The following is a 206905-nucleotide window of genomic DNA, read 5'->3' as shown; positions in this document are numbered from 1 at the left end:
GTCTCCATGGTCTACGGCCCCTGCACCTCCTCACTGCTCCTCTTGCTTTGGAGACCTCAATTTTGCCAAGCCTTTTCTTCAGGACCATCCCCTGAATCATCCAGGTGGCTCCTAAGAGACAGGCACTGACAGCAGACATTTGGTATGGATCGCAGGCGAAATTGTCATGGGGCTTTTGCCATCCTACCCAGAATGCTGTGAAAGGCCCCACTTTGGTGGTGTTCACTTCTGGAATGTCCTGTGTGATAGTTTCAGCTGTGAATAACAAGGCTAGCAGTTTCTACTGCTGCCCACACAGGCCTCCAGCACCCTGAAAGCTGCAGTGCTCACCTAGAAGGGAAGCACATTCAGGACAGGGAGAGCCCTGAGGAGCTCAGTCAGCTTCCTGGTCATCCCTGCAGTGACACCTCACCCCTGCAGTGTGTGGTCATCCCCACAGTGATGCCTCACCCTTGCAGTGTGTGGTCATCCGCGCAGTGATGCCTCACCCCTGCAGTGTGTGGTCATCCCTGCAGTGACACCTCACCCCTGCAGTGTGTGGTCATCCCTGCAGTGACACCTCACCCCTGCAGTGTGTGGTCATCCCTGCAGTGACACCTCACCCCTGCAGTGTGTGGTCACCCCTGCAGTGATGCCTCACCCCTGCAGTGTGTGGTCATCCCTGCAGTGATACCTCACCCCTGCAATGTGTGGTCATCCACCCCTGCAGTGTGTAGTCATCCCTGCTGTGACACCTCACCCCTGCAGTGTGTGGTCATCCCTGCAGTGACACCTCACCCCTGCAGTGCAGGCCTTTGTTCCTGTGGCCTTCAGGTTCCAGATTATCTGTTAAACTCAGTTTATAATCAGAATGTTTTATTTTCAGCCTCTGCCTGGACTGTACCCCAAGAAGAGTAGCGGGGGTCCAAGGGTTTCTGGGGCATCACTTGGTGACCAAGCCTTAATGAAGGGATTCCCACATCACCCTGCAGGCAGATTCCCATTGTTATCCCTAGTCCATTTAAGCTGCTGCTGAAGATGCCTAGAAGGCATAGCCACAGCGACCCCGTGTGTTCAGAGGTGATGTTTTCATTCTGGAACCTGATGCTGAGTCTTCTCCTAACCCAGCAGGCGGTCCCTGCATCAGGCTGGAGTTTTGAGTTTCTGTGTTGTCCTGATAACACCTGCTGTGTTCTCCTGGGGCAGAATGGATCTCAGAAGGTCTGGGCCAGTCTCACTGGTTGAAAATTCTTGCAAAGCCTCATCTCCAATTCCTGAGTGAAGGTGTAGGGTAGGAGAACGCCTGGATTTGAAATTCAGTGTTTTCAGACTTCAGAATTGGATGAGAGGTACTCAGTGTGTGCATGTGTCCATGTGTCTGTATGCATGCACATGCAGGCCAGGGATGGACACCAGCAACCTTCCTCAGTCACGCTACGCCTCTCACACAAACAAGCTCTCACACAGAAGCTGTGCCTCACAGATGAGGCTGCTCAGGCTTAGAGTCCCAGAGATTGTTCTGCTGCTGTGCTTCAAAACGTTGAATGTGAGTGTGTGTGTGTGTGTGTGTGTGTGTGTGTGTGTGTGTGTGTGTGTGTGTGTGTGTGTGTGTCTGTGTGTGTGTGTATGACACACACACACACAGTGGGGGGGGAGAGGGAGAGAGGGAGAGAGACAGAGAGAGAGACAGAGAGAGAGAGACAGAGACAGAGAGAGAGACAGAGAGAGATTCTAACAGCCTGTACAACCATGCATGCACATATGGATGCCAGAATGAAATATCAGGTATCTTCCTTTTGGAACTGGGTCTTAATCAACTATCAGCTCTCTATACCTTAATATCTAGCAGGAGTCCCAGCGTGAGCATTGCCAGAGCAGACACATGCTTGGCTGTCAGGCAGGCAAGAGGCAGAGATCTTGTTCTATTCTTCATGATTAATGCTCTTAGTGCCCTTGAGGGCCTAGCGGACACCTGCCTGGAGACGGCTGGATCTGATGCTGGCCTAGACATCCAGGGCTATTGATGATGGATGCCCAAAGTGGCCCTCATTCTTGGCAAACTTCTCTCTTCTAGTCCGAATATGCTTGAGTGTCTAATGCAAGGACTGGGTTTTAGTTTTCCTCTTCCATCCTGCTGCCTCCTTATTTTCTTTTTTTTTTTTTTATTTTTTTTTCTTTTTTTTATTTATCCTTTATTTTTTTTTTTGCTGTAATTTCTAATTTTTTTTTTATTAACTTGAGTATTTCTTATATACATTTCGAGTGTTATTCCCTTTCCCGGTTTCCGGGCAAACATCCCCCTCCCCCCTCCCCTTCCTTATGGGTGTTCCCCTCCCAACCCTCCCCCCATTGCCGCCCTCCCCCCATAGACTAGTTCACTGTGGGTTCAGTCTTAGCAGGACCCAGGGCTTCCCCTTCCACTGGTGCTCTTACTAGGATATTCATTGCTACCTATGGGGTCAGAGTCCAGGGTCAGTCCATGTATAGTCTTTAGGTAGTGGCTTAGTCCCTGGAAGCTCTGGTTGCTTGGCATTGTTGTACTTTTGGGGTCTCGAGCCCCTTCAAGCTCTTCCAGTTCTTTCTCTGATTCCTTCAATAGGGGACCTATTCTCAGTTCAGTGGTTTGCTGCTGGCATTCGCCTCTATATTTGCTGTATTCTGGCTGTGTCTCTCAGGAGCGATCTACATCCGGCTCCTGTCGGTCTGCACTTCTTTGCTTCATCCATCTTGTCTAATTGGGTGGCTGTATATGTATGGGCCACATGTGGGGCAGGCTCTGAATGGGTGTTCCTTCAGTCTCTGTTTTAATCTTTGCCTCTCCCTTCCCTGCCAAGGGTATTCTTTTTCCTCATTTAAAGAAGGAGTGAAGCATTCACATTTTGATCATCCGTCTTGAGTTTCCTTTGTTCTAGGGATCTAGGGTAATTCAAGCATTTGGGCTAATAGCCACTTATCAATGAGTGCATACCATGTATGTCTTTCTGTGAGTGGGTTAGCTCACTCAGGATGATATTTTCCAGTTCCAACCATTTGCCTACGAATTTCATAAACTCGTTGTTTTTGATAGCTGAGTAATATTCCATTGTGTAGATGTACCACATTTTCTGTATCCATTCCTCTGTTGAAGGGCATCTGGGTTCTTTCCAGCTTCTGGCTATTATAAATAAGGCTGCGATGAACATAGTGGAGCACGTGTCTCTTTTATATGTTGAGGCATCTTTTGGGTATATGCCCAAGAGAGGTATAGCTGGATCATCAGGCAGTTCAATGTCCAATTTTCTGAGGAACCTCCAGACTGATTTCCAGAATGGTTTTACCAGTCTGCAATCCCACCAACAATGGAGGAGTGTTCCTCTTTCTCCACATCCTCGCCAGCATCTGCTGTCACCTGAGTTTTTGATCTTAGCCAATCGCACTGGTGTGAGGTGAAATCTCAGGGTTGTTTTGATTTGCATTTCCCTTATGACTAAAGATGTTGAACATTTCTTTAGGTGTTTCTCAGCCATTCGGCATTCCTCAGCTGTGAATTCTTTGTTTAGCTCTGAACCCCATTTTTAATAGGGTTATTTGTTTCCCTGCGGTCTAACTTCTTGAGTTCTTTGTATATTTTGGAAATAAGGCCTCTATCTGTTGTAGGATTGGTAAAGATCTTTTCCCAATCTGTTGGTTGCCGTTTTGTCCTAACCACAGTGTCCTTTGCCTTACAGAAGCTTTGCAGTTTTATGAGATCCCATTTGTCGATTCTTGATCTTAGAGCATAAGCCATTGGTGTTTTGTTCAGGAAATTTTTTCCAGTGCCCATGTGTTCCAGATGCTTCCCTAGTTTTTCTTCTATTAGTTTGAGTGTGTCTGGTTTGATGTGGAGGTCCTTGATCCACTTGGACTTAAGCTTTGTACAGGGTGATAAGGATGGATCGATCTGCATTCTTCTACATGTTGCCCTCCAGTTGAACCAGCACCATTTGCTGAAAATGCTATCTTTTTTCCATTGGATGGTTTTGGCTCCTTTGTCAAAAATCAAGTGACCATAGGTGTGTGGGTTCATTTCTGGGTCTTCAATTCTATTCCATTGGTCTATCTGTCTGTCTCTGTACCAATACCATGCAGTTTTTATCACTATTGCTCTGTAATACTGCTTGAGTTCAGGGATAGTGATTCCCCCTGAAGTCCTTTTATTGTTGAGGATAGCTTTAGCTATCCTGGGTTTTTTGTTATTCCAGATGAATTTGCAAATTGTTCTGTCTAACTCTTTGAAGAATTGGATTGGTATTTTGATGGGGATTGCATTGAATCTGTAGATTGCTTTCGGTAAAATGGCCATTTTTACCATATTAATCCTGCCAATCCATGAGCATGGGAGATCTTTCCATCTTCTGAGGTCTTCTTCAATTTCTTTCCTCAGTGTCTTGAAGTTCTTATTGTACAGATCTTTTACTTGCTTGGTTAAAGTCACACCGAGGTACTTTATATTATTTGGGTCTATTATGAAGGGTGTCGTTTCCCTAATTTCTTTCTCGGCTTGTTTCTCTTTTGTATAGAGGAAGGCAACTGATTTATTTGAGTTAATTTTATACCCAGCCACTTTGCTGAAGTTGTTTATCAGCTTTAGTAGTTCTCTGGTGGAACTTTTGGGATCACTTAAATATACTATCATGTCATCTGCAAATAGTGATATTTTGACCTCTTCTTTTCCGATCTGTATCCCTTTGATCTCCTTTTGTTGTCTGATTGCTCTGGCTAGAACTTCAAGAACTATATTGAATAAGTAGGGAGAGAGTGGGCAGCCTTGTCTAGTCCCTGATTTTAGTGGGATTGCTTCAAGTTTCTCTCCATTTAGTTTAATGTTAGCAACTGGTTTGCTGTATATGGCTTTTACTATGTTTAGGTATGGGCCTTGAATTCCTATTCTTTCCAGGACTTTTATCATGAAGGGGTGTTGAATTTTGTCAAATGCTTTCTCAGCATCTAATGAAATGATCATGTGGTTCTGTTCTTTCAGTTTGTTTATATGATGGATCACGTTGATGGTTTTCCGTATATTAAACCATCCCTGCATGCCTGGGATGAAGCCTACTTGATCATGGTGGATGATTGTTTTGATGTGCTCTTGAATTCGGTTTGCCAGAATTTTATTGAGTATTTTTGCGTCGATATTCATAAGGGAAATTGGTCTGAAGTTCTCTTTCTTTGTTGTGTCTTTGTGTGGTTTAGGTATAAGAGTAATTGTGGCTTCGTAGAAGGAATTCGGTAGGGCTCCATCTGTTTCAATTTTGTGGAATAGTTTGGATAATATTGGTATGAGGTCTTCTATGAAGGTTTGATAGAATTCTGCACTAAACCCGTCTGGACCTGGGCTCTTTTTGGTTGGGAGACCTTTAATGACTGCTTCTATTTCCTTAGGAGTTATGGGGTTGTTTAACTGGTTTATCTGTTCCTGATTTAACTTCGATACCTGGTATCTGTCTAGGAAATTGTCCATTTCCTGAAGATTTTCAAATTTTGTTGAATATAGGTTTTTATAGTAAGATCTGATGATTTTTTGAATTTCCTCCGAATCTGTAGTTATGTCTCCCTTTTCATTTCTGATTTTGTTAATTTGGACACACTCTCTGTGTCCTCTCGTTAGTCTGGCTAAGGGTTTATCTATCTTGTTGATTTTCTCAAAGAACCAACTTTTGGTTCTGTTGATTCTTTCTATGGTCCTTTTTGTTTCTACTTGGTTGATTTCAGCTCTGAGTTTGATTATTTCCTGCCTTCTACTCCTCCTGGGTGTATTTGCTTCTTTTTGTTCTAGAGCTTTTAGGTGTGCTGTCAAGCTGCTGACATATGCTCTTTCCTGTTTCTTTCTGCAGGCACTCAGCACTATGAGTTTTCCTCTTAGCACAGCTTTCATTGTGTCCCATAAGTTTGAGTATGTTGTATCTTCATTTTCATTAAATTCTAAAAAGTTTTTAATTTCTTTCTTTATTTCTTTCTTGACCAGGTTATCATTGAGTAGAGCATTGTTCAATTTCCACGTATATGTGGGCATTCTTCCCTTATTGTTATTGAAGACCAGTTTTAGGCCGTGGTGGTCCGATAGCACGCATGGGATTATTTCTATCTTTCTGTACCTGTTGAGGCCCGGTTTTTGACCAATTATATGGTCAATTTTGGAGAAAGTACCATGAGGAGCTGAGAAGAAGGTATATCCTTTTGCTTTAGGATAGAATGTTCTATAAATATCCGTTAAGTCCATTTGGCTCATGACTTCTCTTAGTCTGTCTACATCACTGTTTAATTTCTGTTTCCATGATCTGTCCATTGATGAGAGTGGGGTGTTGAAATCTCCCACTATTATTGTGTGAGGTGCAATGTGTGTTTTGAGCTTTAGTAAGGTTTCTTTTACATAAGTAGGTGCCCTTGTATTTGGGGCATAGATATTTAGGATTGAGAGTTCATCTTGGTTGATTTTTCCTTTGATGAATATGAAGTGTCCTTCCTTATCTTTTTTGATGACTTTTAGTTGGAAATTGATTTTATTTGATATTAGAATGGCTACTCCAGCTTGCTTCTTCTGACCATTTGCTTGGAAAGTTGTTTTCCAGCCTTTCACTCTGAGGTAGTGTCTGTCTTTGTCTCTGAGGTGTGTTTCCTGTAGGCAGCAGAATGCAGGGTCCTCGTTGCGTATCCAGTTTGTTAATCTATGTCTTTTTATTGGGGAGTTGAGGCCATTGATATTGAGAGATATTAAGGAATAGTGATTATTGCTTCCCGTTATATTCATATTTGATGTGAGGTTATGTTTGTGTGCTTTCATTCTCTTTGTTTTGTTGCCAAGACGATTAGTTTCTTGCTTCTTCTAGGGTATAGCTTGCCTCCTTATGTTGGGCTTTACCATTTATTATCCTTTGTAGTGCTGGATTTGTAGAAAGATATTGTGTAAATTTGGTTTTGTCATGGAATATCTTGGTTTCTCCATCAATGTTAATTGAGAGTTTTGCTGGATACAGTAATCTGGGCTGGCATTTGTGTTCTCTTAGGGTCTGTATAACATCAGTCCAGGATCTTCTGGCCTTCATAGTTTCTGGCGAGAAGTCTGGTGTGATTCTGATAGGTCTCCCTTTATATGTTACTTGACCTTTTTCCCTTACTGCTTTTAATATTCTTTCTTTATTTTGTGCGTTTGGTGTTTTGACAATTATGTGACGGGAGGTGTTTCTTTTCTGGTCCAATCTATTTGGAGTTCTGTAGGCTTCCTGTATGTCTATGGGTATCTCTTTTTTTAGGTTAGGGAAGTTTTCTTCTATGATTTTGTTGAAGATATTTACTGGTCCTTTGAGCTGGGAGTCTTCACTCTCTTCTATACCTATTACCCTTAGGTTTGATCTTCTCATTGAGTCCTGGATTTCCTGTATGTTTTGGACCAGTAGCTTTTTCCGCTTTACATTATCTTTGACAGTTGAGTCAATGATTTCTATGGAATCTTTTGCTCCTGAGATTCTGTCTTCCATCTCTTGTATTCTGTTGGTGAAGCTTGTATCTACAGCTCCTTGTCTCTTCTTTTGGTTTTCTATATCCAGGGTTGTTTCCATGTGTTCTTTCTTGATTGCTTCTATTTCCATTTTTAATTCCTTCAACTGTTTGATTGTGTTTTCCTGGAATTCTTTCAGGGATTTTTGCGATTCCTCTCTGTAGGCTTTTACTTGTTTATTAATGTTTTCCTGTGCTTCCCTAAGTGTGTTCAGGTCTTTCCTGAAGTCCTCCAGCATCATGATCAAATATGATTTTGAAACTAGATCTTGCTTTTCTGGTGTGTTTGGATATTCCATGTTTGTTTTGGTGGGAGAATTGGGCTCCGATGATGGCATGTAGTCTTGGTTTCTGTTGCTTGGGTTCCTGCGCTTGCCTCTCGCCATCAGATTATCTCTAGTGTTACTTTGTTCTGCTATTTCTGACAGTGGCTAGACTGTCCTATAAGCCTGTGTGTCAGGAGTGCTGTAGACCTGTTTTCCTCTCTTTCAGTCAGTTATGGGGACAGAGTGTTCTGCTTTCGGGCGTGTAGTTTTTCCTCTCTACAGGTCTTCAGCTGTTCCTGTGGGCCTGTGTCTTGAGTTCACCAGGCAGCTTTCTTGCAGCAGAAAATTTGGTCTTACCTGTGGTCCCGAGGCTCAGGTTTGCTCGTGGGGTGCTGCCCAGGGGCTCTCTGCAGCGGCAGCAACCAGGAAGACCTGTGCCGCCCCTTCCGGGAGCTTCAGTGCACCAGGGTTCCAGATGGTCTTTGGCTTTTTCCTCTGGCGTCCGAGATGTGTGTGCAGGGAGCAGTCTCTTCTGGTTTCCCAGGCCTGTCTGCCTCTCTGAAGGTTTAGCTCTCCCTCCCACGGGATTTGGGTGCAGAGAACTGTTTATCCGGTCTGTTTCCTTCAGGGTCCGGCGGTGTCTCAGGCACAGGGATCCTGCCGCTCCTGGGCCCTCCCCCACGGGAGCCCAGAGGCCTTATACAGTTTCCTCTTGGGCCAGGGATGTGGGCAGGGGTGAGCAGTGTTGGTGGTCTCTTCCGCTCTGCAGCCTCAGGAGTGCCCACCTGACCAGGCGGTTGGGTCTCTCTCACCGGGTCTGGGAGCAGAGAGCTGCTGCGGGCCGGGATCCGCGGGTGTGGGCTCCTTATTTTCTTCAGCAGGTCACCTGCCCTAGTGATGAAAGAGAAGTGTGTGAACCACAGCACCACCCGCCCATGCTTCTGCTTGCTGATCTGTGGTATCTGTCGACATAGAACCATTCCTGTGGTGGTCCTGTTGCTGTTTGTGAGTTTTGAGGATTTATGCCAGTGTAGTAATATGCATAGTCATCCTGGGGAACACCACAGGAAGTTGGTCCCCAGGTTTCAGCACACAGAAGCACAGGCCAGAAGGAGGTCCAGTAGATGTGCTGTTAGTTTCCTGTGTCTGATGCATGATTGTCCCTTGCTTAATAAAATGTATACACAAAACTCTTTAAGTGTCCCACTGACCTCTGAGGAAGAACATCAGTGGAAAGATGACTTTGACCTCTTAACTCTCTGTTCCTGTCCTCATAACAGGTTTCTGTAGCAGCCAAAGTAGAGAAGCCTCCTGAGGGAAGGAAGTCCAGAACCTGGGATCAACTCAAGGCCTGGAGGGTGGGGTGGGGAGGAGAACCTTTTGTTGTGGGAATGAGCATGGATCAAGAATGTAGCCCCAGTGTTTCTGGGGAACTAAGCTCCAGAAAATCTTGCCAATTCACAGAACTGGGTCATGTGGGAGCCTACACTGTTTCAAAAGGAGAGCAGGTTGCTTTCTCCTGGAAGAAGCACTTGGGGGTTGACTGTCACTTCTGAACCTTCTGTTCTAAGTGACTTCTCAGAAGGGGCACTTTGCTGTAACTCCTCCATGGGACCCACCCAGCACTGGGGCTGGAGGATCCTCTGGTGTTGCAGCTCTGAACTGGGAGGGGGAGCTCTCACCCTGACATGGAGAAGCCTGTTTTCACAGCTGATCTAGATCTGAGGAACAGGTGCTTTTAGAGAAGCATGTGAAAGCATCTCCTGCAGTACAGCTCACTCTGCAGGGAAAGTCACACAGGACAGGGAATATTGGCTTCCCAACTTCCCCAGGCAGTTAAAACCAGGGAGGATTGTTGAATTTGTTCATTGTCTATTGTTATATCCCCCTTTTCATTTCTAGTTTTGTCAATTTAGGTATTGTCTCTCTGGTGTGCAGTTTGTTTGAGAAGGAGTTATCTGTCTGGTGGATCTCCTCAAAAAAAAAAAAAGAAAAGAAAAGAAAGAAACAAAAACAAAACAAGCAAGCAAACAAACAAACAAAAAAACCAACACACAGCTCTTGGTTCCCTTGACTCTTTGTATTTTTCTCTTTGTTTGTAATTGATTGATTTGATTTGAGCCTTGAATTAATTTCCTGCCATCAAATCCGACGTGACACTGTATAAGATGAGGCATGGTAACAGCAGCATGGAATAAATGAAGCTTATGCTGCTCTCTGTAGTGGGGATGACATCACAATCTCACTGCAAACCATGCACAGCCCGGTTAAGGCTGGATTAAAGTAGCCCACCATTTCAGTGCTCCCTAAAAGGTGCCATGGGACAGTAGTAGCATGAGTCTGCATACACCTCGACAGTTTTCACTAGGGACTACACACACACACACACACACACACACACACACACACACACACACTGTACAGACATGGTGCACATTCTTTGCACACAAAGAAGAAAGTGAGCAGTAATGAAAACACACCAATAATGGAATTGATGGAGGGAGTTGTGGGGAAGCTGGGGCTTAGAGTTACTTAAAGGCCCTATGCAGGCTCCCATTTTGTTGGAGGAGAAACTTCACGTGCAATGTGGTTCTTTATTTTCTTTCTCTAAAGCACAGAGGGCTAGGGTGGAACATAGGGCTTTGAGCATGTTCGGCAAGTGCAGTCACACTGAATTAAATCCTAGGACAGGAACCCTATTAATCTTCTACAAAATTACAGAGCAGCCTGGATGAAGACTCTCAGCTGAAAAGGTGGACATCTCAAGACAGGCACTGGACAATGGCTGACAGACTTGACTGAAGACTGGAACTGTTTTGCTATCTCATAGGAAAAGAAGGCCCCTCATACCACACTGTACTCTAAGGACAGTTTATGCAGGTTAGGCATGGCATGAACTATTGTCTCATGTCACAGATGTCAGCACAAAGTATCCAAGGTGTTGTATGACAATGGTAGCATTAACAGAACAAAGCACACAGTGTCATGAAGACATAAATTATGAGTTTGTGTAGCAAGACCCAGGCCTCTTCCAGGGTCTTAGATAGTAACTGAGAACCTCAAATACGGTAGTAATGTGATAGTGTGGTGTGAATCTAGTTACAGCTAGCTTCTATTTTGACACAGATGACACTTTTTGTGTCATGGTCAGCTTATAATGAATGACTAGACCTAAGCATGAGAATAACCAAATACTACATTGCTTCTCTAGCTGCTGAGCTTTTAAAATCCCTGGGGTGACAGTAAGCTTTTGTGGACATTGTGGATTGGTCCTTCTGTACTTTAACTCTCGGAGTCACCTCCACTCTCAGTAAGTTAGTTCAATTCCATAAATTGGAAATCAGTCACCTGGAAAAAATACATTCTCAATACGATCACAGATTAGCCATGGAAAAACTGTAGCTTGAACTGTCCCACCTAGGTTCTGGGCTTGCACAGGCCTGCTCTCCAAAAGAAACCTGTGTTCACAGTTGCAGGCTACATTCACTATGGATGCTCTTGAGGTTCTTCCCTAAACTTCTCAGGTTAAAATAATTTTCTTGCTAACAATCAAAAAACCCATTATGCCAATCTGGCCTAAAGGAAGCTAGTTTCTATTCTGTATTTTATCATGTGCATAATACATGTGGTCATCATTGATAATAGGTGAAAGATCTGCTCTAATAAGGAAACTAAGTGATGCTGGAGGATGATCCTGACCCACAATGAGCAGTGGAAACACCAGAGCCCTGTAGGGATGCCTGGCAACCTAACACATTGAGCGTGCATGGTTCAGTAAGTTCCCTGTGAATACACATCTCCTGAGATCTCTCTATTTATTTGGAGGTGATCCTGTCCACCTAATACAGCACCTCATGTGGAATAACAAAAGCCACCTGCAGGAGCTGTGGTGATGACTCACAGTTAGAGCATCTGTGCTCTCTCAGAAGAACCACATAGACCCTAACAATTAGGTAAAGTATGTCAGTGATTACATCATAAAGTGTGTATCAGAGAAACAGCCACATTATCCACACAAAAGACACTATCACACTGGGTACCCCTTGGTGACTTTGAATTCACTTATTAGCCCAGGCTCCATGGAACATGCAGAGATCCATCTATAGCTGTCAATTCTAAGCCCACAGGACAGAATCCTTGAGTAAGAATGATGGTCTTAAGAGTCAAGAGATAGAATTCAATTTTTATTCATAACAAATACATTTTTACAACAAAACAGGATTAAAATGAATAAATAAAAATATGTAAAAATATTTGAAAGTGAAAAATAGTAACAAGAACATATAAATATGAAACAACAAAAAGAAAACTTCAATTAAAATCATAACAAAAATATTTCTAAACAGCATATTCTTAACAAACATTTAGAAGCACAGATGTATTGCTGTTTCTCCTCTAGCACACATAATGAAAGGCAGTCCCCCAAGTTGTCTCTCAAGTGGTGTTTCCTGAAGAAGAAATTAGTAAGACCTCATTCAGTCAGACTGGCTTAGTGTTATATAAATTTAGGGTCTCTAAGAAATGACAAATTAACTCTGAGGAAGAATACTCATCCACAAAATGTTGTTACCGTTCAGGATGTTTGTCATCAGGGACTCCTGAGAAAGCAACTTATTCCTCAGGAAGCTCTCTTACTGGTGTGTGTCCAATTCCAGCTCTCTTGTACTTTCTGAGACCTGGGAGAGGAAGGCAGTTTTTCAGACACTGATTTGGTGGGGAAATGCAAGCCAGCTGTCAGAATGCAGCCTTCTACCACCTCAATTCTATTGGACAGTCAACATGGACCTTTTAACTGATATCATTGTTGCTAAATCTGTGGGCAGGGCAAAATCTCCAGAGAGCCTCACAGTAATGTGGGCTGCCAATATGGGACCCAGACTTATACCAGTACAAACCAAGAACAGGGCAATGGAAGGAACCTCATTGGGTTGCAGGAAGAAAGGAGATGTCCATATGTCACCAAGGTTAAAGCCAATGACAAGTACTAATTTGACATTTGCACTTGGTTCTTATCCCGGAAAGGTGCTTCCTACACAAGAAGTCGCATGACCACAGAGTGTCATTTGTCAAAGAACCAAGAACTTGTTCAAAACTCTACATAGCATCCAATCTATCACATGGATATGCAATAATGAGGTATGTTATTAATCTGTCACCATTTCTATACTGCAGCTTCAAAAAGAGCAGACAAATATACTTGCAAAATTATTCAGTCTCTGAAAAGGGGTTAACTTCCGAGAATACTTGTGCATAGGCAGAGCAATGAACAATTCCATTACATGAGGTGATTGCTGGTTGGGATTGTAAATTAGAAAGGTGGTAGTAGAAAGCAAAGATGTATCAAATTGGCAAATTTTATCAGATATTGTTAAGCTAACAGCTGCTCGTCTGTACCTGATGATGGTGGGTCTGGACGTTGCTGGTCTTTATCTTTCTTGTTGAAGTCAACCAAATATTTCTGGTTCAGTGCACAATCAAGATGTACCTCCTTGCTCTCCTGCTTCAGTGGGACCAACTTCTTCCTACATGTGTTCTCCATCAGGAGCTGGCTGAGCAGGTTTCTGGAAATACAGCCTGCATAGTAAGATCATGCTGCCCCTTTCTCCCATTCCTACTCCCGAGTGCCACTAACACTACCAGGTCCCAGATACCCATGAAGACTTAATAAAATACATCTCGACACATATAATGCTGCTGCACAAACCACAAAGAGTTAATTCAGGGAAGAATAAATTCTTTGCTTGGCCCGAGCACCAATTAGTGTCCACATCTCTCAAAAAGAACATGGATCTACAACTATCCATGAAAGCCCAATGCATGGGGCAACATCAATTAGTAGTTGGCAAACACCCTGAAAGGAGGTCAGTAGAACCAAGGGAAGGTCATGCTAACCATGTGGTCCACGCACTGAGCGTTGTAAAACCTGGTATGACCCCAGAGGCCCAGGTCAGCCTAATAAAATTCTGCTGAATTCAATCAGTACTATTCTATCTGGAGCCTTCTGAAAATGCCTAGGCAATCCTGGGATGAGTAACAGTCTTTTATGGAACTGAAAACTGAGTCCTAATGACCCTGGCACACTGATGTGTAAACAGCACAAGAGATAGAATCATAGCTGAAGACCGTCCAATCCAGAACAAAGAAAGTCAGAAATGGCCATTCCACAGGTGATAGCCTTTCTGACCAGGACTTACCTAGAGAAGGTAATCTCCTTCTGCAGCTTATGGTTGTTCTCATGGATCTCAGTGTTCTCCATCTCTAAGTTGTGCAGAATTGGTATGATCTCCTCCTCCATTCTCTCCAGGTCTTCATAGTATGGATTTGGCCTGAAGTGTGGCCTGGCCCCAATGATAGAATACAATGAACATCTGCATTTAGGAATATATGAACTCAGGGTGGGTCCTGTACTACACCAGTTCTGGAAGGACACCTTCTGAATTCTACATATTGGATCTTCTTCAGCTTCAGAAACGTGTTTTTCTGCATCCACCACACCAGAATCTCAGCATCCAGATGGAGGCTTCCCTGGCTCCCTTTGTTCAATCAAGAGGAAATCTGCAGTCAAGCCAGTTGAGCTATCAAGAGCCTAGGCCACACCTCTCCATGCTCCCCCACCCCCAACACACCCAGAATCCTGTGATTTCTTTTTTCCTGTCCTGATAACAGACCATATATCAACCCAAAATTATAATCTGCACAAGGAATACAAATGTACAGACAAACGTGGCCACATAGACAAAGAACTGTGCTGTTGACAGTGGGGCTCCCAGAACAAAGCATTCACATCACCATGAAAGTGTTACAGGTAAATACTCAAGCCAAGACATAGACTCCTAGATTCCAAGTGTGGAGGGAAATATAAACATATAAAAGTTGTGCATATGCATTGAGATGTATGCACACACAGACTCACAGACTGAGACACACCCACAAAAAAGAGAAAAGCAAACAGAGTCAGAGAAAGAGAAAGATAATTATGGAAACAGAGAGCACTGTGAGAACCAGGAGAAATGCATGCACCATTGCTGTCTCAGAGGGCAAGACACACAGACAATAACAAACAGGCCTGAGCCTGAGACCTTCTAGTAAAGCATTGAGATGAACAGTTGGGACCAGGACCCTCAGGCTGCTGCCTGGATCTTCCAGTACTGAGTCACCTGCCTAGCACTTACAGAGACTCACCATAAACTCACTTCAATTACAATCTTGCAAAGCCACCAGCTGTCAAGGGTTTTGCAAATGCACACTGGGAACTCACTCTCCCTCACTTTATCCCTGAAAATCCTGCTTTTCAATAAATGGAGGCAGATGAGTCCATTGTCCATCTCGCTCCTCAGGAGGGGTCAGGTTCTGAATCTCCTCTATATGGGAGGTGAGGTTTAGCACATGGTGGTTAGGGAGGCACAGCTTTCAAAACCTTAATAGGATGAGATGAAGGTGACCTTGCAGACCCAGGATTGAAACAAGAACGTTTGGAGCAATTCATACTTGTTTTTCATAGATCTCTCTGTCAGAAACCTCAGGCGATCTCTCAGGTCATTTCTCTCCTCGGTAATGAGCTGCAGCTCTTTAATCAGCCTTTCCTTTTCCTTCTTGGCCTGCTTCTCGCTTAGGGCAGTTTCAGGGGATGATGTTTCTCTCCCAGCGTCTGTAGGTAGAAGAGCACAAGTGAACATCCATGGGGAGAATGCATAGAGTGTACATAGACCACACTGATTCCTAAACATGAGAACAAGCCTAGAACCCAGTGTCATTGCTACTCGATTGGCCTATGCTTAAGAGACCTCCTCAGGGGATCTCAGTTCTCCCACTACTCTATAGAGACCAAGAGATGTAAGCAGCCAGGTGTTCCCTATGCCGGACATCACGTGCTTACATGTACCATGGAGATGGCTTCTCCATGATTATTATCAGCTGAACAGGGTACAGCTTTATTTCAGGACCCTCACCGCTGTGGTTTCAGAACTCACCATAAATTCACCATCCACAAACCTTGAGTGATTGGAGACACTCAGATGTCCTACCCTGATACTCTAGGCCAACAACTTTGGATTTAAAACACATTTCCAGGAAGGACATGTTCAACAGATTTATCAAATCCCCCATATGAAATAAAAATGCCCCAGAAGTTCCAATAGGTTACAGGCTGAATCTTGGTCCACATGTTCCAAACAGTTTTGATATTTTAGAAAAATGTGTGTAACACACAACCTCTAATATATAAAGCTAATGATGACCCTGCCAGTTAGAAGAAATCAGAGGAGGTCTAAGAACATAAGGTTATTGCCTGGAGCACAATTCTCTCCCTGTTACTCTGTCAGATATCCACTGTATTTAAAGAAGCAATGATAGTGAAATACATTGCTGCCCTGTCTAATCTCAGAAAAGGTGGACCCTCCATGACTCCTGATGGTGCTATTATGTCAATGTAACATAACACATGAACTGTAAAAGTAAAGACCAGAAGTTCACAGTACAATAGCATTGGCCTTACCATATCCTCCCTGTGGGGATGGGGAAACTAAAGTTCTGAAATCCTTGACTTTCAGGAATTGTGATATTCATGGAAATTCAATTCCTTTTTAGATGCTCCAGTTGTTGTGGCCCATTGCTAGAAAGGTGAGCTTAAGCCTGCAGCCCCCCTGACAGGAAGCTCAACAGACACTGCCCAGAACTTACTCCACATTCCCCAGAAGCGCTGTCTTTGTCCATCATTACTTTGAGACGAAAGGCCAGACTCCTTCACTCTAGTCTCTCCAGAATCGACGTTCCCCCTCCCAAAACGCTTGCGAAGATGGGAAAACATGTCTTAGCTTGTAACTGCCAGACTCAGACTGAGAGAAACTAGGGCACTGGTTGTCACTGATGTCTGGTGACATCACAGAGGATGCCAGAACTCTCTAGGAGACAATAGAATGTCCAAGAAGGGACAGCTAATGTCATGGGGAGCAGACTTTGCCTCCCTGCTAATGTTCTCCCTGTACTGAGCAAAAGCAGAGGTGCCCTTTCCAGGAGACTTTCCTGGGGAGAGCCACTGAGCATCTCCTGCTTCCAAAGCCAAATTTTCCTCAAGGCTTGATTATAAAAACCTTAGTAATTCCTATGCATCTAAATGAATGTTTCCTTCCATATCTTGCCCCAAAAATGTCTCATCCTAACTCAAATTGTCCTCATTCACCAATGTTAGCCATTAAAACTTCCTGAGATTTCACACCAGCTTGAATATGCAGTCAAAAGTTCTCCTGTCTCATTATGTACAGGTGCTTTATATCACATCAAGAAATAGTCTGCATGGTAGGTTACAACATGCGTGTGTGTTAGGGGAACACTCATGAAGTCATGTGCTTAGCAATGGATAATTGCCAGAATATTCCTTAGGAGAAAGAGTTGACATCTTTAAGGTGCTAACAAAATGTGGAGACCAGTTGGCAGAGGAAAGTGCAATATTGGAGCCACCAATGAAGGGAACCTCATGCTGCTTGTGGGGTTCTCCTCTCTGCACCAATGTCGCCAAAGGAGCACTGCTCACAGGCCTGAGTAAGATATACCATGAGCTTCTACCAGAAAAATAAAATAGTCAAGAGATATAGGGGGTGCAGATAAACGTCTAAAATGAGGCTATAAACATCATTAAGTGGATAGAGCAAGGTCCCAGCACCTGAACTCTGGGAAATGGCCACCACACCAAACACAAAAGCATCTATCATAGTGAAAAATGAATACTTTATAGAATGCACACACTAACACTGATTGATCACATCCATAGTTCAAATTTTGGGGGCAAATTCATGGCCCTATCTTTCTCTCAATTTATATAGCAAAAAATAAGAAAGACAGAGAAAAGAAAAAGTCAAAACAAAATCTCAAGCTTCTCATATGAGGACTGCAGGAAGTGTTATCTGGTGGTCAGTTCTGATTAGACATTTTAGATAGAACAGTGCACAGTGACCCTTGATGTGATGGGCCCTATATAAAGCTTTTTGCAATATGGAATTTTAACAAACCTCATCCAGAACGTACAGAAGAGGTAAGAATGTGATTACCATGTCCTTGCTCTCTATCAGGTTATTTTTCTGTGTCCTTGATTGTCAGGCATAGAACAGCAACAATCTGAAATAGCTGGTAGACATGGGAAATCGTGGCTAAAACTATAGTTGTGGGTTACATACCTCAACTGTCAAAGGCTAATGCTGTCCTCACAGTCCTTGGAGGCCACTCTTGTAAGACTATCTATTGGAAAGTGGAAGCAGGTTTATCTGAGCTCAAAGTGAACCTGGCCAGCCAGGGAGAGGGCAACTTGTGATACTTGAGACCCTGTCTAATACCAGCACAGAAACCCACCCTTCATTCAAAGCATCATCCACCAATTCTCGATTATCTACCATTCTCTCCCTACCAGTCGTTCAGTTTGGAATGGTAGAAATAAAACTGGGACTGATCTTTCTATTCTAAGGACCTTGAACTCTCTTTCCTTAGGTTCACCTTAAGAGTGCATACAAATGGATATCATCATCTGAACATCGTAGTATTATCTACTCTGTATATGTAGCATAACACTGTGCCTATGACAATCTCAAGCTTCCTTTAGTGTTGTTGCCCCATCAAGAAGTGTGATGTACTGAGGCCAATACACAGGGATCCTTTCAAGGGGTTAGAAGGAAGCCATCAGAGACACTCCACTTCTTTGTCCTTGGATTAAATCAAGTTGACACAATGTGAACCTGGTGGGCTATTTGACCATGCATCTTTCTCACAACCCCACCTTTCTGAGTTCAGTCCATGGCAGAATTCATTGCCCACCATCGTGGATATTTCTTTGTATATTTCCACAAGAGCCAGGTTTCTTTTGTTTTTTTAAATAGAATTAGTTATAGTCAATCAGCTGCTGCCGTATGTGAGAAATGATTAGTATCTATTGTAACTTACCACACTGTATTTGTGTATACAAGTACATTATTGGAAATCCAGCATTACTGTGGAATTGGAAACAAGTGCTGTGGCCTTGCCTTTCTGTGCCTTGTCCTGGCTCACAGGCAGCAGGGGGCAGACCTTGAGTTCCTCTTCAGGGACAGAGTGATGGTGAATGGGCACTGAGCAGGCAGAGAAACACACTGAGGCAGCTCCTTTCAGGTATCAAACACATCATCTCCTTCCCATCTTAAGGGCTACTGCTGAAGTCTTGCCCCCATACCTACCTTAATAGCAGCAAATTTGTTACACAGCAGCCAGCTCTTTTCTATTGTTCTGTAATACGCCTCCACATCATGGATGCCAACAAACAAACTAACAAAAGAAAAAAAAAAAAAACCTGACATTGAACTGTGTGGTGCTGGTCACAAACCCTGTTATGTTCTGTATGTCATGAGGTTTGTTAATCTTAACAAGTTCCCCAACTATGAGCTTCGCATAGGACCCATTAGATTCAAGGAAAATAGGAACAATTATGTGTAAAATGACCCGAGTCAGGGCCCAGAGACAGCAGCATTTCCAGCACTTGTGCTTTAGCCCATGTGGATTTTGCAATGAGCTGGGCCTAGCAATGTCCAGTACACAGTTGTGAGCTGTTGCTCTGGTTGAACTGTATTGGTGTGTGCATTCAATAAACTACACCTATTTAAATGAATTCAGTGTTCCTGTGGTTTGAGTCCAGACCTCTTGACACCAAATCTTCCCTTCAGCAGCACTTAGGAAAAGAAGCTAAGGTTAGGAAAGGTGACATCTTGTCATAAATTATGTGACAAGAGGGATGGAGAAATGATCCCTTGTGTTAAGAATCAAGGTGTCCTCTGTAATATTCATGTCTATACTGGCCCTGTGCAACAGCTTCAAGAACCCATTTCTGATTTTCTTTGGGGTTCCCGGGATGATGCACTCAGACATGATTGGAAAGAACCAAAACGGTGGTCAGACTTGATTTATAAAATGCAGGTAACATTGCAAACTTATGTTGCAGGATATTTTATCATATTATCAGCCCCAAGATAGTGTTATTTACTTAATAAAAAATACCTTCTGGCAGTGCAGTTCAGCACTAGCACCGATATTTAACCCTAGAGCTTTTTTTGGTTGTTTGTTTGTTTTTTGTTTTTGTTTTTGGATGAACAAGTACTTTCTTATTTTGTGGCCCAGCCCTAGCTCTTACTTCTTTGCACAGTCACAGAGAGACCTCAAACATATACTCAGCCAAAGCCAGGGGAATGTAGAAAAGAGCCTAAGGCAATACCACATAATGACATTGAAAGTGGGTGGCCAAAAGGTGTTATAAAATTAACCTCACTTCAGTGAGTGATGACATACCAACATGGTGGCCTAAGATTCTGGAATATTAATCAGAATCCTTTCGTCATATTAGATATTAATAGAAACAAGGAAGCAGTCCTTTCCTGAAGTATATATTCATCATACGTAAAGAAGATATTAAATCCATATACAACTCAGAATAGAATTATCCCCCAAGACTGGAAAGATCTGGCAACATTAATATTAGAAGCTTCTCCTGTGTTACAGTGGTAAGCACAGAAGAAAGAGGAAGATAGGGCTGAAAACAAAAGCATCAGGCCAGAACACTGTTTCTCAGGATGAGTTGCTAGGTGAAGGTAAGTAAACCTTACTAAGTTTAATACAGTATTACATACACTGTTGTAACTGGAGCCGAGGCTATCCCCAAAGGTTTGCCTGTCTGTGAAATCTGATACCCTAACTCAGGTGTCTTCCCTGGCCTCAGTGGGAGAAGATGCACCAGCCCTACAAAAACTTGATGTGTCTTGGTGGAGGCACACTCTGAGGGATATTCCTCTACTCTCTCAGAGGAGATGGTGTGAGGACATTGGGGAGGAACTGTGGGAGAGAAGTAACAAGAGAAAGGACAGCAATTGGGATGCAAAGTGAATTTAAGCCTGTCAGTCACTGCTCTATTGCTGTGAAGAGACACCTTAACTAAGGTAACTAATAAAAGAATCAGGGTGTGCCCATGGCTCCAGGTAGATATGTAGCAGAGGACCAGCTTATCTGGGATCACTGGGACGGGAGAACCTTGTTTCTGAGGAAGCTTCATGAACCATGATATTGGAACTTAGGCCACTGAGGCGGGAGTGAATTGGCGGGTGGAGGAGCAATCTCATAGGGAGAGGGTGTGGGGGACAGAAGAGGGGGTCATGTAGAGAAACATGGAGTGGGAGATAAATTGGAAATGTAGATAAAATAATGAAAGAAAACTAAAAAACATCAGACTATGAGTATCATTCTAATTCAAGCCTCAAATAATAAAAACATAAATGCGAGAGTCGCCTGGTCCTGTTCATGTCATCCTGAATCTTAAAATCTTTTTTCCTCCAAATTCCGTGCCACATGAGGTGCACTGACCTGTCAGCTGCCTGCTTGGATGACAACTGCAGCAGCTTCCCTATGCACTTGCTTTGTAGGAGCACGAAATCTATTGAGCTCCCTTTTCCAAGTTGGAACTTTAATTGGTAAGAGTCTTGCCTTGAGGACACCTTCCACATCTCTACAGTACAGAGGCAGGAGGCTTATCGTTAATAACATTCATCTCCTTAACTATGTCACCCTCCTCTTCAGCACATGACTTTGCTGTGACATTAAACTTCTTAGTGATCTTTTCCACTCTAAGCTGCACATGGTTTTCATGTATTTGCCCTGTGTGTTGTTCCTTCTCCTGCAGTCTTGAGGAACAGTGACCAAAAGTAACCAAACCACAGACTCAAAGCCATGTTAATACTGTATTGTGTACTATTTTCACAGAGCTGCCTGAGATGTAAATGGGACATGGAAAATTCGAACATAGTTTGAATCTTAGGCCTTTCACTGGGCAGTCCCTCATCTTCTCTAAAATTTAACCCTATTCTTCTACCATTGAGACCCACCTGCTGCTTAGCTCTTTACCCCTCTGCTGTAGTCTGTTCCATATCTCTTCCTGCCCATGTCTATTCTGAATCTCCTGCTTCAGCTTGCCTCTGCCTATGTCCCTCTCTATGCCCGGAAGTTCTGCCCACATACTTCCTGACGCAGCTCTTGGCCATCAGATCTTTATTACATCTAATCGGCAGTGAGACAACACCTGATACATCTCTTAGCTTGTGTTGAGCTGGTGAGGGAGCGGCTAAAGATGGCGCCAACATCCGGTGGTCGTTTGTGGTAAACACCTACAGCGCATGTGTTGGCAGATCCCCAACACCTACAAGGCCAGGGTGATATTCATGCTAAATAGGTATTTCATGCTCCACCAATCCCCAGTGGACAAATTTACAGCCACGGCCTGTCTTGTATTTAAGGCGAGTGCCTTTGTTCCCCGGGGTCCCCGTATCATCAATAAGGTGTTCCTACAATAAAGGCTGATTGAGAAGGATCCAACGGTGTTGCGTCTTCCTTGCCGGTCGAGGTGGGCGCGACGGAGAAGGACAAACATCCACAAAATAGCAAAGCTGATGATGGGACATAGAAATGACAAGAGAAATCCTGCCAGCACTTAGCTCACTGCCAGTACAGAACTAACAATTGAAAGTTGACACACCTTAGTACAAAGAGAGTACCTCAGCATTTCCCCTTTTACTCCAAGAAATACCTTTAATTTAACATTAATAAGCTTGTTAAAAATAAGAAAACTAATGAGATGCATCAGGTAAGAATTACTGTCACAATATTCTGTCTGTTCATATTTTGCAAAATTGGAGAAGGTACTTCATTATCTAATTTATATTAGTCTAAAATTTTGTACCTAAATCATTTTCTATCACTTTTTAAGCTTTGTATCCCTTATCTATCATAACTTGCATTTATTAACCATAATAAGTCTTCTGAGACCAAATGTACTTTCATTAATTCCAAACAATTTAAGCGTTTATGTCTTTCATCTTAAAATTTGACACAGTTTTTGCGTACAAATTTTCTTTTTTTTTCTTTTTCTTTATTCAGCTTCCACACGAAGATTATTTTTGCTCTGATTTAGAGCAGGATGCAAGGGTGAAGTGCAGACCTGAGGGGAGGGCAGATGAATGGAGTTGAGCTGCAGGATGTGAGGTTCACAGAGAATAAATAAGAAGTTAAAAAAAATAAGAAATAAGCACAGTGGGGATGAAGCTGTGAATACTTGGTGTGGGGAGGTTTGGCAGTGGACTGGGCATTTCAGGGGTGGGGTGGGATTGGCGTGGGTTCTGGACTAGTAAGGATGGTGTCTGTTCTTGTCTTTTAGGGAAACTCCTCAGTCTTCTCCCATCCCTCCTCTGCCTCTACCCCCACCTCCAACCGCCATAACTGCCTCCTACCACAGCAGCGGCTTCTGGGCATTGGCCTCTTTCTGCTCAAGCTCTTCTATGTGCTTGGGGGTGGTACAAGCTTTTAAAAGTCCCAGGCAGTGGTCAGACCACGCACACTCTCCTGGCATCCCCATCCTCTCTCAGGACTTATGGTGCCAGAGCGGTTATCGCAGGAGTTTTGATGCTGCTGTGGACTGTCCATCGAGCCCTGCTTTCTGAGCCTCCCATGTCCACCCTGTTCCTGTCCAGGTTCCTGGCTGTCACATTTCTGCACGATGGTGAACAAGTTTGTTTTTCTGATTCTCATAACAAGAAAAGGTTAAGACTAAACTATCTAATCTTCAACCCCATCCAAGATCTGAGGAGGAGAAACGTTGCCTGAATAAAAGGAAAATCAGAGTAAACAGCTTCCAAATCTAAAGAAATGACAGAAATTGTTGGCTAACCTGGGAGTCAGTCAGCAAATATTCCTGTGTCACTGTGGCATCCACCTTCAACACACTGGGCCAGGAGCTCTAACAATAATCCTTTGAAGCAGGTCACTTGAAGGACTATCCTATTTTTTTTTTCCAAAAACTGGGACAACAGACTTCCCCATGATCAACTTCTGCACAGTCTGGACAGCTTTCTGGCAGCAGTAGAGGTAAGTGGGTAGTATTTCACCCAATGGCCACTTTGTCACATTTGAAGGAAACTCCAGGTAGGGTTCTTTAGAGCCCATAATCTTTTTCAGAATAGATTGGGGACACTACCAGGAGTTGAGGTCTCTCCCACTGTGAAAAGCCTTTAACTATTAGGACATCTGAAATGGCAGATTCTTCAGATCTCTAAAGGATTTGAGAACCACCTTTGTATGTAATGTCTATCTCAGTGGACAAATGTGGCTTTTTTTCCCAAGGGATTTACTTCCTACTTAACTTTAAAAACATACACAGGAAGTTAAATAAAGCTTATTTCTGTACCTAACTAAAGCAGTACCTAACATGACTGGAAGACTGATTATTTATAGTTGGAAAGTACTAGCTTGAATTCCTTAATTATCCATGGCAGTGTACAGTAGAAATTTTATAAAATTAGAATTTTACACCACATTGTGAATAAGTTGCATATGCTTATATCTTAAAAATGAATTGAGTCCCCAGCTCCGAAAAAAAAAAAAAAGAACCAAAAAAAAAAAAAAATGAATTGAATCATTTATGCAAGTACAATTTTAAATTCTATCATCATTCAAAACTCCATGCCATCCTAAAATATTTGAGACTTGGTATTGCTTTCTAGTATGAATAGAGATACAGTGATCTATGATTTTGTCATTTTAGTCCCTTCTCCTGATTTCCCACAACATTAGACAGAGAATTGAGGAGAGAAAGAGAAAGGAAGAAAGACATCCCTGATTCGAATTTCCTTTACTGTTTCCTCCCTGACCATGGCCAGTAAGAACTTGCAACCAACCCCCTAACTGACAATAAACATCTACAACCCACGGCAGACAAATAACCACCCACCCACCCTTCCTCTTGAGAATGAGGGGGTCATGTTCCTTTAAGTTGCTTCCCAATGTGTGTGGGGTGACAACAAGTTTTGGGGACCTTACAACAGTTGGGATATTTTCCAAATCCTGGGAGATCTTAGAGTTTCCTATGCGTCCAGACCCTGAATGTGGAGGGATTAACTGAAGTCCTGGCTACATTAACAATGGAAAATACAAACACACATTCCTACCATTTGAGGAAGGTCACCGGATATCTACCCCTTGAAGTTTGCTCAAAACAATTAGTCAATTAGCTTTTTATTTATCTTCAGGTCACTTCTTAGTAAACAGGCAGAAAAGAGACAGATTGTTTGCCAAAATTATATCAATTGCTTCTAAGCCAGTCACCAATAGAGATCCTGCCATCCTTTGAAGTTTCATCAGAGAGGCTCTATTTTGCACAGACTCACAATACTTATGCCTCCTATGTGGCAAACTAAAAGAACTGTTAAGATCTCCTTAAATAATTCAACAGTTTTCCCAATCCAAAGTCTCCCACCCTCCTCCAAAAAAACAAGAGATTCCTCACAAAACATCTCCACTCACTTCGGTACCAGTTTATATATTAGTCACATTTCTGTTACTGCAGAAAAATACTATGACCAAGAACAACTCAAGGAATACAGTTCTTCACATTGTGGTAACCAACCCCAACTACCAAATTATTTCATTGTTAAGTCATAAATGTAAGGTGGCTACTGTTTTGAATTGAAATGTAAATATCATGTATAAAGTATGTCTCATATGTGATTGTTCCCTGAAGAGGTTGCAACCCACAGGTTGAAAACTGCACTTGTGTGTGGTGGTGGGAGGGGTGGTTGTGAGTTTTTTGTTTTGTTTGTTTTCCTTTTTCTCAAAACCCAAATGCTGATAAGAACATAGGCCAATATCAGACTCTTCAATTTTATTCCATCAGGCATTGGGTCTGTCCTCATGATATTAACACGCTGGTTTTTCTTTTTTACTATTCCCCAAAATGAAGGTGAAATCATTAAAGGTGATGCCTCCCGCAGTGCTTTACTGTCTTATTAGTTAGCAGTGTCTGACTGCCCTGCTCAGTTGTGCTTTCATGTGAGTTCTGAGATTTTTTTTTCATTCCCATGAAGCTCTGTATTGGGACTATAATGGGATGGATTTAAACCTGTAGATGACTCTGGTAGGATTCGATATAATAATATAAATCATACTGATACATGAAAATGAGAGGTCTCTTCATTTTCTGGTTTCTTCAGTTTTTTTATTTTTCCTAATGATTTCATTTTAACAAGTCTTTACTTCCTTAGATATTACAAGATTTTTATTCTGAATGGGTTTGTTTTCTTGGCTTCTTTCGTCATATTTATTGTTGGTATACAGGAGTTCTATTGATTTTACTGTGATTTTAGTGAATGTGTCCATGAGCCATAGGAGTTTGCCAGTGGTTTCATAGTGGTCTTTATATATGGATCATATCGCCTGCAAATGAAAATGCTCTGACTGCTTTCTTTCATATTAACATGCCTTTCCATCTCTCTATTGTCATATTGTTTGGATAAGACTTCACATACTAGTTGAATTAGATGAAAAGAATGAACATCTGTGACTTATTCCTGATTTTAGTGGAAATCCATTATGATTTCCTCCAGTTAGGATGCTGTTGGCCTTGCATATTGCCTTCATAATGTTAAGGTATGTCTTCTCCATATCCCAGATTCTCCAGGACTTTTGCATTAATCACTGTGGGATTTTGCCAAAGAGATTGTCTGCCTCTACTGCAGTGATCATCTGTTTCCTGTTCTTGGTTTTCTGTGGTGGATTGTTTATTCATTTGTATTTGTTGAAACATTCTTGCACCTCTGCAGTCAAGCCAGCTTGATCACGGTACCTGACACTTTTGGTAAATGTCTGAATTTTATTTTCCAGGATATTATTGAGAAATTTTTCATTTAACTATTCCTTCCAATCTTAGTTTCTTTTCTATGCTGTGAAGAGACACCATGAGCAAGGGAACTTGTAGAAGAAAGAGTTTATTTCAGCTTACAGTTTCAAGGATCATGAGTCTATGAATATTATGCTGGGGTACATGGCAGCAGGTAGGACACCATGTTTCTAGAGAACTGGCTGAGAGCTTACATCTTATGTGCAAGTCGGAGACAGAGAAAGTTAGTGTTAACTATAGATGGTGTTGAATTTGGAAACCTCAAAGCCCAATCCCATACACTCCTCCAACAAATCCGTATCTTATAATTCTTCCCGAATATTTCCACTAACCAGCAACAAACATTCATATATGTGAGTTTATGGGGGCCATTATCATTCAAATCACCATATTCCACTCCCAATTCCCCATAGGTTCTTAAACATATCATAATAAAAATACATTAGCTCAGCTTCCAAAACCCCTGTAGTCTTTCAGTCTCTACACAGTTTATCCACAGTGCTTTTCGACACTCCAGGAAGTCCCTTAATTATTCCCCTATGAAATCAAAAGGCAAATTGCATATATCCAATGTGTAATGCCAAAAATATGTTATCATTGCAAAGGGAAGTTGGGAATGTGGTGAGCCAGTTCAAGGCATTAACCCAACAGGGCACACTCCACATTCTCTACTTCTGATGCGTGACAAAGGGATTAGATGGGTCCACTGCTCTGGCTTTGCTGACTGCAACATAATTCCTAAAACTATGTTGTATCGCATAGATCTGTGGTGGTTGTGTTTTCATTGTCACTCATTTCTAGGAATTTTAATTTTTCCTTATGTGTTTCTCCCTTGGCCCTTTCAGTAGTGTGTTGTTTGTGTTGCTGACCTTCCACGAGAGTGTGTACTGACTGCACTTTCTATTGTGTGATACCAGTTTGATTCCTTTGTGCTTAGAATGCGTGACACTACTCCAGCTTTCTTATCTTTCCTGAGGGCTGTTCTGTGTCCTAATCCGTGGTCAATTTTGGAGACAGATCCACAGGCTGATAGAAAATATATGTATAGTTCAGTGTAGTTTGTTAGGTCCATTTGACTGATGATGTCACTGAATTCTGCTCCTCCTCTTTTGTTTATTTGCATGTGATCTGCCAAGTGGTCAGAATAGACTATTAAAAACAATCACAACCACTATTATAGCTAATGGGTAATTTCAGATCTATCTGATAATTATATATTTAAATTTGTGACTGCTGTGTTTAATATGTATAGATTTAGATTGTAGTATCTTTTGGTAATTGCAAAGTATGAAATGAATTTCCTTACATCTTCTGGACAGGATTGGTTTGAAATCTATTCTGTCAGCTGCATAGAGAAACTGCATAGAATTGCTACAGGGACCTGTGTCTTAGGTCTGTTTCCCTAATATATCCTCTACATCTCTCATGATGGTGATCCTGTTTCTGGCTAAATAATGTCTGTTCACTGGGGAATTGAGTTTAGTGATATGCAAATATTATTTAAACCTATGTATTAAATTTTGTTAATTTTTGTGGGTTTTATTGGCTTCTTTTGATTGACTGTTCTAGTTTTGTTAAATTATTTCCTGTTTCCTCTGGTATTTTATCCTTCTCTTCAAACTAAAGTATTCCTTTTAGGATCCTCTATAGAGCTCCTTACTGGTTATACATATTTTGTAAATTTATTCATCATATGCCTTAATCAGCACAGTGGCTGGGCAGCTGCCTGCCCTCCATGGTATCAGATCTACTTTCCAAACAATAACGCTCAACTCTTACTGACTATGTAGCATCTTGGCTGCTCTTTGTTGCACTTGGACAGCCCTCAGGACCAGGCTCTCCTCTCCCTTAACCATGGCTGCTGTCCTCTTCCTCTCTCTTCTCCATCACACATGTTCTTCCTTTATTCTCTGGCAGCTTCTTCTTCCTTCTTCCCTCCTCATGATCCTCTCTAGCAAAGCCCTCAGAAACTCACCTCCCCCATCTCTCTGCTGTGCAGCTGTTAGCTGGTGGCTTCTTTATAATCACAGTTAACTGGGAGCAGGGTCAGGTTTTAGAGGTAACCAGTCTTGAGTTCCACAAATTAGCATTAAAATACAAGCAGAATTAGGCCAATCCACTACAAGGATTTCTTTTGTTTTGTTTTGGTGTAAGTTTTCTTTTACCTTTTCACTTTTTATTTTATTTTTGGCTATTTTTTTATTAATTGGTTATTTTATTTATTTATATTCCAAGTGTTGTCCCACTTTCCAGACTCCCCTCATCATATCTTACATCCCATTTCTGCTCAGCTTTGCCTATATGACAGTGCTCCCCCACCCACACATATTCATTCCCACCTCACAACCCCAGCATCTACTTTTGGTGGGCAACAGGCCTCAGCGTAGTCAATGGCCTCCCGCCACATGGATGCCACTTAAATCAGTCTTCTTCTATACCTAGAACCATAGACCCTGTATACACTTTGGCTGGCAGTTTATTCCCTAGGAGCTGGGGGGTTGGTGACAGAGGGTCTGGTTAGATATTAAAAACCAATAGTTGCTGCTTTCTCTTCTTTTTCTGGTTATGGGTGAAATGGTGATTGTGTGCTTCATTTTTTGAAATTATTGAGAGATGATTTATTTCTAGGTTTTTCTTGGGTATAGTTTAGCTCATTGTCTCGGAGTTTCCCTACTATAATCCTCTGTTGTGCTTTCTTAGAGAAAAACATTGTTTAAATTTGGTTTTGACATGAAATATTTTGGTTTCTCCATTTATGGTGATTGAGAATTATGCTGGGTATAGGATCCTTGGTCCGCATTACCTCTGCCCAAGATTTTCTGGCTTTTGGAGTCTCTGTTGAGAAGTCTGGTGTAATTCAGATAGGTCTGAACTTATTTGTTACTGGTTACCCCTTTTAATGATCTTTCTTTGATCTGTGCATTCAGTGTTTTAATTATTATGTTAATGGAGGAATTGTTTCTGGTATGATTAAATTGGCATTCTGTAGGCTTGTTGTACCTTCATGGCCTTTTCTTCCTTTACCTTATGGATGTTTTCTGCTATGATTTACTGAATATGCTTACTGGACCTGTGAACTGGAAATCTAAATTCTCTTCTATTCTATTATCCTTAGGTTTGGACTTTTAATTCTGTCCTGAAATTCATGGATGTTTTGTATTCAATAAACCATACATGGTTATCTGAGATGGGTATTTTGTGATTTGTGGGGTGATCTCCTTGACCCCAACTCTTACATTTAGTACCACGTTTTATAATGAAACAAGGTCAAGAATGGTGACCTCTTGCCATAAACTATATGAAAAAGGCAGGTGAATTAATGTGTGTCAAGTATCAGTAGATTCCTGGGTGGTTTTTGCTCCGGGTTGGCCATATGCAACAGTTTCAAAAGCCCAAGTTTGATGTTCCTTGGGATTCCCAAGATGATGCACTCAGACCTGACAGACAACACCCAGAATCCTCGTCAAAGAAATTGATTTATAAAATCGAGGGAACATTACTAAGTCATGTTACAAAATATTTGATCACACTGTGATGTCCAAGAATGTATTATTTACTGAAAAAACTAGTGTGTGGTATAGCAGGGCCATGGCACAGACATTTAAAGCAAGAGTTGTTTATTCATGTAAACATGGACTTAATTACGGTATGGCTGACCTACCACACACATTTATGGCAAAGGTAAAAAGTGCACTTAGGTCCAGCAGATCAAGACACAACGTGAAAGGAAATCTAGATAACTAAACCAATGGAAAGTTTTTGAGTTAAAGGATTTTTAAGAAAGTGTTCAGAGGGAACAGGAATGCTCTTCTTCTGGGAGGTCAGTGAATCAGGAAAGACAGTTGGGAGCTTTACTTGACTTCAGCATCTGACCCCTGAAACTTCATTGGTAAAATTAATGTCTGGAATTTTGGATTGTAAAACAACAGGTTGGCCCTGCAACTTTGGGCAAGGCCCATGGACAAAGAGGTCACACCTGATGGGAACAATCTTAAAAGCCATCTGATTCTGGTAAGTCACCTGAGAAGTCCTCAAGGAGAGAGGAATGAATGGGTAGCACCATAATAGAAGGCTTTAGGATCTCGGATAGTGCTACTCTAGATGCCTGGAATATAGAAGCAGAAAATGTAAAGCTAAATGACTTCACAGGAATTAGCTCATTTCTGATTATGATTTTTTCATATTGGTATTTTATATTTATTCTTTTTTTAAAATTTAAATCAAGAGCCTTAGGTTGTAATGCGAGGCGGTCTTAGAATCAGAAAATGCTTAGAACACTTGTATGGCGCCCCGCAACTAACACTATCTGGCTAGAAATTCTACTTTTAAATGCATCACCATCCACAGCTTCCATTTAACCAGCAGGTGTCCATGCCAGGCAGACACTGAGCAGGTTGTATGTTCTGTTAATCTCCACAACAACCCAATTCAGCAGAAACACCTCCGTTTTACAGGTGAAGAAACCACAGCTCAAAGCAAATGAGTATCAGGGTCCCATCAGTCTCACTGGCTGTCACTCAGACCCACATCCTTCTCTGAAAAGGGAAGCCATGGGCCTGATGTGGGCTGTGCAAGCTGACTCTACTGAGATGATCAATGCTATTCTTGACCTTGGGAGAATTTAAGACAAGGTGACCCCACAGACTTCTGGGATAGATTCTGCCTCTGGGTTCTAGGGTGTGACAGAGTATCCCTTGCTGTGTGTCTCTACTCATCTGAGGAGTCTGATCCCATGTGTCAGCTTATATGGCAGTGGTCTCAACATTACTAGTGCTGGAACCCTTTAATACAGCTCTTCATACTGTGATGATCCCCTCCATAAAATTATTTCATTGCTACTTCATAAATAATATTGCTACTCTTATGAGTCATAATGTACAAGGTATCTGATATGCAATCTCTGTGAAGCAGTTGCCACCCACAGGTTGAGAAATATTGCTCTATAAACTTTTTTTTAAATTAAAGGCTTTCACCTCAGAAGTACCTGGAGCAGTTGTAAGAGCCCTGAAATACTGACAAGTTTTGGCAGGCCCAAGACTGCTTGCCTTAATGACAACAGAGATTCCTGGCTAAAGGCACAATCTGAAATCACTGTCCCCAGGTCATTTCTTGCCTAAGTTTTCCCTCATTACAATGTCTGTCTGCTTGGACATGTCTGTCCAGGAAGCCAGTCCATGTAGTCTCTGATACAGACAGAATGCTAAAGGCAAGAATGTTTTCCCTCTGTTGGCCCACAGTCATTTCTATAGAAGTAAGTTCAAATCCCCTGTGGATAAATGTGTGTGTCTCACATGGTGTGTGAGACTTGAAATGTCAACCGTTTGAGTTGACAAAAAACAAATTTCACTTCCGATTTACAGCTGACTAAAAATTATTTTTGGGAGAATGCAGAGGGTGGCCAGGCCTGCAGAGTCAGATCCCCTCCCTGCCTGGGATGATCCCACCCTCAGTAGACTTCAGCTTCACCTATAAGGTGTAATCAGAAAAATCTGACCTTAAGATTCTGAAGTCTACAATATGCACAACCCCTAAAGTTGGTAAACGGCCTATATGGGGGTTTTCTCCAGTTTAAACTATTCTGGCTTCTTTTCTCTCTTGTGCTGCAATCTGTTCTCTCAGGTCTGTTGGTCCTGGAAGGACCTGGGTTCAAGTCAAGGCCTCGTGGGTGGGGAGGAAGATGTTCTGTTGTGTGAATAAGTATGGATTAAGAATGTAGCCCCACCAACAAATTGGGAAAAGATCTTTACCAATTCTACAACAGATAGAGGGCTTATATCCAAAATATACAAAGAACTCAAGAAGTTAGACCGCAGGGAGTCAAATAACCCTATTAAAAAATGGAGTTCAGAGGTAAACAAAGAATTCACAGCTGAGGAATGCCGAATGGCTGAGAAACACCTAAAGAAATGTTCAACATCTTTAGTCATAAGGGAAATGCAAATCAAAACAACCCTGAGATTTCACCTCACACCAGTCAGAATGGCTAAGATCAAAAACTCAGGTGACAGCAAATGCTGGCCAGGATGTGGAGAAAGAGGAACACTCCTCCATTGTTGGTGGGAGGCAGACTGGTACAACCATTCTGGAAATCAGTTGGAGGTTTCTCAGAAAATTGGACATTGCACTACCTGAGGACCGAGCTATACCTCTCTTGGGCATATACCCAAAAGATGCCCCAACATATAAAAAAGACACGTGCTCCACTATGTTCATAGCAGCCTTATTTATAATAGCCAGAAGCTGGAAAGAACCCAACAGAGGAATGGATACAGAAAATGTGGTACATCTACACAATGGAATATTACTTGGCTATCAAAAACAATGATTTTATGAAATTCATAGGCAAATGGATGCAACTGGAAAATATCATCCAGAGTGAGGTAACCCAATCACAGAAAAACACACATGGTATGCACTCATTGATAAGTGGATATTAGCCCAAATGCTTGAATTACCCTAGATGCACAGAACACATGAAAATCAAGAAGGATGACCAAAAAGCGAATGCTTCACTCCTTCTTTAAAAGAGGAACAAGAATACCCTTGGCAGGGAATAGAGAGGAAAAGATTAAAACAGAGGCAGAAGGAACACCCATTCAGAGCCTGCCCCACATGTGGCCCATACATATACAGCCACCCAATTAGATAAGATGGATGAAGCAAAGAAGTGCAGGCTGACAGGAACTGGATATAGATCTCTCCTGAGAGACACAGCCAGAATACAGCAAATACATAGGCAAATGCCAGCAGCAAATCACTGAACTGAGAATGGAACCCCCGTTGCAGGAATCAGAGAAAGGACTGGAAGAGCTTGAAGGGGCCCGAGACCCCATATGAACAACAATGCCAACCAACCAGAGCTTCCAGGGACTAAGCCACTACCCAAAGACTGTACATGGACTGACCCTGGGCTCCAACCGCATAGGTAGCAATGAATAGCCTAGTAAGAGCACCAGTGGAAGGGGAAGCCCTTGGTCCTGCCAAGACTGAACCCCCAGAGAACGTGATTGTTGGGGGGAGGGTGGTAATGGGGGGAGGATGGGGAGGGGAACAGCCATATAGAAGAGGGAGGGTTAGGAGGATGTTGGCCCGGAAACCGGGAAAGAGAATACAATCAAAATGTAAATAAGAAATACTCAAGTTAATAAAGAAAAAAAAAAAAAAGAATGTAGCCCTACTCTGACTGGCCAACTAAGCTCCAGAAAATCTTCCCCAATCACAAAACTGGGCCATGTGGGAGCCTAAACTGTTTAAAGGGGAGAGCTGAGTGCTTTCTCCTGGAAGAAATACTTGGGGGTTGACTGTCACTTGTGAACCTTCTGTGTTAAGTCACTTCTCAGAAGGGAAGCTTTCCTCTAACTCTTCCATGGGACCCACCCAGCACTGGAGCCTGAGGATCCTATGGTGTTGCAGCTCTGAGCTGGGAGGGGTAGCTCTCACCCTGGCATGGAGAAGCCTGTTTTCACAGCTGATCTAGATCTGAGGAGCAGGTGCTTTTAAAGAAGCATGTGAGAGTATCTCCTGCAGGAGAGCCTACCCTGCAGGGAAAGTCACACAGGACAGCGAAAAGTGACTTCGCAACAAACACAGGGCATGGGAACCAGGGAGGGCACTGGATGGATGGTCGGAGAGTTTGAGAAAGCCTGCATCTCCCTGAAAGACTTCCCACAACCATAAGTCCCACCACTGTCCCATTCTCACAGGGGAGCCTGCCACCTGCTGGGATCCCTGCAAACTAAAACTGGAGTGGAGAACTGAGGGAAGCACTTTGGTGGAGGGGGAGACACAAGTCTCCAGGGCCAGGTCAGCCTTCTGTCCCTTTGGTTCTCCTCACTTCACAGAGGCGCCTATTGAAAGGTGAGGCAAGCCGGGATCTCAACAGTCTTTGGCCAAAGAAGTGAGAGCCCACAGGGCAGAGCAAGGCAAAGCAGAGCCAGGCAGAGCAAAGTGAAGCCCTGCCAGCCAGCAAATAGGCCTTGCGCATGTGGGACTGGTGGCAGCAGTGCTTGCCCTTGCTCTCCTGGTGGTGCAGAACCCCTGCCTGGATGTGGGGAAACTCACAGTGGCTTGTCCTCCAGCTGCAACTGCCAGTGCTTGGGGAGGGGGAAGTTGAAGATGCTCCCATGATCCTCCGATTTCTGGCCCACTTTGTCAGCAGTTGTCCCTGTTCAAGGCTTTGGTCAGCCCCACCAGAAGCCCCGAGGACAGGTAGAGCAAGCACAACTGGCCAGCAACCACCATGGGCATCCGCGGTGGGACCCAGGCCAAGTGGCAACAGAGGCGCACCAGGCAGCCAGGCACCAGCCCCAAGCCTGTGCATACTGAGGCCAATGACACTCCACTAGTCCCTCACACCATGCACATCCCACCCCTGGCAGGCAAGATCTCTCTGTCCAGAGCTTCCCCCAGACCTGCAACTACCAACAGCTCAATGAGCCCTTACTTAATTCTTCTTAACCATAATGGCTTGTCATAAAAGGTCATTGGGAAAGTCAATGATGAGATGAAAGCCTTAAAAGAAAACTAGAGAGACTTACGGAAATGAAGGAGAAAGCTCTCTTCCCAGTAGGAGCCTGGCAGTCCCAAGCTCAGGGCACCTCATGTCCAGGCTGGAACCCAGCATGCACTGTTGTGGAGAACCTGCCTCCTTAAGGACCTGGCTTCCCACTCATTCTCCTGAGATGATGACTTTAATTCTTTCAATTTTTACTGGTTATTTTCTTCATTTCATTTCATTCCTTTTCCAGTTTCCTTTCTCCACGAAGCAGAGTCCAGCTCACAAGCCTGAGCAGCTGCAGCCATAGTGCACCATGGGGGATCCTGGGGCAGACTGTTTCATCACCAAGATCCTGTGGACCCACAGGGGCTGCATGACCTTAAAGGAACTGCAGAGTAGGATCAGGCTCCAGAGGCAGAGCTCTATGAGCTGCTGGGCAAGACTGCTTATTCCTATTGGGGACTGGAGATCAGGCAGGGATCACGCTGTAGGTGGTGGCTACTACTGAAGCCTGTGGCTTCAATCTCAAGTGCATCCAGGGACCATGCTACAGATTGCCCAAGCCTCTGCAAGCTCAAACAGGGACAGAGTCATTATGCAAAATCCCAGAGAAACCTCTGCAAATATCCACACCAAGTTTTTAGGAACAGAGCTTCCAGGTCCTGAAGAATCATGAGCTATCTGGGCTTCACCAAAAGGAGCCGGCCATCTTCCTGGTACAAAGGGATGCTTTTCTCCTGCAAAAGTTACTACAAAGGAGACAGCCACAAACAGATCTGCTTGAAGCCACAGCCATGCAAGAGAGTCCAAGTCTGTGAGCACTTCACCCAGGCCAACTGCCGTTACCTCAACTGTCTCAGGTCTCATGACCTGATGGACAGGAAGGTGTTGACCTCCGTGACTGAGCACCGGCTGAGTTCTGATGGGGTCCAGAACATCCAGGACATCTGCAACAACAAACACATTAGGAGGAGACCCACTGGCATGAGAGCTCCCCATGAACATCATAGCAGCAGGGCACACAGAGACAGAAGCAAAAGCAAAGACTGATTCCTTCCAAACAGTCTAGAATTTCTCTCCCATGTCTCATTTTGGTATCTGGTCCACCTTGTCCAGATGTCACCAGCTGTAAGGATTCCCTGGAGGAGGTGTCTACAGCTGTCACTCAGGAGGTCAAGAACCTGGGGACCCAGGACTCTGCACAGCTTTCCTTGGTCTCATCTAAGGCTGCTGGAGTCTGAGGACCCAGTCACATGAGAGCAAGCCAGGGGTTTTCTGAGAATGGAGATCTGGATGGCTTCTTTTCTAGGAATCCTACTGATTCTTTGTAAGCTCCTGCCTCCTCTGCTGGCTTTCCTCTTGCTGCAGCAAAAAGAGATGAAGCCATGTCCATGAGAACAGGCGTGCCTTCTGGACACCGCATGGAGGTCAAGAGAAAGAATGAGGCTCCAGACATCGATTACATCCCATTTTAAATGGTTCTATTGATGGGGTGACAATGGAAGAAGCAACAGACTCAGGAATTTTAGGTAAAAGGAGAAACTCAGGGAAGGAGTTTGGCAATGTTCCTTCTCTTTCAATTCAGTGGAATAATTGAAGCACTATTGTTATTGGGTCTTCATTAAAAGTCTGGTAGAAAGGATGCATTAAAGCCATGTGGCCCTGATTATTATTATTTTTAATTTTTGGAGTGGCAGCCTTTAATGACTGTATCTATTTTCTTATGGGAATTATTCATTACCTTCCCAGATCTGTATTTAACTTGGTATTTGTTATCTGTTAGAAAAATCACTAGTATCAAATAGGTTTTTCACTTTTCTGTAGTAAAGGCCTCTGAAAGTAAGCCCTAATGATTGTTGAATTCATTCAGTGTCCGTTGTTACGTCCCCCTTTTCATTTCTGATTTGGTAATTTAGATATAGGCTCTGTGGTTTGTCTGTCTTGTGGATCTTTTCAAAAAAAAAAAAAAAAGCCAGCTCTTGCTTTGCTTGGCTCTTTGTATCATTCTCTATGGGATGAGGCTTTGCCTCATGTTGGTAACAGCAGCATGTGATACATGAAGCTTTTGCTGCTCTCTGTAGTGGGGATGACGTCACAATTTCACTGCAAAACATGCACAGCCTGGTTTCAGGTTGTATTAAAATAGGCCACCATTTCATTGTTCCCTGCAAGGTGCCATGAGACAGTAGTAACGTGAGTCTGCATGCACCTCGACAGTTTTCACTAGGGACATCTGAGTGATTTTATGTAAATTTATACTGAGTTCATGGATGAACATGCACAAACACACACGCACACACACACTTTACTGACATGGTGCACATTCTTTGCACACAAAGGATAAAGTGAGCAGTAATGAAAACACACCAATAAAGGAATCGATGGACGGAGTTGTGGGGAAGCTGGGGCTTAGAGTTACTTAAAGGCCCTGTGCAGGCTCTCCTTCTGTTGGAGGCTAAACTTCAAGTGCAGTGGGGTTATTTTCTTTCTGTATAGCACACAGAGCTAGGGTGGAAACTAGGTTTTGAGCATATTTGGCAAGTACTGGAACACTGAATTAAATCCTAGGGCTGGAACCCTATTAATGTTCTACAAAATTACAGGGCAGGCTGGATGAAGACTCTCAGCTGACAATGTGGACATCTCAAGACAGGCACTGGACAATGGCTGACAGACTTGTCTGAAGACTGGAAATGTTTTGCTATCTCAGAGGAAAAGAAGGCCCCTCATACCACACTGTACTCTAAGGACAGTTTATTCAGGTTAGGATGACATGAACTATTGTCTCATGTCACAGATGTCAGTAGAAATTATCCAAGGTGTTGTAGGCTGTAGGTAGCATTAACAGGACGAATCACACTGTGTTGTGAAGACATAGAATATGACTATGTGTAGCAAGACCCAGGCCTCTTCCAGTTTCTAAGATCATACCTGAGAACCTCAAATATAGTAATAATGTGATAATGTGGTGTAAGTCTAGTTACAACTAGGTTTTATTGTGATACGGATAACTCTTTTTGTGTCATGGTCAGTTTATAATGAATGACTAGAAGACCTAAGCTTGAGAATAACCAAAGACTACATTGCTTCTCTAGATGCTGAGCTTTTAAAAGCCCTGGTGTGACAGCAAGCTTTTGTGGACATTCTGGATTATTCCTTCTGTACTTTAACTCTCTAAGTCAACCCCACTCTGAGTAAGTCAGTTCCGTTCCATAAGTTGGAAATCAGTCAACTGGAAAAAAATACTTTCTCAATACAAACACAGATTTGCCATGGAAAAGGGGCAACTTGAACTGTCCCACCTAGGTCCTGGGCTTGCACAGGCCTGCTCTCCAAAAGAAAAGTGTGTTCACAGCTGCAGGCTGCATTCACTATGGATGCTCTTGAGGTTCCTCCCTAAACTGCTTAGATTAAGATAATTTTTTTGCCATCTATCAAAAGAATTCATTATGCCAAGCTGGCCTTTCTTCTGAACCTTCTGTTCTGTGGGCAGGGCAAAATCTCCAGCAACCCTCACAGCAATGCGGGCTGCCAATCTGGGACTCAGAATTATACCAGTGCAAACCAAGAACAGGGCAACTGGAAGAGACCTCATTGGGTTGCAGGAACCTTCTGTTCTGAGTCACTTCTCAGAAGGGGCACTTTGCTCTAACTCCTCCATGAGACCCAACCAGTACTGGGGCTGGAGGATCCTTGGGTGTTGCAGCTCTGAGCTGGGAGGGGGAGCTAGCACACTGACATGGAGAAGCCTGTTTTCACAGCTGATCTGGATCTGAGGAACAGGGGCTTTTAAAGAAGCATGTGAGAGTATCTCCTGCAGGAGAGCTCACTCTGCAGGGAAAGTCACACAGGACAGTGAAAAGTGGCTTCCCAACTTCCACAGGTCCTGTGACCCAGGGAGGGCACCAGATGGTCCAAGAGTTTGAGAAAAGCCTGCATTTCCCTCAACCATAAGTCCCACCACTGTCCCAGACTCACACCTGAGGATCAGCAAAGCCTGCCACCTGCTGGGGTCCCCACAAACTGAACCCAGAATGGAGAACTGCGGGAAAAGCACTTCGGGGAGGAGGAGACACAAGTCTCTGGGGCCAGGCCTGGGGTCTGTCCCTTAGGCTCTCCTCACCTCCGTTAGCCTCCTAGTGCAGAGCGCTGCAAGCCGGGATCTCAAAAGTCTTGGGCTGAAGAAGTGGGAGAAGGTAGCAGCAGTGGCGGTGGGGTCGACAGGGGAGTCGAAGACGGAATGGTAGCAACGCAAGCAGCAGCGGCGAGGGCGGAGGCGGGGGGCGGGGGGCGGGGGGGGGCGAAGGAGAGGACAGGTGTGGGGGCAGGGTAGGGGCGAGGGCAGGCTGGGGGCGGGGAGCTGGGACGGGTCTGAGTCGAGGGCGGTGGTGGGACTGGGAGGCGGGGATGGGTCGGAGTCGATGGCCAGTGCGGGTGTGAGGCGGGGGCGTGGGCGTGGGCGGGGGCAAGAGCAGGGGCGGGGGCAGGGGCAAGCAGAGCAAAACCCAGCCCTGTCAGCTGGCAGAAAGGCTCTGGGGCAGGACAGACTTGCCCTGCAGCTCTATTGATGGGGTGACAATGGAAGAAGAAACAGACTCAGGAATTCTAGGTAAAAAGAGAAACTCAGAGAAGGGGTTTGGAAATGTTCCTTCTCTTTCAAATCAGAGGACTAATTGAAGCACTATTGTTATTAGGTCGTCATTAAACGTCTGGTAGAAAGGCTGCATTAAAGCCTAGTGGCCCTCATATATAATTTTTTTAATTTTTGTAGTGGCATCGTTTAAATACTATCTATTTTCTTATGAGAATAATCTTATGAGTTAAATCCCACATTTGGATTTAACTTGGTATTTGTTATCTGTGTAGAAAAATTATCAATATCAAATAGATTTTTCACTTTTCTGTAGTAAAGGACTCTGAAGAAGCCCTAATGATTGTTGAATTCACTCACATGTCTATTGCTTCATCCCCCTTTTCATTTCTGATTTGATAATTTAGGTATTGACACTGTGGTGTGTACTTACTTTCAGAAAGGGGTTGTTTCTCTTATGGATCTCCTCAAAAAACAGCTCTTGCTTCCTATGACTCTTTGTATTATCCTCTTCGTTTGTAATTGAATGATTTTAGTACTAAGTTTATTTCCTGCCATCAAATCCTACCAGACTCTCTATAGGATAAGGCTTTGCCTCATCTTGTTAACAGCAGCATGTGATAAATGAAGCTTTTGCTGCTCTCTCTAGTGTTGATGACGTCACAATCTCTGTGTAAACCATCCACAGCCTGTTTTTAGGCTGTATTATAGTAGACCACCATTTCAGTGTTACCTGCCAGGTGCCGTGGGACACTAGTAACACATGTCTGCATGCACCTCGACAGTTTTCATTACGATCTTCTAAGTCATTTTATGAAAATTGATAGTTCATGGATGAACATACACAAACACCTGCACAGAAACACAAACAAACTCTCTCTCTCTCTCTCTCTCTCTCTCTCTCTCTCTCTCTCTCTCTCACACACACACACACACACACACACACACACACACACACTTTACTGACATGGTACACATTCTTTACACACCAAAAAGAAAGTGAGCAGTAATGAAAACACACCAATAATGGAGTCGATGGAGGGAGTTATGCAGAAGCTGGGACTTAGAGTTACTTAAAGGCCCTATGCAGGCTCTCCTTTTATTGGAGGAGAAATTTCAAGTGCAATGTGGTTCTTTATTTTCTTTCTCTAAAGCACACAAGGCTATGTTGGAATGTAGGGCTTTGAGCATGTTTGGAAAGTACAATCACACCGAATTAAATCCTAGGGCTGGAACCCTATTAATCTTCTACAAAATTACAGAGCAGGCTGGATGAATACTCCCAGGAGACAATGTGGACATCTCAAGACAGGCACTGGACAATGGCTGAAGACTTGTCTGAAGACTGGAAATATTTTGCAAATTCAGAGAGAAAAAAAAGGCCCCTCTGACTACACCGTACTCTAAGGACAGTTTATTCAGGTTAGGATGACATGAACTGTTGTCTCATGTCACAGATGTCAGTACAAAGTATCCAAGGTATTATATGCCAATGGTAGCATTAACAGAACAAAGCACACAGTGTCATGAAGACATAAATCATGAGTTTGTGTAGCAAGACCCAGGCCTCTTCCAGGTTCTTAGATAGTAACTGAGAACCTCAAATACGGTAGTAATGTGATAGTGTGGTGTGAATCTAGTTACAACTAGCTTCTATTGTGACACAAATGACTCTTTTTGTGTCAGGTTCAGCTTATAATGAAAGACTAGACCTAAGCATGAGAATAACCAAATACTACATTGCTTCTCTAGCTGCTGAGCTTTTAAAAGCCCTGGGGTGACAGCAAGCTTTTGTGGACATTCTGGATTGGTCCTTCTGTACTTTAACTCTCTGAGTCACGTCCACTCTCAGTCAGTTAGTTCAATTCCATAAATTGGAAATCAGTCACCTGGAAAAAATACATTCTCCATATGATCCCAGATTGGCCATGGAAAAGGGTAGCTTGAACTGTCCCACCTAGGTTCTGGGCTTGCAAAGGCCTGCTCTCCAACAGAAACCTGTGTTTATAGCTGCAGACTGCATTCACTATGGATGCTCTTGAGGTTCCTTTCTAAACTGCTTAGATTAAAATTATTTTCATGCTAACAATCAAAAAACTCATTATGCCAATCTGGCCAACAGGAAGCTAGTTTCTATTCTGTATTTTGTCAGATGTGCATAATTCATATGGTCATCATTGATAACAGCTGAAAGATCTGCTCTAATATGGAAACTAAGTGATCCTGGAAGATGATCCTGACCCACAATGAGCAGTGGGAACACCAGAGCCCTGTAGGGATGCCTGGCAACCTAACACATTGAGCATGCACAGCTCAGTAAGTTCCCTGTGAACACACATCTCCTGAGATCTCTCTATTTAATTGTAGGTGATCCTGTCCACCTAATACAGCACATCATGTGGAATAACAAAAGCCACCTGCAGGAGCTGTGGTGATGACTCACAGGTTAGAGGATCTGCTGCTCTCTCAGAAGAACCACATGGACCCTAACAATTGGGTAAAGTATGTCAGTGATTACATCATAAAGTGTGTCGGAGAAACAGCCACATTATCCTCACAAAAGACACTGTCACACTGGGTACCCCTTGGTGACTTTGAATTCACTTATTAGCCCAAGCTCCATGGAACATGCAGAGATCCATCTCCAGCTGTCAGTTCTAAGCCCACAGGAGGGGACAGAACCCTTGAGTAAGAATGATGGTCTTAAGAGTCAAGAGATAGAATTCAATTTTTATTCATAAGGAATTCATTTTTTACAACAAAACAGGATTAAAATGAATAAATTAAAATATTTAAAAATATTTGAAAAGTGAAAAATAGTAACAAGAACATATAAATATGAAACAACAAAAAGAAAACTTCAATTAAAATCATAACAAAAATATTTCTAAACAGCACATTCTTAACGAACATTTAGAAGCACAGATGTATTGCTGTTTCTCCTCTTGCACACATAATGAAAGGCAGTCTCCCAAGTTGACTCTCAAGTGGTGTTTTCTGAAGAAGAAAGTGAGTAAGAGCTCAATCAGACAGGCTGGCTTAGTGTTATATAAATTTAGGGTCTCTAAGAAATGACAAATTAACTATGAGGAAGAATACTCATCCAAAAAATGTTGTTACCGTTCAGGATGTTTGTCATCAGGGACTCCTGAGAAAGCAACTTATTCTTCAGGAAGCTCTCTTACTGGTGTGTGTCCAATTCCAGCTCTCTTGCACTTTCTGAGACCTGGGAGAGGAAGGCAGTTTTTCAGACACTGATTTGGTGGAGAAACGCAAGCCAGCTATCAGAATGCTGCCTTCTACCGCCTCAGTTCTATTGGACAGTGGGCATGGACCTTTTAACTGATATCATTGTTGCTAACTCTTTGGGAAGGGCAAAATCTCCAGAGAGCCTCAAAGTAATGTGGGCTGCCAATATGGGACCGAGACTTGTTCCAGAGCAAACCAAGTACAGGGCAATGGAAGGAACCTCATTGGGTTGCAGAAAGAAAGGAGACGTCCATATGTCACCAAGGTTAAAACCAATGACAAGTTCTAATTTGACATTTGCACTTTGTTCTTATCCCGCAAAGGTGCTTCCTACACAAGAAGTCACATGACCACAGAGTATTATTTGTCAAAGAACCAAGAACTTGTTCAAAACTCTACATAGCATCCAATCTATCACGTGGATATGCAGTAATGAGGTATGTTATTAATCTGTCACCATTTCTATACTGCAGCTTCAAAAAGGGCAGCAATATATACTTGCAAAATAATTCAGTTTCTGAAAAGTGGTTGACTTCCCAGAATACTTGTGCATAGGCAGAGCAATGAACAATCCCATTGCATGAGGTGGTTGGCTGGTTGGGAGTGTAAATTAGAAAGGTGGTAGGAGGAAGCAAAGATGTATCAAATTGGCAAATTTTATCAGATATTTTTAAGCTAACACAGCTACTCGTCCCTACCTGATGATGCTGGGTCTGGACGTTGCTGGTCTTTATCTTTCTTATTGAAGTCAACCAAATATTTCTGGTTCAGTGCACACTCAAGATGTCCCTCCTTGCTCTCCTGCTTCAGTGGGACCAACTTCTTCCTACATGTGTTCTCCATCAGGAGCTGGCTGAGCAGGTTTCTGGAAATACAGTCTGCATAGTAAGATCATGCTGCCCCTTTCTCCCATTCCTACTCCCAAGTCCCACTAACTCTACCAGGTCCCAGATATGCATGAAGACTTAAAAAAAATACATCTCGATACATATAATGCTGCTGCACAAACCACAAAGAGTTAATTCAGAGAAGAATAAATTGTTTGTTTGGCCCGAGCACCAATTAGTGTCCACATCTCTCAAAAAGAACATGGATCTACAACTATCCATAAAAGCCCAATGCATGGGGGCTACATCAATTAGTAGTGGGCAAACACCCTGAAAGGAAGTCAGTAGAACCAAGAGAAGGTCATGCTAACCATGTGGTCCACGCACTGAGCATTGTAAAACCTGGTATGACCCCAGAGGCCCAGGTCAGCCTAATAACCTTCTGCTGACTTCAATCAGTACTGTTCTATCTAGAGCCTTCTGAAGATGCCTAGACAATCCTGGGATGAGGAACAGTCTTTTATGGAACTGAAAACTGAGTCCTAATGACCCTGGCACACTGATGTGTAAACAGCACAAGAGATAGAACCAGAGCTGAAGACTGTCCAATCCAGAACAAAGAAAGTCAGAAATGGCCATTCCACAAGTGATAGCCTTTCTGACCAGGACTTACCTAGAGAAGGTAGTCTCCTTCTTCAGCTTATGGTTATTCTCATGGATCTCAGTGTTCTCCATCTCTAAGTTGTGCAGAATTGACATGACCGCCTCCTCCATTCTCTCCAGGTCTTCATAATATGGATTTTGCCTGCAGTGTGGCCTGGCCCCAAATGATAGAATACAACGAACATCAGCATTTAGGAATATATGAACTCAGGGTGGGTCCTGAACTACACCAGTCCTGGAAGGACAACTTCTGAATTCTACATATTGGATCTTCTTCAGCTTCAGAAACATGTTTTTCTGCATCCAGCACACCAGAATCTCAGCATCCAGATGGAGGGTTCCCTGGCTCCCTTTGTTCAATCAGGAGGAAATCTGCAGTCAATCCAGTTGAGCTATCAAGAGCCTAGGCCACACCTCTCCATGCTCCCCCAACCCCAACACACCCAGAATCCTGTGATTTCTTTTTTCCTGTCCTGATAACAGACCATATTATCAACCCAAAATTATAATCTGCACAACGAATACAAATATACAGACAAACGTGGCCACATAGGCAAAGAACTGAGCTGTTGACAGTGGGGCTCCCAGAACAAAGCATTCACATGACCATGAAAGTGTTACAGGTAAATACTCAGGCCAAGACATAGACTCCTAGATTCCAGGAGTGGAGGGAAATATAAACATATAAAAGTTGTGCATATGCATTTGGATGTATGCACACACAGACTCACAGACTGAGACACACCCACAAAAAAAAAGAGAAAAGTAAACAGAGTCAGAGAAAGAGAAAGAGAAATATGGAAACAGAGAGCACAGTGAGAACCAGGAGAAATGCATGCACCATTGCTGTCTCAGAGTGTAAGACACACAGACAATAACAAACAGGCCTGAGCCTGAGAACTTCTAGTCAAGCATTGAGATGAACAGTTTGGGACCAAGACCCTGAGGCTTCTTGCTGCCTGGATCTTCCAGCACTCAGTCCCCTGCCAAGCAAGTACAGAGACTCACCATAAACTCACTGCAATTACAATCTTGCACAGCCACCAGCTGTCAAGGGCTTTGCAAATGCACACTGGGAACTCACTCTCCCTGACTTTATCCCTGAATTCTTCATTCAGACCACAAATCCTGCTTTTCAATAAATGGAAGCAGATGAGTCCATTGTCCATCTCACTCCTCAGGAAGGGTCAGGTTCTGAATCTCCTCTATATGGGAGGTGAGGTTTAGCACAGAGTGGTTAGGGAGGCACAGCTTTCTAGAACCCAAAACCTTAATAGGATGAGATGAAGGTGACCTTACAGATCTAGGAATGAAACAAGAGCATTTGGAGCAATTCATACCTGTTGTTCATAGATCTCTCTGTCAGAAACCTCAGGCGATCTCTCAGGTCATTTCTCTCCTCGGTAATGAGCTGCAGCTCTTTAATCAGCCTCTCCTTTTCCTTCTTGGCCTGCTTCTCGCTTAGGGCAGTTTCAGGGGATGATGTTTCTCTCCCAGCGTCTGTAGGTAGAAGAGCACAAGTGAACATGCATGGGGAGAATGCATAGAGTGTACATAGACCACAGTGAGGCCTAAACAAGAGAACAAGCCTAGAATCCAGTGTCATTGCTAGGTGATTGGCCTATGCTTAAGAGACCTCCTCAGGGGATCTCAGTTCTCCCACTACTCTATAGAGACCAAGAGATGTAAGCAGCCAGGTGTTCCCTATGCCGGACATCACATGCTTACATGTACCACAGAGATGGCTTCTCCAGGATTATTATCAACTGAACAGGGTACAGCTTTATTTCAGGACCCTCACCGCTGTGGTTTCAGAACTCAGATGATAAATTCACCATCCACAAAATTTGAGTGATTGGAGACACTCAGATGTCCTACCCTGATACTCTAGGCCAACAACTTTGGATTTAAAACACATTTCCAGGAAGGACATGTTCAACAGACTTATCAATTCCCCTATATGAAATAACAAATGCCCCAGAAGTTTCAATAGGTTACAGGCTGAATCTTGGTCCACATGTTCCAAACAGTTTTGGTATTTTAGAAAAATGTGTGTAACACACAACCTCTAATATATAAGGCTAACGATGACCCTGCCAGTTAGAAGAAATCAGAGGAGGTCTAAGAACATAAGGTTATTGCCTGGAGCACAATTCTCTCCCTGTTCTTACTGTCAGGTGTTCTTACTGTCAGCTGTATTTAAAGAAGCAATGATAGTGAAATACATTGCTGCCCTGTCTAAACTCAGAAAAGGTGGACCCTCCATGACTCCTGATGGTGTTACTATATCAATGTAACATAACAAATGCACTGTGAAAGTAAAGGCCAGAAGTTCACAGTATAATAGCATTGGCCTTACCATATCCTCCCTGTGGGGATGGGGAAACTAAAGTTCTGAAATCCTTGACTTTCAGGAATTGTGATATTCATGGAAATTCAATTCCTTTTCAGATGCTCCAGTTGTTGTGGCCCATTGCTAGAAAGGTCAGCTTAAGCCTGCAGCCCCCCTGAAAGGAAGCTCAAAATATACTGCCCAGAACTTACTCCACATTCCCCAGAAGTGCCGTCTTTGTCCATCATTACTTAGAGACGAAAGGCTAGATTCCTTCACTTTAGTCTCTCCACAATCGACGTTCCCCCTCCCAAAATGCTTGCGAAGACGGGAAAACATGTCTTAGCTTGTAACTGCCAGACTCAGACTGAGAGAAACTAGGGCACTGGTTGTCACTACAACACTGGTGACATCACAGAGGATGCCAGAACTCTCTAGGAGATAATAGAATGTCCAAGAAGGGACAGCAGATGTCATGGGGAGCAGACTTTGCCTCCCTGCTAATAATCTCCCTGTACTGAGCATAAGCAGAGGTGCCCTTTCCAGGAGACTTTCCTGGGGCAGAGCCACTGAGCATCTCCTGCTTCCAAAGCCAAATTTTCCTCAAGGCTTGATTATAAAACCTTAGTAATTCCTATGCATCTAAATGAATGTTTCCTTCCATATCTTGCCCTAAAAATGTCTCATCCTAACTCAAATTGTCCTCATTCACCAATGTTAGCCATTAAAACTTCCTGAGATTTCACACCAGCTTGATTATGCAGTCAAAAGTTCTCCTGTCTCATTATGTACGGGTGCTTTAAATCACATCAAGAAATAGTCTGCATGGTAGGTTACAACATGGGTGTGTGTTAGGGGAACACTCATGAAGTCATGTGCTTAGCAATGGATAATTGCCAGAAAATTCCTTAGGAGGAAGAGTTGATGTCTTTATGGTGCTAGGAGCAGTGTGGAGACCAGTTGGCAGAGGAAAGTGCAATATTGGAGCCACCAATGAAGGGAACCTCATGCTGGTGGTGGGGTTCTCCTCTCTGCACCAATGTCGCCAAAGGAGGACTGCTGACAGGCCTGAGTGAGATATAAATGAGCTTCTATCAGAAAAATAAAATAATCAAGAGATAGTCAAGAGATATAGGGGGTGCAGATAAAGGTGTAGGACAAGGCTATAAACATCACTACGTGGATAGAGCAAGGACCCTGCACTTGTGCTCTGGGTCATAGGCTTCCCCACCAAACACAAAAGCATCTGTCACAGTAAAAAATGGACACTGTATAGAATGCACACACTAAACTGATTGATCACATCCATAGTTCAAATTCTGGGGGCAAATTCATGGCCCTAACTATCTTTCTATCAACTTATATAGCAAAAAATAAGAAAGAAAGAGAAAAGAAAAAGTCAAAACACAAAGCTCAAGCTTCTCATATGAGGATTACAGGAAGTGTTATATGGTAGTCAGTTCTGATTAGGCCATTTTAGATAGAACAGTGCACAGTGACCCTTAATGTGATGAGTCCTATATAAAGCTTTCTGAAATATTGGAATTTTAACAAGCCTCATCCAGAACATACCGCAGAGGAAAGGATGTGATCACCATGTCCTTGCTCTCTATCAGGTTATTTTTCTGCGTCCTTGATTGTCAGGCATAGAACGGCAACAATCTGAAATAGCTGCTAGACATGGAAAAAAGTGGCTAAAACTATAGTTGTGGGTTACACACCTCAACTGTCAAAGGCTAATGCTGTCCTCACATTGGAGGCCACTCTTGTAAGCCTATCTATTGGAAAGTGGAAGCAGATTTATCTGAGCTCAAAGTGAACCTGGCCAGCCAGGGAGAGGGCAACATGTGATACTTGAGACCCTGTCTAAAACCAGCACAGAAACCCACCCTTCATTCAAAGCATCATCTATGAATTCTTGATTATTTACCATTCTCTCCCTACAAGTCTTTCAGTCTGGAAAGGTAGAAATGATTTTTCTATTCTCAGGACATTAATCTCTCTTTCCTTAGGTCCACATTAAGAACGCATGCAAATAGGTATGACCATCTGAACAACTTAGTATCATCTACTCAGTATATCTAGCCTAATACTGTGCCTATGACAATCTCAAGCTTCCTTGAGTTTCACTGACCCAGCAAGAAGTATGAAGTACTGAGGTCAAATCCCAGTGATCCTTTCAAGGGTTTAGAAGAAAACCATCAGAGATACTCCACTTCTTTGTCCTTAGATTAAATCAAGCTGACACAATGTGAACCTGGTGGGCTATTTAACCATACATCTTTCTCCCAACCCCACCTTTCTGAGTTCAGTCCATGGGAACCTGCATGGGGAGAATGTATAGAGTGTACATAGACCACAGTGAGGCCTAAACAGGAGAACATGCCTGGAATCCAGTGTCACTGCAAGGAGTTTGGTCTTCGCTTAAGAGACCTCCTCAGTGGGTCTCAGTTCTCCCACTACTCTATAGAGACCAAGAGATGTAAGCAGCCAGGTGTTCCCTATGCCTGCTGACACACGCAATAAATGCAGTAAATTTTAATTTTTGTTCAGTTGTTCAGTAACTTACTTACACTGGCATATTGCTGTGGAAGTGATGGGGTTTCATGATCAGCATTGCATTTAACAATGCATAACCAATCATCCCTCCTAGAATGACTCTGTATATAGAGAAAGAAAATGTATTAGAATGGCTTATAGGCTGTGGTACAGCTAATTCAACAAGGAATGGAAGGTCCAAAACGCAGTAGTTGCCCCTGTTGAAGCCAATACCCCTCGCATAGCTGTAGCCATTTTGTTCCATGCCTGCCAGATAGTTCATATTGTTGCTGTAATATGTCCGCCTGTCATTGTTGTCTGAAAATAATTTAACTCAGAGCAGGGTCAGGCATGATCACATAACTTGTGTATGTTTTTTTTATTGGTTATTTTGTTTATTTACATTTCAAATGTTAACCCCCTTTCCAGTTTCCCCTCCAAAAACCCTGCATTCCACCCCCTTCCCCAGCCTCCTCGAGGGTGCTCCCCCACCCACCCATTCCCGAACCACCGGGAGGAAGTTCTTTATGTTGTGAGGTTTCTTAATCTTAAATTTCTTAAGTATAAGCTTCATGTAGGACTCATAAAATTAAAGGTCAATATGAGGGCTGCAGAGATGGCTCCATGGTTAAGAGCACTGACTGCTCTTCCAGAGGTCCTGAGTTCAAATCCCAGCAACCACATGGTGGCTCACAACCATTTGTAATGAGACCTGATGCCCTCTTCTGGTGTGTCTGAAGACAGCTACAGTGTATTTATATATAAATAAATAAATCTTTAAACAGATAAAAAGTCAGTATGAACCTTTGTTGTCTAAAATGGCTTGAGTCAGGGCTGACAACCAGACAGCCCTTCCAGCACCTGCCTATGAGCTCACAGTTCTCGTCTTTATAAACTGACATAGAAAAATGTCCAGGGTCATAGCCTGACAAATTCTCAGCTAGGACTCTGATGATCAGTCTTAGGGTGGGCATTCAATAAACCATCCCTGTGTAAGTGAGGTCAGAGATTGTATGGTTTATGGGGCAACTCCTGGACCCCAACGGTTTTGTCCATAAGGCTGGATATTTCAGCTGGTCTTCAGTACATGCAGGAATCCTGAAGAAGTAGGCAAATTAATAAAGCAAACTTCCTTCTCCCATGTCCTTGATATGAGCTGCCAGCAGAAAGTGTGGTGCAAACAACAACCAACAGATTAGGTAAAGATCTTTACCAATCCTACCACAGATAGAGGGCTTATATCCAAAATATACACAGAACTCAAGAAGTTAGACCACAGGGAGACAAATAACCCTATTAAAAAAAATGGGGCTTAGAGCTAAACAAAGAATTCACAGCTGAGGAATGCCGAATGGCTGAGAAACACCTAAAGAAATGTTCAACATCTTTAGTCATAAGGGAAATGCAAATCAAACCAACCCTGAGATTTCACCTCACACCAGTCAGAATGGCTAAGATCAAACACTCAGGTGACAGCAAATGCTGGCGAGGATGTGGAGAAAGAGGAACACTCCTCCATTGTTGGTGGGATTGCAGACTAGTACAACCATTCTGGAAATCAGTCTGGAGGTTCCTCAGAAAATTGGACATTGAACTACCTGAGGATCCAGCTATACCTCTCTTGGGCATATACCCAAAAGATGCCCCAACATATAACAAAGACACATGCTCCACTATGTTCATAGCAGCCTTATTTATAATAGCCAAAAGCTGGAAAGAACCCAGATGCCCTTCAACAGAGGAATGGGTACAGAAAATGTGGTACATCTACACAATGGAATATTACTCAGCTATCAAAAACAATGACTTTATGAAATTCATAGGCAAATGGATGGAACTGGAAAATATCATCCTGAGTGAGGTAACCCAATCACAGAAAAACACACATGGTATGCACTCATTGATAAGTGGATATTAGCCCAAATGCTCAAATTACCCTAGATGCACAGAACACATGAAAATCAAGAAGAATGACCAAAATGCAGATGCTTCAATCCTTCTTTAAAAGGGGAACAAGAATACCCTTGGGAGGGAATAGGGAGGCAAAGTTTAGAACAGAGGCAGAAGGAACACCCATTCATAGCCTGTACCACATTTGGCCCATACATATACAGCCACCAAACTAGATAAGATGGATGAAGCAAAGAAGTGCAGGCCAACAGGAACCAGATGTAGATCTCTCCTGAGAGACACAGTCAGAATACAGCAAATACATAGGCAAATGCCAGCAGCAAACCACTGAACTGAGAACAGGACCCCCGTTGAAGGAATCAGAGAAAGGACTGAAAGAGCTTGAAGGGGCTCAAGACCCCATATGAACAACAATGCAAACCAACCAGAGCTTCCAGGGACTAAGCCACTACCTAAAGACTATACATGGACTGACCCTGGACTCTAACCTCATAGGTAGCAATGAATATCCTAGTAAGGGCACCAGTGGAAGGGGAAGCCCTTGGTCCCGCCAAGACTGAACCCCCAGTGAACATGATTGTTGGGGGGAGGGCGGTAATGGGGGGAGGATGGAGAGGGGAACACCCATATAGAAGGGGAGGGGAAGGGGTTGGAGGATGTTGGCCTGGAAACCGGAAAAGGGAATAACAATCGAAATGTAAATAAGAAATACTCAAGTTAATAAAGATGAAAAAAATTTAAAAAGAAGGTGTGGTCCAGATTAGAGGTGGGCCTTTCCATCTCAAAAGATCTGAATTAAAGATTTATCTTCTCATCTCAAAGATTTGGATCAGAAGTAGGTCTTCTTGCTTCAAATAATTTAATTAAGAAAAATATCCAATGGTGCTCATGCCTTTAGCTTCAGCACCCAGGAGGCAGAGGCAGGTGGATCTCTGAGTTCAAGGCCAGCCTGGTCTACAAAATGAATTCCAGGACAACCAGAGCTACACAGGGAAACCCTGTCTCAAAAAAAACAAAGAAGAGGAGGAGGACCAAGAGGCGGGGGTTGAAGAGAGGAAAAAAGAAAGAAGGAAGGAGACAGAGAGAGAGAGAGAGATAGAGATCCCCCTCACAGCGCATCAAGCCATTTGGCATTAGTTAATTCCAGGTACAGTCAAGTTGACAGCCAAGAATAGCAATCACATTATCCCTGGTTGTGATCTCACCCTGGTAGGCTCCTGAGTAGGAGGCTGAAGCAGGAGAATTGCCATAAGTCTGATACCAGCATGAACTACACACGTGTTCCAAGCCAAGCCAATCTCGGATACAGTTTGAGATTCTGTCTGAAAAATATGAAAGAGAAAGAAAACATAAATTCCTAGAGCAGTGTTTCTCAACCTTCCTATCGCTTCCACCCTTTAGAACAGTTCCTCATGCTGTGGTGACCCCAACTACAAAATTATTTTGTTGCTACTTCTCAACTGTAAATTTGCTACTGTAATGAATCTTTATTGTAGTGTAAACTATCTGATAGGAGACCCTGTGTGGGTCACGACCCCCAGGCTGAGGGCCTTTGCCCTAGAGGCGGTCTTGGCCTAGTTTATATAGTTCATATTATAATGGGCTCTCTCAGCGTTTGAAGGTCGAGTATTTTCACTTGTAACATCACAACTTAAAAATTCAGCTGAGCGGGTGACTGGTACGGTGGGACATCCCCCAGAATACCTTTGCCATTTTATTCCATGTCTGCCAGCCATTTCATATTGTTGCTGTAACACGCCTGCTGTCACTGACGAGGAGAAGGGACTTGGCTCAAGGACATGCTGACCACACACCGTTTTGTTCTCAATGTTCTGTATGCGGTTTGCTAATCTTGTGAAATTCTACACCTGAAGGAGTGGTTCCCTGAAGTGGACACAGGTGAAAGGCTAAGGCAGATGTGTGAAGGAACGTTTCACTGAAGCAGACACAGGTAAAAGGATGTTCTGCTAAAGCACGCATGTGAAAGGACACGTGATAAAGGGTTCTGCACTAAGGACACACATGCATTGGTCTGCCTTGCATTCTGTAGTTGAGCTGCATTTGTTGGGACTTCATAGAACCACAGCAAAAACCCTTTTGGTGGGCTGTGTAGTTTCTCGATGTTTCCTTGGGCTCGGGCTGATGGGCAGAGTGATGTCAGCTGAGACAGACACATGTGCTGACGCAGGACACACGCTGAGGCCAGGCCCATGGAGGACACGGGATATTGAGAGGGAGTTTGGGTGGAGGCTGAGCTTGGCTTGCGTAGCTTGTTGGTCTGGGGTCTCTGCTGATCTCTGCTCCCCTAAGAGCTGCTCTTACTGACTGTGTAGCATCTTGGCTGCTCTTTGTTGCACTTGGACAGCCCTCAGGACCAGGCTCTCCTCTCCCTTAACCATGGCTGCTGTCCTCTTCCTCTCTCCTCTCCATCACACATGTTCTTCCTTTATTCTTTGGCAGCTTCTTCTTCCTTCTTCCCTCCTCATGATCCTCTCTAGCAAAGCCCTCAGAAACTCCCTTCCCCCATCTCTCTGCTGTGCAGCTGTTGGCTGTTGGCTTCTTTATAAACACAGTTAACTGGGAGCAGGGTCAGTTTTTCAGGGTTAACCAGTCTTGAGTTCAACAAATTAGCATTAAAATACAAGCAAAATTAGGCCAATCCACCACAGGGATTTTTTGTTTGTTTGGTTGGTTGGTTGGTTTGGTTTAATTTCCATTTACCTTTTTACTTTGGCTATTTTATTTTTGGCTATTTTTTATTAATTGGTTGTTTTATTTATTTACATTTCAAGTATTGTCCTGCTTTCCACACTCCCCTCATCAAACCTTACATCCCATTCCTGCTCAGCTTTGCCTATATGACAGTGCTCCCCACCCACACATATCCATTCCCACCTCACACCTCTAGGATCTCCCTTTGGTGGGGCAACAGGCCTCACCTAGAACCATAGAGCCATCCTTGCATACACTTTGGCTGGCAGTTTGGTCCCTAGGAGCTTGCGGATTAGAGAAAGAGGATCTGGTCAGATATTAAAGCCAATGATTGCTGCTTTCTCTTCTTTTTCTGGTTATAGGTGAAGTTATGTTTGTGTGCTTCTCTTTTTTGAAATTATTGAGAGAAGATTAATTTCTTGGTTTTTCTTGGGTATAGTTTAGCTCATTGTCTCGGGGTTTTACTCCTATTATCCTCTGTTGTGCTTTCTTAGAGAAAAGTATTGTTTAAATTTGGTTTTGTAGGGTTGGGGATTTAGCTCAGTGGTAGAGCGCTTGCCTGGCAAGCTCAAGGCCCTAGGCTCGGTCCTCAGCTCCGGAAAAAAGAAAAAAGATTTATTCATTAAATTTGGTTTTGACAAGAAATATCTTGGTTTCTCCATTTATGGTGATTGAGGATTATGCTGGATATAGGAGCCTGGGTCTGCATTACATCTGCCCAAGATTTTCTGACCTTTAGAGTCTCTGTTGAGAACTCTGGTGTAATTCAGATAGGTCTGAATTTTTTTTGTTACTGGATGTTTATACCTTACCCTTTTAATATTCTTTCCTTGATCTGTGCATTTAGTGTTCTAGTTATTGTGCGAATGGAGGAATTTTTTCTGGTACAATTAGGTTGGTGTTCTGTAGGCTTGTTGTACCTTTATGGCCTTTTCTTTGTTTACCTTATGGAAGTTTTCTGCTATGATTTTTTGAAGGTGTTTACTGGTGTTTATGAACTGGAAATCTTAATTCTCTTCTATATCTATTATCCTTAGGTTTCAACATTTAATTGTGTCCTGAAATTCATGGATGTTTTGGCTTCAGTAAACCATACATGTTTATCTGAGATGGGTGTTTTGTGCTTAGTGGGGTGACCTCCTTGACCCCAACTTTTCCATTTATTATACCATTGGTAATGAGACTTGTTCAGAAATGGTGACCTCTTCCCATAAACTATATGAAAATAGGTAGGTTAATTTACATGTGTCAATTATCAGTAGTCTCCTGGGTGTTTTTGTGTTCCTGGTTGGCCACATGCAACAGTTTCAAAAGCCCAGGTTTGATGTCCCTTGGGATTCCCATGATGATGTACTCAGACATGACAGAAAAAGACCTGAATACACATGAGAGAACTTGATTTCTATAATAGAGAGAACATTCCTAAGTTATGTCACAAAATATTAGATCACACAGTGATCTCTATGAATGTATTATTTAATGAAAAACTAGTGTGTGGTATAGCATCGCCAAGGCACAGACATTTAAAGCAAAAGTTGTTTGTTTACTGCAAACATGGACTTTATTACCGTACGACTCACCTACCACACACCTTCATTGCAAAGGTAAAAAGTGCACTTAGGTCCAGAGGAGATCAAGGCATATCTTGAAAGGCAATGAAGATGACTAAGGCAATGGAAAGTCTTTGAGTTGAAGGATTTTTAAGAAAGTGTGCAGAGGGAGCTACAATGGTCTTCTTCTGGGGGAACAGTGAATTAGGAAGGACAGTTGGAAGCTTTACTTGAATTCAGCATCTGACTCCTGAGACTTCACTGGTAAACTTAATGTCTGGAATTTTGTTTTGTAAAAGAACACATCAGCTCTGCTGCTTTTGGGAAGGCCCATGGACAGAGAGAGATCATACCCGCTGGGAACCATTTGTGTGACCAATACATTTTGGAAAGATACATAAGAAGTCCTCAAGGAGAGAGGAATGAAAAAACTAAATGTCTTCACAGGAATTAGCTCAATTCTGATTATGATTATTTCATATTAGTAATTTATACTTGATTCTTTTTTTTAATTTAAAACAAGAGTCTTCGATTTAATTTGAGGTGGTCTTAGATTCACAAAATGCTTACACCTGTATGGCGCCCGGCGTCTAACACTATCGGGCTAGAGATTCTACTTTTAACTTCGTCACCATCGACATCTTCCATTTAACCAGCAGGTGTCCAGGCCAGGCAGACACTGAGCAGGTTGTATGTTCTGTTAATCTCCACAACAACCCAATTCAGCAGAAACACCCCCATTTTACATGTGAAGAAACCTCAGCTCAAAGCAAATGAGTATCAGGGTCCCCTCAGTCTCACTGGCTGTCACTTAGACCCACATCCTTCTCTGTACAGGGAATCAATGGGCCTGATGTGGGATGTGCAAGCTGATTCTCCTGAGATGATCAATGCTATTCTTCAACCTGGGAGAATTTAAGACAAGGTGAACCCACAGACTCCTGGGATAGATTCTGCCTCTTGGTCCTAGGGTGGGACACAGGATCCCTTGCCATGGGTCTCTACTCCTCTGAGGAGTCTGCTCCCATGTGCGAGCTCCTATGGCAGTGGTTCTCAACACTGGTAGATCAGCAAAACTTTAATACAGCTCTTCATGCTGAGGTGACCCCCACCATAAAATTATTTCTTTTCGACTTTGTAACTAATATTGCTGTTCTTATAAGACATAATATGCAAGGTATCTGATAGGCAAAGTATCAGAAAAAAAGGGCCTGGGAAGGGGTCGAGACGCACAGGTTGAGAAACATTGCTCTGTGAAATACTTTTAAAGTAAGGCCTTCTCAGGAGAACCTGGAACAGTTGTCAGAGTAGAGATGCCCTGAACTAGTTACATCTTTTAGCAGCCTTAATGACAAGAGATATTCCTGGCTTAAGGGACAATCTGAAATCACTGTCCCCAGGACATTTCTTGCCTTAGGTTTTCCCCATAACAATGTGAGTCTGCTTGGACATGTCTGTCCAGGAAGCCAGTCCCTGTAGTCTCTGATACAGACAGAATGCTAAAGTCAAGAATGGTTTCCCTCTGACGTCCCACAGTCACTTCTCTAGAAGTAAGTTCAAGTCCCCTGTGTGTAAAGTCACATAGTGTGTGAGACTTGAAATGTCATCCGTTTGAGTTGACAAAAAACAATTCTCACTTCATATTTACAGCAGACCAACAATTATTTTCAGGAGAACACAGAGGGTGGCCAGGCCTGAAGACTCAGATGCCCTCCCTGCCTGGGACAATCCCACCCACAGTAGACTTCTGCTTCTCCTAACAGTGTTATCAGAAAATGTGACCTTAAGATTCTGAAGTCCACACATGCACAAACCCTAAAGTTGTTAGATGGCGGATATGGGGGTTTTCTCCAGTTTAAAATCATTCTGGCCTCTCCTCTCCCCTGGGATGCATTCTGTTCTCTCTGGTCTGTTGATCCTTTAAGTACCTGGGTTCAACTCAAAGCCTGGGTGGGGAGGAGGAACTTTCCTTGTAGGAATGAGCATGGATCAAGAATGTAGCCCCACTCTGACTGGGCAACTAAGTACCAGAAAATCTTCTTTAGTCACACAACTGGATCATGTGGGAGCCACCACTGTTTCAAAGGGAGAGCTAGTTGCTTTCTCCTGGAAGAAGCACTTGGGGTTGGCTCTCACTTCTAAACCTTCTGTTCTAAGCCACTTCTCAGAAGGGGCGCTTTGCTCTAAGTCCTTTGGGGGACCCACCCAGCACTGGGGCTGGAGGAACCTATGTTGTTGCAGCTCTGAGCTGGGAGGGGGAGCTCTTGACTGACTTGAAGAAGCCTGTTTTCACAGCTGATCTAGATCTGAGGAACAGGTGCTTTTAAAGAAGCATGTGAAAGTATCTCCTGCAGGAGAGCCCAGTCTGCAGGGAAAGTCACACAGGACAGGGAAAAGTAGATTCCCACCTTCCCCAGGGCGGGTGAACCAGGGAGGGCACTGGATGGTCAGAGAGTTTGAGAAAGGCCTGAATCTTTCTGAAAGACTTCCAGCAACTTTACATCCCACCACTATCCCAGGCTCACATGTGAGGCTCAGCAAAGAGTGCCACCTGCTGGGGTCCCTGAAAACTAAACTTGGAGTGGAGAACTGTGGAATCCACCTCTGGGTAGGGGGAGACACAAGTCTCCAGGGCCAGGCCTGGGGTCTGTCCCTTTGGTTCCCCTTGCTTCCCAGAGGCTATGAGTGCAGGGCCATGGAGCCCAAATCTCAAATTCTTTGTACTAAGTAGTGAGAGCCAACAGGGTAAGCCAAGGCAGGGCAGGGTAGGGCAAAGGAGAGCCAGGCAGAGGAAAGCCAAGCCCAGCCAGCCAGTGGATAGGCTCTGGGCATGAGGGACTGGGGGCAGCAGAGCCGACCCTCATTCTCCAGGCTGGGCATGGCACCCCAACAGGGATGTGGAGAGTCCTGGAACCAATAGCCCCTTGTCCTTTGGCTGCATCTGACAGTGCATGGAGGGCTAAAAGTCAGAGAGGCTCCTGGGATCCCCCGATTTCCTAATCACATTGTGCTTGCTGGAACACTATTGATCTTCTACAAAATTGCTGAGCAGGCTGTATGAAGACTCTCAGCTGACAATGTGGACATAAATTATGTGTAGTAAGACCCAGGCCTCTTCCAGGTTCTTCCATAGTAACTGAGAACCTCAAATACAGTAGTAATGTGATAGTGTGGAGTAAATCTAGCTACTATTTTCTATTCTGATACGGATGACTCTTCTTGTGTCATGGTCAGCTTATAATGGCTAGAAGACCTAAGCTTGAGAATAACCAAAGACTACGTTGATTCTCTAGCTGCTGAGCTTTTAAAAGCCCTGGGGTGACAGCAAGCTTTTGTGGACATCTGGATTATTCCTTCTGTACTTTAACTCTCTGAGTCACCTCCACTCTCAGTAAGTTAGTTCAATTCCATAAATTGGAAATCTGTCACCTGGAAAAAATACATTCTCCATATGATCCCAGATTGGCCGTGGAAAAGGGTAGCTTGAACTGTCCCACCTAGGTTCTGGGCTTGCAAAGGCCTGCTCTCCAAAAGAAACCTGTGTTCACAGCTGCTAGCTACATTCACTATGGGTGCCCTTGAGGTTCCTCCCTAAACTGCTTAGATTAAGATAATTTTCTTGCTAACAATCAAAAGAACTCCTTATGCCAAGCTGGGCTACAGGAAGCTAGTTTCTATTCTGTATTTTGTCAGATGTGCATAATACATATTGTCATCATTGACAACAGCTGAAAGATCTGCTCTAATATGGAAACTAAGTGATGCTGGAGGATGACCCTGACCCACAATGAGCAGTGGGGACACCAGAGCCCTGTAACACAACCTAACACATTGAGCATGCACAGCTCAGTAAGTTCCCTGTGAATACACATCTCCTGAGATCTCTCTATTTAATTGGAGGTGATCGTGTCTACCTAATACAGCACCTGCCCTGGAAAGACAAAAGCCACCTGAAGAAGCTGTGGTGACGACTCACAGGTTAGAGCATCGGCTGTTCTCTCAGAGGAACCACATGGTCCCTAACAATAATATACAACGGGGAATGGGATTCCTTCCTTTGGACTATGAGGGAAATTCACCCAGGACAGGCCACAGACAGACAGTAGAAAAAAAGACCCATTGACATAAATGATAAAACTAAGTCTAATCTACACCAATAAAAACACAGCATACTTATGGTCAAGGACAAGAGCATCTGTCAAAACCTGTTTCCCAGCATGACATTGAAGGTCATAATCTCTGGGGTTAATATCGATGCTGTATTGTAAGAAAAGCTGAAGCAAATGGTTCTCCATTAGGATTACTTCTGTATTCCTTTGAGAATGTTGTCAATTTTTCTGCAGCTGTACAGCTATGAGTGTATATTACTCAATATGTGGGGCACAGGGTCAAAAATGAATGTGAGCTGTAGACTGTTATATGTTAAGATAAGCAGAACACATGACAGCATGGGTAAAGTATGGCAGTGATTACATAGTAAAGTGTGCATATGAGAAAAAGCCACACCTTCCACACAAATGACACTATCACACTGGGTACCCATTGCTGGCTTTGAATTCACTATTTAGCCCAGGCTCCCTGGAACATGCAGAGATCCATCTCTAGCTGTCAGTTCTAAGTCCACAGGAGGGGAAAGAACCCTTGAATAAGAATGATAGTTTTAAGAGTCAAGAGATTAAAATCAATTTTTATTGATAAGAAATACAATTTACAACAAAAAAGGATTAAAATGAAGTAATATAATTATTTAAAAGTATTTTAAAAATGAAAATAGTAACAAGAACATATAAATATGAAACAACAAACAGAAAACTTCAATGAAAATCATAACAAAATATTTCTAAACAGCATATTCTTAATGAACATTTAGAAGCACAGATGCATTGCTGTTTCTCCTCTAGCACACATAATGAAAGGCAGTCCCACAAGTTGTCTCTCAAGTGGTGTTTTCTAAAGAAGAAAGTGAGTAAGACCTCAATCAGTCAGGCTGGCTTTGTGATATATAAATTTAGTGTCTCTAAGCAATGACAAATTAACTATGAGGAAGAATACTCATCCAAAAAATGTTAATAGTCAGGATGGCAGTCAACCGGGGACTCCTGAGAAAGCAACTTATTCTTCAGGAAGCTCTCTTACTGGTGTGTGTCCAATTCCAGCTCTCTTGCACTTTCTGAGACCTGGGAGAGGAAGGCAGTTATTCAGACACTGATTTGGTGGGGAAATGCAAGTCAGCTGTCAGAATGCTGCCTTCTACCACCTCAGTTCTATTGGACAGTACATGGACCTTTTAACTGCTATCATTGTTGCTAACTGTGTGGGCAGGGCAAAATCTCCAGCAAGCCTCACAGTAATGTGGGCTGCCAATCTGGGCTCAGACTTATACCAAAGCAAGAACAAGGCAATGGGAAGAGACCTCATTGGGTTGCAGGAAGAAAGGAGATGTCCATACGTCACCAAGATAAAAGTCAATGACAAGGATGAATTTGCCATTTGCAATTGGTTCTTATCCCACAAAGGTGCTTCCTACCTAGGAGGTCACATGACCACAAAATGTCATTTGTCACAGGACCAAGAACTTGTTCAAAACTCTACATAGCATATCGCACAGACATGCCATGTGGACTGCAGCTTCAAAAACAGAAGCAAAATATACTTGCCAATAGTTCAGTTTCTGAAAAGTGGTTAACTTCCCAGAATATTTGTGCATAGGCAGAGCAATGAACAATTCCATTACAGGACATGGTTGGATGGTTGGGAGTGTAAATTAGAAAGATTATAGGGGAAAGCAAAGAAGTATGAAATTGGAAAATGGTATCAGATATTGTTAAGCTCACACAGCTGCTTATTCCTACCAGATATTGTTGGGGTCTGGCAGTTGCTGGTCTTCTCCTGTTAATATTTATCGTTCTTGTTCAATTCAATCAAATATTTCTGTATCAGTGCACAATCAGTCTGTACCACCTTGCTCTCCTGCATAGATGTGACAAAGTTCTTCATACATGTGTTCTGCGTCAGGAGCTGGCTGAGCAGGATACTGGAAATACATTCTGCATAGTAAGATCATGCTGCCCCTTTCTCCCATTCCTACTTCCAAGTCCCACTAACAACCCTAGAACCCAGATACCCATGAAGACGTAGAATACATCTTGATACATATAAGGCTTCTGCAGAAACAGGAAACAGCCAATTCAGGGAAGAAGAAATTTTTTCTGTGACCCAAGTATCAAATAGGGTCCAAATCTCTCAAAAAGAACAAGGGTTCTACAACTATCCATGTAATCCCAAAGCATGGGAGTAACATCAATTATTAGAAGGGAAACACCCTCAAAGGAGGTCAGTAGAACCAAGGGAAGGTCATGCTAACTAACTATGTGGTCCACGCACTGAGTGTTGTAAAACCTGGTGTGACACCATAGGTCCAGGTCAGCCTAATAACCTTCTGCTGACTTCAATCACTGCTGTTCTATCTAGAGCCTTCTGAAGATGCCTAGACAATCCTGGGATGAGTAACACTCTTTTATGGAACTGAAAACTGAATCCTAATGGCCCTGGCACACTGATGTGTAAACAGCACAAGAGATAGAATCATAGCTGAAGACCGTCCAATCCAGAACAAAGAAAGTCAGAAATGGCCATTCCACAAGTGATAGCCTTTCTGACTAGTACTTACCTAGAGAAGGTAATCTTCTTCTTCAGCTCCTGGATGTTGTCATGGACCTCAGTGTTCTCCATCTCTATGTTGTGCAGAATTGACATGACCTCCTTCTCCTTTCTCTCCAGTGTTTCATATAATGGATTTGGCCTGAAGTAGGGCCTGACCCCAAATGATAGAATCCAATGAACATCGGCTTTTAGGAATATATGAACTCAGGGTGGGTCCCAGCACTGGAAGGACACTTTCTGAATTCTATATATTGGGATCTTCTTCAGCTTCAGAAACTTGTTATTCTGGGGCCAGGACACCGGAAGCTCAGCATCCAGATGGATGGCTCCCTGGCTCCCTTTGTTCAATACAGAGGACTGGACCTGGAGTCAAGTCAGTTATCCTATCAAAAGCCTCAGCCACAGCTCTTCCGGGCACCCCCCTACACACCCAGAAAATGTGATTTGATTTTTCCTGTTTTGACAACAGGAATTCTTCATTCTGAATAACATAGTGTAGAGACAGACACTACACATAATTATGGAGTTGAGATCAGATCTGGCCACAAAACAATAAACTGCCCAATGGATACAACTGTACAGACAAATGTGACCACACAGTCAAAGAATTGTGCTGTTGACAGTGTGGCTCCCAAAACAAAGCACTCACATGACCATGAAAGTGTTACACAGGTAAATACTTAGGCCAAGACATAGACCCCCTAGACTCAAATTTGGAGGGAAATATAAACATGTAAATGGGCATATGCATTTGGATATATGCAGATGCCCACACACAGACTGAGACACACCCACAAAAAAAGAGAAAAGTAAACAGAGTCAGAGAAAGAGAAAGAGAAATATGGAAACAGAGAACACTGTGAAAATCAGGAGAAATGCATGCACCATTACTGTATCAGAGGGTAAGACACACAGTCAATAACAAACAGGCCTGAGCCTGAGAACTTCTAGACAAGCTTGAGATGAACAGTTTGGGACCAGGCCCCTCAGGCTGCTGCCTGGATCTTCCAGCACTCAGTCACCTGCCAAGCAAGTACAGAGACTCACCATAAACTCACTGCAATTACAATCTTGCAAAGCCACCAGCTGTCAAGGGCTTTCCAAATGCACACTGAGAACTCACTCTCCTCTGCCTTTATCCCTGAATTCTTCATTCAGACCACAAGTTCTGCTTTTCAATAAATGGAAGCAGATGAGTCCATTTTCCATCTCCCTCCTCAGGAAGGGTTAGGTTCTGAATCTCCTCTATATGGGAGGTGAGGTTTAGCACAGAGTGGTTAGGGAGGCACAGCTTTCTAGAACCCAAAACCTTAATAGGATAAGATGAAGGTGACCTTGCAGATCCAGGAATGAAACAAGAGCATTTGGAGCAATTCATACCTGTTGTTCTTGGATCTCTCTGTCAGAAACCTCAGGCGATCTCTGAGGTCATTTCTCTTCTCGGTAATGAGCTGCAGCTCTTTAATCAGCCTCTCCTTTTCCTTCTTGGCCTGCTTCTTGCTTAGGTCAGTTCCAGGGGATGATGTTTCTCTACCAGCCTCTGTAGGTAGAAGAATACAAGTGAACCTGCATGGGGAGAATGCATAGAGTATACATAGACCACAGTGAGGACTGCACAGGGGAACAAGCCTGGAACCCAGTGTCACTGCAAGGAGTTTGATCTATGCTTAAGAGGCCTCCTCAGGGGATCTCAGTTCTCCCACTACTCTATAGAGACCAAGAGATGTAAGCAGCCAGGTGTTCCCTATGCCTGACATCACATGCTTACATGTACCATGGAGATGGCTTCTCCAGGATTATTATCAGCTGAACAGGGTACAGCTTGGTTTCAGGCCCCTCACCGCTGTGGTTTCAGAACTCAGATGATAAATTCACCATCCACAAGACTTGAGTGATTGGAGACACTCAGATGTCCTACCCTGATACTCTAGGCCAACAACTTTGGATTTAAAACGCATTTCCAGGAAGGACATGTTCAACAGACTTATCAATTCCCCTAACTGAAATACCAAACGCCCCAGAAGTGCCATTAGGTTACAGGCTGAATCTTGGTCTACGTGCTCCAAACAGTTTTGGTATTGTAGAAAAATGTTTGTAACACACAACCTCTAATGTATAAAGCTAAGGATGACACTGACAGTTAGAAGAAATCAGAGGAGGTCTAAGAACCTAAGGTCATTGCCAGGGAGCACAATTCTCTCCCTGTTACTACTGTCAGATATCCACTGTATTTAAAGAAGCAATGAGAGTGAAATACATTGCTGCCCTGTCTAAATTCAGAAAAGTTGGACTCTCCATGACTCCTGATGGATTTATTATACCAATGTAACATAACAAATCCACTTTATTTTTTTAATGTGCAGAAATTATTTCTACTGTACTTCACTACAAATCATGTCTATACACATGAGCTTTGATTATGAAAGCTCAGAGTAAAAATCCTTAGTGACATAGCCTTACAGACAAAAACAACATTCACATGGCAATTATTAGCCAGTGACGCACCCAGTGCTCCGAGCTGAAAATGCCCCACTGACCAGCGTTCATTTAAACACATCCTTCACAGAGAGAGAGAAAGAAGAGCCAGCTTTCCAAGGCTCCTCACAAAGAATTCTCATGTTCTGTGGATCTAAAAACAAACAAACAAAAAAAAACAAACAACAACAAAAACCCAAAAAAAAAACAAAACCAATGCAGGAGAGGGTAATACCAGAAAGTTAAGCATGCCAAAAGGGGTCTCCTTTGAATTAAAACCTAAAGCCAAGGTACCACATAATCACATCACCAACTAGTTTTGGATAGTACTATATGAGCCTTATCTTAAATGAAATCTACTGCACAATAGAGCATCAATAAATTAAAGGTTAGAGTGCACAAATTCAAATCATTGGCAATTTGTAAAAAGCAAAATCGTCATTATCAGCTGCAAAGTTTGCCCAGTCAAACTGTTTGATTAAAATCACTGGATCAAATAGTTTGTATCTTTTTAAAACCTATCGACCTCTAAATATCCTTTTTATTATGAGGCGTCAGTTTTCTTAGTAAGATCCAACAGTTACTTAAGTAGATGAGTGAAGGAAAGTAATAGTCAGTGAACGTCTTTAAAGCTCTTCCCATTTTCACTCTTTAAAATGATTAGGGAAGAACAGGAAAAGTAGATGCCATGATTCTAGCAAAAACAAACAAAACAAAACAAGCCCAAAATAAAGAAACAACCAAGCAACACTAAAGCCACTTCACACAGATGGATCTTCATGCTCTCATCTGGGTAACTAACGCAGCTAGTTTAACTGGGATGCTTTTCAACTTTAAAAACTGTGATATGAGAAGATAGAACGTTAATGGATACTTTTGAATTTGAATTTTACTTTGTTGAATATTGTAACAGAGTATACTTATTACAATACAGTGTAGCACGTCTTTCTTTTAGAAAAAAAAATTTAGAGCCTTTACCTGTCTCCTTAAGTTAAAGGTGTGACATCATAAAGGGTGTCCAATGGCTGGATGTTTTTACAGTGCACACATATATTATGAAGTATGTCCTTAACAAATCTGATGGTTTCTCTTTCCGGAATTCCTGTCTTCACCTTTTCTTCGGTGGTTTAGCTGTTCGAGGTAGAGTGACAGGACGTCCAGAATCCAGCCCACCATCCTGGTACTTAGCTTTCTTTTCAGATGGTTTCAATATCTGGAATGAACACATCAAAGTTTCATCCACACTCATCATACCACCAGCATTGTCAAACTCGCCACAGGAATTTGGGGTAGAAAATAAAGTTACCAATTGTCTTTTAGCAAAAAATTCATATCCGTCTCCTACCACCTGATGGGCTCGACAAATCAAGTCTAAATCATGACGATTCAGAAATTTACTGACTACATCAGCTCCAAAAGTAAAAGAAACACCACGGTCATTTTCTCCCCAGCCTTGTACATCCTTATCTGGGTCGGAGCACAGTAAATCACACAGCAAACCTGTATCAGGTACACCAGTGGGTCTCATAATTCTCCAAATCTGTTCCATAGACTGTGGGTCTGGTGACAGTCCTCCACGACAACAGAGGATTTTCTCATCAACAATGGCAGCTATATGCAGACAGTTAAAACAATCAGTGAATGTCTTCCACAATTTAATATTAAAACTTCGTTTGCACTCATCATAGAATCCATAAATGCCGCTGATGCTAGCACACTCATGGTTTCCTCTTGGAAGAAAGAAGATGTCCAGGTATTTGATTTTGTAAGCCAATGGCAAACAGATGGTTTCCAAAGACTGCTTTCCTCTGTCCACATAATCTGCTTCGAAAAGATAGTTGACTTCTGGTGGAAAACCTCCATATTCAAATAATCTCAGTAAATCTGTATACTGTCCATGAATATCTCCACAAATCTTCGGTGAAGCTTCCAATTCCAAGAATAGGCTGTCTAAGCAAGACTTCAGGAGACGTGATACACAGTCCTGAGACTTCTGTTTCAGTCATCTGCACAATTTTTCCCGGATGATATCCTAGTACCTCCAGCAGGCAGGTGGTGAAACTGTCTGCGTTCAGCTCCCCTTCAGCCATCTTGTGGGCACCAGACTCTCCTCCCTGCAGCAGGAACAAGGACTTTTCTGAGTGAACTGCAAGGCAGCAGCAGGCAGCTTGGCATTCTCACCTAGGAGTCCCTATGCCTTTCTACCCCAGTTCCAACTCACCCCAGGCTAGGGCCCTCCCCCTACCCACTCTTGCCGAGCAGGGAGAGCATGTGCACATGCCAGCCGCCAGCCGCCAGCTGCACCCACTAGAAATAAAAGGGGAAGCCCTTGGTCCTGCCAAGACTGAACCCCCAGTGAAGGGGATTTTTGGGGGGAGGGTGGTAATGGGAGGAGGATGGGGAGGGGAACACCGATAGAGAAGGGGAGGGGGAGGGGCTAGGGGGATGTTTGCATGGAAACACTGAAAGCTAATAACAATTGAAAAGTAAATAAGAAATACCCATTTAATAAAGATGGAGAAAAAAAGAAAAAAGTGTCACACATTTAAAACAGAAGAATATGGACCCTAATTTTAAAGCACAGCTCTGTCAATTAACTATATCTTTAAGGAAGCTCAGAAAAGCAGGCCAGCCAATTATTTTCTCTGTTTATGTATCTGTAATATCGCATAAATAATAATGTCCATTTCTTGCTATTGTGGAGGGAATTAAATAGATAATATGTAATCATGGAAATTTTGAAGTACCATATTTAGTTTCTCCCTGTCCAAAATTATAATTATTTGTAAAGTACCCCTTAAAATGACAACATATGTATAATTTATGAAATGACCAAAACCATCCACCTCAACCATCTTAAGAAACAGTGATCATGGTGTTATTATAATTGCTTCCTGCTGAATTGGGGCAAAGAATTTCCTTTTGGGGAACACAAGAAACTTAGAGAAATGGTTACTCTTAAAGCTAGCTGTAGCATTTGTTGTCCAGTATCTGCAAGCTGAGAAAGTTCAAGCCTCAACTGAAGTCCTGACTGGAACCATCTGAAAGACTGGATGAACCAGAGTCATACAATAAATTAGTAGCTTTTATAAGATTAGGACTTTTACAGCTTTCTCTTTTTTAAGTTTGAGCCTTAAGAAATAATAATCATTTAATTGAAGCTCTTTTAGTGCCAAAATAAAAGTTTTAGTCATAGTGCATCATTGTAGAATATTAGTTTCCGTCTGGTATGACTTAGTTTATCCTAATAAATAAAGCTTAATGAAGTAAGAAAAGACAAAGGAGACAGACAAATATTACTGTGAATCTCAGTAGCCCTTAGGAATTTAAAAATGGTATTTGTCAAATATAACTTATTTATTAAACATGTTACTTATGTAAACTTTTTAGAAGTCTGATGTTGAGCAGTTAGCAAAGACTTAGGTAGTTCTGTGTAAATCTCTAAATTGGCTTTTGTTTATCTGAGTAGACCTTTATAACCTCAAATTTTTATCATCATATACAGCATAGGGAAGCACACATAGTATATTGTGGCAAACATAACCCTAAATTAATATTATCATGCAGACATCCATACCAATCCAAAGTGTTTTGGAGACTTGCTGTTCCTTATTCTAAAAATAGATTCTATGTTAAACAGAGGACTGAGTTTTATGACTTGTTCTATGCCACGTGGTTTTTGTTCTTTTAAGATAGTGTTTCTCTATGAAGCCCTGGCTGTCCTGGAACTTGTTCTGTAGACCTGGCTGGTCTCAAACTCAGATATCCACCTTCTTCTGCCTCCTGAGTGCTGGGATTAAAGGCGTCTGTCACTATACCTAGCTGCCATGTGGTTATCTTACGATGCTGGTTAAATCACATGACATGTACTCTTAGTAAAGACGGCTGCCAGTCATGTGCTTGCTTCCATCCTGATGAGATGACCGGCCAAGATGGAGGAGAGTCACGGGGTTGCTATTTACATTTCTTTTCCTAGAAGAGCTCAGCTTTTAAAAATGAGAGTCAAATCCAAGTTACATACACATAGACACAGAGAGTTGAATCCATGCTATCTATACATATATATATATACACATATAAAGTTGAATCAAAGTTACACAAACACACTTTCTGAACAAGAGTTGAATTATATGTAATATTCTACAGAAGATTAGATTACCTATGTATAGATTTTTAATTATAAATTTAAAACCACATTTTATTATAGATTTTTTTAAACTATACCCAGTGAACTTACAAATTCTGAGATAGACTTTACAGCACAGTCTTAAGAGATTTTTTTGAGAACAGAGTGCAGAGAAATCATAGGGAGAAAACCTTTTTTTTTTTTTATTAACTTGAGTATTTCTTATATACATTTCGAGTGTTATTCCCTTTCCCGGATTCCGGGCAAACATCACCCTCCCCCCTCCCCTTCTTTATGCGTGTTCCCCTCCCCATCCTCCCCCCATTGCCGCCCTCCCCCCAACAATCTAGTTCACTGGGGGTTCAGTCTTAGCAGGACCCAGGGCTTCCCCTTCCACTGGTGCTCTTACTAGGATATTCATTGCTACCTATGAGGTCAGAGTCCAGGGTCAGTCCATGTATAGTCTTTGGGTAGTGGCTTAGTCCCTGGAAGCTCTGGTTGCTTGACATTGTTGTACTTTTGGGGTCTCGAGCCCCTTCAAGCTCTTCCAGTTCTTTCTCTGATTCCTTCAACGGGGGTCCTATTCTCAGTTCAGTGGTTTGCTGCTGGCATTCGCCTCTGCATTTCCTGTATTCTGGCTGTGTCTCTCAGGAGTGATCTACATCCGGCTCCTGTCGGCCTGCACTTCTTTGCTTCCTCCATCTTGTCTAATTGGGTGGCTGTATATGTATGGGCCACATGTGGGGCAGGCTCTGAATGGGCGTTCCTTCTGTGTCTGTTTTAATCTTTGCCTCTCTATTCCCTGCCAAGGGTATTCTTATTCCCCATTTAAAGAAGGATTGAAGCCTTCACATTTTGATCATCTGTCTTGAGTTTCATTTGTTCTAGGCATCTAGGGTAATTCAAGCATTTGGGCTAATAGCCACTTATCAATGAGTGCATACCATGTGTGTTTTTCTGTGATTGGGTTACCTCACTCAGGATGATATTTTCCAGTTCCAACCATTTGCCTATGAATTTCATAAAGTCATTGTTCTTGATAGCTGAGTAATATTCCATTGTGTAGATGTACCACTGTTGAAGGGCATTCCTCTGTTGAAGGGCATTTGGGTTCTTTCCAGCTTCTGGCTATTATAAATAAGGCTGCGATGAACATAGTGGAGCATGTGTCTCTGTTATATGTTGGGGCATCTTTTGGGTATATGCCCAAGAGAGGTATAGCTGGATCCTCAGGCAGTTCAATGTCCAATTTTCTGAGGAACCTCCAGACTGATTTCCAGAATGGTTGTACCAGTCTGCAATCCCACCAACAATGGAGGAGTGTTCCTCTTTCTCCACATCCTCACCAGCATCTGCTGTCACCTGAGTTTTTGATCTTAACCATTCTCACTGGTGTGAGGTGAAATCTCAGGGTTGTTTTGATTTGCATTGCCCTTATGACTAAAGATGTTGAACATTTCTTTAGGTGTTTCTCAGCCATTCGGCATTCCTCAGCTGTGAATTCTCTGTTAGCTCTGAACCCCATTTTTTAATAGGGTTATTTGTCTCCCTGCGGTCTAACTTCTTGAGTTCTTTGTATATTTTGGATATAAGGCCTCTATCTGTTGTAGGATTGGTAAAGATCTTTTCCCAATCTGTTGGTTGCCGTTTTGTCCTAACCACAGTGTCCTTTGCCTTACAGAAGCTTTGAAGTTTTATGAGATCCCATTTGTCGATTCTTGATCTTAGAGCATAAGCCATTGGTGTTTTGTTCAGGAAATTTTTTCCAGTGCCCATGTGTTCCAGATGCTTCCCTAGTTTTTCTTCTATTAGTTTGAGTGTATCTGGTTTGATGTGGAGGTCCTTGATCCACTTGGACTTAAGCTTTGTACAGGGTGATAAGCATGGATCGATCTGCATTCTTCTACATGTTGACCTCCAGCTGAACCAGCACCATTTGCTGAAAATGCTATCTTTTTTCCATTGGATGGTTTTGGATCCTTTGTCAAAAATCAAGTGCCCATAGGTGTGTGGCTTCATTTCTGGGTCTTCAATTCTGTTCCATTGGTCTATCTGTCTGTCTCTGTACCAATACCATGCAGTTTTTATCACTATTGCTCTGTAATACTGCTTGAGTTCAGGGATACTGATTCCCCCTGAAGTCCTTTTATTGTTGAGGATAGTTTTAGCTGTCCTGGATTTTTTGTTATTCCAGATAAATTTCCAAATTATTCTGTCTAACTCTTTGAAGAATTGGATTGGTATTTTGATGGGGATTGCATTGAATCTGTAGATCGCTTTTGGTAAAATGGCCATTTTTACTATATTAATCCTGCCAATCCATGAGCATGGGAGATCTTTCCATCTTCTGAGGTCTTCTTCAATTTCTTTCTTCAGAGTCTTGAAGTTCTTATTGTACACATCTTTTACTTGCTTGGTTAAAGTCACACCAAAGTACTTTATATTATTTGGGTCTATTATGAAGGGTGTCGTTTCCCTAATTTCTTTCTCGGCTTGTTTCTCTTTTGTGTAGAGGAAGGCTACTGATTTATTTGAGTTAATTTTATACCCAGCCACGTTGCTGAAGTTGTTCATCAGCTTTAGTAGTTCTCTGGTGGAACTTTTGGGATCACTTAAATATACTATCATATCATCTGCAAATAGTGGTATTTTGACTTCTTTTTTTCCGATCTGTATCCCCTTGACCTCCTTTTGTTGTCTGATTGCTCTGGCTAGAACTTCAAGAACTATATTGAATAAGTAGGGAGAGAGTGGGCAGCCTTGTCTAGTCCCTGATTTTAGTGGGATTGCTTCAAGTTTCTCTCCATTCAGTTTAATGTTAGCAAGTGGTTTGCCGTATGTGGCTTTTCCTATGTTTAGGTATGGGCCTTGAATTCCTATTCTTTCCAGGACTTTTATCATGAAGGGGTGTTGAATTTTGTCAAATGCTTTCTCAGCATCTAATGAAATGATCATGTGGTTTTGTTCTTTCAGTTTGTTTATATAATGGATCACGTTGATGGTTTTCCGTATATTAAACCATCCCTGTATGCCTGGGATGAAGCCTACTTGATCATGGTGGATGATTGTTTTGATGTGCTCTTGGATTCGGTTTGCCAGAATTTTATTGAGTATTTTTGCGTCGATATTCATAAGGGAAATTGGTCTGAAGTTCTCTTTCTTTGTTGGGTCTTTGTGTGGTTTAGGTATAAGAGTAATTGTGGCTTCGTAGAAGGAATTCGGTAGTGCTCCATCTGTTTCAATTTTGTGGAATAGTTTGGATAATATTGGTATGAGGTCTTCTATGAAGGTCTGATAGAATTCTGCACTAAACCCGTCTGGACCTGGGCTCTTTTTGGTTGGAAGACCTTTAATGACTGCTTCTATTTCCTTAGGAGTTATGGGGTTGTTTAACTGGTTTATCTGTTCCTGATTTAACTTCGGTACCTGGTATCTGTCTAGGAAATTGTCCATTTCCTGAAGATTTTCAAGTTTTGTTGAATATGGGCTTTTATAGTAAGATCTGATGATTTTTTGAATTTCCTCTGAATCTGTAGTTATGTCTCCCTTTTCATTTCTGATTTTGTTAATTTGGACACACTCTCTGTGTCCTCTTGTTAGTCTGGCTAAGGGTTTATCTATCTTGTTGATTTTCTCAAAGAACCAACTTTTGGTTCTGTTGATTCTTTCTATGGTCCTTTTTGTTTCTACTTGGTTGATTTCAGCTCTGAGTTTGATTATTTCCTGCCTTCTACTCCTCCTGGGTGTATTTGCTTCTTTGTGTTCTAGAGCTTTTAGGTGTGCTGTCAAGCTGCTGACATATGCTCTCTCCTGTTTCTTTCTGCAGGCACTCAGCACTATGAGTTTTCCTCTTAGCACAGCTTTCATTGTGTCCCATAAGTTTGGGTATGTTGTACCTTCATTTTCATTAAATTCTAAAAAGTTTTTAATTTCTTTCTTTATTTCTTCCTTGACCAGGTTATCATTGAGTAGAGCATTGTTCAATTTCCACGTATATGTGGGCATTCTTCCCTTATTGTTACTGAAGACCAGCTTTAGGCCGTGGTGGTCTGATAGCATGCATGGGATTATTTCTATCTTTCTGTACCTGTTGAGGCCCGTTTTTTGACCAATTATATGGTCAATTTTGGAGAAAGTACCATGAGGATCTGAGAAGAAGGTATATCCTTTTGCTTTAGGATAGAATGTTCTATAAATATCTGTTAAGTCCATTTGGCTCATGACTTCTCTTAGTCTGTCTACGTCTCTGTTTAATTTCTGTTTCCATGATCTGTCCATTGATGAGAGTGGGGTGTTGAAATCTCCTACTATTATTGTGTGAGGTGCAATGTGTGTTTTGAGCTTTAGTAAGGTTTCTTTTACGTATGTAGGTGCCCTTGTATTTGGGGCATAGATATTTAGAATTGAGAGTTCATCTTGGTGGATTTTTCCTTTGATGAATATGAAGTGTCCTTCCTTATCTTATTTGATGAATTTTAGTTGAAAATTGATTTTATTTGATATTAGAATGGCTACTCCAGCTTCTTCTTCCGACCATTTGCTTGGAAAGTTGTTTTCCAGCCTTTCATTCTGAGGTAGTGTCTGTCTTTGCCTCTGAGGTGTGTTTCCTGTAGGCAGCAGAATGCAGGGTCCTTGTTGTGTATCCAGTTTGTTAACCTATGTCTTTTTATTGGGGAGTTGAGGCCATTGATGTTGAGAGATATTAAGGAATAGTGATTATTGCTTCCTGTTATATTCATATTTGGATATGAGGTAATGTTTGTGTGCTTTTCTTCTCTTTGTTTTGTTGCCAAGACATTTAGTTTCTTGCTTCTTCTAGGGTATAGCTTGCTTCCTTATGTTGGGCTTTAGCATTTATTATCCTTTGTAGTGCTGGATTTGTAGAAAGATATTGTGTAAATTTGGTTTTGTCATGGAATATCTTGGTTTCCCCATTTATGTTAATTGAGAGTTTTGCAGGATACAGTAACCTGGGCTGGCATTTGTGTTCCCTTAGGGTCCGTATGACATCTGTCCAGGATCTTCTGGCTTTCATAGTTTCTGGCGAAAAGTCTGGTGTGATTCTGATAGGTCTGCCTTTATATGTTACTTGACCTTTTTCCCTTACTGCTTTTAATATTCTTTCTTCATTTTGTGCGTTTGGTGTTTTGACTATTATGTGACGGGAGGTGTTTCTTTTCTGGTCCAATCTATTTGGAGTTCTGTAGGCTTCTTGTATGCCTATGGGTATCTCTTTTTTTAGGTTAGGTAAGTTTTCTTCTATGATTTTGTTGAAGATATTTACTGGTCCTTTGAGCTGGGAGTCTTCACTCTCTTCTATACCTATTATCCTTAGGTTTGATCTTCTCATTGAGTCCTGGATTTCCTGTATGTTTTGGACCAGTAGCTTTTTCTGCTTTACATTATCTTTGACAGTTGAGTCAATGATTTCTATGGAATCTTCTGCTCCTGAGATTCTCTCTCCCATCTCTTGTATTCTGTTGGTGAAGCTCGTATCTACAGCTCCTTGTCTCTTCTTTTGGTTTTCTATATCCAGGGTTGTTTCCATGTGTTCTTTCTTGATTGCTTCTATTTCCATTTTTAATTGCTTCAACTGTTTGATTGTGTTTTCCTGGAATTCTTTCAGGGATTTTTGCGATTCCTCTCTGTAGGCTTCTACTTGTTCTCTAAGGGAGTTCTTCATGTCTTTCTTGAAGTCCTCCAGCATCATGATCAAAAATGATTTTGAAACTAGATCTTGCTTTTCTGGTGTGTTTGGATATTCCGTGTTTGCTTTGGTGGGAGAATTGGGCTCCGATGTTACCATGTAGTCTTGGTTTCTGTTGCTTGGTTTCCTGTGCTTGCCTCTCACCATCAGATTATCTCTAGTGTTACTTTGTTCTGCTATTTCTGACAGTGGCTAGACTGTCCTATAAGCCTGTGTGTGAGGAGTGCTGTAGACCTGTTTTCCTGTTTTCTTTCAGCCAGTTATGGGGACAGAGTGTTCTGCTTTCGGGTGTGTAGCTTTTCCTATCTACAGGTCTTCAGCTGTTCCTGTGGGTCTGTGTCTGGAGTTCACCATGCAGGTCACTTGCAGCAGAAAAGTTGGTCTTACCTGTGGTCCCGAGGCTCAAGTTTGCTCTCGGTGTGTTTTCCTCTGGCGTCAGAGATGTGTGCAGAGTGCAGTCTCTTCTGGTTTCCCAGGCCTCTCTGAAGGTTTAGCTCTCCCTCCCACGGGCTTTGGGTGCAGAGAACTGTTTATCCGGTAGGTCCCTTCAGGTTATGGCGGTGTCTCAGGCACAGCAGTCTTGCTGCTCCTGGGCCCTCCTCTATGGGAACCCAGAGGCCATATACAGTTTCCTCTTGGGCCAGGGAAGTGGGCAGGGGTGGGGAGTGTTGGTGGTCTCTTCCGCTCTGCAGCCTCAGGGGTGCCCACCTGACCAGGCAGTGAGGTCTCTCTCCCACGGGGTTTGGGAGCAGAGAGCTGCTGCGGGCCGGGATCCACGGGTTTGGGACTCCCGGTAAACAGCGGAAGTGCCCGGTCCTAGAGGAATTTTGCCTCTGTGTGTCCTGAGTTCACCAGGCAGGTCTCTTGCAGCAGAAAAGTTGGTCTTACCTGTGGTCCCGAGACTCAAGTTTGCTCGTGGGGTGCTGCCTACGAGTTCTCTGCAGGGGCAGCAACCAGGAAGATCTGCGCCGCCCTTTCCGTGAGAAAAGCTTTTTAAGAACGGGAGAAAAACCTCAGAGATAAGAGACTCTGGAAGTGTAGAACAGAGCAAGTTTAGGTATAAGAGATTTAGGGATCACTGGTTTGTACAGTGGCAGAAGCTGATAGAGTTGTGAGAATTTGGAAATCAGATGCACCAAATTTTGGCTGTTGATCTGTATGAGGTCAAGTTGTTGTAATAAAATCTAGGTGGGGGGGGGGGTGCAAGGGAACTCTAGAAGAGAGCAAAGAAAAGAGAAGCCAGTAAGTGTCTTTAGTAGAGAGGCCCAGACCAATGGAGCAGGCCAGGAGAGACTAAAGTTGCCCATGGGCATAGCAAACTTCAGGAGCTAGGGAGACACTTAGGCCACACAGGGGAAGGAATGGTTATGAGACAAGGAACTCTACTCTGTAGAAGCAATGAGGATAAAGAAGCTGCAGGACAGGAGGGAAAAGGTCACAGAGATCTAGAAGTACTTAAGAAAGATGCAGGACTTAGCAGGCAGCTCCTAGGGGGAGCCAAGCTCATCATATATAGGCCCAGGAGGGCACAGAGAAGGGGGAGGGGGGAGAGAGATGGGGAGGAGGGGGAAAGAGAGATATTCACATGGATGTAGCAGGCCAGAGGTATAGGCTTCAGAAACCTGACACACATGTGGGTGCCCACATGGAGGGCATAGCAGGCCAGAGCCAAGAGAGACAAGAAACAAATCGTTAGAGCAGGTAGAGGGGAGCAGCAGCTGAAGAATCCGACTCTAGAGTTGGGTATCAAATTTTGTGTGTGGCAGAAACCGACAGAAACAAATGATCTGTGGATGCCCGGAGAGGGGACAATGCAGAGGGGAGCAGAGACACACAGTAGCCTGTGAGGGTTCTATACACACCGGGGCCAGCCTACTCCTTTGTTTTCTCCCACTCTGGCTCCCTCTTTGCAACAAAGTTAAAGATCCATCATCAGCAACATAAAGACCAGACATTTATACAGTGTATGTTGGGGAGACCAGTCAAAAACAAACAGGACTAGGAATGCAGGAAAGAATTAGGGAGAGGGGAAGCTCTTTTCCATTCCCTCTGGTCACTTGCAGTCTTGGTAAAGTTTCCAAATAATATCAAAATCTAGGGCGCTTCTAGTTGGCCACATTTCGATTGATTATATAAGAGATATTAAGACCAGATCTGATTACAAAAGTGAATAAATTTGGGGTCCTTTAGGTTGGGTGTTTTGTGGAGAAGCAGGAGGTTTTTGTTTGTTTTTTTGTTTGTTTGTTTGTTTTGTTTTGTTTTGTTTTGTTTTTTTGGTTCTTTTTTTCGGAGCTGGGGACCGAACCCAGGGCCTTGTGCTTCCTAGGTAAGCGCTCTACCACTGAGCTAAATCCCCAGCCCCAAGCAGGAGGTTTTCTAAAGGCATTCCAAGGGGGAGTTGGAAGGGACAATTGACACCATTCCCATGGATGGGGAAGAAAGGAAGGTCCTAATACTGTGGTGAGGACATGGCCAGGAGTTAGGGAGGACAGATATGGGAGACACAAGCCGTTCAGTAAGTCATCATCACACTTAACAGAGGTCGGGGCTATCAGCCGGAGGAGACTCAGTGACTGGTATGAGGACTTTCCAGTGATGTCAAAAGGTGAAAAGTGAGTTAAAAATGAAGCGTCACCAAAGTGAAAGGGTTGGAATAGGGTGTTGGATCACCTGGGCCTGACTTGACAGGTGGCTGTGAACCATAGATCAATGCCGGGACTGAAAAAAAAGGAGCACCCTTAACTGCTGAGCCATCTCCCTAGCCCCAATCACCCACATGTCAAGAACAGTACCTAGTTGGCAATATATGCTATGAACAGATCCTACAATCCTTCAGCTTTATCCTAATGCTGTGCCAACAGCCTGGATATTTGTATTTCCATTGAGGTGTTTGCTTTTCACAGATTTAATACTATTTTTATATGGCTGGGTTTACATATGCAATAATAGTAGGAGATTTCAACACCCCATTCTCATCAATGGACAGATCATGGAAACAGAAATTAAACAGAGACGTAGACAGACTAAGAGAAGTCATGAGCCAAATGGACTTAACAGATATTTATAGAACATTCTATCCTAAAGCAAAAGGATATACCTTCTTCTCAGATCCTCATGGTACTTTCTCCAAAACTGACCATATACTTGGTCAAAAAACGGGCCTCAACAGGTACAGAAAGATAGAAATAATCCCATGCGTGCTATCAGACCACCATGGCCTAAAGCTGGTCTTCAATAACAATAAGGGAAGAATGCCCACATATACGTGGAAATTGAACAATGCTCTACTCAATAATAACCTGGTCAAGGAAGAAATAAAGAAAGAAATTAAAGACTTCTTAGAATTTAATGAAAATGAAGGTACAATATACCCAAACTTATGGGACACAATGAAAGCTGTGCTAAGAGGAAAACCCACAGCTCTGAGTGCCTAGAGAAAGAAACAGGAGAGAGCATATGTCAGCAGCTTGACAGCACACCTAAAAGCTCTAGAACAAAAAGAAGCAAATACACGGGGTTCAGAGCTAAACAAAGAATTCACAGCTGAGGAATGCCGAATGGCTGAGAAACACCTAAAGAAATGTTCAACATCTTTAGTCATAAGGGCAATGCAAATCAAAACAACCCTGAGATTTCACCTCACACCAGTGAGAATGGCTAAGATCAAAAACTCAGGTGACAGCAGATGCTGGCGAGGATGTGGAGAAAGAGGAACACTCCTCCATTGTTGGTGGGATTGCAGACTGGTACAACCATTCTGAAAATCAGTCTGGAGGTTCCTCAGAAAATTGGACATTGAACTGCCTGAGGATCCAGCTATACCTCTCTTGGGCATATACCCAAAAGATGCCCCAACATATAAAAAAGACACGTGCTCCACTATGTTCATCGCAGCCTTATTTATAATAGCCAGAAGCTGGAAAGAACCCAGATGCCCTTCAACAGAGGAATGGATACAGAAAATGTAGTACATCTACACAATGGAATATTACTCAGCTATCAAAAACAATGACTTTATGAAATTCATAGGCAAATGGTCGGAACTGGAAAATATCATCCTGAGTGAGGTAACCCAATCACAGAAAAACATACATGGTATGCACTCATTGATAAGTGGCTATTAGCCCAAATGCTTGAATTACCCTAGATGCCTAGAACAAATGAAACTCAAGACAGATGATCAAAATGTGAATGCTTCACTCCTTCTTTAAAAGGGGAACAAGAATACCCTTGGCAGGGAATAGAGAGGCAACGATTAAAACAGACACAGAAGGAACGCCCATTCAGAGCCTGCCCCACATGTGGCCCATGCATATACAGCCATCCAATTAGACAAGATGGATGAAGCAAAGAAGTGCAGGCCGACAGGAGCCGGATGTAGATCTCTCCTGAGAGACACAGCCAGAATACAGCAAACACAGAGGCGTATGCCAGCAGCGAACCACTGAATTGAGAATAGGACCCCCGTTGAAGGAATCAGAGAAAGAACTGGAAGAGCTTGAAGGGACTCGAGACCCCATATGTACAACAATGCCAAGCAACCAGAGCTTCCAGGGACTAAGCCACTACCTAAAGACTATACATGGACTGACCCTGGACTCTGACCCCATAGGTAGCAATGAATATCCTAGTAAGAGCACCAGTGGAAGGGGAAGCCCTGGGTCCTGCTAAGACTGAACCCCCAGTGAACTAGATTGTTGGGGGGAGGGCAGCAAAGGGGGGGAGGATGGGGAGGGGAACACCCATAAGGAAGGGAAGGAGGGAGGGGGATGTTTGCCCGGAAACTGGGAAAGGGAATAACACTCAAAATGTAAATAAGAAATACTCAAGTTAATAAAAAAAGAAAGAAAGAAAGAAAGAAGGAAGGAAGGAAGGAAGGAAGGAAGGAAGGAAGGAAGGAAAGAAAGAAAGAACAAAAGAAAGAAAGAAAGAAAGAAAGAAAGAAAGAAAGAAAGAAAGAAAGAAAGAAAGAAAGAAAGAAAGAAAGAAAAAAGTATCCTGGTGGTGAAGACCAAAGTGGCCCCAAGGAACTCAACACTCTAGTCAGCAGGAAGTAGTCTAACGATAACATCACACCCTTTACCCTCTACCCTTTTTCCCTCTCATATTTAGTTTTAGGGGGTAGAAGAAAGAATTCACAGTGTAGCCAAAGTCTGGCTAGCATTCCTCTGCAGTCTTTGCTTCAGGCCCCGCCTTCAGGTTCAGCCTTGATAACTGACTGTCGTTTGTCATCAAATATAAGTCTTTGCTCCCCGGGTTGTTTGGGCCAGTTTGGTGTTTTGTTTTCCCACAGTAACAGACCCACAAAACCAGCAAAAATCCATGTGCACCTTCTGTAAGATGCTGTTAGTTACACATCCACAGTGAAGACTGAAGTGTCATGGTCTGTTCCCAAGGCCTAGTATGCTTGGGTTGAAGAGAAATCTGTCATTACAGGGAGGAGGATCATTTGAGGACGTAGCTGTGGACTTCATCTGAGGGGAGTGGCAGGAGCTGAACGCTGCCCAGATCTGAGGACCCTCCACAGGGAGGTGATGCTGCCAACTTAAGTAGTCTGGTGTACTTGGGTGAGGCTAGCTGCCCTCTAAATCTGCTTAGCAACTCCCTTCTGCTGTGTTGATAAGTAGAGGATAATGGCTGACCCTTGGTAGTAACTTAGTAGACATCTTGGAGACACACTGCTGCGGATTGGTGTCCATATGCAGATGAGGGCAGGCACAAGATAAGGCAAGGCCTGTGATTGGGCAGTGAGAAAGAAAGGTAGGGGGAGAGTTTTTGAAAGGTATTAGAGATAGGAGATGGGGAAGAAGAGAAGATGGAGGAGAAGGATGGCCCACCTCCTGTGGCTTTAATTAGCCACAGGTAACTATGAATATCATATAAGGGATAGATAATTATAGGACAATTTGTCTTATCTAGGTGGGCAGATTATATCAATATTAATTGGATCTGAGTTTATTGTGTAGACGTTTCGTGGAGTAAGAATTTGCTGATATAAAAATAACTGATTAATTACAAGCCTTAAGAGTTTTGATTTTACTGGGTTGTTGGGATATGAACAGAGTCCACAGCAAGAGAGCCACGAGATAGGCGGTCTCTGTAAGGGATTGGCATGGCAGCCACCTGTTGTTGTAAAAATATAAAAATAAGAAAAAGTATAGGTGTCTTTTACCTCGCTAGGTCTGCACCACGGTGCCCCAAGATATCTGCTAGATATCTTGGCAGAAACACATCTCAGCCACACACTTTCCTACACTCAAACCCTCACATAAAAGAACACACAACACAATAATCTTAGATCCAATTGATAAGATATAATTTCCCACTTAAACATACAAAGCCCGGTACCATCCATCCCTTAGGAACATTATTAACAACCTGTAAATACACCGAGCAGAATCTTAACATCACCTGTCATCTTGTCCTGCCACGGCTTCTCCCTCTCCTCTGTCCCTCCAGTCTCTCCTTTCTCTCTGTCTCCTCCTCTTCCTTCAAGCTTATCTCCCACCCATCCTTCCTTCTCCTCCAATGACAGGCCTCCTTCTATCCTGTACCTGCCCCTCACTTGTACTTTACAAATTCAATGGAGAGGTGGTTCTGGTGAAGTCACCTGAGTTCTGAGTCCTTGACTAGGCAGCTGTCCTTGGGGCAGTGGAGTTAGCATCAAAATACAGATAACTTCAGGGCAAACCACAACAGCCACCTGCCTCAGGAACTACATGGATGGTCACAGATGGGGCTAGCCATGGTGGCAAGATCACTGCAGGGCACAGAGAGTAGCAGGCAGCAGTGTGGGATGAAAATTGGGAACTTAGTGAGTCAGTTAGAGACATTTTGAGAGCTCTGTGTCAGAGAGTCTGCTGAGTCTGGCTGACTGAGATAAAATACCGTGCAGATGCCATGTGGCTGGATGGTGCCAGCGATAGTGTGAGTTGGTGTCTCTTTCGTTATTTTTATAATCTACCATTACACACTGCCATGCATATTTATGTCACTTGGGAGACACTTAGTGATGAGTAAGGATCAGGTGAAGGTAATTGGTGAGTCTGCCAGCTCAGACATTCTTCATACATGAAACATTTATAAGTTCTCTGACAGCCATTTTGGAATATTCAGGTATTTTGCCAACCATAAGTTCCTGGCTGTGTTATTGACCATTACATGTTTCTTATTCCTTCCAGATGCACCCCCGTGACTCTTCACTTCTTTGTCCGTGTGTCTTTCCCTTGTATCTTTTCTCCTACACTCTAACATCCAGTATTGTATACCTGTGAGGTAAACTATAGCTTGCAAGCATGATGGCAACATGCTAGGTTTTGTTCTGTCTGTCACGTTTTACTCACGTCCTCTGACATTGCTGGGGAGACAGAATAAAACGTTCCCTGCATTTTCAAGTGTTTTGATGAATAAATGTATTTCCTGCAGTAGAGAGTAAAGATAATCTCAACAGCTCCCACTGAAAACTCCGAACCCTAAGCCAGTGTTTGTCTGTATGCCACAGGAGGATGAGCAGAAGCAGCTCCTCACTGGGATCTGTTGAGTGATTGTTAGACCTTCCCTTGGGGCACTGTTACCAACCCCTTAACCTTTTCTGAGACCTAGGCATCTGCTCTCTGTCTCTTTACTGCATTACAGAGGCTGTGGGCCAAGGCTTCCCATAGTTCAGCATCATGGCCGCAGGCTCTAAGATGACTGTCACTTCAGGCTATTCTATCATTAAACTTCCCTCAAGCTGTATCCATGCCACTGTGTCTATGCAGTTGGTTATGTATGCCACATTCTTTTACTGGTTCCTCTGTGATGACCACCTCCTTGATTGTGTGTCCTGGGCTTTATGAACAGTGTACAGTAATGAAGGCAGTATAAAGTTCTCTGTAAAATGTTTGATTAAAACAAATCAATATACATATGCACACATACTCAACAGTGGGAGAGTATTACTCTGTAGCACTTCTGTATTTGGTTTGGTTTGTTTGAGGCAGGTCTCCTGTGTGCCACACTGGGTTTCGGTTTCACATACAGCAGAGTTCGAGTTTCTGATCCTGAACCCAAGCGTGGGAGACCACTGCTGGCTTTCTCAGTCCTTGCCATTGAAATCCAAGCTTCTTGAAAGTTAGGCAGGTGTCCTGCCTCGTGAGCTGCATTTCCGGTCCCTGAATCTATTTTTTTTAAAGGAAACACCAAGTTTCCCTTCTTATTATTGATACTAATTTATATTCTGACCATCAGATACTGAAACTTCTAGTTGATGTCATGTTTTACTGAGGACTCAGGAAGTTCTCTTCACTGGGGACTCTGCATTAGCATTGCCTGTGTCCACTTTTGCAGGCATTAAAACCCAGGTGCAGGGTCACAGTTGAGAACTGGAAAATGTAGGCTGATTCTTTGTAAGGCTGCTCACCTTATCCATGATGCCCTAAGTCACATTTAACTTGTCTTGCCAACTTCATCTTTTGTCTCCTGCTCTCATCTGATTGTTGAAACTGTAAAAGTTAATTATGTAGTAAAATTTATTGTGCATTAGTGCCACTCGAGAGTAATATTTCAGAGAGTGAAGACCATGAGTTTAAAACTAACAAATTTGAATGCACCTACCACAGCCTGATTCAAAAATGGACTTGTCTGTCTTCAGGGGCCTTAACTTAGCTCTTTGTCACCCTTTGTGTACAATTTCCCATTCATAGGGCACTGCACAACCAAACCTGAGCATGGATTTGGGCCTTGGAGTAAGGCAGAAGTTTCATTCTGGAACTTTCCAGGTCTGTGAAAGCACAGTGGCAAAGGAGCCCAGGCAGACGAGAGCCACTGGGTCCTGGTATGTTGCTTTCACCAAGATTAATGGAGACTCAGTCCTGAGGATAGCTGGGCATGTGAATCAGACACATGACTCCGGCAGGACTGACGGAGTTCTCCCTTTCAAGCCTCTTGCTGGTTTTGCTTAAGTCTATATATATTTAACATGTCAAAATCCAATCCGTATATATATATATGTATATATATATGGCATATTTTGTTACTTTATGCAGTTCTCTTTTTTAATTCAAAATATTGTAAATGTGATATTTTCTCAGATGAAGTGATGAGATGAGAGCTCTACCCAACCTGTGTGAAACCATGGCTTGGACAGAGTCCAGAAAGTTTCCTTCTCTGTTCTAACTATCCCTATACCTAGAGCTAGAAATTTCTATTCTTCCAAGCTGACTGATTCAAACTGGCTTCTGATTAATTTGCCCTCCGTGGAAAATCTGCCTCTGAATTCCATGAATTCATCTGTGTGATTGAACTTGCTCTGGAATAAACTGTTCTGGATTGAACTGAGCTCAACTGAACCTACAGGACTGAACTCAAATGAACTCACATTGCCTGAACTCAACAGAACTGCATTCATGGAACTGCTCTCCATTCCTCACCCATTCTGCCCTCTCATTTCTGTCCATTCTCCTGAATGTTGTATGTATTGTAGCTTTGACTCATTCTGTCAAATCTTTCTCTTGTCTGTCACTTTGTCAGCCTCTCAATTAGACACCACTTACAAACATGGCTACTTCCTTCTACAAACTAATTTTACCTTCATTGTTAGAAATTAAATGTATATGCTAAGGGCATGTCTGGATTTCAACCAGAGGGATTAAAGACAGGTAATACGGGCATGTCTGCTTTCCAGCCGGATCACACAGACCTAGGTCCTTGAATGTGATTCCAGAGTAGTCATGTTGCCAGATTAAAAATCCTCTATAAGATGCATTATTGTTATTTTGAGAGTCTTGCACTATGAATCTGGTAGGCCAGGAATTCATAATGAAGATCAGTCTGGCTCCAACGTAACTCAATCTTCTTCCCTTTCCCTCCTGGATGCTACAATTGTAGGGGTTTGCCACTATGCCCTGTGGCTCTTTGTGGCATTTCCTGGGACTGGGTTCCACATGATCAGATGTAATCTGCATTTTAACCAGAAATGCCAACTTGCCTCTGCTGCACAAAGAAATTACTTTAGTGAGGTTTGTGGACTATACTTCTTAGCAGATATAAGATATGGTTTTAGGATGGAGTTGAGAATTACGCTGACTTAGTAAAGTGGTGATAACAAGTTTCCCTCTAAAATCCAGGCCCTCACTAGCCCCAAGTAGTTGATAAAGAGTTCCATGACCAAGACATGAGTACCATTGTATTTTAGGAAATCTTGATGTTTTTCAGAGATCTCACAATTGGGTAGGAAATGCTTGCTTCTCTTTCAGTAGCTTACATAGCAGGGATTACACAGCTCCAGATCACAGGGAAGAGGTGTTCAGGTCAGATCCAGCTCAGCTGCTCTGAGTCCAGCCTCCAATCACATGTCTTCAATAATAGGGACTTAACCTTCAACTTCTGCAGGCAATTAGGACAATGGCAATAGACTCTAGACTGTAGTGTTTTGGGAGTCACTTGGACTATCCTGACCAACATCTCAGAAGAGAGTTTCTCATGCCTGTAGTTCTTATTGGCTAGTCTATATCTTTTGATAGAAGGTTGTCTCCCGATGTTGCTTAACTTCATTTAAACTATAGATGTGTGTCTATAAGCATACCTATGTTTTATAGGTAATATTTGACAAATAAAACTGATATGTTTTCCTTTGACCTTTTTAAGTATGCTTAATGCTATTTCCACTCCCCCCCTTTCTCCTCTACATTTCCCTTCCTCCTCCTTAATTAAAATCTTCTGCCCTGTTTTGTCTAATTTCCTTTTCATATCACCTGCATCCTACTACCCCCTTCTACTCCCCAATCCCATGATATCTTTTTATTCTTTTTATTTTCCTGATTCCATGTTATATGCTCACACCTAAAGACTTGGAGTTAGGAACAATAAATGACAGAGAACAAATGGTGTCTGTCTTCTGGTTCTGCATTTCCTCATTCTATTTAGTATTTTCTTTTTTCTTTTCTTTCTTTTCTTTTCTTTTCTTTTTTTTGGGGGGGAGGTTTTGCAATTGTTTTTCTTTCCTGGATTTTTTTTATTATTACCTTTACTTTTCTACAGTCTAGTCACTATTCCCTTCAGTCCACCCTCCCACAGTTCCTCTTCCCCTTTCTTTCCCCTATTTTTTTTTAAATTTACATTCCAAACGTTATTCCCTTTCCCAGTTTCCTGGACATAAGCCCCCTATCCCATACCTCTCCCCTTCATCTATAAGGGTGTTCCCTTCCCCATCTACCCCCACTCCCGCCCCTTCCAACATTCCCCTACACTGGGGTTCCAAACTTGGCAGGACCAAGGGCTTCTCCTTCCCCTGGTGCCCAACAAGGCCTTCCTTTGCTACACATGCAGCTGGAGCCCTAGGTCAGTCCATGTACAGTCTTTCAGTAGTGGTTTAGTCCCTGGAAGCTCTGGTTGGTTGTCATTGTTGTTCTTATGGGGGTTGCAAGCCTCTCCTCTTTTAATCCTTCCTCTAATTCCTCCAACAGGGGTCCTGTTCTCAGTTCAGTGGTTTGCTGCTAGCATTCACCTCTGTATTTGACATGCTCTGGCTGTGTCTCTCAGGAGACATCTATTTCCAGTTCCTGTCACCATGCCCTCCTTAGCTTCATCCAACTTATCTAGTCTACTTTATGCAGTTCTTAATTGCTCTTCCTCATTTATGTAATTGATATTCTTATTACTGTTAGCAGAATAGATTTTTCTTCTGTCCTTGTTCATTCATTCCATCACCAGCTGGATTTTGTTCCCCTGAAAAGCAATTTTCTGTGTAATTGCTCCTTGTGACTCCCAAGAGTAGTCAGGAGTCCATCTTTCCAGAGCTCTGCCTCACAAGACAGAAGCAAAGCACAGTTAGAATGTGTCATGATTTGACCATATAAATGATCTCATAAATGATGAGGGAAGATCTGCCAAATATAAGATTTTAAAAAAGAAAACATTGGCTTCAGTTTTGGCACAAAGAACTTACTAAGTGCTCATTCACTCATGTTAGTTTGACTGTGAGGTGACCCATTAAAAATGGGCTGGCAAAATGGCTCCTCTGCTGTCAATCAGGTCCAATGGCCTTGATTTTAATCCCCGGGAACCCCAAGATGGAAGTAGAGAACCGATACTCATAGTTCTCCTCCGGCCTCCACCCACATGCTACGGCATGCACGTGCCCATGTGCTCCGAAAATAAATAAGTGAAGTGATTAAAAAATTAAAATAAGTTATGAACACTTGATAATGATTATGATGAGACTTGTGATACTAATTTAGAAGTTATAGGTCAAAGAGACTACTGATCATAGCTATATGAAAATGTGGAAAGAGCACCAGAGGTTTAAGAACAAGGTGCCACATTAGAAGATTAGCAATGCTATAATGTCAATGATGATAAAAGTCAGAATAAAGCAGACGCGAATGTATTCACAAGTGAGGAAGAACATGAGTAGTCATAAAAACAGGTGGCAGGACCAGAAGAACAGGGGCTAGAGAAATGACTGCCAGTCCAGTTCCTGATGAACCAATGCTGGTCTCTATGGGCACTTAGATGTATGCAGGTGTACTGACTGGTTTTGAGTGTCAACTTGACATAAACTAGAGTAATCACAGAGAAAGGAGCCTCAGTTGAGGAAATGCCTCTATGAAACCCAGCTGTAAGACATTATTTTCAATTAGTGATCAAGGGGGAGGACACAGCCCATTGTGGGTGGTGCCATCCCTGGGCTGGTGGTCTTGGGTTCTATAAGAGAGCAAGCTGAGCAAGCCAGGGGAAGCAAGGCATTAATTACATCTCTCCATGGCCTCTGCATCAGCTCCTGCTTCCTGCCCTGTGTGAGTTCCAGTTCTGACTTTCCTTGGTGATGAACAGCAATGTGGAAGTGTAAGCTGAATAAACCCTTTCCTCCCCAGCTTGCTTCTTGGTCCTGATGTTTATGCAGGAATAGAAACCCTGACTAAGACAGCAGGCAAGGCACCCATACACATAAAACTAAAACTAAAGTTTTCAAAAAGTATTGTAATTACTATTTTCTTGGCATTGTGGTATGTCTTTAATACCAGCACTTGGGAAGCAGAAGCAGGTGAATCTCTGTGTTTGAGGCCAGCCAGTTTTACATAGTGAGTTCCAGGATAGCAGGGATATATAGAGAGACCGTGTCTCAAAAAAAAGGGACAGGGCACAGAAAGGTGATAGAGAGATTGGGCAGCATCCAACCTCTCCTCCTGGGGATAGAACCAACATCACAACTGTGAAATAGACTGGAAAATTTCAGAGATTAGCTTTCCATGGTACAGGACAAAACAATGGTTTTGATTAGAGTTGAATCAAGCAGTGTGGTCTTCGATGTAACAGCAGACTGGGCTTGGAGAAAGCATTGGTTATATTTAACTACATCTCTTGGAATTCTAAAAGCAGAATCCTGTACTCTTAGAACCTGAAAAAAATCATCATAAATTCGAGAGGCTGTGGTCACTGACAGTTTCTATGTAGGGGTTTTACAAGAGCAGATGTGGAAACTGAAAGTGCAGGTGCACTGTGAAAAATTGTTCAAGGAGCTTGAGACGAGGACAGTCTGAATTTGGATACCCAGGACATTCCTTAGCTGCTCTTTCACATTTTCCATTAAGTCAAGGTCTCTCAAACCAGAGCTCACCAATGTGGCTATCTTTTTCCACTTTCAATCTTATTTTGAACATCTCTCCCCTTCCCACACCCCCCACCTTGTATTATGTGTGCATACAAGTGCGTGATACAGGAGCCAAAAGAGACCAGAAGACAATATTGGATCTCCTGGAGCTGGAGTCACAAGTGGTTTTCAGTCATTTGATGTGGGTGTTGGAAACTCAACTCTGGTCCTGTAGAAGAGCAGCATGCTACAGGCTACCGAGCTTCCTCTATAGCCTCAATGTAGCTAGACACTCTTAGCTTGCCTGGGGACCATTTGTCTATGCATTCTAAGCCTAGAATTACAGATGTTCCATCATTTCTACCTGGGTTTTATGATTCGAACTTCAGTCCTGATATATTCATGGCCAGTACTTAAGTCTCTGATCCAATGTCCAACCAGAGTTTTGAAGAATCAAAGTTGTACACTTGTCCTAGTAAATATTGCCATAACATTTATATGATGAAACTATGGAACTTTGTGTTTAAATTAATAAATAATGTTGTTATTTATGGATAGTGATTTTTTTAATTATTATTGTAAAAATTGTATAAATTATATTGTAAAAAGCTGTGTTTCCCAAATGAGACCATCCAGGAAAATGAAGAGAGACATTTAGTAAGTAAAACTTTTAATGTGGACTTGGACTACTTGTGATCTGAACAGAAATAGTGGAACTGTTCAGGGAGGTTCTGTTTGAATTTAGGGCATGTAAAAATGGACTACTTCTCTGTCTAGTTAGGGTTTCCACTGCTATAAAGAGACACCATGACCAGGCAACTCTTAAAAAGAAAAACATTTAACTGGGGCTGGCTAAAGTTTCAGAGGTTTAGTCCATTATCGTTACGGTGGGAAGCACGGCAGGGTGCAGGCAGACACGAAGCTTGAGAAGCCAAGAGTTCTTCATCTTGAACCACAGATAGCAGAAGGAGACTGTTACCCTGGGCATAGCTTAAATATAGGAAAGTGCATGCTCAAAACTGCTGTAACTCAAGCAACAAGGGATATGATGTCCTCTTCTGTCCCCTGACATTACAGTCATATGCACAAATCCAAAAAATTGAAAATTAAAAACTTTAGTAAAAGAGGCCCTGATGCTTTTGACTCTGATTCCTCATTTGACAAGAGGAAAAATATATGGACTTCTAAGAGGACATTTAAATTTGGCAGATTGGGTAATGGGAGGAGAGAGATTAGCTGTTTCCCTTTTTCTCTTTCTCAGAGAGGTGAAGGGACACACATGCATAACTACATGAAAAGGCAGCTGCTGGTGAGGCTGTTACAAGGCACAGCTGCAGATCATGAGGCCTATATGGTCATAAGCCATAGTTGCAGAAACAGAATGTTTAGTCCTTGCTGCCTGCTGCCCCTCTGTCCAGGCACAGCAGGATGCCATTCTTCAATCCCTTGCCATTTAATGGTAGCCACCAGTCAGCAAAGCAGTAGAGTTAGCCAGGGATAGGGTAATGGAGATACTGTCACTCTCTCGTAGATAGTAGAGGCAAAGTCACAAGAGCCTCATCTGGATGCCAGCTGTTCCCTCTCACTCCTTCCCCAGCTACTGTGACCTCAGAGATGGTCTCGTATATAGCTAATGGAAACCTAACCAAAATGTGAACTCATCTGTGATAGAGTGAACTAAAGTTCTCAAAGAGTCTGAATTATACTAAGCTAACTGACTGGTTACAGAGTTTCAGTAGCTAAGGGGAGGTTGGAATGTTTCTGTTCCAGTGTCTAATTACAGTTCGAGTTATCTGTAGCTTTCTTTTTGAATAGCTATATATTTCTCACCTCTATATAAAATCTTTCTGTTAGGCAAGTCCCTTTAGAATATATGGGCAAACTACTAGCCAGATCCAAATGCTATGACTGTCATCCAAAAGCACATTTTCACATATAGCAAACATTTCCCAATGGTGCTATATCCCGCCTCCATGATTTACCAACCAGTGTATAGGAAATGTATAATGACCTCTGTCACTGTGTGATGGCTATTATTGGTTGTCAACCTGACTACCTGTAGATAACTAATACTCAAATAACTGGGCGTACCTGTGAGGGGTTTTTTCTTAAGTCATTTGAAGTGGGGAAGACCCACTCCTAATCTGGATCTTTGAGGAGAGAAGGTACATATTTAATCCAGATCTCTTTGGGTGGGAAGATCTACATGGGCCACATGTTTTGCTGGAAACATATAAAAGGCATGGAAGAAGAAAGCTACCTCTCTTTGCCTGCTTGCTCTCACCCCTGCTGTCAAGTCCATCCATTCCTTCAGTGGCATTACAGCCTCCTTCTTCAGGATTCCAGAATATACTGAAGACCAGCTGAGACATCCAGCCTTGCAGACTGAACAATTACAGGATCCTTGGACTATCCATTCACAAGTGGCCATTGTTTAATTAGCTGTAGGCCATTCCAATAATCTTCCCCTGCACCTGTGCCTATCCCAGAACTCCAATCTCTATCGGATATCTGACCTTCTAATTCTGCTTGTGCTTTTTTGTGATTTTTTTTTATTGACTGGTGAAAATTTTATACATTGAACATTTGTTTTTATATCTCAGGAAAATTAATGCTACCGTTCCTGATGTAACCTGCATGGCTTTGGGACTGACCTGATGAGTTAAGGGGAATGAAGAAATGACAGACACTTGTGTAGAGAAGCTGGAAGTGAATGGGTTGTACACTGGAGTCTATAATATAGAACTAAAGGAAGTTAAGGGGATCTCTGTAGAAGAGCAGTCTCATGCTTCATTCATCCAGGAGAGGGAAGCTACTGCTGATGCTTTCTCAATACACTATCAACATACACACCAGAACCAGCAGGAGGCCTTGCCATTGTGATTAGTCTGAGGCACTGGCCTCCTTGATATGGTTATACTCATTTCAACTGTACACATCCACTAAGAATTTCATCTCCTCTCATCATCAAAATATATTAAAGATGATAGTAACCACTGTACCGTGTGATTTGAGACAGATCTACAGAGTGTGAGGCCAGGGGATGATACTGTACCTAGCTGAGAGAAAGATTCACCGTTTGCCAACTCTGGTAAGAGGGTCTGTCTCCATAATCGTAACCATGGGATTCCCAGAAGAAAATTGTCATGGCTTAAAGAAGGAGGTGTTTATCAAGGTACAGAAAACATACAGGATACCAAATAGACTTAATCAGAAAAGAAATTCCCCACAACCCATACTATTGAACACACAGAACAATTAAATAATATTAAAAGCTACAAGGGAAAAAGACCAAGTAACCAAGACAGACACATTGGAGTAACACTTGACTTCTCAGTGGAGATTCTGAAAGCCAGAAGGGCCCGAATAGATGTTCTATAAGCTCTGAGATTATAAATGCAAGCCAGACTACTATATCTAGAAAAACTTTGAATCACAACAGATGGAGAAATAAAACTATTCCACAATAAAACCAAATTTGAGAGATTTTTTAAACACAGCTCTACAGAAGGTACTAGAAGGAAATTTTCAATTAAAGAGACTAACCATTTTGGGGAGACATGATCCCCAAAAGAGTAAATCAACAGGAGGGGGGAAACATACACCAAAATAACAAAATAATGGGAATCAACGAACACTGCTCACTGATAATTATGAACATCACTGGTCACAATTCTCCCAATAAAAAGACACAGACTAACTGTTTGGGTTTAAGAAACAGGAATTACGGGCTGGAGAGATGGCTCAGCAGTTAAGAGCACTGACTGCTCTTCCAGAGGTCCTGAGTTCAAATTCCAGCAACCACATGGTGACTCACAACCATCTGTAATGAGATCTGATGCTGTCTTCTGGAGTGTCTGAAGACAGCTACAGTGTACTCACATTAAATAAATAAATAAATAAATAAATAAATAAATAAATAAATAAATAAATAAGAAAGAAAGAAAGAAAGAAAGAAAGAAAGAAGGAAAGAAAGAAACAGGAATTACCCTTCTACTGAACCCAATAATCACACCCTGATATCACCACAGGGAAAAAGGATGGAAAAGGTATTCCAAGTAAATGGACCCAAGATGCAAGCATATGTAACCATTTTACTATTTGATAAAATATACTTCAAATCAAAATTCATCAGAGAGGATAGGGAAGGACACCTGTAACTTTAATTTTTTCCAACACTTATTTATAATGATGGTTCTTAAATGCTTTAACCTCCCTTGTAGCCCACCACCCACCAGAGGTAGTGGTATTGGGATGGAAAGGATACAGGGGAAGTAGACCTGTTTAGAAAGGTTCTTTGGAGCAACTCCATTCTGTGTTGTCTAGACACTGGCAAATCAATTCACAGGTTAGCAGGCAGCATCAGCTTAATCCACTCACAAACACTTCATGGACACACCAGCAGTCCAGTACAGTAGAGTCAGGATAACAAACACAAATCAGCAGTGGTGGCACGAACCTAGCAGAAACAGCCAGGCCTCAGCCTTGGCTTGAGTCAGCAGGAGGGACAGTGAGGAAGGCCAGAAGTTATCGGGTGTGTCTCTTTCAAGGAAGTGAAGATCATCGAAGATATGAGACCCACAAGCAATGCACAGCTTGTTCTATAAGCAAGCCAAGCTCAGCCCTGACCACTGTCCATAGCATTCTATTTATATCCCTCCAAACATCACGTGTCCTCCACAGGTCTTGCCCCAGCATGTGTCTTGCCCCACCACCTGCATCTGTCTCAACTGACATAACTCTGACAATCAGCCCAAGTCCAAGGCAGTGGCGAGAAACTATAGCACATCACCAGAAATATTTTGGTGCATTTCTCTCTATGAAGTTCTGACAAATGCAATTCAACTATGCAATATAAGTGTTGTTAGCAAAGAATCTTTCATCATGTGTCCTTTCATTTGCTTCAGCAGGACATCCTTTTGCCTGTGTTTGCTTCAGCTAAATGTTCCTTCACATATTTGCCCCAGCAGAACACCATCCAACCAACTTTCCAAAGAACTCTTACGTTTTCACTTCAAACACCACATACTCTTCAAAGGAAACTCCAACAAATGATATTTTGATTCTCAACGTTTATGCACAAAGAGAAGGGTATCCAAATTCAGAAAAGAAACCTGACTATAGCTAAAATCACATATTGACTTCACACAGTCACAATGGTGACTTCAATACCCCACTCTTATCAATATACAAGTCATCTAGCAAAAACTAAACAGAAATGCTAAAGCTAACTGATGTCATAAAATAAATAGCCCCAGAAAATAGTTATAAGACATTTTGCCTAAACATAAAGGAATATATGTTCTCGGCACCACATGGAACTTTCTCCAAAACTGGCCACTTACTTGGACACAAAGCCAGTCTCAATAGATACAAGAAAATTGAATCAACACCTGACATCTTATCTGACCACCATGAATTAAAGTTGTATATCAATAATAACAGAAACAGCAGAAAGTATGCAGACTCATGAAAACTGAACAACTCTCTATTGAGTGAATAATGGGTCTCTGAATTTGTTCCCATCTGCTGCAGGAGGAAGCTTCTCTGATAATGGCTGAAGAAGGCACAGATAAGAGTATAGGAGAAAATCATTAGGAGAAATTTTATCACTACTTCGACTTTTTTAAGACTAGTAGTATTTGGTTTTGCCCTAGATCTAGGCTACCTAGTCTCTGGTTCTTGGTCACCCAAGCAGTGTCAGTTATAGGTTCCACCTCATGGAATGGGCCTTAAGTCAAATCAAGCATTGGTTGGTTACTCCCACAGTCTTTGTGCCACTAATGCCCTAGCATAGTTTTCAGGCATGGCAGCATTGTAGATCAAAGGTTTGATGGCTGGGTTGGTGCTTTCTCTTTTGGCAATCTGCAGAGTAGCTTTCTATACCAAAGACACTAACATAGGAACAAAGATTCTATATAGGCACCAGCTCAGTTTTTCCATGTTCGATTAGTTGTGTGGCATTGAGGTCTTGTTGGGGATTCCTGGTCATGACCCAACAAAAATGAGAATTACAGACCAGTTTACCTTGTGAACATAAGTGAAAATGCATTCAATAAAATACAATAATACATAAAAATTATCCACCATGATCAAGTTGACTTCATCCTAGAGAGGCAGGGATGGTTCAACAAATGTAATCTACCACATAAACAGACTGAAATACAAAAACCATATGATCACCCCATTAGATGCAGAAAAGGTCCAACATTTCTCATGACAAATGTTCTGAGCACTCAAGAAGGTTAACAAGTTGAAGGACCCAATTGAGGATGCCTCAATCCTACTTGTGAGAGAGAAGAAATCAGTCATGGGAGGGCAGAGGGAGAGAGGGATCTGGGTGTGAGAGGGGACAGGGAGGCAAAGGGGGAAACATGATCAGGTATTGGTAGGGGGCAGGATTGAAACCCCGAGGGACAGCAGAAAGAATGGAAACAGGCAACCTCAGGAGGTAGGAGGTGGGGAGACCCTCTAGAATGTATGTCCACCCAGGAGGTGAGAGACTCTCAGGACTCAAAAGGAGGGACCTTGGATGAAGGGCTCTATAGTGGGGAGGGGGAATTTGTAGAGTCTATTACTAGTGAAGGGACAGGACATCAAGTAGAGGGATGGGGTTGCCATCCCACAGTCCCAGAATTGTTCCTGTCTGAAGCAACTTCAGGGACAAAAATGGAGAACAGAATGAGAGAAAGGAGGTACTGTGACAGGCACAAATTGGGATCCAGCTCAAAGGGAGTCCTGGGGCCCTGACACTGTTTCTGATGCTGTGGTGTGCTTGAAGACAGGAGCCTAGCATGACTGCCCTCTGAGAGGCCTAACAAGCAGCTGAAAGAGTCAGATGCAGATACCAGCACCAATGGACAGAAGCTGGGGACTGTTGTGGTTGAATGGGGGGGGGTCTGGAAGGAGGAGGGTGGCCCCATAGGAAGGCCAGCAGTCTCAACTGATCTGGACCTTGGAAATCTCTCAGACACCGAGCCACCAACCAGGCAGCATACACCAGTTGATATGAGGCCCCCAATACATATACAGCAGTGGACTTCCTGGTCTGGGTTCAGTCAGAGAAGATGCACCTAACCCTCTAAAGACTTGAGGCCCCACAGAGTGGGGAGGTCTGGTGGTGTAAGGGTGGTGGGCGGGGACATTCTCATGGAGATGAGGGGGGAAGAGGTATGGGATTGGGAGTGGTGGTGGTGGTGAGACCAGGAGGGGATGAAGTCTGGACTGTAAAAAAGGATTAAAAATAAAAATAAATAAATTTAAAATAAAATAAAAAATAAAAATAAGTTTAAAAAAAGTCCTAAGGAGTCTAGGGATGTACCTCAACATAATAAAGGTGATATACAGCAGACCCATAGCCAACATCAACATAAATGGAGAGAAACTCAAAGCATTTTCACTAAAATCAGAATCAAATAGGGTTGTTCCTTCTCTCCATTCCTATTCAATATTGTACTTGAAGGCTTAGCTAGAGTGATAAGCCAATTGAAGATCAAGAAAATGTGAAAATATGAAGTCAAAGTATCTTTACTTGTACATGGTAGAAATGTATACATAAATGACCCTATAAATTCACCAGGGAACTTTTATAGCTGATAAACACTTTTAGCAAAATAGCAGGATACAAAATTAATATATAAAATTAATAGCTTTTGGGGTTGGGGATTTGGCTCAGTGGTAGAGCATTTGCCTAGCAAGCGCAAGGCCCTGGGTTCGGTCCCCAGCTCCAAAAAGAAAAAAAAATTAATATACAAATCTATATATACAAATGACAAATGAATTAAGAAAGTAATCAGGAAAGGAACACTACCTTTCATAATAGCCTCAAAAATAATTTCAAATCAAGCAAGTGAAAGACTTGTATAATAAAAACATTTAAAACATTGAAGAAGACGCCAGAAGGTAGAAACATCTTCCACACACATAGATTGGTAGGATTAATATACTGAAATGGCCATGCTACCAAAATCAATCTAAAGATTCAATGCAATTCTCAAGATTCCAACAAGATTCTTCACAGAAATTGAAAAGGTAATTTTCAGCTCCATATGAAAGCACACACATGCACACATGCATGCACGCACGCACGCACGTACGCACGCGCGCGCACACACACAAGGCAATCTAAAATAGTACTTAAAAATAAAAAGACTAGAGACCCAACCGCCTGGTCAGGTGGGCACTCCTGAGGCTGCAGAGCGGAAGAGACCACCAACACTGCTCACCCCTGCCCACATCCCTGGCCCAAGAGGAAACTGTATAAGGCCTCTGGGCTCCCGTGGGGGAGGGCCCAGGAGCGGCAGGACACCTGCCTGAGACACCACCAGAACCTGAAAGAAACAGACCGGATAAACAGTTCTCTGCACCCAAACCCGTGGGAGGGAGAGCTAAACCTTCAGAGAGGCAGACAAGCCTGGGAAATCAGAAGAGACTGCTCCCTGCACACACATCTCGGACGCCAGAGGAAAAAGCCAAAGACCATCTGGAACCCTGGTGTACTGAAGCCCCCGGAAGGGGCGGCACAGGTCTTCCTGGTTGCTGCCGCTGCAGAGAGCCCCTGGGCAGCACCCCACGAGCGAACCCGAGCCTCGGGACCACAGGTAAGACCAAATTTTCTGCTGCAAGAAAGCTGCCTGGTGAGCTTGGGACACACGGAAGCAGAATTTCTCTAGGACCGGGCACGTTCTGAGTTTACCGGAAGTCCCACACCCGAGGATCCTGGCCCGCAGCAGCTCTCTGCTCCCAGACCCGGTGAGAGAGAGACCCAACCGCCTGGTCAGGTGGGCACCCCTGAGGCTGCAGAGCGGAAGAGACCACCAACACTGCTCACCCCTGCCCACATCCCTGGCCTAAGAGGAAACTGTATAAGGCCTCTGGGCTCCCGTGGGGGAGGGCCCAGGAGCGGCAGGACCCCTGCCAGAGACACCGCCGGACCCTGAAGGAAACAGACCGGATAAACAGTTCTCTGCACCCAAATCCCGTGGGAGGGAGAGCTAAACCTTCAGAGAGGCAGACAAGCCTGGGAAACCAGAAGAGACTGCTCCCTGCACACACATCTCGGACGCCAGAGGAAAAAGCCAAAGACCATCTGGAACCCTGGTGCACTGAAGCTCCCGGAAGGGGCGGCACAGGTCTTCCTGGTTGCTGCCGCTGCAGAGAGCCCCTGGGCAGCACCCCACGAGCGAACTTGAGCCTCAGGACCACAGGTAAGACCAAATTTTCTGCTGCAAGAAAGCTGCCTGGTGAACTCAAGACACAGGCCCACAGGAACAGCTGAAGACCTTTAGAGAGGAAAAACTACACGCCCGAAAGCAGAACACTCTGTCCCCATAACTGACTGAAAGAGAGGAAAACAGGTCTACAGCACTCCTGACACACAGGCTTATAGGACAGTCTAGCCACTGTCAGAAATAGCAGAACAAAGTAACACTAGAGATAATCTGATGGCGAGAGGCAAGCGCAGGAACCCAAGCAACAGAAACCAAGACTACATGGCACCATCGGAGCCCAATTCTCCCATCAAAACAAACATGGAATATCCAAACACACCAGAAAAGCAAGATCTAGTTCCAAAATCATTTTTGATCATGATGCTGGAGGACTTCAAGAAAGACATGAAGAACTCCCTTAGAGAACAAGTAGAAGCCTACAGAGAGGAATCGCAAAAATGCCTGAAAGAATCGCAAAAATCCCTGAAAGAATTCCAGAAAAACATAAATAAACAAGTAGAAGCCCATAGAGAGGAGACACAAAAATCCCTGAAAGAATTCCAGGAAAACACAATCAAACAGTTGAAGGAATTAAAAATGGAAATAGAAGCAATCAAGAAAGAACACATGGAAACAACCCTGGATATAGAAAACCAAAAGAAGAGACAAGGAGCTGTAGATACAAGCCTCACCAACAGAATACAAGAGATGGAAGAGAGAATCTCAGGAGCAGAAGATTCCATAGAAATCATTGACTCAACTGTCAAAGATAATGTAAAGTGGAAAAAGCTACTGGTCCAAAACATACAGTAAATCCAGGACTCAATGAGAAGATCAAACCTAAGGATAATAGGTATAGAAGAGAGTGAAGACTCCCAGCTCAAAGGACCAGTAAATATCTTCAACAAAATCATAGAAGAAAACTTCCCTAACCTAAAAAAAGAGATACCCATAGACATACAAGAAGCCTACAGAACTCCAAATAGATTGGACCAGAAAAGAAACACCTCCCGTCACATAATTGTCAAAACACCAAACACACAAAATAAAGAAAGAATATTAAAAGCAGTAAGGGAAAAAGGTCAAGTAACATATAAAGGGAGACCTATCAGAATCACACCAGACTTCTCGCCAGAAACTATGAAGGCCAGAAGATCCTGGACTGATGTCATACAGACCCTAAGAGAACACAAATGCCAGCCCAGGTTACTGTATCCAGCAAAACTCTCAATTAACATTGATGGAGAAACCAAGATATTCCATGACAAAACCAAATTTACACAATATCTTTCTACAAATCCAGCACTACAAAGGATAATAAATGCTAAAGCCCAACATAAGGAGGCAAGCTATACCCTACAAGAAGCAAGAAACTAATCGTCTTGGCAACAAAACAAAGAGAATGAAAGCACACAAACATAACCTCACATCCAAATATGAATATAAAGGGAAACAATAATCACTATTCCTTAATATCTCTCAATATCAATGGCCTCAACTCCCCAATAAAAAGACATAGATTAACAAACTGGATACGCAACGAGGACCCTGCATTCTGCTGCCTACAGGAAACACACCTCAGAGACAAAGACAGACACTACCTCAGAGTGAAAGGCTGGAAAACAACTTTCCAAGCAAATGGTCAGAAGAAGCAAGCTGGAGTAGCCATTCTAATATCAAATAAAATCAATTTCCAACTAAAAGTCATCAAAAAAGATAAGGAAGGACACTTCATATTCATCAAAGGAAAAATCCACCAAGATGAACTCTCAATCCTAAATATCTATGCCCCAAATACAAGGGCACCTACATACGTAAAAGAAACCTTACTAAAGCTCAAAACACACATTGCACCTCACACAATAATAGTGGGAGATTTCAACACCCCACTCTCATCAATGGACAGATCATGGAAACAGAAATTAAACAGTGATGTCGACAGACTAAGAGAAGTCATGAGCCAAATGGACTTAACGGATATTTATAGAACATTCTATCCTAAAGCAAAAGGATATACCTTCTTCTCAGCTCCTCATGGTACTTTCTCCAAAATTGACCATATAATTGGTCAAAAAACGGGCCTCAACAGGTACAGAAAGATAGAAATAATCCCATGCGTGCTATCGGACCACCACGGCCTAAAACTGGTCTTCAATAACAATAAGGGAAGAATGCCCACATATACGTGGAAATTGAACAATGCTCTACTCAATGATAACCTGGTCAAGGAAGAAATAAAGAAAGAAATTAAAAACTTTTTAGAATTTAATGAAAATGAAGATACAACATACCCAAACTTATGGGACACAATGAAAGCTGTGCTAAGAGGAAAACTCATAGTGCTGAGTGCCTGCAGAAAGAAACAGGAAAGAGCATATGTCAGCAGCTTGACAGCACACCTAAAAGCTCTAGAACAAAAAGAAGCAAATACACCCAGGAGGAGTAGAAGGCAGAAAATAATCAAACTCAGAGCTGAAATCAACCAAGTAGAAACAAAAAGGACCATAGAAAGAATCAACAGAACCAAAAGTTGGTTCTTTGAGAAAATCAACAAGATAGATAAACCCTTAGCCAGACTAACGAGAGGACACAGAGAGTGTGTCCAAATTAACAAAATCAGAAATGAAAAGGGAGACATAACTACAGATTCAGAGGAAATTCAAAAAATCATCAGATCTTACTATAAAAACCTATATTCAATAAAATTTGAAAATCTTCAGGAAATGGACAATTTCCTAGACAGATACCAGGTATCGAAGTTAAATCAGGAACAGATAAACCAGTTAAACAACCCCATAACTCCTAAGGAAATAGAAGCAGTCATTAAAGGTCTCCCAACCAAAAAGAGCCCAGGTCCAGACGGGTTTAGTGCAGAATTCTATCAAACCTTCATAGAAGACCTCATACCAATATTATCCAAACTATTCCACAAAATTGAAACAGATGGAGCACTACCGAATTCCTTCTATGAAGCCACAATTACTCTTATACCTAAACCACACAAAGACACAACAAAGAAAGAGAACTTCAGACCAATTTCCCTTATGAATATCGATGCAAAAATACTCAATAAAATTCTGGCAAACCGAATTCAAGAGCACATCAAAACAATCATCCACCATGATCAAGTAGGCTTCATCCCAGGCATGCAGGGATGGTTTAATATATGGAAAACCATCAACGTGATCCATTATATAAACAAACTGAAAGAACAGAACCACATGATCATTTCATTAGATGCTGAGAAAGCATTTGACAAAATTCAACACCCCTTCATGATAAAAGTCCTGGAAAGAATAGGAATTCAAGGCCCATACCTAAACATAGTAAAAGCCATATACAGCAAACCAGTTGCTAACATTAAACTAAATGGAGAGAAACTTGAAGCAATCCCACTAAAATCAGGGACTAGACAAGGCTGCCCACTCTCTCCCTACTTATTCAATATAGTTCTTGAAGTTCTAGCCAGAGCAATCAGACAACAAAAGGAGGTCAAGTGGATACAGATCGGAAAAGAAGAGGTCAAAATATCACTATTTGCAGATGACATGATAGTATATTTAAGTGATCCCCAAAGTTCCACCAGAGAACTACTAAAGCTGATAAACAACTTCAGCAAAGTGGCTGGGTATAAAATTAACTCAAATAAATCAGTTGCCTTCCTCTACACAAAAGAGAAACAAGCCGAGAAAGAAATTAGGGAAACGACACCCTTCATAATAGACCCAAATAATATAAAGTACCTCGGTGTGACTTTAACCAAGCAAGTAAAAGATCTGTACAATAAGAACTTCAAGACACTGAGGAAAGAAATTGAAGAAGACCTTAGAAGATGGAAAGATCTCCCATGCTCATGGATTGGCAGGATTAATATAGTAAAAATGGCCATTTTACCAAAAGCAATCTACAGATTCAATGCAATCCCCATCAAAATACCAATCCAATTCTTCAAAGAGTTAGACAGAACAATTTGCAAATTCATCTGGAATAACAAAAAACCCAGGATAGCTAAAGCTATCCTCAACAATAAAAGGACTTCAGGGGGAATCACTATCCCTGAACTCAAGCAGTATTACAGAGCAATAGTGATAAAAACTGCATGGTATTGGTACAGAGACAGACAGATAGACCAATGGAATAGAATTGAAGACCCAGAAATGAACCCACACACCTATGGTCACTTGATTTTTGACAAAGGAGCCAAAACCATCCAATGGAAAAAAGATAGCATTTTCAGCAAATGGTGCTGGTTCAACTGGAGGGCAACATGTAGAAGAATGCAGATCGATCCATGCTTATCACCCTGTACAAAGCTTAAGTCCAAGTGGATCAAGGACCTCCACATCAAACCAGACACACTCAAACTAATAGAAGAAAAACTAGGGAAGCATCTGGAACACATAGGCACTGGAAAAAATTTCCTGAACAAAACACCAATGGCTTATGCTCTAAGATCAAGAATCAACAAATGGGATCTCATAAAACTGCAAAGCTTCTGTAAGGCAAAGGACACTGTGGTTAGGACAAAACGGCAACCAACAGATTGGGAAAAGATCTTTACCAATCCTACAACAGATAGAGGCCTTATATCCAAAATATACAAAGAACTCAAGAAGTTAGACCGCAGGGAAACAAATAACCCTATTAAAAAATGGGGTTCAGAGCTAAACAAAGAATTCACAGCTGAGGAATGCCGAATGGCTGAGAAACACCTAAAGAAATGTTCAACATCTTTAGTCATAAGGGAAATGCAAATCAAAACAACCCTGAGATTTCACCTCACACCAGTGAGAATGGCTAAGATCAAAAACTCAGGTGACAGCAGATGCTGGCGAGGATGTGGAGAAAGAGGAACACTCCTCCATTGTTGGTGGGATTGCAGACTAGTACAACCATTCTGGAAATCAGTCTGGAGGTTCCTCAGAAAATTGGACATTGAACTGCCTGAGGATCCAGCTATACCTCTCTTGGGCATATACCCAAAAGATGCCCCAACATATAAAAAAGACACGTGCTCCACTATGTTCATCGCAGCCTTATTTATAATAGCCAGAAGCTGGAAAGAACCCAGATGCCCTTCAACAGAGGAATGGATACAGAAAATGTGGTACATCTACACAATGGAATATTACTCAGCTATCAAAAACAACGAGTTTATGAAATTCGTAGGCAAATGGTTGGAACTGGAAAATATCATCCTGAGTGAGCTAACCCAATCACAGAAAGACATACATGGTATGCACTCATTGATAAGTGGCTATTAGCCCAAATGCTTGAATTACCCTAGATCCCTAGAACAAACGAAACTCAAGACAGATGATCAAAATGTGAATGCTTCACTCCTTCTTTAAATGAGGAAAAAGAATACCCTTGGCAGGGAAGGGAGAAGCAAAGATTAAAACAGAGACTGAAGGAACACCCATTCAGAGCCTGCCCCACATGTGGCCCATACATATACAGCCACCCAATTAGACAAGATGGATGAAGCAAAGAAGTGCAGACCGACAGGAGCCGGATGTAGATCGCTCCTGAGAGACACAGCCAGAATACAGCAAATACAGAGGCGAATGCCAGCAGCAAACCACTGAACTGAGAATAGGTCCCCCGTTGAAGGAATCAGAGAAAGAACTGGAAGAGCTTGAAGGGGCTCGAGACCCCAAAAGTACAACAATGCCAAGCAACCAGAGCTTCCAGGGACTAAGCCACTACCTAAAGACTATACATGGACTGACCCTGGACTCTGACCCCATAGGTAGCAATGAATATCCTAGTAAGAGCACCAGTGGAAGGGGAAGCCCTTGGTCCTGCTAAGACTGAACCCCCAGTGAACTAGTCTATGGGGGGAGGGCGGCAATGGGGGTAGGGTTGGGAAGGGAACACCCATAAGGAAGGGGAGGGGGGAGGGGGATGTTTGCCTGGAAACCGGGAAAGGGAATAACACTCGAAATGTATATAAGAAATACTCAAGTTAATAAAAAAATAAATAAATAAATAAATAAATAAATAAATAAATAAATAAAATAAAAAGACTGCTGGAGACTCTACTATCCCCAATCTCAATTTTACCACGGAGCTATAGAAATAAAAACAGCATGATACTGGCATAAAACAGGCATGTTGACCAATGGAGTCAACTTGAAGACATAGACACAGTCAAAACATCTATGAACACCTGATTTTCTCTTATAAATAAGCCAGAAATACACACTGGTTAAAAAGACAGTATCTCCTTGGAGGCCTACTCCAACCTGGGACACATAGGTGAGACTCCCCTATCCCCAATTCCCCCGACCCCTGCTTGCTGGGACCCCAGGCAACCATGAGCTCTGTCCTGCCCTGCCCTATCAGAGCTCCATCTTCCTTTCAGACCACATCTCTGTAGGGGGAGGTTCCATAATTGGGTCAATAAAGACGGCAGAAGTTAATTGCTGGGTGAAGGATTTTCTAGGTCCCAGGAGGAAGAGGAGGAGATGAGGTAGAGAAAGGCTTTCGGCCAGGCTTGGAGAGAGGAGCATGGACATCATGTAGCCCTGGGGACTATTAGAACTGGAAGAATTCTGATATAAAATGGCTGATGGATTTAGGACAATGGATTCTGTGACCAGCGGTTGTGTCATCTGGCTGATTTTAAAATACTAAGACTGTCTGGTGTTTTCCATCTGCAGTGACTTAGGTGGGCAGGAGAAAGCGGGCTGCCAGGGCAGTCAGTCAGTGGTTATGAGCAGTAGCTCCAGGCATTCTCAGGAGGGGTGGTTGTTTGGTGGCTTAGAAAGTCAGCTGCAGGAATGGGCGGCGCTCTTGGGGAAATGCCAGCTGGCAACATGGAGGCGGCTATTCTTGGAACATGGCCTGGATCTTGGGAAGAGATACCTAGAAAGAATAAGTGTGTTTTTAAAACTACACACAACACATCTTCACCTGCATTCCTGGATCAGCACACTGATCCCCACCTCAGCTCTGCTTGCCTCTCAGGAGGCAATCCAGGACATGGAGCCCCACCTGCCTCTCAGAAGACCTGCTCCAATTGGAGACACCCGCAGACTACCAGCCAGCCAATACCAGAGACAAAAGTCCTTTAAAAAGGATATAAATAAATCCATTAAAGAAATACAGGAAAACACAAACAGGTAGACTTTTTTAAACAGGAAACAAATAAATCCCTTAAAGAAATACAGGAAAATATAATCAAACAGGTGAAGGAAATCAACAAGATGGTCCAAGACCTAAAAATGGAAATAGAAGCACTAAAGAAAACACAAATGGAGGCAACGTTGGAGATGGAAAACCTAGGGAAGAAAACAGGAACTACAGACACAAACATCATCAATAGAATACAGAGGTGGAAAAGAGAACCTCAGAAGAAATTGATATTCTGGCAAAGAAAATGCCAAATAAAAAGTTCCTCACTCAAAACATCCAGGAAATTTGGGAAATAATGAAAAGACCATACCTAAGAATAATAGGAAGAGAAGGGGGTGAAGATTCACAGTTCAAAGGTCCAGAAAATATCTTAGACAAAAATCATAGAAGAAAGCTTCCCTAAAGTAAAGAAAGAAATGGCCATAAATGTACAAGAAGCCTACAGAATACCAAATAAATTGGGCCAGAAAGGAAAATACTCCCACAACATAATAATTAAAACACTAAATGTGCAGAACAAAGAATATTAAAAGCTATAAGCAAAAAGGTCAAGTACCATATAAAGGCAGAACTATCAGAATTACACCAGACTTCTCAACCGAGACTCTAAAAACCGGAAGATCCTGAGCAGATATCTTGCAGACCCTAAGAGACCACGGATGCCAGTCCAGACTTCTACATCCAGTAAAATTCTCAATCACCATAGATGGAGAAACCATGATATCCAGTGTCAAAAACAAATTTAAACAATATCTTTCTACTAATCCAGCCCTACAGAGGATACTAGAAAGAAAACAACACAGGGAGGGTAACTACACTCCAGAAAACACAAGAAATTAATCATCTCACAACAAACTCAAAAGAAGAGAATATCACTCTCTCTCTCTCTCTCTCTCTCTCTCTCTCTCTCTCTCTCTCTCTCTAAATTCAACAATAAAAATAACAGGAACTAACAGTCATTGGTCATTAATATCTCTCAGCATCAATGGAGTCAATTCCCCAATAAAAGGACACAGGCTAACAGACTGAACATATAAACAGGATCCATCATTTTGCTGCATACTTCAGCAACAAAGATAGTCATTGCCTCAGGATTAAGGACTGTAAAAATGTTTTCCAAGCAAACGGACCCAAGAAACAGGCCAGAGTATCTATTTTAACACGTGGGCTAGCTCTTGACACTCGGGTCACTTAGTGGGACAGGCCATCACCAACCATACAGTTTCATGTTTCGTGCTTCCAGACCGCTAAAATGACTGCACAAACACTGGCAGATTAGTAGGTTTTTTTTCCCTCCAGTTGGCAAGGAGGACCCTAATTTCCCAGATAGGACCTGGCAAGCCTTTATGGTATAAGGGGATTGGTCCTCCATGGTCAAGGTTCAAGATAAGACTTTGACCATTGGAAGAATATTCCCTTGAAAGACATTCCTCACTCCCCTCCCCCTCCGGGCTCTTACAGCTGATTATAAATTCCCAGGCTGAGTAGGGTAGCTTTCTGGTGGGTCCAGAACTCACCATATATAGCGTCTGGGAATCTAAGTGATGACTCAGACATCCGGCCTGGCAGAGTGCTGTTGTTGAATTACCCACTGGCATGCCAGTACAAATAATCAATAATGCCCCAATGGGTAATTCGTTGTATCTCCAGCATACCTCCAATGTCCCTACTGGGATGTCTCCTGAAAAATTTCAAATCTCTAAAATTAATGCCCACTTCAGAGCATCAAAACTAATACACCTTTTCAATAAGGTCTGGACTCAGTCCTTTTTAGACAATGGCTCCAAATGGCCACCTAATGGCACACTAGATCAAATATTCTTATGGGATCTTCACACATACTGCCAGCAGTCTGGTAAATGGAAAGAGGTCCTCTATGCCCAAGCATTTACCGATCTTTGCTCCAATCCTTCTCTAAAGCAGACTGGATTCCTATACCTCTAACTCCTCCACCTTTATTAAAGAGTTTCAATACATTACCCAATCTTATAGCTTAACTTTCCATCATGTACATATGATCCTTAGTAATTATTTACTTCCAGATGAGCACCGGCTAGTTTGGGAGCAGCAAGAACACATGCAGACGAGATCCATCAAACAGATGGAACATTCCCAACTGGATCCCAGGCAGTGCCTGACCAAGATCCCTGATGGAATTATAACTCCACAGGTGGTATTGTAGCCAGAGATAGATTCATAACCTGCCTCCTGGCTGGTCTCTGTAGGGCAGCCTCAAAAATCAGTAAAATTTGAAAAACTCCAAGAGGTCATCCAGGAAAAACAGGAAAACTGGTCCCGATTCTTAGAACACCTCACAAAGGCTTTATTGCAATACACTAATCTGAACCCTGAAAATCCAGAAGGTAAGCAACTTCTGATGACTTATTTCTTTCCCCAGAGCTACCCCAACATAAAGACAAATGTAGAAAGCTGGAGAGGGGGCTCCTAACTCCACAGGCAGAAGTTTTGGTGCTGGCCTTCAAAGTGTATCATGGAAGGGATGAGAAGGCTCGCAGACAGAAGATCATATGCTGGCAAAGGCTGTCCAACCAGCCCCAGCTATTGCCCTGGTCTTCTAAGTCTCAGAGACCACCAGGCTCCTACTACAAATGTGGTCAACAAGGTCATTGGGTGAGGGCTTACACTAACTTCCAAAAGCTAAAGGGGCCATGTCCTACACTAGGACAGAGGGACATCACTCCCTGTAACACTCCAGCTGATCTCCTAGGCTTGGCTATGGATGACTGAAGGGACCCGAGCTCCCTTGACCTGACCACTGCCATCACTAGTAGGGAGCCCCTGGTAGCCATCATGGTATGTGGGTGGCCCATCTCCTTCCTCTTGGACACTGGGGCCACCTACTCAGTCCTGATGGAGTTTTGGGGACCCACTTCTCTCTCCTGTCTTGTTGGGGTAGGAGGACAACCTTATCTTCCTTATCAGACTCTATCACTTAGTTGCATTTTTAGAGGTGTACCTCTCACCCATTCCTTCTGGGTAGTGCCAACATGCTCTGTCCCCTTATTGGGAAGGGATCTTCTAGCTAAGTTGGGCACCTCTATTTCCTTTTCTCTACCCATTCTCCTAAACCGAAGCTTGCCAACAGTCCCTCTGCTCCTTCTTCTAGCCAGTCAACCTACTAACACTAATATGTTGTTTCCTTTACTACTTCTCAGGTAGACCCCTGAGTCTGGGATATCAAGAACCCCTCTGTTGCTAAGCAAACGGTCTTTCCAAGTGGGATCTGGAAACTGCTCCATGGCTGGATGCCAGGAACCAATCCAAATTGCTGTCATTCCTGTATTGGTTACCCCATCTAAATATTATGAATCTCTTTACTTGCTTTCTCTTTGACTAGACAAGATGGTGGAAAAAATGGTCAGACAAATATGAAGGCTGCCCATATAGTCCTTGTCAGATACATATGCCAGGATCACAGATCAATTACTTCTTCTATCAACAATGCAAAATGCTCTTTTTCTACATACAAGACCTGTGGAGTCCCAAGTGGGAGACAAGAGTTGTTGGTAAGCTCTACTGTTAAAAATCAAGCAGGGTCCCCAATAAGTACTATCCACATTCAGAGAAAATATGTCTCAATTGCCCAACCTCTAGAAAAGTAAGGGAAGTAATCAAACACTCCTATGAGATCCTTACCTCTTTGACATTCCCCCTCATAAATGGCACTAACTTATCATTAGCTTCAGACCCTGACCTCAGTTGTACCAACTCCTTAATGTCACCAGACCTGGTTGCTTTAAAGATTGCTGGCTATGTGTACCCTGGGAATTAACTCACAGTTGCCACTTACAGTCTCTCCAGAGATACTGCCAAATAATCTTATCTCACCCTTTGTCAGCTGTCCTGACTTTGATGTTGCCATGACTCCATACCTTTTCTTTATCCCTCTTTTTTGGCATGGCAAACTTTTTTTAAGACACCCAGGACATGTTCTGTAGGAATGCTAGGCTCCCTAGACTACAATAGAACCACGACCCTTGATACCTCGTCTCTGCCACAACGCCCATCAATTCTTTGTGGTACTCAGGTATATCATTGCCTACTTGCCAGCTGGTCAGGAGTTTGCACCTTGGTACTCCTTTTCCCCGAACTAGGGGTAGTCCAGGGAAATGATGCCCTGACAATCCCAGCTGTAGCTATGATAGCTGCCCAACATAAGAGGGCAATTCAGGTCGTGCCACTCTAGGTTGCTGCAAGATTAGCCATAGGTGCTGGTACTGGAATTGTAGAGATAACTACTTCCATGACCCAATATAATGAATTCACTTCTAGGATTGACAACGGCTTTTAAAAAATGTCTGAAACTGTCATGCCCAACCTCAACCAGCAAGGAAGACACGACTAACAGAGATCTTTTTCATGCAGTTTATTCAGGATCCTTGATATAAGCTTATTCTCTCTCTCCGGGGAACGCCCTATATCAGCTTAAATACCTAACGCTGACCAACCTCAGCATGCCACGGGGGTCATGCAGACAGGCTGTCACTATGTGGAAGCTAGCAGGCAAGGCAGGCACAGCCAAGTAAGGACTTGTTTATTACAAGGAGCGCTCACAAGGAAGGCGGAAACCAGCGCCATCTTTGGGGCACGGCACATCGCAGCTCCCTACACTGAATGACTGCTCAGTCAAGGCAGAAATAGATTAGAGACTTCATAGAATTCAATGAAAATGAATACACAGCATACGCAAACATAAGGGGCACAGTGAAAGCAGTGCTGAGAGGAAAGGGGTAGGGTGGAAAAGTGTGACTACAATATAAAAACATAAAACTGCCCAATAAGCTGAATACTTATGTCTGGGCACTTTGGGGATCATTAGTGTGTGTACAGATGAAAGAGAATGCATCTACATTAGCCAACCACAGAAGTCAGTTGTGCTGTGACTAAATTTTATAACAGTATGTTTATGTAAGTTTGTGATTGCCCAGGAGTAGGAAGACAAGTCACATGTGATCAGGGATGGAGATGCAAGCTCTCCTTCTAGTGACCAAAGTGCAGTCCATCCTATGTGTGCTAAAGTAAAAGATCAGTGGGGATCCATGCTGATAAATACAATGAAGAAAAGTAAGACCATGAGTTCCTGTCATTGTCAGCACCCATTCCAATAAGGTAGCATAGGTAGGAAACCATGTGAGTGCAGGAGCATAGAGGTCACAGATAGGAACAATGTCAGTGCAGGGACATAGAGGTCAGAGAGAGGAACAGGTGAAGGAGATCAGCCACTAGAGAGCAGGTTAAACAAGGCCAGAGGAGCCTAAAGTGCCCCCCTATTCCAAGGGATGAGGGCTTTGGGCAAGGATCAACAATATGTACCCAGGGTGCTGCCTCTCCCACCAGCTCTGCCACCATCCACGGGAATTAAGTCTGAGATTCTGCACTCTGGAGCTGCCCAGACTCCAGAAGCTGCCAGATCATCTCAGGGCGGCAGGTGGAGCAGCTGGGTGGAGTAGGGAAGCTGTATCCATACCTTGCTGGTGAGGTACAGGGTCTTGCTAAACTCCTGGTCAGCATAAGTAGAAAGGATGGCGAACACTCTGCCCCACAAGGGAACCTTTCTTCTGTTATCCGGTGTCTCCATGAAAATCAGCAGCAAAGGCCAATTCTTCCTGTGATGTCATAGCTACCAAATTCAGAGTTCCAGAACTGAGAACCGAGGGAAGAATAGAACAGAGTGCATGACACTCCCTTGAGTGTCACTCCCCCATGGGAAAAGCATGGACCCCAGTTGTCCCATGGAGGACGTGATTCCTGTCTAAATCCACTCAGGAAAGTATATGTAATCCCTAATCAGCCCTCTGCAAAATCCATCAGAGTGGCTGCCCGCCTCTCCTTCCTGCTTCATTCAGCCTATGGCCTCGGTGAGATGCCTCTGCAGGAGCTGTCAAAAACCAGCTGCTCACATCAAAATGGTGGTTCTGTGACATCTCAGCCTAGCGCCCTCACAGGAGATGTCCGTGGTGGCGAATCTCCTCTTATGCCTCAGATTACAGCTTTGGTGAAACACCACTGCAGGATCTGTTCACAGGAGCTGTGCATAGGGGCAGCGCCTTCTCTCCAGCCCCACCTCCCCATCACCAAGCAGTGCCACAAAGATGGTGCCTCAGCAAAAACAGGCTGCATCCAGGAAGTACTTATCACTCTAACCCATTCCCAATGCAGGGAAAAGAAGTGAAAAAGAGCTGCCAATCCCTGAGCTTCCCAGAAAACCTGACCAATCCCTGAGCAGGATACCCATCAATCCTTGAACAGGAAAACCCACCAATCCCTGAGCTCCCCAAGCTCAAACTTAAAATCCCACCAATCTTCACCCTGGAAATCTCTACCCTGAGAAGCTCCGCCCACTCAGAAATCCTATGTAAGTCCTGCCCCTTTGCCATATTCCCTGCTCTCCCCTCCCAAGCCGAGGGCTGCTATTCCTGGATTTGTCCCTCCACGCCTAGACCCTCCAATAAACATTTCATTAGATTTCCTGCCTGGTGTGACCTTCTTCCCAAGAAGAAAAGAAGTAATGACGAGAAAAAGCAAAGAAAGAGCAGGGCGGAGGCACCTGAGCTGCTCTGCTCAGCTCGGCTCAGCTCAGGTGGGGATACTCTCAGGTGGGGATACTCTCAGGTGGGGAGCTGCAGTGCCTCTCCTGAGGAGGCTTCCTCTCAGAGCTATCTTGTTTTTGAACTCTTGTATCTCAGGAAGCCCTTCCCCTGTGACACTGTCGCACCTCAGAGCTGTAAAGTCTTTGAGCTTCTGTGTCTCATGATGCCATTCCACTGCGATAACTTCTCCAATCAGAGCTGTGTGGTTTGGGGCTTTCAAGTCCCAGGATCCCCTTCTATCCAAGCAGAAACACAGCATCGATCTCTCACTGCTCCACAATGGCCACGGGCCTGGGAGAGACCCCCATCCCGACCCTCATGCACTTGGTCCCTGGTGACAGTGTGGCTAGAGGATGATCAAAAGAAACTTCAACTGGAGGTTTTCCAAGACTTCCTCTATCGCCAACTTGGTTGTCTCCTCACTCCACTGTATTAGATTTTAATTCTATTCTTTTAAATGCATGCTTCCTTGTGTGGCGGTTCATTTTCTGAGGAAGATGTTTCCTCTTTATCTAGTCTCCTGCAATCTTAAGTGCCATACTTGTTCCCTGAGGCTTGTCTTTAAATAGGTGTGGATGTTTCAGTGACAGGTGTCAGGTTCAAAAATTTCTGTCAAACTAGAACACTCTCCTCACTGGTCAAGCTGGTGGCCCTAGCAGCTGCAAGATTGAAAATCCCCCATGGTTTCTTCTTAGTAGGAGCGAGGGTCATTTGTAAAGGCAATTGCCACCGAGCCTAATGTCAGGTCTAAAGGAAACGCTAACCACCACCACCTCAACCCTGAAAGGCAGTCCAAATGCCCCAAAACGAGCTTAACCTGGACCACAGGAGGGTTTCTGATGCTTAGATAAAATCCCATTTTCTTCAGGAACTTTGAAACCAACAGAGTCATATCCCTTCCATCTGGCCAAAGGGACATATGACTTTCCAATCAATACATACCTGCGGTTCTTATCAACATATCAAGTCCATGATAGTCTCTCAGTTCCTCCTCAGAAGTCCTTGTACATTTCAAAGCCTGGCCCTTGCCTCCCTGCTAAACTCCTGCTAAACCCAACGAGCCTGCTGTTCTCTGCACTGCTATTCTCCAGATGCTCTCTCTATTCTCTCTCCCCTGCTATTCCTCTCTCACAGATAGTCCTGGCCACATCCAGTCTGCAGCTACTGTTCAGTACTCCTCTCTCTATGCTCCGGACTCTTCCAGACCCTCTGTACATTTTCTCTCACTTATCTACACACCTGACCTCTTATTCTTTAAGCAAAACAAAACAACCCCACTGAATACAATTGGTGCTGTTTGACTACTCTTGGCTTTGGAGACTGCCCTGGAGTTTGGTCCATTTATGAAAGATTACACTCTATAAAGAAAACTCTCTTCCTCCAAAAACTCTTAGATGCCGATTGCTTCTCAACTAGGGGTGGAGTTTCCTTCTCAATTCCTCTCTCGGTGCTGAGGTTTTGCTTCACCTAAGCTTGTGAGGGTCTTGTCCATGCTGTCACAGTTGTTGTGAGCTCCTATGTGGAACTTCCCTACTGTGTCCAGAAAACTCTGTTGGTCTTAATACCTGAGTTAAACCATTTTTGCTCAGAAAATCCTTTCCTGGGGCTGGAGAGATGACTCGGTGGTTAGGCGCACTTCTTGCTCTTGCAAATGTCCTGTATTGGGTGGTTTACAACCATCCATAACTCCATCTAGTTCCAGGGAATCTGAAGCTATATATCTTCTGACATCCACAGGGCCCAGGCATGTCCACTGGTGCACATACATACATGGAAGCAAAATGTTTGCACACATTTAAAAAGAAATAAAATCCTTTCTTCTGCTATCAAGTGTTCAAGCATATCCTGTACATTTTCCTTTGAAATCCAAGGTATCACGTCTCACGTTGTGGTCCTTGATCTACTTTGAGTTGAGTTTTTATGGAGCAAAAGCTATGGTCTTGTGTCATTCTTCTGCATGTGTCTATCTAGCTGTTCAGCAATTTTGTTGAAGATTCTCTTTTCTCCCATGTGTACTGATGTTAAGATGCTTTTCCTAATTCTATGAAGAATTGAGTTGGAATTTAGATGGGGATTGCACGGTACTCATGTTCTTCTATGTAAAGTCTGTATCGATTCACATTCTGCCAAGATTGGGTTAGAGATGCCACTCTTGTCATAATCCCCACATCTTTTATTAATAAGAGGCTGTAACTGCTGTATACTCACTGTCAGACTACAGACACATCATACAATGTTTGGAATTTATTCAAATGATGCCATATATTGATTGTTTTATTGAACCAGCTTGCCTCTCTTAGGAAACCCTACTTAATTATGATCACAATCTTTTTACAGACATTTAGGTTTTGTTTGCTCATATTTTGTAAAGGATTATCTTCTGTTTGATCAAGTACCTCTAGTGTTCTGTGTCCTCTCCTGGGCTTTCTAGACAGACTACCCTGCTCTCATGGGATGTTTGGAATAATACCCTATCTTTTGATTTGTTTAAGCATAAAAATATTGATTCCGTTTTCTGAAATACTGGTGAACTTCAGCTTTATTACCCAATAATGTCTGCTGCCTTTCTGAGAAGGAAAGCTATTATCAATCAATTCCCTCACTCACTATTAGGCTGTTCAGACTCTCTACTTTTTGCTGATTTCTTTCTTTGTATGTTGTACATGTGGAAGAATTTCTCCATTTTCCCTAGATAATTGAATATGTTTGCCAATAATAATCATTAGCAGTAGTTTCATATAATTCTTTGTGGTTGTGGTGTTGTGTCTGTATTTTTTCCTTTTTTTATTGGATATTTTCTTTATTTACATTTCAAATGTTATCACCTTTCCTGGTTTATCTCTCCAGAAACCTCTACCCCATCCATTTCCCCCTGCTTCTATGAGGGTGCTTCCCCAACTACACACTCACTCCCAAATCCCCACCCTCCTCTGCACTGGTGCATCGACCCTTAACTGGCCTCTCCTCCCACTGATGCCAGACAATGCCATCCTCTGCTACATATGTGCCTGGAGCCATGGGTCTGTCCGTGTGTACCCTTTAGATGGTGGTTTAGTCCCTGGGAGCCCTGGGAGTCTGGTTGGTTGATACTATTGTTCTTCCTATGGGGTGCAAACCCCTTCAGCTCCTTTATTCTGATCTCTAACTCCTTCATTGGGAACCCCGTTCTCAGTCCAGTGGTTGGCTGTGAGCATTAAACTCTGTATTTTCCAGGCTCTGGCAGAGCTTCTCAGGACACAGCTATATCAGGCTCCTGTCAGCATGCATTTTTTGGCAGCCACAATAGTGTCTGGGTTTGATGCCTGTATATGGGATGGATTCCTAGGTGGGGCAGTCTCTGGATGGCCTTTCCTTCAGTATCTGCTCCACATTTTGTCTATGTATTTCCTCTTGTGAGTATTTTGTTCCCCCTTCTAAGAAGGTCTGGAACATCCACACATTGTTCTTCCTTCTCTTTGAGCTTCATGTGGTCTGTGAATTATATCTTAGGTATTCCAAGCTTTTGGGCTAACATCCACTTATCAGTGAGTGCATACCATGATATTTTGTAGTTCCTTCCATTTACCTAAGAATTTCATGAAGTCATTGTTTTTAATAGCTGAGTAGTACTCCATTGTGTAGATGTACTACATTTTCTGTATCCATTCCTCTGTTGAAGGACATCTGGGTTCTTTCCAGCTTCTGGCTATTATAAATAAGGCTCAATAAACATAGTGGAGCATGTGTCTTTGTTATATGTTGGAGCATCTTTTGGGTATATGCACAGGAGTAGTGTAGCTAGATCTTCAGGTAGTACTATGGCCAATTTTCTGAGGAACCTCCAGACTGATTTCCAGAGTGTTGTACCAGCTTGCAATCCCACCAACAATGGAGGAGTGTTCCTCTTTCTCCACATCCTCACCAGCATCTGTTGTTACCTGAGTTTTTGAACTTAGCCATTCTGCTGGGGTGAGGTGGAATCTCAGGGTTGTTTTGATTTGTATTTCTCTGATGACAAAGGATGTTGAACATTTCTTGAGGTGCTTCTGAGCCATTCAATCTTCCTCAGCTGAGAATTCTTTGTTTAGCTCCATACCCCATTTTTAATAGGGTTATTTGAATCTCTGGGGTCTAACTTCTTGAATTCCTTGTATATACTGGATATTAGATCTCTATCAGATATAGCATGGGTAAAAAAAAATCTTTTCCCAATCTGTTGGTTGCCATTATGTCCTATTGACCGTGTCCTTTGACTTACAGAAGCTTTTCAATTTATTGAGGACCCATTTGTCCACTGTTGATCTAAGAGCATAAGCTGTTGGTGCTCTGTTCAAGAAATTTTCCCTGTGCCCATGTGTTCGAGATTCTTTCCCACTTTTTCTTCTATTAGTTTGAGTGTATCTGGTTTGATGTGGAGGTCCTTGATCCACTTGGACTTAAGCTTTGTACAGGGTGATAAGAATGGATTGATTTGCATTCTTCTACATGCTGACCTCCAGTTGAACCAGCACCATTTGTTGAAAATGCTGTTCATTTTCAACTAAGTGGTTTTAGCTCCTTTTTCAAAGATCAAGTGACTATAAGTGTTTGGGTTCTTTACTGGGTCTTCAATTCTATTCCATTGATCTACCTGCCTGTCTCTGTACCAATACCATGCAGATTTTATCACTATTGCTTGTAATAGAGCTTGAGTTCAAGGATGGTGATTTCCCCAGAAGTTCTTTTATTGTTGAGAATAGTTTTCACTATCCTGGGTTTTTTGTTATTCCAAATGAATTTGAAAATTGCTCTTTCTAACTCTATGAAGAATTGACTCTATTGGAATTTTGATGGGAATTGCATTGAATCTGTTGATTGCTTTCAGCAAGATGGCCATTTTTACTGTATTAATCCTGCCACTCCATGAGTCTGGGAGATCTTTCCATCTTCTGAGATCTTCAATTTCTTTGTTCAGAGACTTGAAGTTCTTGTCATACAGATCTTTCACTTGCTTGGTTAGAGTCACACTGAGGTATTTTATATTATTTGTGACTATTGTGAAGGGTTTAAAATTAGTTTAAAATTGTAGTGTACTTGTGAATCTTTTGAAAGCCAACTTACTACTAATTACTAGTTTCAAGAATTGTGATATAAAAGGTACTTTTTATTTAAATCTTCTTAAACTGGTTCAGGCTTTTTTCCTGTAGCAACATGTGATGTTTTCTGGAGAGATCTCCAGTAATAAGATTGTTTCTATTGGATTCAATTCTATATTCTTTTAACTCCGCTTGCTCAACATGATTAAGTACAATGTATCTGGATGGCTTCTTGCCTGATCTGCCCATGACTGGAAAGTGGTATGTTGCAGTTCCCTGTTGTTATTTACTGAAATCTGTCTGTTCCTTCAGATCCTTTAGTATTGGTTGTATCTTCTTCAATATTTAATGCACATATACTTGCAAATATCTATATTGTCTATAATTTGTCCATTTTCATTTTACAACATATTTCTCCATTTCCTTTTAAAGTGCTTATGAATAGTTTTATAATGACCCTTGGGGGAGGCAGCACAGTTTCTGAACTCAGTAACCACAAGGGAACAAAACTGATTGGAACTTTGTCATTAATATTTTGTTCCCCAGGTTCCTAGCAGGTATATTGTCCAGAGATTATGAAATTATAAGCTTTTATTTAATGAGAGGCTCTGAGAATTGAGTTGATGGAACCAAATAAGCAATACAGCTCCTGGCATTGCCATTAGTTCACTAATCCAAGCATATGTGAAAAAAATTCTGCTCCAGAGAACGTTACTGAGGTTCAGGACTCACTCTGTACCTCATCTCACTGACCTGATTAAGTCTACCTCATTAACTCCACCTGTCTCTTTTCTGAAAGGTAAGATACACAAGACACCTGAAAATTATAGCATCTGATCGAGTACAGTGAACTCCTGGCCAATGGAACAAGAGATGGAAAAGCAGTTCTTCCAGCCAAACAGCCTAGGGTTAGACAACAGGGAAATGTCTCACTTCCAACACAATTTACAAAGGGTCAAGTGACTGATGGATGGGAAGCCTAAGGCCAACTGCAGATTGTTCACAGTCAGCATCCCTCTTGCTCCTCGGTCCTCCTGACATCATAGCTGCAGGCTTTCTTCTCCCGTCAGATGTAACCATTTCCTGCTGCTCTCTAGGATTTTTTAGTTTCTTTTGTGTTATATTTTGGGGGGGTTGTGTGTTTTACTCATTGTTCATTACCTTTGGATCACCCACTAGTTCTTATCCACCTGGTCTTCATTGCTCACACATCTCCAGCATCTGACCAGCCTCCTTTAGGTACTTTTGAAATATGGCTGACATCTCTCTCTTTCCATGTTTCTAGGGCCTATGGATTTGATAGGATGAAGTCATAAAACACGAAGAATTAACATGACTCATATAAATGTAAGCACCATAAACAACTTACTCAATTGTAGGCTTATCTCTTTTTATGTCCAAAATTCTTTCTGTGCATGTCATAAAATAAGCTTTATTTTAAAAATAGGCTTCATTATGAAAACTTATATGTAAACACACACAGAGAGAGAGAGAGAGAGAGAGAGAGAGAGAGAGAGAGAGAGAGAGCAAAGCTAACCAGACCTGAGTCTATACATCTCCATGAACTTCTGCACAGTTAGAGCAGCCATTCAGAGGCTGTGGATCTTCATTCACTCTGAAACATATTTTTGCTCTATGACAATGCTTACTCATATATATTAATTTACAAAATAATTGGCTACAAGATGCTGTATTCACATATGCATCCTATGTACTTTAATCAAGCTCGCCTCCTGATACCTTATTGGCTATACTTCTCCTGAGCCCTCTACTTGCCTGTCTTTAATTTAATACAGGTTCTTTTATATTTAAATTAATATGAATTACATCATTTCTCTTCTTCCCTATCCTTCCATGTACACCCACTTCCTCTCAAATGTCTGTCCTCTTTTTCTTTAATTATTGTTGCATAGATGCATACGTATATAAATAAAACATGCTGAGTCCATTCAGTTGCTCAAATGCATGTGGGCACTTGATATTGGATAACCAATTAGAGGACTCACACTTGAGGATGAGTCTCCCTCTCCCAGCAGTCCTTAGTTGCCTGTAGTTCTTCCTCTAGGGGTGGGACCCCGAGATTTCTCCCTTCCATAGCAGCATGTCTACTCGTATTGTCATGGTTCAGATTCTATTCAGGCTGTTGTATTTCTGAGGTACCATGTGTGCAGTATCCTCCTTGTTGTTTCTAGGAGACAATCTCACAGCAGACTTCCTGGCCCTCTGGCTCTTACAATATTTCTGATGCCTTCTCTATAAAGAAAAGTTTCTCTGATGAGGGGCAAGAGCTACACTTATCTGTGGGTATGAGGATAAGTATTCAGAATGCAGTTAGGAAGTATATCAGTTTAGTACAGTGGTGTTGTTAGGATGTGCTACTCTAAGATTCATGCCCTCAACAACTCAACTCACCAAATTTGGGTAGGTATGTGACCATTTTTACAAAATATCTGTTTATTGCTGGGGATAGTAAATGAAGTGGTATGTTTTGTGCTTAAATATTTAGACTTACACAATACACATTTTAGTAGTGATAACTTTTAATCAATTTTATACAGTCATTTTCTCATCTGAAAGTGAATGATTGCTTTTAGTTATACTATGAAAAACTATCACTTCTTCTTTAATCACGTTGAAGTTTTATAATAGTACATGGTAATGCCAGTAGCAGACATGAATATTTGCTTTTAATATGAGCTTATTGGACACTGTTCCTCTAGTTTCATGTCTTGATGGATATTAGCTGATAAAGAATCTATTTTGCTATGTTTAGCTAGAATCCTTACATTCAGAATTCTCCCAGAGCTATTTCCATAGAGTGTTTTTATCACCTATAAAGATGAACTCAGTATTTCAGAATGACTTCTACTAAGTCATTGTATGATAATAAATCAATTACCACCATGGCAAGTGAATTTCTTTTTTGAATTGCCTGCAACCTAGTCATCATATATAGCACTCAATGAATACATTTTCTAACCTAACTTGTTTAGAATAGTTTTCGATGGATACTACTTAATAAAGCAAACAGACATTCTTATGTGAGGAAGGTTGTTTTAATAGAATTAATCTTTTAAACGTCTTTTTATTTAATTTATTTACTGGGCAGGGACTATGCCATACTATGGTGTTTCTGTAGAGGTCAGAGGGCATCCAGAAGGTTCATTCCATTCTTTCACCATATGGATCCCAGGACTGAATCCAGGCTGTTAGCATCAGGGAAATCACCTTTACCTGCTGATATATTTCACTGGATTCTGAACAATTCTTATAAACTAAATTTAGACAAAATTACCACACTAGCATCTTGATCTCCAGGAGGGTGAAATTCAGCTAGTGAAGTAATTTCATCCTTTATACTTGTTCCATTTTTTAAAACATGTGTATGCATTTTGGCTACATATAGATTTGTGTAGCATGTGTGTGGCTGCTGTTCACTGAGGCCAGAAGTCACCAGATGTCCTGAAACTGGAGTTACTGATGTTCACAAGCTGCCATGGGGTTGCTGGGAATCAAACTCAGGTTCCTTTGAGGAGCAACAGGTGCTCTTAACTGCACGGTCATCTCTCTTTCTCTCAGGCTTTTTGTCACCTTCTCACCACTTACTGAAGGGGTATTTAACTATAACCCTAAACTTTATATTTAAACTATTATAGTTGTTGTTGCATTTTTATTTATTTATTTATTTATCTATTTATTTATTTATTTATTTATTTTGGAGCTGGGAACTGAACCCAGGGCCTTGCGCTTGCTAGGCAAGCGCTCTACCACTGAACTAAATCCCCAACCCCTTGTTGTTGCATTTTAAAGTAATGATATCACACACTTTGGCTGCAGAATATACAGATATCAATCTCAAACTTCCCAGGAAACCATCTTTTAGCTGGCTAGATTTAATAGCGCTGGAAGCTACTATGGAGTTGGGTGGGAGAGAAAAGTTATCAGGGGTCTTACCCAGCACTGGACCCTGCATACTACAATACTGACCTTCTATGCAAGATGTGCCCACTGTTGCAATGTTGGCCTGGAAATTTCATGCCTGGTACTGTAGACACGGTCAAAAATTCATGGCTGGGAAGTATTAAGCCTTATGGTTGAATCTACTACTTCTGTTTTGCTAAACGCCTTCTAAATAACTGTGCTTCTACCCATAGACCTGTCTTGGTGAGAAGAGCTTCTTTTTGCAGTGAGCAGCAGTCGGTGAGGACTCATGACTGGCCAACATGCTGAGAATAACTGACCGTGAGTGCTCAGCCCTACGGGGGTCATCTTTATCAGCCTCTCGTACTTTCAGGGCTCAGGGAACACTGAAAAAGAAGGCAGAGAGGAATTAAGGGACAGCAGGTAGGGAGAAGTGTTGTGAAATGTCATATTCCGGATATGATGTGACTCATGAACTGTAGATATCATCAGTTCAACAAAGTCAAAATTCCCAGCAGGGAATTCTGGGAGGGAAGGGCTCTTGAGACCCAAACCTTTATAAAGAGACAACTGATGGCTTTCTAGGGGAGGGAGATGTGCTTTTCTTCAGGAGTGAGGCATTGGTAGGGTCCATATGCCTCAGTGGATTACTCCACAATCATACCCACATGGGCATCACCAATTGGTCTTAGTGGGTTATATCTATATACTTATGCATATATATGCACAAATATTTAATAATAACAATTAAAAAAGAGGAAGCCAGGAATTTGAGAGGGGCATGGGATGCATTGGAGAAAGAAAAGACAATGGGGGATATGGTTTTATTCTAATTTAAAAAAAAATTACCTACCTGAGCATGACGGAGCATGTCTTTAATCCCAGCAGAGGCAGGCAGATCTTTGTGACCTGAGCTACAATGTGAGTTCCAGGATGGCTAAGGCTACACAGAAACACCCCATCTCAAAAAATAAAAACTATAACAAAAGAAAAAGCACCCATTTTAAGAGGAAAAATAACTAAGAAATAAAAACACATTGTGTTCTATAAAAAGGAGAATGTGACGTTGGGAGGGCTGTTCATGTTATTCGATGAACATGGGAGGAACTAGAGGCTGTAATGAGCAGTGGAAGGGATCATATCTCACTGTGCATGAATATGAAATTCTCAAAGAATGCATTTTTTAAAAATAAATGATCAAAAGTAATTGAAGATACCTTAGGTGATAAAGGCTGACTAAGGAAGAGCTGGGGTAGCTCAGTGTCTGAGGTCAGATGCGAATACTACATTAAGTGTTATAGCTAGGAGTCCCTCATGAGGTGATCCACGGGAGATTATGGCTGAACTTAGAAACCTCAGCCTCTACAGAGGGGCAAGCACTAAGCAAATGCCTCCTGTCGCCAATGCTTGGGGTCTGAGTTAAGGCAGATGCACCCCTGCTAGGTTTGTTTCCTCTGAGTTCAGTCATCCTGTTTCTTCTCTTCTACAGAAACTTCATTTACATGGAACCACACAACCACACGGGGATTCCAGAATTTTACCTGTTGGGACTTTCAGAGAATCCAGAGATTCAGCCTGTTCTTTTTGGACTGTTTTTGTCTTTATACTTGGTGACCGTCTTTGGGAACCTGCTCATCATCCTGGCCATTGTCTCTGACCCTAAGCTGCACACACCAATGTATTTATTCCTCTCTAACTTATCTTTCTCTGACATCTGTTTCACCTCTACCACTGTCCCAAAGATGCTGCTGGACATCCAGACTCAGAGTAAGCTCATCACCTACGCAGGCTGCATCACACAGATGTACTTCTTCACTGTCTTTGGACTTCTGGACAACTTGCTTCTGACTGTGATGGCATATGACCGCTTTGTGGCCATCTGCCACCCCCTGCACTATACAGTCCTCATGAACCCTAAGCTCTGCTCTCAGCTAGTTCTCCTGGCATGGCTCATAAGCATACTTGGAGCCCTACCTGAGAGTTTAACCGCACTGAGCCTGTCTTTCTGTGCCGTCGTGGAAATCCCACACTATTTTTGTGAACTTCCTGAAGTTCTTAAGCTAGCCTGCTCTGACACCTTCATCAACAACATCGTGTTGTATGTTGTAACAGGCATCATGGGCTTTTTTCCTCTTGCTGGGATACTTTTCTCTTATTCTCAAATTGTGACATCTGTCTTGCAGATTTCAACAGTGGGAGGAAAGTATAAAGCATTTTCCACCTGCGGCTCCCATCTCTCAGTCGTGTCTCTGTTCTATGGAACATGCCTTGGAGTGTACCTCAGTTCTACATGGACACAGGCTTCTTGGGCAGGAGTGTTTGCTTCTGTTCTGTATACTGTGGTCACTCCCATGATGAACCCTTTCATCTACAGCCTGAGGAACAGGGACATGAAGAGAGCCCTGAATACACTACTATGTAGTGTGTCATTCTCACCTTGAAAGTAGTTTTTAAAAAATGTGTATGTGTTTAAGTGTATGTGAGAAGGTGCGTGTATGTGCATGCGCGCGCGCGCGCGCGCGTGTGTGTGTGTGTGTGTGTGTGTGTGTGTGTGTGTGTGTGTGTGTGTGTTTAGAACAGAGGACAACTCCGGGTGTTCCTCTTCAAGATGACCATCAACCTTATTTTTGGAGACAGAGTCCCCCTGGGGGCTTCTTGAGGCTTGGTGCTCACTGCTTCAGTTCGGGTAGTTAGCCAGTGAAATTCTAGGATTTTCTGTCTCCGCCTGCCCTACATTGGGATTATAAATGTGCATCATGCTGATTTCTTTCTACATGGATTCTATGGGTTAAATTTGGGTGCTCATGCTTACATGACAAGCACTTCTGAAAGTTGAGATATCTTTGTCTTTGTTGACTGTGTGTTTTGACCTTGTGGACACATTTGATCAGGAACAGTGAGTGGGACACAATGTTCAATAGATTGGGATCTAAGACTTCCTAACTATATTTACACTCAAATGCTTTGCTTACTGTGTTTATTAGCAATTTGTAAATGTTGTTTTCTGAAGTGTTTTCAAGTCCTTGCCTGAGTTTTAAGTTTTCTTATTTTCAATCTGGAGGAGCATTAAATTCTGTATTATATATGTATGTGCTGTCTTAGTCACTATTCTATTGCTGTGAAGAGACCCTATAAGCAATGCAACTATTATGAAAGAAAGCATTTAATTATAGGCTTGCTTACAGTTTCAGAAATTAGTCCATTATTATCATGGTGGGAAGCATGGTAACACTCAGGCAGACATGACTCTGGAGAAGTAGCTGAGAGTTCAATATACTGATCCATAGATACACACACACACACACACACACACACACACACACACACACACACAGGCACACGAGAGAGACACAGAGAGACAGAGAGAGAGAGAATGATCTGGGCCTATCATAGACTTTCAAAACCTCAAAACCCATCCACAGTGACACAATTCCTCCAAGGCCACATCTCCAAATCCTTCTAATCCTTTTAAATATTGCCACTTCCTAGTAAAAAATATGAGCCTACAGGGACCATTTTAATTCAAAACATCAATTCCACTCCCTGGCCCCCACAGGGATATGATATAATCATATCATAAAGCAAAAATACACTCAGTCCAACTTCAAAATTCTTCATGGTCTATTGTAGTCTCAATACTATTTAAAAGCCCCAACTTTCTTCTGAGACTCATGACAATCTCTTAAATGTAATCCCTTGTAAAATAAAAATAAAAAGGTTGATCACATATTTCCAACACACAATGGCACAGAACAAATATTGCCTTTTCACAATAGAGACAAGGAATCACAGAAAGGAAATCCTGATCAAAAGTAAGTCTGAAGCCCAACAGGGAAAACTTCGCATTCTGCATCTCCATGTCTAATGTCAAAGTGTTCTTCAGATCTCCAACTGCTGATGTCCAGCCTCAGCATAAGGAATGTCCTGAGAAAGGGGGGATGGGAGCGGCATTGATTCAGTAGTGACTCAGAGTTGGTAGGAGATGCAAGCTTTCTGACCTCTCTTTGCCTGAGGATCCTCATTCTTCCTTTTCCTGTCTTCATTCTTCCTTCTTCCCATCCTTTTTTCCTTCTTTCTTCTCATTCTTTTTTCCTTCTTCTTTTTCATTCTTTTGCCTTCTCTTGACCAGAGAGGCCAAACCCAGTCTTATTTGCTAAAGCTACACTATCAAGGTTTTGAACATTGCTAGGATTTTTTTTTAGAAATCCTTAAATTTACATGAATTTTATAAATCCCAAATCATTAGTCCCCTGCTTCCTTAAAACAGAAACTAAACACAAAGCAAAAGCACATTTCCTTATAGGTTTTATACAGCCTGTTCTCAACAGGTAGTTCTTGCGGTTTCCTGGTACACCGGACAGCAGTCTTTAGAAATTATTTTCATGTAATAACAGAAAAGTAGCAGACTACTAAGGTTAAAATGATTTCTTACATAAAATGATTTTAAAATTTATGCAAGTAAAGTTGTCTTCAATCCTTCAAGTAGCTAGAACAACAAAGTACTAACTTTTTATATGCTGATATGTTATCTTTTTATACTCCAATCTTTGGCTCCTTATGCCAGCAATTCCATGGCCTCATGCACTCTCCTTCCAAAACTATTTGTTTCTAGATTATATCCAATCCTTCCTTCTAGAAAAGAAATCCATCTATCATTTGTTTGTTTTCTATAGATTTCTCCTTCTTTTCCTATCTGTGCCTTTTCTTCTTGAGACCACTTTAACTATCTTTAATACCCCCAAGTTCACCCTGGCTAATTAATGCAGCAGCCACTGGACCAGAAAGTACATGTATCTCCTCATATAATTCTAAGTTCAAGGCCAAGTCACAATGAACTATTTCTACAAAGAACTATGTAGGCTTTTATGGCCTTCATGATTGTCTAGATCCTTTCCGATGGCCCTAAAAGGCCAAGCATCCTTCACAGCCTCATGACCACCTCCATTCCTCATTCTTGAGAACTGCATGTGTTTTATTTGTTATGGAGTGATTAGCTCTGAGTAATGGAGGAAGTATATTCCCCAGAAAGAGATATTGAAAGTAAAATAGAAGAGACAGCAGATGAGTTTCAGGCCATCAGCACAAGTGGGGATCAATGGCCTGGCAAGGGTCAGGAACTGTGTCACACCTCCCATGTCATCCAATACTTTTCAGCTTTGTATATTGCAATGCATTCTCTTCTGGGCTGGTTCCACACCCAGTCTGCTGCTTTCTTTGGTATGTATCCCAAAATTCTGGCATCTTCAACATCTTGGAGTTGCCAACAGAGTCGAGACTCACTTTCACAGCTTCAGACAATGACCCTTTGAGCCTCCATGCCGAGACACCCCTGACACATTCCTGGCCCCAAAGTGTTTCATTAGCCCTGGAGGGAGATTCTACATCTCCTTTCTTGTATTCTTGACCTGAAACCCAGAACCACATGATTGAAGCTGCCACGTTCTGCTGCCCAATGAGGTTCTCAAACTCAGCTCCTTCATCCAATGACATTTGAATCAGCTTTCTGTCTCCAATGCTCTCCTTCACTACTCCAGCTTTCCTTTAACTCATATTTATAAGTTGGAAGCCTAGCTGGGTGAGGTCTTGCTCTGAGGTCACCATCCCTTTATTTCATTTATTGAAAAGTTTTAAGGCTTCTCTTTAAACATTTTATCTCCTTGCACATTAGATTCAGCTCCATGGCACTTCCTGGTGCTCCTTTTCTCCTCATGCTGTGTATTTTATAATCCTCTTTGGTCAGCTTATTCCTTTTCATTATATATCTGCACAGAGAGGTTATTAGTGACAACATGGCATAGTCAATACTAGGCTGTCTTAAAATCTCCTTTGCCAACACCATTAATCTCAAACTCTTCTATCAAAGACCAGCTTTGACATCCAGGGTAAACTGAGGCAGGGCATAAAGTCAGTCATTGGCTGGTGCCAGTGAGAATGCTCCCTGGGGAGGGTGGCTGACAAAGAATTTCTTTGGGGAACCACAAGAGGTCAGTAAAAAAAAGAGAGAGAAAGAGAAAAAGTGGGGGGGGGGGGCAAGGGACACACACAAACATTGGGTGGAGGAAACTCCAATGAGCAGGCTCCAACAACTTTACATACATATATACATACATGCATACATATAGATATAGATATATAGATATAGCTATAGATATAGGTTTGATGAATGGATATAGTCACACATTGAGTAGATAGAGCAAAGCTCCATCCACTTTGCGTGTATATATATATATATATATATATATATATATATATATATGCATATATATATATATATGTGCATACAGTTTTTGATGGATGGAGCAGAATCCATCAAGCTGGCTCCAACAACTTTATTTTTCTCCCACTGATTATATATACCAGAAAATTCTTTCAAGCAGTATAGAATTACAGTGTGATTACATTCTATTTTTCTTCTAGGGAATGACTATAAAATAATATTATGATCCCAATATCTTTACATGAAAGAACTTTACATGGTACAGGTAAAAAAAATTATCCCCAAGAAAGCACATACATTTGTAACTAAGCAACTTGTTGTAGATTAACAAAGTGTGAACAAGGAAGGTAATTTTCTCAACTAGTTTTTCTTACTGGCAGGTAGCAACTTGTGATTACACGGAAAGGATAGATTATTTTATGGTTAATCTTAAAAAATAATCTTATAAAAATCTTTTAAAAATCACAAATATAAACTTTTATATAAAAACAATCAGTCATTCTTATTTCAAATCTTCAGAAGGTACATCTGGACATTAGCAAATTTTATTAAATTATATCAGGAAGCTGAGGACAAAAACTGAGTACAAGAAATTAATAACCACCAATTCAGCCTCAGTAAGAGTCACATTAGTCAATGCTAGTTAGGCTGACATTGTTCCTCCCTGAGTTCAAAAAGTCCCCAGATCAAATATTAAGAGTATGTTTTTCTGAACTTCAAATTGCTGTCTAGGATTTTCTGCATCAGAGCCACCAGCAAAAACATCTTAACCTAACTTCACTAGCGATTTATTCTTCCAAATTCTTTCTAAGGGTGATGAACACTGCTGACAATCTACAACTCTAAGTTCTTTCTTAGAGTGGTGACTGAGTTGTCACTCTGCTCCAGCAGCAATGCCTGAAGGAGATCAAGCATTATTAGTGTGAGTACAGATACAAGAAGGAAAATATTAAAAAAAAATGGAACTAGATTTTAGAAGAAAAGGAGAGAGTATAATGAGGAAGTACATTTGTGGTTGGTAATGCAAGTTATGATAGAAGATGAGTCAGGTACAGAGCTGTGAATCACCAAGGTCAGATAGATAATGGAGTTCCATCTCCAAGGTTGCCAAACACAGATGGACTCGACATTGTGAATGTAATCCTTATCTGACGGTGTTCATAATTATTCTTACTGTATAGTTTATAAATGTTAGAGAAAGAGGCTTTTATTAGGCTAAAGGGGGAGATAGAAAGAGAATCTCTTAAGTACTGTGTAGAATCTTCACCTGCCAATGAAACTCTGATGGCCTTTTAACTGAGGCAGAGAATATAAGGAGGGACATCCAATAGAGAAAGATAGGATTCTGGGAAAGGAGCAGAGGTGAGAGAATTTTGCCCTGGATTCAGAAGAGACAGAAGCATGAAACTGAGGAGAGGTAAATGGCCATATGGTAAATATAGACTAGAATAAATGGGTTATATACATTATAAGCAAGTTGGGGGGGGCAAGCCAACACTTATGGCCTAGGCATTTATTCATAAATAATTAAGTGTCAGAATCATTATTCCTGGAATGAAGAGACTGGGTTAGAAAACTTGTGATTACAACTCTACCAAAGGAGAAATAGATATGGTAGAGTTAGAGCCCATGCTTCTATAGACATCAAAAGTGTGTAAATCACTAGCTATGAGGATTTGGCCAAAGAGGTGATAAAGAGGAATAATTATAAAAAGTCAGTTTTATCCCTAACTTCCGCAAGCACACACATAGTAAAACTTCCAGTGAGACTTTAAAAGTCTTAATGTGACTATTTGGAGCCTGAATAAGGAGCTTATATATACACAGAATAGAAGGGTGGACTCTGAGAGGACTACTTGCCTTGATACCATAAGGAGCGGCACAACTAGGAGGTGTGGCCTTGTTGGAGTACGTGTGGTTTTGTTGGAGTACATGTGTCACTACTAAGGGGTGGGCTTTGAGGTCTCAGAAGCTCAAGCCCAGGTTCAGTGGCTTACTGAACCTTCTGCTGCCTGCAGATACAGACGTAGAACTCTCAGCTACCCTTCCAGCACCATGTCTGCCTGCATGCCGCCATGCTTCACGACATGATGATAATGGACTAAATCCCTGGAAGCCAGCCCCAGTTAAGTGTTTCCTTTATAAGAGTTGGCACAGTCCCAGTGTCTCTTCGAAGCAATAGAAATCCTAAGACAGTGTTTATAATCCTTAAATGCTTTAGCCTCCCTTCTAGTCCACCACCTACTAGAGGTAGTGGGAAAGAAAGGTTATTAGGATACAGGAACAATGGACCTGTTTAGAAATTGTTCTTTGCGTAAATCCCATCTGCATTGTCAAGAAATCAAAAGTTCAGTTCACAGGAACCATCAGTTCAATCTACTCACAAACACTTCACAGAGACACCAGCAGTCCAGTTTATTAGAGTCAGGATAGCAAACATAAATGATCAGCAGTGGCATGCATGGCCTAGGTGGGACAGCCAGGCCTCAGCCAAATTGTCACAAATCAGCAAGAGGGACCAGGACCACTAGGGAAGCCATAGTGGCTATGCCTCTCTCAGTGAAGCAGAGATCAAAAAGCATTGCAGAGCCAACTGTGCAAGCAAGCCAAGTCCCTGCCACTGTCTATTGAGTCCTATTTATACTCCCTCCAAATGTCTCATGTCCTCCAAGGTCTTGCCTCACCATGTATCTTGCCTCAGCACATGAGTCTATCTTATCAAAACTCCACATGCGTCTGTATCAGCTGACGCTACTCTGCCAATTGGCTCGAGTCCAAAGATGTGTCAAGAAGCTACTAGAACACCACCAGAAGTTTTTATGGTGTGTTTCTCTTGATGGGGTCACAACTAACAGCTCAGATATGCATTGTAAGGCAAACCAATACATTCGGGCCATTGGTGAAGAATCAGTCACACATCCTTTCACCTGTGTCTGCTTCAGGAAAACACTCCTTTTGTGTGTTTGCCCAGTAAAACACCATCTGACACAACTGACTTTCCAAAGAACACTTAAGTTTCCACTTCAGACAAGTTTAGCTCTCACCACTCATCAGAGAAGCTTGTCTTTGCATCAGATGGAGACCACTACTTTAAAAAAAGCCACAATGGTCAGAATACAGAAAACAATTGATTATGGGTGCTAAGGCTCTGCTACTATGCTTACAACATGTCCTCCATACCTAAGGCTCAAGGAGCATCATAAAAGAGAAAGCAGAAAGATCGTAAGGATCAGAGGACCAGATTTGCTGTGAGACTGTATCTCCTAGAAAATGAGAGTGAAGGTATATCCAGGAAACCTCAATGCCATGGCTACCTAAACAAGGCCTGATGTAACAATAATCCCAGTAAAGGTGCAAAAGTGGAAAAGGAAAAGCTCAAGGGGCCTCATCCCTAAGTAAAGCGCTACAAGCAATTAGCTGCCGAAAGGAGGATCATTAGTCATTTATCCCCAGAGAGGAGCTCCCCAATTGGTTAACTGGTACCAAATGGTCAGTCTTGGAAATATATACTAAAGGACACAAGAGATTATATTTATATAACAATAAAATTTATAATAATTACATGTAGAAAGTCATTCATTTGAGAGGAAACTGTGTGGGAACATGCAAATATTGGAGGAAAGAGTGAAAGAAGGGAAATGGTGGGATGGTATTTTAATTTTTAAAATTGCAAAAAGAAAAAGCAAAACTACTTTGAGATTTTGTCCTACCCCGGCTAGAATGGCCTAGCTCTTTAAAAAATGAGTGACAACAGATGCTGGCATGGTTATGAGGAAAGAGGACCTTCACTGTCAGTGGGAGCACACACTGGTATAACCTCTGTGGAATTAAGCGGGTCAGGAAGCAAGAGCTGATGCAGAGGCCACAGAGGGATGTTACTTACTGGCTTGCTCCCCCTGGCTTGCTCAGCTTGCTCTCTTATAGAACCCAAGACCACCAGCCCAGGGACAGCACCACCCACAATGGGCTGTGTCCTCCCCCTTGATCACTAACTGAGAAAATGCCTCACAGCTGGGTCTCCTGGAGGCGTCTCCTCGGGGGAGGCTCCTTTCCCCTTGATCACTAACTGAGAAAATGCCTCACAGCTGGGTCTCCTGGAGGCGTTTCCTCGGGGGAGGCTCCTTTCCCCTTGATCACTAACTGAGAAAATGCCTCACAGCTGGGTCTCCTGGAGGCGTTTCCTCGGGGGAGGCTCCTTTCCCCTTGATCACTAACTGAGAAAATGCCTTACAGCTGGGTCTCATGGAGGCGTTTCCTCGGGGGAGGCTCCTTTCCCTGCGATACTTCCAGCTTGGGTAAGGCGATGCACAGAACCAGCCAGTGCGGACTCTAACTTCTCTTCTGAGTTCATTGCTGTTCTAGGAAGTTCCAGGAAATAGAACATCCTAGATGCCTATCAACTGATAAATAGGTAATGAAAATGTGGTGGAAATGTTTGACAAAATAGAATATTATTAAACTAATAAAATGAATTGATGAAATCCATAGGTAAACGGGTGGAGTTAGAAATGATCATTCTAAGGGAGGTAATTCAGATGGTGGCAAACATGGCATGTTTCCTCTCAGGTTTTTGGATGTAAGCTTTGGATATGTGTGTTCCATTTGAAATGTTCACAGAGGTGAGGAAATTGGTACAAGGTCATGAATGGAAGGGTTTTCAGTAGAAGAGTAGATATAATGTAGTGATTATAAAGGATTAGAGAGGGCTAACATCCAAAATATATAAAGAACTCAAGATGCTAACCTCCAAAGGACCAAACAACACAATCAAAAAATGAGGTATAGAACTAAATATGGATTCACAACAGAGGAAATATTCAAAGTCCTTAGTGATCAGGGAAATGCAAATCAAAACGACCCTGAGATTCCACCTTACACCAATCAGAATGGCTAAGATCAAAAACTCAGGTGACAACAGATGTTGGTGAGGATGTGGAGAAAGAACACTCCTCCATTGTTGGTGGGATTGCAAATTGTTACAACTTCTCTGGAAATCAATCTGGAGGTTCCTCAGAAAATTGGAAAAAGATCTACCAGAAGATCCAGCTATATCACTCTTGGGCATATATCCAAAAGATGCCCTATCAGGCTACAGGGGCACATGTTCCAATATGTTCATAGTGGCCTTATTTGTGATAGCCAGAAGCTGGAAATGACCCAGATGTCCCACAGTGGAAGAATGGATACAGAACATGTGGTTCATTTGCACAGTGGAATACTACTCAGCTAATAAAAATGAAGACATCCTGAGTTTTGCAGGCAAATAAATGGAACAAAAAAATTACCCTGAGTGAGGTAACTCAGATCCAAAAGAACAATCATGGTATGTACTCACTAATAAGTGTATATTAGCCAAAACTATACAGAATGCCCAGGACACAACCTTCAGGACTCAAGAAGGTTAACAAGATGAAGGGCCCAGGTGAGAATGCTTCAATCCAATTGAGAGGGAGAAGGAAGCAATCACAGGGGGAAAGAGGGAGGGAGGGGTGTTGATTGGAGAGAGGACAGGGACAGGACATGAGGAACATGGTCAGGTTGGGAGGTGGGGGAAAACAGGAGTGAAGCCCTGAGGGCCAGCAGAAAGAATGGAAACAGGCAACCCTCAGAAGGTAGGAGGTGGAGGGACCCTCTAGAATGTACTAGAGACCTGGGAGGTAAGAGACTCTGATGACTCAAAGGGAGGAACCTTAGATGAAATGCCCAACAGTAGGGAGAGGGAACTTGTAGAGTCTGTCTCTAGTAGAAAGACAGAGCATCAAGTGGAGGGATGGGTTTGCCATCACACAGTCAAACACTCTGACCCAGAATTGCTCCATCTAAAAGAACTGCAGGGACAAAAATGGAGAAGAGCCTGAGGGAAATGAGGTTAAGTGACTGGCCCAAATTGGGATCCATCTTAAGGGGAGGCTCCAAGGCCTGACACTATTACTGATGCTTTGATGTGCTTACAGACAGGAGCCTAGCATGACTGCCCTCTGAAAGGCCCAACAAGCAGCTGAAAGAGTCAGATGCAGATACGTACACCTAACCAATAGACTGAAGCCAGGAATGCCTGTGGTTGATTTAGGGAAAGGCTGGAAGAAGCTGAGGAGGAAGGTGACCCCATAGGAAGACCAGCAGTCTCAACTAACCTGGACCCCCAAGATCTCTCAGACACTGAGCCACCAACCAGGCAGCATACACCAGTTGATATGAGGCCCACGACACATGTATAGCAGAGGACTGGCCTCAGTGAGAGAAAAGACACCTAATCCTCAAGATACTTGAGGCCCACAAGACTTGAGGTCTTGTGGGTAGGGGGTTGGAGGATGGGGACATCCTCTTGGAGATGGAGGTGGGGGAGAATGGGATGAAGAACAGTTGGAAGGCTGACCAGGAGAGAGAGGAGGATGACTGAGTGAATAATAATAATAATAATAATAATAATAATAATAATAATAATAATAGAAAAGGAAGGTTTAAATTGGAGTAGGTGGTGGGAAGGCCAGTGTCTTAGTTGGGGTTTTATTGCTGTAAAGATATACCATGACCACTGTGCCTCTTATAAAAGAAATCATTTAATTGGAGCTGGCTTAAACTTCAGAGGTTTAATCCATTAACATCATGGCAGAAAGCATGGTGGCATCCAGGAGACATAGTACTGGAGAAGGAGCTGAGAGTTCCTCCTCTTGATCTGCAGGTAGCAGGAAGAGGCAGTCGCACACTCCCTCCAACAACATCACTTCTACTCCAACAAAAGCCACACCTTCCAATAGTACAATGCCCTATGGACCTATGGGGGCCATTTTTATTTCAACCACCATAGCCAGGTAAAGGAGAAAACATGAAGAGAAACAAATAATAGTAAAGGCTATTAGAAAAAAAAGTCATACAGAAACTAGAAGTTTTCTAAAAATATATACATATATACATGTAAAAAGAATTTTAATAGAGCTACCCTACAATGGGGGACAATACCCCAACTAGACATCTCATGTTATGAAACAAAAACCCTAGTATCTAGAATGGGTTACTTTTTACATTGTTAGTAATGGGATCCCACAGACCCCTCCCCCTCAAGCATTGCAGACTCTGTCTCCCCTCCAGAATTCGGCAGTACGATTCTATTGCTAAAGACACCAAACAGCTGAGTCACAGAAGATGGTAAAAGAAAAGCATCAAGCTTCATTCCTACTGGCTAGCTTATATGGTGCTGGAATGTTCTAGGTATGCTGCCAGAGAAGAAAAGTATCAGTTTTCCTCGGCTATGAATTCTGCTACAACAATGACTGGTCTGACAAGCCATGCCCACTAGGGTGATAGTGTTATAAATGTTATGGGAGTAACCAACCAATTTCTGCTTTGATCTAAGGCCTGTTCCACAAGATGGAACCCATGCCTTGCACTGGTATAGGTGCCAAGAACCTGTCTGTGGCTAGATAAATCATGGGCTGAAAGGGAGAAAACAGCACTATTTTCTGCTAAATGGGTATAGAATTAAAATGACTCCCAGTGACATATTGCCATACCCCTACAGTATTTTTCAACCCTCATCAGAGAAGCTTCTCTTGGTAGTATATGACAATTAACAGAGAGACCCTCAACTAGTCAGTGTTGGCATGTTTCTTTTTTACTATGTTATTGGGTTCTTATATCTCTACCTCCTTTTTTATTTATTGATTGATTCATGTAATTATTTATTTTTACTGAACTGTCACTGATAGATGCTAGGACACTGGAAATCAGTTTTTTCCAATAGAGTGACTGGGTATATCAACCACTCCAGGTCAGGCCTTGTGTTCAGGAGTAGTTGAACAATATCCAATAGACCTCCTCACAGTGTGTGTGTGTGTGTGTGTGTGTGTGTGTGTGTGCGCGCGCGCGCGCGCGCGAGTGCTTTTATTTGGTTACAATTTGTTGGGTTTTTGTTGTTGTTGTATTTCCCTTTTGTGTGTGGTTTTATTTTGTTTTCTTGGTTTAGGGTGGGGATTTGTCATTGTACTGGGCTGTTGTTTTTTGAGAAAGAATTTTAAAGATGGGTGGGTAGGGAGAGGATATGGAAGGACTTGGGGGAGGGAAAGAATATGTTCCTGCATGTAACTACCCTCATTTCAATTTAAAATTGAAAATTGTTTTCGATAATAAAAAATATAATAAGAAAGAAAAAATCACTGATAATGGTGTTGACTTGTACAAACAAGGGGATCTGACCAAGTGTCTGAATTCACTGTTCACCTTGGTTAACTTCTGTGCAAATGAATGTGTGAATCCCGCTTCTGAACACTCAAGTCATTGAACACTCCCTGGGAAGATAATAATTCTGAGACACTTTTTGAAACCCACAAAGTCTTTAATTTTCCAGCCATTATTATGCTTGTAGAATGAAGTTTTATTGAGGCAATGAGACCATCTGTGGAGGAGCTCAGCTTCCTGGGCTTGCTAGGAGCACTGGTGCAGTGCTGGATACCGACTCTAGGCAGAGGCGTTCCCAACTGAATCATTCTCCCGCTACCACGGCAGGGCAAGCATCCGCATTGCTACTTTACAGATGGACAAAATGAAGCTTTGTAAACTGGAAAGTGGTATCAAGGAGTAAGCCCAGGTCCTGTTATGCTCGAGCCAGCGATTCTCAAGCTTCAGCCTTTCAGTCATCTGAAACTCAGAAGCTGGATCCAGTCCAAAGCTCTGGATCCATTGGATGACCGGGGAAATTTTTCATGCCCAACAGCTTTCCCCAGAGCCCGAAGCTGCACTACGGAACCAAGCTTCTGAGCCATCCCTGCTGTCCTATTTTGTTCAAGCCCCACTTCATTTTCTTTTCAGCAGCTCGGGAGCCATGTCTCTCCTCCCTGCACCTGCAAGAGTTCCATTGAGTCAGCATGTTTCTGGGACCTTAAGCCCGTAGCCCTCATGAGTGGCTGCTGGGGTCACCTCCTGTCCCTGCGTGTAACTACCCTCATTAAACACATTCTATTTACCATCCATGTAGACAAGCTTGGCTGAGCAAGGGCTGTGTCTGCACCTGATGCCCAGGCAGTGCCAAGATGGCGCTCCAGCTGAGTCCTTGTCGGAAGGTTCTCTGGGCTCTGTTCGGGGTCAGGGCTACCCTGAGTTGTCCTTGAAAAGCTGCAGAGCCTGCTTTAGCATCCTCTTCCATCTTTCCAAGCAAGCCCTGAGACCTGAACTGAAGTTCAAAGTCAGGGCAGGATGGTGTTCTCAGCCCTCAGTTCATTGGGCAGATGAAGGCCTCTAGAAGCCCTTAGGGTTGAGGCTGGGAGGGCAACTTGATCAGGTGTAGTTCGAGAAAATGCATCCCAAACTATAAAATAAGCACATGAAAGACCATTCTCCACATCTTTTTTAAAAATGAGGTCTGTCACTGAACGGATTCAGCCAGGCTGTCTGGTCAGCACGCCCCAGCAATTTTGTCTCTGGCTCTTCAGTGCTAAGATCCTAGAGTGAGCTAACATGCTTGCCTTTTTTGCACGGGAGCCCAAACATCCGAACTTGGGACTTCATGCTTGTGGATCACGTCAGGCACTTCATTAACGAAGCCATTTCTTCAACTCCCTTGTGTGATCTGCAATTCTTGCCAGCCCAAAATCCCTGATCTTCAGCACGAGGTCCTCCGTGCTGATGAAAATGTTGGCGGGCTTCAGGTCCCTGTGCAAAACGTTGGAGAGTGGATGTACTTGAGCCCACGAAGAAGCTGGTACATGAACAGCTTAGCTTGCTCCTCGGTCATTGTGACCAGGCATGCCAGGTCAGTTTCCATGTACTCTTGGACAATATAAGCCACGCTTAACTTGAAGAGCTCGCCCTACGGATCGCTACCCTTGGGTCCCAGTACCTCATACACTTTGACAATGTTGTCGTGGTCCAGGCGCCGGATGATTTTGATCTCTCAGAGCACGTGCTTCATGCTTCGAGCATCGCTCAGCACGATCTTCATCACGGTTACCTTCCGGCAAGCCCTGCTATGCGTAGCCGACAGCACCACCCCGTTGACCCCGAAGCCAAGGGGTTGGAAGTCAGTGAAGCGCCCACCAAGGTCGTACCCGTAGACACTGGCGATGCAGTCACCTTTCTCAGCCATTGCTGCCTCAGTGGTCTGGGACTGGCTGTAAAACCCAGGGGCAGAAACTGGGTTCAGTTGCTGGCAATCCATAAATTCAGGTGGCGTGGCATATCTCTGTAATTCCAACATTTGAGGAAAATGGTTTCAAGGTAAGCCATGGCTACACAGAGAGTGCAAGGCTAGCCTGGGCTACATAATACTTCCTATAAACAAAACTGATCAGTGGTTGACAAACTGAGAAAATGGTTGTTTTAACATATGAAGGAGCAATGGGCTCCATCTATGTGGGGAGCACACACACTTCTGGAAGTAACCCCTTCCTTATGCCTTGAGAGTAAGCTCAATAAATGCACTGTTTTTTCCCAGGGTGAACTTTGAGGGAAATTGTGTCTGTGTATCATTGGGACCATTGGAGAATGAGGAGGGGTAGACATTATTTTTAGCTCTTGAGGAAAGAATTTAAGCAACATTTGGCATAGTTGGCAGAACAAGACTGTACTGGCTGGTTTTGTGCATCAACTTGACACAAGCTGGAATTATCACAGAGAAAGGAGCCTCAGTTGAGGAAATGCCTCCATGAGATCCAGCTGTAAGGCATTTTGTCAACTAGCGATCAAGGAGGGAGGACCCAGCCCATTGTGGGTGGTGGTGTCCCTGGGCTGGTAGTCTTGGGTTCCACAAGAAAGCAAGCTGAGAAAGCCAGGGGAAGCAAGGCAGTAAGTAACATCTCTTCATGGCTTCTGCATTAAATCTTGCTTCCTACCCTGTGTGAGTTCCAGTCTGATTTCCTGTGATGATGAACAGTCATGATGTGTTGTGCAGGAATAGAAACCCCAACTAAGAGAAATTGGTACCAGCATAGTGGGGTATTCCTGTGACAACCTGACCACGTTTTGGGGAGGACTGTGGAAGGACTTTGGAACTTTGAGCTAGAAGAGCCATTGGGATGTCAAGAGCTCTGTGGGATATTCTGTAGGAGCTTGGAAGATAATGTGGAGAGCAATGCAGAAGATGGAGGCCTGGCTTGTGAAATTTCAGAGGGAAGATTAAAGACTCTTATCAGGGCCATGTTGTTTTGTTAGTGAAGATTCTGTGGGTTTGGTTAGCTGGGGCTGGAGAATCAGCTGTGATTAACAAGATCCCAGAATCACTAAAGCAAAACCTTTGCATTCCTGGGACTATTGATGCTGTCAGCTGGAGCTAAGAAATTAGTGCTGATTAAGAGACCAGCATCATTGAGGTGAAGTCTTCTGGGAAGTGTTTTCTGAGGAAACAAAGAGGCTATGTTCAAGAGATAGCCACGGTTTTATCTCATGCTGTGGCTGGATTTGGTAATGTGTAAGAGTCATCCAGGTGGTACTTGTTTGAAGGTATGAAGGGGTCATGAAGAGCAGCTGAGGCTGGGCGCTATGAGAGGCCATGGAAGGCCATTGATGAAGATGCAGCCTCAGCTGCAATTGATGGCCCAGGACTGAAGGGGTCATGCAAAGGAGTTAAGGCTTGGCACCATGAAGAGAGCCTATGAGAGGCTATTGGTGAAGCCTAGTTGCAGCACAAGATAGCAGTGTTTTGGAGATGCCAGTACCATGAGATGACCACCAAGAACAGCAGCAGCAGTGGAATACAGGCATCTGGAGCCTAGAAGACAAGGTGTGTGTTACAAAGGGCAGAGCTGGAGAAGTAACCCAAGCTCTTGGAGGAGCCCAGAAGATTGTGAGTGGATTCCAGACATTGTACTGTTAGTTTAATTTTGATTTTGATTTTGACTGTGCCCTGATATTTTTCCCTCTTGAAGGAACAAAGTATTTTAGTGGAGCCCACAGGTAAGAGACTTTGAATTGGAAAAAAGATTGCATTTTAAAAGAGATTGGAAATATTTAAAGGGATTGAAATTTTAATATGTAAGAATTTGTAAAGACTGTGGGACTCTTAAGATTATTTAGATCTTGGGGATGAATAAGAAAGTAAGGGTTGAGGTTTAATAGTGATGTGCTTGTGTTTCAGGTTGACCAGGGGTCAATTGTACTGGCTGGTTTTGTGTGTCAACTTGACACAATCTGGAATTATCACAGAGAAAGGAGCCTCAGTTGAGGAAATGCCTCCATGAGATCCAGCTGTAAGGCATTTTGTCAACTAGCGATCAAGGGGGGAGGACCCAGCCCATTGTGGGTGGTGCTGTCCCTGGGCTGGTAGTCTTGGGTTCCACAAGAAAGCAAGCTGAGCAAGCCAGGGGAAGCAAGGCAGTAAGTAACATCTCTCCATGGCTTCTGTATAAACTGCTGCTGCTTCCTGCCCTGTGTGAGTTCCAGTCCTGACTTCCTTTGGTGATGAACAGCAATGTGGAAGTATAAGCTGAATAAACCCTTTCCTCCCCAGCTTGCTTCTTGGTCATGATGTGTTGTGCAGGAATAGAAACCCTAAGACAATGTCAAAACTAAAAATGTTTGGGAACAGCAATTGTGTCTCTGATATGGATGAGACAAAGAGCTGAAGTGAAGTTGCATGGCTGGAGGAAATGATGTTTGCAGAGAAAATTCTGATATGGTGGCTTGTCCCTATTGAGATTGCAGAAGTAGTGCTTGGGGCATGGTCAGTAGTGAGACATTTGGGACCTTAGGAGAATGAGGAGGAGTAGACATTGTTTTTATCACTCCCAAAGAAGGAATTTTAGCTACACTTAGCATAGTTGGCAGAACATGACAAAAGCAGCAGAAACTGGGTTCAGTTGCCGACAGTACATAAATTCAGGTGGAGTAGCTATCTCTGTAATTCTAATATACCAAGGTGAGGTAACTTAGGTGGAGGATGTTGGTGGGTGAAAACCCAGGATGGCATTCTTTTTCCAGATGGTAAAGAGTGGTACACCTGCTTGGTAGGTGGAATCCACCAGGGAAGTATAGAGATGATATGAGGTCTAGAGCAGACAGAGATTAATGCCCTGGCAATGGCTCATCTTTGGCAGGAGTATCAGCCATCACCTTCAGAAGCAGCCTGGATGCTGCAATCTGTAACACATTTATCTGAGGCCGAGCTGGCATCCCAGAGGGAGACTGGCTGTAAGGAAGGAATCATAGCAAGAAAGAGATATGAAATATGAGACTGAAATCTATGGTATTAGACTCTCAATTTTTAAAGGCTATGAGGCTCAAAATGAGAAGAAGTCCAGAATTCCTCCTAGGACTCCAAAATCAGGAAGCGATGGGAGTAGTAATGTATAAATGAAGAAGGTAGCAACCTGGAAGTGACAGAAGAAACTGACAGAAGCAGGAAAGACATCCAAAAATGCAGTCAAAGTTGAACTTCAAACTACCAAACAAGTGGAAGCCATAATACAGTTGGTGTTAAAAACTCTCATATCCGACAATGTGGACTTGAAAGTAAGACAAGCCAGAAAAAGAGGGTCACCATGTCACAAAGCAAGCAAGTCATAAAGAGGACATAACTGTTGTCAATATTTTTACACCAAATATCAAGTTTCCAAATTCATAAATCAAAAACTAAAATGCATAGAACACAGATTCTGATAGAGTATTAGAAAACCTGAGTATCCCACTCTAAATTTCTTCCAAACTAAAAATCAGCAAAGAAATCTGAGATAAACTCTGCCATAGATCAATGGTATTTAGTAGATACCTACAGAAAATCTTACCCAATTACGTAAGGAAAAAGCATTCTTCTCAGTGGGGCATGGGAGCTTTATTATAACTGTCACGTTACCAGATGCCAACGAGCTGGCTTTGTTTACTAGCCTCTTTGCCTTTCCCCTTTGTTGAGTATAGACTTTTGTAGTAGGATCTGATGATTTTTTGAATTTTCTCAGTTTCTGTTGTTAAGTCTCCCTTTTCATTTCTGATTCTGTTAATTTGGATACTGTCTATATGCCCTCTAGTTAGTTTAGCTAAGGGTTTATCTATCTTGTTGATTTTCTCAAGCAACCAGCTCCTACTTTTGTTGATTCTTTGTATAATTCTTGTTGTTTCTAATTGGTTGATTTCAGTCCTGAGTTTGATTATTTCTTGCTACCTATTCTTCTTGGGTGCATTTGATTCTTTTTGTTCTAGAGCTTTCAGATGTGTTGTCAAGCTGCTAGTGTATGCTTTGTCCACTTTCTTTATGGAAGCACTCAGAACTATGAGTTTTCCTCTTAGCACTGCTTTCATTCTGTCCCGTAAGTTTGGTATGCTGTGCCTTCATTTTTGTTTTAATTCTAAAAACTCTTTAATTTTTTTCTTTATTTCTTCCCTGACCAAATTATCATTAAAGAGTTGTTCAGCTTCCATTAAGTATGTGGGTTTTTTGTTGTTATTGAAGACTACTCTTAGTCCATGGAGGTCTGATAGAATGCATGGGATTATTTCAATTTCCTTGTGTCTCTTGAGATTTGTTGAAGAAGGTAGCATGAGGTGCTGAGAAGAAAGAAGGTATATTCTTTTGTTTTAGGGTGAAATATTCTGTATATATCTATTAAATCCATTTGGCTCATAACTTCTGTTAGTTTCACTGTGTCTCTTAGTTTCTGTTTTCACTATTGCATGAGGTTCAATTTGTGCTTTGAGCTTTAATATTTCTTTTACAAATGTGGGTACCCTTGCATTTGGGGTATAGATGTTCAGAATTGAGATGGCATCTTGGTGGATTTTTCCTTTGATGAGTATGAAGTGTTCTTCCTCATCTTTTTTTAATGACTTTGGTTGAAAGTCTATTTTATTGGATATTAAAATGGCTACTCCAGCTTTTTCTTGGGACCATTTGCTTGGAATTTTTTCTTCCAGCCTTTTACTCTGAGGAAGTGTCTGAGGAAGTGCTGTCTTTGTCACTAAGGTGTGTTTCCTGTATGCAGCAAAATGCTGGGTCCTCTTTATGTATCCAGTCTATGGCTTTTTATTGCGGTATTGAGTCCATTGATGTTGAGAGATATTAAAGACCAAGGATTGTAGCATCCTGTTATTTTGTTGTTAGAAGTGTTTGTGTGGTTCTCTTCTTATGAGTTTTTGTGAGATTAATTTTTTGGTTTTTCTTGGGTGTGGCTTCCCTCCTGTGTTTGAGTTTTCCTTCTATTATCCTCTGTAGGGCTGGTTTAGTGGAAACATTGTTTAAATTTGGTTTTGTCATGGAAAAACTTCATTTCTCCATCTATGGTAATTGAGAGTTTTGGTGGGTATAGTAGCCTGGGCTGGTATTTGTGTTCTCTTAGGGTCTGTATGAAATCTGCCCAGGAGCTTCTGGCTTTTAGAGTCTCTGGTGAGAAGTCTGGTGTAATTCTGATAGGTCTGCCTTTATATGTTACTTGACCTTTTCCCCTTACCACTTTAACATTCTTTCCTTTTTTGTGCATTTGGTGTTTTATTGTGTGACAGGAGAAATTTCTTTTCTGGTCCAGTCTATTTGGAGTTCTGTAGGCTTCTTGTATGTTTCTAGGCATCTCTTTCTTTAGGTTAGGGAACTTTTCTTCTATAATTTTGTTGAAGATATTTACTGGTCCTTTAAGTTGGCAATCTTCACTCTCTTCTATACCTATTATCCTTAGGTTTGGTCTTCTCATTGTGTCTTCGGTGTTGGATGTTTTGTGTTAGGAGCTTTTTGCCTTTTGCATTTTCTTTGATGGTTGTGTCAACGTTTTCTGTTATCTTCTTCCCCTGAGATTCTCTATCTCTTGTATTCTGTTGGTGATGCTTGCATCTATGCCTCCTGATCGCTTCCCTGGGATTTCTATCTCCATGGTTACCTCCCTTTTTGATTTGTCTCTATTTCCATTTTTACTTTTAGATCCTGGACAGTTTTGTTCAATTCTGTCACCTATTAGATTGTGTTTTCCTATATTTCTTTAAGGGATTTATGTATTCCTCTTTAGGGTCTTCTACCTTTTTACCCATGGTCTTCTGCATTTCTTTACGGGAGTTATTTATGTACTAATAAGGTCCTCTAATATCTTCAAGAGATGGGATTTTAGATCAGAATCTTGCTTTTCAGGTGTGTTAGGATATCCAGGGCTTGCTGTGGTGGGAGAACTGGGTTCTGATGTTGCCAAGTAGCATTGCTTTCTGTTGCTTAAGTTCTTGCTCTTGCCTCTGGCCATCTGGTTATCTCTGGTGTTAACTGGCCTTGCTGTCTCTTATTAGAGCCTGTCCCTCCTATGAGCTTGGTTATGTTGGGCTCCCTGTGTCTGGGTGTGGGAGGGGGTCTAGAGAGCCTGATCTGAGAGCCTGGCTGTGTCAGAACTTCTGGAGGTCAAGGTGTCTCTGGGTGTGGATAGGGTGAGGAGGGGGGCTGGAGCACAGGATCTGCTCCCTGGTGTAGATGCTAGCTGAAAGGAAGGTCTCTATCATAACTTTCAAAGAAGATTGTGGTGCTTTGGATAGGAATGGCCCCCATAGACTCTTGTGTTTGAATGCTTGGCCATATGGAGTGGTACTATTAGAAGGTACCTTGGTGTGACTTTGTTTGAAGAAGTGTGGTCTTGTTGTTGGAAGCAGGCTTTGAGGACTCCTATGCTCAAGCTACTATGCCCAGTATGGCACACAATCTCCTTCTACTGCCTACAGATCAAGATGGAGAACTCTCAACTCCTTCTCTTCATGCTGCCATGTTTCCCACCATAATGGGCTAAACCTCTGAAACTGTAAGCCAGCCCCAATTAAATGTTTTCCTTTAAAGGAGTTGCAGTGGTCATGGTGTCTCTTCACAGCAGTAAAACCCTAACAAAAGACAAAGATCTACAGCCGATGCTTTTATTTTATTCAAAAAATAAAAAAATAAAGGAATTGGGCACTTCCAAATGCTTTGTATGAATCCACTATTACTCTAAAACCAACACCAGGCAAAGACACACACACACACACACACACACACACACACACACACACACACACACACAAACGCCAATATCCCTGATGAAAAATGGAAAAGCATCAATAAAATACTAGCAAGCTAAATACAGGAACATATCACACAGGTCATCCATCACAATCAAGTGGCTTTATCCTGGGAAAGCAGAGTTGGTTATATGCCAGGGAGGTGGGAGGGGGTGGGTGAGTGGGTGAGTACCCTCATGTAGAGAGGGGAGGAATGAGGGGTTTCCAGAGGGAAAACCAGGAAAGGAAATAACATTTGAAATGTAAATAAAGAAAATACTCAATTTAAAAAAATGACAGGAAAGCTTCACTTATGATTCCTAAACAATATGGCTACCTAAACAAGATCTGAACATGAACAAGACCAATAAGCATGCTAATGTGAAAGGAAGAAATCTCATAGGACATCCCTAGATAAAGAATTAAGTAGTCTTCCTCCCATAGTGAAGACCCCTAAAATTGAATATCCAACACTGTGTTAGTTACTGTACTATTGTTGTGAAAGACATCATGACCAAGGCAACTCTTAAAAAACAAACAAGCATAGTGCTTTGGCAGTAGCTGAGAACTATATATCCTATCTGTGGGCAGGAGAGAGAGGGAGGAGCGGGGAAGAGGTGGGGGGGGAAGGGAAGAGAGACACACAGTCAGACAGCGAGAAAGACAAAAGCAGAGACAGAGAAAGAAGAAAGACACAGGGCCTGGTATGGGCTTTTGAAACCTCAAAGCCCATCCTTCGTGACACACCCCCTCTAACACAGACACATCTCTCTCTCAGTTCCACTTACTGCAGATTTAGAATTCAAACATGAGCCTATGGGGGCCATTCTCATTCAAACCACCACAAACACCAAGTGATCAGCCCTTAAATCGTGTACACATAATACTTAATTCTTAGGCTGTATCTATATATTTCATACCTACATGGGTACACACACACACACACCACCAACAACAACAATTAAAGGAGGAGGCTGGAAGTTTCAGAGGAAGGAGCATGGTACAAGTTTGATGAACAAAATAGAATAGGATGCTATGATATTTTAATGTTGAAATGTCTATAAAATTAGGATCACGGGACCAAGCAAGATGACATACACCATTAACCCAAGAACTCGAGGCAGAAGCAAGTAGATCTCTATGAGTTCAAAGTCAACCTTACCTAGTGAGTTCCAGGATAGCTGGGGTTACACAGAGACTATGTGTCAACCCTCCTTGCAAAGAGAATCACAGTTACATGAAAACATACTAAATAATGTATTACAACTGCAAAAAAAATTATATTTCACTAAAAATCCTAAATGAATTTCTAGTGTTGTATCACTACCAAAGTTAAACCTAGATCTAATAAATGCACAATTTAAACAGATCTGTAACTAACAGATCTGTAACTACATTGTATACCTTTATGAAATCCTCAAAGCATAATTTAAAAATATTCTTAAAAAAAAAACAAAACAAAACCAGAAGGGCTTATGGTAGAAGAAGCCTGTAATCCTAACACTGAAGAGGAAGATGTACAGAGTCAGAAGTTTGGAGCCAGCTTGTGCTGAAAAAGGAAAACCTATCTAAAGAAAAAAGTTGGAACATAATTCTCTTGAGTATGGGATAGACTTCTAAGATCAGGTTATCACACGGTATTGTGGTAGCTCCCAATCCCCCGCTCTTTCTGGGGTGTATCCTAGAGAAGCCAGATGCCATGTAAAAACGACCCATAAGCTACGCTATGGGAAGGGCCATGGGACAGGAACTAAAACCTTCATAACAATCATGGGGTACACAAACAGGTCAGTCATAACCAAACCTTCAGATGGCAGCACCCTAAGATGTGATAAAACGGGCCGACCTAGAACCCCAGCTAAGCTGTTCCCAAATTCCTGATCTAGACTACCACAACATAATAGGTTGGCTCCTGAAACTCTGACAAGTAGTAGTGAGGAAATGAAGACATGACAGACAAACAGGTAGAGGAAACCTGGGAACAGGTTGGGTAAGCTAAAAGCCCAAGCAACCAAAAACCTCATAGTGTTAGGAACAGCACAGAGGGAGGGAGGAAGTCTTGTAGGTGAGCAGACAAATACCAAGAAGGAGGAAGCTACAGTTGGCAACTGTCCACAAACACTAATACTCAGCTTCTAGAGAAAAGCCTTGGTATTCCTCTTTAGCCTCACCCAAGTAAAGCTTTACTACACATGTGGATGAGGCACTGGAGTCCTCTATGTCAGTTTCTATGGCAACTATACATATTTATTCAAGACTTTACTTATTCAGGCCTTCCACACTGGACACTACTTCCTACACTGGACAATAGTGAAATGAGTGATTTTAGGCCGTTCTGAGAGTAACTGTTAAACAGTGGTTAACTACACAGGTAGAGAACTTTTAAGGATATTATGGTAACTCCTCATACCCTTAAAAAAAGGGGCGGGGTGATTGAAGGAGGTAATTAGCTGTAAACACCTAACAGATGGTACCTTATTCACTAAGTGCTTACAAGTAGAGTTAAATTGGTAAACACCAAGCAGAAGGAACTGGCACAGGTTAAGAGAGCTTCCTGGAGACCAGGTCTGTTTTTGCACATCTGCAACGGATGTACCTCAGAGAGGCACAGCCCACCCCCACCAAGGGCAGTTATCTCTAGACTGCCTCTTGCTGCTCCTGTGCCTTCTCATGTTTGTCACTGCTATGTTCCTCCTGTATGTGTGAATGGGTGTGGGGAGGCCCTCACTGCCTATAGTCTGGCAGGATTGCTTTGTGAGAGACAGCCCACTCTGTTGGGCAATTTTCCTGCAGATCAACATGAAGATGAACTTTCATAAAATAATAGTTTAGATAAATTAATGATTTTACAAATTTCTGATTTAAATAGTTATACAAAATTAGGGTAGTTGATACAAAGTTTAAGGAGATGGTTTATATTGTTTTGCCAGAAGGATCTAATAGAGTAGAATGTGACTCCTCCTTGTAGTGAGGGCTGCATAGGTTAGGAAAGGAGTACAGTGAGCTTTCATACGTTACAAGCACATAATTGTACTTGGGAGAGAAAATAGACTTGAAACAAGTTAATGATCAAAGAAAACATTCATTCCAGGTTGGGTCTAAATTCCTTGATCTTGTAATCTAGGGATATGTCATAGGTTTCAGTGTGCGCCATGAAAAGGGGTTATGGATGAAGAGTAAATATAAGAATAGAGTCAATAATTAGCCAGTTTAGCTGAACGAGACGTCAAACATAAGTTGGAAGAAGATGATCTGTTGCTTGGTAAATACAAGTTGTCAGCTTAGCATTAGGAAAAATTACTAAAGACTTGATCTGCATAAACTTTGTTAGTCAATGACAAAAGAATTAGTTTCAGGGTTATGATGAATTGTAGAGAGAAAGAAAGATGGAAAATGTTCAGTTAGGTTTGATTTCAAAAGAATAATATAAATCAATAATCCTGTATTAGTCTCCTTTTGTGTAATGACTTTAATCCGTTTTGGAGAATATGTTTTTGTGGTCTTAGTTTGGGGAAAATATATAACTGGGTGTATAAAGTAATCTTTTTTTCTTTCATAAAGTATTTTTGTCTTAAAAGGCTAAGAGAAGAGAGAGAGACCCAACCGCCTGGTCAGGTGGGCACTCCTGAGGCTGCAGAGCGGAAGAGACCACCAACACTGCTCACCCCTGCCCACATCCCTGGCCCAAGAGGAAACTGTATAAGGCCTCTGGGCTCCCGTGGGGGAGGGCCCAGGAGCGGCAGGACACCTGCCTGAGACACCACCAGAACCTGAAAGAAACAGACCGGATAAACAGTTCTCTGCACCCAAATCCCGTGGGAGGGAGAGCTAAACCTTCAGAGAGGCAGACAAGCCTGGGAAATCAGAAGAGACTGCTCCCTGCACACACATCTCGGACGCCAGAGGAAAAAGCCAAAGACCATCTGGAACCCTGGTGTACTGAAGCCCCCGGAAGGGGCGGCACAGGTCTTCCTGGTTGCTGCCGCTGCAGAGAGCCCCTGGGCAGCACCCCACGAATGAACTTGAGCCTCGGGACCACAGGTAAGACCAACTTTTCTGCTGCAAGAAAGCTGCCTGGTGAACTCAAGACACAGGCCCACAGGAACAGCTGAAGACCTGTAGAGAGGAAAAACTACACGCCCGAAAGCAGAACACTCTGTCCCCATAACTGACTGAAAGAGAGGAAAACAGGTCTACAGCACTCCTGACACACAGGCTTATAGGACAGTCTAGCCACTGTCAGAAATAGCAGAACAAAGGAACACTAGAGATAATCTGATGGCGAGAGGCAAGCGCAGGAACCCAAGCAACAGAAACCAAGACTACATGGCATCATCGGAGCCCAATTCTCCCACCAAAACAAACATGGAATATCCAAACACACCAGAAAAGCAAGATCTAGTTTCAAAGTCATATTTGATCATGATGCTGGAAACTTCAAGAAAGACGTGAAGAACTCCCTTAGGGAAACACAGGAAAACATTAATAAACAAGTAGAAGCCTACAGAGAGGAATCGCAAAAATCCCTGAAAGAATTCCAGGAAAACACAATCAAACAGTTGAAGCAATTAAAAATGGAAATAGAAGCAATCAAGAAAGAACACATGGAAACAACCCTGGATATAGAAAACCAAAAGAAGAGACAAGGAGCTGTAGATACAAGCTTCACCAACAGAATACAAGAGATGGAAGAGAGAATCTCAGGAGCAGAAGATTCCATAGAAATCATTGACTCAACTGTCAAAGATAATGTAAAGTGGAAAAAGCTACTGGTCCAAAACATACAGGAAATCCAGGACTCAATGAGAAGATCAAACCTAAGGATAATAGGTATAGAAGAGAGTGAAGACTCCCAGCTCAAAGGACCAGTAAATATCTTCAACAAAATCATAGGAGAAAACTTCCCTAACCTAAAAAAAGAGATACCCATAGGCATACAAGAAGCCTACAGAACTCCAAATACATTGGACCAGAAAAGAAACACCTCCCGTCACATAATAGTCAAAACACCAAACGCACAAAATGAAGAAAGAATATTAAAAGCAGTAAGGGAAAAAGGTCAAGTAACATATCAAGGCAGACCTATCAGAATCACACCAGACTTCTCGCCAGAAACTATGAAGGCCAGAAGATCCTGGACTGATGTCATACAGACCCTAAGAGAACACAAATGCCAGCCCAGGTTACTGTATCCTGCAAAACTCTCAATTAACATAGATGGAGAAACCAAGATATTCCATGACACAACCAAATTTACACAATATCTTTCTACAAATCCAGCACTACAAAGGATAATAAATGGTAAAGCCCAACATAAGGAGGCAAGCTATACCCTAGAAGAAGCAAGAAACTAATCGTCTTGGCAACAAAACAAAGAGAATGAAAGCACACAAACATAACCTCACTTCGAAATATGAATATAACGGGAAGCAATAATCACTATTCCTTAATATCTCTCAAAACCAATGGCCTCAACTCCCCAATAAAAAGAAATAGATTAACAAACTGGATACGCAACGAGGACCCTGCATTCTGCTGCCTACAGGAAACACACCTCAGAGACAAAGACAGACACTACCTCAGAGTGAAAGGTTGGAAAACAACTTTCCAAGCAAATGGTCAGAAGAAGCAAGCTGGAGTAGCCATTCTAATATCAAATAAAATCAATTTTCAACTAAAAGTCATCAAAAAAGATAAGGAAGGACACTTCATATTCATCAAAGGAAAAATCCACCAAGATGAACTCTCAATCCTAAATATCTATGCCCCAAATACAAGGGCACCTACATACGTAAAAGAAACCTTACGAAAGCTCAAAACACACATTGCACCTCACACAATAATAGTGGGAGATTTCAACACCCCACTCTCATCAATGGACAGATCATGGAAACAGAAATTAAACAGAGATGTCGACAGACTAAGAGAAGTCATGAGCCAAATGGACTTAACGGATATTTGTAGAACATTCTATCCTAAAGCAAAAGGATATACCTTCTTCTCAGCTCCTCATGGTACTTTCTCCAAAATTGACCATATAATTGGTCAAAAAACGGGACTCAACAGGTACAGAAAGATAGAAATAATCCCATGCGTGCTATCGGACCACCACGGCCTAAAACTGGTCTTCAATAACAATAAGGGAAGAATGCCCACATATACTTGGAAATTGAACAATGCTCTACTCAATGATAACCTGGTCAAGGAAGAAATAAAGAAAGAAATTAAAAACTTTTTAGAATTTAATGAAAATGAAGGTACAACATACCCAAACTTATGGGACACAATGAAAGCTGTGCTATAGAGGAAAACTCATAGCGCTGAGTGCCTGCAGAAAGAAACAGGAAAAGAGCATATGTCAGCAGCTTGACAGCACACCTAAAAGCTCTAGAACAAAAAGAAGCAAATACACCCAGGAGGAGTAGAAGGCAGAAAATAATCAAACTCAGAGCTGAAATCAACCAAGTAGAAACAAAAAGGACCATAGAAAGAATCAACAGAACCAAAAGTTGGTTCTTTGAGAAAATCAACAAGATAGATAAACCCTTAGCCAGACTAACGAGAGGACACAGAGAGTGTGTCCAAATTAACAAAATCAGAAATGAAAAGGGAGACATAACTACAGATTCAGAGGAAATTCAAAAAATCATCAGATCTTACTATAAAAACCAATATTCAACAAAACTTGAAAATCTTCAGGAAATGGACAATTTCCTAGACAGATACCAGGTATCGAAGTTAAATCAGGAACAGATAAACCAGTTAAACAACCCCATAACTCCTAAGGAAATAGAAGCAGTTATTAAAGGCCTCCCAACCAAAAAGAGCCCAGGTCCAGACGGGTTTAGTGCAGAATTCTATCAAACCTTCATAGAAGACCTCATACCAATATTATCCAAACTATTCCACAAAATTGAAACAGATGGATCACTACCAAATACCTTCTACGAAGCCACAATTACTCTTATACCTAAACCACACAAAGACACAACAAAGAAAGAGAACTTCAGACCAATTTCCCTTATGAATATCGACGCAAAAATACTCAATAAAATTCTGGCAAGCCGAATTCAAGAGCACATCAAAACAATCATCCACCATGATCAAGTAGGCTTCATCCCAGGCATGCAGGGATGGTTTAATATACGGAAAACCATCAACGTGATCCATTATATAAACAAACTGAAAGAACAGAACCACATGATCATTTCATTAGATGCTGAGAAAGCATTTGACAAAATTCAACACCCCTTCATGATAAAAGTCCTGGAAAGAATAGGAATTCAAGGCGCATACCTAAACATAGTAAAAGCCATATACAGCAAACCAGTTGCTAACATTAAACTAAATGGAGAGAAACTTGAAGCAATCCCACTAAAATCGGGGACTAGACAAGGCTGCCCACTCTCTCCCTACTTATTCAATATAGTTCGTGAAGTTCTAGCCAGAGCAATCAGACAACAAAAGGAGATCAAGGGGATACAGATCGGAAAAGAAGAGGTCAAAATATCACTATTTGCAGATGATATGATAGTATATTTAAGTGATCCCAAAAGTTCCACCAGAGAACTACTAAAGCTGATAAACAACTTCAGCAAAGTGGCTGGGTATAAAATTAACTCAAATAAATCAGTAGCCTTCCTCTATACAAAAGAGAAACAAGCCGAGAAAGAAATTAGGGAAACGACACCCTTCATAATAGACCCAAATAATATAAAGTCATACCTCGGTGTGACTTTAACCAAGCAAGTAAAAGATCTGTACAATAAGAACTTCAAGACACTGAGGAAAGAAATTGAAGAAGACCTCAGAAGATGGAAAGATCTCCCATGCTCATGGATTGGCAGGATTAATATAGTAAAAATGGCCATTTTACCAAAAGCTATCTACAGATTCAATGCAATCCCCATCAAAATACCAATCCAATTCTTCAAAGAGTTAGACAGAACAATTTGCAAATTCATCTGGAATAACAAAAAACCCAGGATAGCTAAAGCTATCCTCAACAATAAAAGGACTTCAGGGGGAATCACTATCCCTGAACTCAAGCAGTATTACAGAGCAATAGTGATAATAGTGCATGGTATTGGTACAGAGACAGACAGATAGACCAATGAAATAGAATTGAAGACCCAGAAATGAACCCACACACCTATGGGCACTTGATTTTTGACAAAGGAGCCAAAACCATCCAATGGAAAAAAGATAGCGTTTTCAGCAAATGGTGCTGGTTCAACTGGAGGTCAACATGTAGAAGAATGCAGATCGATCCATGCTTATCACCCTGTACAAAGCTTAAGTCCAAGTGGATCAAGGACCTCCACATCAAACCAGACACACTCAAACTAATAGAAGAAAAACTAGGGAAGCATCTGGAACACATGGGCACTGGAAAAAATTTCCTGAACAAAACACCAATGGCTTATGCTCTAAGATCAAGAATCGACAAATGGGATCTCATAAAACTGCAAAGCTTCTGTAAGGCAAAGGACACTGTGGTTAGGACAAAACGGCAACCAACAGATTGGGAAAAGATCTTTACCAATCCTACAACAGATAGAGGCCTTATATCCAAAATATACAAAGAACTCAAGAAGTTACACCGCAGGGAGACAAATAACCCTATTAAAAAATGGGGTTCAGAGCTAAACAGAGAATTCACAGCGGAGCAATGCCGAATGGGGGAGAAACACCTAAAGAAATGTTCAACATCTTTAGTCATAAGGGCAATGCAAATCAAAACAACCCTGAGATTTCACCTCACACCAGTGAGAATGGCTAAGATCAAAATCTCAGGTGACAGCAGATGCTGGCGAGGATGTGGAGAAAGAGGAACACTCCTCCATTGTTGGTGGGATTGCAGACTGGTACAACCATTCTGGAAATCAGTCTGGAGGTTTCTCAGAAAATTGGACATTGAACTGCCTGAGGATCCAGCTATACCTCTCTTGGGCATATACCCAAAAGATGCCCCAACATATAAAAAAGACACGTGCTCCACTATGTTCATCGCAGCCTTATTTATAATAGCCAGAAGCTGGAAAGAACCCAGATGCCCTTCAACAGAGGAATGGATACAGAAAATGTGGTACATCTACACAATGGAATATTACTCAGCTATCAAAAACAATGACTTTATGAAATTCGTAGGCAAATGGTCGGAACTGGAAAATATCATCCTGAGGTAACCCAATCACAGAAAAACACACATGGTATGCACTCATTGTTAAGTGGCTATTAGCCCAAATGCTTGAATTACCCTAGATGCCTAGAACAACTGAAACTCAAGACGGATGATCAAAATGTGAATGCTTCACTCCTTCTTTAAATGAGGAAAAAGAATACCCTTGGCAGGGAAGGGAGAGGCAAAGATTAAAACCGAGACTGAAGGAAAACCCATTCAGAGCCTGCCCCACATGTGGCCCATGCATATACAGCCACCCAATTAGACAAGATGGATGAAGCAAAGAAGTGCAGACCGACAGGAGCCGGATGTAGATCGCTCCTGAGAGACACAGCCAGAATACAGCAAACACAGAGGCGAATGCCAGCAGCAAACCACTGAACTGAGAATAGGACCCCCGTTGAAGGAATCAGAGAAAGAACTGGAAGAGCTTGAAGGGGCTCGAGACCCCATATGTACAACAATGCCAAGCAACCAGAGCTTCCAGGGACTAAGCCACTACCTAAAGACTATACATGGACTGACCCTGGACTCTGACCTCATAGGTAGCAATGAATATCCTAGTAAGAGCACCAGTGGAAGGGGAAGCCCTGGGTCCTGCTAAGACTGAACCCCCAGTGAAGTAGACTGTTGGGGGGAGGGCAGCAATGGGGGGAGGGTTGGGAGGGGAACACCCATAAGGAAGGTGAGGGGGGAGGGGGATGTTTGTCCGGAAACCGGGAAAGGGAATAACACTCGAAATGTATATAAGAAATACTCAAGTTAATAAAAAAAAAAAAAAAAAAAAAAAGGCTAAGAGAAAAATGTTGGTGGAGCTTGTTGGAACCTCGTTTCCTGTACTCTGTGTGTGTGTGTGTGTGTGTCTGTGTGTGTGTCTGTGTGTGTGTCTGTGTGTGTGTTTCTCCTTATTCACTGGCCCCAGAGAATTAAGTTTTGTTCCCTCACCCTTTATGCCAGCCCCAGAGAATTAAGTCTACTGAGTGATTGATCACTGATTCCATGCTTCCTCCTTAGTTTACTTAACCTGTCAAAACTGGCCTTCAGCATTAAATACGGTAAGCATGAGACTACATGGCAATCACTCCACAGGTAATCTACTAGTTTCCTTCATTAATTGTACAAAAAACAAAAATAATCCAAAATTGTTAACAGCAACTTTATTATTTCACTGATGAAAAAGTTGTAGTTATGATGCATTTCACATAAATTTACAATAGTGGAGGTTATACATAAATTATATTAAGTCACAAAATTTCTATTTTATAGAATCAAATTATTTTGATGTATCCAGATGATGGCATAGTTCTTAATGGATAGCTGAGTCCAAATATGCAAAATATAGCTTCTGCTTCTGACCGTGGTGCTTTAAAATTCTTCGACATGCATTAATATATTCTAGTTGTAGGGAATATATTACACATAGGCTCTATCTTGCATTCAGGGCAAGCCCAAGCTGAATTTCACACACAGTACTCCTGTCCTCTAAAGTAATCTCAGATAGGACCAGAGAACAAAGAAACAAGTATGTTTGGGTTAGTATTCTCCATTAATTTAGAAAATACACAATCAACAATGCATCAAAATAAAAATAAGAAAGGAGAGCTCCATTAGTAGCCAGAATAAGTGAGTTTTGCTTTCAGGTTTCACGGATCACAGAAGTTTAAAAAGCAGATCAGTCATGCTACTTGGGATGATCAGACAGACTTAAACAATTATGCAGTGAGTTAAGGTCCTGAAGGTGTCTGGAGGTGCTGGGTAAACACATCACAGGTAAGGAATGGGAAACCTACCTCAGCATTTCTGAAAGGCACAATCTATGGAAGGGAGACCTAGTTAAGCCCTTTCTGATGTGTAGAAAGGAGTATGCTGAGCTGTCTTCTTTTAAAGGATGAGACCTTCATAGATTGGCCCCTCAGACTCTGGTGATTCCCGTCTTGAGCGCAAGTGCTCCAACGTGTTGTGAAAATGCTTGTTAATTTGCTCTGTTTCTTCACTGGACTCAAGGTTTGGGAGATCTTCTCGAATTTTTTGAATAAGTTGGTTCAAGACCTGAATTGTTACCTACAAAACAAACAATTGTGTAGCAGGCATGTACCACAAAAGAAAATTTAATAGCACTGTTTTAATAGCACTGCTTTAATCAAATAACTAAGTAACTATGAGAAAGAGATGAAAATGATTCTGAGTTTAAGCAACATCTATTAGCTATTCTTTAGGGAAGAAGTAAGAATTGTAAAAACTCAAAATATAGAGCAATAGAAACCAGCAAAGGAACAAAAAACAAATTGTATTTAACCTAAAAATCTTGTTTTAATGTATTTATTTCTATTTATATGCATTGGTATCTTGCCTGAATATATATCTGTGTGAGGGATGATTGTGTGAGAGTGTTGGATCCTGGAGCTACAGACAGTTGAGTTGCCATGTGGGTGCTGGGAATTGAACCCAGGTCTTCTGGAAAAGCAGTCAGTGCTCTTAACTATTAAGTCATCTCTCCAGCCCCTAACCTAAAAATCTTAATGATTACCACAATGTTACAAATGGACAATGAGCTTAGGACTGACTCTGAACTGCTACACAGTGACAAATCAAGCCTACAAATTGGAAATGTGTATTTGGTATTTGGTTAACTACAAGGTCTGTGCAGACAGAAAAGGATTCTGGGTAATGGAAATAGATTGCAGGAAGACTAAGCAAAGTTAAATTTTCACAAATTAAAAGTATCAAACCTACAGAAACAAAGAGCTATTTCACTTACCGCATCATTTTCTTTTTCATAGAAATAGATGTACCTGTTCAGAATCTCTATAAAGAGCTGAACTTGTAGAGAGGGGTCCATGCACTGATTTGCTATTTTTAGTGCCTTCTTTAGGCACTCCATGACCCTTTTACCTCCATGAAGCTAAAATAAAGGGCATGAAAATAGTAAAAGGATTAATGAATGAGAAATATCCCATTTTATCACCACCCTTAGAAATACAACACTATAAGGCTTTTATGCAACAAAGGGATACAACAAAATGAAGCCCTAAAACAAAGCAACTGTATTTAAAAACAAGTGCCAGGTGTGGTGGCAAATACCTAACTTTAACCCCAGTACTCAGGAGACAGAGACAGATAGATGGGTCTCTATGAGTTCAAGGAAACCTAATGTACAGAGTGAGTTCCAGAATACCCAAAGCTACATACAGAGATCCCAACTCCAAACCAAAAGAAAATTACAACTAGTAGTAAACAAGCTGTAGTGGCAATTTTGGCATTTTGGTCTCTTTAAAAAAAAAATTACAAAAATATTTTAAGAATATGTTTTGTTTTTAATTCCAGCTGTGGGATATGGACTGTTTCAGATAATCCACAGTAGCTGACTATGATCTGCCTCATGCTCTAGCAGGGGCGTGATTCTGTCAGCTGTAGGTAGTTTCCACAACTGTGTGACGTTTGGCATGCTGAGGACTCTTGAGAGAGTGTGTAAATGCTAGGGTCCCGAGAAGCAGGGTTATTGTCAGTGGATTGCTGGTTGCTTGCTCTCGGTCACAATCTGTTAAGCAGTGGTGCACAAAGACAAGAAGAAGAAATTAAATATCCTGACATCGAAGATCAAACTTGCCCTAAGGAACTCAACATCCCTAGTCAGCAGAAAGTGGTCTAACTTGCCCCCTTTTCCCCCTCTATCCTTTTCTCTCTTATTTAGTGTTAGGGAATTGAAAGGGTGGAAGAAAGGAGAGGAGAAGGTGGAAGAAAGAAGAGCCCACAAAGTAGCAGACACGGGCTACACCAGTTGCTATAAACATATACTTTAAAAAGTGGACCCTTTACCACAGGGTGAATGCTACTTCATGACCCACTCATTTCCTCTAATAAAGCAAAACAATTGTCTTTGTCATATTTCCAAGCTCCCAATGTTTCATGTCCAAAGCACAATGACAGGTGACCAGTCCCTGTTACCAATTCTATCTCCTCTAACAACCAAGAGGAACCTCACCTCTTCCCCATTTTTGTCTGTGTTTCGGCCAGACCAAAAGAGATGTGCACATGTGCTCACAGCTCGGCCTTGGTCCGGTTTTTTCAGAAGTTTTGATGCAGCAAGTGCACACTGAGTTCTCAAGGGCTCATGATTCTCTTCACTGAAGCATTTCATCCTCTCAAAAGTACCAATGATCAAAGTGATAGCAGCCAGCTGTGCTTTGGAGTCACTGAGTTCATCCTCATATAGAGAAAACGCCTGGCGTACACAGAACAAAGAACAGTCATGAACCAACCATCAACAGGAGCACCTCCAAAGTTCTTCCAAACCCCATTCCGTGAGATGGTTCAAGTGCCACTCACACCACTGCAAGGTGTGCCTCTCAATGAAGAGGCACAAGCTACAGCCGAAATGGAAAGGTCGCAAACAGTTTAAAATTAAGAAACCTATTCCAGCTTTCTTGAGTTGATACTTCTCAACTAAACTAACCACGGGAACTTTTAATTCATGAAATACTTTCATGGCTACCTGCCAGTAAATCTTGGTGTTTCTTCCATTCCTGGCAACTCAACAATCCTGCTACTCTGCACAGGCAATGACACTACTATATGACTCCCACATGGTCAGAGTTAGTCATACATAAAAAAGTGAGATAAAAGTGAGGGCCAGGCACAGTGGTGCATGCCTTTAATCCCAGCATTCAGGAAGCAGAACAGGTGGGTCTGAGTTCTGGATCAGCCAGCTCTACATAGTGAGACCCTAGTTAACACCAAGTGTATTACCTCAAAAATAACGGACCAGTGACCCAACCCAACAAACTGGACAGGAAAATCCAAGAAGGAAGAGAGAGCTCACCTGGGACATAAATTCATATGCTACTGTTTCATGATTTTCGAAGCCAATCTCCCCAGCAGCTAATGCTCCTTGAAGAAAAAGTCTCAGTGGTAACTCAGCCAGCTCGGCTTTAATCAAAGCACTGATAGTCTGATGGGCAAATGAAAAAATCTTCTGGCATTTCTTTTCCCATTTGTCATCCTGAAACAGGAAAGACCTATCAAGCTCAAGGGCAATTTGTTCATTCTACTGAAAACTTCTAATAAGGCCTCTAAGCAAAAGTACTGAATCTGAGTTCGGTTTTTCTGTCATTTTTCTTCTCTCTCATTTAAGGAACACAGAAGTAAACCCAAAACTAAACCCATCTAAAGCTGCTGCTTCTGTAATTTATATAGATCTGATATTTCTTTTTATGATTAGAAAAGCAACACATCCCTAAATTGAGGAAAATAACACAAAAAAACTTAGAAAATACAATCAACCCTGGTAACGTGGTTGCTAATGTCTTCCTGTCCACTTTTTGTCTATGTAAATATAGTGGAGTATTTGTATGTAGTTTTGTGATGTTTGCTTTAAAGCAGATCACTGAAAAACAGTTAAAATTGGGTTCATACTACAAACTATTTGTATGTAACTTTTTGTTAAGTTTCCTCGTAACACTAACTTATTTAATATTAATTACTTTAACAAGGAAATATTCCTTCAACTCATTTATAACCTAATTGGTTATACTGCCCCCCCGCCTAGAAAGCATCTGTGAAAGCATACTGAATGGTCAGTATATATACAAAGCTTTCCCCCCCCCCCACCACTTCTGGCTTTATTCTCTCCACACCCCCCCCACTTGATTATGAAAGTTTTTTTTTTCATTTTTTTTTATTTTTATTTTTTTTTATTATTAACTTGAGTATTTCTTATATACATTTCGAGTGTTATTCCCTTTCCCAGTTTCCGGGCAAACATCCCCCTAATCCCTCCCCCTCCCCTTCTCTATGGGTGTTTCCCTCCCCATCCTCCCCCCATTGCCACCCTCCCCCCAACAATCTAGTTCACTGGGGGTTCAGTCTTAGCAGGACCCAGGGCTTCCCCGTACACTGATGATCTTACTAAGATATTCATTGCTACCTATGAGGTCAGAGTCCAGGGTCAGTCCATGTATAGTAGTGGCTTAGTCCCTGGAAGCTCTGGTTGCTTATACAAAGCTTTATTAATACCCTAATTATGTGCCAAGTGCCAAGACCCAGCAGGTATAAAGATTTGCCATACAAGTCAGATAACCTGAGCTCAATCCTGGAACCCCTAAGGTGGAGCGAGAGGGCTGACCTTTCGCCCTCCACATGCACACCACAGCATCATCCCCAACCCCTCATACATACAATAATAAAAGCATAATGAGATTTGAGAAACTTCCCTATTATCTTAGTATAAAATCTTAGAAGAGGAACTACCGCATTTATAACACTACAGTTACACATTGGCAGCATACTAAAACTGTATAGTAATTCACATTTCTACCTTTATTAGATTACATTCTTAACATTGTCATTGCTGAAAATTATTTTTCTTTTCCCTTTACTATCTAATTTCTAGAAAGTTGTAAAAATACCAGTGAGGTTAAATACTTCATCGGTGCTACACCATCCAAACTTCTCTAAAACTAGTAAGTACTCTTTACTTTTTAAAGATGATATAATAAGATTTGTTACAAGGATAAAATACAATAATCCAAGTCTGTAGTCCTTGTTACAATACAATCACCAGTTGCTACTTGAGGAGAGTGTCTTAAATCCTGTTTTCCCCTTTACTTTTTTGTTGGTCCTCAAATTTTTTCATCTGATAACATTCTGTATAATTTGCCAGCCACTGGTTTACTGCTGACAGTTTTAGATTAGACATGTGAGATTAACTGTTCTTTCAGTAACTGGTTATTTTACTCAGCATGCTGTCTTCCAGGACCATCTATAGCATCACAAATGCTAGGGGTTCTTTCATTTTATTCATTAGAATAATGTTCCAGTATATGAATGCACATATGTGTATGCATACACACATCACATTTTCATTCTCCATCACTGAGGTGTTGGGCCATGGCCACTGTAATTAATGCTGCAATGAATATGAAAGTATACAATCTCTCAGAAACAAAAACTGACTTCATCTCCTATGGATATTTATCCAATAATGTGCTCTACCTTCAGCCCAACTATTAAGTTTCCCTCTCACACTTCTTTCCTTCCTTCCCTACTCTTCCTTTTTTTTTTTCTTTTTTTTTTTCTTTTTTTTTTTCTTTTTTTTTTTCTTTTTTTTTTTCTTTTTTTTTTTTTATTTTTGAGACAGGGCTTTTCTGTGTAACAACCCTGGCTGTCTTGGATGTTATTTTTGTGAACCAGGCTGGCCTCAAACTTATAGAGATCCACTTGCTTCTGACTCCTGAGTGCTGTGAGTAAAGGTGTGTACCACCAGGCCTGGCCCATGCTGTTTTCTATCGTAACTGCACTATCTTTATATTCTAACAGTGGTATGAGGGGGTTTTTTGTTTGCCTGCATGTGATGCCAAGGACTAATCCTAAAGCTCTCTGCATGCAGAGTAGGTGATCTACCAGCAGGGCTACGTTCCCAGCCATTGCACTAAAGATGAGCCATGCATAACTGCCCTTTTCCTCTGCATTTCCCTCCTGACTGAGTAACATCAGTTACTCAGCATCTTCTCTGAGAACTACCATCATCTGTATGTGCTCCTCGGGGAAACCGGGGAAACGTCTACCCAGGTCCTTTGTCTCTGTTTGTTTATTTGCTGTTTTGGAGACAGAGTTTCATTATGTAGCCCAGACTGGCATCCTCTGCCCATCTCTGCCCATTTTTAGACCCAGTTATTTACTTTCTTACTTCTGAAGTGAGTGTTTTATTGTGTTTTATGGGGTGTTAAGATTTATTTCTATTGTATGACGACTGCTTGCTTGCACGTATGTAAGTATATTGTGTGCAGGCTTGGTGCCCATAGAGGTCAAAAGGGAATGAAAAATACCTCAAACTATACCATGTGGGTGCTAGTAATCAAACTCAGGTCTTCTGTAAGAGCAGTAACCTCTGAGCCATCACTCCAGCTCAGTGTTCCTTATTTCGGATCTAGCCCCTTATAAAATGTACGGTTCACAGATACCTGTTCTGTTCCATACACTATCTCATTGCACTGCTGGTTCCTTTGCTGTGCAAAACTTTTTAGTTTTATACAATCTATTTGTCTATTTTTGCTTTTGTGATCTATGCTTTTAGTATCCCCTCTCCTTAACACCAACAAAAAGACCAAGGTCTAGTTCCTTAATCCATTTTGAGTTTACGTTTTGTGCATGATGTGAAATAAAGATCCAATTCCATTCTGCTACAAGTGGATATCCAGTTTCCCTGTCCCCTTCATTAAAAACTGTCCTTTCCCCCTTGTGTTTCTGGCATAGAACAAGGATTTAGGGAAGATGATACACTAGATGGGCCAGAGTGGCGCACATCTTGAATCTTGGCCCTTGAGAGGAGAGGCAGGTGGATCTCTGAGTTTGAGGCCAGCCTGGTCTACACAGAGAAACCTTAGCTCAAAACAACAACAACAAAACAAACAAAAACAGATAATCTGATCACACGTTTGGTTTTCTGGATACCTTCTCAGTTCCACTGGTCTATTCACATATATTTCTATTAGTACTATAGCATTTTGATCAGTAGAGCTTCATAACATGACTACTTTTACTGTTAGAGTGACAAATACCCTAGTCATGAAGTGCTGGAAAAAAAAAAAAAAACAGAACAGAAGCTATCCCGACAAAAACCTGGTAAATAGGCTGGTAAAAATATTAAGATATAAATGTTTTTAAAAAAATTATTAGAAAATCAAATTTACTGAGCTGTATTCCTAACATAAACCTGAATGTTCAACTTCTATGTCTATGAGACTGAGGAATTTTCTTTAAAATTAGGCCACTAAAGACGAGCCATAATTCTGCTTTAAAAAGAAACAAACTCATAGAGTAGTTGCGTGCGATTCATCACATTATTCAATTACAAGTTTTTTTGAGAAGTGATTATACAATGCTGGACCTTATCACTAGGCGAAGCTACACTGATTCAGACCGTATGGAAAAGTTTTAGCACCAATTTGAACTGATTCAGTCCCATATTTCCAAGTGCTGGTATGTGTGGCTCACCAGTGTCAGTTAAGAACAGCAAAGGGTGAGTAATGAATGAATCAGGAATTCTGAGGATGGGATCTGGTATCATTATCACATTTTGTGTGTGTGCTTGAACTTTTCTACAACCTAGAAGATACAGTAAAGAAAAAGGACAAATGTAGTGACAAGTTTCAAAGTAAACTCACCATTTGAGAATTCTCTTTGTACCGAAAAGCCAACTGATAAGCTGCAAATACCAAAGGTGGCAGTGTGAAGCGAATCCGCTGATTTCCACCAGCCCCAAAATGTTTTCGTGCTGTATTCAAAATCTGACAAAGAAAAAAATTTAAAAATACTTTTCCATACTAGGATTGTTTACACAATTACATGGGAACTCTATTCCATACTGCTAGTATTTATTATAGACCAGGCTTTATTGAGGCACACGGTTCCTATACTAATCACTCTAAAATACTAACCCCTTTTATATATAAGCAAGCTGGAAGCTCACACAGGCTGTATTACTGGCCTTAGGTAACTTGTAAAGAACAGATCTGCTCTTTTCAAATGCAGGTATATACTTCATTGACAAAGAACACAGGCAGATAAAGAAAATCAGAAGCACACGTGATGGTAGATTCTAGTCCTCTCTGCCCTTTACTACTGCTGTGTAGCAATCTATTGAAACATTCCATCCTGGAAAGATGCTCCAAAGACTCAGGAAATAAATAACCTTCCAAGTCCCAGACAGCTTAAACCTGTAAGACTAACAAAGGCCCTACTCAAGGACCAGTAAACCATGCTGATAGAAGAGACTGACCAGCAAGGCTGCTTGGAGGAGCTTCTCCAACAAGGAAGCTGCCAGCAAGCCATGCAGAGCTCCAGGATTGCAGATTTAATGAGCTGTAACCAGTACCAGAGTGGGATTTTCAGTTATGGCATTGTCTTTGAGATAGCCCTGTCCCTGTGAATAACTCCACCCTCTCATTGCCCCCACTCCTGTAAGTAATCCCAACTCACTAGTTGGCCAAAGTGAACATTAATAGAATCATTATGTGGGTCTGTCATCTATTCCTAATAGCAGTGAAGAGATGTCTGAGTAGTGATTCCCAAGAATAAGTCTCATACAACAACTGTCTTCCTCTTAGCTCAAATTTCACTTGAAAAATGAGGTAGCGCACTCCTATATAACTGTTAGGAAGATTAAATGACACAAAATTTAAATTGTGTAATCAATACCTTGCACAAAGTATGGGCTCAGAAAAATAGGCAATGGAAAAACAGCTGTGAGGGATCCGTGTGTGCGTGTGTGCATGTGTGCGTGTTACCAGAAGTAGAAGAATCACTCCTAAAAGCCAAGGCCCTACACTGAGTTCACAGTTCCAGGAAGCCAGCTATTTGGGGATTGTAGAGGCAAAGCTGCCTCAGACACCTGGTGGTTGCAGAAAATGATGACAGACCCTACAGTCTCAAAAAACAAATTAAAAAAAAAAAAAATCAGGTTATGTAAAGAAACCAGCTAAATTCCCCTTTCCACTTTTCCTATCCTTAGCTTCGAAAACCCCAGCCTAAGGCTACATGTAATCTCTCATTCTCTTGAACTCAGACCACTGAGTGACTGGGTCCTATGCCCTAATTAGTTGGCCAGAATTAGAGAAACTACTTTTCTAAAATTAAATAAAGCCTGTTCTAGCTGTTGGGAGCTGTCTAAATTCTGATCTTTTAGTTCTTCCTATAAACTTAATCATTTATCCTTACAGGTAGAGCAAACTTTCTAAGCACATTTAAATTAAGAAGAATACCAATATAATTTAAAAAGCTGTGTGAAACAAATGTATGGACGGTTCAGAAAGAAAAAAAAAGAAAAAGAAAACCAAAGGATTGGGCAGATGGTTCAATCAGTAAAATTCTTCCAGCACAAGCTTGAGGAACTGAGTCCGGTTTCCTAACATCTACCTAACATCTACTTAACATCCACCTAACATCATCCACCTAACATCATCCACCTAACATCTACTTAACACCCACCTAACACCCACCTAACACCCACCTAACATCTACATAAAAGGCCAGGTGCAACCAGGCAACTGCAGTCCCAGCACTGGGGAGGCAGAAGCAGGTGACTTCATGGAGCTCACTAAGGAACCCTACCTAGAAAAATACAATGGAGAGCATCTGAGGAAGACACTTGATGTGCACCTACATAAACATGCAAATACAAACACCAAAGAGGATAAGTGAGTCCACGTAAAATACAGAATGTGATATATTTGGGTCTTGTGATATGGAAGCATACAAACATAATCCGTCACAAATATGATCATGCTACAGAAAATGCTACACACACACACACACACACACACACACACACTCGGGAAGGGGAACAACTTAAAATATTTAAAATACAGTATTCACTGTACTGTCCCATAGTGCATAAAAACAATCTCTCCCTAAGCCAAATCAAAGGTTATCTCTCCACTAACAGAAATTAGCTTTTTAATCATTCACTGTCAGATGCCAACAAACCTACTTAGACCACATTTAAATCTTCATTTCATAAAGATTAACCGAGGACTACAATAAAACAAAGAGCTTTGTCTGATTACTAAACTTCACACGTTTTTCATCTGACAAAAAAAACATCTTCCTATCAGAGCACAAGTCAGCCTAGGAAGTCTATGAAGTTTATTATGACAAATAACTAAACATTCCAAATGCACTACGCTACTGAACAAGAAACAACACAGAATAATTAATGTAATTTCCAACTAAAGAAAAGCAAGCTTTTCTGCAATTCTCAGGTTTTCAAAAGAAGCAGGAATATCTAACTTGCTCCTCTGAGTGCCAACAGCTTACTCATTTATACAAAAATAAAATCTCAGCTGTGCATGGAGGTACACCCTAAAATCATAGCACTCCGGAAGCTAAGGCAGCAGGATCATAATTTTGAGGCTAACTTGGCTACAGTGAGACCCTGGCTCAAAAAAAACCCCAAAACAACAACAACAAAACCTAAATATGTTAATTTTGTAAGGCCATGAACTTTAAATTCAGTAGCAAGCTTTTCAACATCTTAAACTAAGGCAAAAGCTGCATTAAACCATTTAAACACTTCTCTGCTCATTATGTGTGATGAAAGGTTACAGCAAGAGATAACTCATACCAAATACTGCTGATCAGGGTCTTCAGAACGCAGAAGGTGAATAAATCGGCCAACAAGGCTCTGTTCATCAGCAAAGTCTTCTGGGTCAGGGTCTTCTACAGGCTGGTCTGGCTGATCCTGAATCAACGTGGACACCAAATTCATTATGGAATCTACCTGCAACATGGAAAGTAGAAAATATTAGCGTGAAACCAACATCAACAAAGGTAACAGTTTCTAAGTGTATACGCAATGAAACAGTATCAGCAAATTAATTCAGGGTTTTGTTTTGTTTTTGTTTTTTGTTTTTGTAAAGAAGTTGGTATAAACAGTCTCAACCAGCTGTGAACCTTAGAAGCTACAGTAACAACCCGTTTGGCAAAATCAGTCCATTAGTATAATAGTGGAATGAACGTTTTAGGAATAACCAATGACTTTCTACTCAGACTTAAGTTTTGTTCCACAGGGATCCCGTAAACCTGGCCAAGAACCCAAGTATGAAGTGAGAGGCCTGAGGCAGAATCTACTACTATTATTTTGCTAAATTCACACAGTAACAAGCTGCCTTCTAAATACTTACCCTTCCACCTATAGCTTCCTCCCTTATCAATGATGCTTCTTTTGCAGTGGGTAACAGTTAATACAACTCAAAGGGTAGAAAATAAATGACTATGGAGTGTTAAGTCCTAAATAGCATGTCTTTAGCATACCCTCCCCAACATGGCTCAGGGAACACTGAAGAGGGAACAGAAAGATTATAAGAGCCAGAGGTCAAGGATTACTGCAAAATAACACCTTCCCACGGTAGCTGTGATTGCCTGCCCAAGATCAAGCTCGTCAACGCGCATGCTGGATAGGGAGGAAGTTCCCAAGGATCCAAGCCCAGTTGAAGAGCTATTGGCAGTGCTGGCTGCTAAAAGCAGCAGAGTCATTTCTATGGGAAAAGCTACTGGAAAGTTGCTTATACTCCCAGCAGGTGACCCTCACCCATTCACATACAAGCAGTAATAATTGAACTGAATGGGGGGGGGGGGGGGGGCAGGGACTTTGTTTCAGAGGCATTGAAAAGTTAATAGGTCAATATACATTTATGCACAAAAATCTGAAAGAAGATATGCCAAATGTTAATCAACTGTGGTTATTATCCTTTTGGTGAAATCAGACGTATTTAATAATTCTATGTACATCTCCAATTTTTAACTTCTATAATAAGCTATTCATAGTTTTTATTCTGTTACCTCCTTCATTTATTACCAGTCTATAGCTCAATGTCCCCTAAAAGAGAGTATCTGTATTCTCTTACCTGGTCCTGAGAGACGATTTCTGTGTTATAATCCAGAACATTACTAAGCACATAACAGCTCATGCTCTTTCTGGACTCGTAGTCAAAGTACTCAAAAAGTGGGTGGAAATGCTTTAACTTTAAGACTGTTAAGATATTGTTGTAAGTATCAACTGGAATCTTCAAAAGTCTGGTAAGCTCCTTTGAAACTGCACTACTGGTAGCAATACTACAAAGAGAAAAACAGCAACCCTTTCATGAATAAAATTAATCTTTATACACATAGTACTTGTTTCACATATTTTTTTTAAAAAAAAAGCTTCATTTACCAACTATGGCAGGCAGAAGAGTTGGCCCCAAGGTCATGAGAGTAGAAGAACTGGCCATGTCCCTCACTGGTTGCAACATTCAGGTGAACAGGCCCTGCACCTCACCTGGACAGCAGGGTAGAGCTGGCCATGCTTCCAGGGGTTGCTGGTGAGCCAGCCCTAAGATGGGGAGAACAGGAGAGCCCTCGGACTGACTAGCTCAGATACCTTGCAGGCCCAGATCCAGGGCTTTGGATTGCCTTACCCCAACATCTACTGCATTTATGGAACTGCTGGAGTACGTGAAGGAGCCTGTCCTACAGATGTAAACCTACAGGCTATCCATGGCACAGGGCAACAACAGAATATCCAAGAGGAGTCCCAGTGAGGCAGCAGAAGTCAGAGGCCTTGTACTAGACCAATGAATGAGTCTTTACAATGAACATTTGCAAAGAAGTGTGGACAAAAGGGTACCCCATGAGATACACTACAGTTTGCATGAGATTTTTTTTCCCCATTGGGGAGAGGCTGCAAGGGTGGAGGGCAGGTACAGGGGACAGGAGAGATGAGTGTGACTGGGGTGCATGGTATGAAATTCACAAAGAAGCGATAAAAAGTTTTTTAAAATTCAATTACACATTTAAAGAAATAGATCAAGCAAATTGAGAAAATAATACACTTAATCTCTATCCTATTGGTTCCTAGGATAGAGAGCAAGTATTATGAAGAAAGTAAGTAGGAGAAAAATCCATGCAAAAACCACCTAGAAGATGGTGATTCAGGGAGACCAAGTTGAATTTAAGAGGTAGCATCTTATATAGGGGACTGCGCATATTTTAGCATTTACAAGACCTTTAGACACTGGCATTTCTAGTTATTTTAGTAACTTTTACTTTAAAGTTCATCTTGGAGGGATAAAGGAAAACAAAGATATCATTTACTTTTCTCTCTTACTTATGTAAAAGATCTGTACTGTGTTTCAGTTCACAGGAAAATGGAAATGACTAATAAAAGGGAGTAAAGGAGAAAGGAACTTTCCTGTTGTGTCCTAACCAACGGGTGGAAACAAGAAAAGAAAAAATAGTACATTAACACCCAAATATTACAAGTAACTTAGAGAAAAGCAGGAAGTCTAATTAAGGGACTCAAGGGGCAACTGTTGGGGAAAAGACACATATCACAGCACCAAAATACTCAAGGAAACAGAGGCAGTAGGGGATCTGAGTTCTAAGTTCCAGGCCAGCCTGGTCTAAGAGCAAGTTACAGAATAGGTAAGGCTACACCAAGAAACCTTTGTCTCAAAAAACAAAAAAACAAAAACAACCACCCCCCCCAAGTGGCCCTTGTAGGGTGCCACAGGTCTAGGACAGCATGACTAAGGAAGCATCCAGTGTAGGGAACATTATTGTAATGGTTTGTATATGACCAGGCCAGGGAGTGGCACTATTAGAAGGTGTGGCCCTGTTGGAATAGGCGTGGCCTTTTTTGGAGTAGGGGTGGCACTGTGGGTGTAGGCTTTAAGACCCTCATCCTAGCTGCTTGGAAGAGAGTCTTCTGCTAGCAGCCTTCAGATGAAGATGCAGAACTCTCAGCTCCTGCTGAACTGTGCCTGCCTAGATGTTGCCTTGTTCCCACCTTGATGATATTGGATTGAACCTCTGAACCTGTAAGCCAGCCCCAATTAAATGCTGTCCTTATAAGACTTGCCTTTGGGGCTGGAGAGATGGCTCAGTGGTTAAAAGCATTGACTGCTCTTCCAGAGGTCCTGAGTTCAAATCCCAGCAACCACATGGTGGCTCACAACCATCTGTAAATGAGATCTGATGCCCTCTTCTGGTGTGTCTGAAGACAGTTACAGTGTACTCATATATAATAAATAAATCTTAAAAAAAAAAAAAAAGAGTTGCCTTCGTCATGGTGTCTGTTCATAGAAGTAAAACTGTAACTAAGACCATTTTCCCAACAGTTATTAAAACCAAAGCTCAAATATTGTTATACTTTGAATATATACATATGTCCCTAATTTTTCAACATAAACATACATACACCCTTATTGTTTACAATTTACTCATCTGCAGTAAACCTTTTTCTTTTTTGCAGTGGTGAGGTGATGTGCGGTAGGATGGGGTAGGGAGGCGTGGTGGTCAATGATGTTTCCCTACTAGTTTAAAAACTGGCTCATTCTTGAGGTTGAAGAGATGGCTCAAAAGGTTAAGCACTAACTGTTATTATATTATAAAAGACCAGGTTCTCTCTCCACCACCAACATGGCAGCTTGTAACTGTCAGTGACTACAGTTTCAGGGTGTGCCAACCCCCTCTTCTAGTCTCTAAAGGCACTAAGTACACACATGATGTGTATACATACATTCAGACAAAACACTTATACACATAAAATACAATAGTAAAGACAACGAAACAAAAACTAACTCAGGAAGGGTTTTGAATTGGAGACACAGAACTTTGAAGACTGTCTACAGATCTTATAGGTCACTAACCACTTCACTACCATATACTGTATACAAGCAACTAGCAAAACTTTTGATCCTGTTTAGCACCACACAGGAAAATCTCAGCATATACTTCAAACATTTCAAAGAAAAACTGAGAAAAGAAAAACTAATACAATGCTAAGAATTTTTTTCAATGTTGTAACTTTGGGGTATGGCTCAAGGGGTAAAGACACCTGCCACTAAGCCTACTAACCTGAGTTCTATCTGCAGAAGCCCCTGGAAGAGACAAACAACTAAAGCAAGTTTTTCTCTCACCTCCACATGTGCATATTTTCTAACTCCTTCCCCAACAAATAAATGCAGTTGAAAATTTTTTAAATATAATATTGACTTACTGTTCAAGGTTAAGTTTATTGAATATCTCCACTGTTGTTTCTAGAACTTTATCAACATAGTCCACACGATCAGGGTAACATTTCATAGCAAGATTAATGAGAGAGACTTGTAAAGATACAACGTCCTCTGATGGCATGTCTTGTCTGGACTGCAATGTTTAGAAAATTATATAATTTATTTTAAACAATTACAAAAAAAAAAAAGATAGACCAATAAAGAAATTCCAAAGTTGAGAACTTACAGAAAACGCTATACAAACCTGTATCACTGTAGCCACCTGTTGTGAAAATATGTCAAAAAGTTTAATCTCAGCTGGAATTCCAGGTCCATCTTCACGATGAGCAAATAAAGCTAATCTAAAAAAGAAAACATTTTTTTCTTTTTTTTTTAAGATACAGGATCTGAGCAGTGGGTTCATTTTTTCTTTATTGCTTTTCTCTATTTTCTGAGTCTATTTCTTAGAACATTAAGAATGGCTGTTAAGATTATAGCTAAAATACCAAGACATTACTATTAATTTTTGGTGAATTAATTCCAAACAAGACTTTGGAAATTTAGCCTAGATGCTACTGTGATGGAAGGAACTTATTTTAACAATAAATGTTACTGCCTTTCCATTTAGGGTGGGAAGGTTAAAACAAGAGCTACAATGTATGGCTTTTTACTCAATTTCTTAACTAAGTTTTGTTAATGATGCCTTATTCCATTGGCAATCATGTTTGCTTACTTATTCACTTACTGTATGTAGAACAACCCAGCCTAGAATTTATGGTACTCCTGTCTCTACTTCAGAAGTGCTGGGCTTACAGTCATGTGCTACCATACCTGGATTAAATAAATAGAGGCTGCAGGGATGGCTCAGTGGTCAGAGTACTTACCACTCTTACAGAGAACCCAAGTTCAGTACCCAACATCTATATGGAGCCACTAGACATAATGTTCACTTTTATAACCTGCATCTTAAGCTATTCAAACTTGTGCACACTGCATTACCTGTCAAGGTCCGAACTACATCTGCATTTTGCTATGCATTAGAAACCCACACTGATTGGGATTGCTAAATGGTATTACTCCTGCACAGGACAATCTAGTTAGCCATCTTTCTTTAAGAGTAGGCCCAAAAAGCATGCAATGTATGCTGCCTACGACAATCTGGAGACCTCTGCTTTATTAATTTCTAGACTAGTAACTTAAGACTAGTAACTTAATTAGATAGCTTGAAATATATATATATATATAAAGTCTGGAACAACAATGCCAAGCAACCAGAGCTTCCAGGGACTAAGCCACTACCTAAAGTCCATGGACTGACCGTGGACTCTGACCTCATAGGAAGCAATGAATATCCTAGTAAGAGCACCAGTGGAAGGGGAAGCCCTGGGTCCTGCTAAGACTGAACCGCCAGTGAACGTGATTGTTGGGGAGAGGGCGGGAATGGGGGGAGGATGGGGAGGAGAACACCCATAAAGAAGGGGAGGGAGAGGGATTAGGGGGATGTTTGCCCGGAAACCGGGAAAGGGAATAACACTCAAAATGTAAATAAGAAATACCCAAGTTAATAAAAAATAAAAAAAAAAAAAGTCTGCTGAAATACATCTTTGGTGTTGTTTCTAACCTCATAATGATATATACTCACAGTAGGATAAATTATGTGTTATTTATCATATAGCAAGGCTACCAAGCAGTCATTCATTACAAATATTATAAGAAGCCAAGTTATACATACATATGCATTATACACATATATTTATATAGATATAAATGTTAAATATACATATATGCACATACATATTAATATATGTAAATATATAAAATTAATATTACAATAATTTTATATATTTGTGTGTGTGTGTGTATATATATATACATATATACACACACACACAAACTAAAAAAGTTTTACTTTTAAATCTTGAGTGTAAATGCAAGTATCTATGGAATCCAGAAGGAAGGTCAGGTGCCCTGGAACTGGAGCCTCAGGCAACTGCGAGCCATCAGTGTCAGTGCAGGGAACTGAATTCAGGTCATCTTCAAGAGTAGTATGTGCTCTTAACTGCTGAGCTAATCCTAATTTTTATATGTTTTATCAATTAAAACTAATGGCTAAAAAACTATACTTAAAGGAGATAACTAAAAATGCGGTTCTTAAAAACTCTTCTTTATGAAAATGTGACAGCAGAATGAATACTTAAGCATTCTTCCAATTTTAGTATATGTGCTGCCGAAGCGAGCACTACTTAAGCATTCTGAATCATTCTTATGGTGTTGCTACTTAAAAAATAAAAACTAAATCAAGTAAGTTACCACTGAAAGATAATTTACATAATTCTGAGAAATTCTGTTCTTCAATGAACTTTGGACAAGGAAAGCTTTGCACAATAATATCTACACATATCAGTTCAACAGATTAAAGAACTCATTGTAAACCAGGTATGGTCTAATGCCAGCACCTGAATTAAGTCAAGAGAATCAGAAATTCAAGGTCATCCTCATGTACAGGCAACCTGGGCTACATTAAAAAAAAAAAAAAAAAAACACACATTAAGCTCCTTAAACCTTCAAATGAAAAGGTAAACCTTTACACTTAAGTCAGGCAATCACTAACTAGATATTGAATGCTAAAATATCTATAGCAAAATCACACTAAAATTGGTACTTATAAGTAATAACAGAAACAAAGGACTTATGAATGTTGTTAAGTTGCTTATTTCCATGTCAGAGCATGCATTTCCCTTCCAGTGCTGAACAGTCTTACCTGTCAATTAAAGCAATGATTATGTTTTTCACATTTACATTTTGGTGTAACTCAGCACAAGCTCTAAGAAAAGGATTCAAAGTCTGGAGATGGAATTCATCAGGAAAAACCTAAAAGTCAGATATGATTAATCAATAAAGAGAAAGAAATTCACAAAATATCCAGATCTTATGAATGGTATACAAAATCATTACTTATAGAAATTCTAAATAATTTAACCTTGGATAATTAAAATCAAAGCCAGAAATATTCCATTTCTAGCATACAAGTAAGTCTAATAAGACCTAGAAAACTCAAGATTATTTTCCTATATTTTTGAGTCAAAACAAAACAAAACCAATAATTAGTACAAAGACCAAGCTTGAAAATGGAAATTTTTGAAGGACGTTTCCTATTCAAGAAAAACTTTTCTTTCCCTAAGTTTTTTTTTTCTTTTTTTCTTTTTTTTTCTTTTTTTCGGAGCTGGGGACCGAACCCAGGGCCTTGTAGTTGCTAGGCAAGCGCTCTACCACTAAGCCAAATCCCCAACCTCTTTCCCTAAGTTTTTTGTTTTTTGTTTTTTCTATTTCTGAGCATAGTTTAGGCACAATGGCCGGGTTGGCCTTAAACTCAGGGCTTCATCCTCATAACTGGGCTGGAACTATAGGCCATGTACCTCCACACTGGGCTCAGGACTTCTTTTTCCCAAACAAGAATGAAAACTCCTTTTAAGAATTACTGTTCTCCTACTTACCTGAATGATGCACTCCATGAGATACTCTTGAGCCAAAGCATCTCTACAATTCACAACTTGCTCCAAAATGCCTGTTAAAACAATCTAAACACAGCAAGGAAAAGAACAAAGGTGAGCTGAAAATGATTTTGAAAATCCCAAAGGACTTCCCTAGCAATGAACATGAAAATCATTTTACATTGCTTTCACCCACACTTCAATGTTCAAGTTTAAAATTAACTTATTATTAAATATAAAAACTTCATCACATAAAGGTTTTTTTAACTTTGTGTTTTTTTGTCTATCCTAACAAGACTTTAACTAATCCAAGATATGAAGATTATGTTTTTTTCTAGAACTTTTAGATTATATATAAATAAGTCTCTGATCCCTTTTCTATAGTTTCTACACTGTTTGAGAAATGGTCAGGACTTAAAAGTGTCTTTGTTTACACATAAAGTGGGTATTCAATTGTTCCAGAGTAATTTATTAAGGTTACCCTGGGCAGGCATAGTAGTGCACCTCTTTAATCCCAACGCTCAGCAAGCAGATCTCTGTGAGTTCAAGGTCATCCTAACCTACAAAGGACGACCTAATCTTCAGGACAGCCAAGGACTAAAGACTGAACCTGTTTCAAAAGACAAACAGTAAGTCTGCCTTTGCACCTTCATAAAAATGAACGGCAGGGCTGAAGATGTGGCTCAGTTGGCAGAGGGAATCTCTAGGACTCACTCAGGAGGATCAGAACTTGAAGGCCATCCTTGGCTACAAGTGAGTTGGAGGCCAGCCTGAACTACCTGAGATGATCAAGGGAGAGGAAAAAGAAGGGGCCGATATGTGAGTCTAATAATGGACTACCTAATCCAAGGATTGACAAATCTAATTCACTGCCTGAATTTTGGGGGTTTTGTTTCATATTTTTGTTGCTATGGATCCAAATCCAGAACCTGAAGTATATTAAATAGTAGCCAAACTGAGCTGTACTCTAAAATGTCAAGGGACCAAGCCCTGCCCTGATCATTTTCTTAATGTTTTTCTGCCTGTGCCCCATACCCATCTAATTTACTACTTTTAACTAATAACTTACAAAACTCAAATACTTACCATCTAGCTAGCCTTTTGGTAAGAGCACTGGCTGCTCTTCTAGAGAACCTGGGTTTGATTCCCAGCACCCACATGGTGGCTCACAATCATCTGTAACTCCAGTTCCAGGGGATTAGACACCCTTTTTTGGCCTCTGGGCACAGACACACACATGGTACATAAACATACATGCTGGCAAAAAACCTCACACACTTTTTTTTCTTTTAAAGTCCTTAGACAAGTGTGCAGATCCTTACTTTATCCCCCTTCACTGTCTCATGTGTCTGTCCCTTTCATCACTTCCCCTTTATGCGTCTCTCCACTGGTTTCTATTGCCACCACGAAACACCATGACCAAAAAGCAAACTGAAGAGGAAAGGGTTTATTTGGCTTACACTTCCACATCATAGTTTATCACTGGAGGAAGTCAGGACAGAACTCAAACAGGGCAGGAACCTGGAGGCAGGAGCTGATATAGAGGCCATGGAGGGGTGCAGCTTACTGGCTCGTTCCCCATAGCTTGCTCAAACTGCCTTCTTTCAGAACCCAGGCTCACCAGCACCGGGATGGTACCACCCACAATGGGCTGCACACCCCCACCCCCTATTGATCACTAATTGAGAAAATGCCATACGCTGGATCTCATAGAGGCATATCCTCAACTGAGGCTCTTTTCTCTGCAATGACTAGCTTGTGTCAAGTTGACACAAAAAACAGTCAGCACAACTGATATATATCAATACCACAAACTATCTTCACTTCAGTGAAAGTAAACTTAGGTCCTTTTGTCCTAGTCTTTTAAAATGGCTGTGGGTATTATAGGTTCTCTTCTCCTTCTCATATACTTTAGAATCAGTTTATTGACTTTATAAAACAGAGTTAGGTATGACTGAGACTCCACTGAATCGATAGTTAGATTTAAGTAAAACTGCTACCTTGACAGTATAGAAATCCCCAACCCATAAACATGATAGTGCTTTTAACTAGATCATTTTTAGTAAAAAAGTTAAAATATTTTTAAATTTAACAAAAATATATTTAAAATAAAATTTTCAGTTTAGATCTCACAATGTAAGAAAAAAATGACAACAAAAAAGATAAGAACCTGTTTGTAACGTTCCACATTTACACCTTCCAACTGACTAAGGCGCACCAAATTAGTTCCCACTAAAATTCTCAGTTCTTGTCTCTCTCGTTCTCTTTTTTCTCTATCTCGACTATGTCCTTGATGCTGCATCCGCACCCAGAGCTTATTCATTTCTGCAAAGTTGAGTAGTACAAAATCCATGGAATCACTGATATCACCAGTTGTTTCTTCACTGCCAAGAAAAAGTTAGAAAAATCTTTATGCACATGACAGGATCAACTTACTACTCGTCCATTCATTTCTTCTTACTTCTACAAATACTCATGCTTCAAAAGCCATTTTCAACTTCATTTCATTTGGCCTAATGCTAATTAAATTTCAAGAACAGACTCTTGCATGAAAAAAACTAGGGAAAGAACACACATTTATGGGGCAAATCGCTTTCCATGACTCCTTATTCTGAGCTCACTGGACTTTGCCCTTACCGCAACTCACTAGAATATAAAAAGTTGTGCTCAATTTAGCAGCACACGAACTAAAATTGAAACAGTACAGAGACTAGCATGGCCCCTACAGTGACAAGCAATCTGTGAAGCACCCCGTATTTTTAAGGGGGCATGACAGGGCTTCACATGGTACTGGCAGCTTACATTACACTCTTCAGCAACTACACTTCTTACAGAGAACTCAGACATGCATGGTGACACAGTACTACTGAAGAGGGGTTAGTATGGAAGGCACTGCACTTGGAAGCATGATGGCGTCCCAGCTCCCACCATAAGGAATCCAACTACAGCCGAATCCTTACATATCCTGATTAAAAAACAAAAATTAAAAAGTTTCTAAAAGACCCCAAAACTTGACATTTAGGATAGACCAATAACTGCTGCTTTACTGTTATATTTTGGCTTCAAATGAAGTATGAGCTTTATGAAGAAAGACCTTATTTTTCTATATCTTCTAAGACAGGAAACTTAGTTTTTCCAATATTTTACTGATTGTCTAAACGTTTAAAATTCAGAGTCAAATTATAATAATAAAAATAACATCATCCTCTTTGTATACTATTAAATCTTTTATGTATGGTTTAACTTAATACGAAGAAGAAGAAGGAAGAGGAAGAGGAAAAGGAGGAGAAGAAGTAGTAGTAGCAGCAGCAGCAGCAGCAGCAGCAGCAAACGATTCTCGGCATAGTGACGCAAACCTGTAATGTAGACATTTGAGAGGCAAAAGGAGGAGGATTGCATGCTCAAGGGAAGCGTGAGTTATACGGTGAGAATGTTTTTCAAAATGAGAAAGAAGGGAGATGGCTAGTGCAGTGGTTCAGAGGGTAGAGGCACTGGCCATGTACTCCTGGTGGTCGGAATTTGATTCCCAGAGACCATGTAAAGGTAAAAGCAAAGAACCAACTCCACAGTTATTCTCTGACCATCACACACACACCATGGCACACATTCACATACATGAACACACACACATCATTACACACAAATATACATATAATAATGTATTTTTAAAGGGATTGATGCAGATAAACTACTGATTTACTAGTCTTAGAAATTTAAAAAACAGGTAAACTTTGAATAAAAGGAAATTATTAGTTCTTCAATCTAGGGACCCATCACATAAAAAGTTTACCACACCTAGCAGCAATCCGCCATTGCTGGGGAAAAAAGGTGTCATGGATTTTAATGCTAGAATGGAAGCTGCAAAAGAAACAGAGGCCTCTATAAACTATTTTTAGTTTTTTTTTTCCAAGTCAACACCTTTAAAGGTTACAGTCACAAAGATTATCTAATGTAATGGGAAGATGTTCTTAACTATATTAGATGCCTATAATCCATTATTTGAGAGTGTGCATACAGGAGAGCTACTGAAAATTCAAGACCAGGCTAGGCTACAGTGAGTACCAGTCACTCAAGGCCACACAGCAAACCCTAAACAAAACAAAACAAAAACAAAACAAAAATAAATAAATAAATAAATTTTTAAAAGCAGATTCTAAAGAATCTTTCTAAATATATAACTGAATATGAGTACATTTTGTCTCATACAATTATATATCTCAGTGAAAGACTAGACACAAAATACTACATGAATTTGAGTGGTAAAACTACTGACACGTGTTCTTATTTCTGTATACTTTTCTACAATTTTAAGACATTTCACTACAGGGTTGGTGGGAACACTACAGCTACACCAAGATTACTTACTCTGTTGGCTCTCCTTCATCAGGTAAAATGTTCCTAGTACACTGAAGAAGATAATTTCGAAGAAACAAACCCCTTAGTGGATGCTGCACGCCACGGCACATTTCTACCAAATCTTTCAGAATATCTTTCCTGGACTGAGGAAATGACTTGACATACACAACTCCAACTGTGATCAAGAGATAACTAGGAGAAGCAAAGAATCCATTTGATTAGAGACAGAATATGTGAAAACTTGATTGTATTCAAACACACCACACACATATTAAATAAATTAAGACAGAAACTATATCATCTTAAACAGTATTCTTTATGGTGAGAAAAACCACCTAACTTTAAATATAACTACAAAAATATTTGAAAAAAAAAAATCACTGACTGATCCCAGTGGTCAGTCAGTCCCTCTGACTCATGAAGTATACGATCCAAGACAGCCATCTGCTAACTGATACTGCAGCTGGTATGTACGGCTATTCTCTCTCTCTCTCTCTCTCTCTCTCTCTCTCTCTCTCACACACACACACACACACACACACACACACACACACACACACATTTACTAATCAGTCAAGGTGATTAACCACAGTAACTAACACAACTGTAACAGTATTGTAACAAAAGATAACATGAGTGAATGATCTCTCTCCTCTATCTTACTTACTATGCCATATTCACCATCCTTGAATTTGAGACGATACAGTAACTACCCAATGAGAATAAAATAGGTGAGAGAAGATGAGGTAGCATTAGGCTATCTCAGCAGCACAGCTATTCCAACAAGCAAGAAGGCTAAGAAGAGACTAAAGGGTAGATAACATATACAGTGTGATCAATAAAACGATGATTCACACCCCCAGTGGAACAATAATCAGGCTACTTAAAATGTACAAAAGTTTAAACTTAAATTACTTCTATCATTTTCCTTTCAATATTCTTAGACTATGATGACCATGGTTGCTTGTGGAAATTACTACTGATTTTTTTTCTTTTTGATTTTCTCATACACACACCTGCTCTTTCTTACTACCATAGGCCCAGCTGACTTAGATACTTAGTTGCTATGTAAACCAGGCTACCCTTCAACTTGCAGCAATGTCTCTGTGGCAAAGAGCTGGGATTACAGGTATATGACACCATGCCTGCCCCTTAAAAAAGCCAATGTCAGCTAGTCATGGAGTGTCATCTCTGCATTCTCAGCATTTGGGAAACTGAGCCAGGAGGTTCGTGAATTCAAAGCAATGAGATGCTGTCCAAAAAACAGAGAGGGATAATTTCAAAAAAGAAAAAAGTATCTAAGTCAAGAAATGCAAAGAAAGAGGAGTTTTAAACTAGCACTAACTTTTGTTGGGTGAGACTTCACCTCTACACAAAGCCTAGAAAGTGTGGCTATAAAAGACGTTAATTACTTACAGCCTTGGAATAATGTTTCCAGCATACTGTACAAGTTCATAGAGATCTGCCACCTTTCTTCCTTTAGCAAATTCATCAGTCAAATAGACCTCCAAGTAGTGCAGCTCATCAGAAATAGCCATATCTTTAATTATGGTTAAGGATTAAGAACAAAGGTAAATTAATTTAAAAAAAAAATACACACACACACACACACACACACACACACTTCACAACTACTGTTGGGATAATTACAACTGTTAGGCAGGGCCAGTGATACAGTTCATTAGTGCAAGCATTTACCTCTCACAGAAAAAAGTCTTGTATTTTATTTCCACCACTGACAAAACAAAACAAAACCGCACACACTTTTGGACTGCCTGGCAGAGGTCCATGGCTATAATACCAGCTACTCATGAGGCTACAGAGAGAGGGCCAGAGTTCAAAGGAAAGGCCACTTAATGTTTAAAGGGAAGAGAGAATTTCAGCTGGCTTTCATTGCTCTACAGTAAAGATCACTGGAGCAGAGATGGGTTAGCAGTAAGAACACCTGCTGCTCTTGCAATGGGTTGGGGTTCAGTCCCCAATACCCACAGCATAGTTCAGGACCATTCCTAGCTCCAGTTTCAGGGGATCTGATACTCTCTTGACTACCATGGGCACCAGCTACATGCATATATGCAATGCAAACAGCCATATATATAAAAGTAAATTAAACTTAAAATTTTTTTCATGCTGGTATAACAGCACATGTCTGAAGTCAGACCTCAGGCAGAAGAACAGTAAGTTCAAAGCCAGCCTGAGCTACACCACAGTACATTGTCTCAAAAAGAAAGAAAGACTCCCAGCTACCTGGGAGGCTGAAGATGGGGATCAGCTGAACGCAAGAGTTCAAGCCTGGCCTCAGCATCTTATAAGGGGGACTGAAGGGAATGCCAGGCATGGTGGCATGCACCTGTAATGCCAGCACACAAGAGGCAGATGCCAAGAGGATCACTGCCAATTAACAAGCCAGGGAAGGCCACACAACAAGATCTTACCTCTGAAACAACAACAACAACAACAACAACAAAAACAAAAACAGAAAACAGATGCTTCAATTTTTTTCAAAAATTAAGAGCAATTTATTTTGAGAAACTTAGACATATGGGTATGGATTTAGTTCAATTGGCAAATTGTCTGTCTAAAATTAAGGTCAACAGCCAACACTGTGAAAAGGAAAGGGGGGGGAGAGGAGATTTATTCTTGGAAAAAAAGGGGCATTTTTCTCATTTAGAATATCTGCTTGGAGAAGGACTATTTTGTCTAAAAACTAATAGAACTACTGACTCCACATATTTTTAACAAAGAACAAAAGCCAGGCATGATGGTTCATCCCTATAACCCTACCATTCAGGAAGTTGAGGCAGGAGAACTGTGAGTTTGAGGTTAGGTTGGGCTAAAAAATAAGCATCCATTTCGGGGGGGGGGGGGGGTTGTGATAGAGGGGAGCACTAGTTGCTTTTCCAAAGGACCTGGGTTCAAGTTCCAGCATAGTGGTTTCCAACCATCTGTGACTATAGTTCCAGGGGATCTGATGCCTTCCGGCCTCTGCAGGCACTAGTCATGAGTGTGGTCCAGATATACACATATGCAGATAAAGCACACACACATAAATCTAAAAACAAAGAGTATAAATAAAGGCCTTAAAGGCCCTCCCACTCTTAAGAGTTCTTTCCTCGCTTTTTCTTAATAAGTCTGTATTGGTTCTGCTTTAAATACAAATCCAACAACAACAACAAAAACAATTGGCCTTATCAAGAAGTAACTATAAGCCAGATGAGGTGGCACACACCTTTGCTCCTAGCACTCAATAGGCAGAGGTAGAGAGGCAAAGAGAGGCAGAGAGAGGCAAAGAGAGGCAGAGAGAGGCAGAGAGGCAGAAAGAAGCTGAGAGAGAGGCAGAGAGAGAGGCAGTGAGAGAGGCAGAGAGAGGCAGAGAGAGGTAGAGAGAGAGGCAGAGAGGCAGAGAGAGGCAGAGAGAGAGGCAGAGAGGCAGAGAGAGGCACAGAGAGGCACAGAGAGGCAGAGGCAGGTGGATCAGCCTGGTCTGCAGCGTGAGTTCCAGGGAAGCCAGGAACTCAGCCAGGCTACATAGAGGGAAACAAAAACAAAAACAAAAAACAAAACCAAATAAGAAATAAGTATGGCTCAAATGTTAATCCTTCAACAGTCAAAGGATACAAAGTTCATAGTAACTCTTTGGTGATAACATAGAAGTCCGGAGTTCTCCAAGCATATTCGAGGCATGTTTCAGAGCGTCCATCAGCTTGTTTTTGTCCTACAGAAATACCAATAACTTATGAGAGTACTTACTTAACTAAACGTTTATCTTGGTTCTATTTAGGCAAAACTGTTACACAGTTTTAAGAGTCTACAGCACTTATTTTAGTCACATAAAAATCAACTTCACAAGTTTCCTTTTATTAAAAATTTAAATTAAAAAAAAAATCTAACTCCTCACCAGGGTTACAAAGCTTTCAAGGCTTCCATAACTAAGACAGTATGTTTCATAGAGCAACTCCAAACTTTTGAATTCAACCTCTACGAACTAGGGAATTAGTTCCAATAAGCCATATTTGACTTTGCAGTCAAAGAAGGCATGCTAAGCTTCTTCAGCAAGGTATCTATCCTAACAATGGCTCTGTCCCAGAACTTGAGGCTCTTTGCAGCTTGGGCAGTGATTAAACATGTAAGCCTTTCCTTGTGTTTTTCAACCACCAGACAATTTTTGAGACACAGCAAGAAACATTATTCATGCTCAGAAAGAAAAAGAAACAAGAGAAAACCCATTTTCTAAACTAAAACATTTACTTTTCTTTCCAAATCTATTGCTAAGAAAATCAAAACATAAGACATGAGAGAGTTTTAAGCTTTAGAAAAGGTAGAGCTGGGGCTGAGAGGACAGCTCATGGGTAAGTGCTGCCTGTGCAGGCTCTGAATTTGAATCCCCGCCTGCCCGAGGCAGCACATACCTGCCATCCACACACTAAGGAGGAAGGCACAGCAGATCCCTGGGGCACACAGGGAGTCTGGTCTCTAATCTGGTAAACTCCAGATTAGAGACGCCGTCTCAAGAACTAAGATGGAAAGAGAGGCAAGGAAGGGCCACCGGTACTTAGGACCCTGATGTTGTCACTCACACTCAGAGATTAGGGAGGAAAGTCAGCCCACAGCAGTCACCATCTGAAGCCAGGTAGTGGGCAAAGGTTTAGGAACTCCCCACCAGTCATGATCTACGGTCACAGAAGGTACCAGGACATAGTCTCCCATTACTGGTTGCATTCTGTGATCAGAAAATGTATGGAGGCTTGGGAGCCACTGCCAGTGGCACTCTGAGGTCAAGAAGGGAACAAAGGGGCTAAAGAGATGGCTCAGAAGTTAAAAGCATTCGCTGCTCCTCCAGACACCCAGGTTCATTTACCAGTACCCACATGGCAGTTCACAGATGTCTCTAACTCCGACCTAGGTGATCTGACAACCTCTCCTGGCCTCTGAGGGCTCCAGGTACACATGCAGCTCAAAGACACACATGCAGGAAAAATACATACACACGCAAAATATAGTAAGACATGGACAGGCCCTAGGACTTCAGTCGCACACCAGGTCACCCCAAGGTCAAGGGGCCTGCTGAGACTCTTGCCTTCAGAGCTAAGCTACACCTACTTCTGTTTCCTTCCGATGAGTGTATAAAGGAAAGATGGCGCACATACGCACAACTGAAGCTTACTCAGCTTCAGGGAAGATGAAGTTTATAGTAAGCAGATGGACTAGGAGAATAAACCACGTGAGTAAACACCCAAAGAGAAACACTGGGGGTTGGGGATTTAGCTCAGTGGTAGAGCACTTGCCTAGCAAGCCCAAGGCCCTGGGTTCGGTCCCCAGCTCCAAAAAAAAAGAACCAAAAAAAAAAAAAAAAAAAAAGAGAAATACTGCATGATCTTTCCCGCGTGTGCATCTTTGCTTTCAATCTTCAGACTCGTTAACGAGGAATGCCTGTAGACACTAAAAACTAGGAAGGGGCTTGAGGTAGTAAAGGGGGGAGTGAGGGGTGGAAAGCAGAAAGGCCTTAAGGAACGGGTGCAGTAGAACAAAGTGGCATGGAAGTGGGAAAGGAGTGAGAGGATAGGAAAGATTGACATAAGGAAAGGGGTGGAACAGGAGGGAAGGGTGGAGGAGGAAGCAGCAGCAGCAGGACAGCTAACACTAAGGATGTATGAAGAAGCTATACGGTAACCCATTATTTACAAGCTTATTAAAGAGTGCATAATTCTGGGGGCTGGAGAAATGGCTGAGGTTAAGAACACTGGCTGCTCTTCCACAGGCCCTGAGTTCAATTCCCAGCAACCACATGGCTCACAACCATCTGTAATAGGATCTGATGCCCTCTTCTGATATGCCTGAAGACAGCTAACAGTGTGCTCATGTACATAAAATAAGTAATTCTTTACAAACAAAAGAATATGTAATTCTTATAAACAGTTTAACTGGGGTACCCTACACAGGGAGATAATGGTCCTCTTGGAAGCCATACGTTACTAAACAAAAAGTCCTAAGCCAGGTATAGGATATCTCTCTGTGAGTGTTGGTCAGCAAGGCCCCAGAAGCACCCCCAAACAATATAGGCTATTGGTACTGCTCCTGTTTTTCCCACCAGAACTTGGTAAGACCCTATTGCTGAAAAGAGCACATACTCCAGTTGCAGTACTTGGAAAAAAATCAAACTATTAACTGATCAAAAAGCTTCCTCTCAATTGGCTACTTTTCATAGTACCAGAAGGTATGACATAGGGAAAGAAAGTCACCAAGAGTCTTATCCAGATGGGAACCACTGATGATACAATATGAGCAGCCTGGCAAGATGTGCCCACTGGTACAATAGTAGTCATGAATGATATAAAAGTAACCAACCACTTCTTGATTTGATTTAAGGTCCTCCCCACAGGAATATAAACCTCAACAAGTCAGGACTGGAGCTGTAAGAGCACTTGTTGCTCTTGTACAGGACCTGGGCTCAACTCCCAGCACCTACATAGTAGCTCACAATCATCCATTAACTCTAGTTCCAGGGCATCATGCCCACTAGCACCTATGTATATACCTATACATAGGTACATATACACACAAGCAGTTAACAATCATACACATAAAATAAGTCTAAAAAAATAAATAACCCAGGTGAAAGGGCAAAGACTCGTGGGGGGAACCTACTACCTACTACTGTTTTGCTAAACAGTAACACACTGCCTTCTGCATGCTTATAATTACAACACAGATTAGCACAGCTCTCTACCTTCATCACTGAAACACCTTTTAAAGGTAGGGGAGGCTAATACAGAGACTCATAACTGGCCAAAGTGATTGCAGAGTGCCCCACCCTGTCCCCAAGGCTCACAGACCGTCTCAGAAGAGGGTGAAAAGAATGTAGGAGCCAGAAGTTGGGGAGGAGCGCTGTGAAACAGGGTCTGAACCCTACATGGCCACTGCACGCACTGCAGCCATGGGCAGCTGTACCATATGGGGTCTGCCACTGTCTTACCCTGTACGGAGGAAGAGCTCATAAGGTTCCGGTGCTCACTGGGGGACCATAGGCTTTTAATGGGTCCTGGGCGAGAGACTGTCATAAGTTGTTCATGTTCTGGATATAACCCCTCCCTCATACTCATGCAACCCTAAATAATTAAACTTGGCGGGTCAAAACGAAAAGATATAACTTAAGAGGGAAAGAAGAATTTTAGCAGGAAAGAAGTTAATAGAGCACAAAAACAACCAAATTTAAGTTCTGTGCGTGTGTGTGCGTATGTGCGTGTGTGTCTGTGTGTGTGTTTCATAGATATATGAAACTGAAATTGTCAATGAGATCAAGAGCAACTGAGAGAAAACATCTGACATCAATCTCTGGACTCCATACACATGCACAAATACACACATATGCCACATACATGCATGGAAAATGTAAGGCACTTTACAAAGTATCGTCATTACTCCAGCAACTTATAGCTTCAAGTTTCTGCCTATGTGGTTCAACTCTAAGTGTTGACACACAGAATATAAAGTACCTGTGCAGATTATTCCTACTTAGACTATAAAAACATATAAACAAGTATCTGTGTAACTTTTGTTTTTGTGTTTTAAGGGTCTCACCACGTAAACTAGAACTGGCTTCAAGTTCATGGTTCTCTTACTTTTGCCTCCAGAAGTAGTGACTACATGTATCTTTAAGCATAATTTTTAAGCTAGTTCCTACAATAAAAGTACATATTCAAAAGTTCTCAACGATACTCAGGTGAAATAAGCATAGCTGAGTAATTCAAATCCATTCACTCATTAAGTATTTAGTGAATACCCACTCTATGTTGAGTTCTCCTCAGGTCTAAGGTGTAAACCAAACAGGCTCAGATACTTAGCTGCTAATGTGCCAATGTGTAACTGAAAGTCAGCATCTCTCCTCCTGAGAGTACATTCACTGGACAGACACAAACTTAGGAGGAAGCAGGGCTCTTTGTCCATAAATATCTACAGTGCTACACAGATGAAGTTGAGGCAGCTGCTGCTGGTGACTAGACTGACTGAAAGCAGAAGTACTACTACATAATTTTACAGCTGGGGGTGCTTGCTTAGGAATTTAATTTCACATTTTCATTCTTACCAGGCATCTTTTCATCTGGAATGATTGAACTTTCACAGCCTGGATGGCTTCATCCAAGAGTTTTTCTTGCTCATCCTGGGGTGATTGCTGTGTTGTAGGCTAAAATGAAGATTTTAAAAATACTTGCATTAGTGGCTCATAAGCACTTTCTCCTGTCAAAAAGAATTTTTTTTTTATTTCTGTAGTTTTAGTCATAGTCCATTCCCAAAACTTTCACATAAGGCTCATTCAAACTTCCTATCTCAAACTAATTTGTCAATTTTTGACTGACTCAAAAATTCTGGCCTCAGCCCAGCATGGTGAAACATGCCTTTAATCCCAGCACCTGGAAAACAGAAGCAGGCACATCTCTTTGAGCTCAAGGCCAGCCTGGTCTACATAATGAGTACCAGAACAACAAGAACTTCCTAGTGAGACCCTGTCTAAAAATTACTGAAAAAAGAAAAAAGAAAAAAAAATCTGGCATCAAAGAAAACTGTGATGGTAGTTTATAGTTATGTCCTGCTAATATGCTGTACACCCAACCAGAACATAGCTATAAAACCAATCTATTTCTTATAATAACTGTAGTATAAATTCAAAATTTTAAGAACTTCTCTCTCCCTCTCAACAATGTTCACCTACATTTTAGCTTACTTTACACCAACAAATGAGTTTATAAAAACACAGCCCCCTCCATCATAACAAAAACTAAACCACTTGGAAATAGCTAGAATTATTAATGACTGAAAAGAGAAAATGGTAACGATAGTTTCCTCAAATACCTACTATTTTAAATTCACAGATAATCAGCTAAAAACAAAGCAAATCTACTCTTCCATGCCATCAGCAAAACTCTGTTCACAAAATGAACTCACTCTCCCTGTCAAGAAGCATTAACCCATACTTCATGTTAAGTAACACCATGTTTACATTACTACCACAGCGTGCCTAACAATGTAATTATAAATAATGGTGTGTTTGAGATCCAGGACACACAATGTGTGCTTCGTAAATGTTCACTGCACAGATAAGCTGACTCCCGACCCTTCAGATCATATGTTTGATTAAAAAAAAAAGAAAACTAATCAACAAATTAGTGGATAAGCAGTATGTACACACAACAGCCTATTGTTAAGCCATAAAAACGTCTCTAATATTGAAACACTCCTACTATAGAAATTAACCTAGAAAACATTACACAAAATGAAAGAAGTCTGACAAAAACGCATGCTGGAAGACTCCATTTATATGAAATATCTTAAATAGATAAATCATCCACAGATTTACTAATTTAGAAGAAATGGCAGGCAAGCCACTGATGAATGACTACAAAATTTTCTTTTTAGGTAATGGAAATATTTTCGAACAAAAGGTAATTTTTCAAAACCCACTCACCTGGTCATTTTACATAAATTTCAATAAAAAAATTTTAAGACTACTTAGAGGAAAAGTACCTCTCTACATAATGTTAGAAAAAGTAAAAGGATTTACATATAAACATGAAAAAAGATTTCATGTTTCATATCTAAGACAATTAAAATATTTATTCCAATTAAACAGCAAGAAAAATCCACTTCTGAAAAATGATGGTTTACAAAAATTAAAGGCTTTCCCTTGACTTCACTTTAGATAAAGAAAAAAACCTGAGTAATGAGCAACGCCTTCCCTGTGCTCTTTCGTAATAAACTAGTGAATGAGTTTTCCCACAACTATTTCTTTTCAAAAATCATAAAGGACTGAAAGGATAGCACAGTGGTTACGAGTGCTCAGAGAGCTCCTACAGAAGACCTGAGTTCAATTCTTAGCACCCACTCCCTGGGTGGCTCAAAGCCAACTGTAACTTCAGCAACAGGGAATCCAATGCCACTGGCCTCCACAGACATCTGCACTCACATGTGCAACAATACACATGTGCATACAAATGAACACATACATATAATTAAAAATTTTTAATTAAAATGCTTATTTTAATTACAATTGAACTTAAAAGAAAACAAGTATCTTTAACGGAATGTTAATTTATACAGAAATATTAGTATACACCCCCCCAATGTCTGTCGGCTAAGCAATTCTACTTTATTTTATAGTAAGTTTTATTACTGTAAGTATCTTATATAGACAGAATTACACAGCTTATTTAGGGTTATGTCCAAGGTTCATCTGTATGAAAGTGTTTATCAGAATTTCTCTTCTTTAAAGACTGTGTAATATTCCAGCATATGTGTTTGTATATGCACATATATATACATATATATATGTGTGTGTGTATATACATTTATTGATTCACTCAATATAAACTTATGGATTGTTTCCAGCTCTGGCTACTGTGTGCAAATAACCTATAAAATGGGCAGTCACAAATTTTTGGTATAGACTAGAAAAATAAAATAGCACACAAAGTCCTGAATGTGCACAGCACTTAGTAATGAACACTCCATAAATGTTAGTTATTACCATATCCAGTTTGAGAGCATTTACCTCTACCAGTTGTAGGAACCTGCTTGTTGGTTAATTTTCCCACTTATAAGCTGCATATGTGATATGACAATATAACATAAATTGTAAAATAAAGTTACAGAATCATCATGTTGATGAATGTTATTTAAACCTGGAAGCACAAATTAATACTTCAAGGAGAGCTGAGGATAACAAAAGAACAGAAACTTTAAAATAATTTGGGTTGGGGAGCTTGTATCTAGGGGTTCAATCCCCAGGACTGCAAAAAGAAAAAGTAAACAAAGAACTCTATCTACAGTTTGGACCCCATGCACACACTAACTCAGCAATGCCCCAGAAATCCCATAATAGAGTATACCATGAACATTAAATGGCAAAATTCTTTCTTCTCTTTGTGGAGAATTTCTGCCCATTCTCCTGAGAATCTGTTTGCATTACCTCCAAAGTCTTTTCTAAGCTCCTAACACAACTCTTTCCCACCATGAACCCAAAGAACTGTATGTTTCAAAAGCACATCTCCGCCATTTATTTCTATCCAGTGTCTACCACATTCTATAAAATGTAAAGTACAGCAGATGTGTGGTTAGTTGAACTGGACTCTGGATTTTTAGGAGTACAGTACCAATGAGATCAACACTTGCTTCCAGATGTAAAAGTGAGACTTAAAGGCTGAATACCTACTCAAATCATAAAAACTGCCTATGACAGAACCGATACCTTAGGTTCCATATTGCAATAAAATTTACAGGGAAAACTGTGCTCCAATCTGGTTCACTCTGCACATAAATGGAGTTTATAGTGTAGCCTCAAATGCTTTGTATTATAAAACACTATGTCAACCAGTAAGTGTTGAAAAACAAGTTAAACTTCACACCAGTCATGTGCCAAATCTCGACTGTACAAAGTTCTGAGGGGGTAAAAACACCATCTTGCAAGGCAATAAATATATATTAAAGTTGTATACATCAGAGATTTATCAAATTATGGGAACAAAAGCTCAGAACTCAGAAAGCTGGAACCAAACCAAAGATGACCATAAATAACCAGCTGATCAGAGTCTAGCAAGAGCATCTCAAACCTCCACTCCAATAAAATCAGTAGCAAAAAGATTTAACGCTGGTTTTTCCTACTGACACACTTAAAGTGAAGTATGTACACAGCACGGAGAATTATGAATACAAAGAATGAATACTGAAATCATGAAAACGGACATAAGCATACCAACATCCAAAAGCACTACCTGTTCTATGCATATTACAGCAAATGCTACTATGATGCAAGTGACAACTTGCCCTGTGGAAAATAGACAGGATTCGAATTTTGAGGAAGTTCCGGTTTATAAGGCTAGTGCCACAAAGCGCCGCAACGTGCTATCATCGCAGAGAAACCTTTGAATGACTGCTTCCAGCAAGTGAGCTAAAATCCTCAGAGAACGAATGCCAAAGGAAGACCTGTCTCCTATCTGATGGTTGGCTTCCATGAAAGAAAGCATGAGTCCTTCGGGAAACTCACGTGAGCAGGTCCCTAGAATTCGCTGACAGACGCTGCAAGACCACAGAAGGCCGGGGAACCACTGCGGCCCCACTGAAAGATATTTCCAACCGAGAAAAGGCGTAGGACCCCCGAGTGCAGCCGAGCACAAAGGTGGAAATGCACCATCTGGGCGCAACCCAGCTACAGCGCCAGTCCTCACTCAGCTACAGCACGGGCACTCCTCACTGTCCCAACTCCTCACAGACCGGGGACTCTGACTCTCAAGAGGGAAGGAAGATGGCCTTTCCACACAAGAGGACGATGCAGGCCTCCACCAACACCCAGAACCTGCAGCCCCAGACACACCTAAGGGAGGCTGCTTAGGGTCGGGGCAACGACGGAATCCAGCGCCACCGCCCACCGCAACCCACCGCAGCCTAACGCGGCCTTCCTCAGCCCGTGCCCTATCCCGCAGGCCCAGCCCGGACAAGACGGGTCTCGATCGAAACCTAGGGTTCCTACTCTGCCCGCAAGGCTCCCGTCCGCTGGAGGAAAGCGTGGGCTGCGACCTGGGCAACCCAGGCCCACCGCTTCCCCTCACTCACCATGGCGACTCCGGGGACCCACAAGCAGCAGCGCCTACTCCGCCGGAGCCGCCCGCCGTCAGGTGACAGAGCCCTTCCGAGCCCCGCCCTCTCTAGCCCCGCCCCCGGCCGGTAGAGGCGTTTCGATTGGCCCACATAAAGTCTCGCGTGGTTTGGGGAGAAAGGGCAGACGGCGGTGTGTAGTGGACGGGGCGGGGCGAGGGTAGTACAGCGTAGCAGCGAGCTATGGACAGCCGGAAGGGAAGCCCTAGTTAAGGGGTTCCGCAGCAGAGGAAGAGCAGCGATAGAACCTTATGACCGTCCACTACGTCTGGGCCAGCGCATCATCGTGTGCACATGCGTAGAAGAAAGACCAGGATTGGTTTGTGGGACGGTCTCAACTTCTTGTCGCAACCAATCTGGACGCGCCGGGGGTGGGTCTTATCCCTCTGACAGTCTGCGCGCGCATTTCTTTCGGCGCGCATTTCGTCCATCAATGGAGTCGGATCTTGTAAGGCACCTCGCCCGGCGCCTCGGCCTCGGGGAGCCGAGTGTACTGAGGTGAGTGTGGCCGTGCATGTAGGGAAACGGCCCTGACTGTGGCCCTGAGTCCTCCAAAGGCACCGCCGGAGAGCACTGGCGATGAGGGAGGACCGCACACTGGTCTGGGTGGTTAGCTTGTAGAAGGTGATCGTCCTTGGAGCCCTCTAGCTCTGTGGAAATCACTATAAATGGCAAAAGCAAGATAGAGTATGGTACAGCGTGAAGAGCTGGAGTGATGAACCGGGCATAAGAATTCAAGAAAGGAACCATTGGCTTTGGAGCTGATTTATTAGATAGTGCCACGCACTAGAAAATATGGCAAGAGTGGCCCAAATAGCTTCAATTTTCCAAGGCCCTTAGATTGGGAAGATCGTTGTAGGATCTGTCTTAGGAAGTAAAGCTACAGCAGGCAAGTGTGTAAAAAGTTTATAGGCCTATTCCCAGGTCTACTGACCAGAAACGGGATGGGACCCAGAATTGTTTTCACAAGCCACCAAAACTGAGAGCCAACCAGTCATGAAGAAAGAGAAAGGGAATTTGATTTGCCTGCTCCAACTCTATACTTGTTGAAGTAATGTTAGAAGGAAAGGGGTTGTATGGGGAGACTTGAATGCATTTTTTTTTTAAGCACTTGGACACAGCTAATAACTTGGAGTCATTTTGGTTCTAGGTAAAGAACTTCCCCCTCTCCAAAGGATGTGCATTCTAGCCCCCAAATGAACTTGCACAGTAGTGAGGTGGAGTACAAGTCCACCATGCAGAATTCAGTTCTTTGCCTGAGTGCTGGCAAGGTTCTGGAACAGTTTTAGTGACCATGCTGCCTTTCTAACCAGGAAAGCAGAGGAGTACCTGCGGCTGTCTAAAGTGAAGTGTGTCAGTCTGTCTGCACACACCTCAGAAACCAGCAATGCTGTCATATGCCTGGACCTTGCAGCGTCCTGTAGGAAGTGCCCCTTGGATAGAGTAAGTTGGCTTCGTAGGACACTTGACTGATCTGATGTGACCCTGAAGCTTCTCTGTTTCGTTCTAATCTTTTTAGTGGTGGCTCTGTTTCTTTCATGGCGCTCAGATAAATTGCCCTGGTAAATACAGTTCACCAGAGATGCTTTTTAATCAAGTTCAATCTTATCCTGACACAGAGATCAAAGCAACTTGAAGAATCTACATGGCATCTACAGTCAGGAAGCAGAGATCGATGAGTCTTTGTACCCAATCCAGGTTCTCCTTTTTTGTGTGTGTATGCAGGATCCCACTGAAGGAGATTATGCCACCTTCAGAGGTCTTCCACCTCCCATTGGCATGCCCAGAGGCTCTCCTTCCAAGTAATTCTAAGTCTTATCAAGTTGACAGTTGAGATTAACTCTCACCATTGGACCAGGTTCTTGTCAAAATCCCTCTTGTTTTATAATTACAGAGTCAGGAAGAGTCACATGTTGAAACCAAATATCAGTATTATTTACAAGATCCATGAGCTGCCAGTTTCTTCATCCATCAAATAAGGATAAAGAATGTCTTTTATTGGATTATTATTCTGACTAAAGAAGATATCTATCTTCTTTATGTAATAGATACACACAGTACTTGTGTCATAATGGATGTATTTATTCATTAAAGTTCTGTTAACTTCTCCGTTGCTGTCTTTAGTCTCTTTTCCCCTGGCCTCAAGCTATGATACTCAGTGAGTTGTAGTTCTGTGCATGCAACACTTTTCCACCCTGGAATGGCCTGCTGCCAAGTTCATTTTTGTCCTAATGTGACTCTGCTTTGTTGTATATCTTTTATAAAGCTCTTCCAGATTTCCCCAGTTAAACTTGGTTCCCTACAATGGTGGGTTATCCTGCTCTTCTCCCCTTTCTTCCAGATATACATCTTCCTCACCCTACACACAATTTCTCTTAGTTTTCCCAGAAAATTTACTGTTTAATCATTTTTAAATTATTTGTAAGCATGCATGATTGTACCCTTTTATAATATGAATTCTTTGAAATGCCTACTTAAAGTGATTGATAAGTTTTGGATTGAATAAAACTAGCATGTAATTAATACCACAGACTGGAGAGGTGGCTCAGCCATTAAAGGCTAGGCTCAAAACCAAAAACATAATATACCACTTAATAAATATTTAAGAATAATAATATTGAAGTTAAAATGTGTGTGTTTTTCCTTTCAAAGGCGTATCTAATTAAGCTCTCTGGTTTGAACAAGAAGATGTATCAGAGCTGTCTTAAATCTTTTGAGTGTTTGCTGGGGTTAAACTCAAATATTGGATTAAGAGACCTGGCTGTGCAGTTCAGCTGTACAGAAGCCGTGAACTTGGCTGCGGGGATACTGCAAAGGTTTGTGTAATCCTATAACATTTACCTGTGTGTACAAGTGTCTGTCTGCATGTTTGTATGTGCACCCCATGCGTGCCTAGTGCTCTCAGGTCAGTAGAGGGCATCAGGTCCTGTGGACTGGAGCTGGGAACTGAGCCCATGTGCTCTGTAAGGGCAACAAGTGCTCTTAACCAGTAAACCATCTCTCCAGCTCCTAATAAAGACTAGAAAAAAGTCGGTAGCACAGCCAACAAACACTAACGACAGGTCAGGACAGCTCAAGTTGGAGGCCAAGTTTTGTTTCGTTTTCTCAGTTATTTTATTGCATTTTCAGGTCTCTTTAAAGTATTTTCCCGACAACTGATTTCACAAACATTGCTGTCTTCTAGCTATGAGTCTAGTCTTCCGGAAGCACAGCGAGCAGATCTTGACTTGTCCAGGCCACTTTTCACCACGGCGGCTCTACTCTCAGCATGCAAGTAAGAGTTCCTGGGTAGTGTTTTCTTGTGGGGTGTGTGTGTGTGTCTGAGAGAGTTTCCCTGTGTCATCCATGCTGGCCTGGAAGTCACTGTGTATCATAAGCAGCTTCAAGCTCGTGGTAATCCTCTGCTTCAGACTCCCAAATGCTGACATTTCAAATGCGTGTGACTCAACACCCAGTTAAGCTAACCGTTCTTTTACTATTGGGAAATGTTGCCAATATGTGAGCCTTTCATCCCCAAAGAACCCTTATCGTGTCATTTTCTTCAGCTCAGCACACTTCACACTGGCTCGTGGCCTGGTGATGAGAATCTCGATGGCTGATGATGTAGCCGCCAACCTAGAACTAGTGTTCCAAACGTGTACTTGCCACGTGGCAACCGTGTTTGTGAGCAAGGCCATTTCAGGCCCTACTTTCAGGAAGCGTGTGTTATAAATCTGTCAGGACAGTGAGCATGTTTGATTTTCCAGGGATATTGTTTAAAAAGTACTGCCTACAGCTGTTCATTTTAGTATGAAACATTTCTAAAATAAATTCTTACATTTAAATCATCAAAATAGTTATTAGTATACATACTGAATTATTCTGTTAAGTTTTTATATCTTTGAAGTTATATTATTTTACTTTTCAAGAAAACTTTCCAGAAAAATTATGGGGCTGGAGAAATGGCTCAGTGGTTAAGAGCACTGACTGCTCTTCCAGAGGTCCTGAGTTCAAATCCCAGCAACCACATGATGGCTCACAACCATCTGTAATGAGATCCAATGCCCTCTTCTGGTGTGTCTGAAGACAGCTACAGTGTACTTATATAATTAAAACAAAATTAAAAAAAGAAAGATTCTGTAGTCTGTTAAAGAATATATTTCTCACTTCTGAGTCACTAATTTGCTGTATTTGGCACTTTCAGCCACGTACCTAGGAGTGATTGTCATTCACAGATAATATTCTTTTTATTCAGCAAGAGTGTGTGGGTGTACAAAGAAGGGATGTCATTGATGTTACGGAAGAAACTGAAAAATAGTCAAATTACTTCACTTTGGAACTATATTAAACTGAACATGAAATGGTTGATTGTCCTGTTTGTGCACACGCACAAACATGGTGTGGTGCCTGTGGAGGCAAAAAGAGGGCATTGGCTCTCCTAGAACTGGAGTTACAAGTAGTTGTGAGCTACTGTATGGGAGTTGGAATTGAATTCAGGCCCTTTAAAGACGAGCAAAAGTTCTTAACCACTGAGCCATCTCTCCAGCCCCAGTTATTTTGTTTTGTTTTTGAATTGCTTGCTGAGGAATATGAGCAAGATTTGAGCTTTAGGAGTGGGGCAAAGAGATATGACACTCGTGTGTAAATAGAAACATCCAAAGTGAGGTGGGCACTTAAAGATAGAGTCCATTCTGCAGATAGGTAGCGTCTGAGAGACACGAAGCTCTGTAACAGATGTCTTTATTTGCCCCATTTACTGCTGAACAGATGCATTTTAGCTCTCAGTTTAATAAGAAACTAAGGCACTTAAGAGAGCAACTTTGCAAGCTTTTGGCTAGTGACATTTAAAATAAAAGAAAATCCAGACAGCTGGAGAATTTTAGTAAAGTGGGCAAAGGGTAAGAGGTTTGTAACCTTTTTTACTTGCCCAGAAAGCTGGTGATGTTAGAAAAAAGCAAATTTATGAAATTGTTTTTTAGAATTCTAAAGATAAAGGTGGATAAAACCAAAATGATAACTACATCCGGTGTGAAAAAAACAATATTTGATCGACTGTGTACACAGCTAGAAAAGATCGGACAGCAAATTAACAGTGAGTATTCTGTGGTTGAAAATGCTGATTTTATGGAATATTTTAGTGAGATAATTGACATGTCTGTTCTGGGAATAAATTGGTTTAATACCTGTCTTGGTCAGAGTTTCTACCCCTGCACAGACATCATGACCAAGAAGCAAGCTGGGGAGGAAAGGGTTTATTCAGCTCACACTTCCACATTGCTGTTCATCACCAAAGGAAGTCAGGACTGGAACTCAAGCAGGTCAGGAAGCAGGAGCTGATGCAGAGGCCATGGAGGGATGTTACTGGCTTGCTTCCCCTGGCTTGCTCAGCTTGCTCTCTTATAGAACCCAGGGATGGCACCACCCACAATGGGTCCTCCTATCCTTGATCACTAATTGAGAAAATGCCTCACAGCTGGGTCTCATGGAGGCATTTCCTCAAGGGAGGCTCCTTTCTCTATGATAACTCCAGCTTGTGTCAAGTTGACACATAAAACCAGCCAGTACAGTACCTTTAAAAAATATGATCCTGGTTGGGGATTTAGCTCAGTGGTAGAGCGCTTGCCTAGCAAGCACAAGGCCCTGGGTTCGGTCCCCAGCTCCAAAAAAAAGGAAAAAAAAATGTCAGTAAAAATATGATCCTACAAATCTGTGCCGAGAAAATAGATTCCTTAGGACACATCAGTCTCAGCCAGGCAGGATGGTACACGCCTGCTATCCCAGCACTTGAGAGGCAGAGGCAAACAGATCTCTGTGTTCAAGGTCAACCTGGTCTACAGAGTGAGTTCCGAGTCACCCAGGGCTACAGTGAAACCCTGTCTCCAAAGAAAGAAAGCAGCTCCAGTGTTAAATGCTAGGATCTGTGTACATAAGCTAGGACGGAATTGATTCTTATGTCTAACAGAAGAAGCAGCCAGAATGAGAGGAGCAAGACTGTGTGCCTTTCCTTCATATCTTTTTGCCCCTCTGTCATCCAGCTGAGGACTTAGATGACCAAATATAAAATGAATAGAAAAATTAACCTTGAGACCACCTTTTCTTTTTCTAAAAGGAGACTCTGCAGATTTAGCTAGTCCAGCCCTGAAGAAAAAGAAGCCAGCGTTTAGTCCAGCACTGAAGAAAAAGAAGTCAGGGCTTGAACAACCAGCAAAAGGTAGGGCACACTAGCTGTCTTGATGCAGAAATTGGTGCAGTATGATTTATGCACTGAGCAATCCTGTGATGGTCACAACAGTTTACATGACAAGAGCCAGCACTAGAGAAAAGTCTGACCACTAATTACTTGGTGAGACCTATTTTTCAAGCCAGGCTTGATTTACACACCTGTAATTACTCCTAAGTGCTTAGAAGATAAGACACAAGAGGAGGGGATTGCTGTAAACTGAAGGCCAGCTTGATCTATATAGTGAATTCCAGGCCAGCGTGGGCTACACGTTGATACCCTCTCACAACAACAAAACAGCCTTTTAAACAATGATTAAAAGAAGTAACAGTAAGTAAAAGCATATCTGAAGTGGCCAAAGAATAAAAATATTCCTAACTTTTAAAAATATGTCTGGTACAGCATGACATATCTTTAATCCCAGCACTCAGAGGCAGAGCCAGGCGGACCTCTGAGTTCCAGGCAAGCCTGGTCTACAAAGCAAGTTCTAGACCAGTCAGAGCCATACAATGAGAACTTGTTTTAAAAAAACACAAAGTGTGAGTGTTGGCAGCTAAACTGCCTGGGTTCATATTCTGCTTTGCCAGTGTTAAAATCTTTAGGCAAAAAAACAGTTCAAGCAGAGACTGGCTTATAAGTTTGATAGCTTCGAACCCAAAATTGGTTCAGAGAACTCCACCCAGTGGTTAAACAGCGTTTCCTAATAGACTGAACCTAAAAGAATATAGAAAAATCCCATGGAGTCAGGCTACTCATTCACTTTATTTAAGGACGTCTACTGTGATGTCCCTGTTTGGACACCCAGCAAAGTAGCTTTGGTAATTGCCTGCTTTTTTTTTCTCTTAAAATATATTTCCAAATTAGGTTCTAGTTACTTATATAGGAACTCTAGCTACAAAGGTAATCTGATACTAAAAGCCATTTGTTTAACACTCCCTACTGGCTGTGTGCATTTGAAAGTTGACATAATTTCTCCAAGCTTCATTTCCTAATCTGTAAATGTGACTAATGTTAGCACCTACATCATAAGGTTGTGATGGGGTTACTTGATGTACCAACTTGTTTGATGTCTTAGCATGATTAGAGTATAGGAGAGAAAAGTGGGAGCTGCGCTGCTACTCTAGGGTCTTACTCTCCTACGTTAACTGAGGTAAATACTTTCCAATTTTTACTTTTATGCCATGTATAAACTTGAGTTTGAAATTACATTTGCTAACTTTTTCTCACAGACATAGAAGTAATAGAAACCTCAGATAAACTACCGAAAGACGCAGGTCTGACACAGGATTATGAGGAATGGAAAAGGAAGATTTTGGAAAATGCTGCCAAAGCGCAAACAGCCGCAGTGGAGTGATCTCCATTTCCCTGCAGGCCTGTGCATCTGTCTGGGAGGTAAAGGCTGTGGAGTCTTCTCTAGGCTTGTACACCAGGTGTGCTAAGGAGTATCTCCATATCGAGGATGCTCGCACTGGGCACCTCACATGGACATTGGATCAACCATATTGCCTCTGTGGACTCAGATCTGTCCTCTTCTATGAGGTGAAATCGGGACCATTTTGCTTCAGTGTGTTAAGTTTAAGGAAGTTTCCTGACTAAACCGAGAATGCAGATTTCAACCTGAAAGGCATCTCAGACACTTTTTTTTGTTTTTGTGGGTTTTTTTTTTATTTTATTTCACTAAATCAATGTTATATAGCCTAAGTTAATAAATATTTATTTTTAAAGACTTTTTTTAATGTGTAGGAGTATTTTGCCTGCATGATGTTTGTGTCCCACATGTATGTCTGGTGCAGTGGAAACCGGAAGAGGATGCCAGATCCCTGAGCCTAGAGTCGCTGCCGTGTGAGTCCTGGGACTTAGTCCTCTAGAAGAGCGGCCAGTGCTCTTAACCACCAAATAGCTCTCAAGCCCAATAAATTGTTATTTTTATATGCATTTGAGTAGCGATTGTCAGCTTTGAGTAATCTTAATTAGGCCAAAATCTGTATCTACTCAAGAAAGTCCATGTTCCTGTGCTCTGAACCCTACTACCTAGAACACAGACTCAGTCAGACTTCCTGGGTTTAAGACCCAGTCAGAGGGGCTGGGGATTTAGCTCAGTGGTAGAGCGCTTGCCTAGGAAGCGCAAGGCCCTGGGTTCGGTCCCCAGCTCCGAAAAAAAGAACCAAAAAAAAAAAAAAAAAAAAGACCCAGTCAGTCTATTTTGCCACTTGAACACATAAAATTAACCTCTGTTTGCTCCATCTAGAAAGTGGGAATTGAAAGGTACTCCTTTGGCTGTACATGTGGCTCCGTTGCTAGGGTTACTGCCAAACGTGAAGCCCTGGGTTTTGGTTACCATCACTCCATAAAACCAGGCGTAGTTCATCCCTGTTATCCCAGCACCCAGGAAGAGAAGGCAGAAGAATCACAAGTCCAGAGCCATCCTTAGCTACATAATGAGTGGAATACACAAAACCCAAAACAAAAAACCTGTCTCACTGCTGCCTAGAATAGCTGGGAGGAGCATCAGACCCATGCATGAAAGCACTGTAGTACAATATGTGAAGAAATAGTAAAGATGGAGACCTGGCATAATGAATTACACACTAGCACATATTATAAAACAATCCACCGGTTTATTTCTTTGCTACCCATACACAGAAAAATGTAACCTTAGTAAACCCTTTAACATGGAAGGGGCTTTATAGATTTTCACACAATATATTCTGACCACTTCTCCATCTTCTAGATATTCCCCACCAGCTCATTCAGCTCCATATCGTCTTTCTGTAGAAAACGGGCAAATAAAAGTACAAACAAAAGCACAAGAAACAAACACACATACGCAAGGCCCATAAGAACATAAAATCAGAAACCCTAATATACAAACAATATCCCAAACAAAGCGATATAAGACAAAAAAATGTACCAAAATAACATGGAGTTTGGCCACCTTCTGCTGGGCATGAGGCCTGCCTTTAAGTGTGGCTTTTATAAACCCAGTGACACGCCATTGGAGAAACTAATTTTTCCTTTGTGGTTGTCAAATTGCAATGATTTTTTGGTTAGAACTCATGCCCACCTCAACCTCTCAACATTGGGACCCCATCTGCCTTGGACCTGCGCAGGCTCTGTGTGGACTGCTATGTCTGAATTCACATGTCTGTCAGTCCTGTTGTATCTGTAAGACGTTCCTTGTGTCATCCATCTCTGGCATTCACACTCTCTGCCTTTTTCACACAGTTCCCTGAACCCTGAGGAGAGGAGTCCCATTTAGGACTGTACATTCCAAGGTCTCTCTCTCTGCACATTGTCCAGTTGTTGGGCTCTGCGTTATCTCCCATCTACTACAAGAGAAAGCTCTGGTGATGGCTGAGTGAGACACTGTGGCTATAACGATATCATTAGGAGTCATTTTATTGCTATGTTCCTTTAGCAAAACAAAATTATTTAGATTTTTCCCAAGGCCCAAGGTATGTCTGGCCTCAGATTCTTAGCTACTGGGGCAGTGTCAGGCCTGGGCCATCTCATAGAGTGGGCCTTAAATTCAGTCAGATAGCGGCTGGTCACTCCCACACTGCACTGGGCCTCTATTGCACCAGTGGACCATGCAGGCCCGGTCTCCACTGTGGAACAAAAGGGTTGTAGCTGGGTTGGTGTTTACCTTTCTCCTCTGGTCGTGTGCAAAGTGCCTTCCAGTACCATGAACACTAATAGAGATGAAGACTAGTTAGGCACCAGCTTGACTTCTACATAATGACATTGTAAGCACTGTTTACAGCAATAGGGCCTTACCATCAGTTTGTAATAGCATTGGCAATTGCTAAGTTATTTAAGGGTTTTCATGAGGCCCCTTTGTCCAATAACTCAATTAGATGGAACTAATTCTTGACTACAGATTTCACTTGGCAGCATTGTCTTCATTGTTTGATGACTCTATTTAGATTTCATATATACATATACATATATATATGTGATCTCATATACCATTTGTATACCATATATAAAACATATATATGTGTGTGTTTTAAGAAGCTTCTACTGTAGTAAGTTTCCAGATGTAGAAGTAAGGGCCTTCCTCAAAGGCCCATCACTCCATAAGTATATATTCTTATTTTCCTGTTCATTGAGAGATCTCTCCCCTCTCCTAGTCCCTTACTCTGTACCTAACACCTGTGATTACATGAATTGTAGCACGCCTGTGAAAGGCTTAAAAGCTAGCATCTACCTGTAAAAGAATACATACCATGAGGGTGGTTAACAGCACTGACTGCTCTTCCAGAGGGCCTGAGTTCAATTCCCAGCAACCACATGGTGGCTCACAACCATCTGTCATGAGATCTGATGCCCTCTTCTGGTGTGTCTGAAGACAGCTACAGTGTACTCATATATAAAACAAATAAATCCTAGAAAGAAGAAAGGAAGAATTACATACCACATTTGTCTTTCTCAGTCTGGTTACCTCACTCGGGATGATTTTTTTTTTCCTATCTCCATCCATTTACCTGGGAATCTCTTGATTTTGGTTATTTCATTAGAATAGCTGAATAATACTCCATCATGTAGATGTATCACATTTCAACATTGTAGGCTGCTGTTAAATTCTGGCTATTATGAGTCGAGCAGCAATAAACACGGATGAACAAGTATCTTTGTAGTAGGATGTAGAACTCTTTGGGTAGAGGCCCAAGAGTGGTAGAACTGAATCTTGAGTTAGATCTATTCCCAGCTTCCTAAGGTACTGCCACACTGGTTTCCATAGTGGATGTACAAGCACTACCACCAGCAATGGACGAGTGTGCCCCATGTCCCACCAGCAATGGACAAGTGTACCCCGTGTCCCACCAGCAATGGACGAGTGTACCCCGTGTCCCACCAGCAATGGATGCGTGTACCCCACATCCTTGCCAGCACAAACTGTCCTTTTTTTTTTTTTTTAATTGCTTTTGGTCATTCTGACTGGTATAAGGTGAAATCTCAGAGCAGTTTTGATTTGCATTTTTCTACAACTAAGGATGTCGAACATTTCTTTCAGTGTTTCTCAGCTAATTGTGTTTCAGCTTTTGATATCTGTTTAATATCCCTTTTTTAGTTGGGTTATTTGTTTTCTTAATGTCCAATGATTTTTTTTTTTAGTTCTTTATATATTTTAGGTATTAATCCTCTATCGGATGTGTAGTGGGTAAATATCTTTTCCCATTTTGTAACCTGAACTGTTTGAATGACAGTGTCCATTGCCATATAGAAGCTTTTCAGTTTCATGAAGTCCTACTTATTAATTTTTGTTCTTAGTGCCTGTGCTATCAGTGTCCTGTTCAGAAACTCCTCCTTGTGTCAGTGAGTTCAAGACACACTTTGTCTTCTATCAGATTTGGAGCTTCAGGCCTTATGCTGAGGTCATTGTTCCTTGGGAGTTTAGTTTTGTGCACGGTAATAATTATGAATCTATTTGCATTCTTCCACATGCAGCCTAGGGGCGTCTAGTTCCTTGGGGCAAACTCAAGCTTGCCATCAGGATATCCAGTCTGACTTGCACCATTTGTTAAATATGCTTCTTTTTTTTTTTCTGTTTTTATTTTTACTTCTTTGTCAAAAATCAGGTATTCATAGGAGTAGTGTGGAGTTACGTCTGGAATTTCAGTTCTATTCCATTGATCAGCATGTCTGTTTTAATGTCGATAGCACACTGTTTTTAATGCTATATCCCTGTACTGCAACTTGAAACTCAGAATGGAGGTACCTCCAGCAATTCGTTTATTATTCAGAATTGTCTTAATTATCCTGGGGTTTTGTGTTGGTTTTTTTTAATGAAGCCGAAAGCTGTCCTTTCAGTTTCTGTAAATAATTATGTTAGAATTTTGATAGGGATTGCGTTAAATCTGTAGTTTGCTTTTAGTAGGATGGCCATTTTCACCATATTAATCTTATATATCCATGAACATGGGAGGTCTTTCTATCTTCTAAGATCTTCAGTCTCTTTCTTCAATGTCATAAAGTCTTATCATATAGGTAGAAGAACTTGTTTGATATGTGTGTGTGTGCATATATGTGTGTATGTTTGTGTGTGTGTGTGCATATGTGTGTGTATATGTGTGTGTATGTGTGTGTATGTGTATGTATGTGTGTATATGTGTGTGTATGTGTGTGTGCATATGTGTGTATGTGTGTGTGTGTGTGTGTGTATGTGTGCATGCTATTATGAAACCTATTGAGTTGATTCCGATTCCTTTCTCAGTCTGTCTGTCTGTCATTTGTACATAGGAAGGCTTGACTTAGACCAGCAAGTCACTTTTCACTGACAGGGTAGAAGGTCCAGGAGGTGGGAGAAGTCAGGAGAACTTTTTTAAGCCTAAGGCTTGTGCCATCTTACTTACATTTTCCCTACTTACGGAAAGAGTCAGCAAAACCCATCATACAGTGGGACAATGTCAGCAGGAAGCTAATTAAGCAGTGTTCCACAGAGGAACAGGATATCTCAAGGATATCACGGACCAAGCACACAGCGGCCTTAGGACGAATAACTCTGTTCTCTTCCATGAGGAAAGCCAAGTTCTCAGGAATCAAAACATGAACCCCTCAAGGCCCTAGCCCCAGCCCCAGACTGGACCTTGACAAGTCTACCCCTGGCCAAAGACACAGAACTAGGTCCCTTTTTGTAACTTGTCTTTGGCCGTTTTCTGGGGTCTTCGTTTTTCCACCCTTCCCCACCTGTTTTCCACCCTTTCAACCTCCTAACTACACAGGAGAGGACGATGACAGAAAGGAAAGGGGGCAGTGTAACTACTTTCTGCCGATTGGGGCATCGAGTTCCTTGGGGCAAGTTTGACCTTTGCCATCAGGACATCTCATTTCTTCTGTATCTTCTTTATACATGACTCTAGAGAGTCTCCAGAGTTCCAAACATCATACAATAGCAGAAACTAGCTGCTGCTGACAAAATCACACTCCCGCTAGAGCACGAGGCAAATCAGAGTCCTCTGCCGTGGACAGTCTGAAGCAGCCCCACACCCGAGATTAAAATGACAGCATATTCTTATAATATTGTTTAAAGAAATGAAAATTCTCAAATTGTCACTACACTTTTTGTCTTTTCAAGGGCCTCTCTTGGCTCAGTCTGGCTTGATCTGGATTTCCTGTTATTACTTTATTCCTATTATTTCATAGATTTTGCCTTTTTATAGCCTCCCAGATTCCTTGGATTTTTTTTTTTTTTTGGTTCTTTTTTCGGAGCTGGGGATCGAACCCAGGGCCTTGTGCTTCCTAGGCAAGCGCTCTACCGCTGAGCTAAATCCCCAACCCCTCCTTGGATATTTTTATAGCATCCCAGATTCCTTGGATATTTTCTGCCTGGATTTTTGTTTGTTTGTTTGTTTTTAGCTTTAACATTTTCTTTGCCTGAGGTGTCTATTTCTTTTGCATTGTCTTCCACATTTGAGAGTCTTTCTTCTGTGTCTTCTTGTACTCTGTTGGTGAAGCTTCCTTCTGAGGCTCTTTTGGTTCTTTAATTTTTGTGTGTTATTTCCTTTTTAAAAAAGAAAATTCATTTACTTATTATATAGAAGTGCACTGTAGCTGTCTTCAGACACACCAGAAGAGGGCATCAGATCTCATTACAGATGGCTGTGAGCCACCATGTGGTTGCTGGGATTTGAACTCAGGACCTCTGGAAGAGCAGTCAGTGCTCTTAACCACTGAGCCATCTCTCCGGCCCCTCTTTCAGTTCTTACCTCCTAAATTTTTCATTTCCAGTTTGACCTCAGTTTGGGTTTTCTTTAGTGATCCCACTTCTACTTTCATGTCTTGAACTGTTTTCGTTACTCTGTTACCCTGTTTGTGTTTTCACAGATTCCATGACTGGATTTGTTCACACCCTCTCTAAGGTCCTTGAACATATTCCTAAGAGCTCCTGTGACTTCCTTGTCTAGTGCTTCAGCTGGACTGCATTTCTCAGAGCCTCTGTAGTAGGGTTGCTGGGTTCTGGTGGAAGGAAGAACATTGTCTCTGCTGTTGATGGTTGTGGTTCTGCCCTGGTGTCTAGGCATCTAGGGTAGGGATGATTGGGGTGATTGTAGGTGTTGATACCTGGCCTTGTCTTACTTGGTAGGTGTTTCATTCCTTGGGTTCCTGTGTCCTCTCTGATCTTAGGAAAGTGTGGTGACTGAGATGCCTGGCAGAGAGTGTTTTTGTAGGTCAGTGGGTGGCAGAGAGGATAGAGGTGGGCTAGGAAAAAGGCTGAGAGGGGCGTCAGGAAAGAGCTAAGGGCATCCTGTCCACACAAAGAGGAGGGGTCACCAGAGAGGTGAAGGTATAGTGGGAGGAGAGGATCTAGCAAGTAGGTTTCAGTAAGACAAAGAAGAATCTGGAGAGATACAGGGGAAAGGTCTGGGGGCTCTGGGAGTGAACCAAGAGTTGTAGTTTTCAGTGAATGGAATTGAGGTGAGACATGAGCACCTGCACATAGTTTTTTTACCAGGCTGAGGGTGAGAATGGAGGGCAAGAAGAATGTTGCTCACCTACCTGTATCCCTGGCAGATGTGGCCATTAAGAGTCCCACTTACAAAGTGTTTCTAGGTGCTGGAGACGCACACAAAGAACGGGGATGGATTAGAAGGGAGGATTGAGAGTGTCCACAAGAAGGAAGGAAACTGTGTCCACACCAAGGTTTGGTGGAGTCCCAAGGGAATGGAGGCAGGGTGGAAGCAGGCTTATTCAGGGGTGGAGACAGGCCTAGAAAGATTGTGGGCTTTGTAGATGTTAAAAAGCTGCTCGGAACATCATGTCATAAATGATTTTAACTAAAATTAAAGTAAATGTGTGCTCGCTTCAGAAGTACATATACGAAAATCGTCAGAATACAGAATACGATAGGCCCTGTGCAAGGATGAGCAGCAAATTCATGAAGCAATACACATTATGTTTGCTATATTCTATGAATTAGTTCGAATCTGAAATTACCCCCAAAAGTTCACGTGTTGAAGATCTGATCTCCAGTCCGGTGTTCTGAGACATGATTGGACCATGAGGACTTCAACTCATCGAAATACCTAACCCATTATGCGTTCCTAATTTGAAAGGGTGGCGATTAGAAACTTAGAAGATGGGACTTAATCGATGGGGGTGGCATACACAGAGGGACTTTACCTTGGCTTCTTTATCCCTCTTTTTCTGTCTCTGCATCATGGCCCCCATTGGAAGAGCAACTCTGCTTAACCATACACTTCCCACCATGATATCACTCTGACAAAAATAAAACAACTGGGGTTGGGGATTTAGCTCAGTGGTAGAGCGCTTGCCTAGCAAGCACAAGGCCCTGGGTTTGGTCCCCAGCTCCGAAAAAAAGAAAAAAGAAAAAAAAAATAAAACAACTGAGCTAACCATATAGACATGAGCTCCAACAAATCTTTCCTCCTTTCAGGTGTTCACATATGCTGCCAACATGGTGGCACTCAGAGGGGACAGCTCCTCATGGCTAGCTCAGCCTTCTTTGTTGTAGAACTGAGGCCCAACAGCCCAGGAGTGGCCCAATTCACAACAGACTGGGTCCTCCCAGCCAATCACTGACTTAAAATGTGCTCTACAGGTTTGCCTATAGCCCTGATCTTGTGGAAGCAATTTCTCAGTTGAGGTTTCCTCCTCCCAGACGACTTTGACTTGTGTCATGTTGACATATAACTGCCATGACAACCAACCCCTTGTCAACTTGACACATCAATACAATATTACAAACTTAAAAATACCACAGCCTTTACCAGTTTAAGCACTTTAAAAGTCCAGTTTCTAAAATAAAAATGCAAAAATTTCTTTTAAAAGCAAAAGGAAAACTCCATTTTTTAAAAGTTCACAGTCACGCAACTGTGGGCTGTTACTGGGGTGGGGGTGGGGGGGTCTCTGCAAATGCCACAGCTAGAAGAGTAACCATTCTCATGAGGCAAAAAAGAAATCTGGTTCAACACAAGCGAGTTAACCAATATTGGTTCAGACTTCTAGAGTCTGACCCAGGGCTGTTTATTTTAGGTATATTTAAGTACAGTAAATTTTGGAGGGAAAAATATTTCCTGGTATACCACAATCTCAGGAGAACAAGGAGGAATGATTACATTGAAACTCTTATCAAAGTACAAGTCACTTCTACATTGAGAATGGATTCTATAGATAGACTACTTGTGTTGTCTTAATGGCCTAAGGGAGGATCTGGTGTGGTCTCAGTCATACAGATAAAGTCTTCTAGACTATTATCCACCTCCAGTCCTGGGTGTGGAAGAGACCACACCCAGACCACGAGACCCTGGCCATACAGACAGTGCAAGGAACTAAGCCATTAACTAACTCCAAGAAGAAAACAGGTTATACATCCCTGGTTTTCCCATCATGAGTGTAAGGATCCTTGAACTCTCCACATCTTCTCCCTTCTCTATTTTAAAGGAAAAATAGTGGATGTAATAGAGGCCAAGATTGAATGCATTACCTCTATAACTAGTCTAATTAATATAGACAAGCATAAGAGAAGTACGCAAATCATTAATTTGACCATCAATAGTATGAGAAAAAAAAATCTGACATACTAAAGCAACATATGCCAGGAAATTGTAGAAAACACAGATTGTATTTGAGCAAGAAATAATCTATAGCAGGATCTATTCTGTAAAACCGTGGTCCTCAATTCACCATCTCTTGATTAATTTCTGCTAACATTTTTTTCTTATGTTGTCAATAGGTATGCTATAATTATTAACAGTAATATTTCCTGGGACTGGAAAAATGGCTCAGCGGTTAAGAGCACTGACTGCTCTAAGTTCTGAACTGGTCCTTGAAAGACCCCCTCCCAGAAAGGGAATTGTACAAGCCCAAGGCCCTCAACTATAGAAGTAAAAAGTAAGTTTTTAGATACACAGATTCAGAACTAAAATAAGCCTGGAAAAGTTCAGATGTGTCCAAGCTTTGTGGGACAAGCTGACCCATCATTTAGACGAAACAGACCATAAAAGAAAACAAAATACAGAAACCAGACTAAATTATGGACACTGCTCCATGGGCCACCTGACAAGGAAAAAGAAAAAGTCCCTGACCCCCCGGAAGCCCTGACCACCATGTACTTTTTGCTAACTCACTGTTATGATTATAGCCAAAATAGGTAACATACACGTATGCCTCATTTACTCCACCAATCACATCCCTGTAACCATACATCTGCTTCTGTAAGCCTGCTTCTGCTCCCCAATGCCCTATAAAAACCCGTCCCTGGTTCTGCTAGGCGCGCCAGTCTTCTGAATTGACTGGGATGCCCACAGATACCTGTGTATCCTGATCAATAAAAATCCTCTTACAGATTACAGCCTGTGGACTCGGTCTGGTCATTGGGCTTAAAGATCTCCCTCCTGAGGGAAGATTCTCTCTGAGAGTCTTACAGTCCTGAGTTCTATTCCCACCAACCATGTGGTGGCTCACAGTCATCTGTAATGGGTTCTGTCGTGTTGGAAGACAGCTACACTGTACACTGTACTTGTATACATAAAATAAATAAATCTTTAAAAAAAAAAACAACAGTGCCCTGGTGATGTTAGGTAAAAGAAATG

At 41.9% G+C, this 206905-nt stretch overlaps 4 protein-coding genes, 1 long non-coding RNA gene and 4 pseudogenes across 11 annotated transcripts; 4 read left to right on the top strand and 5 right to left on the bottom strand.

The window, feature by feature from the left end:
- Nucleotides 1–11928: 11928 nt before the first annotated feature.
- Nucleotides 11929–16628, bottom strand: LOC134483308 (disks large homolog 5-like). Its single transcript, XM_063278597.1, has 6 exons — nt 16437–16628; nt 15246–15405; nt 13952–14095; nt 13152–13318; nt 12328–12433; nt 11929–12205 (listed from the first exon to the last, which is right to left on the bottom strand). The coding sequence occupies exons 1-5, from the start codon at nt 16561–16563 to the stop codon at nt 12369–12371; spliced, it is 663 nt and encodes a 220-aa protein (XP_063134667.1). The 5' UTR covers nt 16564–16628; the 3' UTR covers nt 11929–12205; nt 12328–12368.
- A 6407-nt stretch (nt 16629–23035) lies between these two features.
- On the top strand, nt 23036–122904 carry Or7c19 (olfactory receptor family 7 subfamily C member 19). 5 transcript variants are annotated; one of them, XM_063277875.1, is made up of 5 exons: nt 23036–23669; nt 41931–42060; nt 43136–43249; nt 120055–120142; nt 121311–122904. In XM_063277875.1, exon 5 carries the CDS (start codon nt 121324–121326, stop codon nt 122260–122262), a length of 939 nt encoding a protein of 312 aa, XP_063133945.1. In that variant the 5' UTR covers nt 23036–23669; nt 41931–42060; nt 43136–43249; nt 120055–120142; nt 121311–121323; the 3' UTR covers nt 122263–122904. The 5 variants fall into 5 exon arrangements, with proteins under 5 accessions (XP_063133945.1, XP_063133946.1, XP_006255421.1 ...); XM_063277876.1 differs by lacking the exon at nt 23036–23669 and having other exon boundaries at nt 41929–42060; XM_006255359.5 differs by lacking the exons at nt 23036–23669; nt 41931–42060; nt 43136–43249 and adding an exon at nt 110639–110836.
- On the top strand, nt 34924–36500 carry LOC134483304 (zinc finger CCCH-type antiviral protein 1-like; annotated as a pseudogene).
- LOC134483312 (uncharacterized) lies at nt 42282–43502 on the bottom strand. The gene is made up of 2 exons (XR_010060136.1): nt 42684–43502; nt 42282–42560 (listed from the first exon to the last, which is right to left on the bottom strand). It is a non-coding gene; the product is annotated as an uncharacterized LOC134483312 (long non-coding RNA).
- Nucleotides 45705–110801, bottom strand: LOC134478873 (serine/threonine-protein phosphatase PP1-beta catalytic subunit-like; annotated as a pseudogene).
- Nucleotides 122905–134349: 11445 nt separating the features above from the next.
- Nucleotides 134350–146498, bottom strand: LOC103694302 (mitogen-activated protein kinase 4 pseudogene; annotated as a pseudogene).
- A 6775-nt stretch (nt 146499–153273) lies between these two features.
- Nucleotides 153274–189172, bottom strand: Vps35 (VPS35 retromer complex component). Its single transcript, NM_001105718.2, has 17 exons — nt 189110–189172; nt 184593–184691; nt 180128–180224; nt 177926–178049; nt 176519–176701; nt 174324–174537; nt 172157–172240; nt 171424–171533; nt 168928–169024; nt 168668–168816; nt 165534–165741; nt 164252–164407; nt 161295–161417; nt 156953–157132; nt 156116–156355; nt 154892–155035; nt 153274–154194 (listed from the first exon to the last, which is right to left on the bottom strand). The coding sequence occupies exons 1-17, from the start codon at nt 189110–189112 to the stop codon at nt 154015–154017; spliced, it is 2391 nt and encodes a 796-aa protein (NP_001099188.2). The 5' UTR covers nt 189113–189172; the 3' UTR covers nt 153274–154014.
- LOC120098671 (U6 spliceosomal RNA) lies at nt 174817–174914 on the top strand (annotated as a pseudogene).
- Nucleotides 189173–189304: 132 nt separating the features above from the next.
- Nucleotides 189305–197076, top strand: Orc6 (origin recognition complex, subunit 6). 3 transcript variants are annotated; one of them, NM_001033690.1, is made up of 7 exons: nt 189305–189649; nt 190465–190594; nt 191804–191967; nt 192336–192425; nt 194110–194222; nt 195240–195341; nt 196580–197076. In NM_001033690.1, exons 1-7 carry the CDS (start codon nt 189585–189587, stop codon nt 196702–196704), a joined length of 789 nt encoding a protein of 262 aa, NP_001028862.1. In that variant the 5' UTR covers nt 189305–189584; the 3' UTR covers nt 196705–197076. The 3 variants fall into 3 exon arrangements, with proteins under 3 accessions (NP_001028862.1, XP_063133942.1, XP_063133943.1); XM_063277873.1 differs by lacking the exon at nt 190465–190594 and having other exon boundaries at nt 189522–189649; XM_063277872.1 differs by having other exon boundaries at nt 189517–189649; nt 194110–197076.
- The last annotated feature ends 9829 nt before the right edge of the window (nt 197077–206905 follow it).

The sequence above is a fragment of the Rattus norvegicus genome, chromosome 19 (assembly GCF_036323735.1).
Source record: "Rattus norvegicus strain BN/NHsdMcwi chromosome 19, GRCr8, whole genome shotgun sequence".
Taxonomy (NCBI): domain Eukaryota; kingdom Metazoa; phylum Chordata; class Mammalia; order Rodentia; family Muridae; genus Rattus; species Rattus norvegicus.
Note: the sequence above shows the minus strand (reverse complement) of the source record. Positions and strands in the feature narration are given on the sequence as shown.

Bases quoted from the DNA above. Each gene is read 5' to 3' on its own strand.
- LOC134483308 (XM_063278597.1), bottom strand. From the start codon at position 16,563: ATGTTTTCCCATCTTCGCAAGCGTTTTGGGAGGGGGAACGTCGATTCT. The intron at 15,406-16,436 runs GTAAGTTCTGGG...TTCTACCTACAG, and splicing joins GCGCTTCTGGGGAATGTGGA to ACGCTGGGAGAGAAACATCA. The intron at 12,434-13,151 runs GTACAGACGAGC...TTCCTCTCCCAG, and splicing joins TCCAGACCCACCATCATCAG to GTCTCAGAAAGTACAAGAGA.
- Or7c19 (XM_063277875.1), top strand. From the start codon at position 121,324: ATGGAACCACACAACCACACGGGGATTCCAGAATTTTACCTGTTGGGA.
- Vps35 (NM_001105718.2), bottom strand. The intron at 178,050-180,127 runs GTATCCTTTGAC...CCATAATTAAAG, and splicing joins AAAGAGTTACTATGAACTTT to ATATGGCTATTTCTGATGAG. The intron at 169,025-171,423 runs GTAAGACTGTTC...TTTCTTTTTTAG, and splicing joins ATCATTGCTTTAATTGACAG to ATTAGCTTTATTTGCTCATC.
- Orc6 (XM_063277872.1), top strand. From the start codon at position 189,585: ATGGAGTCGGATCTTGTAAGGCACCTCGCCCGGCGCCTCGGCCTCGGG. The intron at 190,595-191,803 runs GTAAGTTGGCTT...TTCCTTTCAAAG, and splicing joins GGAAGTGCCCCTTGGATAGA to GCGTATCTAATTAAGCTCTC. The intron at 191,968-192,335 runs GTTTGTGTAATC...GCTGTCTTCTAG, and splicing joins GCTGCGGGGATACTGCAAAG to CTATGAGTCTAGTCTTCCGG.